The sequence below is a fragment of the Tenrec ecaudatus genome, chromosome 11 (assembly GCF_050624435.1).
Source record: "Tenrec ecaudatus isolate mTenEca1 chromosome 11, mTenEca1.hap1, whole genome shotgun sequence".
Taxonomy (NCBI): domain Eukaryota; kingdom Metazoa; phylum Chordata; class Mammalia; order Afrosoricida; family Tenrecidae; genus Tenrec; species Tenrec ecaudatus.
In genome coordinates, this window is record NC_134540.1 from 11177440 (window position 1) to 11465797 (window position 288358).

Genomic DNA, 288358 nt, shown 5'->3' on the forward strand with positions numbered 1-288358 from the left:
TTTTGGGTTTGGTCATCTATTAAGTGTGCAATAACATTATGTATTTTTAAAAATACTGCATTACCCAAACGGGGTCCAGAGACAATTGTTCCACGCAGGGCGGCCAGACATTCACTTTGAAAAAAAGGCACGAACCGTGCCACGTGGAGCGCGATAAAACCAGGTATGCTGATCTGCAACAGGAACTGCTAGCAAGATTCCCTAGGGCCACTTTGTGGCCACGCCTGGTGGCCGCCGGGCAGTGTCCCTTCGCATGCACAGCGCCTTGACGGTTCACGGCCAGGCACAGAGAGCTAAGAGCCCACGGTTCGCGTCAGAAGGGTTTCTGCTCCCTCCGCGGTCCATAACCCGAATGTTCAGGTTAGGACTCTACTTTCCTGGCCAGTCGCGCCGCCGCGGGCTGGGCGGGCAGGCTGGCTGCCGCTGTCCGGGAGGGGGCGGTGCTGCCTCCGGCCCTGTCCAATCGCCGGCCGGCTCCGTGGCCCGGCCCGGCCTATCGGAGACCTTCCTCTCGATGTGCCTGCGCGGCCTCGAGGCGGAGCCAATGAGCGCGGGCCTCGCCCGCCGGAGCTCCGCCCCCCGACCCACCCCCACCCAGGAGAGTGCAAACCAGCGGAGCCGGCCTCGCAGGTCCCACAGCCACGGACACGGGCCGCAGGGGTCAGGCATGGCTGCGCCGCGGGACGGCGCTGTGGTCATCTTGGGCAGGTAAACGGTCTGGAGCGCCGCACCTGTGCCCGTCCCGGCGCGTTCGGACCCCCGCGGTCCCCAGGATGGGCGACAGCGCCCTCCCCTTCCCCTTCCTGGAGCTGCTGCCCACACGTCAGCTCCGCGGGGACCCGGGCGGTGTGGACCGGGGTGTCCCGGGAAGCTGGCGTGAGCCCCAGGGAGATTGGAGGGCTGAGGTTTGAGACCCGGCTCGGCAGGGGGCAAGACGAGGTGCCCCCTGTGCCTATGTGGGTGCAGACTGATGCCTGGGGACGCAGCGGGGAACGCGTTGGTCTGCTACCCACAGTGGGGTGTGCTCTGCGGGGTGAGGCTACCAGCTCCCGTGAAGAAACACCCTTGGGCACCTAAGGCACACTGAACTCTACCCCATCCCAGCGCCTGAAGGCGGAAGCCGCACCCTGGGGTGGGAGGGCCGCGTTCCCGCCTGTGGAAGGGGCAGACGACCACAGGTCTAGAACAGGTGCTTGAAGAACACACCAAGGGATTCCAACTCCTGGGCAAAGAGATGTCTCCAGAGGGGATACGCCGGCACCCAAAGAATTTGCCATGCTTTGTCAGTACCCGAACCCGCTGCCTTCGAGTCCGCTGACTCAGCAACCGTTCGCAAGGGTTTCCAGACTGTCTTCGTCTTCTCCAGAGCAGCTGGTGGGTTTGAACCGTCCACTTTGTGATTAGCAGCCAATGCCCCTGTACACACCTGCATCAGGGCTCCTTCTAGTCTAAATTAGATCTAAATAGATTTCAGACTTGTGCTTCTGCTCCTGCCTCTTTAACACTCCCCCCACCTCCACCCAAGCTCCCTTTAAAAACACATTTATCTGTACCTTCCAATTAGGAAGCCTTCACAGCCATTTATCAAAATGTCAATACTTTGCTAAGTAACTGTCCTCCCACAAAACCAAACGCCTCACTGTCCTCAAGTCAATTCCAACTCTATCGCGATCCCATGTGGCACGGTTGAACTGCCCTTGTGTTAAAAAAAAATTTCTCTTGTGGGTTCTGAGATTGTGAATCTGCTCGAGCAGTGGTTCTCGACCTTCCTAATGCCGTGACCCTTTAATGCAGTTCCTCATGTTGTGGTGACACCCCAGCCATAAAATTATTTTCGTTGCTATTTCATAACTGTAATTTTGCTAGTGTTATGAATCGTAAGGTAAAGATCCAATAGGCCTGATGTATTTTCATTGTTACAAATTGAACATCATGAAAGCATAGTGGTTGATCACAAAAACAATATGTAATTCTATATTATGAAATATTTATTTCTAATGACAAATAAATGGAATTTTTCTTGAAGCATGGTGTAGCACGAGTAACAGTCTTCACGCCGGGTACTCGTCGGTGGGCCATATCTGCATGTGGGCGACCCGCCTGGAGACAGAGGAGCATTCCCTCAGTACCTAAGACCACTGGAAATGTGTGTTTTTGTGATGGTCTTAGGCGACCCCTGTGAAAGGGCCGTTCAACCCCCAAAGGGGTCGCGACCCACAGCTTGAAAACCACTGCACTAGAGTGTCTTTCTCCTACCGAGCGCAGAGTGGTTGGTGGTTTGAACTGCTGACCTTGTGGTTAGTAGCCCAACACATGGCCAATTCTTGTGGTAGCTTTATGAACGTGTGCGCCACTGAGGTGTTGACCTGCCCCTCCTTTCCCCAGTATAGCTTACTACCTTGGCTAGAGGACAATTCCTGGGTCAGGGTGGATTTTTTTTTTTTTTATGACATGGAAGGAATGCTTGGGGCTGATGTGTTTTCTCAGCTCTTTTGACCCACAGAACAGTGGAAATAACTGTGACTTTGTCCTTTTGTGGGCACGTGAGAGCCTGTGGTTGTCCAGTAAAGGCATGGGTTAATTTTTAAATGCACTTTGCCCTGCAGTTATGGTAATTATTACTGTAATTATGTCTGTCTTGCATTTTAGGTGTCAAGGGTCAAGGACTAGCATTTTGTGTTCTTCCTGCCTGCCTGGGAGTAGCACTGCACTTGATGGATGTTAAGTTGTGAACTCATTGACTTTTTCTCCTCCTGGCACTTTAAGGCTACTGTTGGAGTGAAATCACATGCAAAGGAGCTACGACTTTGAGTGTCGCTGGGAGGAATTGGAAATGGGCTCACCATCTCTGACCATGGAAATGCATCTGGGGTCTGGGCTTGCTTCTTTGTTGCCTGCTCTGAATGTCCTGCCCACTCACCACCCCCTCGACAGACATTTTGGGGTTAGGGATAGTTTCAGTCACCCTGCCATCCTTCTTTCCTGCCTCTTTAGGTGATTCCATTTACGAAACAAACCAAACCAGATGAAGAAGGCGAATTAAAGAGCTAAAACCTCATTGAGTGATTTTCAGGAGCTCATCGGGCCGTTCTTGCTCCATCTTATCAGTTGCCAGACTCTCTTAAAGCCTTGCCAGAAAGAATCTATATTTGATTCCTGTCACTCCAGGCTTCTTTCCAATGAGCATCTCTCCAGAAGAGGGGGCTTGATTGGGGAAGACTGTGTTTTTGAAGAAAGAGCACACTGCCTTGGTTCTAGGCTAGCCGCGCCTCCCCCTGCCCATCCCCGCTTTACCTGCTACGGTTGAGTTGATTCTGACTCCCAGCAGCTCTGTGAGGACCGAGTAGAACTGCTCCTTATGGTCTCCAAGGCTGTCAACCGTTATAGCCGTCTGCAGTTTCCTCCCCAGAGCAGCAGGTGGGTTTGAATGGCTCCCCTCTGCAGCACCGGGGTTCCACCACCACTGGAGCATACAAAGAGGGACTATTGGTCATGACAACTTGGAAAACTGGGAGCAGAAATGGCTATCCTTTGAAGGCAAGCTTGCATTTGATGTGTGTTCTCCGGGTTTCCATTCTTACTAGTAAGGAAATGGTGTGGAGGGCGTCTTTGACCTCCTCCAGCAACACGAACGTGAATAATCCAATTCCTACCAGTTCGAGCTGATGGCCACCAGGCAGAAGTCAGCCATGCCTCCACACGCCAGCCTTCTTTATCCTACCCCTCACCATCCCGCCCATGGCACTGTCCTCCTCCACTGGGTTAGGAAATCCATCACAATGCTCATATCTAAGTCTCAGACAATACTCATGGTTATGGGGTTTCTTAGGGAAGCTAACAGGTAGCAAAATGGTAAGGATCCCTTTCGGTTGTCTGCGGCACCTCTTCTAAGCCTTGCTGGTAGGCATCGCTCTCTGCTTCTCAGCCTCTCAGCCATATGGTCCCTTGGCCTCTACCCTACTTGGCAAGTGTGACAAAGCTCCCTTAGTACTGGTAATTGTCCAAAGATGGCACCCCTCTCTACAAGCCAGCCTCCGGCCCAAAGGCACTTGGCTTTACTCCTTCTGTGGGCTGGAAAGCCCACTGCTCTGTCTCATGGTCTCAGTGCTGTGGCCTTTGGTGCCTCTGCTGCCTCCACCACTTGAGGCATGGAAAGCCAATGTGCTTTTCTGACGAGTCTTCTTTCTTGCGGTCATAGAATTCTTCTTGCTGCTTCTGAGATGGCTCCTTTTAATCCCTAGTAAAACCAACCAATCCCCACTGTTTGTTGGAGGCAGAGGCCAAGGGATCCCATGCCTGAGAGGCCGGGGCGGCCAGAGACCTAGTTGCTGGGAGACAAGAGATGGTGTTGCCATGGACCAATGGCTATATCCGCACTGTTACTGATCCTGACTTGTGGACACCTATTTAATTCCCTAATATACTCCTGTAATGGTGAGGGCGAATAACCCAACCAAGTTTGTGCCTGGCACAAGGCTGGACAGTAAATAGAAATAAGAAATATGTCAACATCTCTACAGTCAACTGGTTTTCAACAAGGATGCCAAGACCATTCCGTGGGCATTGTTGTTGTTAGGGGGCATTGTGCTGCTAGGTTGGTTCTGCTTTTAGCAACCATGTGCATAACAGAGAGAAACACTGTCGGGTCCCGTGCCGCCCTCACAATTCCTTTGTTTGAGCCCGTATTGCCGTCACTCGGTCAATCCATCTCATCGCGGGCCTTCCTCTTTTTCCCTGCTCCTCTACCTTACCCAGCATGACGTCCTTCTCCAGGGACTGTCTCTCCTGACAACATGCCCAAAGTAGGTGAGATGAAGTCTTGCCACTCATGCCTCTAAGGAGCATTCTGGCTGTATTTCTTCCAGGATAGATTTGTTGGTTCTTTTAGCAGTCCATGGTACACTATTCTTTGCCGGCACCATGATTTAAATGGATCAGTGATTCTTCAGGCTTCTTGACTCAGTGTCCAACTTCCACATGCATCTAAGGTGATTTAAAATACCATGGCTTGAGTCAATTGCACCTAACGCACTTGATTTTGAGCGCTTCAAAGACGTCTTAGGCAGCAGATTTACCCTATGCAGTAACGTCGCTGAGCAGTGCGTTTCTTGACTGCTGCTTCTGTGAGCATTGATTGTGGATTCAAGCAAAATGAAATCCTTGACAACTTCAAGCCTGCTTGCATTTATCACGATGCGGCCTGTCCCCAAGTTACACCTTATTTGCATGTTTCTGCCCATCATCTGGTGAGAGTTACAAAGACCATGGGCAGAAGGGCCACACCAACCAAGTAATTTGATTTCACCACAGTTAGCCTTCCATTTCTGCCCAGAAACTTACCTTTATATCACAGGTCTATTTTTGAATAACTGAAATAGGCATGGTATTTATACTGTGTTGTGTTTGATAGATGTCTACCTTCTAAGCATTGATCGTGTTAACTCTGGAACCTGTCTAGTGGAGAGGGCCTGTGTTGGCCGGATTTGTGGGCCTCACTGGCTGTCTTCCAGCCTGCCCGCTTGCGCCTTTCCCGGGCTGGTTTCATACAGGAAAACCTCCTTCTGGGGCCCTCTCCTCTACTAGAGTAGACGCTCCTGTAGGGGGGACACTTACATGAATGTTTATATACCTACTATGCCTGGTCCTAATGGACAGTTGTTTGAATGTTCTTAACACAGAGTACAGCTTTTGTACTGACATACCATATGAAAGGCTTGCTAACATGTTGGTTTGTATGAAGACAGTCCATGAGCTTGAGTCTCCTTCATTCATATATAATTATATCTATATTTTAATGCAAAAATTTCCCCCACGATAACATGTATACTTACCAAAAGTGATCAAAAAGCAAAAAAATAGACCCCCCCCCCCCAAAAAAAAAACTGTGGATTCGGCAAAGGTTTACAGGGCAGACCATCAGGGTCCCATTTTGTTTCCATGTCCACAATGTACCATCACTGGCCCCCCTTCCTCCCTGTGTCCTGTTCCATTCCTCTGCTGCCCTTTTGGACGTTAAACGGAGTGTTCTCACAAGGGTGTGAGTTTAGTTCTAGGCCTGGAAGGTGACTAAGGGCCATAGTCTTTGATGTCTTACCAGTGTCTCTTGTCCACCCACTCTATCCGGAACTTTCTAACGTGATCCTTTCAGAGCACAGCGAATCGCGGTAGCCAGGTACCATATAAATTCTTCTGGTCCTGCAATTATGGAGACTGATGCTTGTGTGGCCCATTAATCCATCAGTCTAATGGCTGCCACGGCGTTTTTATTTCATCATTCTGCACTTTCGCTGACGGCTCATGAGCTTTAAGACCCTAGTCGCTGCTCACCAAAGTAGGATGCAGAATATTATCTTTGTGAACCATTGTGCCAATGGACCTTGATGTCCTCTGAAACTGTGGTTGTGATTCCCCCCCCCCTATCCTCACTGGGCCCAGGGACTCATTCCTTCAAGGTATTTGGTTATGTCTAAGAAGTTCTCTGAACGTTGTACATGTCTGTTTGCAGCAAAGGTAAAGACCCACATCCAAATAGCTCCTGGTAACGTGTATGCCTTTGTGGCCATCCTCCTCTTCTCACTCCCACACTTGTTCAGGCTGCGGGTCTGTCCAAGCAGCTCCCTATATGCTCTTTCTAAGAACATTTTCCGAGTGATTTTCTTCTGCATGCGATCTGAGGTCATTCCCTTCTAATTGTTGCCTACGACACCACACCACGCCAACCCTACGATGCTCCCGTTACTTTACCTCCGCTCAGACACTCCATGTTCCTAGCCTAGGACACATTTCATGGCGCTTTATTGGCAAATTGCCTGCAGCTGACTCAGGGCAACTGTGCAGAAGCATGTTTACTTCAACCTTTAGCCAACAGATAAGTGACTGCCCAGGAAATCTGTGAAAAACAATGTGCTGTAGTGCAAAGTAGCCTCGGTCTAGTTGCTACCGAGTCATCTGTGAGTGCGGATTAGTGGATTTATTCAAAGTTAAGTGGCATAAACGGTGAAATTAGAGGGAACGTAGTACTTCACTTTTCTTCTTTTGGGTCTTGCTGCCATATATCAGAATAAATGGTCATTAGCCTTTGGAGTTAGCCTTTTGCAGTACTGGTTCAGATTTGTGAATTTAAAAGCGGCAAGGCAGATCAGAACTGTCTCCTTGATGACAAAGGCTGATATAATTCACTCCATTGCACCATTCCCCAGGCACCAAGGGTACCCCTGCCTTCCTGGTCAAGGAACCAATCATATTTGGGTCTGATGTAATATGGTTTGGGGTTAAGGAAGCTGATGATAGCCAATGGAGGCTAACTTTCCCACACTGATGTCTGTACTTCTCTTCGAGCATCTGAATGACAGTGAGTTTGAGAGTGAGAAAAGGTGCCCTAGCAAGCCCTTGTGGCATAGTGGGCTACACATTGGGTTACTAACCTCAGGGTCAGCAGTTCTAAACCACAAGCTGCTCCTCCAGAGAAAAATGATTTCTAGTCTCAGAAACCCACTAGACCAGTTCTACTTTATCCTACCAGGTCACTATGAGTTGGAATTGACTCATTGGCAGTTAATTTGTTTTGGTTTAACAGGAGCCCTTGTGCGCTGTTGGGTAAGCCTTAGACTGCCAACCACAAGGTTGGCTGTTCAAACACACCAGCCTTTCCATGGGAGAAAGTTGACCCTAACTGTTTCTGTCAGTGCAGCCTCAGAAGCTCCATAGGAATCAACTCCATGGCAATGGATATGGCTTTTTTTGGCTTTAATCGAGTGAGAGTGCCGAAATCCCCCCAACGTCACCAACAGTAAGTGTTGCCAGTCTTTGTAGTCAGCGCCATTCTGATACACGCTGTTTTGATGAAGGCAGTCAAATACGTTTTCAAGTTAGTTTGGTATTGCCTGGGCACATTCATTTCCCAGCATGCCCCTCATTCCCTCATAGTTGATGCATTCATATCTTTTCTTCTGGATTTATAGGAATTTTTGTGTAGGTATGTGAGTATTATATCCTTTTAGATATGTTTTTCTCCGGAGTTAGAAACAAAGTTTTGACATTGGTTAATTTATTTGGCAGTGATAACTAAGTATGGCTCTTCTAGCTATTATTTAGTGTAATGCCAACCAAACGACTGGATAGAACCATGCAAATATGAGGTGCTTGTGACCCACTGAGGGGATGATATAGTTTGCTAATGATGTCAATGAGGGGTGTAGTAAGGGGTGAGACCATGCAAATAGGTGTATGGAACCCTAACATGGGATTGGCCAGTTTTGGTTATCTTGCTCAACTTTATGAACGTCTCCCAGAAGTAGGCATGAGGATCTCTACCATCAACAAAGAAGGGCCAGGAGTGGAATACATCCTTTGGACCTGAAATCCCTGTGCTGAACCTTCTTGATCTAGGAGAGACATCTGAGACATTGGAGAAGGCAAGAAACAGCAAGACGTGGCCGCAGAACCAAAAGCTTGGCAGAAGGTGGAGTGGTGGGCTTCTGGATCCCTGGAGCCAGAAAGCTGAGTACCTCCAGGCAGAAAGCTTTCTGGTGGAATGGGGTGCCTCTGAACCCTAACTGGAAGAGCAAAAAGAGCTTTGTACCACTCACCCAAGCAGCCATGTGGCTGAGAGGCCAAGGGCTGGGAGAGAGGCGTGTCTGTGGGTATGGCAGAGAAGAGGACTGTCCTGATTGAAGAACTGTATCCAGAGCCTTTCCTGAACCTGATTTACAACCCACAACTTCTTTAATAAGCTCCAGTTGTGAATATGGTCTGTGAGTTTTGTGTGACCATTAACAACAAATGATCTAACTCAGAGGGGTAGAGAGCACTGTAAGAGGGACAGTTGGTGTCGGAATTGGAAACAGGCTGGAGCGTGGAGGCCTGTCTGACCTCGGCTTCAAAGGAATCAGCCTTGGGAGGCTGATGCCGATCCTGATTCTCCTCTTCCTTGTGAAGCTGGAGGAGATCAAAAGCTGCCCTTCGGTCATTTTTACAGGCAGCCCAATATTAACACTTGAGGACCATATTTTTATAATACTATGTTGGAGTGTTACAAAAAGGTCTTCATGAAAGGGTGGGTTACTGCACCCATGTAAATATTATCCTTCCCCCTGTGCACTGTGGATTTGTGGACGAAGAAACTAAGGTCCCCGTGGTGATAGCACTTGGTGACAGTCTGGGATGGCAGCAAGTTGCTTTGCTATTTGAAGAACTGGGACACTAGAGATGGACAGAGAAGTGGGACCTGGTCAAACAGTCCACCCGCTATTTGATGCCAGCATCTTTTGCGTGTGGTTATCCTGCCTGTATTCCGACGTTTCTAGTTCCAAAGGACTTGCCATCTCAATGAGACAGCTCTCAGAAATGGGGCCTGCCCTTCCTGAACGGTAGTGGAGATCAGGACTAGAGCGGCAATGGGCACAGCTGGAGGCACCCTACACTAAATTTGCTGTCTTGTCTACGTGATCAGTTTCCTCCCTTCAAGATATCATACCCTTCAGCCTGCAAACAGTTATTTTGTCTATCCTCAAGAGCCACCTTCTCAATATTTCCCTCCAGTTAATGCCCCATTTCTCCTAGGAATCTGATAAGGGGTCTGTCTTCTCCAGTCTTATCCATTCAGATATTGTCTAATTTTGGATTATGGAAAATTTTCAAACTCCATAAAAGTTGAGAGAACAGTATAATGAGGCCTTCTTTGCCCATCAGGATGCCTGGGTGCCTTGACGACTAACCAAAAGGTTGGTGGTTTAAACCCACTTAGAGGTTCCTTGGAAGAATGACCTGAACGTCAAATTCTGAAAAGTCACAATCCCAACGTCCCTGTGGAGCACCATCCTCCTCTGCTCGCATGCAGTTGCCCTTAGTTGGCATCAGTTCCGTAGTAACTGGTTTGGTTTGGTTTTCTCTTCCTTTCACCCATCTTCAGTGATTATTGACACATAGCTAATCTAGTTTCATTTGTATTCCCTTCTATTATTTGAAGGAAATCCCAGACATTGTATCATTTTGCCTGTAAATAAAGTCCCTTGTATATGAAAGATAAGAACTCTAATACACACACACATGTACACACATACACACATATAAAACCATAATACAAAATGATTCCCATGTATAAAACACGAGCAAACTTCCCTAATAACCTTGGAATAATTGCTCCGGTTATCCAGCTAGCACTCAAAGACTCTCTGGTTGGCCAGCATTTTGATTCAGAGCCCAAACAGGGCCCACGCATTTCATTGGTTGATAAATCTCTTAACTCTTTTCAATTTATGGACTCCCATCTCATAAACTCTTTTCCCCTGACCTTTCATTTGTTGAAAAAGCCAGATTATTTGACCTGGACAATTCACCACAGTCTACAGATTGCTGACTATTTTCCTGCGGTGGCATTTACCGTGTTCCTTTGTCCTCTCCATTTTCTGACATAGATTGCTATATCCACAAGCTCATTTTACCTTAAATCTACCGGTGAGGCATTCATTCCCACCAGTTCACCCAAACTTCCCCTTATCATGGTCCCCATTCCCAATCTTACTTCATCCCGTAGTGACATTGACTCATATTGTCCCTCGCTTCACGTTTAAGCCCCCTGTCATGTCCCTGGTGTTCCTTCTGATTTGCTGTTTAGTTTCTATACTTCGGTCCCTTAAATTTGGGTGTCCCAAGACTCCCATGTCTATGCAGATATCTCCCCAATTCACATCTCCAGCCAAGACCCTGCCCCTGAACTGTTATTCATGACACATACTCCTTAGACATTTAAAAATTTAAAACACCCTGAATTGAACTCCTACGTGAACTCTCACTTAAACTGTGACCCATTTACAGTGGCCACTTTTTGATTTTAGAGCATTTCCATCTTTCTTATTCCTGGCCCAAACAACTCGGCTCCAGATTCTTCTTTCTGTTGTCGCACCTCACCAGCAAGTGCTGGCTGTGGCTTCCAGATCATACCTTCAGAATTCTGCCAACCGCGTCCCAGCCCCACCTCTGCTCCCATCCTGGTGCAAGCCACGTTCATATTTCCAGCAACTTCTTAATGTCTAACTGGTTTCCCTACATCCACCTTTACCCTTCTTCAGTAGATTCTTCAGCAACAAGAACAAGCCTTTACAATCTGAAATGAGATCACATTATTCCTCTACTGCCTCCGTTTAGCCTCCCTCACACGCAGAGTGAAAGCCCAACCTCTTGGAGGGGTTCCTAAGGCTCTGCCTATCCAGGCTCGCGTCTCTCTCCCTCACTCTATGGCCCTGCCTCCTCCTCCTCCGTCTCCTTCATGCCTTCCCAGGCCCAACAGCCTCCTGCATGCTTTCGACAAGACTGCACTTGTACTACATGCTTTTGCACTTGCTGTTTGTTCTTCCCAGGAGAAAGGCAGGCTTTCTGCTCTCATTAAGAGGGACAGTCTCGGAAACCCACGGGGAAGTTCTGTCCTGTCCTATCGGGTCACTATGAGTCAGCATCCACCACTTGATGGCAGGGTGTTTGGGTTTGATGAGGTTTCTTCCTTCAGGAACATCCTTCCCCTGAAAGCTTCAGGTCTTGTCTCCTCACCTTTTCAGCTCTTCCCTAAAGTGTCACTTTCCCAGTGAGGCAATCTTGGGTAGGCCTCGGGAACCCCCAAGACTGTGGCCCTTTTAATCACCTCCAGGGCTGCAGCTGAACTGCCCCGCCTCCACCCTTGTGGCTCAGTTTTCAGCCAAACAATAGACAGGTGTACAAAGGGAACACATAACGCTGGGGAGGTCTGCACACCTGAGAATAATCAACCATTCGAGGTCAAGGGGGCAGCATTTGCCCAAGAATGAATGAAGTTCAGGAGGAGGAGGAGGAGAGGCGTGGAGGGGCGGGGCAACAGGGAGCTGCAAAGGGGTGGCACCTTGAGGATTTGCAATGAACAGGACAAAGCAAAATGTGTAGGACTTGCTGTAAGCCGATGACTGCCCTGTGCGCCTTCACCTAGTGCAAAGGAAAACGCTGGAAGAAAACAAACACTGCCCCCGTCATGATTTGTTGTAAGTTGCCGCCTAACTGCTTGCTTAGTTCATTACTTGCCTACTGCACTGCAAACTCTGGGAGGACAAGGTGTTTTGCTTTGTCACTGCTGCACCCCCAGTACCTAGAAAAGCACCTCACACAGAGTTACTAGCTGCCATCACGTCAACCCCCATGCCTGGTGGCCTCAGGTACAACAGAGGGACACATTGCTCGGCCTGTAACCATCTTAAAAACCACACCAGACCCCGGGTCATCACAGCAGCCGCTGTGCCAGGCCCTCATGGCTTCCTACATCACCAGATACAGCGCCCCTCTCGAGCAGTCGGTTCCTTCTGAGGGCACCATGATGCTAAAAGCTCTGCCACCAGTCTTTCAGATGCCAGCAGGGTCACCCATAGTGGCATGTCACGGGCGCTCCTTAAATATGTACATATATAAATATATATAGGATGGTAGGGAAATAGATCTACATGCATATATTTGTAGATTTAGTATTAAGGGAGCAGATGGACATTGGACCTCCACTCAAGTACTTACTCAATGCAAGAACACTTTGTTCTATTAAATTTGCATTCCATGATGTGATGCACACCTTTCTGACAGGATTGCTGAAGACAAATGGGTGCAAAAGCAAATTGGTGAAGAAAGCTGATGGTGCCCGGCTATCAAAAGAGACAGCATCTGGGGTCTTAAAGGCTTGCAGGTAAACAAGCAGCCATCTAGCTCAGAAGCAACAGAGCCCACATGGAAGAAGCACACCAATGACCACAAGGTGTCGAAGGTATCAGGTATCAGGCATCAAAGAACAAAAAGTCATCATTGTAAATGAGGGGGAGCAGAGACCCAACGCCCATCTGTAGGCAACTGGACACCCCCTTACTGAAGGTTCACAGGGAGGAGAAGAGCCAGTCAGGGTGCAGGGTAGCAATGATGAAACATACAACTTTCCTCTAGTTCTTTTTTTAAAAAAAAGTTTTAGGGTGCTCTAGGGGTAGAGGGGTCAAAATATTGTGTATTTCGTTCCATGAAAGTGCCTGCTAAAAAGGAGAGTGTTTACAAAACCAACCCCCACCATCATGATCCCAATTCTAGCTTACAAATCTGGCTAGACCCGAGGGTGTACACTGGTATAAATAAGAACTGGAAACACAGGAAATCTAGGAGAGATGAACTCCTCAGGACCAGTGGTAAGAGTGGAAGGAAGGTGAGGGAGAAAGGGGGAACAGATTACAAGTATCTACATATAACCTCCTCCCTGGGGGATGGACAACAGAAAAGGGAGGCATCGGACAGTGTAAGATAAGACAAAATAATAATTTATAAATTATCAAGGGTTCATGAGGGGGACGGGGGAGGAGGAAGGGAGGGGGAAAATGAGGAGCTGATATTAAGGGCTCAAGTAGAAAGCAAATGTTTTGAGAATGATGATGGCAACAAATGTACAAATGCGCTTGACACAATAGATGTATGTATGGATTGTGATAAGAGCTGTACGAGCCCCCAATAAAATGATTAAGAAAATTCCTTCAGTGAATGAGTATTTTAACCCCATATTTATTTAGTATTTGCTTGCTGATGATATTTATTTAGTATTTGTCACTAGATAATGATAGTTTGTGTTGCTGTACTTACCAACAACTAACACTTAGCAGACCTCTGTGCTGCACCGGGAACGCAAAGAGCATATCCTGTGGGGAAAACAACACATCTGCATTGTTAACAAGAATTGGTTCTTGGACGTCATCACACAAATGCCCCTGTGTGTGTTGTTTTAATTCATGTGTTTAAAGATTTATGATTACAGATAGTCTGCTGAAGCAAGGAAAATGTTAATAATTCTTTTTACCTAGAAATTAAGGTGGATGTGAGGTGTGCCGTGTGTTTTCCTTTTTCTTGATATCGTCTGCATCTGTGCGTGCATCCAGGTGTAATCACCAGAGACAGAACTTTTCTAGGGCTGGTTTTGGGGGGTTGACTGTCTTAAGAACGCAGGCCTTTGATGGGCCAAGATTCCTTTTGAGACCTACTCCCCAGGCTTTCACAAGAAGGGGGTGACTAAGCTCGGTGAGACACCACAGGGGTTGTCAGCGATGGGGAGATATTGCTGAGGGGGGTATGTGTGTGGGCGGAGTAAGAAGAAAATTATATCTACTTCTAGACATCTTGTCACAAAGGACAGTCACAAATAGCCACCAGACACATGCAAAGGTGATCAGAGAACTTGAAGCACAATGAGATGCCATTTCAACTCCCAGGAAGTTGGCTGAAAGGGCTCAGACAAAGCAACTGTGAAGTTGGCAAAGGGCCGGGCAGTGGTTCTTTATGTTACACAAGGGTCGCTATGGGTCAGAACTGACTCAAGGACACCTAGCAACAAAGAGGGCTATGATTGGGGCGGGGGCAGGAGGTGGCAGGACACAAAAGAACAGGATAGCCAAGGAATGGCTGGGCTGTTGGGGAATCGGAATTCGTAACCATTGCTGGCCTCTCTCATTACCATTGAAGTGATTCTGACTCAGTGACCCAGTAGCACAGGTAGAACTGCCCCTGTGGGTTTCTGAGACTATAACTCCTCATGGGAGTAGAAAGTCTCCTCTTTGTCTCAGAATAGCTGGTGGTTTCAAACTGCTGACCTTGGTGTTAGCAGCCCAGCATGTAATCACTTTGCCAAATGGTGTAGCTCTATAGAAAACAGTGTGGTGGGTCTCCAGGTACTTAGAAATAGACCTACCACGTGACCCAGCCATGGCATATCCTCTAGGGACTTGGAAGCAGCATCCCAAACAGACATATTATACCCATTTTCACTGTAGCATTATCCACAATGACCGAAAGGTGGACACCTAAAGACCCATCAATGGGGCAATAGATAAAACGTGATAGGAGGGGACTTCAAAAGTTTGTAGAAAAATTCCACGATCTTTCTATTCTGTTTATCAATGAACTTCTCGAAGCCCCCTGGTATATACAGTGGAATATTAGCCAGAAAGAGAAAGTCTCAAAAAAATCGTTTTATTAGGGGCTCATACAACTCTTATCACAATCCATACATACATCAATTGTGTAAAGCACATTTTTACATTCGTTGCCCTCATCATTCTCAAAACATTTGCTCTCCACCTAAGCCCCTGGCATCAGCTCCTTGAGAAATAGTCTAGATACATGCTACAACCTGGATGGAGCTGGAAGAAATGCTGAGTGAAGTAAGGCAATCACAAAAGGTCAAGTATCATATGACTTCACTTCCGCACAAAAATAAACCGGCAAACCTGAAGAGACTAACGCTTATTAGTGGTTACGAGAGGCAGGAGGGAGGAGGGTAAAGGCAGGGTGATTGCTGATGGAGCTCTGTGTTTGGGTTTATGGCGATTGAAAATCACACTGAATAGAGGTTAGAGTTACACAGCTGGTTAATGTAATTAATGTCAGTTCTATACGTCCAAAAAAGTTCATTGGAAAATGTGGGCAGTTCTACCCTGAGTCGGCATTGACCGGATGACACTGAGGTTGGTGTTAGTTGGCATTGAATAAATGACAGAGTTTGGTGTTCGTCGGCATTGATGAGATGACTTTGAGCTTGGGGTTAGTGCACAGATCATGTAGTGAATTGCGCTGTAACTCTTAACTTGTGGCACGTGAGGTAACGGTTGCGGTGTTTCTTAGGCAGGCCAGCTTGATTTGCTGTAGTCGAAATGGAAACGCCACTGGGTCTGGGCATTAGGGTGATAGCCCTAATTGAGTTTTGCTGTGTCTTAGCCGTGTGACCACGGTGCTGCTGCCACCGCTGCTGAAAAAAGCCACCCACTGGATAATCCAGGCTGCAGCCGTTGCCTCCTCCGCTGACCTTGGACTGAACACACACACACACACACACACACACACTCACACACACACACCGGGCAAGTGCTCAATGGGAAGACCTCTAAGGATCATTTATGCTAAATGTAATATGTGTTTCCCACATGTAAGTACTTGCTAAGTATTACTGCTTTATAGTCGTGTGGCAGGAGTGAGTTTTCAAAGCGTGTTCACCTACATTCCTGTCTGAAGCAGCTTTATGGGGCTAGTCACTTACTTTAAAGCGTGTAGTTCAGTGGCTTTGGTATAGTCAGAGTTAAGAAACACGGGTCACTAGGAGTAATTGTGGAATGTTTTATCACCCGCCCCAAAGAAACCTCATGCCGTTCAGATGCCAGCCCCTGCCCTCTCATCCCTGGGCCCACTTCTGTGTCCATGGACTCGCTAGTCCTGGTCATTTTCTATAAAGAGGAGGCGATACCATGTGGCTTTTTGTGATCGGCTTTTTCTCCTAGAATATCGATTTAAAGGTTCGTCCGGAGTGTAGTCTCTGTCAGTCCTTCATTCCTTTTGTGGTTGAGTAAGATTCCATGGCCAGGAGCCTTGGTGGTACAGAAGCTAAAGCACTTGGCTGTGAATCAAAAGGTCCACCGTCTGAGCCCACCAGCTGCTCGGTGGCAGAAAGGTGTGGAGGTCAGCTTCCACAGGGAGGACAGCCTTGGAAACCCTGTGGCAGTCCTGTGTCCTGTCGGGTCGCTAGGATTCTGAAACCACTCCACAGCAATAGAGGTTGTCATCACATTGCGGTCATCTATTTGTCTATTAAAGGCCCTTTGAATTGTTTCTCACTTTTTGGCTTATCATGATGTTAATGTATAATGACGCTTCATGAATGGATTTTAGAGTGGACATAGGTTTTATTTCTTTGGGCTAAAAGTGTGGAATGATTGTTGAATACACTTAATTTTAAAAGGCATTTTTTAGGAATTTCAGATATAGAGAAAAATTACGACAATACCAAGAGTTCCAACCTATTCCCTTACCCAGTTATTAGTACAACATCTTGCTTTAGTATGGTCCCTTGTTACAGTTGATGGACGGATGCTGAGACATTGTTATTGACGCCAACCCACAGGGTGTCCAGAGTTTCTAATGTCCCTGCCCAGGATCCCACTCAGGACACCGCATCACATTTAGTTGTTGTGTTAGGCTAGAGAAACAAATTCGGTGGACTCATAGGCATAAAAAGCTTTAATCAAGAATTAATGATCAAGAAAACATCCCAGCCCAGTCCGACTCAAGTCCATAAGTTCCCTAGTCGTTCCTAAGTCCCTCTTCAGACTCAGAGCCTCACGCAGTGATGAAGAATACAGGAAGATCACAGGCCGATGGGTGCAGAGTTGTGTGAATCCCAGGTCAATGGAAACATGGAAGGGGTCAGCCTCCGAGAGTGAGGGGGAAGGTATAGGGCCCTGTTATGAGAAGGCCACGCCCCCAGGACACAGCATCAGGCTGTGATCTGATTGACAGGTTTGACTCCACCCCGAGCCAAAGGTTTCTAGTTGACAAGAATTCATCTCACAACCACAATTGTTACGTCCCCTTTGGCTCTTCTTGGCAGCGATGCTTTCTCAGATTTCTCTCGTTTTTGATGAATCACACATTTTTGAGGACAACTGGTCAGTTATTTTATAGAATATTCCATTTTTGGGGGTTTTTTTGGTTGGTGTTTTTGGCATGATTAAACTCTGGGTTTGGTGGAGCAAAACCATAGAGAGAAAATATCGTTTTCATTACATTGGAAGGGCACCTGACTTATCACCGACGATGTTAACCCCGGAGCCTGGCAGCGTGGTTGTAAGTGCGCCACTGTACAATTATGTTTTTCTCTCCCATTTCCATACTGTGCTCCTTGGAAGGAAGTCACTGTCATAGTCCACTGGGTGGGGATCAGCTTGGAAGGTTATGGCAACTGTTTTGGTTGTTTTTTCTTTAATTCCAAAAGGTAAACTTCATAGATCATCTTGAAGGACAGAGGCCGTCCTAAAGCTTATTAGGAAGTTTTTTAAAAATTGAAAACTGCTTCGGTGAGAAAAAAGGCCAAGAAATTGTACCAAGGAATTTTTCCCCCTTTAGAACAACATACGTGCTCATTCTTTGGTGGTAGCAAGGGCTATCTTACAAGAATTGTACTGGGGACATTACTCCTTCGACCCTCCAGCCCAATCGTGCCCCTTTAGACTTCTTTTTGTTCCCCAAGCTCAGTGTTGAAAAGGAACATGACTCAAGACCATTAGGATGTCCACACTGCTGTTTTGACTTGGTGTAAACCAATATACTAGAATACTTTAGGGGAAGGGTCTAGAGCAGCGGTTCTCCACCTGTGGGTCGTGACCCCTTTGGGGGTCAACTGACCCTTTCACAGGGTCACCTGATTCATAATAGCAGCAACTTTACAGTTATGAAGTAGTAATGAAAATCATTTGATGTTTGGGGGGGTCACCACAACACGAGGAACTGTATTAAGTGGTCGTGGCATTAGGAAGATTGAGGACCACTGCTCTAGAGAGATGGAAGTGCTGCTTCAGGAGTGTGTAGACCCAGAAGGAGGATACTTTAAGAAACAATAGCTTCACATGTTGATATTTTTGTTTACTCGAGTTGTCTGTGTAGCAATACTTTTTGACCCAAGTGTGCGCTTCATATCTTTTTAATCCTGGTGTTTCTGAAAGATGAGCCCCATACTAGTTAAAAGTAAGGCCTAAACTACTAATGACTAATGACTGCCTGCATTGAGCGTTGTACTGGCCAGCAGCAACTTCAAGATCAAGTAGGAATCTTAAAGGGTAGTGAATCTATGTTGATGGGCGAGGGACAATTTGGAAAAATCATGATTGTACAATATGAAGGATGTATTCAGTGTCACCTAATTTTACATGCAGAAACCATTGAGTTAGTGTATGTTCTGTGCAGTCTCCACAAAGGCAACAAAAAATCATTTAAAAAATACAGACTCAAGAGTCAAATGGCTGTGTTCCTATTGCAGCATCGACACTTGTATCTTGTGAGGCGTCAGCTCCTCTGTGCCTCAGTTTTTCCGTGCATAAAATGAAAATATCACTTACCTTGTGGGGTTTGCTAGAATGCTTCACGAAGGCAATGCAGGTAAAGTGTTTAATGGTGGATAATGGATAATGGCCGTTGAGCCAACTTTGATTCAGGGTACCGGTATGAACAATAGAATGAAATGCTGCCTGCTCCTGCCTCATCCCCATCATAGCAGGCATGTTCAAGTCCAGCATTGCAGCTAGGGGGCCAATCCATCGCACCAAGCGCCTTCCTTGCTCTCCTGGACCCTCTGCTTCACCAAACATGATGTCTTCCTCCAGCGATCGATCTATCCGGATGAGGTACCCAGGGGTCAGGTGATGCTCTTTTGTAATCCATATGGTTTTCATGGTCTAAACTTCAGAAGTAGCTCTCCAGGCCTTTCTTCCTGGTCCGTGGTAGTTTGGAAGCTCCTCTGAAAGCGGACCACAATGCACAGCTCTAATGGTATTTGAAACACCGGTGATACCACTTCGAGCCTCACAGGAACCCGTATGCCACCACCGAGCGACTAACTGCCAGACGGGCCCTGGTAATGCTGCCTGACTCCTAATCAAGGAGCAGGTGCTGCTGGGGACGGCGATGAGGCTTTGACGAAAAGGAGCGCAGACACTCTGCTCTTCCCGTTCGGGAACTGGCCTAAGACAACGTGAAGTGGGGGTTCCCGCAGGACCTTCCAGGTCCGTGACACGCTGCCAATTCCTTATTCAATGATTTGCTCCCCATGTTCGTGAGAACCCCCGGCACTTGCGTGGAGGCTTCAGGGGCGCCCATGTGCGAACATTGAGCACTTGAAGTGCCCAGCATGAGCGATTTTGCAATGCTAATGCTTGGACCACCAGCACCGACACTTCTGGCTTTTTCTTTCCCTTCAGCGGCCTCATTGGGCGAAGCTGGGCCATGCTGTTTGCCAGTGGCGGCCTCCAGGTGAAACTCTACGATGTCGACCCACGGCAGGTAACGACGGCGCTGGAGAGCATAAGGTAAGCCGGCCGGCATCTTCCCGGAGGATTGGAAGGACATGGCTGTTTCTCTCTCCCTTGGTCTTGTTGATCAGATTCCCTGCACGGTCCGGTCACACTGCCCTTTGACCTCAGGTGACTGACCTACGAACCCAGCCCGGAGAAGGAAGTCGCACTGTCAGGAGCAAGCCCTTTCGATGGTGCCAGCCGTGATGGAAGCAGAAGGCGGTGGTTAGGTGCCATCCTGTCGGTCCCCCCTCGTAGGGACCCTGTGCACACAGAACAAAACATTGCTCGGACCTGCTCCGACCTCACGGTCGCACCACTGTGTCAACCTGTCTGGTCCAGGCCCTGCTCTTCTTTGCTCTTCCCTGTGCTTTTCCAAGCCCTACGTCCTTCTGGTCTCTCCCGGCACCATGTCCCAAGGATGGACGATGAAGTCTCACCGTCCTGGCCTCTAAGGAGCACTCTGGCTGTGCTTCTTCCAAGACAGATTATTTGTCCTCTTGGCAGTCCGTGGTCCTTTCAATATTCTTCCCCACCACGGTTCAAACGCATGGATTCTTCTTGGATTGGTCTTCTTCAGTGCCCGATTTCACATGCATGCGAGGTGAATGAAAACCCCCGTGGCTTGGGCCAGGTGCACCTGAGCCCTCAAAGTAACATCCTTGCTTTTCAACCCTCAAAAGAGGCCTTGTGCTGCAGATGTACTGGGCGCTATGCTTCTTGTGATCTCTTGACTGATGCGTCCATGAGCCTTGGTTATGGATCCAAGAGAACAGAGTAGCTGAACCTCAGTCTTGGGTTTCCAGCCCACACGAGTCTCCTGATGTGGTGCACAGTGCTGGAGGGCTGGGGGTCCCACCTGTAGCAGGAGATGGCCAGAGTGCGTGTGTGACAAGTCTTGGGAGCAGCCAGCTGGAATCTTGTCTTCATCTTGACTGATGACAGGACCCAAGTTGAAAAAGCCCGACGTATAGTTTGAGATTTATTCTCTGGGGATACTTGGGGGAGCCAGATAGATATAGTTCTGCTTCTTGAGGTTATAATCTACTAATCTAACCTCATGAATTCTCTTAATAAACCCGGTGAGGCAGATATGATCACCATTACATTTTTTATCTTTTAGTTTTATTGACATATAATTGACATATCCTATAATTCAATATTTCAGTCATACTCAAAAGAGTTATACAATTATCACCACAATACATTTTAGAACATTATCTTTCTTGTACTCATTCTTATATTAGCTCCCTGTTTACCCCAATTACCCCAGGCATAGCCCCAAGAAACCCTTAATCTAGCTACCGTCTCTATAGATTTACTTCCCCGGATTTCACATACAGAAAAACATACAAAACAAAACTAACCCACCCCCGCCCAAAAAATCCAAACAATAAAAAAATAAAATGGAAAAAACCTTAATTGAAAAGCAGAAAATATTAAAAAACTAGAACAAATTTAAAGTGGGTCAAAGGGAGATCCAATGATCCAGTGTTAAATTTTAACCCGACTGCATTCTTTAATAATCCTCTTTCCAATGCACTCTGCATGACAGCGAGACTGTTCACATCCCTGGTCTGTCTCCATTATCTTTTGAGAAAATGTCGGTCTATAAATGGTCAGCAACCTGCTCAAAGATCGACTAACATACAAGGTCCCAGCCATGGTCTCTCTTCTTTTAAAGACAGGCAATTTGAGGGAGGCAGGTCAGAGCCTCTTAAGCATCGATCATAGAGATTCTCCAACTATTATTTATAATATTTGCTATATACAAAATAATAGTTTAAGTTTAAACTCTCCAGAGGTAACCAAACATCTTTGGTAGCACTGTCAGGTAAGCAATGACTGTGAATCAAAAGGTCATTGGTTCACACCTACCAGCTACTCAGAGGGAGAAAAAGGAGACTGTTCCCATAAAGATTTACAGCTTTGGAAGAAGTGGAGACCCAAAACCCACCTGTAAGATAATTGGACAGTCCCTCACCGGAGGGCCACATGGAAGGATGATATGTCCAGGGTGCGGTATAGCTCTGATGAAACACATAGCTGTCCTCCAGTTCTTTAATATTTCCTTCCCTTACTATCATGGTCTTAGTTTTACCTCATTCATCTTGTTAGACCTATTTATGTTCATTTGTATAATTAGGGTCATTCAAGGCATGAAATCCAAGAAAGATAAATCTTTCAGAAATAGTAACAGGATTAATTATTCCCTGACGGTATGGGAAGGAGGCAGGGGTGCGTGTGTGTAAGTGGGAGCCAATAGCAATGATGATTGTATAACCCCACATGAGGGGAATGAATAACAGAATTGTAGGTAAATGGATACATTGGATGGTGTAAGATATGGGATATCTATATATATCACATATATAATAAGAGTTCCTAGTGGGTAGGGTTGGGGGGATAAAGGGGAGCTGATATCAAAGAATTCAAGAAGAAATAAAATGTTTTGAAACTGATAGATGCAGCCATTGTACAATTATGCTTGATCTAATTGAATTATGGATTGTTATAATGGCTGTAAGAGCTCCTAATAAAATGATTTAAAAAGATTTACAGCCTTGGAACCTCTAAAGAGGGTTGCTATGGAACAGAATCAACCCAATGACCGTGGGTCTTGCTTTAAATTACAATTTTCATTATATATGAGGGATCTTAAAATAGTTCATGAAAACATAGAATTAAACGATAATGGAATTTTCCCAAGAATTTTGGCAGCTCCCTTGTATGTGAATCCCTGAACAACATGTGGGTAGATTTGCTTGCTACTGAGCTGTATAATAAGTCAGAGGATCTTCTATGTTATTGGCATGTACCTGTAGCACCTCTGTTTTCACTGCAGTATCATATTCCATTGTATGAATGTTCTATAATTTATCCTCTTAATGCATGCACATCACATTTCAGCTTGAGATTGGTTTCAGTTTGGGGATATTGTAAACGACAGTCCATAAGTGAGTTTCTATAGATTATCTTCCTAAAAGTGATATTTTAAAGAATTTGTGGTACTTCTTAATAAAGTAACAGCACATCTACTTTAACTTTATCAGAGATACTTTAGTCTTTCATTTGCACATTGGCTGTCTAAGTCCGAGACTAGTTAGTACGTGGCACTGGGAGGTGGCAGTTGGTAGACTGAGAGGGTCATGTCCTCTGAACCACTGGTGGGAGAGATGGGCCTGGAACTGAGAGAGATTAGAAGCATCTTCGAGGGGAAGAGTCCTGTGAGCCCTTCTGGGCTTAAAAAAATCATTTTATTGGGGCTCGTACAATTCTTATCACAATCCGTACATCCATCTATTGTGTCAAGCACATTTGTACATTTGTTGCTCTCATCCTTCTCAAAACATTTGCCTTCTACTTGAGCCCTTAATATTGGATCCTCGTTTTCCCCCTCCCTCCGCACTCCCCTTCCCTCATGAACCCTTCATAATTCATAAATTATTATTCATTTGTCATATGTGATACTGTCCGACATCTCCCCTCGCCCACTTCTCTGTTGTCTATCCCCCAGGGAGGAGGTTATATGCAGAGTCTTGTAATAGGTTCCCCTTTTCCACCCCATTCTCCCTCCACCCTCCAGGCATCGCCACTCTCACCACTGGTCCTGAAGGGGTCTTCTGTCCTGGGTTCCCTGTGCCTCCAGTTTCTATCTGTACTAGTGTACATCCTCTGGTCTAGCTGGATTTGTAAGGCAGAATTGGGATCATGATAGTGGGGGAGAGGAAGCATTTAAGAACTAGAGGAGAGTTATATGTTTCATCATTGCTACCCTGCACCCTGACTGGCTCATCTTCTCCCCACAACTCTTCAGTAAGGGGGTGTCCAGATGCCTACCGATGGGCTTTGAGTCTCCACTCTGCACTCACCCTCATTTACAATGATGTGATTTTTTTTGTTCTTTGATGCTTGATACCTGATCCCTTCGACACCTCTGTGGTAACACAGGCTGGTGTGCTTCTTCCATGTTTGCTTTGATGCTTCTGAGCCAGATGGCTGCTTGTTTACCTTCAAGCCTTTAAGACCCCAGATTCTCTATCTTTTGATAGCCAGGCACCATCAGCTTTCTTCACATTTGCTTATGCACCTGCTTTGTCTTCAGTGATCATGTTGGGAAGGTGTGCATCGTGGAATGCCAATTTAATAGAACAAAGTGTTCTTGCATTGAGTAAGTGCTTGAGTGGAGGCCCAATGTCCATATGCTGCCTTAATACTAAACCTATAAATATATGCACGTAGATCTATTTCCCCACCATCTTATATAAATACATTTACATATTTACAAGCCTGTATTTAGATGTCTATAAATACCCTTTGTCTCCTAGTTCTTGCCTCTATTTCCTTTACTTTCCTCTTGCCCCACCATCATGCTCAGCCTTCATTTGGGTTTCAGTAATTTCTCTCAGTTACATTGCCCTTGCTGAATCCCTACCAGGCCTCTCACACCCTCCTTGCCACTGATTTTGGATCAGTTGTTGCTCCCCTGTCCCTGGGTTGGTCAACACCACCCCCTTATTCCCTCCTCCCCCTCTTCTATGTCCCCCCAGAACCTTTGGTCCCGTTGGTTTCTCCTCCAGACTGTTAATCCAGCCTATCTTATCTAGATAGATCTGTAGAGATAATAATATGCACCAAACAACAAGGCATAGCAAGACAGGCGACAAACGAGAACACAGCGATGACAACAAAAAAGAAAACCAATGACCCATAAAAAGAATAAATTAATTAAAAGAAAAAAAGAAAATTAAAAAATTTAAAAAAGAAAGAAAAACCTGTAAATATATTAAGGTCTGATTTTTGAACTCTAGGCGTGTCCTCCAGTCAGGTCCGATGGGGTGCCATGCTCTGGCCCCAGAGTCTGTCCTTTGCACTCCCTTGGGAGCTCCCTGCTCTGCTCCCCGTTGTGCTACTGCACACCTTTAGTGTTTTGCCTCAGTGTTGCAGGGTCAGCCTGGGCAAGTCCTGACATCGAGTCTCCAGTGTTGTCCCCCTTAGGGCCTGGGCCAGCGAGGGACGGCGTGTCTCATAGTGGGATCAGCCACATGGTCCACTCTGTGCATTGGCTGTTCAGAGTGGGGGTGGGGGAATCCTTTTCTGTAAAAGGTTAAGAAATAAATATTTTAGAGTTCACAGGTCACGCACTCTCTGTCCCAAATACTCATAAGATGGAAGCAGCCCTAGACATTACACAAACACAAATGGGCGTGACTGTGTTCCACTAACACTTTGTGTATTATCACTGATATTTGAATGTCACGTAATTTTCACATGCATATAATGCTTTCTTGATTTATACCCACCCCCACCCCACCCCCAAACATTGAAACATGTTATAACCATTCTCAGCTGAAAGTGGGGTGGGGGGCGTGGGGGCCTCGATGTGGCCCATGGGCCACAGTTTCAGAACACCTACTGTAGGCTTTTCAATTCTCTTTTCCCTTGTCATCTTTCGCTAACGTCAAGCTGGCTCTGTGAGGGTGCTGAGTTGGAATAGACTCATGGCAGTGAGTGAGTGTTGAGAAGGTCCTTTCCAGGAGCGCATACAGGTTCTGGTAGGGTTTCTTTTACTTTCTTCCTTTAAACCAGGTTAAAGGTGTTCCTGCTATTGTACAGCTTTGTTTTCTTAGTGTGACTGATACCTGATTAGACTGAAGTTTAAGTCTTAATCTCAGATTCTGGTACTAGAAAAAACAAAATAATTTGACTAGTAGCAGTCTGATGATAGAAAAATGAAGCGTACAGCCTTTTTTTTTTGGATCTAAGATTTTAAGAGTGCCCATAGATCCTTCCTCAATAGCAGTGCTTAGTGATTTCATTTTTATAACTCGTATATGCATTTAAAGTGAGTTAGCTTGCACATGAAGTGGGGGTAGGGATCTTTCTTATCAAATTACTGTTAGTACATAACTTCAAGAAAATCAGGTTGGGCCACATCGTCTTACTCCCATACTAGGGAGATTAAATTCTTGGTCTTGAGTTGAGTCTCCCTCATAGTGACCCCAGTTAATTTAGGGGAAGAGAAAGGCAATATACAAAAAAATTGGGGGAGGTGAGGACAAAACAATTGAGACAGAGCGAGACACCAGGAGAAGGACAAGAGCTAGAGGCAACCAAGTTAAATACTATTACATACACATGCCGCAATGACAGTAATAGCAAAAGCCTGCATGTGGAGACCGGTCCCTGGAGAAGGACATCGTGCTTGGTGAAGCAGAGGGGCAGCGACAAAGCGGAAGGTCCTCTACGAGGTGGACCATCACAGTGCCTGCAACAATGGGCTCAAGCATTGGAGCCACTGTGAGGATGGCATCAGACCAGGAAGCAGTGTTTTGTTCTGTTGTGCACAGGGTCGCTATGGGTTAGGACCAACTCAATGGCACCCAACAACGACAAACAGTGAACGCAGAGATAAATGCTCAAGCTGTGGGGGCAAGACGGCGAATTGGACCAGTCCTATGAGTATAAATAGAGATAGGCTTGACAGACATTTTGACATTATTTATATGGCTTCGAGTGTATTCAAGAAGAGGGCAGAGCATGTTAGGGGCCATTCAAATGACTGCCCCGTGATCCAAGTACAGGTTGTGAAGGAACACAATGCAGTGTCCTGGAAGCCCTGTTCTTCTCAGTGCTGTTTGTGATCCACATACAGAGCACACAGGGGTCAAAGTTAGAACAATTTCTTAGCTATAGCCAAGTGCTTCAAGAGAAGGAGATACCAAGGTCAATTGGCATAACCTTGATCGCAAAGCCGATGTTTCACATCCTACTTTGGTGTGGTGACCCTAAGTGTGTGAGTAACCAGCCAGCATGCAGCTGTTGCGTTCTCCCCTTCTGGAGTAGAAAAGTGTGAAGAAAATCAGAGAGACAAGGAAACACTCCAGCCGCCTTGAACCTGAGATCAGGACTAAACAACAACAAAACAAAAAAATACCCACCTACCATGAAGTCAATTCTAACTCATAGGGATCCCGTATAGGGGTTTATTGAGCTTTGTGAATCTTTATGGGGGCAGACTGCTTCCTCTTTCTCCTGCATAGTGGTTGGTCGGTTTAAACCTTTATAGTTAGTAGTCTTAACACCTGACAGCATCACACGGGCTCCTGGGGGTTACAAGAAGAGGGTGTGAAGCAAAATGTGAAGCAAAATTCCAAATGTGAAGCACAATTCCAAGTGTTCAGAAAGAGACCAGGCTTACTGGCCTGGCAGAGACTGGTGAAACCCATGAGACTATGGCCCTTAGACACTCTTTAGCCCTGAGCAGTCATTGCCACAAAACCAAATGTGTGTGAATTGTTGAAACCTTTTTTAAAAAAATCATTTTATTGGGGGGCTCATACAACTCTTATCACAATCCATACATACATCAGTTGCATAAAGCACATTTGTACATTCGTTACTCTCATCATTCTCAAAACATTTGCTCTCCACGTAAGCCCCTGGCATCAGCTCCTCATTTTCCCCCTCCCTCCCCACTCCCCCTTCCCTCATGAACCCTTGATAATTTGTAAATTATTATTTTGTCATATCTTACACTGTCCAATGTCTTACTTCACCCACTTTTCTGTTGTTCATCCCCCTAGAAGGGGCTTCTATGTAGATCCTTATAATTGGTTCCCCTTCTGTACCCCACTCTCCTTCTACCCTCCTCCATTGTAACCTTTGACCCAAATGACAATAAAGCTTAAAATACATATGCCTTGGCAGGAACAAAAAGATCCTGTCTCCCCCCACCCCACCCCCATACACACATAGATCTTCAAAGGTGTCAGTCCTGCCAAAGAGTCTGCAAGACACCAAGTTGAAGAGGCTTGAGACCCAATCTTGTTTTCCTTTGCCTTTTGTCAGTAAGGTAAGTGCTGCAGATTTCTGTGTTTCCAGCCGGGAGAGAATGATTGTTGCTCCTGTCAGTGATGCCGCTATGAGCAGGAGCAATAATCGCGGACACAAGTCAACAGCAGCATTGCGTACTGCCTTAGGTCCTTCGATGCTCCCCATATGGGCCATCAGGAGCCGAGTGGACTTTATCCCATTGTCAAGAAGCATAGCCAAATACTCCTGCAAGGACGGAATGACCGATGGGCCCCAACTGTTTGCCCACATGGGCAGCCTTTTTGTCACTCCCTGTCCTATGGTTGGCGCAGTGGTTTAGTATTGGGCCACCAACCTCAAGGCCTGCCCCTCAGGAGAGAGAAACGCTGGCAGCGTCCCTCAGGAGCACTCTGCTTTGTCCTGTAGGGTCGCTATGAGTTGGGATCAATTCAATAGCAGTGGGTTTGACTTGGTGTTTTGGTCTTGTGCTTATCTCTCTTCCTCTCGCCAGCCTGTGAGCATCATCAGGCAAGGGCTTCAGTAGTTACATATTTATGTGACTCTAGTGCAGCCGCTGGAGACCCTAAGGAACATGCCTGTTCTTGTTCCCAGAGCCCGGAATGTGTGGAGCGCAAGGCTTTCTTTAACTGAGTCATGTGAGCCTTTCCTTAGGGAAGGTAATTCTTCTGCCCATATCTTTTTCCGGAGACTTGACCCTGCCGTCTGTTCCAGTTGGACCCACTTTTCCTACGATCATACGTATTAACATTTAATAGAAGACCTGTGGTTGAAGTTCTACCATATCCGTGAGGACATTTCTATGTATATTAGATCAATTAACTTAAGTCAGTAGAAACAGCGTGTCCCCATTCTGAACTTCTAAACATGAACTTAAACTAGGCTAATTGGATGTTTGTTTTTCAAATAACGAAATGTTCAAAGACTCAACAAAGGGATTCGTTTTAGCACCAACAATTTTCCTCCTCATCTTATGCCAAGGGATCTCTTCCTAACAGGGTGGCAAAACAAGAACCTTACTTGTCCTGCTTAAGTCTCATAATGGAAAAGTAGGCTGACCTTGGGAAATCGGATTAGCAGCTGCCTCACTGCGTTGTTTTTGTTCTCCATGTGCAGTACGTGGCATGTCTGAGGTCTGGAGAAAGTAAGACTGAGAGAATGACTGCAGTCTTTCAAGAAGAAGAAAAAAAATCAAGCGCACAACATTGTAAAATGGAGCCAGCGGATTTACTCTGGGCAGTTCGAAGCAGGTCTCTTTTCCATGCAGCGGTAGCGCCCAGGGACCAAAATGCCCTGGTCTCAGTTGCGTTGGCATCTCTCTCAGGCATATAACAAGTTGCCCCTTGCCTGACTGGAGCCCCAATCTGAAATTGTTATCTTTTGGTACACGTCTCTGCTGTCTCGGTTTTTCCAGAGATGTCACTCTCCGTAATATGCATGGGCATTTGTACGTACACACACACACACACACACACACACACACACACACACACACACACTTTCTCTCTCTCTCTCTCTCTCTCTCTCTCTCTCTCTCTCTCTCTCTCTCTCTCTCTCTCTCTCTCTCTCTCTCTCTCTGTTGTTCTGGTGACAGCCACTGGAAAACGTTTATGATGTACAGCCAGTCTGTGGAGGCTGGGAGTGGCCACCATTCATGCCAAATATGAATGTGGTGGAGCATACACTACTTCACCCATCAACTGCATCCCGCACTACTTTCACCTTCCTTTGATTGTGCAGTCTAGACACCAGCTGCTTCATACAACCTGTCTCTCCCATCCCCGTTGACCTGGGGTCAGGTCAGGGGCGATCCCTTCCCTTCCTCTCATCCCCATCCCCGAAGAACCCCGGCCACCAGGTTCTTGCCCTTTCCCTTCCTTAGGTCTAATCACGTATTGAACTGGCTTACAAGTGTTAGGGAAAGGCCCGTCGGTCATCTATCAGAACCAAAGGTACAAACACAGAAGATGAGGCCTGGGAGGGGTCTGTGTGGACCTTCAGCATCCCTAGAGGACATGTTGACTCTCCAAGGAGCAGATGTTCACTCTCTCCCCCCAGAAGGGCCACTGAGCCGCTGTCTCCCAAGGCCTTCCTACAGCCCCTCTACTTGGCTCCTGAGCATCACGCTCCCAGACAGTCCTCTTGATCTGACCTGGCCTTCCGTGTGGTCCACTTTCAAGAACTAGGACCAATGACTTTTTTTTAAAATTGCAAAGTCTTTCCATACTTTGAAAGCTTCTAAACAGGCCACTGTTTAGTACATTATCAGTAGCTGTCACCACACAAAAAAACGATGAGTCAGAGTTGACTGCTGCAAAAGCTGCCCATTATTGTGAGACAGGCGTGGTTGCTTATTTAGACACCTCACTCTTATGTGAGTTTATGAGAATTGAATATTCTCTACAGGCTGCCTTCTCTAGGTGGAATCAGAAGGGAGTTTAAGGTTCTCTGAGACAACGAGAAGGGAGTTGTTTGCAGAGATTTTGTCGTGTTTATCTCAGACTGTGTTTCTTTTATGGTATGGTACTGCCTAACTGTAGCCCACAGACTCCTTTGGAGATATATATATTTAATTTTAAAATGCAGACACTGTTTTTTGCTTTACTGACAGCTTATTATTAAAGAGGATTTACTGGCTGCTTTACCCACAAGTGCCATAAGAGACACGGGGCTGCCCTAGTGGCATAGGGGGGTTCCACATTGGGCTGCGAACCACAAGGTCAGCGGTTCAAAAACCACCAGTCCCTTCACAGGAGATGTGACTGTCTACTCTAGATGTAGAGTTATAGTCTCGATCCCCACAGAGGCAGTTCCTTGCTACTCTGTCTTTGAATCAGAATGGATTTGATAGCAGTGAGGAGAGTGTTTGAATTTTATCACTCGGGTGTTGTAAGAGCCAAAGGGCTGTCTTTTTAGTTTTGCGATAGTCTTTGAGGGTGGGGTCTGGTTACAGAATGGAGTCACCCCAGCTTCTCACCAGCATCATTGTTGAATCTGAAACTAAGTAGCTGCCCTAGACTCTCTCTCCTAAGTTGCTGAGCTGCTTGTTCCTAAACTCAGATGTTCTATAGCCACTAAGTCTCTGGCCATGCCATGAACTTGCCCTTGCTTAATTGTCTTAGTTTCTACTAGATCTGGACTGGTCTGCTCATCTGGTTTGGAAATACCTTGAGTTTTGCTACACACTATTGTCTAGAATAATAGTAGATTGCAAAATGACTACGCATGCCTAGGATCCTTGCATGTGTGCATCTTGGCAATGGGACTTGGGGAACTATAATTTCCCACCCCATAAACCTGGGCTTGGCCGTGGACTTTTATTGGCCAGTGGGACACAAGCAAACATGATACAAGTAGAGACTTTAGCACTTGTGTGTTGAGGCTGGCCTCCTCTTGCCATTGGGAACCCATCCTTCATCATGCCCATAAGCTCAGGCTTCCTGCTAAAGACGCATGGCTTAGCTATCTCTTAGCTAGTGCTGACTGACAGCCAGAATCATGTGGTGGGCATTTGAGTGGAAACCTCCAGTCCATCGGTCCCCATCTAACCCACCATCAATGGTAGCCCCCAAAACATCCCTGGGGAGCCCAGCCCAGGTTTTGACTCCACGGAATGTGAGCCAGTCAGTGGTGGACTGACGCATGGAGTCTTGGCATAGTCCCTATAGTTAGATTAGTGTCCTCTACTGATTCTAGAGGCTGGAGGGAATGGGGGTTTCTGGTTTTGCCCCTCCACAGCTGTCCAGGGAAATCACACTTCTGTAGGAAATGATACAGAGCTGTCAGTCACAATCCTTGGCTTACAGGAAGGTGCCACCAGACAGGAGAACGTAAGATCAGTGATGTAGGAGCTCATCATTAACATGCGGTGAGCGAATCAGAATTTGAGCAGTTGGAGTGGAACATCTAATGAAGACTCTTTGAATGTGAGATTTGATGAAAACAGTAAGAATGGGAAAGCATATGTCATATGCCAGCCAAAAGGAGAAACAACATGGAAAAGACACAGTAAAATATGCTCTCATAAAAATGTGATTATAGTTTACATTTGTACCTCAAATGCAAATTTAAAGTATGAATTAAGAATAATTTACAAGTCATTCAAGGGGCAATTTTTTCAATTTTATTGGAGTGCTTGGGGATAAGCATTGGGCGGATAGCCACCAGGTTGGTGGTTCAAAACCATCAGTCACTCTGTGGGAGAAAAATGAGGCTTCTCTGCTCCCATAATGACTGAAAGTCTCAGAAACCCTGCATGGGGTCACAATGAGCAGCAGTTAACTCAATGGCAGGGGCTAGTTTATTGAAGGATCGTTGGGATCTAAACTGACTTAAATAAGCTGAGGTCCTGTTGTCAAAAGTTCACACCATGGGCCTTGGGTTCAGCAGGTTATTCACCTGATTTCTCTGTGTGTTCACGGATCACGCTATAACTTGGCTGTCATTAGGACTGTTCAAATGATTGCTTCATTTCAATTATTTATTTTTCTCCCTGGACAGAAAAGAGCTGTTTTATCTGCTTTGTAAAAGCAAAATATGCTCATTGTACATTTAAAATATCTGGGGAGGAAGAATTTTTGGCTTTTGTGACTATTGCTTAGCATTTTGAAGACCTCGAGAAACTCTGGGGCTGTAACGGTTATACACTGACCATGAAGTCAGTAGTTTGAAACCACCAGCTGCTCTGTGGGGAGAAGCCCAGGGTTTCTACCGTTGTCAAAGGCTAGTCTCTGAAACCCACAGCTGCAGTTCTGCCCTGTCCAATAGGGTGGCTACGAGTTGGACTTGACTTGACGGCAGTTTCCTGAGTCTGGTGGCACCAAGGGATTATCATGGGCTACTAACCATAAGATCAGCGGTTCAAAACCACCAGGTGCTCCATGGGAGAAAGAGGAGACCATCTGTGCCAATCAGATTTACAGTCTAAGAAACCATGTATAGGGTTGATATGAGTTGAAATCAGCTCAATGGAAGTGGGTTTTTGTTGTTGTTGTTTAAGCTTGTTTCAAGATGCTGTGTGCGTCAGTGCCTATAGATGCACACATATGAAAGGATGATAAAAGTAAAAGGCAGGTGATTCTGTCCACAGTGAGATACTACTTCACACTCACGACTGTCATCAAAAAGTCAGATAAGAAGTGTTGGCGTATGGATTGTGATAAGAGTTGTATGCGCCCCTAATAAAATGATATATTAAAAAAAAGAAGTGTTGGCAAGGAGTGGAGAACTAAACACACTCTGCTGGGGGGAATGTAAAATAGGGCTACCACCGGTGAAGATGGGAAGGCGGTCCAGCAGTTCCCCTAATGGCGAAACAGGGTCACTACGACACAGCCAGTTCACTCCTGACAAGTGGGGACACATGTCCGCGCCAAAATGTGTACACAAATGTTTACGGCAACATTATTCATGAAAACCAAAAGGTAGAACAGCCCAAATATCCACTTACTGGTAAAATGGATGAATGTGGCCCCCCCACACCACTGACAACGTGAACCTTCCCAGACGCGCCTTGGAAGCCAGGCCTGGCGAGTGGCTCTCAAGGAGTTGAAAGCCAAGAAGCGGAGGGAGCAGTTCCCCTCTGTCACACATGGGGTTGCCATCAATGGACTGGATGGCAGCAGGCTTTGTGTTGTTTGTAGCACAAATGCCTCAGAGGCCAGGTTGGTGAGACTTTGTCTCACGTGCTTTGTACTTGTTAGCAGGAGAGACCAGGTTCAGGAGGATGTGCTTAGCAAAGGGACTCTCAACAAGAGGGATCAAAGCCGTGGCTGCAGCCAGGGGCTCAGACTGGGGAAGAGCCGTGAGGATGGCGCACCAGCGGGTACTGTTTCATTCTGTGGTGCCACAGGGTAGCTGTGAGTCGGAACTGACGGATGGCCCCCAACAACGCTGTGGCGGTGTCGTGTGTGAAGTGGAACTCTGTCCCATGGGGTTTCCGAGAGCTGCTCTTTCACAAGTATATCACCCATGACCAGGATCTGTTTGTCTTTGAGGCGTCCCGGCCCTTTGGTTGGCAGACAGGCACATTGCTGTCACCTGCAGACCCGGCATAGCCACACAGTGGCTGGTCTTCAGCAATGGAAAGGGAGGAGACCCGTTGAGTGGGCTACAACACAGGTGACTCCTGGAAACATCGTGAGACATGAAAATGTCAAAACAGGCGACGCTTTAGAGACAGAACATGGACAGCAAGTTCCCTGAGGCAGGGGGGAAGGTTTATTTGTTGAAACAGGAAAGCAGTCTAAGGTTGGTTGTGGTGTTGATTGCACACAGCTGTGGACAGGCTTTACAACGATTTGTTGTCCTCACTTTGCATGGGTGAATTATATCTGGCTGTTAAAAAATGGTCAGAGCTGCGATGGCCTGGATCACATCAGGGACTTGGAATGGCTTGAATTCAGCCTCGAGCGCCCATCGTTTACTCACAATCACAAAAAGGAAACCAAGGGACCACTGGCGACAGGTTTACCTGGGTCTCTTCTCCGCCATCTCTGCCTCCTCTTCCCCCAACCCAGCCTTACCACCGGCCTGAAGGGAGAATGTCGGAGAGACTAAGGGTGGAAACGGGGAAAGGCGGGATGGCTGGTCTGGAAGAAGCCCAGCTTAAACTCTCCAGGGAGGTGGCACGTCGACTGTGGGCACGGGTTCTGGGCTGGAAGCACTTTGTCCAGGACAGCCAGAGCCTTGGATCCAGTCGTTTGGACCAGTAACCCTCCTCTGGGATGGATGGATGGACGGGGGTGCTTTAATTTTCTCTACAGTCTGTCTCAACTTACAAACTTCCCAGAGATGTGTGAACCTGCAGATGGGGAAGAGGCAGGGAAGGTGTGCGCATCAGGGGAGAAGGAAAAGGTGGAGAAAGGGAGAGATGGAGATTTCAGCAGACGCCAGCAGTCTTTGGTAGAAGACATTCAAGTGTTTAAAAACACCGCCGTCATGTGAAAGAAGTCCGGGGTTGAATTCTCTGTGATTTCCATTTTTCTTAGTAAACACGTTGGTGCTCTGCTCTTTCTTCTCCCACATCCAAATGATTTGTCCATGTCTGCGTGATGCTCCACCGCAGTCGACGGGCCACGTTGTTGGAAATCTGTTCCTAAACCTTTGCAACGCAGTCAATTAAGTCACAGTTTGCTGGAGTGTCTGGGAAGGCTGGTCTGGACATCGGCTTCCACATGCCCCATCCAGGAGTTGAAAAACCACCACGGTCAAGGCAGGAGGAGCCCTGGTGGCTTAGTGGTTGGTTATGTGTTGGGTTGCTAACAGCAGGGTCAGCAGTGTGAAGCCACCATGGGAGAAAGATGAGGCTTTCTGCTCCGGGAAAGAGTTACGGTCTTGGAAACCCACAGGGGCAGTCTACTCTGTCCGCTAGGGTGTCCACGGGTCTGAATTGACTCGGTGGCAGTGAGTTTGGTTGAAGTAGAAGACAACATAGCATGGCCATGAGAAGAACGGGGTTTACCAGTCAGAGCCAGGTGGACTCTCAAGGCTATGTCCCTTAGACACGATTCTGGTCTGGAACAGAAGCTTACCTCAATGGTCGAATAATCAACCGTGTAAGATCAAATGGGCAACGTGGATCCAAGGACAAATTTCAGAAAACGTGGAGGGTTGGGAAAGAAGAAGGCATAGAAATAAGGAAACAAGGAGGAAGTGGGATGCGTGATGGTACAATTGAGGGCACTGCGATGGACGAGTCAAAACAAAGTGTGAACTCTTGAACGTAAAACGGATGATATGCTCTGTAAACCTTCGCCCAACTCACATACAAATTAAACAAAGACCAGCCTGGGGAACAGGTCCCTGGTACTTTTTCCCCCTGCCTCTGGTTGGCAGACAGGCACATTGCTGTCACCTGCAGATCCGGCATAGCCACACAGTGGCTGGTCTTGTTGACCAGAGGCCAAGTAGAAGCTAAGTTTACATCTTTAAACTTAATTTTATCTGGCACTCCTTATCTGCTGCCTCCTCAGTTTTTAGCTGCCCATAGCTTCAAACTTGACGGAATAGGTAGGAGGCAAACCTGCCAGAAACTCCACTGATGGTTCATGACAGGCTGACCGTGAGGCGAGACATAAGCTGTGACCTTTGCGCCTCAGAAGCCCGCATGATATGTGGAATGATACCACAGGCAGAACACACGGAATAAAGTTCACACACAAACAGTGTGAAGCAAGTGGTGGACAGTACTGCCCAGCAAACCAGCTCATGCGCTTTGGAGTCTGATCTAGTTCAAGACCTTAAGTCGCCAGGTAACTTGCTGCATCTCAGGTTCCTTATCTAGGAGATGGAGCTAGCCCTCCTCCTGATGTGGGAATAAAATGCAAAAGCACAGTGAGAATGCTATCTGTGACTCTCTGTTCAATTGTCATGGCTGGTGTGCTGGGAGCCTTCCTGGAATGCCTGGGAGGAAGAGATGCTTGTGAATCGGGTATTGATGTTTGCATAGGTGCAAAGGAAGGCTCTTCCAGGAAAACTAAGAGCGGTGAGCCTGGGAGCCTGGAAGGAGCATGGTCTGCAAGGGACATAAGACCCCAGCTTGCTGGAAGACAGGAGTCCTGTTGGGCAGCACCAGAAAGAAATAAGACTAGTAAGCTTAGTACCTAGAGTCTGTGGAAGAAAACTGACTTCCAGTCTTTATCCTGGAAACACTCATTTATTGGTTTAACACACCTTGGTTATATTACACACTGAGTTGGTGTGTTAGTCTGGGTACATTAGAGAAACAAATCCACAGAAACTCATATGTATAAGAGAGAGTTTTATATAAAAGGTAAGTGCACATCAAGGAAACATCCCAACCCAGTGCTGCCCAAGCCCACAAGTTCAACATTAACCCATATGTCTGACACCAATCCACAAAGTCCTCCTCCATATCATAAAACACATGCAATGATGCCGACTACAGGAGGAAAGCCAAATTGGTGAGCATGTAAGCATCTCAGTGCTGGCAGGGGTCTCCACACAGCTGCTCCAGCACCCAGGACTGCATCGGGGTAGGTCCATGCGACTTGTCCTCAGGATTTCTTGCAGGAAGTGAGCCTTGCCAGCTGAAGCAGGGAACTGGCTAAGGCAGCTGAACCCTGGTCCTACCATCAGAAAGCAAGAGACCCGAGAAATAGAAAGACAAGGCTTACCGAGCCATTTATCTCTCCACCTTTCAATTAACCCCAGATGGGGTTTATCAGCCAGGTTAGCATAATAAACTTTAACTGTCTCAGTTGGGTATTGGTGATGGGGTATTATGGACATTTTTTTTGGAAAGGCTCATTAGATATCAATTTGTAGAAAGGCGAATCTTTTAGGTGTTAGGTGCCATCAAGTCGGTTCTGGGCCATGGTACCCAATGCACAACAAAATGAAACACTGTCAGGTCCTGCACCATCCTCACAATTGTTCCTGTGTTTGAGCACATGGTTGCAGCCACTGTGTCCATCCATTCTTCTGAGAGGCTTCCTCCTTTTTGGTTGCTCCTTTACCAAGCATAGTGTCCTCCTCCAGGGACTGCTCTCTCCTGACAACAAGTCCAAAGTAGTTATGATGAAATCTCGCCATCCTTGCCTCTAGGGAGCACTTTGGCCATACTTCTTCCAAGCCAGATTTGTTTATCCTTTTGGCAGTTCATGGTCCTTTCAATACTCTTTGCCTCCCTGTATTAGTCCGGTTGATGAGAGAAACAAATCCAGAGACACGCAGATGTGTGTAAGAACGAGTGTTATTTCAAAGAACAATTGTCTATTGAGAAAACACCCCAGCCCAATCCATATCAAGTTCATACATTTGATATTATCCCATGTGTACGATACTAGTCCATAAATTCCTCTTCAGACTCACACAGCACATGTAATGATACCAAATGCAGAAAGATAACTGGATGGTGGGTGGAAAGTTTTGTGGATCCAATGGCAGTGGGTGCATCTCCAGGACTCTGGCTGCCATCAGCATGGTTCCATGTGGCTCGTCAACAGGAAGGCGAAACAGTGTGTCCCACTTCCAGGGAGGAGGAGCAGCTGTGACCTGATTGACAGGCTAGACTCCACCCCTTCATTCTATTGATCACGTTGCCATGGAATTATGTAACTACCACATTCTGGTCTTGTAGCAGAACATGGAATGAGTTGGAGGAGTGAGGGCCAGTGTAGGCCTTTGGGGGGATTGTGGACTTTAAAGGTGGAATATTAGCTCCATCTTGAAGGAAAAGCAACAGGAAGGTGGATAAGACACCGGAGGTCGAGCGACCGGATGGCGGGGGTTATTGTGTTTTCAGTGAGGGCTGACACACAGAAGTGTAGGTTCCCATTCAGCCATTTCTCTGCAAACTGCTGCGTTGCATCGACGATGTTCTTCACACGCCATAGGCTTCCTTGGGCAGTGCCTGCGAGATTGGTGGTCACAGGACAGCATGGTAGCTGGTGGCAGAGGAAAGCTGGAGTCGGAAAGGGAAAAAGCTCACGTTTGGGGACCATTTTATTTTGGATGAGACTTCTTGGTGAGTGCCCTGAGTGGGGAGAGCTGGCTGACTCCATCGCTGTGAGAAGGCAGAGGGGTGTCCCCCAGGGTCTCGAGAGTCTCCCGTGTGGAGCGCTTCTGTCTTCTGCTCTTGGGGCTACTCTTCCGAGCGAGCGGCCAGCAGCAGGTCCAGACAGCCTTACCCAGTGCTTTGCGGGCGGTGGCGATGGACAAAAAGGAAAGAGAAAGCGTTTGGGTCAAAGGTATAAGAACATTAGGAGGCCAAGAAGGAGAGTTTAAAAATAAAATCCATGTTGTTGTTGAACGTATACACAACAAGGCACACGCCGATTCTTGTTTCTACACGTACAATGCGGTGACGCGACAGTGGTTACGTTGGGTTGGTAACCGCTCTTGCCCTTCTTTTCTGAGTAGTTTCCTCCATTAACCCCCCTCCCCTAAAGTTCCTGCCTAGCTTTTCTACTTGCTTTTGTTACTTTGATCCCATGTAGGTAGGTTCCTTTCTTCTTTTTTAAAATCTTTTTTTTTCTGGTGTGTGCGTATGCGTGGGAGGGTGGTTTGGGTGGAAGAAGTTTTCCATTCAGCAATGCATGCTTACTTTGTTGGGTGGCATTGGTTGCAACCAAAGAACATGTAACTACAGCTGTGCCCATGACTCCCAGGGCTCCTCCTTTCCATTCACCTTTCTTTCCTGCCATTCTGCCCTCTGAATTTTGCTTTCGAGCAAATGCTGTGTTTGGTCTCATGGGGTTGACTGTTCCACCTGGGTCGTTCTTATAAGAGCATGCTACTCAAGGCAGACATTCTGTACTAGGTCAGTGAACTATTGTTTGGTTTTGAAAAGACTTCAGAAGGGATACTTTGGTTGTATGGTTTGAAGATTAATTCCAGGATTGATCTAGCCTCCATGGCTCCAGAAAGTCTGGGGTCCCCAAGAATGTGCAATTCTGAAGTAGTTCTGTGAAGTCTGTCCCTTGTCACGTCCAGCCACGGATGTCTTTGTTCAGTTGGCTTCGTTGTTAGCTAATGATTGGACCCAAATTTCTTTAAATACTTCTTTAAATGCTTGAACTGATTTTATTGTTGTTGTTGTTTTTCAAGCATTCTTTAAATGCTTGAACCAGGCTTTGCCAAAGGGTCCTGGTGCTGGTGGAGGTATCTTGTGAATGCTCCAGCAGATATGCTTACGGCTCTAGCTTAGCTTTCATTTTCTGTTTTCTCCGAGCCTCAATCAAGGTCACCCAGAGGTAAGCTATTAGGGCATTCACAGTTCTTTTCGGGGCATGTGAGGAACCAGGACCATGTGTGTGGCTTTCTAAATTCCCATAGTTCTGTGGAAGTTTTCCAAGTCTCCTATAGGCATTTCACTTTTCAGTTTCCCTTCTAAGCGTTTTGGGTAGCCTGCTTTGGGTCTGCATGGATATCTAGCACGCTGTTACTGTTGAAATGAGCACCATAGGCCCGAGAATGGAGCTTGTCCATCCAGATGCCAGATCAGTCTGACAAGGACAGTTTGGTGGGGATGGGACCTTGTGGGAATCTCCAGGGCCACTCTGCTCGATCCAGTGTCTCCAAAACTGCTGGTTTGTACAGCTACCAGGGCTGCAAGGCTGTTGATTTTCAAAGATGATGCAGAACTGAGGCGAGGAAGATGTGGCTAGTGGAAATGAAAAATGCTTCAGTACTTACTGTGCCTACTGAGATATAGCCTTTTTTTCCCCTTGAATAAATCTCTTTGGCTTGTTGCAAGTCTCTGGTTAATTTTCAGAGTTCTGGGAGGGGGAGGGAAAGGATTTGATTCCCCACCTTCCTTTTGTGTTCTCAAACACTAGAGGGGGAGCCCTGGTGGTGTAGTGGTCCTTATGAGCTGGGCTGCTAACCACAAGATTAACAATTGTGTGGCAGTTACATCATCTCCCGTCAACTTGCGAAGGGGTGGAGTCTAGCCTGTCAATAGGTGGCAGCTTGATGACCTCATTTGGAGGTGCCATGGAGATAAATAGCTCACTGGAGGCTAGATACATACACACTGTCTGCTTCGTCTTCCTGCTGACAAGACACGTGGAAACTACAGCCAGCGCTGAGAGGCTTCCACTGCCACTGGATCCACAAGACTTTCCACCTACTGGCCTGCGATCTTCCTGCACTTGGCGTCATTGCATGGGTTGCATGAGTCTGAATTTATAGATTGGTATGGGACATATGAGCTAATCTCGGACTTATGGACTTGATCTGGACCAGGCTGGGATGTTTTCTCAATGTACATTTATGTAAAGCTCTTTCTTGCACACATATGAAAGATTTGTTCCTCGAGTCAACCCAGACTAACCCAAGTTGGAAAGCACCAGCCAGTCTGCAGGAGAAAGACGGAATTTCCGACTCCCTTAAAGAGTGACAGTATTGGGACCGCATGGGACAGTTCACTCCCAATGGTCACTATGCATAGGGGCACTGTGAGTCAGAATGGACTTGATGGCAGTGAGTTTGGGTCGGAGTGTCCGCATGACTTTTATGGGGAGTGCATTTTTGGAAGCCCTTACTCCGTCATTCCAGAAGTATTCCTATTTTTGGAATATTTTGAAGTAAATCCCAGACATACCACATATTTGTTTTCTAATGCTACAAAACAGACTTAAAATAGCATATCCTGACAGGCATTTGCTCTGTTAAAACTCAGTGCACGGTAGTCCCAGAGAGAGGCAGTGAAGGGGCAGAGTTGCCTGTGTTAGACTCCCAATCGGAAACATCTCTCTCCTTCCTTCAGCGAGCTGTCATGGAGGGAGGGAAGCCCGGTGTTGAGAGTGTCTCTTTAGTAGAGGTCCCGGAAAGGGACATCTTTTGGGGAAATGGGGGCAAAGGGTTCCCATCCAGCAGCCAGAAGCTTCATGTCAGAAGATAAAGGGCAGATACGAGACACTGACTTTGTCAGAGGTAGAAGTGAAGCTTCATCTCTGCTGCCGAGGAGAGAGTAGTGAAGAGAGGAAGATAGAGGCTGATCATGTGAGAGGCTCAATGAAGGAAAGAAGCAGGCTGCTAGCTGGGTTTGCAGATGACGTGGACTTGGGGGAAGAGAAAGTTGTGGTCCCTGGAGGACAACGCGCAAAACATAACTCACTCTCATTGAGTCCATTCTGATGCTCAGAGACCCTATAGGACTCTATAGGGGTGGAACAGCCCCTGCTGGTTTCCCAGACGGTGACTTTTTATGGGAGCAGAAAGCCTCAGCTTTCTCCTGTGGAGCCTCTGGTGGTTTTGAACTGCTAACCTTGTACTTAGCAGCACACCAACTCATAAGGTAAAAAAATGCTCATCGAAGACATAGCTGGGAAAGAGGATTTTGCTGTTGTTGTTAGTGGTAGGATGAGGGTATCAGATTTAGGCTTAGGCTTAAGTTTAGTGTTAGGTTAGGATTATACTTAGGGTTAGGGTTACATTTATGGTTATGATTAGGTTTGTGGTTAGAGTTAGGGTTAGGTTAGGGTTATACTTAGGGTTAGGGTATGGTTAGGGTTGTGATTAGGTTTACAGTTAGGGTTAGGGTTAGTGTTAGACTTAGGGTTAGGGTTGGTGTTAGACTTAGGGTTATGTTTAGGGTTAGGATTAGGTTTACAGTTAGACTTAGGGTTAGTGTTAGACTTAGGGTTAGGGTTGGTGTTCGACTTAGGGTTATGTTTAGGGTTAGGATTAGGTTTACAGTTAGACTTAGGGTTAGGGTTAGACTTAGGGTTAGGGTTGGTGTTCGACTTAGGGTTATGTTTAGGGTTAGGATTAGGTTTACAGTTAGACTTAGGGTTAGGGTTAGACTTAGGGTTAGGGTTGGTGTTAGACTTCTGGGGAAGGGGATTTTTAAAAGAGGGAGGGGCGGGATTTAAAGCAAAGACAATGGTCCATTTAGAGTCATGAAGCTGCTTGCATCCTGTGGTCTGACCCATGTGTTCCCCCCTCTCCCAAGCCACATTTTAATCCTTTTTGAGGGTAATCGAAAGACCTGCTGTGCAGTGCTAGCCATGGGTCCCATCGACCCTCTCGTTCTTAGAGCTTAGATCCTTTAGGAGCTGCTCCCGGTTCAGGCAGGACCAGAGATTGCTCCCATGACTGTCCCAACTCAAACACATTGCTGTCCAGTCAGCTCTGACTCACCAGTGACTCTGCAGGACAGGCTGGACCTGTTTCCCAAGGGCTTCCGAGGCTGTCAGTTGTTACAGACACAGACTGGCCTCATCTCTATCCCTGGAAGAGGCTGGTGGACTCCACCTGCTGACCTTCAGTTGGCGCGTAACCACTATAGCACCAGGGCGCCTCACCTGACTGCAGCAGGAGTTCTTTCTTTGCCAAGGAGTGGGAGAGAAGAAAGGGGTCACATACAAGTGTAGCTAGCACTTCAGTGCTAACCACAAGGTCAGCGGTTTGAAACCACCAGCTCCTCCGCAGGAGAAAGATGGGGTTTCTACTCCCATAAAGAGTCAACCTCAGAAACCCACAGGGTCAGTTCTACCCTGTCCTCTAGGGTCGCTATGTGTCGCCATCGACTTTGGTGGTGAGTTTGGTTTGGTGAGGACTTTGGTGTCGGCTGCAACTGTTAAAGGCCTAGGCTTTTATTTTTAATTCAAGTCAAAGCAAAGCCTGCTTTAAAGTAAATATGATTGTGGGGCTTGTGACACAAGCCCGCACTATCCTCATGCTTGTCTGACACATAGGCCTCATACCCACTCGGGAAACACACTCTTTGTCTCTGGGAATCAGTTGTGTAAGCTTTCTTCGATAAACATATTTCCCACCATTTTCTTTCCTTCTGTTCTCAGGGGAGCTCCTGTTGGCTCGATTTGGACCACTCAGGAAAGTCTTTTCAACAAGTCCTCTCTCTGTGTCTTTGTGGTTCTTCCCCAGAGATTCCTACACCTTTATCTTCCAGACTTGTTATGAACATTTCTTTCTACTTTTTGCTTTGTTGTTGTGAGGTACCATTAAGCCATCTCTGACGCCTGGCAACCTTACGGACAACAGAAGGAAGCCCTGCTTGGTCCACGGCCATGCTTGGCCTGTCATGGCAGCCCCCGGGTCCATCCAGCTTGTTGAAGGCCTTCCTCTCCACTTCACCAAGCATCACGTCCCTCTTCAAGGCCTGCTCTTTCTGGACAACACGTCTGAAGTACATGCCATCCTCACCTCTATGGAATGTTCTTGTAAAAATCATTTTATTGGGGGCTCGTACAACTCTCATCAATCCATACAGACATCCATTGTGTCAAGCACATTTGTACATTTGTTGCCATCATCATTCTCAGGACAGTTGCTTTCTACTGGAGTCCTTGGTATCAGCTCCTCATTTTTCCCCCTTCCCATGAACCCTTGATAATTTAGAAATTCTTATTATTTTGTCACGTCTTACACTGTCCGACATCTCCCTTCACCCACTTTTCTGTTGTCCGTCCCCCAGGGAGGGGGTTATATGTAGATCGGTTCCCCTTTTCTACCCCACCCTCCCTCTACCCTCTTGGTATTTCTACTCTCATTATTGGTCCTGAGGGGTTTATCTGCCCTGGATTCCCTGTGTTACCAGTTCTTATCTGTACTGGTGTACATGCTCTGGTCTAGTGGATTTGTAAAGTAGAATTGGGATCATAATAGTGGTGGGGGGTAGAGGGAAGGGAAGGAAGCATTTAGGAACTAGAAGAAAGTTGTATGTTTCATTGTTACTACACTGCACCCTGACTGGCTCATCTCCCCATGACCCTTCTGAAAGGGGATGTCCAGTTGCCTACAGATGGGCTTTGGTTCTCTGCTCCACACTCCCCCTCATTCACAATGATATGATTTTTTTGTTCTTTGATGCCTGATACCTATCCCTTGACACTTTGTGATCATACAGGCTGGTGTGCTTCTTCCATGTGGGCTTTGTTGCTTCTCAGTTGGATGGCCGCTTGTTTATCTTCAAGCCTTTAAGATCCCAGATGCTATATCTTTTGATAGCTGGGCACCATCAGCTTTCTTCACTACATTTGCTTATGCACCCACTTTGTCTTCAGCAATTGTGTCTGGAAGGTGAGCATCATGGAATGCCAGTTTAATAGAACAAAGTGTTCTTGCATTGAGGGAGTACTTGAGTAGAGGCCCAATGTCCATCTGTTACCTTAATACTAAACCTATAAATATATGCACATAGATCTACTTCCCCAATGCCTGTATTTAGACCTCTATAAATGAACTTTGCCTCCTAGTTCTTTCCTCGATGTCCTTTTACATTCCTCTTGTTCCACTATCATGCCCAGCCTTCATTTAGGTTTCAGTAATTCTTCTCGGCTGCATTGACCTTGATCACACCCTCCCAGGCCTTCTATGCCCTCCTCACTGTTGATTTTGGATCACTTGTGGTTCCCTTGTCCCTGGGTTTGTTAACACCCCTTTCCTTTCCCCTGTCTCCCCCTCTCCCATGTCTGCCCCACCCCCCTGTCAGTCCAGTTGTTTTCTCCTCCAGATTGTTTATTTCCACTATCTTATCTAGATAGACTTGTACAAAAAGCAAGACAGAGCAAAGCAAAGCAATAAAAGAAAACAACAACAAACCAATGCAAAAAAAAAGAGAAAAGAAAAGCTTGTAAATAGTTCAAGGAATGTTTGTTGACTTGTAGGAGTATTTTCCAGTTGAATCTGGTGGGTGCCACACCCTGGCCCCAAAGTCTATTTTTGGTATTTCCTCAGGACTTCCTTGCTCTGCCCCCCTTGCTGTTCTGTTGCACGCCCTTCGTGTGGTGGGGTCAGACCAGACACAGTTTCTGTGGAATGTTCTTATAGCTGTTTTTTTTCTCTGTGTGTTTCTTTCCTTAATATCCTGTTATGGTGTCATAGATGTAACATCTTTTAAACTCCTCCTGAGGATATTATACTTTTTAAGGAGATTGTAAATATTTTAAGTTTCTCATATTCCCTGTATCGCAAGGGTTTCCTCATAGTTCCTTAGGTATATGCAAATACGAGGGGACTTCAAAACGTTCACAGAAAAGTGAAATTCAGAGACCAGGAACATTTTCCATGAAATTCTTTTTCTTTTCCATGAAATTCTTGAAGCCTCCGAGTGTGTGTGTGTGTGGTGGGTGTGTATATGTATACTTTTTATTAAAATTTTTTCTTTGACGTCTGTCTCTAACTCTAGGCTCTCTAGTGAGTGACAATGTTATACTGTCCACTCATATTTACGAAAGAAGTGCTGAAAAAGAACTGATAATTTGCATACATGGATTTGAGGGCATCTCTTTAGAGTGGTTGGGCAGTGACTCAGAGTTTCCACTGAGCTCATCAGATATTAGTATTTATAGTCTGTCTAAGGAGCCCTGGTGACATGTAATGGTTTATGCTTTTGACTGTTAACCACAAGGACAGCAGTTCGAAAACCACCACCTGCTCCCATGGAGAAAGACGAGGCTCTCTGCTCCCGTAAAGAGTTACAGTCCTAGAAACCCACAGGGGCAGTTGTGCTCTGTCCTATGGGGCTGCTGAGTCAGAAGTGACCCGATAGCAGTCAGTTTGAGTATCTGCCTGCTTCTCTTAGTCTCTTCAGTGTCTCCAGACAAGAATCTTCTAGCATTATGGTTGCTAAACAATAAAAGGGCCTGGAGGTGTGAGTGTGAGTGTGTGTATGAGTGTGACTGTGTGTGTGTTGTATTTGGGGTACTCTCACTCTTTAGTGTATCAAAAGTCCGAGTATCATTCTCACTATTTAGTCTGAGGATCAATTGGTACTCGTTAGCTCCTTCCCACCCCTTACGCTGATGGTCACAATATGTGCCAGCAAATAGTGACCTTCACCCGTCTCTGCGGAGGTACCCGACTTGCTTCTCACTCACATTGTCCTTTGTCCACACCCCCAGTTCCAGCTTTTCCCGCTCCCCTAAGCCACCCACTGCTCTTTCCTTTGTTCTTCACCTTCGGAGCAGTTCACCTTTCCTGTCCACTGCTTCTGTACGGCCACTTCTGACTCGAAGGCATACGCCTGTTAACATAGCTTCTTTGAGTTTGGTTTTATCGATGTTTCTGGAGGGAGCATAGATAAATAAATGAAAAAATATATACCTATATATATGCTTTGCTTTGTTTGCTATATGTAATTGACAGGCCAAGACCCACATTATGACACGAATCAATTTACATGGTCATAACCAGAGTTGTTTTCTAGTTCGTTCTACAGAATCGGCAAGTTTGGTATACCCTCAATAATTTATTTTTTCTGAATTCTAGATTGCATGGAGTTTTTTTTTTTTCATTTTCCTTAGTGGACTTCAACCCTGTGTTCCTTCTAAAAGATTCAGATTTCATTAAAAGTTAAATGCCAATAAAAGTACCCCCCTCATATTTAGAATATATATTGTCTTTATCCTTTTAAGTTAATAAAGGTCCCTTGGATGAAAATCCAAAAAGTTGAAATAGAAAAAATCGACACTCTATTTTACCACGTCAGGATAATGATTAACATATCCAGTAACAATTTTAACTTTGCTCATGTTAGGCTCCATCTTTTGAATCCTAGTGCTAGACTGCCCTCTAGTGGTGATTGATGATGGTCATGCCCCTGTGGGCTCCTGAGATGCAACTCTTCAGAGGAGTAGAAAGCCTCTTCTTTCTCTCCAGGAGGGGCTGGGGGTTTCTCCCTGCTGACTTTGCAGTTAGAAGCCCAAAGCGTAACCGCTGCGCCCCCGGGCTCTTGCTCATCACTACGTCAAGGGTTTCATTCCTGTAGAGCTGCGCAATTCTTCCTTGTGCAAGGCTTTTTGAAAATCTGGCCGTGGCACATTTCCTCTGTTCTTCGACAGAGCGAGAGCCCGTTCTTTGAAAATCATCACAATGACGGGAATGAGTCCCAGCGGGACAAATGCTTGACTGCCCTGCAAGAAAGATGTGTCTCTGAAGATGCCTCCTTTAAGCATCACAGCCTAGCTCTACTCGGCCTTACTGGGCTGCTATGAGTTAACTGGCTTGAGATGACACCAAGCTAATGGGGACAACGCTTTGCCAGGTAGCTCGATTTGCTTTGTTGCATATAGAGCATTGGCTGAACTTGGACAGGACACAGGGATCTGTCTGGAGATGCCTGGAAGGTCCGTCAGACTTTTCACCTGGTTTCTCTGGAGGAAGACCAACCCAGCCAGGTCCTGGGGTCTCCAGCCATCTCGAAGGCCAACTTGTGTTAATCCCTGAGTCTGCTTATTCTGTGTCCTGCCCAGGAGGACAAGGACTTCGAGGCAGCATTGAGTGTGTGGGTTCTTTATCTCGAGGCCAGTCTTGAAGGGGCCGTGGCGTGTGACCACGCCCAGTCCTCTTTCTGTCTCCTCCTCTGGCCCCGTGGGGAGGATGATGATGATGGGGACAATCAGAGAGAAACAGCAGTTCATCAAAGGAACAAGGCAGCCTCTTGTCCTCTGCTAGATTTTATCCAGTCTGACTTAGTAGCACTTTTGGGAGAAAATCCAAATGTTTGCTTTGGATGCATGTTCAATTTTGAAGTGACACAGGTGACCTCTTGAAAGTTGAAGCAGGTGCTTTTTGACACCCTAGGTATGCGGACATAATTTTCTAAAGGATAAAATGGATCATTATTATGTCACCCAGCTTCGGGATTAAAAAACAAACAAACAAACAAAACCCTTAGAAAGATGCTTGTAAATTGTGTGTGTGTGTATAAGCGTGTCTAAAGGTATGTTATCTTTAATTTTTTATTAAAAGGAAGAAGCAAATTTGGTGGCTGTTAATTATGGATGGTAGAAATACAGTGATGTTTCTTAGTCTTTCTACTTTTTCAAATAGCATAAATTGTGGAAAGAAAGTAGTTCCTGAAAAGGAATAGGGACACGATGTTAAATTCATCGCATACCAAACCCAGCTCCCTGCCTTTGAGTCGGTGCCAGCTCATCGGGAACCTGTAGGACAGGACAGAACCACCCAGGTGGGTTTCTGGGAGCATCAGCGTGTGTCCGCAGAGGGTCACCAGACAGTTCCGTCTTCTAAGGAGCGGTGGGTGATTTTTGAACTGCTGACCCTGCAGATCGCGGCCCAATGTAGAACCACTCCACCACCACGGATCTTCTAGTTTAGCGAGATATTTTGTTGTTTTTAGGAGCTCTTATGAACCATGAGCGTTTCAATCCTAGTTAGGTTCATAGGCAGTGCAGGCAGCTTCCTCATATTGCTGGCTCCTGGCCTTGGCTTTTGCTGTAGGTCTGACTTATAGGACTTGCTGATGAAGGGGCTTCAAAACGTTCGTGGATAAGTGGAATTCAGAGGTAATCAATTTCCCCCACAAAGGCTTAAAAGTCTCCTCACACTCCGTCAACGGAGTAATTAAGATGTGCTATAGTTTCTTGCATCCAACAAGCCCATCTATCCTTTGAACAAAGTAGCTGCAAAGCCATTTTAGGTTATAAGGGGAGAGGTTCTTGGATGACCTCAGCCGTTGGGGGTCTATTGTGAGGCTCCGGGAGCTAGTGATCCAGGAAGCCACCTCTGCTGCTCCATCTCTGCGGTGGAAACACAGGCACTGTCCAGGGACAGGGCCAACCGAGCCTGCCAGAGTCAGACACCAGCCCTGGCTGCTCTCGGCGGTGCCGGAAGGAGTTGTTTCTGAAGAAGGTTTGTTGTTGTTTATGGCCCTGCCTTTCAAGAAGCCACCAGGTACCAACTTGCCTTTCCTTCTGTGGCTTCCCCTGCTGGCTCAGGTTGACTCTGAGGGTTTCATTTCCGGCTGCTGAAGAGGGATGAGCTGATGGAATTGGCGATGGGACTGTTCTCTCGAGGCAAACCACCGGGCAGCCTGGGGAGATAGACCTGCTTTGGGTTCATCGTCCATCGTGGGCTTGCTCAGTTGTAGCCATGACATTCAGCTTACCTGGTGCCCACATGGCATTCAGCTTACCTGGTGCCCACATGGCAAGCCTCCTGGTGATGAATCCCTGAGAGGAGTTTGCGGGTTTGGTAGGTCGATGGAGGCTCTTCAAAGGGAAAGTGGTCTCGTCTCGGCCTGTAGTCTAAGTACAAGGTGTAAAAGGGCCGTGACTAGGCCCTTAACCACGTGCCTCCAAGAGCAAACGGATGCAAGGTCCTTGGTCTCTAATCTCTAGGGAGTCGAGTCCCTTGTGTCTTCAGAACGTAAGTGGATACATTGTGTAGATGATCCTCTTTGAGGAATTTTCTTTTCTTTAATCCTAAATGAGAGAGGCCATGTGGTTTAGAAAGACGAAGGAAGAGTGTCTCCAATTAAATGCAGCCTAATCGAAAATGTCAAAAGACCGGGTCCTGTTAGACTTTAAAGAAGTGGTCTATTGTTCCGTTTCATGGTGAATTCACGCTCACGGCCTTCTAGTCGATTCCGTCTCATGGTGACCTCCAAAGACAGAGGAGAACTTGTCCTGTGGGTGTCCGAGGCGATACGCTGCATCTTTCTGCAGAACCGCATCTTTCTCCCGACAGGGTGGGGAGTGGGTTTCTAACTTTGGTGAGAAGGTCCATGGGAAGCCCACTCTGCCATCCAGACTCCTTATGTGAGAAGGACCGCAAACTGAACTCACTGCCATCGAGTCGATCCTGACTCACAGTGACCCTGTGGGGCAGAGTAGAACTGCCCTCTGGGGTTTCCAAGACTAACTCTGAGGACAGTAGGAAGCCTTGCCCTTCCCCCCAGAAGTGGTTGGTGGTTTTGAACTGCTAACCCTGCAGTTAGCCTCTCAACTCCTAACCACGACGCCACCAGAGCTCCTATATATGGGCAAAGTAAGTACCCTTTGAACCTTTTCCACCTCAAAAAGTATTCATTCAATGTATAATGAAACTTAAAAAATTTTTAATTTTAAATGCATACCTGATGTGGCAGAATCATAGAACTTCTCCGAGGTCAAATTTGGGAGCACAGGTCCAGAGGGAGAGAGAGAGAGAGAGAGAGAGAGAGAGAGAGAGAGAGAGAGAGAGAGAGAGAGAGTCAGAGTCCTCGGCCAAAGCCACGGCCAGCAGCAGCTCTGAGGTTATTCCTCCAGATGGATGAATAATCTAGAGCTTTGGTTTTCACAGCCCAACCTTGGTCTGTCTGGACGCGTTCCTTCCAGGAACTGAAGGAAGGATGATGGGGAAAATCCAGCGGGGGGCCTGGGCCTTGTGTCACCCTCTGCTTTTGAATTTGTCCGTGAAGACTCACAGCCACCCCTGTCTGCCTTTTCCCAGGAAGGAGATGGAGTTGCTGGAGAAGTCGGGGGCCCTGAAAGGCTCTCTGGGGGCGCAGGAGCAGCTGTCCCTCATCAGCAGCTGCCCTGACTTGCAGATGGCAGTAGAGGGCGCCATGCACATTCAGGTGAGTTGATGAGGCCCCTGGGGGCCCCCCCGCCAGGACGCCAGGACGCCAGGACGCCAGGACAGACTCAGTGCGTGGGGAAGAACTGGGGAGATACAAGGCAGGGGGTGGGGTGGCCGCAGTGATATTTCCTGTGAGAGACATCCCGCAATCAGTCATCTAACTATTGCAATGTTATGATTTAGAGGTGTTAGAATTTTGAGCAAAAAAAAAAAACCAGAATTTTTTGGACACATTGCTTTTTGTATTTATTTAATCTGCCCATACCGTAAGAGACTGTATTCTTATTCTTACACCTAAGGGAGTGAGGACACCACAGGAAAGTCACCATCGTCATTTCTGTGTTCAGTTCTTCTAACCACTTTGGGTGAAGTCCTCCCAGGCCAGGTGGCGGGCTGAATAAGCCTGGCAGCCAGCGCACACCTTCCCTGTGGGCTTCAGAGAGAGCTCTGGGCTGTGGCTGTAGCCCGGTGGTCCTTTCAGCCCCACTGGTGCTGTGGGGCAAGCCCTGGGCTGCAGTTCAAACTCACCAGCGGCTCCTCAGGTGAAAGAGGAAGCTGGGATTCCATTAAGGCCGTGGTTCTCAACCTTCCTCATGCCCGTGACCCTTTCATACAGCGCCTCATGTGGTAGTGACCCCCCAACCATAACATTATTTTTGTTGCCACTTAATCACTATCATTTTGCTACCACAATGAATCGGTCGACCCTTGTGAAAGGGTCATTTGACCCCCCCCAAGGGGTCGTGACCCACATGTTGAGAACCTCTGCATGAGGTTTTATCGTCTCAGAAACTGCCTGTAGGGCTGCTTTGAGTTGGACCTGCTCAATGACGATGGTTTTGATCTAGTTCCCCAGGCCCCCTACCCCCACCCCTTCCTCTGGACTGAGGGGTAGGAGAAAGATGAGGTTCTGTACTCCTGTAAGGAGTCTCTGTCTCGGAAACCCACAAGGGCAGGCCATCCCTGTCCTGTAGGGTCGCTGTGAGTCAGGAGGGACTCAATGGCATTGTATTTGGTTTGGCTTGGGGCGCAGGGAGCCAGCAGACATCCTCCGTTCCCATTAAGAGGTATAAAGTTATTTAAGCGAATTTGCCTCTCGCCGATCGTTTGTAACTGGAGACTTGTGCCTCTTCATTTTTTAATTGCGCATTTCTAGCAGAGAATTTGGACCAGAAACAAGAATGGCTGGGGGTGCTTGATGGTCATTTGCTACTCTGGGATTTAGGCCAAATGTAGGCTGTCTAGGATCTAAGTCTTTGTGACCCTGAACTTTCCTGTAAGTTTATTTAACCCATATGTGTCAAACTGAGCAGCAGAAGAGGGATTTTTCTCAGTCCTTCTCTTTTTCTAGACAACTATCTCTCCATCTTTATGGGAGTAGCTGGCCTCATCTTTCTCCCAAAGAATGGCTGGCAGTTTTGAACTGCTGACCTCCAGGTGAGCAGTCCAACGACAGCACCACCAGGGCCCCTTAGGCGGTCAGTATAGCAGGAGCAAACAGAGGATGGTGTTTGATTTCTACCCTGGGGGAGATTATCTTCTATGGAAATAGTTTGTACCTTCAGTGCCACAAAGAGAAATTGGGGCGAGCAGGGGTTCTGAGCAGGAGCTTTACTGAAGGTGGCCCATACAAAAAGCCTGGCAATCTGCTTGGGTGAAGATTACAGCCAGACAATCCTGTGGAGCCCGTGGCTCTGTAGCATGTGAGGGCTCCGTGTAATTGAATCAATGGCGGTGGGTTTGGTTTGATCAGGCTGAAGGTAAGTTTTTTGAGTGTGACTTGGCCTTTGGATTAAGGGGAAGGGTCACAGGCGGTGGATAGGGTTCAGTGCTTTAGAAAAAGAAGAACAAAAGATAGGCAAACCCCCAAAATATAGAAACAAAAAACCACCCAAAACTATACTACATTTTACTTTATTAAATTTTACTAGCATTTCAAACCATTGAGGGATTTTAAAAAGCAGAATCTCTAGGTGGAACAGAAAATGTCAATACTTCGCTACCAACCCAATGGCTGGCTATTCAGATACACTCAAGAGAAGGCGTGGAAAGAAAGGCCTGGTGATTTATTTCCAATAAATTAGACTCTGGAAACCCAATGTGCGCAGTTCTACTCTGACACACAGGAAGGCCACGAGTCAGAACTGGATTAATGGCCATTACTTTTAATATATTAGAGTTTAAGGAAATTCTACTTAGGTCTTCTATCCCAAGGATATTTAATATTTTTGTACAGTTGTATTCTTTCCAGTTCTTCTGTGTATTCTTTCTTCCTTGCTTTAATAGAATTTTCACTATAATAGAATTTTGTGTTACAGTTTTATTTCTTGCTGTGTCATTTATAAATCTCAGGACTATATCAGATTGAAGAAGTTTATTGAACTTTTTAATTAAAAATACATCACGTTCTGTGTATTATTTGATGTCTAACCTTTCATCTGAGAATGCTGTTAAAATGGGCTAGAGTTAGCAAAGGGTCCAGGAAGGTTAGTTATTAGCTCCTTACAAAGCTGATGATGCCGTAGCTCAGCTTTGTGTAAATCCCTGTTCCACTTTAGTGACAGCATTATCCGCTTTTTTTATACAAAAGTTCAATAAATAAGCTTGTTCTACCTGATACAGAACAAAGACACACCAGCTGAGTTCTTCAACTAACCGCAGTCCAAAAAGGAGCGTCATTCTCGGTGGAAAGTGTCCCCAGTGGGCGGGACACGGGTCAGCTGAAATGTGGGAGAGTGCAAGAAAGAAACCTGAATTTGTAGAACTTACTGTGATTTTGAAATCACATCTCTCCAGGCGAGAAAATCTACTGGGCCGGAAAATGAATTTATTCTGCAAAACTGGTGCCGATTGCTGGCTCTTAAGGAGCATGAAGGGTCATTGGACACCACGCAGAGACTTTGTCCGGGCTGTGCATTTAAGACTCAACACGGTGGCTGCCATGAGCCGTGGGAATCGTTTATAGAATTAAGGGAGTTTAAATGACATTTCCTTAGGATCAGGCCCATTGCTGAAATCTAGATGTGAAACTTGTGTTACTCAGGCATATTATCAACCTTTGCATCTGAGCCCAGCCCTTAGACAATGCTGGTTGTGTGGACCATGGCCTTCAGACGCTGTTGGTAACTTTAGGAAGCGGTGCTCATGAAGACTGACACCGGTTTTTAAAATGTGTGTATTTTCCAGAAGGACAGAAGCTTATTGGACTCCTGGCCCTGATTCACTGAGCCTCAGTATAAACCTCCCCCGCCTCTCATTTTTACATAGAGGCTGAGGGAGTGGTTCACAGAGCAGGGGGCAGGGTGGGGGGTCAGCGTCAAGTATGCAAGACTGTGCTTATGAATTTGCATCTTTCCTTTCCTGTTTGTGCCCTGTTTTTTAAGCCCAGAAATCATTTTTGATGATATGATTTATATATACAGTAAAAATCCCATGTGTAGTATAGCGTTCTTTTACGTTCAAGGTGGAAATTTACACAGGACAATTAGGTTCCCTTTGAACAGTTTCTATCTAATTTATACAAGTATATTGTTTCTATTAAAAAACTTAGTTACTTTTTAACAATTTCACTGGTGTACCATGGAGGCAGCATACCTTTCAATAGTCCAATCACATTTGTAAGAGTTGCGCTGCCAAGACAGCTTCCAATTCCAGGACATTTCTCCTTCCCTGAATTCATTGCTGTTAGCTCCCATTCCCAGCCAGACTGATGGGTCAAGTCCCTTTGAATCCCTCGAGCCAGTTGTTGTCCCTGTAGGTTTATCTAATCTGGGCTTCCTATGACGAACACCATACAAAATCAGAACAGGATTCACACAAACAGTCTGATGACAGTGACACCATGAAGCCAAAAGTGCAATGATAACAAGGGATACAATATTAAATACTGGAGCGCTGTACACTGTCACGTGTGACCCAGTCTACTATGTAGCTAAAAGGTTACCCTCATGGCATAATTTCTGCTTAAAGAACTCTTTAGTCACGAGCGATATTCGATATTTTGTGAGCTAGTCAATTATTTTAGCTAAAAGAGGACGTCAAGCGATAATTTTGGCGTGAGGTTTAAAGCACATCTCAGGGCTGGGGGTTTTACTAGTCTCGATCAGTTCAGTAAATCTGGACTTTTAAAGAATCTGAATGCTGTTCCACAGTTCTTGCTGATCTTCCAAAGATCCATCTATTGCCCCCTGATGAGAGCGGATCCTAATGGTAGCTGGGTACCATCTAGTTCTTCTGGTCTCAGGGTAGAGAAAGTCATGGTTTGTCCTATATTAGTCCTATAGGCTTTCTTTGCTGAGTGTTTTGGTTTCTTTCTTTTTCTTTAGTTCCAAATGAGTAGAGTCAAATAGTGGTATCTTAAACAGTCACTTGCAAACTTTAAAGATCTCAGATGCTATTCCTCAGCTAGGATGTAAAACATGAACTGTGTGCCACATTGCCCAAGTTGTTCCTTGAGACTATGGTCCTGAGTGTGTTTAAATCCAGAAAACCAATCTCCTGAGATGTTTGGTTATATCTTCCCATATCTGTGTCCCCTGGGGGGTGGTTTTATTTATATGAATATTTGAGGATACATCAAAATGACACACTAGAAAATCATAGAAACCTTTAGTAATCAAAAATATCCAAATGGGAAGCAATTGTTTTGGGACATATCCTCTACCCCGTTCTATCCATTTCTGAGGCCACGTTTCCATCTTCCTCACCTGTCCCTGAAGAATTCTCCATTCTTCCATCGACACCGTGTCAAAAACAGCAGTTTGGGCATCCTCAGGGAGTCAGTGTTCTTGTAGATGTTTGGGGCAGATCAGGGCTGTAGGGTGGATGGGGTAAGGTTTCCCAGAGATTCTTGTAGAGCAATGCCCGCTGTACTCGGGAATGAGGATGTGCGTTGTGATGGAGAAATAATTCCTCAGTGTGACTTTTCTGCCTATTTTCCCCCTTATCAATACAGTTTTCAATGTTCTTAAAACTTTTTCCTAACAAGGTGTCCCCATGTCCATTGAGAATATCTATCAAAATTAACCCTGTGGAATCCCCAAAATCAGTCATCATTGCCTTCGGAGCTGACCTCTCTGCTTTGAATTTAACTGGCTTGGCAGGTCCCCTCGGGAGCCGCTGTTTTGATGGAGCCTCTTTTTTGGTTTTGTTTTGGAAGGAGACAAGTGTCTCACAGAGAGAGCTTGCCTGCAGCCATCGCCGATTGTAGAGACATCTCTAAGTGGCCTGTCATTTTGCTTACCCTGTGGGGTACGGTACTTTGGTTCTTGGACAGATGCTGGCAGCTCAGTGGCCACGAGCACAGCAGAAATGTGCTGCATAAAGTTCCCTTGGTCCCCTCTCTAGTCAACTTCCTTCTCCCCCCACAGGTGCTGCCTTGGCCCCTGACCTGTTTTTTGTCTATGCATTGGCCCTTTCCAGAAGGCTGTGTTCTGTGTAATGCCTGTTGGGGTCTGGCTGCTTCCGTGCACGCAAACTGCATTTGCGAGTTGTATGTGTCTCTCTATCGAGACTCTGTGTCCTGTTATTGTGGAGTTCCGTTACATCCTATGGATGGGCCGCACCAGAAAAGCCAGACAACCAAAGACCAGACTCCGTGCCATGGAGTCACGCTGCCTCACAGCGAGCGAGTGGCCCTGCGGGACAAGAGTGTGTTGATTCATTCATTGACTGCCTGCGGTGGTTATTCCGCCACTTCCTGCGGGCTGTTTCCAATGTTGGGCTGTTGAGACAAACGCCACTGCAGATAGTTGTGGACTGGTTTGGGTAGGAACACTTGTTCTTTCTGTCGGGCAAATGCCCAGCGTTGGGTTTCTAGGTCATCGTGGTTGTCCGGAATGGCCCTCCCAAGTGATAGGAGAATCTGCGAGCACCAGTTTCTCTCTATTCCTGCCGGAACTTCTGGGTTAGCAGGTGGGTCCACTGGCCCATGCCACCACGCCCGGGGAGAGGTCAGCGCGGCAAGGAGGCAGAGGGACGGCTCTACGCTGGCTGGGCACTGGGAGCAAGGAGGGACATGCACCCTCCAGAAAATTAGGCTTCACTTCCCAAAGCTGAACCACTGAGCTGCACGAAATTCTCACTAAGCCCACTAGACATCCATCTCTTTAAATGCTTAAAATATACATCATATCCAAGTGTGGACACTAGAAAGGGGAAAACATGGACAGTTACCGGTTTTATTTGTGCATATTCATATCCAGCCTTCCTTCATGTGTCACCTTGACCACTGTGAGTGCACCCTGTCTGCCATCTGGTCGATGGCGATGCCGTAGAGGGTTTCCAAGACTGTGGGTCTTTAGGGGAGCAGGCCGCCTCATCTTTCTCCCAAGGCACAACTGGTGGGTTTGAACCTCAGACCCGGTGGTAAGCAGTTGAGTCCTTACCTAAGTGCACCACCAGGGCGCTTGTCAACTGTAGTGTGTCATAAGAGGGGGCTTCCAAAAGTTCATGGGCAAGGGAATGAGAAAACAAGAGCATGCTTCTACGAAGCTTTTGAAGGCCCCTCGGTCCATACACTCTCCTGTCCCCCCGCCACACTTCCCTGTCTGCCAGAATCTGCAAGTCCATCGAGCGTCTGGGTGAGTTCCTTGAGTGACTGGATGATCCCTGAGGAGCCAGGACGTTGCAGTTGCTTCTGGCATGCTGTTACCCTAAGTACGACTGGCTACTCATCTGTAAGTGCTGTTCGCCTCGGCTTTGGGTTAGCTCCCTAAGGACAAGCTCCTGAGAGGGGGCTTCTAGGGGTGTAAGTACCGGCCTGCTCCAAATCACACATTGTTCGCCTCGCCTGTGGGAAGCCGCCTGGTACTAAGTGAGAGCAGTCGTGTGATTTTAAGCCAGTCAGAGGGGCAGGAGAGGGGGGCACAGAGGGTTCGGTGGCTGCCAAATTGTCTGGCCATGCAGCCCCACCCGGTGGCACCACAGAAGAAAGGCCTGGCTCCCTATTTCTGAGAAAGCCCCCGAGAACCTCTTGGGGGCACCGTTCTGTTCTGACACACATGGTGTTGCAATGAATCGCAATGGACTGATGTGAGTTTTTATTTTTTAATTTTATTTTTTAATTTTTTTTTCTTTTACATTTTATTAGGGACTCCAACAACTCTTACCACAATCCATACATATACATACATCAATTGTATAAAGCACATCTGTACATTCTTTGCCCTCATCATTTTCAAAGTATTTTCTCTCCACTTAAGCCCTTTGCATCAAGTCCTCTTTTTCCCCTCCCTCCCTGATCCCCCCTCAAAAAGTTTCTTTTTAACTTAATTTTTTCCCGATTAATCATTTTATTGGGGTTTTTTACAAATCTTATGACAATCATTCAGTTGTATTAAGCACACATGTACATATGTTGCATCAACATTTCCAAAACATTTTCTTTCTACTTGAGCCCTTGGTATCAGCTCCTTCCCCGACCCCTCCCGCCCCATCCTCCCACCCACAGGAATCCTTGATCACTTCTTTATTATTGTTGTTATTTTGTGTTTTATACTGTCATTGTCTCCCTTCACCCCATTTCTGTTATTCGTCCTCCTGGGGGTGGGCTATATATCCAACTAAAAGACTTATTACATTGATAAATGAACAGGGATGCCTTGTTTTATTGGTATATAAGAGCCAAGATGTCATTGTATCAACATGGACCTCCTTAATTTGGTTTCTGAAAAGAAAACTGAGTGACCTTATTTTCCCCTAAATGTAGGAATGGAGGCTTAAATCTTTGCTTAAAGGGAGGGTCACTATGTGCTGGAATTAACTTAACAGCAGTGAGATCTCTCTCTCTCTCTCTCTCTCTCTCATACACACACACACACACACACACACACACACACACTCGCACACAGAGTTAGAATATATATATTGATACATATCTCAATTATATGATATATCTCAATTACATATGATATTGCTATAAGCTGTATATTTATATCTCAATTTCATATATGATATATATCTCAATTATATATAGGATATTGCTATAAACTGTAGAGTTGGCTTCATGCTACTTAGATCGCCACATCATTGTCACCGCCTAGGTATAGGCTGTTAAAGAAATGCACAAAGTCAAAACCAGCGTCTCATCTAAGTATTTTAATAGAAGCTATGAAGTGGAATAAATCAGCCGAGAAGTAAGTTTTTGATCATATCCCCCGGCTAAAAGCGTGCCCATCGGAGAGTGGGTATGGTGCACATTGTTAGTGCTTGGAGAACAGCAACTGTGTCTGCAATTGTCATGTGGTTGTTGTTGACTTCAGAACTGTACCTGGCCCTGCACTATTACACAACCACTGGGGCAATAGAGTCCACTGTTGGGGCCCCTGTGTGCTTTGAGGTTCATCCTACGGCAATCTTTTGTTTGGCAACATTTCACTGCAATTCCGCAGGTTTCATTGGCTACCTTTTGGAAGTAGATCTCCAGGCTGGTGTTCTGAGTCTGTAAAGCCCCACGGAAACCTGCCCACCGTGGGTGACCCTGATGGTATTCGAAAGACAGGCACATAGCTTCTAACAGCACCACAACACACAAGCCACCCCGTATGACAACGTGACGGTTGTAATACTTGCTGTGGGATAGTCGTTCTGACTCACAGCGACCTTCGGACCACAGAACAACATCCTGCCTGGCCCTGCACCAGCCTCGCAATCATCCCTTTGAGCCCAGAGTGGCAGTCACTCTGTCAGTCCATCTCCTTGTGGGGTCTGCCTCTTCTCTACAGACCCTAAGCATGACGTCCTTCCCCAGGAACGGACTGATCCCTCCTGAAAACATGTCCATATTGTAAGCTTAGCTTCTAATTAATGGCTTCACTTGTTGCTGTCGGTGGCAGGAAGTCACTATTTACAGAGAACATTATATACCATGTAGTCCCGCCTTGGAAGAGTTCACATTGCAAGGCCCGTGGGAGAATAGATCTGGGATTGCGGAGTTAAGAGAGGCTCAGGGCCACCTCGGGTGGAGCTCCGTCCTGGTCCAAGTCCTCAGGAACCCGGGCCAGAAGTGGAGTGTGGGGGCAGCGCCCCCAATGGTCTGTTTTTGCTCTTGCTTGTGGGGCATCCCACTGTTTGCCCAGGTCAGAGACCCCCTGGGATCCACCTCTGCTTATTCTGGATGGCTCTGCTTGTGTTTATTTTCATTTGGAAGTCAGTATTCAAAGACTGGTGCCCAGCCTCGCTGTTGAAACTATTGGGGAGAAATCAAAGGGTTCCTTTCAAGTTGGTGCCTTTTATCATCTCAGGGTTGGTTGGGCTGTGTCAGCCCGGGGAGGACCTCCTGCCCCTCGGGAGCAGGCGCTGGGCCAGGCATTGCTAAGAGGAGGCTGCACACTGGATGGCTGAGCAGCTGTTGCTGCCCCTTTGGCTCCGGAGGCAGCTGGTTCCTCTGCCCCTTGAAAGTGAGGGCTGGGGAAGGAGGCAGCGGAGTCTTCTGCTTTGCCCAGTTTAGCATTTGCACTGTGCATGGCCCAAGGCACTCAGACCAGGCCGAGCCTATGTGGCCTGTTCTCCTTGTCCCCATTCCCCTTATTGATAAAATTCACACAAGCCTTCATTGAATAGGATTGGTGCCTGTTTGTCAATATGGATATCACCCTAGGGGCTGGTTTATTTTATTGCTTTGTTTATAAGTTCATAGTAATACAGGGAAACTCAATACTGGAAATATAACATACTTGAAGATTCAATCGGTTAAAAATCTAAAATGCAACAGTCCCCTCCCTTACAGTAAAAATTCCTTTTAATCAGGAGGATGTGCCAACTTGGGAAGGAGGCTAACAAGGTCAGTAACATAAGTAGTGAGGCACGAAACATCACCCTGATTTGGGTGAACAAGGGCACATGGAGCTTCAGTGGATGGTGATCTAGTGGCCCAGGAGAAATGTCGGTCTAGATAATGTCCTAATGATTATTGTAAAACCTGTCTTCCTACAGTGTCCATTGCATCTTGTGACATTGTGAAACCAAACCCTGCTAATTTCCTCCTTTAATTATCAACAAAAACTTACTTCTTGTATATTAACCTGCTGCTAGGGTCAGGACTTGTAGTAGTTACATAATCTGTTGTTAATTTGAGACTTAAGAGTGAAGGGGTGGAGCTTCGTCTGTCAATCAGGTCACACCTTGGTGACCTCATTTGGAGGTGCGAAGGAGATAAATAGCTCGCTGGAGGCGGGACATACATTCATTCCCTGCAAGGCATTCCTGTTGAGAAGATACATGGAGCTACGCTAGAGCCCTGGACCTGAAGGAGCCATGTGGAGACCCCTGCCAGCGCCAAGATGCTTCCACTGCCACTGGCCCCACAAGATTTTCCACCCACTGGCTAGTGATCTTCCTGCATTTAACGTCATTGCAGGTGTTGCGTGAGTCTGAAGAGGAACTTGTAGATTGATATTGGGCATGTGAGCTAATATCGAATTGATGGACTTGATCTGGACTGGGCTGGGATGTTTGCTCAATATTCCATTGCTCTTGGTTATAAAGCTTTTTTCACATATACATATGAGTGTCTGCATTTGTTTCTCTAGTCTACCCAGACTAACACAGGACTGAACTCCAAAATGGCTCAGACACTTGCCTTCTGCAAGGGCTTACAGGAAAACACTTAGACTTCTTCTCCAATCAACCCAGTCTCTGTCTTCAGCTATGGTGCCAGGTTCTCCTGGACCGCTTGCAGTCTGACCCAGCATGTGCCTGGGGCCCTGGGGCTCGGACTTTCTTGTCACAAGTGAAGATTGCCAGGCCAAGGTTACCTAGCAATGAGTAAGTTCACTTATATACCCAGGGCCCCAGAAGACCAGTGCAGCCCTGCTTGCCGTCTGTCCAGTGACCCCCTCCTAGTGGCCAGTGACTTAGTTTCCTAGGGCTTCTGTGACACACATACCAGAGGTGGGTGGCTTGCTAGAACCCAGATGTATTCGCTCCCCATTTAGGGGCCCACAGTCTGAGTTCAGGGCTCAGCCTGAGTCCTTGGTGGCCGGCAGCCCTGAGTAGCCCTTGGTCCCTTGGTCTCGGGCTTGGGGGTGCTCCTCAGGTGGCTTCCATCTTCTCCCGTCTGTGCCTGTTGGCCCGTGCCCATTTCTGCCCTTTTAATACCGCAGCCAGGGTTAGGCTAGATCCGCCTTACCCTGGTCTGAGTTCACAGCAGAACATTAGATCGCATTCTCGAAGGTAATGTTCTTACCGACATGACATCACCTCCACGGGTATAGGAGTTCAGATTTTAACACATGTCTCATGTGGGGGTCACAGTTCAGACCAAAGCAATCACTACCGTGTGTTGGGTCCTGTTACCTGTTACTCCCTGGGCCCTGGGCCACGTGCTCTACACAGACTTACTTAATTTAGTCCTCACAGCCTGCCTGCCCACCCTCCACTCAGTGACAACCTCCGGACCGTAGGGACCTTTTTGTTTTACTGCTGTACATCCCTTCCCCGAGCCCCACCAGCCCCTAAGACAGAGCTTGGCATGTAGCAGGTCCTGTTAGATATGTGTGGATGCCTGGGTATAGGAGCCCTGGTGGTGTATGGGTTACGTGTTGGGCTGTGATCCTCATGGTCAGCAGTTTGAAACCGCCAGCAGCTCCTCAGGAGAAAGACTGGGCTTTCTAGACAGTTACAGTCTTACTGGGCTTTCTAGACAGTTACAGTCTTACTGGGCTTTCTAGACAGTTACAGTCTTACTGGGCTTTCTAGACAGTTACAGTCTTACTGGGCTTTCTAGACAGTTACAGTCTTACTGGGCTTTCTAGACAGTTACAGTCTTACTGGGCTTTCTAGACAGTTACAGTCTTACTGGGCTTTCTAAACAGTTACAGTCTTACTGGGTTTTCTAGACAGTTACAGTCTTACTGGGCTTTCTAGACAGTTGCAGTCTTGGAGCCCACAGGGCTTGCCACGAGCTAGCACGAGCTCCAGGGCAGTGAGACTGTTTGTTGATGAATGAGGGACAGCGAATGTTCCCAGGAGCCCATGGGCAGGCCTTGCGCTTGGGGACTTGAAAAGGCTCCTGGGAAAATGGAATGCAAAGATAATGGGATTTTTCCATGAACCTTTTGAGGCTCTTCATGAACACCCCCTTCCCCCAGTAAGCGGTGGTGACACATTTGGATTCGGGTCTCTCTGACTTCAATTTTAACCCTTACACTCTCCCACCCTGCTCATGGGGAAGGAGAGGATTGCGGAGGAGGGTGGGAGGCAGGGGGTGGGGTGGGGCCGAGGATATCAAAAGGTACTTCTCTCCCAGTGTCCCCTGGGTGCAGCTTTTTGGCCCCTCCCTCCTCTTTGTCTCTCTGTTCCTCCCTCTCTGTCTCCAGGCCCCACGGGGCCATCCTGATGGCTAGACAGTGCTGTCCTCTGAACTAGCAGAGGGAACCATACTTTGATGGCAGCTGCCTCCCCCTCGCGGGCCCTGGGGAAGTGACACGGAGCTCCCTGGTGGAGGAGGCAGCTGACTACCTGGCTGAGTGAACAGGGCCCAGATAGCTGGCAGCTAGACGCAGGAGACAACAGGAGTTCTGGTCTGGCTCATCTCTGCACTGCTAACATCTAGGTTGGCGGTTCAAACCTACTCGGCTGTTCCACAGGGGAAAAGTGAGAGGGCCTGCTTTGGGAAGATTCTTGGTTTCAGAAATCTTCCAGAATGGTTCCACTCTGGTCCTGCAGGGTTGCTCTGAGTCAGAACCACTGGAGGGCAGAGAGTTTGTTTAAAAGTGTGTGTGCGCGAGCGCACGCAGTGAGTTCATTTTCATTTTTTTAATGAATCATTTTATTGGGGGGGGGCGCTTCCAAATCTTCAAACAATCCATCTTTCAATAGTATTAAGCACAGTTGTACGTAGCTTGCCATCAGCGCTTCCAAAACATTTTTTTTTGAGATCAGAGTTAAATTTTATTTTTGAAGTTACTTATTTACTTTTAAAAAATCATTTTATTGGGGGCTCATAGAACTCTTATCACAATCCATCCAGCCAGCCATCATGTCAAGTACATTTGATGCCATCATCATTTTAAAAACATTTTCCTTCTACTTGAGCCCTTGGTATTAGCTTCTCATTTTTCCCCTCCCTCCCCAACTCTCACTCCCTCATGAACCCTTGGTAATTTATAAATCATTATTATTTTTTCATGTCTTACACTGACCGATGTCTCCCTTCATCCACTTTTCTGTTGGCCATCCCCCTGGGGAAGAAGTCATATGTAGATCATTGTAATCAATTCCCCTTTTCTCACCCCCACCTCCCCTTATCCTCCTGGTGTGACTACTCTTGATATTCACCCTGAGGGGTTTATCTGTTCTGGATTCCCTGTGTTTTCAGCTCTTATCTGTACCCATGTACATGCTCTGGTCTAGCCGGATTTTTTAAGGTAGATTTGGGGTCACAATAGTTGGCGGGTGGTAGAGGAGGAGGCATAAAAGAACTAGAGGAACGTGGTATGTTTCATTGTTGCTAAAATGTACACTGACTGGCTCATCTCCCTGCGACCCTTCTTAAGGGGATGTCCAATTGCCTACAGATTGGCTCTGGGTCTCCACTCCCCCTCATTCACAATGGTCTGATATTTTGTTCTGGGTCATTGATTCCTCATCTCTGATCCCGTGGACACCTTGTGATCACAGAAGTCGGTGTGCTTCTTCCATGTGGGCTTTGTTGCTTCTGAGCTAGATGGCCACTTGTTTACCTTCAAGCCTTTAAGACCCCAGAGGCTATATCTTTTGATAGCCCAGCTCTGCCTGATCTGACCCCACCACACCGAGGCAAAACACTAAGGACTGCAACGGAACAGCAAGGGGAGCAGAACAATGAAGTCCCCGGGGAATACCAAAAATAGACTATGGGGCTAGGGCATGGCACGCCATTAGACTTGACCAGAAAACACTCCTAAAGGTCAACAAACAGACCTTGAACTATTTATAGGCTTTTCTTTTTTTGTCGTCTACTGGATTGTTGTTGTTGTTTTGTTTTCTTTTGTGGCTTTGCTCTGTCTTGTTTTTGTGCTTATAATTTTCGCTGCATGCCTATCTAGATAAGATAGGCAGGATAAACAATCCGGAGGACAAAATAATGGGACCAATGGTTCTGGGGTGGGTGGGGAACATGGGAGGTGGGGAGGCGGGTCATGGGTGTTAACAATCCCCAAACAATTATTTTTAAGTAGATAAAACTGTAAGAATATGTGACCACCACATTGTCACTAATACATCGTCACCTCTCCCTGCCAACTTCCATGTGCTCCATGTGCAGGGGTGCCCCCCCCTGCTCTCTTGGCCATGTAAATGCCCTTCTCTCTCGCACCCAGGCGCGCCAGCCTCTGCTCTTGTGCTTGCGTCCAGATAGTTTACTGCAGGCCTCTCTCCCCACCCATCCCCGGAACCCCTTTCTTGGCAGATTAAGAAGTGAGGCTAGGTGCTTTCCACAACCAATTGTGCCACTTCTTACACGCAGCGGGCTTGCTGTGGGGTGGGTACTTTCCTGAGATGCATACCTAAGAGATTGAGTCACCGAGAGACAGTGTTTGTGTCGTTGTTTGAACATCGATGAAAATAGGAAGTGAAATTTGAATGAGCGAGTCCCCGACCCTCACTATTACCTGGGTGTGTGTGTGGTGGTGGTGGGGGGGGATTGCTGCTTGTTTTCCTTTGTCCCTTGCAGAATTTCCCGTAGACTTTTGTACTGTGCTGCTCCCACCTACGCCTTGACACGAGGCCCTCACAGTCCACTCTAATGACCCGTGATGTCTCAGAAGGTGGCCTCGCAGGTCCAGGGAACAGAGAACGTTCTCTCTCTGCCACAGCTGGGCCTGGCGTAACCCGGACTCCTTGGCTCTCTCAGCGTGAAGTCAGTTTAGCAATCCCAGGCTGTTCCCTATGAGCGGAATCCGGCCACATAGGCATTGCATACCAGGCTTTCTAGCTTCCATAAAGAGTTGCGGTCGCGGAAACTCATGGGGGCAGTTCTCCCCTGCCCTCCCATAGTGTCGCTGTCAGATGGCATCAACTCAATGCCAATGAGCTTGATTTTTGGCGTTGTCGTTTGTATTGGACAGGGTTCTCTAGAGAGACAAACCAGATTGCTAGTAATTATATATAAATATATTTATAAAGATAGATATATAATTCAAGAAATAAACCATTAAATAATATACAGATAGATAATACAAGAAATTAACAGTGAAATTATAAAGCAGTGAGACACTAGCAGTCCTTCAAGTTTTGAGAGCTGCCAGGTGCCAGTCCCCTTCTGTAGAGAGAGCTGGGCTATATATACCCAGGCAGCAAACAGCAAGGCAGGTCCCCAACTGTCATCAACTGTCAGTCCCCAGCTCCAGAGATGAACATCCCAATCATGTGGGCTTAAAGGGACCTCAACTTACAGTGACACAGTCCACAGGCTAGGCATCCCACAGGTAGTGTACCCCTTTAAACTGAGGCACAGAACAACCAAGGCGAGGCTCACCGAGCCATTTATCCCTCTGCCCTTCAGTTAATCCTACTTGTGTTTATCGGCCAGGCGGGCACAATAAACTATAGCATCGTTGTTTTGGTGAAATGACTACAGTGTGGCCAGGGTCAGCAGGTCTGTGGGATGTCCACTGTTCCCGGGGCTCTGTTCAGCCCTGTCATTCATCACGCACCAGGCTTTCCTCAACACCGCAGCCTCTGGCTTTGCGCCGTTTTCCTTGGAATGGAGAAGAAAGCTAACCATCTCTGGTATGTGTATCTCCATTAGAAGTGGGGAAATGAGAGTGAAGACACTCACTTGGACACTTCGCCTCACTTGACCTTGTTTTCCCACCACCCCCTGGGTTCGAATGCATGCAGCGGAACCAATAAGCTCCCACCTCTAGCTGTGCTGTGCAGGGAGAGTGACTGGCTCTTCGCTCGGCCTGCGTCCCCCTTCCTACATCTTCCTGGGTTACTCCTTCCCCTCAGCCAGGCAGCTCCATGAGGGACCGCCCCTGGGCACTGGGAGCCCAGAAAACATTCCAGAGACTTCCCTCCGAAGAGCTGAGGGGTCTAGTAAGGGGCTTTTGGCTACTGGAGGATGTGGTGGCTACACAATGGGCTGTGAGCCGCATGGTCGGCAGTTCAATAACCGCCAGCTGCCTGGAAGGGACACATTGGGGGTTCTATTCCTGTAAACGTCGCAGTCTTGGAAACCGACAGGGTGGCTGTGAGTCAGCATTGACTCGGTGACAGTGAGTGGGTCTTTAGCTCCACTAGAGCTCTCTCACTTTCTTTAGAGAGGAAGACAATGGAAGGGAGAGGACGCTTTCTCCAAGCTGGCCACTCACCTCCACTAAGGAGTTAGAACATGGCCAACCATTTTATAAGAAGTTTACAAGTTTACTCATGTGTAAAATGGAAATGATACTAGAAACTGTACAGTGAGGAAGAAACGACCTGAGCACCCAAGGGTAAGTCAAAGTATTGCCATGAGGGGTTCAGTTCATACACGCACACCCTTATTCCAAACAAGATGTGCTTAAGCGTGTCTCTGTAGACAGGCAAGTTCTCGCAGGACGACATTGCCTTAGCCTCACTGGGGTACCAAAACAACAACAACAACAACAACAGAAAAACCCATATAAAATTTCAACACAATTCAAGTACACATCTTCCCACAGTGTTGAAACATCGCAAGAAGTTTACAGGAATGCTGTACCATCTGAAACAGCCGCTTCCGATGGATCAAGCATTTTAAAGAAGCTTGGGAAGATCTCACTGATGAGCTGAGAGAGGCAAGGCCTGGTCGAATGAAAATAGCCCTACCAGAAATCTAGAAACCAATAGAAAGAAGACCACAGAGTTACCATGGGTGTGGTACATCAAAACCCCTCACTGCTATTGAGTCATTGCCGACTCGTAGCGACCCTACAGGACAGGGTTGAACTGCTCTTGTGGGTTCCTGAGACTCTGCACCTCTCTGTGGGAGTAGAAAGCCCCGTCTTTCTCACCTGGGGAGGTGTGCTCAATTTTGAGTGACAATGGCCTCAGGAAGCTCTCGGTGCCATGGCTGCCAAACACTATGCAAAGATCAGCTTGCTCAGAGGGCTTCTCTTCCCATCAGACTTTTGAGCAAGAGAGAAGCTAATGAAGCTGATTTTATGGAATGAATCGTAGCTGGGAACACGTCTTGGATGTATCAATACCATCCAGGGAGCGAGGTCTCATCAAAACAGTGGCTTCTGAGGGGACTCTCCTGAACCAGCTACATTCAAGGCAGAGAGGTCAGCTTGAAAGTTATGGCGACTGTTTCTTGGGATACCAAAGGGATAATCCCAACAGATTTCCTTGAAGGACATGGGGCAATCATGGAAGTGTTTTATAAAGAAATGGTAAGAAATTTGAAAGCTGCACTGGTGAGGAGAAGGCCAGGGAAGTTGTGCTGGGTATAACATCCTCCCTCTGCCCCCCAGCAGGACAGTGTACCTGGTCTTTATTCAAGGGTAGGAAGGGTTGTCCTTGAGAATTTTGCTGGAAAGCCTTACCCCATCCACTCTCCAGCCTGCTCTTGCCCATTTAAACTTCTTTTTGTTTCCTAAACTCAAAACATTTAAAAGTAATACTGCTTACATCCCCTGAGATGCCCAAACTGTACTTTTTGATGTGGTGTAAACCAAATTTCTTTAGGGAAGAGTTAGAGAGTTAGAAATATGGCTTTTAGAACTGTATAGACTTTCATGATGGGTATGTAGAGAAACAATAGCCTCACATGTTGGTATTGCTGTTTAAGAAAGGTATTTATGATTTTGTAGCAATACTGTTTAACTCACTCTCACATAAAGTGCTTAGAAAAATATCTTGCATGTAATACGTGCTAGATATTATTATTATTATCATTGTGATTTACTGGGGATGGGGCGGAACGAAGCATTTTTAAGCCTACTACTCTAATCATCACTCTCAGGTTTTTTAAAAGTTAAAAACAATCATTTTATTGGGGCTCATACAACTCATCACAATCCATACAGTTATCCATTGTGTCAAGCACATTTTTACGTTATTTGCCCTCATCATTCTCAAAATATTTGCTCTCCACTTAAGCCCTTGGTATCAGCTCCTCATTTCCCCCCCTCCCTCATGAACCCTTGACAATTTGTAAATTATTATTATTTTGTCATGTCTTACACTGTCCAACATCTCCCTTCACCCACTTTTCTGTTGTCTGTCCCCCAGAAAGGTGGTTATATGTAGTTCCTTATAATTGGTTACCCCTTTCTACCCAACCCTTCCTCCACCCTCCAGTATCGAACTCTGTTTTTAAAGGGGCCCTGGTGGCTTAGTGGTTATTCATTGGACGGCTAGCCTCAGGACCAGCAGTTCAAAACCACTAGCCACTTCACAGGAGAAAGATGAAGATTTCTGCTCCCATAAAGAGTTACGGTCTCTGAAACCCACAGGTTCTACCCTGTACTATAGGGTCAGGATGAGTCAGAATTGACTCCGTGACAGTGAGTTTGGTATGGGTTTGGATCAGTTTTTAATTTCTCTCTCCTTCTCATGTGTATGGTTTGTTTTAGTGCATGGCTGCCCACAAATGGAACAAATCAATGTTTTTCATGTTCCCTTATCATTCTGTTTACCTTAACTAGCTCAGCCATCTCAGGATTGCTGTACATTTGGTTTGATGTGATTTTTCTTTATCATTGTGACACCTTCTTGATGTCTGACAGAATTTCTGTGTTGTGGCTAATTTTTCAATGATATTTTCCCAAAAGGATGTAAACGCTCACAAAAACAGGTTTTTGTTTGCTTGTTTAAAAGAACAAGAAAGAAAGGACCAAGGCTCATATTTTATTTGCTCTCCCGTAAGAGGCTCTGTAGTTTTGTCTTGAAACTCTGCCAGAAACGAAAGTTCTTGGTGTGAGGGTACCTCTCAAGATGCTCTCCCCGTCTTTCCCTGCTCCTCTCTAATGCTGGTGGGCACAACAGTTGGCATCCGTGTCACGCCCGGTCATAGAGAAAGCTCCCACAGGTGCCCTGGTTCCAGTGTACACCCCTCTGAGGTGGGTACCCCATGTGGTCTCCCTGTCAGCCTGCTGCTCTGGTGACAGGTCTCGCCCTGGCCTTCTAATTCATGGAGCCCTGGGGGTCCCGTGGAGGGTGCATTTCTGCACCTCGTGAAAGGGGTCGTCCTCTCACTGTGCGTCAGGAGCACCTGGGTGGTGAAATGGCTCGCCCACTCGACTGCTACCCAGAAGGTTGGAGGTTCTTGTCCAGCTGCAGGCACCTTGGAAGAAAAAGTTGGTGAATGGTCTGCTTCTGAAAAGTCAGCCTGGTCGGTGGTCACAGTTCTAGTCTGACAACACGGGGTCTCCGTTGGTTGGAGCTGATTTGACAGCAGCTGGTTTGGGCGTGAAGGAGGGGCCTCTTCTGGAGGAGGTCCAAGTCACTGAGCCAGGTCAGTCGTGGGGACTCCACAGCCTTGTTGTCGCTGGTTGTTCAGTGCCTGGCTAAGCTCCTCACTCCACTGCCTTCCTGTGGGAGCAGAGACTGAGCCAATGGTTCAGCCAAGACCTCGAGAAGCTCCCCGGGTCGCTTCTAGCATGTTCTCAGAACCATAGGGAGAAATTCAATATTAGTCATACTGGCCTGTGAGGACAAGAAATATCGCTGCTATGTTCCTATCACCTGAGAATGAAAAGTCCAGGGAATCTGAAGAGACTTCTTCGGAAAATAAAGCGGAAGCCCGAGTCCCTCCCTACTTCTGGATATCTGTTGTGCAAGCCAGCTCAGTTCTTTATTGTGTAAGGCAGTCTGAATAGGTTTTCTATTACTTGTAGCTGACAGCATTCCGACTGGTAAATATGACAAATTGCATGCTGACCCAGACATGAACTTCAAGAAGGCTTCCTGGTAGCTTAAACATTGCCCGGTTAGTCTGTGGGTGCCCAGAGAGAAGATGAAAGGAAATTTAGTGTTTTTTTTAAATCATTTTTTAGGGGCTCATACAACTCTTATCACAATCCATACATGCATCAGTTGTGTAAAGCACATTGTACATTCATCGCCCTCATCATTCTCAAAACACTTGCTCTCTACTTAAGCCCCTGGCATCAGCTCCTCATTTTCCCACCTCCCACCCTGCTCCCTCATGAACCCTTGATAATTTATAATTTATTATTTTGTCATCTCTTACACTGTCTGAGGTCTCCCTTCACCCAGGAAATTTAGGTTTATAAAGGACTCCGGGTCCATGTTTGGATTACCTGAACAGAAAAATGGAAAGGCAGGTTCTTAATTCAAGTGGGCTATTTTCCCCTGGCATCTTCTTCTGTGGTTCATCTGCCAAAGGAACTGGAGTGTATGCTTTAAATTTATTTACATAAACCTAAAAAAAACTATTTCAAGGTCTAAAAAAACTCTAGGAAGTTGGTTTTTGTCTTATCTCTGGCAGACCCTTAACTCTTGTGAAGGAGCATCCGGCTGTGGGTGTAATAGTAGATGGATGAACATCATGGAAGAAGCGCTTAAAGTCACTCTGTTCCCTCACACCCTATCAGAGCGAGTGGGAGCCTGGGCGATCGTTTTGTGGCTCCCAATACAAGACGCTGTAGCACAAGATGAGAGAATGAGGGAAGACGGCGGGCCTTGGGTCTTCGGGAAGAAATGTTGTCAGCAGGCCTCTTTTGTCTGCTGGTGGCCCCGGGAGCGAGTCCTGCCATCCTGCGTTGGCTTTACTGGAGGTTGTGAATAGTTAAGGAACGAGATCAACAGCAAGAGAGTTTTTGTCGATCTCTCTGAATTAGAGTAGTGGGTTAGTCCAGGTTGACTAGAGAAACAAATTCATAGACACTCATGTGTACAAGAAAGAGTTTTATATTAAAGAGCAATCGTATATTGAGAAAACATCCCAGCCCAGTCCAGATGAAGTCCCTAAGTCTGATATTAGCCCATATGTCCGATACCAGTTTATAAATTCCTCTTCAGACTCAGGCAGCACACGCAATCCCGCGGAATGCAGGAAGATCACAGGCCAGTGGGTGGACAGTCTTGTGAATCCAGTGGTGGGGGAAGCATCTCAGCACTAGCGTGGGTCTCCATGTGGCTCCTCCAGCTCCATGGCTCTGGCTCCATTGGTGTACCTCCAGGTGACTTGTCAACAGGAATGTGAAGCATAGAGTGTGTCCCACCTCCACGGAGGAAGACAGGAGTTCTCAGAATCCTCAGGAAAAGGTCATGCCCACACATTGGCTATGACCTAATTGACAGGCTAGACTTCATCCCTTCACTCATGTTGACAGGAGATTATGTAACCGCCCCATACATATTCATTAAAATTTTCGGGAAAGGTGAAGTTTGTTTGGACAGTGCTGGGATATGCTAATAAGATGTGCATGCAGTTGTTCTCCGAGTTGTCTTCCATTGCAATGCCTTCTGGTATCTAAGGGACTTACTCTGGGATGTTGGTCTGTGCTCTCTCCTGGAGATAATAATGCCAGTTGGGATAATTCAGCCAGAACTGGTTCTTTCGGAAGGACAGCTTTTGCTTTTCTTGACCATTTTACTTGGGGTGGGGGGGGGGAGGAGGGGCTCTTACAAATCTTATGACAATTCATCAGTCAGTTGTATTAAGCACACTTGTACATATGTTGAGATCAACATTTCCAAAACATGTTCTTTCTACTTGAGCCCTTGGTATCAACTCCTCATTTTTCTTCTCCCACACCCATCCTCCTACCCTAATGAATCCTTGAACAATTATACATTATTGTTATTTCATGTCTTACATGGTCCGTTGTCTCCCTTCACCCACATATTTGTTATTGTCCCACTGGGAGTGGGTGGGTATATATCCAACCTTGTGAAGGGTTTCCACACTCTCCCCCTTCCCCTCTGCCCCCTCTCCACCATCCCCCTCTCCTCCCCTCATGGTATTGCTACTCCCACTATTGTTTATGAGGGGTTTATCTGTCCTGAATTTCATGTGTCAGGAGCTCTTATCTATACCAATGTGTGGACCCTGGCCCCGCCAGATTTGTAAGGTAGAACTGCGTCATGGTAGTAGAGGGCAGGAAGCATTCAGGAACTAGAGAAATGATGTGTGTTTTGTCGGTGCTGTACTGCAACCTGGTTGAATTGTCCCTTCCTTGTAACCCTTCTATGGGGTGATGTCCAATTGTCTACAGATGGGCTTTGGGTCTCCACTCCAACCTCCCTTTTTCACATTGATATAATTGTTTGTTTTGGATCTTTTGATACGTGATGCCTGATCCTGTTGACACCTCATGATCACACAGGCTGGTGTGCTTCTTCCATGTGGGCTTAATTGCTTCCCTGCTAGATGGCTGCTTGTTTAACTTCAAGCCGGAGCAGTGGACTTGGCTGGAATGCCTGGTCTGTCCAGGCAAACAGCCCCTTGAGCACAAGCTCCTCTTGTTTTCCATTGCAGGAGGACCCCTCCCTTTTTACTTCTGCCCCTCAAACTTCTTTCCAGAATGGTTTCTTGGAGGCGCTTTCTCTGGGGACTCATGATTTCTTGGTCTCACAGCTTTTTCCTCATGGAGACTGGCTGACTTCATGCACTGTGCTTACAGTGCCATTCCAGAGAACAATTTTCTCCATCCTCTGTACGCCGGAGAAGACCAGTGCCAGGCCCAGGATTCATGGCCATACTGCTTCTTTAAGTTAGCTTTTAGTAAGGAGCTTCTTATTCTTCCGCACCATCCTCATCATCATTGCTATGCTTGAGCGCAATGGTACGGACACTCTGTCAATCAGTACATCTTGTTGAGCACCTGCCTCTTTTCTGCTGACCCTCTATGTTACCAGCAGGATGAATATGTATGTATGTATATACAGGTATATGGTATATATATGGTGGTACTAGTGGTGGTATATGTATGTTTATTTCAATTCAACATTTTTAGGTGTAGTATTTAGTGATATCAATTACATTAATCATGTGCAACCATCACCCACAATTATCACCAAGTCTTCATTGTATGCTCATAGAAACAAAGTGCTTCCCAAATAATAGCTCCTCTTTTAGCCCTTCCTTTCTATACATTGGCTGATTCTTGTAACTTCATGTAAATGAAATCCTAAAATATTTATCCTTTTGTGATTGACTTACAGCACTCAGCTTAAGTATTTTCAAGGTGGGTAAATAGTGTAGCCTGTAGCACTTCATATCTTTTTATGGCTGATTAGTATTCTATTGTATGTAGCTGCCATGTTTTGTTTATCCATTTAGCTATTCATGGATATTTTATGTTGTTTGTACTTTTCAGCTATTGTGAATAGTGCTACTCTGAACACATTGGTGTACATGTGACTTTAAAAAATAGCAAATGAGTATTGAGACTGGTATGGTTAAACATTACTAAGGTATCATATATAGTTACACTTGAAATAGTTCAAAGGAAACTGTAAATTGAGAACTTGAACCTCTTCATAGCTCATGACTTTCATTGTTTGCCTAGAACATTATTTGTTTTAATTTTAAGTTTGTTTTAGTTAGCAGTTGCCACATAATCAGAGAGGCTGAAAAAAAATGATTAATATTAAAAAAACTCTTCAATTAAGATTTACAAAAGTAAATGTAAAAAAATTGAAATAATTACATGTCAATGTTAATTTCAATGTATCTAAGACAGTGGTTCTCAACCTTCCTAATGCTGTGACTTTTTAATACACTTCCTCATGTTGTGGTGACTCCCCAACCATAACATTATTTTTGTTGCTCCTTCCTAACTGTAATTTTGCTACTGTTATGTATTGGGCGACCTCTGTAAAAAGGTCATTCAACACCCCCCCCCTCAAAAGGGGTCATGACCCACAGGTTGAGAACTGCGGATCTAAGACTTTTGGAAAACACAGTAGAATAATATGAAGTGGTCCCCTCTTCCTCTACAGTATTTTCCAGAAGCAACTACTGCTGCTAACTATTTTTCATGTAATCTACAAGACATTTTTTCTATGCATATATATATACATATATAAAATATGTATGGGGAAAAGAAACAAAATAAATAGGATGATACTACAAGGCATCATTCATAAAAGTTGCATTGCATTGGTTAAACCATCAAGCATAATGGGGCTTTGGATATCTCATGTCCTAAGATAAATGGATATGAAATCACTATGGCATTTAATTATTAAGTACGATGTTTTCTGAAAGTGTTGGCCTGATAGCTTTTTTTAATGTAAGGAAGTTGCCTTTCTAGTGTGTGACTGTATGTATGTGCCATGCACTTGGTCGGACTCATCATTAGGTGCTGGCCAGTCTGTTCTGACTCATACTGACCCTGTATACAAAGGCATACAAATACAATAGAATAGAACACTGCCGGGACCTACCTCCATCTCAAAGTTGTGATGTCTGAGCCCATGGTTTTAGCCACTGTGTCAATCCACCTCATTGAGGATATTCTTCACTTTCGCTGATCTTGTCCTTTACTAAGCATATTGCCTTTGGTACCTGCTCTCTCCTGACCACATATCCAAAGTATGTGTGACGAAGTACCACCATCCTCGAGTCCAAGCTGTACTTCTTCCATGAACGACACAGTGTGACCCTTGGTTTCTTAGCTGTCATCTTCACAGGAGCAGACTTCCAGGTGTTTTCCTACTGAGGCATCGCTGGTGGGTTTTAACTGCCCACCTTTTGGTTAGAAGCCAAGCACTTAAACATCGAGCCCCAGTGCTCTTTTATACAAATATATACACGCCTATACAATGGGATAAGTGAAAAAACAATTGCTCTTGGGGTTCCAGGTCATGCATACATGAGCTTAGTGTGTTTAAACATGTCTGTGTAGCCAGTGGATGGGTGGACACATTTGTCTTCATCTTTTTAAGGTGCCTTTCTAAACAGATTCAGTCAAAAGGATGATTTGCAAGGGAGTCCGCTGGGCCAGTTGAATTCAAGACAGGTCAGCACTGAAAGTCGGGGAAGCTGTTTTATTACTATCTATTGAGATGATCTTAAGGATTCTATTCATTAAATATATGTCTAGATGTACCTAGATTTTTTTTACCCTGATATTGATTCTCAGTGGTTTTGAACCACCCGCCAGCCACTCCATGGGAGAAAGATGTGGCTATCTGCTTCTTAAGGATATGCTGTCTTTGGGCAGTCAGCCTGTCATATAGGGCGCCGTCATCCAGGATTGGCTAGAAAGCGGGTTTATTTTGTGGGGAATGTTGAACCATCCTTGCACTTCTGCCGATATAACTTACTGGTCATGTTGTGTTGTCCTAACAGCTCCGGGTTTTATTTGCTAACATCTTTATTCTTACTTTTACATGGATCAGAATTAGCCTTTCTGTGTAAAATAGGTTATAATTTTTTCTTTCTTTGCTCTGAATACTGACATTATATGGAAATTATTGACCTTTGAAAGCATATTAGAAATCATTGAGAAACCCTTCACCCTGCTGTATTTTATTTCCATCCAAGCACGAAAATTTTCAAAAACAGATATGAAGAATAATGTGATTTCTATTTACCTATCATCACCTCTGTGGCAGTTTCATAATCTCCTGTCAACTTGTGGAGGGGTGGAGTCTGGCCTGTCAATCAGGTCATAGCCATTGAGGCCTCTGTGTGAGCACGGCCTTCTCCTGAGGATTCTGGGAACTCCTGTCTTCCTCCCGAGAGGAGGGTCATGCACACTCTCTCTGCTTCATCTCCCTGCGAGACATTCCTGTTGAAAAGACACATGGAGCTACGCTGATGGCAGCCAGAGCCTTAGAGGTGGAGCCACATGGAGACCCATGCCAGCACTAAGATGCTTCCATGGCCACTGGATCCACAAGACTTCCCACCCACTTGGCTGTGATCTTCCTGCATTCACTGTCATTGCATGTGTTGCGTAAGTTTGAAGAGGAATTTACACACTGGTATCAGACATATGGGGTAATATTGAATTTATGGACTTGATCTGGACTGGGATGGGATTTTTTTAATACACAAATATTCTTTGATGTAAAGCGCTTTCTTATATAAGAAATCTCCCTAGAGTTGTTTCTCTAGTCCACCCAGACTAACACAACCTTGAACTAACATACCCTCATTTGTTTCTTCTTTGCTCATTAATCTTTCCCCTGTGTTTTGGAAATGAAGCACTGCAAACATAATTGAAGTCCCATTTGACCCCCTCCCCCCATACCATTTCTTTTTCTTCCTCTTTAAGGGCAGCAATTTTCGTGAATTTGTTGAGTATCCTTTCTGTTGACGTTTTAATACCTTTAATAAACATTTCTTATAATACATAAACAACAAATAATACCGCACTTTAAAAGCTTACTTCAATGCTATACCTCGTGTGCATACTACATATGTAAATATATTTTGAACCTTGCTTTATTCCTGCAGTCTCATGCTATTTGAGAGTTATCCTTCTTGTCATGTGAAATCCATTTTCATTTTAGTAAATGATACAATGTATATACTTCATATTTGATGAACACTTAAGGTGCATATGAGGCTCTTGCTTTTAGATAAATGGTGCCACAAATAGCTTGACTCAGTGGGTTTTCTCTGCGTAGATAGTTGGAGTGCAGGCTGCATTTCTGGCTTGTAGGATTAGTATATTTTTAGCTGTGTTAAATATCATCCTAGTGCTGACCAAGATGTTTGTGTCATTTTACATATTCTCAAACAATATTCCATTTTTATTTTAACACAATAGGAATTATCAGACTGTTCAGCTTTTGCCCATAAGTTGGGTGGAAAATGATAGAACATGATTTTGATTTTTCATTTCCATGGATGATACTAAAATGAAGCCATTTAATATGTTTACCTCCAAAACCAAACCAAACCCACTGCTGTCACACCAATTCAAACACATACTGACCCTAGAGAGCAGAGTAAAACTGTTCCCTAGCGTTTCTGAGACCATCAGTCTTTATAGGAGCAGACACCTGCTTATGGAGCAGCTAGTGGGTTTGAACGTCCAACTGTGCAGCTCAATGCTTCTCCCACTCCAGGGCTCCTGAATATGTTAGTATATTATATGTAAGTGCTATAGTTTATTGTGCCAACCTGGCCGATAAACACAAGTAGGATTAACTGAAGGGCAGAGGGATAAATGGCTTGGTGAGCCTCACCTTGGTTGTTCTGTGCCTCAGTTTAAAGGGGTACACTACCTGTGGGATGCCTAGCCTGTGGACTGTGTCGCTGTAAGTTGAGATCCCTTTAAGCTCACACAATTGGAATGTTCATCTCTGGAGCTGGGGACTGACAGTTGATGACAGTTGGGGACCTGCCTTGCTGTTTGCTGCCTGGGTATATATAGCCCAGCTCTCTCTACAGAAGGGGACTGGCAACTGGCAGCTCTCAAGCCTTGAAGGACTGCTAGTGTCTCACTGCTTTATAATTTAACTGTTAATTTCTTGTATTATCTATCTGTATATAATTTAATAGTTTATTTCTTGAATTATATATCTATCTTTATAAATATATTTATATATAATTACTAGCAATCTGGTTTGTCTCTAGAGAACCCTGTCCAATACAGTAAGTTATATAAAACATATGTAATATGTTTTCTCTTCTGTTAATTACTCATATTCATTGTTCATTTTTTCATTAGGGTTGTTAGCCCTTTTACAATGTAGTGTTTCTAAAAAGCTATCGTTCTCCATTTTGCCCCAGACAGTTATTGAACTCTGATTTTGATGGCTTACATTTCCCAAAAAAGCACTTAATTTAGATAGACATAAATTATTCTATCTAAAATTGCCCACAATAGAAAAAAAATCTTAGCTGTAGTTATCTTTTATTTTCAGCCTCCCATTACAAACCACGTAACATCGACGCTCTCCCCTGGGTGCCACAGTGCGACACATGCTCTCTCACAGAGCAAGGCTTGCAGCACCCTGCACAGACAAAGCCACTTTGGGCAGCCTAACAGAGAGATGTGCTCAAGGAGACAGGGAGCACCCGCAGCCCCACCCACCTTTTTGATTGAACACAGTCCAGCTAGCTATTAGCCAATAAGTGAATCTTTCAATGAAAATGAAATAGGTACTTCTGTGCCATAAGCGTTATGCTCCTTAGGAAGAGGATGGCGAGGACACCGCAGGGCCTCTCCTGAGCTGCATCTCCTGCCTTAGTGAAATGATTTGGGACGTGAAGATGGAGCAAACCTGTTCAAGGTGCTCACTCCCTGCTGAAGGAAAGAGCAGGATTAGACTCCGGATGTGGTTACTACCTGGACCACTGCCGCCTCGGAGAAGCTCTTGTTCCACGGGATGTAAGTGGGTTTGAAGAAAATGTCACACGTAGCTCAGTTTCTCCCGTGTGTGTGGGGACGAAGGAAGAGGCGCATGAGGCGTACATTACGGAGCTCTTTATAGCAGCCGAGTTCCCCAAAAGGGACATAAAAGGAGTGGAAGGAGCTGCCTTACATTTTTTTCTCCTCAGAGTCTATAGAATACAATCAAGCACCATGTGTTTTAGCTAAACTTCTACTAGAATGAAGCGTTCAATCGGTAAAGATGGAAAAGTTGCAGGTTATAAACTAATATATATATATATGGTTGTCTGTTTTTAAAAAGAATCATTTTATCAGGGCCTCGTACAATTCTTATCACAATCCATACATACATCCATTGTGTCAAGGATATATGTACATGTATTGCCATCATCATTCTCAGAACATTTGCCTTCTACTTGAGCCCTTAATATCTGCTGCTCATTTTCCCCTCCCTCCCCACTGCCCCCTACCTCATGAACCCTTCATCATTTATAAATTATTAGTATTTTGTCATATATTACACAGTCTGACATCTCCCCCCACCTTCTTCTCTGCTGACCCTCCCCCAGGAAGGAGGCTACACGTAGATTCTTGTAATCAATTCCCCTTGTGTCAGTAAGCTTTATCTTTTTGGTGGTAGAATTTGAGTGAGTTAGGTTTGCTTCTTTTCTTGGGCTTATTTTATACATATTTTGTATGTGATTTCCATCATTATATAGTTGATATGTACACTAAAGGAGAATAGAATTTCTGTTTCTATTATAACATGGAGAATTACGTATCACACAATCGCCACCGTTGTTCGGTGCCTTCGACTCGGTTCTGACTCAAGGCAACCCCGTGTGCAGTAGAAGGAGACACTGCTCAGCCCTGTGCCCGCATGCCAGATATCTGACCCTAGATGACTGTAAGGGACCCCGTGGCCATTTGTAATACGTACCTTGGGTTACAACGAAAGCATCCCTGGACGAAGCACAGCTGCTGTGGCGGGTGGAAGCGGAGCCTAGCCACCACTGCGCTCACTCCTCATCAACATGAACAGACTTGGGTTCGAGTCCCAGTCTGGTTTCTTCTTAGGTATAGGAGTTTGAGTCTGACTCATGGTTTAACCTCTTTGTGAAGCCATTTTCTCTCATCTACAAAGTGTGTATGACCCAAGCGAGCATTTTGTGAGAATTAATCAAACAGGTTTATAAATTACTTATCACGTAGCAGGTAAGGAGCCCATGTAGCCCAGTGGGTTAAGCGTTAGGCTGCCAATCACAGGGACGATGGTTCAAACCCATCCACTGCTCCTAGGGAGAAAGGCACGGGCGTCTGCTCCAGTAGAGATTACGGTCTCAGACTGTCAGCAGTTCACCGCTGCCCCGCAGGGTCACCATCCACGTGACAGCAGTGGGGTGTGCCAGGCATTGGTTGCAATGCTTGGTGAATGGCAGCAATGATGGGGTTGTGAGTTTCTCACACCAGCAGTTTCCTTTCCTTTTATAGATTTAAATGCATCTTGGGCTACTTCAGCTGCATGTCCAACAAGGAAGGCTATGGGATGATGCATCTCCTGCATCGGATTGCGCACCGCTTTGGGAAGAACGTTGCTTAGTGGTCTCCTTCCCCGTAGTTGACCAGAGTTAAGTGAACTTCCAAAGTCGAGGCTCCGCCCAAATTTCCCTCGGAATGAGAGCCTGGGATTTAGGCAGTAGCCGCAGGCCTAAACAAAGCCGAGTGAGTGAAACTTGTGATCTCTCCTAGAAAATATGGCTAAGTGTGAAGTAACTACTTAATTATTACCTTAAGTGTAGGCTGCTAAACAGCTTACAGTTGGTTTGTAATGAGCTTCCTGCCTCCAAACTCATGGACACTGCCAAGAAAATACATACTCGCATTGGCTGGAGAAGTAAAACATCATTGCTAAGACCTAAGAGGTCTGGCTGGATCCCAGAACTCTCTTCAGGGTAGTGCTCAGGCCTTCTGTCCTTCATTTCGCTGCTCCGTTTTCAGGGAGCAGATTTGGTCATGCTAAAAGCTGTATGAGTGCTGAAAGGAAATTCTCAACACCCACCCACTCAGAAGATACTCATCTGTCTCATGATCCTGCTGGAGATTTCCACGGACACCATCACCGGCCAGTCCACTCCAGCCCAAAGCCTGGGAATCTATCTCATTCTCCTGTTTGACCTCTCACTCCCCGCTCCCTCCTCCCACACCACTTAAAACAAGCCAATAGCACTAGAATTCACATCTCCTCTTCTTGCTATTTTTCCTTTGTCACTGCATTAACTTCTTCCTAAATGGGTATTCTGATCAGTACGTCCCAGTTTGAAACTCTCCAATAGTTTCCCACTGTGGACAGAAGTCCTTCGCATGGACCAGAGACCCTCTGAAGCGGCTTCTACTTAGCTGTCCTTTCACCTTATCCTTAACCTTCCACCTTGCTCTCCTTCCAAAAGAGCTTTCAGAAGGTCAAGAGCATACCCGCTACTTGTGGGAACTGCCTTATGTCTCCACATGCTTTTCCTTCCTCAGGAAAGGAATAAAGAAAAAGTCCTATTCATCATATACCGTGAGTCTCACGAGTCATCTTTCTCTGAAGCCGTCTCTACTCCTCCTCTCCCGTACAGCAGAATTGCTGATTGTCTCCCACCATTGAACTAGTAATATGGTCATTATGGGATGACTCATGCTACATCATGGTCATTTGTTTATGTGACTGTTTCCACACTTGGTTGTGAGCTTAGGGATGACAAGACTGAGTCAGCCTGGTGTTTGTCACTCCAGTTTTCCCCGATTGCTTGACCCAATTGTTTAAAGAAGAATTTTCATCTGGAAGTGGCAGGTATATGCATAAAGATGAATACATTTTACTGACTACATTTATGCTGACTATGCAAAGAAACATGAGCTGCATTAAATGACTATTTTAAAAAAATACAAGAATGTTCCAGAAGTTAGTCTAGGTCTCATAACATTGAGATAGGAGGGAGGATCTTAAAAGCAAGGTACAGAACCTCTGGGCTTAAAGGAAAATATGTGGTCTTATAAAAATGAACCTTCCGTAGGACAGGTGAAACAAATTACAGGTGAACAGGTGAAAAAAATCACAAGATAACAAGGCAGGAGAAAGCCCTGTGCAATACCCAAATCATTGAAAACAACAACAAAAAACTCAGCAAGAAAAAAGGCAAATAACCCAATAAGGAAACAACAACAAAAAAAAGGCCGAGTACAGGAACTGATAATTTACAAAGAGGGAAATCACATGGTCCAGAACCATCTGAAAGGATGATCAACTTTATTAGCATTCAGCGTCATGACAAAATGAGCAAGGGCTGGCTGAGGACGTCAAGACAGCAGTTACCCTTGGGAGCAGGCCGTGTGTTTGGGAGCAGACGGTTCTTCTGGATTACTGGGAAGAACCGATACACTGGTTGTGTTAACTTTGCCGAAAACCACCTGGCTATATTCACATCTGCGGTGAAAGACCTTTCAACGTTTTCTGAAACTGAGGTGCCCCTGGGAGGACTGAGGGCCCTTGGTCCAAGTCGTGGCATTTTCAGTCGCCTTTCATATGCCTGCCGAAGGGGACAGGGAGCAAGAAGGACCGAAGAAGAACCAATGCCTCCGGGCTCTGGTGTTGGGAAGAATCGTCACTATGCATGTGAGAACAGCAAACAGACCTGACTTAGGAGACGTACAACTAGATCTCACATATTTTGGACATGTGATTAGGGACACCAGGCTTGGTAGAAAGTCACAGAAAAGAAGACCCTCAACTACATGGATGGACACAGTAGCTGTAACAGTGACCGCGAGTGTGGCACAGCACCGGGCAGTGCTATGCTCTGTTGCACACAAGGCCTCTGTGAGTTGGAACCAACGCTACAGCTAATAACGTACCGTATATACTCGAGTAGAAGCCATCCTGACTATCCGCCGAGGCACCTAATTTTACCATAAAAACGGTATAAAACGCGCTGAAAAATTTGGCTTATACATGAATATACATGGTAACGTATGTTTATTGTTTTTATTTTAATGGTTTACAGGGTGGAATATATTTTTCAACAGACTTCACTGAATCTTTACAAAAGAGGAGAAGAGCTAGCTATTATTTTTGCCTCAGAGCTCGGCCGAGATTACAAAGGTAGCACCCAGTGTTGGCGATGGTGTGGTGAAATGGCGTATTCTCTGACACCGTCACTGGGTGTGAGTTGGCACCATTTGGTAAGATGCTATGGCAATGGGACTGGGAAGAAAGAGTGAATAATTGCTAGGACTATGAGGATGACACCGGACCAGGCAGTCTCTGGGTGTGTTGTTGTTGAGGTTGGTATGAGCCGGAACTGACTCGACGGCACCTGACAACAAATACAAACAAATGACTAGTTTCTGGGACTGGGCAGTGCTGCTTCCAAGGGCGTCTGTACTGCTAAACCATGGCACAGATACACAGATAGGGTGCAAACATGTTCACCACAGCCTTGTACTGATCACCCAGGACACAGTTACATATTTACACATAGGCACGTTTCACTCTATCTGCGAGGAGGCCTGGGTATTGCTCTCTGAGACATTAAATGGGGAGCCAATTGCTGAATGATAGCTGCTGAAACCTGTGCAAGCTGGAACCCACCCTATATACTCGCGTATAAGCTGAGTTTCTCAGCACATTTTCTTTAATGCCGTTTTTGTTGTAAAATGAGGTGCCTCGGCTGATAGTTGGGTTGGCTTATACTCAAGTGTGGTACAGAAGAATAATCTGTCGAAGGAAAACATCAATATGTTCCGTTATAAGGAAAGATAGGGTGCACCCTGTCAAAGGTGCGAAACTCGTGAGATTTGGTACAAAACGAGGCGGTCCATCCAGTTCTTGCTCTCATAGGTTTCATTGCATAAAAACGGGCCCCACTTGTTAAAGAAAAAACAATCGAGATGCTGTCTCTCTAGGTTTGCATAAGCTGAAACCATGTGCAGGAACGTGCACATACTGAAGTGAGGACTGACTCGAGCGCCCCGCGGTCCACTGCAGGCAGCATTCCTGTAGTCGGACTTCCTTGCAGCGTCCCTGTCCTGTTCTGTTTTAAAAGGAGGCATCGAGCCATTTCCCTGAAAGTGTTTATGGAGAGATTTCTGCTGCGCCTGGACTGCAGCCGCTGGTGAAATGGATGCTTTGGCAACACATTTGCACCTGGTTTAAGACTCTTGGGACATCTGGGTTAAGAACTGCACTGTCTAATACAGTCGCCATGAGTCAAATGTGGCTCTACCAAACCCAGGGCTATTTGGCCAATTCCGACTTTATAGCAGACCTATTGTGGGTTTTCGAGGCTGTAACTCTATATGGGAGCAGACAGCCGTATCTTTCTCCCATGGAGTGGCTGGTGGGTTTGAACCAATGACCTGAGGTTAGCAGTCCAAAGCTGACAATGTGACTGGTCCACATGGAGACTGATGGTAGGTGTAAATTTCCCAGTGTTTCTAAAGGCTTACTATGACAAGAAATGTAAAAGACCTCATCAATACATTTTACTATCAATTATATGTTGCTTACTATTTTTTAATGTGGTGTTAAGTAAAATTTTCTATTTTTAAAAATCATTTTATTAGGGACTCATACAACTCTTATCACAATCTGTACATATATCAATTGTGTAAAACACATCTGTACATTCTTTGCCCTCATCAATTTCAAAGCATTTGCTCTCCACGTAAGCCCTTTGCATCAGGTCCTCTTTTTTTCCCCTCCCTCCCCGCTCTCAACTCCCTCATGAGCCCTTGATAATTTATAAATTATTATTTTGTCATACCTTGCCCTAAATTTTCTCTTTTTTTACTGATTTGTTCTTACTTAAAAATATAGCCTTTAGAAAAAATATATAGATATAACTCATACTTCATTTCTGCTGGAAGGCTAGTCAAGAGGATAAACCTTCAGCGAGCCCCGTGGTTCCCTAACAGAATCAGTCAGTCGAAAGCCTACCTGTATTTTCCTGAAGCCTGCATTGAGGCTAATGTTTGCTCATTGATTTATTATTGTGGTTATTGCCAAAGGAAGATAACACCCATGTTACTTCAGACATTTGATCACCTATCTGTCCAGCGCATCTATGGCAGTTCTCCTAACATACTTACTTTCAAACCTCTGGGTTATATTTGAGTAAAGAATCCATGAGGACAATGTAGTATTTCACCGCATCTAAGATGCTAATGATTACATGCCCCCACTAAAAAATATTAAGAAAAAAATAGATTAGAACTGGTATTGTCTAACTCCTTACCTATTTGATATGATAGGGTTCTTCCTGGAAAAGTTGGTAGAGTAGATTTCTTTCCTCCCTCTTGTAATTTTACTAACTAACTCAAATAGCCCTTTCTGCTGAGTTGATTCTGATTTGTAGGCACTATAGACAGCAGATTCTCGATGACATTTATATGGAAGCAGAAGACAACATCTTCCTCCTTTGTAGGACTAATGAATTAAAATCGCTGAATTTGTGGTTAACAGCTGAGCGTTTAACCACTGCACCTCCAGGGCTCCTTAACTTTTTTCAAAGACTTATAGGAAGTATCGAACCAGTTCAAGAACTCCGCCTTTGAGCCACACTGCCTGGCTTCAGATTTTGCTCCTGCCATTTACTATCTGTACAGCCCGGGCTGATGATTCACATCTTTGTATTCCTATGAAATTAGGAACGTAAGAATAGTAGCTATTACCAGATAGCTGCCATGGAGTTAAACTGAGCAAATGTGTGTTACACGAGCTGATCTGTGTTGTCCTGGAAACAGGGCCTGGCCAGAGCAGGCACCATGCAATGTGGCTCCTCAGTCGTTGGAGGTGGCTATGCTGCTGAGCTGGCTCTGACTCAGCCACGCTCTGCCGTGGAATGAAACACTGCCTCGCCCTGCCCTATCCACACAGAGTTAGTTGGAGCACAGCGTTCTAGCCACTGAACCGATCCATCCCATTGAAGATCTTTCACTTCTTCTCTGACCTTTTACTTTTCCAAGCACGGCACCCTTCTCCCGGGGACTGGTCGCACCTGATGACACATCCAAAGTGTGTGAGACCAAGCCTTGTCGTTGTAGCGGCCGTTCTTCCAACACGGGTTCGTGTGTTCTCCTAGTGGCCCGTGACACGCTCAATACTCTTCACCGACACTGCAACTCAAAGGCGTGATTTTTCGTTGGTCTTTCTTATTGTCCAACGTTAGCAAGCCTGCGAGGTGACTGAAAATACCATGACTCGAATCAGTCCTGAGTCCTTAAAAGTGACGTCGTTGCTTTTGTGTAACACTTCAAAGAGATCTTTTGCGGCAGACTTGCGCAGTGCAAGATGTTGCTTGATTTTCCTGATGCTGCTTCCTTGGGTTTGATTGTGGGTCCAAGTAAAGCGGATCCTTTGACAAGTATATGCTGGTCATGATGTGATTTACTGGTCCGATCGTGAGGGGTTTTGTATCCTTTATATTGAGATGTACTCCATATGGGAAGTTGTTGTCTTTAATCTTCATCAATAAGTTCTGTGATCCTTTTTGGTTTCAGCAGGCAAGTTTTGTCAGCTGCCTACCTCAGCGTTTTCCTCTGATGTCATGCTCTTCTCAGATAGGCTTGCTCTCAGATTATTTGCTCAGCATACTACAGATCGAATGATGCACACCTTTCTCTGTGTGAAACCACACAGCAGTCCCTTGTTCTGTTTGGACAACTGCCTCATGCAAAATTGAACAATGGCCTTGTGCAAAACCAAACAACAGGTTTCTCACGAGCACAATTATGCTTTCTGGAATTATCCATTATGCGCAATGTCATCTGCACTTTGTTAGGATCCATGTAATCAAATACCTCGACACAGTCAATGAAACACAGGTAAACATCTTTCTGGTGTTCTGTGCTTTCAGCCAAGATCCATCGAGTATCAGCAGTAGTATCTTTTGTTCCACATCCTCTTCTGGGTCCAACTTGAATTCTAGCCATTCACTGTCGATGTACTGTTGCAACCATTTTTGAGTTATCTTCAGCACAATGTTACTTGCATATGATATTAATGATATTGTTCAATGACTTACGCATTTCCTTAGACCACCTTTCTTTGGAGAGGGTATGAAGATGGATCATTTCCAGTTGGTTTGCCGTTTGGTGCCTTCCATGTTTCTTGGCATGGAAGATTGAGGACTCTAAGTGCTATATCCACTTGTTGAAACATTTCAATTGGTTGTCCATCAATTCCTGAGCCTTGTTTTCCCCCAACCCCAATGGAACTTCTTCATTCAATACCATTCACTCTTGGTACCCCCTGAAATGGTTTAAGGTCAACCAATTCTTTTTGGTAGAATGACTCTATTGATTTTCTCTTCTTTTGATACTTTCTGCATTGCCAAGTATTTTTCACATTCATTCAGTATTGTAATTCAAAGCCTGATTAAATTCTTTTTATTATTTAAAAAATTATTTGATCTTTTGTTGTTCAGCTCTTTCAATTTGAGAAATACCATGTGTATTCTTCTCCCTTGTTTTCCAACTTCAAGTCATTGTACATTTTATTATAACACTTTACTTTGTCTTCTCAAGCTGCCCTTTGAAATTTCCTGCTCAGCTCTTTATTTTAGTTATGTGTAAGAGCAAATTTAAGTTTTTTCTGACATCTATTTTAGCATTTTTGTTCTTTTCTGTCTTTTTAAGGACCTTTGCTTTTTTAATGTATGTGTCTTTGATGTCATTCCATGATTTATCTGGTATTTGGCCATTCGTGTCTAATGCGTCAAATCTATTCTTGAGATGGTCTTTAAATTCAGATAGAATATGCTCAAGGTAGTATTTTGGCTCTTGTGGACTTTAATTTTCTTCAGTCTCAACTTGAAATTGCTTATCAGAAGTTGATGACCTGTTCCACACTCGGCCCTGACCTTGTTCTCACTGATGATGTTGAGCTTCTCCACTGTCTCTTTCCACAAATGTAGTCGATTTGATTCCTGTGTATTTCATTCAGAGAGTCCAGATGTAGACAACATTGCTGTTGTCCAAAAAGATATTTGCAAACGGTAAGTAATTCCAAAAGTCTTTCAAAATCCTATTATGTAATCTCCAGCAATATTTTTTATCACTAAGGCAATATTTTCCAACTGCTCTTCTGGGTTTTTTTTGGCATTCCAATCACCTTTAATTATCAATACATCTTGATTTGTTAGTTGATCAATATTAGACTGTAGAGGTTTGTAAAAATCTTCAATTTTCTCATGTTTGACATTAGTTAGTGATTGGTGCATAAACTGGAATAATTCTACTGACTGGACTTCCTTGAAAGTGTATGGTTGGCTATTTTCCTATCACTGATGGATCAATCTTGAAATTTCTCTTGAATCTGTTGGCCCAGGCATAGTAGATCATCTGATTGTCTGATTCAAAATACCCAATAGAGTCCATTTCTGCTCATGAATGACTAGAATATTGATTGATCTTGATGCATTCTATTTTATTTTTAAATTTTTTCAATAGTTTGATTGGCATATAATTCACATATCATACAACTTAATAATTCAATTACACCAAGAAGAGTTGTACAATCACCACCACAATCCATTTTAGAACATTTTCTTCATCCTTATCCTCATAATTATTAGCTCCCCATCCTCGCCCACCCCCACCATCTCCTGTCATACCCCACAAGGGATCATTAATCTAGTTATGTCTGTATAGATTTACCAACCCTGGATTTCATATCCAGATAAACATTAGAACACAAACAAGAATGCTAAAGTAAAACAGATAAAACTTCAATAGAAAATAAAGCAGAAAATATTTTAAAAACTAACAAATTTAAGTGGATCGTAAGGGAGATCAAATGATAGGGTACTAAATTTTAACTGCATCTGTAGCAATCCACTTTCCAGTGCATTCTACATGTTCACAAGGCGATTCATATTCCTGGTCCATGGTCAGAGGAGATTTCCCCTTTACTTTTTAAAATTGAAACGGAAACAGCTTTAAAATGGATCAAAAGGGAGCTCAAATGGTAAGATAATACATCTTGACCAAACTACGACGGCCGTAACAGACTGTACAGTCCCCTGGCTGATAACAGGGCTCTTCCTTTCCCTCGGCTGTGACCAGAGGGGAGTCACCAGATTGCTGAATCCAGGCATGGACCCCACAAATGCATTTCTGGGTTCCATGTCATCCCTAACCTGCAAACCAGGTGTTCGCAATGTAAGCCCTGATGCTATTCCCTCCTTTAGATTTGGATATTATTATTCATTATCCTTGGATGGCTCAGGCTGGTGTGCTTCTCCATGTGGACTTGATGCCTGACTTAGATGGCTGCTTGTTTAACAACAATGCTATTCTTTCTAATATCGGGCACCATCTACTTTTTCACCACACTGTGCCAAAGCACCTGTATCCTGATCTCTTCATGAGACTGAGCATTAAGCAGGGTCATTGCATAAGAACGAATTGTTCGTAGATCGAGGCTAGAAGTCAGTGCAAGCCCCAAATCCATCACGCCTCTATGGCTGATGTATGTCTCTGGTTAACCTCAGAGACATCATTGTCCTTTTATGTTAGAGATTCTATTTCTGACATAGTTACCAGCATCACAACAAACTGCCAGAGGAATGGGGAACCTTGGGGTGGCCTAAAGGGTTACAAGTTGGGCTGCTAACTGTAAGGTCAGCAGTTCAAAAACACCAGCCATTTGGTGGCGAAAGATGAGGCTTTCTTCCCCTGTAAAGATGTACAGCCTCAGAAAGCCTCAGGGGCAGCTTTTCTCTGTCTTATGGGATCCCCGTGAGTGAGACTGGACTTGATGGCAGCAAGTAAATGATTGACAGGTCAGGACACGCACGGAATTGACCGAGGCTATATATTTAGAAAGTGGCAGATTCCAATTTATGTTGTAACATGAAAGCCTTGTTTTTAAATTATAAATTAAGTAGGGGTTTACATTTCAGATCATCAACTTTGTGCTCAACAGTTGAAAGTACCCATCAGCCCCCCTAATAGTTGACCCAGCCCTGACTCCCTGCTTTCTCTTCCTCTTGTTGATGACCGTTGTCCATCACTCCCACACGATTGCCCGTCAACAGTCCAGCCCACTGCTTTATTTTCCCTCCTTTACCATCTCCTCGCCCTCCTCTTGGCACACTCCAAAGTCGGTTCCCTTTGGTATGAAGTTCTTTAACTGCCCCCTACCCCACACCTCCTTAAAACAATGGTCTTGGGAGAGGAAAGGGGGATATAAGGGAGCTGATGTCAAGGAGTTTAAGAAGGAAAAAAATGTTTTGAAATTGATTGTGGCAGTAATTGTGCAATACTGCTTGATGTGATTGAACTATGGAATGATATATCTGTCTTAAGCCCCTACCCCATAAAATGGGTTTCAAAACCAAACAATGGTCTTATGTCATCTTTGTCCTTTCATGTGATGGCTCATTTCACTCAGCATGATGTTCTCCAGGTCGATCCATGCCATGAGGAGCTTCGTGGTTTTGCCATTGTTTTTCGGTGATGTGTAGTGTTCCGTTGAGTGTATGTACCAGAGTCTCTTTGTCCAGTTTTCTGCTGATGGGCATTTAGGTTGTTTCCATCTTCTAGTGACTGTGAAGAGCGCTGCGATGGACATGGATGTGCATAAGTCTGTTCGCGTTATGACTCTGACTTGAGAATATAAAAACAAAAAGGAACGATGTCTATTTATTGTAATTTCTGGCTTAAAATAATCCTTGCCAAGTGTCACAATATAGAAATTAATTTCTTCTATAGTTCATTTTCCCCCTGCCAAAATGGAAACAATCTCCGCTGGATGGAGCTTTCGTAGTATGCATTTTTCCTGCTAGGCGTGCTTCGAGCAACTCACTCTGAGTTAGTGCAGCCAGTGACGTCTCCTGGGAAGGTTCGCTTTGGTTTTATGAAAACAGCTTTGCTTGAACTTCATTTTTTGTGATGGCCGATGTAAGCGAACGGTGTGCAGTTGTGAAATTTTGTTTCCTGCTTGGGTAAAATGATGCAGAAACTGCTGTGATGTGGAACACTGCTTACAAGGAGAGAACTATGGAAAAACTCAAGTGTACGAGTGATTTTCTCATTTCAAAAAAGGTGAAATGTCGATTGATGACAAACTTCGTTCTGGACGTCCATCAACTTCCCAAATGGATGAAAATGTCAACAAACTTCATGCACTTGTACTTGAAGACTGACGATGGACCATCGAAGAGACGGGGAAGTTATTTGGACTATCTTGGAGCTCGGATCAGCGAATTTTAACCGAAGATTTGGGGATGAGAAGGGTTGCCACGAAATTTGTGCCTCGGGTTCTGACGGACCAGGAAAAAGAGCATTGAGTGGAAAAACAGCCCCGGAGTGACCCAGACTTTCCCCCAAGGTCCTTACTGATGACAAGACACGGTGCTGTTCTTATGACCCCAAAAGCAAGCATCAATCAAGCCAGTGGGAGGCGCCATTGTCACCTGTCCTGCCTCCCCCACCCAAAAAGTTTGTCAAGTGAAATCAAAGATCAAGACCAAGACGATGCTCATTTGTTTTTTTGATGTGAGGGGGAGAGTGCATTTGGAGTTCATTCCACCAGGTCAGACTGTTAATCAAGCTTTCTATTTAGAGGTTCTGAAAAGATTATATAACAATGCGACAAAAAAAGGCCTGATTTGTGGCAGATGAGGGACTGGTTTTGCCACCACAACAATGCACCTGCTCACGCAACCATCTCAGTGCTCCAGGTTTTGGCAAAAAAAAAAAAAACACAGCATGCCTCTCTTGCTCCACACACCTGACTCACCTGACCTCGCTCCATGTGACTTCTTTTTCTTTCTGCAGTTGCAGAGAAACATGAAAGGACAGCGATTTGATGATGTAGAGGAGATGAAGATAAAAAAAAAGAGGGATGTGCTGTCAGCCATCCAAACAGACAAGTATGAAAAATGTTTCCAAAAATGAATGAGCAGATTTGACAAATGTATGCAGTATAATGGAGAGTACTTTGAAGGTGATGAGGTTGTTTTGTAAAAAATTTAAATTCATAGCTTTGAAAAAAAATCCCGTTTTGGGGGGTGTACCCAGTCGATTCATACACACTGAATCATGTGGAATTTGTGTTCCCAGTTGCAAAGTCTTATTGCTGTCATGTTGTTTCTCTGAGATGAAAAGAAATGTCAGACTGTTAAGTTTCATTGGGCTAGGGATGCTTTTTGCTTATACTGTTGCAGCATTGGTCAGTGTTGGATTCCTCAACTTAGGTCCGCATCATTTCTTTGTGGAGATTCTGTAATAATATTCAGAAATGACAACAAATAGGCATCGCTCCTGTGTCTGCCAGGGTCCAGCCAGGAAACAGACACTGCCCAGTCATTTGCACAGGGAGAACTCTTTACTCTAAAATATGGCTCAGTGGATTTGGCGGCACTGAGTGGAGTTGAGTATTAGGAGATCAACCGCTGAGAGAGGATCAAGGAGAACATGAACACCCTAGGACCGAGGGAGAAAACCAAGGAAGGGCCACCCTTGTAAAGTATCTGTGCCCTGTGACTGAGATGCCCGGGTGGTGGCCGGAGCCTGTGTGGCTGGGTTCCATTGAATAGTGGGAAAGTTGTCCAGTTGATCTGGGCCAAAGCTAGGGTAGGACTGCTGGGCCGACGACGGTACACAGGAGATCCAGAGGTGGGACTGCAATCAGGAAGCCTACTGCCCACATGGAGACTATGTTGGCAAGCAGGAGACCAGGTGCTGGGTTCTGTTGGAGAAGATCCCAGCGTGTTCCACACATACCACCAAAAGAGCCAGGGCTGGAAGAGCCAGAAGGAAGTCCACTGGAACTGGGAGCAGAAGCCCCTTTTGTAGGCATTGCTCCTCTAGCTCCCTCTACTGACACAGTGTGGCATTGTGCCACTTGGCCAAGGAAAAGGGGAGCCCTGGTGGCACTGGGGTTAAACTCTGGGCTGCTGACCCAAAGGATGGCAGTTTGAACCCACCAGCCCGACCTCAAGAGAAAGAGGAGGCAGTGTGCTTCCGTACGTACCTACAGCCCTGGAAACCCAATGGGGTACCCTACTCTGTCCTCCAGGGTAGTAGGCTTGGTTTGCCCAAGGAAACAATGTTCACAGGGTCCAGCTCTGGTATCACAGAAAAATCAGAGAAATGCGGACTTGTACCTAAGGGGCAACGCAATGAGAGCCAACACTGTCTTTATCTGCACTGCCTCCTGTGGCTACAGACTTTCTGCCTCTGTCGGATCCCTCACAGATTCAGTCGTGCATTTAATTATCCATCAGAACGATTCCCTTGTGCTGGATCACAAAGGCTGGTGGAGGAGCGACTTGGTGCTTGTGGGAAGGGCCAAGGAGAAGGCAGTGGGAACGAGATTATTGGAACCTGGAAGGAAGGGCATTCTAAAAGGTAAATGTGCAGAAAGTGTGTACATTTCAAAATAAAGAAGGGGCATGCCTCACTGAGTCTAGGAGACAGACGAAAAGAGGGCAGCATGATAAACAGAAAGTGCAGAAAATTAAAAATAGGCCAGATGGAGATGGTGTTTTTTATTAATCATTTTATTGGAGGTCTCTTATGAATATTATAACAATCTGCCATTCAATTTTATTAAGCACATTTGTACATACATTGTCATCAAATTTCCAAAACATTTTCTTTCTACTTGAGCCCTTGGTATCAACTCCTCTTTTTTCCTCTCTCTCCCCCTCCCCCCTCATGAATCCTTGATCAATTATATATTATTGTTGTTTCTTGTCTTAAACTGTTGCCTCCCTTCCCCCACTTTTGTTATTCATCCCCCTCGGGGGGGTATATATCCAACCTCCCCCCTTCACCTCTGCTCCCACCATCTGCCTAGCCTCATGATATCGCTACTCCCACTACTGTTCCTGAGGGGTTTATCTGTCCTGAATTCCATGTGTCGAGAGCTCTTATCTGTATCAATGTGTGTCCTCCAGTCTAGCTGGATTTGTAAGGTAGAACTGGGTCATGGTAGGGGGTGGGGAGGAAGTATTCAGAAACTAGAGGAATGATGTGTGTTTTGTCGGTGCTGTACTGCACCCTGGTTGAATTGTCCCTTATAACCGTTCTATGGGGAAATGTCCAATTGTCTACACATTGGCTTTGGGTCTCCACTTCACCCCCCCCCCCCCCGACCTTTCGCATCCATATAATTGTTTGTTTTGGGTCTTTTGATACCTGATCTTGTCGACACCTCATGATCACCAGGCTGGCGAGCTTCTTTCATGTGGGCTCATTTGCTTCCCTGCTAGATGGCTGCTTGTTCAACTTCAAGCCTTTAAGACCCCAGACACTATATCTTCTGATAGCTGGCACCACCCACCTACTTCACCACATTTGCTTATGCACCCATTTTGTCTTCAGCGATCTGTCGGGAAGCTGAGTAGCAAGAGTGCCAGGTTATTAGAACAAAGTGTTCTTGTGTTTAGGGAGGCCTAAACACAAAGTCTGTCTCCTATCTTAACGCTTAACATATAAATATATGTACATTAGCCTCTATCCCTTTCATTATAAGTTAATATATTTACCTATATACATGCCTATAGCTATACCTCTATAAATAGCCTTTGCCTCCTAGTTCTTTGCTCTATTTCATTTCATCTCCCTCCTGTCCCACTATCATGCTCACCCTCAATTTGACTCTTGGTAATTCCTCTTGGATATATTGCCCTCGATCAAACCCCACCAGGCGTTATACGCCCTCCTTGCCATCAATTTTAGATCTCTTGTTCCATTTTACCTGAGTTTGTTGGCTCCCTGCTCCCCCTCCTCTCCCATGTCCATGCCTGGGACTACCAGTACCATTGTTTTCTCCTCAGGATTCTTTTTCCTACCTAACTTATATGGATAGACATAGAGTGAAAGAAGAGAGAGAGAGAGAGAGAGAGAGATTGATTTTGAGAGATTGAGATTGTGATTTCCAGGTCTGTCTGCTGCCCCTTATGAGTGCTTTCCCATTGGGTCTGTTGAGGTTCCAAGCCCTGTTGGAGATGAACTTGAATGAGTATGAGCCTCTGGTCAATGGGGAGAGGAAAAGTAGGGAGGCAAATAGGCAATGAGGTTTTTTTTTTTTTTTTTAAAGTCCATTAAAATGAACCCTTAGATGTGTGTGATGAGAATATTTTCTTTTTCATTGGACTTATTAGGGATATTATAGATCCTAACTCACCAAAACAGACTCCCTGCCATCAAGCGGATTCCACCCCATCATGGCCCTGTAGGACAGAGTAGAACTGCCCCTGTGGGTTTCCGAAGCTGTAAATATTTATGGGAGCAGATGCTACATACAGATTAATAGGGATTCTTTTCAGAATCAGCACTGATTGAGTGTGTAGACATGGTCTGTGTTGGTTTAGAACCGGAAAGGGAAAACTCAAATCCTGTTGGGGCTTAACTAGTGACATAAATGTCCCCAAAGGGACAACTGGGACTCAGTTCCAGGAAAGGCACCTGGTGTTGACCGGATCTTCTGATGTAGTCAAGATTCAAGTGCTGGGGGTGGTGGGGAGGAGGAATGGAGCAAATCCAACCTTTCATATCTGGGGCTGCAAACACTAACACTCCCTCCATGTAAATCCACGTGAAGCTGAGGCCTTTCCCTGCAGTGCCCTGTCCTCCTGTGGCCACTCTGGCGGGGTTAGAAGGAATAGGTAGTTAACTGAGAGGATGAAAAGTGGGGATCAGGGAAAGAGAAGTCCACCTTCTTCCATTTCCCACTGTTGGCTCCCAGCACTAGCTGACTTGCTCTGAGAGGGGCAAAGCTGTCAGTTGGATAGATGTTTGAAGCTTTGATAGCACATTAAGTGTGGTGTACGCTTAGCTTAATGAAAACTTCCAGACATCCCAAGTGGGGGAGAATATCGTATTGGACTTCCTCCCGCTTTTTCCAAACCCAGCTTCCTCAATTAGCACAAGGCCAGTGTTGATGCCTCTGCATTTGAGGGCATGCCTGCAAGCTCTTAGACCCTCCTTGGATTTACAAGGGGAGTCCAGTTCCCCTTCCCTTGAATATGTGTCCACCTTAGTGACTCTTCTCGTGGCCCTTTGTGTCGCTTCCCAGGTTTGTCACCAAAGGCAAGGCACCATGGCCCTGGCTGGGCCTCACTTCTTTCAGCCTTCTTTTTCTGTCTCGACATCCCAGGAGCCCTGAATCAAATCATTCCAGCGGCCCCAAAACTACCATGCAGGACCAAACACGGGGAAGGGCCACAGACAGGGGGTCTGTGAAACCTGTCCCCCCATTGCCTGAGGAGCTGTCCTAGCCCGCAGTTGTGTGAGTCTTCCATCCTTCGTGCCAGGTGTTGAGGTGAGCAAGTATGCAGACGTTTCCATTCTCGGGGTTCCATGCTGCCCCAGCTGATCCCGCAAGGAGCAGGGAAGAGGCGTCTCCTCCAAGCCCTGCCAATCCACATCGCCTTATTGAGCACATGGCAGGCACCACTTCGTCTATAAAGGGCTTTTTACTCCTGTAAAAAGTTACTGCCCCAGAAACTCACCGGGGCAGCTCTACCCTGTCCCGTAGGATCTCTGTGAGTCGGCATCAAGTTGATGCCTGTGAGTTTACTTTTGATTGTTAGATACTACCGCTTTGTCAGAGGTAAGTAGACTAATGGGCAGTTTTCAAAATGTGGTTCAAGGACCTGGAGATCCCCCAACACCCTTTTAGAGGGTCTAGTACAGTAACCCCCCTCACTTATCTGTCAGTTTGTCACAGTACCGTGGCTTGCATGTTGCTGTGAGCCTAGAAACTGCCACCAGGAGGTCAAATACCAGGAGGGTCACCCAGGGGGAACAGGGTTTAGTGAAGCTTGAAGTCTAAGAATAGGATGAAGGGAAAGGAAGTTCATTTCTGAAAAAATAGCCTCCGAAGACCTTATGAATGGCAGCAGAGCAGGGTCAGGGGGAGTGCTGGCAGAGGAGCCCTTTAGGGCAGAAGGCACCACCATACGATTGGGGAAGAACTGCCTCTTCAGGGTAGAGTTGACCTTAAAGACCTGGATGGAGCAAGATTTCAGAACCTTCCTCTGCTGATATGGCACAACTCAAAATGAGAGGAGACAGCTGTAACCATCCATTAACAATGAGAATGTGAATCACGTGTTTTATGAATCTAGGAATCTTGGAAGTGATCCAGAATGGAAAGGAATGCAGAAAGATCAATACCCTCATCATAAGTTAACTGAAGGGGACTGGTATTGGACCTTTTGACTTGGACAGTCATGGTCTACTATTGCTGGGAATGACAAATTCAAGAGAAATGGCATCACATTCGTTGTTCACAAAACATTTCAAGATTTACCTTGAAGTGCAGTGCTGTCTGTGGTAGGATATTGCCTGTGCACCTACCAGGAGGACAAGTTGATACAGCTTTTATTCAAATTTATACCTCCACCACGGAAGCCAGTGAAACTAAATCCTTCAGCCCGATGTTGATCAAACATGCAATCTAGGGACATTGATAATATTAATAAAATGAATAAAATGAACTAGGTGAGAAGGGTCACGGCCTTATAAACTGTCCAGGTTCCTTTACCATCAGAACTAAACACTGGTCTGGTGGTTACAAAAGGAGGAAAAGTGAAACTAACGGACTTAAATTCTTCTGTGAAGAAGTTAAAAAAAAAGGCACTGATAATTCCCGGTGCTAGGGATGCAAGCATTGGAAGCAAAGACCAGCAGCTGGAAAGCAGGGCGGGCGTTGGTGATAGAAATGAAGCTGGAGGTCAGATGGTAGAATTTTGCCAGACTTTATTGCAAGTACATTTTCCCCAACATACACCTAGCCCTCCCCAGATAGAATGCACAGGAACGAAGTGGCCCCCATCTGTGAGAAGAGACCAGAGGAGAGCTTGGCTTTACCCACCGAAAGAAGGCGCAGACAGGGCTGGCTATGGAACAGACCATCAATTGCTCATATGCAAGTTCAGCTGGAAGCGGAAGACCAGTCAAATAAGTCCAGAAGAGCCCGAGTAAAGCTTTCTATGCCTCCTGCAGGTCAAGATGACCTCAAGAACAGATTTGGCACATTGAACACAATGACTGAAAACCAGACAAATTATGGAATGACATCAGAACATCACTCATGAAGAAAGTAAACAATCATTTAAAAAGACAGGAAAGACAAAATACCAAAATGGGCGTCAGCAGAGACCCTGAAACTTGCTCTTGAATGTAGAGTTGGAATAAATGAGGTAAAAGAGCTGAACAAAGCCGTTCAGAAGGCATCCCAAGAAGGTAAAGCAAAGCATTACAATGACACGTGCAGACTTGGAGTTAGAAAACCAAAAGAGAGCCACATGCTCAGCACATCTCAAACAGAAATAGCTGAAGGGGAAAAAAGAAACAAGCCCAAACCTTGAGTTGAAATGCTGAAGGATTCTATGGGGAAAATATTGAACGATGGAGGAAACATCCAAACATGATGGGAGCTTTGGATGGTCAATCATTCCAAAATTTTAAAGGAATCCTGAGACCCAAACATTTGAGAGTCGCAGGACGAATGGGAATGCGAAGGTCTCTTTTCTTGTCCCAATTCCCCCCTGCCCTCTACTCTAGTTTTATCTTTGGCTCTAGAGGCTCCCGTCACCTTTCTTCTTTACTGGACATGCCAAGCCTAAGTACCTTACTTTGTAAGGCTGCCCCTTAAAATAGAAACCCGGGTTTGAATATTCCTTTCTCTGTATCGTCTAAGCACCCCTGTCCTTTGCACCTCCTCCTTCGTTTAGGCAGGAAAAGTGGAGTAGAGACTCACATTGCGTATGCCTCCTCATTGTAGCATTGCTGACACTGCCATGAGGCAGATGAGCCCTCGTAAGTAAGGGGAGGTCTCCAGACACTTTCCTGAGTTAAGTATGTTTGTATCACATATAAAAAGAGTCAGATCTTGGATGTACCCTTGGAATTACTAAGAGCCATAAGAGCCCATGCATATTTCCCTAAGACTTTTCCCCAGCGTGCCTTTGGCTGTACTTGACCCACCAACCTTCCAGTTAGCAGTCGAGTGCTTAATATTTATACCACCCAGGCTCAGCCACTTGGCCACCCAGGGACATAGACAGCGAAGGCCTCTTCTGCTTGGGACTCTGGGTGCTTGCATGAAGGCACCAGGCACAGAAAGGGAAGGGTAGAACCTGCCAGACCAGCTAAATCAAGTGATCATCAGTTGGGAGATAACAGCTATAAATACCTTGCCCTTACTTGTAGACGCTCAACCACTCAAAATGGAATTTAACCCCTGGCAGGGAATTGTTTATTTTTTCCCATAAGACTATGACTCATGGATTTAGGAGGGTTGTTTTTTTTAAAGGAGTTTTAAAAATATATTTTTAATTATGTAGGATTGCACTTTTGTTATAGAGGCTCTGATGAAATACAGCCCAATTGGTAGGCTTGAGGTTCTCATTGACTATTATCAGGACAAGTTTTGCATTGGTCAGTACTGTTAATTTGTGCATAGTTAATGCTAGAGAAACCCTTCAAAACGATTCGAGCGGGCAGGCTCCTCCCGGGAGGGGATCCCCAATGTAAAAGGGCCCTGTTATTTGCTTTCCCACCAGTGCTGACGCGCACAGACCCTGGTTACTTACAGCCCTGAGACTCTCCTGTCTTCTTCCTGCAGAAGGAAATCGGAATGAGCTGCAAAGGGGATATCAGTTTGTGTAGCATTTATTTCTGTCCCTTACTAATTTTCTGAAAACTTACTCAGTGTTACCCCTTCTACATATGCTGTTAGCATCAAGCCATGATCTTCTGGGATTGTTTTCCATTCATTTGCTCGTTTTTTAGATGAGAGATTTTGGACTGGAATAGAATTTTAGCTTATCCTTAATTTCCTTCTTGGTCAAGACTCTTTATTACATACTCAAAGACTCATTTTTTTTAAACAGCAGAAAGATTAGACAATGACTCTTCTCAGCTACAAGGGGATCTGATCTGGTTATTGGGAGACAATTTTCTACAATGTCTGCGTGGTGAGCAGAGGCATTAAATGTCTCTGGACTATATTTTAAAGATTATTTGTGTAATCAGTAGTCTTGAGAGACAGCAATCTTCAAAGATCACAGACTCTTCATAGTTATTACATGATATTTTAATCCTCATATTAATATACAAACTTTTAAAATAGGGAAAATATCTCTAATAATCCCAACTCTATGGTTATAGTCTTATATATAATCTTATATAGTATTTTGGCTTATTTCTTTCCAAATAAGTACCTTACCATGGTTTTAATCTTCTATAATATAAAATTACATCTTTTTTTTAAAAAAAATCAACATTCTGATTGTAAAAGTAAGTAATGATTGTAGAAAATTTGGAAAGTGCAGAAAAGAATGAAGAAAAGCACTAATATTCCATTTACTAACAAATAGTACCCATTCTACCATTTTGTGTATTTTTTCCCATTTTTGTACTCATTATAAAGTTATAAAGAAGATTACATGGTATTCTTTATTAACTTTGTATTACATTGTATTACATTGTATTCTTTATTAACTTAATCAGCTAATAAAGAATAATTGTGTATTTTTACATGATGATAAACAGTAAAAAATGAGGTTTGCCTTAATGATTATTGAATCTTACTCTCTGGGTATCCATATTGTCATAATCATTTTCAATAATTTCTTAATTCATTTTAGAAAGTTCTCAACCACTTTCTATTCATATATTTTTATGTACAAAGTGAATTTATTAATCAATTCATTCACTTTCTTTGCCTCTTTTTATCCCTCTTTGTGCCACTCTGATTACCTATGTGTTACGCCTGTGTGGTGACTAGCTGGTTATTGTATAGACTGCTGTTGTTGCTAGGCACTGTTGTGTCACTGCTGACTCATAGAGACCTCATTCATGTGCAACAGAAGGAAGCATTGCCCAGTCCTGAGCCATCTTCACAAAGTTCGTTCCAGTAGAACCCATAGTTGCAGCCACTGTGTCAACCCATCTCCCTGAGGCACTTCCTCTTTATTGCCACCCTTCTGCTTTACCAAGGGACAGTCTCCTGATAACATGTCAAAAGTAGGTGAGATGGGGTCTCACCATTCTTATTTATTTATTTAAAAGATCACCTTATTGGGGGCTCCTACAGCTCTTATAATAATCCACATGTCAATTGTATCAAGCATATTTGTATATATGTTGTCATCATCATTTTCTAAACATTTACTTTTTATTAAGCCCTTGATATCTGCTCCTCTCCCCCACCCTCAACCCCTTGATAAATTACTATTATTTCACCACTCTTATTTTTTGACAAGTCCAAAATCGCGATCTTTCGGCAGAAGAACAGTCTGTAGTAATAGTCCCACCACTATTGTATGAAATGTTCAGTTATGATAGCGTCCCAGAGTGTCCCTTAGACAGCATCAGCACTGGAAGAAATAGCTCAGCAGTCAGCGATCGCCATTCTCAGGAATCTGTGAGGGCTCTTGACGTTCTGAATAACTTCAGTAAACAGAACAGGGTCAGGTCACGCATCAGCTTCCCTCCTTTCTTCTGGGCCTTGCTGGCTGAAGAGAAATCCACCTATCTCCTTTGCCTGTGCAAACCTAAGCAAACAGCCCCTCTCTTCCGGGTGTCAGCAATCTGGAAACAGAATCAGGGTTAAGATTTTGTGGTTCCTTCATGCTCTTCATCTTTCTCTAAACGTGATTGCTTCCTTCTAAGGGGAGTCCATCAGCTTTCTTCTACAGAAGCAAATGTCCAGCCCTTTCTCCAGGTGACAAATGGACCTGGATCCCAAACGCCATTTCCATCTTCGTGGGACTTCTTTGGATCAGCTTTCTCTCAGCCTCACTTGGTGGTCCACATGGAGAGAGAGACCTAAGGGCAGGAGAGAGGGGGAGGGGAAGGAGGTCAAGGGGAAAGGGAACCAGGGAGTGAGGACAGGGGGTGGGGGTGGGGGGGGGCGGAGAGGAAAGGGAAGCCAACAGGAGGCCAAGGGCCACCATTCTTATTTTTAAGGAGAATTCTGACTGAACTTCTTCCTAGACACCTGTTTGTTCATTTGCTGTGCCAGGGTGCTTTTAATATTCCTCACCAGCACCACGATGGAAAGGCATTGGTTCAGTGTCCAACTTTCACATGCACTTGAGGCAATTGAAAATACCATGGCTTGGGTCAGGCCCACCTGAGTCGTTAAAGTGACTTTGAAAAGGTTTTGTGCAGCAGATTTGCTGGTGCGATACATGATTTGATCTCTTGACTGCTGCTTTCATGAGCATGGATGTAGATTGGAGCAAGATAAAAATTCTTGACAACTTTTATCTTTTCTGGTTATCATGATGTTATCTATTGGTCATGTGGTGACGATTTTTGTCTTTTTTACATTAAATTGTAACCCATACTAAATTCACAAGCAAGTGCTTCAAGTTCTCTTTGCTTTATTTTTTTTAATATGAACTTGTTTGTCATTAAAAATTCCAGTCCATCCCAATTCTACCTTACAAATCTGGCTAGACCAGAGGATGTACACTGGTACAGAGAGCAACTGGAAACACAGGGAATCCAGGACAGATGACTCCTCCAGGAGAGTGGCGATGCCTGGAGGGTGGAGAGGATATAGGGTAGAAAGGGGGAACTGATTACAAGAATCTACGTATAGCCTCTTCTTAGGGGGAGGGAAAGCAGAGAAGAAAGCGGAGGGAGATGTCAGACAGTGTAATATATGACAAAATAATAATTTATGAATGATGCAGGGTTCATGAGGTAGGGGAGAGTGGGAAGGGAGGGGGAAAATGAGCAGCAGATATTAGGGACTCAAGTAGAAGGTAAATGTTCTGAGAATGGTGATGGCAACAAATGTACATATGTGCTTGACACAATGGATGTATGTATGGATTGTGGTAAGAATTGTACAAGCCCCCAACAAAATGATTTAAAAAATTAAATTAAAAAAGAGAAAAAAATTCCAGTCCATTTCAATTTTCCTTTTTTTTTTTTTTTGTTCAAGCCATCTAAGCACTCTAGGTTTGAGTGCTGAGTAATCTGGAGGGTTTTGTTTTTAGTTTTTTTTTAAACATTTTATTAGGGGTTCATACAACTCTTATCACAATCCATACATATACATACATCAATTGTATAAAGCATATCTGCACATTCCCTGCCCCAATCATTCTCAAAGCATTTGCTCTCCACTTAAGCCCTTTGCATCAGGTCCTCTTTTTTTTTTTCCCTCCCTCCCCGCTCCCCCCTCCCTCTTGTGCCCTTGGTAACTTATACATTGTTATTTTGTCATATCTTGCCCTATCCGGAGTCTCCCTTCCCCCCCTTCTCTGCCGTCCATCTCCCAGGGAGGAGGTCACATGTGGATCCTTGTAATCAATTCCCCCTTTCCAACCCACTCACCCTCCACTCTCTCAGCATCGCCCCTCACACCCTTGGTCCTGAAGGCATCATCCGCCCTGGATTCCCTGTGCCTCTAGCCCTCATATGTACCAGTGTACAACCTCTGCCCTATCCAGTCCTGCAAGGTAGAATTCGGATCATGGTAGTTGGGGGGAGGAAGCATCCAGGATCTGGGGGAAAGCTGTGTTCTTCATCGGTACTACATCACACCCTGACTGACCCATCTCCTCTCCTAAACCCCTCTATGAGGGGATCTCCAGTGGCCGACACTTGGGCCTTGGGTCTGCACTCTGCACTTCCCCCTTCATTCAATATGGTATACACACACACACACACACATCTATTTTTATTTTGCATGATGCCTTGTACCTGGTCCCTTTGGCACCTCATGATCGCACTGGCTGGTGTGCTTCTTCCATTTGTTTTTAGTTTTTAAGGAAACACAGTATCTACAGCAGAGTCACGGTACTCGACTGCATCAGTACTCACCAAAATCGGATATTGACATGAAATGTCAAGGAAATTTTGCATCAGAGCTTGAACAAAACATCAGAATCTGACCTGACGCACTTTGTAAACAAAAGTAGTTCATGTTTCGATTACTTGGCGTTAGTTGGTATTATTAGTACGTGTTGTTTAAACCTTTTGTGGATGTGTTCCAAGCGTTTTGCTATAATTTTCTTCGTTTTTGTGGCTTTTTGTACTGTTTTTAGATAAAAACACACGAGTCCTAAGAAAGGGTTTTTTGAAAAGAATCACCATGATAAGGAACTAGTTAACCGTGTTATCGATGTTGTTGGTGACAAAGTAAACTCTTTTAGAAAACAGTTAGGGAAATGCCCACAGAGGACATTAGACATATATTTTTAAAGAGAAAACTAGCCAGGTCCTAGTGAAAAAAGGCAAAGAATGGAAAAAACTCCTGTAAAGCAGCTACAGTTGATTTTATGGAAGGGGATTCCCCTTCCAAACGTGACTCAATATTCAATTGCTCTTGTATAGAATGCTCTTTCCTATACACATGTAAGTGTCCATGAATTTGATTCTCTAGTGTACCCAGACTAACACACTATAGATGTTAAAACTTTTTAAATGTTGTGTTTCTTATTTAAATTATATTATTTAATGCTGAACTTATTTACTTTGAAATTTCTGTGTAATGGTCTGTGAAAAAAGGCAAGGTGAGGGTAGAAACTTGGTGGTCGCGAATGGATTAATCATTTTCAGTTATCTCTTATGGGAACAATTGATTTGGGACTCAACTACATTGCATCTTGATGCCCCTTCTAGAACAGATTAGCGTCGAGACCTGGGGTTCTGCTGTATTCAGACAGCCCATCCCAAGAAATGAAATCAGCAACGATGTCCTCTTAAACCTCTCTGCTTTCAATAAGCAAAGTTATGCCATCTGCTTATCAAAGGTTGCTACACCTTCCTCTAATCCTGATGCCATGTTCTTCTTCATGTAATCTGCTCCTCAGATTATTCTGACAGATTGAATAATTATCAATGCGTCTTGACTGCATGTGTGATCAATTTCAGATTGACAACATTGGTAGAATTCTTTAGTTTCTTCATCACTAAATTTAGTGGTTGGTATATAAATTTGAATAATAAACCAAACCAAATCACTGCCATCAATTCTGACTCCTAGCGACCCCCTGTGGATTTCCAAGGTTGTAACTCATTTTGAGTGCAGAAAGTCCAGTCTTTCTCCTAAAAATGTGAATAATAGTTCTATAAATTACATTTCTTTGTATACACATCAATATTGCCCTATCACAGACAGCATTGTACTGCAAGATTGATCTAGAAATTTTCTTTCAACAATAATTGTGACCATACTCATCTTGAACTTTTCATTCTATATTTAGTAAACCCTGTGACTGTCGGAGTCAAAGTGGCCGGTAGCAGTGTATTTTTAGCTCACTGACGCCTCGCTGCCATTAAACCAATGCTGACTCCTAGCGACCCTGTTGACGGGATAAGAAAGTCCAGTCTTTCTTCCATGGAGGTCGCAGCCCAGCGCATCACCGCTACTCCACCAGGACGCCTGACCACTAACACCTAGGAGATCCATTTTTAAGAATTCCATTTCATTTTTGATGACTGAATTTTTCTTAGATTCATACTTGATACACTTTTAAGGAGATGCTTGCAGCTGTTTTGAGTCATGCTCCATCTGCAAATGAAGGTCCTTGGAGCTTCACTCCATCCACATCATGCAGGTCAGCTCTACTTTGAGAAGGCAGCTCTTCCTCAGTTGTATTTTGAGTGCCTTCCAACCTGAGAGACTCTTCTTCCACAGTCTATCTGACGGTGTTCTGCTGCTAGTCCTAAAGGTTTCAGTGACTAATTCCTTAGAAATGGACACCCTGTTCCTTCTTTGTCTGGAAGCTCTGCTGAAAGCTATTCCCCTTGGGTAATCCAGATAGTCTTTGGAATCCTGGTGAGGTGGCTTCCATCATGACAGCAACATGCAAGCGACCCCAGTAGGACACATTGACAGACAAGTGGTGATTTTGGTCACTAGGAAGGGGCAACCACAATGCTACTAATTACCGGCCTCCTGAATATTGTTCCCATGAACTGCTGCCAAGTTGATTCTGAATGGTGCTGGTCTCGTGTGCGGAGCAGAGCTACTTCACAGGGCTTCAGGGGTGTGGCCTTTAGAAGCAGCTTGCCCCGTCTGTCTCCTGAAGTGCCTGTGGGTGAGTTCAAACTACTACCTTTTCTGTTAGTCCTTAAGCACTTAACCTTTTGTGTAACTCAGAAATTGGGTGGTGGGTGGTGGTGGGGGAGAATAGAATCACTTCAAAAATTGAGGCGTAGGATGAAAATGTTTATGTCAGCAACCCCTGACCCATAGCAAATGTTAACTAAGGACCATCAAAGAAGAAAAAAACCTTGATAGAGTTTTTCAACAGACAAGAAATTCAAATGAAATTAGATGAATATTTATTGTTAAGGATCGGATTATACATCTCTTTTATTAAAGCAAATAAGAATTTGTATCTCATCACTGGCGTACATAAGAGAGAGATCATGAGTGAAGAATAAAGGAATCAGGAAAAGAGCATCACTAATGAGGATCAAAGCCAAATTTAAAAAAATGCTGCTCTTATAAAGATAAGTATTTGTATTTAAAAGTAGCCTGGATTTCTTTTTCAAAAGTTAATTAAAATCTCTACCTGATGTTTGTAAGCCCAGCTAAACTCAAAAACTTCTGTTCTCGTTTAAAATAATCCTGGATAGGACAGAGGCTGTACACTGGTACATATGAGGGCTGGAGGCACAGGGAATCCAGGGTGGATGATACCTTCAGGACCAAGGGTGTGAGGGACGATGCTGGGAGAGTGGAGGGTGAGTGGGTTGGAAAGGGGGAACTGATTACAAGGATCCACATGTGACCTCTTCCCTGGGAGAGGGACAGCAGAGAAGGGGGGAAGGGAGACTCCGGATAGGGCAAGATATGACAAAATAACGAGGTATAAATTACCAAGGGCACAAGAGGGAGGGGGGAAAGGGGAGGGAGGGGGAAAAAAAGAGGACCTGATGCAAGGGGCTTAAGTGGAGAGCAAATGCTTTAAGAATGATTGGGGCAGGGAATGTATGGATGTGCTTTATACAATTGATGTATGTATATGTATGGATGGTGATAAGAGTTGTATGGGTCCCTAATAAAATGTAAAAAAAAGAAAAGAGGAGAAAAAAATGATTAGGGCAAAGACCGTACAGATGTGCTTTATACAATTGATGTATGTATATGTATGAACTGTGATAAGAATTGTATGAGCCCCTAATAAATTGTTAAAATTAAAAAATAAAGAAAAAAAAGAATAAATAAGAACTAAAATCTCATTGTATAGGAAAAAAAATTGCTCTTTACTGTAAGCCTCATGTCCTCAAGCGTTTCGGTGTGCATTTCTTTGAGATAGAGACAGAATCTTAACAAGCTTTTAAAAGCTATTTTGTGTTTTTGCAGTTACAGGAATGATGACTTCCCTTCTTGATTTCTCTTCTTGTGATTGGATGGTTTTGAGATGTGTATGTGCAGCTATTGGCTTAAAGATGCTACTCTTGTTTAAAATACGATGCAATTACTTTATAGTCATTTATATGATGATAATATATACACATATTCCCCTTTTGAAAACTCAGGTTTTATGTTATGTATAAGGCTAGCCTTACGGTACTGTAAAACAAAACCCGAGTTTTCAAAATGAGAATTTTTCATATAATAATAGTTACCATTCTAAGAAAATATATTGAAGACAATTTGTGTTTTACTCAGCAATGACAAGATATTTTGGCTAAAAACATCTACCTAAATTATTCTTAATAAGAGGAGTATATTATAACTTCCATATTTTCTAAATTTCACAAGTGGGTTATCTCTCCTTCTATCTCTTACTGATTTGAGAATTGCCGCATTATAGAAAGAGAAGTTAGTGAGAAAAATGCATTACAAATATTCAAATAACTCAAACCTACTGCCGTTGAGTTGATTTTGACTCATAACATCCCTATATAGGGCTTCTGAGACTGTAACTCTTTGTGGGAGCAGACACCCTCCTCTTCCCAAGGAGTTGATAGGCTTTGAACCACTGACCTTTCAGTTAGCAATCCAATGTTTATCCCATAGCATCACAAGGGAGGGGAAGTTTGAGAATTACTTATGTGGTCCTCTCAAATCTCAATTGTCCATTGGAATTTAAAGATACACTTCACTGATACTAAGTGGTCTTACTGATTGCTGGCTACTCTACCTCACAGTATATCTCCTTGGTATAATTTCCATTTTCTTTAAAATACATTTCTGATGTCTTATTAAAGAGTCTTTCTTCAATCTTGTGCTGCATGTAGTTCTCAGCACATAATTGGTAAAAATAGCAACAACAAAAACCTTTATATTAAAATATTTCTTGTCTTCCTCATGAAAATAGTACTATTTAGAACTACCATACACTATATTCTATAAAAATGACATATTTTTAGTTGTATTATTTATCAAGTTGTATTATTTGTATCATGTCAAGCATTTTAACCCACCCAATTCTAAATAAATGATATCATGAAAAGTAATCTGGTGGCATGAGCATGGGAAAGACGACTTTCTCAGGAAGGCAGTTGACGCCTCTGTTACTTTAATCTCTTCTAGGCTCACGGTGGTTATTCTGGGAAAGGGTTGTTATTGAAAGCAAATGACAATAGTTATTATAACCTTAACAATTAAACCCCAGGAAGTAACATTCCTTAAAAAAGAGTTGGAACACACACTCTCCCTTGATTAGTCATCATTTGTTCTGGAACTCTGTTTTTAAGATTTTAAATATTTAATTATTTTAATATTTAAAGTTAGTATTTAATACTATATTTAAATATTTAGGTTGTATAATCATATGATTACATAACAGTTATACAATATAATTATAAGTGATAATTATAAGAATTATATAATTTTATTTTATGTATACATTTATAAATTAAAACAAGTCCATGTAAGCCAAAATATGACCTTTGGTCTATCCTACTTGAACTTTGAGAATATCTCAAGACTAGATCTGATGTATTGAATACTACAGACAGACGACCTGCTGAGCTGTGGGAGGACATCAAGACCATCATTCGTGAAAGAAGCAATCAGTCATTAAAAAGACAAAGAAAGAAAGAAAAAAATCAAAGTGGATGTTGGAAGAGACTCTGAAATTTGCTCTTAATCATAGAGTAGCTAAAACAGATGGAAAAAAGGATGAAGTCAGGGAGCTGAATAGAAAATATCAATGGGCAGCCTAAGAAGGCAGAGCCAAATATTATAATGAAATATGCAAGGACCTAGAATTAGAAAACCAAAAAGGAAGAATGGTTCAGAATATCTGAAACGGAAAGAACTCAAGAAAAAATTAAAGTCTCAATCGTATGGGTAAAATGTTGAATGATTCAGGAAGCATCACGCGGAGATGGAAAGAATACACAGAGTAACAGAACAGTTTCAAGAGATAGCAATGGGGCTGAAGGAAGACCTGCAAACTGCACTGACATTAGCCAAAAACAAGGCTTCGGGAATACCCATTGGAATGTTTCAGAGAACTGAAGAAACACTGGAATCACTCACTCGTCTGTGCCAGGACATTTGGAAGACCTGGTCAACTGTCTGGAAGAGATCCATCTTTGTGCCCAAGAAAAGTGATGCAAAAGAATGCTCAAACTACAGAATGATAGCCATATTGCAAAAAAGTAAAATTTTACTTTAAGATTATCTAACAATGATTTCCACAGCACATTAACAGGGAACTGCCAGAAGTTCAGGCCAGATTCAGAAGAGGACATGGAACAAGGGACATCATTGCTGATGTCAGAGGGATCTTGGCTCAAAACAAAGACTACCAGAAAGATGTGCACTTGTGTTTCATTGACTGTGGTAAGGCATTCAGCCGGTGGGCCATGATAAACTGTAGATGATATTGAAAAGAATGGGAATTCCAGAACACTTCATTGTGCTGTTTCAGAACTTGTACATGGATCAAGAGGCAGTTGTCTGAACAAGGAAGTACTGCATGGTTTAAAATCAAGAAATCTGTGCATCAACGTTAGATCCTCTGTCCATATTTGTTCAATCTATATGCTGAGCAAATCATCAGAGAAGCCAGATTATATGAAGAAGAGGGATCAGGATCGGCAGGAAGGCTTATTAACCTGCAACATGCACCTTGCTTACTGAAAGTGAGGGGGAATTGAAGCACTTGTTGGTGAAGTTCAAGGATTGTAGCCATCAGTATGGATTACAACTCAAAGTAAAGAAGAACAAAATTCTTACAATTGGACCAATAGGTAATAACATGATAAAGAGAGAAAAGGTGGAAGTTGTCAAGGATTTTGTCTTACTCGGATCCACATTTAATGCTCATGGAAGCAGCAGGCAAGAGATCAAAAGACGTATTGCATTAGGTAAATCTGCTGCACAAGACCTCTAGCAGGATGTTTCTTTGAGGACTAAGGTGCGCCTTACCCAAACCATGGTATTCTCCATTGCATCAGAGGCAAGTGAAAGTTGGACACTGAATAAGGAAGACCGTAGAAGAATCAATACGTTTGAATCGTGGTGCTAGAGAAATATTGAAAGTACCATGGACTGCTGAAAGAACAAACTGATGTGTATTGGGAGAAGTAAGACCAGAGTGCTCATTAGAGGCAAGGATGGCAAGACGTCACCTTACATACTGTGGAGATGTTGTCCCTGGAGAAGGGCATCATGTTTGGTAAAGCGGAGGGGTGGCGAAAAAGAGGAAGGCCCTTGACAAGGTGGATGGATCCAGTGGCTGCATCAGTGGGCTCAGCCATAGGACAATTGTTAGGATGGCGCAGGACCGTGCAGTGTTTGGTTCTGTTGTGTATAGGACTGCTGTGGGTTAGAGCTGACTTGGCATCTTACCACCACCACCAGCATACATTTATATAAAAATGATTTAATAATTTAAATTTAATTATATAAATTATATCTTAATATTTAAATTTAATATTGTAATAATTTTAGAGTAATTGATGGACACAATGGCATAGGGAACTTTACTGGTGATACTGAAAGCTGGTGAACTCTTGCCCTTTCTGTTTTCTTAACATATTTTATATTGTATAAAAATTTCTTTTGTTTTTTTTTAATTTGGTGAAACTATATAGAAAACAAAGCATACACTCACTCATCAATTTTTACATTTATAATTCATTGATATGACTATATTCTTCATGTCATTGTTTCACCGTCATTACCTTGGACTCAAAGAGACTCAGCTGCTAACTAAAAGGTCGGTAGTTCAAAGCCATCTGTTGCTCTGTGGAAAAAGATGTGACCGCCTGCTTCAATAAAGGTGACAGCCTAGGAGACCTGGTGGGGCAGTTTCCTCTGGCCGGTAAGGCCATTGTGAGTTGGAAAAGACTCAATGAAAGTGTGTTGAACCTGGATTCACTTTCCCCGCATTTCTCATCTCTGTTTTAGAGGTATTTTTTATCAATTTGGTCTCGTAGAGAACACAGTGCTCAAAGCAAATGTGTTTTACTAATTGAGCTAAACATGTTTGGTTTAAAGATTACTTTAGAGATTAGTTTCAGTTCAAGGCTTAAAGATTATCTCAGGGTAATATATTCAGGGGTTCCTCCAGTCTTTATTTGTAAGTCTAGATTTCATAGGAATTTGAAATTCTGCCCTATGTTTTCTTCCTTTTGTTCAGTACTCATCTACTGATCCTTTGATGAAAACATTCAGGAAGAGTAGCCAGACACCATCTAGATCTTCTGGTCTCATGGCAAAGAAGGAAGTAGTTCATGGAAACAAGGCAATCGGCGTTCCAGTTTCTTCTCCTGCTATGATTCCTTCTTTCTCTGCTGCTCCAGGAAAAGAGAGACCAATTGTTATATCTTGGAAGGTCATTCTCAAGTGTGAAAAACCCTGAGTACTAGACACCACACAAAGAGGTAGACCAGACACCCTAAAAAAAATATTGGGATAATTGACTGGATTGTCATGGGACAATCCCATGAAACGATGACTCTAACCTACTGAACCTAGAAAACTAATCCCATGAAGTGCTCGGTTGTACCTACATAATATCACAACTGCACTTTTTGTTGTTGCTGTAAAATTATATACAATACTTGCCATTACACCCACCCTTTTTCTAATCTACCACTTAGTAATGTCAGTTACATTAGTCAAGTTATATAACCACTGCCTTTAGTTGGTGCCAATTTCCCCATCACCACTGACAAAAATTTACTACTTCCCAGCGAATGATTCTTTCTTCCCCCGCTCCCCCTCTGGTAACCACCAATAACCACTGGTCTTGATATTGTCATTTCATATAAGTGAGATCATGTAATGTTTGCCCTTTAATGATGGACTCATTTCACTCAACATGATATATATACTTTAAATAATTTTATTGGGGACTCTTACAAGGATACATACATCAATTGTATCAAGCACGCTTGTACATAAGTTGCCATCATCATTTTCAAAACATTTTCTATTTGATCAGCATGCCGCGGTCCAGCCGCAGCGGGTTTGTATCCCCCGCTAGGTGGGTAAGGCTTCGACGCGTGGGAGACAGAAACCACACAACTCAAAGGTTGCGGTGACTGTTCCAATTTTATTCATGCAAAGCTTCAACTTATATATTCTTTTTCTTGGCTTAAGGCTTATGGTCTGAGATCATACATTAGGAGATTCTCAGGCCACAAGACCGTAACAAGTTACATCAATCACATTATGATTCTTGGTTAAAAATTAGTACATCTTGAAACTAAAACATTCTCATACAAGGATGATAAACATAAACCTTCTAACAATAACTGAGCACACTTCATCCAACTGGGGTGCATTGTTCTAACTATGAAATCAATAAAGCATTAATACATTTCATTATCAAAAATTACAGGCTTTGGCTGTTCTTTCTGTTCATTCTTAGGCTGTTCCTCTAAGGCTTTCATTTCTTGTTCTTACTTTTCCACTAAGTTCTCATAAATTAAACTCCCAAGAGTCTTTCTGTACCAAGGTATGAGTTGCCTCACAATAGGTAGCTTTGCTTCAGTGGACTTCAAACATCACGGAGGCCCTCTTCTTGCTAACCGTTCCATAAAACTTAAACTACTAAAAGGAACGTGTACACCTTTCTTTGTTAACTATTCTTATGCCATTTCCATTGCAAGCCCCTGTGTAAGGTAAATCAGGGTCAGGAACTCTATTTCTCTTTGGGTTATTTCCTGGAGGGGGATGCCCTATTCTGCCCCCGATGTGGTAACCAAGATAAGGAAAGGGAAAGTCTGGATGATAAACTTTTTTAGAATCTTGTCCAAAAGCACTCCAAATAATTATGGCAAGGCCAATCGAACAAGTCCAAATACATATCGAGAGTGAGTTTGGGCAGCCAACTCCCACCGTCCAGCTTCTCTGAAGCCGGGCCAGGTGTCGTTCGACTCTGTCTTCGACGTCACGGCAGGACTGGTCCCCTCATCAGCATATCTTTTAAAACAATCATTTTATTGGGGGCTTGTACAACTCTTACCACAATCCATACATCCATTCATTGTGTCAAGCACATTTGTACATTTGTTGCCATCATCATTCTCAAAACATTTTCTTTCTACTTGAGCCCTTGGTATCAGCTTCTCATTTCCCCCTCCTTCCCTCCTCCACCTTCTTTCCCTCACAAACCCTTGAAAAATGATAAATTATTATTTTTTCATGTCTTACCCTGACCAGTGTTTCCCTTCACCCACTTTTCTGTTGTCTGTCCCCCTGGGAGGGGGTTATATGTAAATCATTGTGATCGGTTTCCCCTTTCTCCCCCCCCACCTCCCCCTTACCCTCCTGGTATCACTACTCTCAGTATTGGTCCTGAGGGGTTTATCTACCCTGGATTCCCTGTGTTTCCAGCTCTTATCTGTACCCATGCACACAGCATGATATCTTAAAGTTTCATCCATGCTGTAGAAGATTAGTAGTTTTTTATAATTATGGTATATACATCTTGAGAAATCTTGTCCTAACAGCACATGAATATGATAGATTTTAAAGGTTATAATCTTGGGGGATACAGTGAATAGAAACTGGTGATGTGGATTTTAAAACCGTACAGTGTAAATCACTCCCATCTTCAGTGTACGATGAATTTACTTCTTCCATGATTGCAATAGATTTTACTTTATCTTTTCTTGTCATGCATTTTCCTGCTAGAATTAGTAAATAGAATTTGCCTTTGCTCATAAAATGCATGTCTTAGTGAAGCCTTAGCTTACTTTTTATCTAGAAAGGACATTGAAGATTGCAGCCAAGGAGTTTGAATTAGCAGATAGGGATCTTCTACCCGTAGGCAGCCTGTTCAAAATGCCTGCATTTGATTTTAAAGAAGAAATTATCATTGCTACTAATGCTATACTATTCAAATATCATATGAATATTATATCACAATATTCACCTATAAAATGTTGTTTTCCAAAACATATGGCATAGTGAATGGTTGACCTTCAGAAGTGAGTGTTTACCTAGCATATCCCATCCCTAGGAACTGTCTTGGAAAACCAATAAGCCTACTCTTTATAGTTGTGCCAGTTTACTTAAATAGAGTCCTAATGAGTTAAATGCTATTATGCTCTTAATAATAACAAAACTTAATGCTTATGAATGATTTTCTTTAAAAATTAAATTGTAAAAGATTAACAGTGACACTATAAGTTTCTTTCACTTAACAAATGTGTTAGAAAAGCTACGCTACAACTATTTTAAAGGAACACCAAAGAGATTAATTAAGCTAGAATTTCATGCGTGGGGAATTGTGAAAATCTCAAAAGGGGTCCAAACAAACCAAAAACCTCACTGCCTTCAAATCAATTCCAACTCATAGCAGCCTTGCAGGACAAGTGGAATTTTCCTTGTGGGTTTCTGAGGCTGAAAATCTTTACAGAAGCAGAAAACTTCATCATTCCCCTGTGGAGTTTCTGGTGGTTTCGAACTGCTAACTTGATATTTAGTTATATTTATATAACCAACTCTGCTATTAGGGCGCTCCAGAGGGAGAGGGGTACTAATCACATACGAGAAACTACAAAATACAATGTTCAGATTGGTTAAAGTGGTTGAGATTAGCTAAGTGTAGGATAAAGCAGTGCAGGATTAATAACATAATAGGTTACTTTACTACAATTGGAATAAATCAATTGACTAAAAATATAATTATAAGATATGGGGTCATAAAGTCTCACGACTTGCCACAAAACCTCAAAACAGTGGCATAATGAATGGTTTCAGGAACAAGTTGTTGAAAATTACCTCATTTAGAGCACAAGAACTCCTAGGAAGAGATGATTCAAGTAATTTTAGAAAGGTGTCAATTACGGAATTCCCAATGCATAATATCCACATTCTTAACTTTCCTTAATACTGGGATTGGTTCCTAAACAACAGGGTTTGAATCTGTGTGGAAGACTATGTATGCTAAGCGTTAGCATTAGTTCAGCCCTTTTACCATAAACCGAGTACCTCTCATGATTTTATATCTCACAAATTCCCTCCTTCTGATCAAGGATTTTGAAGATCATCCTTTGATCACACTTGTGCATATACTGTTTTGGCATGGGTTTTTAAATTTGCTGCTCCCAAGTGGTGGCTCAATCTTAATCGTTCTAACACATACAACTCTTCTCACAATCCATACATACATCAGTTGTGTAAAGCACATTTGTACATTTATTGCCCTCATCATTCTCAAAACATTTGCTTTCCACGTAAGCCCCTGGCATCAGGTCCTCATTTTTCCCTTCCCTCCCCCCTCTCTCCTCCCTCATGAACCCTTGATAATTTATAAATTATTATTTTGTCATATCTTTCCCTGTCTTATGTCTCCCTTCACTTACTTTTCTGTTTTCCGTCCCCCAGGGAGGAGGTCACATGTACATCCTTGTAATTGGGTCCCCCTTTCCAACCCACTCTCCCTCTATGTTCCCAGTATCACCACTCACACCACTGGTCCTGAAGGAATCATCCGTCCTGGACTCCCTGTGTTTCTGGTTCCTATTTGTACCAGTGTATATCTTCTGGTCTAGCCAGACTTGCAAAGTAGAATTGGGATCATGGTAGTGTGGGAGGAGGAAGCATTTAGGAACTAGAGGAAAGTTGTATTTTTCATCTTTGCTATGTCACACCCTGTCTGGCTCATCTCTTCTCTGAGACCCCTCTGCAAGGGGATCTCCAGATGCGCTTTGGGTCTTCACTCCGCACGCCCCCCCCCCCACACACACACATTCACTATGGAAAGATTTTCTGTTCTGATGATGCCTGATACCTGATCCCTTCAACACCTCTTGGCCACACAGGCTGGTGTGCTTCTACCGTGTGGATTTTGTTGCTTCTGAGCTCAATGGCCGCTTGTTTACCTTCAAGCCTTTAAGACCCCAGACGGTATATCTTTTGATAGCCGGGCACCATCAGCTTTCTTCACCACATTTGCTTATTCGCCCGCTTTGTCTTCAGCGGTTGTGTCGGGGAAGGTGAGCATTATAGAATGCCAATTTAATAGAAGAAAGTATTCTTGCATTGAAGGAGTACTTGAGTGGAGGCCCAATGTCCTTCTGCTACCTTAATACTAAACCTATAAATATATGCACATAAATCTATTTCCCTATCCTCATATATAAATATATTTGCATATATACATGTCTTTATCTAGACCTCTATAAATGCCCTTTGCCGCCCAGGTCTTTCCTCTATTTCCCTTGACGTTCCTCCTGTCCCACTATCGTGCTCAGTCCCCACCTGGGTTTCAGCAATTCTTCTTTGTTACATTACCCTTGCTCATGCCCTACCAGGCCTCCCACACCCTCCTCACCACCAATTTGGATCACTTGTTGCTCCCTTGTCCCTGGGTTTGTTAACACCACTTCCTTTCCTCCCACCTCCCCCTATCCCTTGTCCCCCTGGAACTGTCTGTCCCATTGTTTTCTCCTCCAGATTGTTCTTCCAGCCTATCTTATTTAGACAGACCTGCGGAGATAATAACATGCACAAAAACAAGACAGGGCAAAACCAAGCAACAATATACAACAAAATAACAACAACAACAAACTAAACAAAACAATACACAACAAGAAAGAAAAGCTCGTAGATAGTTCAAGGATTGTGGCCCAATCTTAAACCATCTTTTCTCCATAGTAAGGAACACTAGTCCGTCATTTGGTAGCTGAAAGCTGTCCTCAGAAATCGCAGTATGGGGAGTGGATTAGGGTATTCACATAGGGGAACAACCTGACTCACTCTCAAATGACTCACCTAAGTCATGAGACAGCTGTAATTGCTAAAGGTGATATTATTGTCCGAAACGACCTTTGCCAAGAATTCTAAAGCTTTTGTTGTGTAACCATTCCATTGGCTACAGCATCAGTAATTTGGGTCATGGTAGCTGATAAATTGCAAATGAACACCCTAATTGTATAGTTTCTAACCAGGTTATAGTGAGTGTGTTAGGTTGGGCCCTCTAAAGAAGCAAAAACAATGATGTCTATAAATATATAAGAAAGAAATATTGAGAGAGAGAGTGTGGTCCACATAGCTGGAGAAGTGAGCAAGTCCAATTCAGTTCAAGTGCATGGGCTAGATATTGTGCTGGAGGATCTTCCTGACTCTTAACAGCTTACAAGGCCAATAAACCAGGAATCACGAGGATGAAACAGGAGGCAGGACGACGAAGCAGGAAAACTATGGCTGGTGGAGGCTGAGTCTAAAAAATCCAAAGGCAATAAGGTGGGCAGCCAACCCAAGCCTCAAGAAGCCAGGTACATGCTCCAGGCCAGAGGAAGAGGAGAATGAGGGTGTTTTCATTGGCCTGGGGATTTCACAGCAGGTTCGACAGTCCACATAGGACTTTCTTTAGCTGCGACAGATGGACCCAGGCTCTAACCTCTTGTAAAAATTAGTTAGCAGGACTAAGTATAGACTCTACTAAGGAAGCTCAGGTGGATTTTTAATTTACTGCCAATAAACAATGTCACTAGGCATTAGGGAAACTATTGTGGGGTGTTGTATACCTTGGCTGTCATATGCTTGCTTGAGGAGTCTGGCATACTCATTAACATAATTAAGACCTGGTGTGAGTGGCGATACTGGGAGGGTGGAGGGAGGGTGGGTTGGAAAAGGGGAACCGATTACATATGTTGCCATCACCATTTTCAAAATATTTTCTTTCTACCTGGAAATTGGGCAGTGTTTTACAAATACCAGCGACCACTTGTCTAGCAAAGTAGATTTCCTCAAGCACTGGAAGGCTGGCTGGAGACCCCCATATAGAAATAATGTTTCTCCAACAGTTTGGGCCACAAAATTTGCCATGACTTGGTTGCAGGGTAAAATTTCTATTCAATGTGCGTATCTGAAAATCATGACTAAAACGAACTTATAACCATAAAAAGGAGTTAGTTTAATGAACTCCATCAGCCATTCTTGGTAGGAAGTATTTCCCTGGTGAGAGTCGGTAGGTTTTACTTGGGTTGTACTCAGAACAGACAGCATTCCCTCCCTACTTGATCTGTAGCCTTCCAAAAATGGCCCCCAAAATATTGATATAAAAGTCCCATAGACTTATTGGTGCTCAAAGGATCCTTTATGTGAAAAGTCATGACCAAAAGGATGTGTAATTCCTTGAGGCAGCTGGTTTTGAGTCGGTCCTTCTTGAAGGAGAGTATCCTTATCGGTTTTAGGACCCCCCTTTCCCGTTGTTGTCTCTCAGTATCAGGAAGCGCAGCTCGATGGGAGCCATGTTATACCAAGCAGTAGTTTCCTGTATAGGATCTCCAGTGAGTGAGCTGGTGGGTGTATGTGGAGGGCGGTTGCCACAGAGGTGAAAGTGGAGGAGTTGTTTGGGCCACCGAGAGGCAGTTAGGAACAGTGGTTAGGGTCACAGTAGCCTCCTGTAACAGCATTATAAGCTCCTAACAGAAGCGTAGGGTCTCTTCATTGACCACAGGTTCTTGTACGTAGGATTATGAAGCATTAGATGTCTCTAAAAGTTCCTTTTCTTACTAATAAGTTACAAACGACAATTCTCCTTTAATATGAAATCCCTACAATAAAAAATGTATGGGCGTAATTAAGCTTAATACAAAGTAATGCATCTCATCCAGTGTTCACGAGGGAGGAACCAATGGGGAAGGGAAGGGAAAATGAGGAGCTGATACCTAGGGCTTAAGTGGAGAGCAAATGTTTTGAGAATGATGAGGGCAACGAATGTACAGATGTGCTTGACACAATGGATGTATGTATGGATTATGATAAGAGTATATGAGCCCCCAATAAAATGATTTAAAAACCAAATCAGAAACCAAATCAAACCAAACCAAAGTAATGCATACCCCCAGTAAATTCCAAGAGTGTGACTAGTCTTTGTAACCCCCACTCTGATCTGTCAGGTAAACTTGTGGGGTCGGTAGCAGAAAGAGCAACTTTCTGTCCATTAAGAATTTACTTGGTTCTCTATTAATTTAGAGCACCGGTTCTCAACCTGTGGGTCGCAACCCCTTTGGGTGTCAAATGACCCTTTCACAGGGGTCGCCCGATTCATAACAGCAGCAAAATTACAGTTATGAAGCAGCAACGAAAATAATTTTATGGTTGGGTGGGGAAGGTCACCACAACATGAGGAACTGTATGAAAGGGTCACATAATTAGGAAGATTGAGAACCACTGACTTAGAGGGTGTGGTTTTTTCTTGCAAACCAAGAGATACTGCTGGGAAAACCTGTCCCATAGCCTCATGTCCCCTTCATTTAGGCTTGGGTGGTGCTGATGGCCAATGCAGGCATTTTTTCTTAATGTGTCCTGGGTTTTTGCAATGACAGCAGATGCTAGGAACTCCTGACTGGTGAATCTTGGGTCTGTTCCCAAATGGGTTTGGATCTATTGTTACAAACCTGTAGATTATAATAGGTTTATCTGTAGGGCCATACATTTATTTTAGGTCAAATGGATGCTCTGCTCAATTATCTTCTGTAAGCAAACTTTTACTACCTTATAACAAAGTATTAAGTCAGCTACATACTGAATCAAAATGGAACCACATGCAAATTATGAAAAACATCATAATGATACATTGACATAAATCTCTGGTCATCCAAGCTGGTAGGCAGAAGTGAAGATCATAAACGCATCAGTAAATTTACGTGGATCCTCCCAAGACTGGGAGATTCTTCATGTGGCCTTTGTTCTGCCTTTGTCCACGGGTTAACACTTACATTCTTAGGGGGCTGTACCTTAAAAGGCATTTAATGGTACAATTTACTTTTAACATCCTCTAAGTAGTGATGGGGCTCAGGTAAAGAATTTCATTTCTAGCACTGCCAAAAGTTTCGGAGTAAGGGGAAAGGGTTGGGTACACAGGATTGCAGGGGAGTGAATTATTTAAAGGACTCTGCTAGACAAAAATTGCGAACTTCCACCAAGTGACTTTTCCAGACCTGTATGGGTCTGCTAAGAAGGTAGGGGAAGATACTGATAGGATTCACCTGCAAGTCAATGTGAACAGGATTCCTTGGAGTGTCATCCTTCGGTGTATAAAACGAGCCCTCTGAGAAGCAGGAGGAGGGATCTCATAACCAACAAGAGCCACAAGTGGAGCACGTCCTCTAGACCAGAGACCCCGGTGCAGTGAACCACCTGGCTGCAGAAGACAGCTATACCATCAGAGTAGCGACACCAGCTCCAAGAGCCAAAGCACGAAACAGAGTGATGGGGTTCCCAAACCACGGAGCAAGTAAAGCTGAGCGCTTTTGTGCAGGAGGCTGGCTTTGCAGAGTGGTGTGACTCTGGGCAAGTTGGACTTGCTGGTCTACAGAGGAGCAGCTGAGGCTTAACTGGAGTGAAGTGCCTCTAGGCACTAACTCAGAAAGTTCAGCTCGCTGACCCACCTTGTCCAAGCTAAATACCTTCAGGCTGAGACTTATGCACAGTGGTGTATACCCTCTGAGCAATTACTAGCAGACGTGACAGAACTTTGTAACACATCCCAATAAACAACTGAAACCGGAGCATTTTTTACTGACATCGTTTCCTTAATAAACCCTTCAATTATGTGTTTGGTTGGGAGTTCTGTGTCGCCGTGGGCATTGATATTGGAACACAGGTAAAATAGGTGAGGTAGTTAGTTTATTGTGCCAACCTGGCCAATAAACACATGTGGGGTTAATTGAAGGGCAGAGGGATAAATGGCTCAGTGAGCCTTGGCTTTCTAGTGCACAGGTCTCTTGCTTTCTGATGGCCGGACCAGGGTGCAGCTGCCTTAGCCAGCTCCCTGCTTCAGCTGGCAAGGCTCGCTTCCTTCAAGACATCACCTAGAAGAAGCCACATGGACCTACCCCAATGCAGCCCTGGGTGCTGGAGCAGCCTGTGGAGACCCCTGCCAGTGCTGAGATGCTTACACACTCACTGACTTGGCTTTCCTCCTGCAGTCAGCATCATTGTGTCTGTTTTGTGAGATGGAGGAGGACTGTGTGGATTGGTGTCGGACATATGGGTCAATGGGTTAATGTTGGACTTGTGGGCTTGGGCAGCACTGAGTTGGGATGTTTTCTTAATGTGCACTTAACCTTTCTATAAAACTCTCTCTTATACATGAGTTGCTGTGGATTTGTTTCTCTAAAGTACCCAGACTTACACAATAGGGAACATGAATTAAGATTTCCTAAGGTCCAGCTGTGGAAGCGTGATGGGAGAAGGCAGAGCAGGAGAGGAAAGTGAAGTAGAGGAGGAAAAAGAAATGGCTGAAATAGAAGGTTGATTTCGTAATCCCTTAATTTGCTTAGCTTGTCTAGACACCGTTCCTTGCAATGGGGGCAAATCTATCATTTTGTTAGAAGCTTTCAAAGAACAATTAAAACAGGCCACCTACTGGTTCTGATTAGGCCAGGGTCATTTGACTTCTAGCTTACTGTCCAAAAAGTTAAAAATTAGTGAGCTCCAAACTTCCTTAAGTTAGCCACTGATTCCCAAGGCTTTCTTTGGGAAGTACACACCACTTATAAAAGATATTTAACTCTATTAGGATCATAATGTTAAATCATATAGCCAATGGGACCTCCCACGGGAGGATCTGATGTGCTTTAAAAAAAAAAAACATTTTATTGGGGCTTAGACAAGTCTTATCACCATCCATCCATCCATCCATCCATCCATCCATCCATCCATCCATCCATCCATCCATCCATCCATTATGTCAAACACTTTTATACATTTGTTACCCTCATCATTCTCAAAACATTTGCTTTCTACTTGAGCCCTTGGTATCAGCTCCTGATTTTCCCCCTCCCTCCCTGCTCCTCTTTCCCCCACGAACCCTTGATAATTTATAAATTATTATTATTTTGTCATATCTTACACCATCTGACATTGCCCTTCATCCACTTTTCTGTTGCCCAACCCCAGGGAGGAGGTTATATATAGATCCTTGTAATCTGTTCCCCCTTTCTCCCTCACCTTCCTTCCACCTTCCCCGTATCACCATTCTCACCACTGGTCCTGCGGGGTTCATATATCCTGGATTCCCTGTGTTTACAGTTTCTATCTATACCAGTGTACATCCTCCTGTCCAGCCGGAGTTGTCAGGATCATGATAGCAGGGGTGGGGAGTATTCAAGAACTAGAGGAAAATTGTATGTTTCATCATTGCTACACTGCACCCTGACTGGCTCGTTTCCTCCCTGCAGCCCTTCTGCAAGGGGATGTCCAATTTCCCACAGATGGGCCCTGGGTCCCTACTCCGTACTCCCCCCTCATTCACAATGCTATGATTTTGTTTTTGTCTTTGATGCCTGATACCCGATCCCTTCAACGCCTTGTGATCTCACAGCCTGGTGTGCTTCTTCCATGTGGGCTTTATTGTTTCTCAGTTAGATGGCCACTTGTCTATCTTCCAGTCTATAGGATCCCAGACTCTGTATCTTTTGAGAGCTGGGCACCATCAGCTCTCTTTACCACATTTGCTTATGCACCCGCTTTGTCTTCAGTGATTGAGTTGGGACAGGCTGGTATGCTTCTTCCATGTGGGTTTTGATGTTTCTTAGCTAGATGGTCTCTTGTTTTTCTTCAGGCCTTTAAGACCTCAGATGCTATAGCTTTTGATAGCCAGGCATCATCAGCTTTCTTCACCACATTTGCTTGTGCACCCATTGTCTTCAGCGAGGAAGGTGAGCATCTCAAGTGTTCTTGTGTTGAGGGAGTACTTGAGTAGGGGACCCACTGTCCATCTGTTTCCTTAAGACTAAGCCTATAAATCTATGTACATAGATCGATTTCCCCATCGTATATAAATATACTTATATCTTATATGCCTGTATTTAGATCTCTATAACTGCCCCTTGCCTGCTAGTTCTTTTGCTGTGCTCTTTGAGGCAGCATTCTCCCTCCTGCCAAAAACCTGAATGTGCTGGAAACCCAAAGGTGCAGTGAGCCTGATTCTGCTAGAGAGAAATCAGAAGAAAAGTTTCGTGTGGGGAGTTTTACCTTTTGTCCACCAGATGATAGACTTGTAATGCTCAAAATTTCTACCAACATGTTCAGACCACGAACAGAAACAAAAACTCCAGTGTTTTCAGAGTTCATAAACACTTTACAGGCTTTTCACCCCACAGAGGTTTGGGGCTGTGTACAGCTGGTCCCGGTGGGACTTTCCTGCTCTGTGGCTCTTTGCTGCAGCTGGCACACAGCTGATCACTCAGATCCAGCCCCTGTCGGGCTTATCCTCACAAAGAAGTTCTAAACTCACTTGCTTGGCTGGTGACCACCCTTGTGGTTCTGAAGAGGCAGACCTGTGCCTTTCTTTTGTGGAGTTATCACCCCAAAGCTCCTCAGCAGACAGCTGATTAAACCATAACATAGAAACAGGGAAGCAGAAAGCACAGAGAAGATGGGAGTGAGCGCACATCACAGGATACCTTACATGCTACCAGGTGGTGGCAGCCTCCTCATCACCTAGCACCCATGTAGGCCACAGTTGACGGTATGAATGTCCAGTAAACCTGTTCAGTTGCAAACAACGAGAAAGTGAAAATGCGTCCTGGATTTGATAAACTCCAAGGGGCCACACTGACTCTCCACTGGAGAGTACTCACCTCCAGACAGGCCTCTCAGAGTGGAGAAGGCAGGGAAGCACGAGGAGTCTTTAAGGTCACTGGTTTTCCAGCTCTCACTCCTCAGGGGTCCCCTGGGAAAGACGTTTCCAGAACCCTGCCAACGATGCTAACTGGGTTAGATGAATGTCTATTTAACAAACAAGCAAAAATTATTGAAGCTAAAGTGGACTTCAAGGGGGTACTTGTAAAATCTCAAAATCTGCAGTTCATGAATGGAAGGGAAGGCACACAGAGTGCCCGAGGAAGAACTGCACAATCCAGTGTGCTGATGGGTTTACAGTGGGGGCCATGGTGGGACCCCTATTTCAAAACCAGGGCATGATTGATGTTGGGGACAGGTTGCTAAAAGTCCAAGGGAAACAATTTAGAGGGGAAGGAAGGAAGAGGAATGGAAGTGGCACATGGAGGGAGGGAGGGAAATAACACATTGTGGAGATTGCAATCCCACATGCAACAAAATGCATATGAATTGTTGGATGTAAAACTCAGGATCTGTTCGGTCAACCTTCGTCTAATTCACAAGAAAAGGTACAAAAATTAAGTGAATATCATATCATATCGTTAAATTTTGGGTTATACATTAAATTATGGCAGGAGGAGAGTAAATCATTGTTCAAAAATCTCACCCAGATCACAGGATATCCTGGGAAGATCTGGTCAAAGGAATTTTGATTAGCTATCAGTTGCAGACCACACGATATATAATATCCACATTCTCAGTCTGCCTCAGTGATCCAGTTGATTATAAGTAACAGGATTTAAATCTGTGTGAAAGGTTATGCTAAGCTTTATCAATACTTTAGCCATTTACCTTAGGTCAGATGTCTCTTTTGATTGTATTGCAATACAAGAAAAAAGTGAAGGATTTAAACTTAACCCTATTTCTAACTATCTGATACTACTTTATGTAAGTAGGCTTTGAAAAGATATCAGTAATAGCCATTACGATTGAAATGTTTCCTTGTGCTTGACTTCACCCCAAAATTTCACTGTGCTTTGTCAAAATCATATTTGTGCAAATGAATATGCTGCATTATTTGTGTATATGAACATGGGAATATGATTTGTGAGGCTGCCCGCCTCCAGATGAAGAAAATCCAACACAAGCAAAAGTCCTTTTGTTGATCTAGATAATGCTTAATTAACAAAGACAAGCCAATTGTCTTCTGTAGCATTCCTTTCCTCAGCCTTGCATTGAGCGACTTTCCTGAGAAAGCTTCCCCCAAAGGCACAGGTTCTTTGAGAAAGGCGTAGGGTGGATTCTCCTCTGGTTGCACTTGTGAGATGCAGAGAGGGCAAAGCCGCTTTGCAGTGGACTTCTCAGTTAGCTCACTGTTTGCTGCTCTGCCTTCTCTCTCCTCTCTGCCCCTGGAGCGCAAAGAGAATGACTGCCATCAGCCACAGGAGATGAAGGGACTGGTGGAATGTTCCAGATTGAGTATTGGCTCCCTCATGAGCAGTAAAGGAATGGACCCAAGGGTGGACATGGACAGAGGTGCAATAACTCTAGCATGGCACATTGAACACAATGCAGTTACCATCAAAACAACAGCAACTGTGACAACCGAGCTTCAAGCAAACGTGTCATCAAAAACCAAAAAACACCTTACATAATTGTAGCAGGTTTAGGTTTCCTCAGCTTCAAGTTTTCTTGCCTCTCTGATAATCAAGCAATCTGCAGAAAGGCCTAGGATTTCAGGGGGAATCTGCATGACAGGCTCACAATGAGACTATTCAGGAGGGCGCTTTTATTAGCTTAAACAGTATCTGCATCATTCTTAGTCGCTGGCTTTACTACAAGGCTTCATTTAAACTTTACCCAACTTGCAAACTTAACTGATCCAGGAATTACTCAATGTACAACTAGCCAGGTACTGTAGCTTTATTTTTTTTTGATAAGGGAATTTAGCACAATGGGCTTTTTACAGTTCCTAAGTGACTCCATTTTTGGCCCCTGTCTTTCAAATGTAATACTTATATGACCTTTTTGTTTTTAATAAAATGTTATATAGTTTGATTATAATTTTTTAAACTATAAATAAGCATAATCGTAATGCAAAACTCTTAGAGTAACAGTTTTTTTTTTAATCTTGTAGATGATATAGCAGTAGAATTCAGGCCATCGTATTTACACAGTTGATTTCAACATAGTATTAGGTATTATTAACTGTTGGATATTATTGCATCAAAACGGAAAATATTTCCCTTATTTTTGAGGGGTGTCTCTAGCATAATTTCTAGCAGTACTCCAGCATTTAGTGCCCACTTTGGCACACTTCAGTGTTTAGACTCTCACCACTAACTTGCCATTGAGGCTATTCCTGTTCGGGACCCTACACAGGGTTTCGAAGGCTGTAACTCGAGGAGAGCAGAGAGCCTCATCTTGCTCCTGTGATGTGGTTGGTAGGTTTGAACTGCCCACTTTGTGGGTGGCAGTCTAACCTTTACTGGACAGTGCCACCAGGATGCACTAACTAAGGAGATGTGTAAATCTAAGAAACACCCAGTGATATTGGCCAGGTGCAGTCATGAGAATCAGGATTAGAGACCATGAAATTATCACAGTGATAATATTCAAAATAGCCTTTTCTCCCCAGGCGTACTTTGTTGGTATGCCTGAGTGGGGGTGGGGGTGGGCCCAGGGGGGAGTGGGGCTAGGGAGGTCGTCCTGCATTATCATGGAGAGGAGGTCCTTGAAGATGTATTTAGAACATACCACTGTGCTAAGGGTATCGAGTACTCCCATGCTGGGCCCACGGTAGTTCTCCATGTTTCACAGGAGCAAGAATGATCAGGACGTTCATTAAAAATGCAGACGCATGGGCCCCCACTCGCAGATTCTGATTTCACTGCCCTGAGGGGGGGGGGCTGAGAATTTGCATTTTGAACAAGCGCGCCATTGATGCTGGGCCTGGCAGGTATTGGCTCCTGCTGAGAATCAGGGCACTCAAAGTACCAGGGAACACTGGGGGCTGGTGCGGCCAGCCTTGGAGGCGCTGTCGCATCTGGGAAAGCAAGGGCCCAGGTTGGGTAGGGGTGACCCCTGCTGCGATTTCCCCAGAGGTGTTTGTGGCAGGAGGAGAAAGACAGCTTGACTGCCAGTGTCCTGTACGGGTTCCATTTCTGCCACGGTAGGGCAGTGCCACTTCGTGCTCAGGTTCCCAGGAACACGCCTCGCCCGTGGGCAATCTGTCATCCTACTCTCCCTCCCGGCTTTGCAAGTCATTCGAATTCAGAGGACTTGTTATCTGCAGTATTAAATCCAAGTGTATTCTCTATGCCCCTCCCCTGCCCCTTTTAAAGTAACGTTAGATGTTCAGAAACAACGGCCTTTTTCAAAAGGTTCCACTTAGAGAGGGATTCTCCAGGAGCCTTGTGGAAATCATGGATGTAAATGGTGGCTCATTTCATGGAGATAAGATTTCTCCTCGAAGATCAGTTGATCTGATGATCAGAAGAGATGGTGGGGGGAGGGGAAATAAATGGTGACGGCAAGAAGATTATTAATGTGCATAGCCCTTGGCCCGAGGTGTTTGTGTGTATCCTGTTTGTAGGAACCGCCTCCATAAATTTGGCAGGTGTTTTTATTATGAGACCATTCAGAGCCACCCATTAGTAGAAAGTACAATAGATTCCCATGGCGTCACCCTCCAGATTCCAGAGTTACCACACTCTTGTCTGATTGTTGGCAGTCTTTCTGCTGCTCTGACATTTTTGATGGTGGTTTTTTCAACTGGTTCATTTGGGGAGTGAATCAAGCCCGAAGTGCTCTTTGCTGGAGGCCTGACCGAATGAAGGCATCACACATAATCCTTTGCATGTGTCCTTTACAGGAATGTGTTCCAGAAAACCTCGAACTGAAGCAGAAGATTTTTGCTCAGCTGGATCATATCGTTGATGATACAGTTGTCATAAGCAGCTCGACCTCTTGCCTCTTGCCTTCCAAATTGTTTGCCGGGTTGACACACGCGAAGCAGTGCCTTGTGGCTCATCCTGTGAGTATTTTGATACTGAAGCATTAATTGCATCACATGCTGTTTTTCAGGGGTGTGTTAAGTCGGGGTTAACTAGAGAAACAAATTCAGAGACACTCATATGTGTATAAGAAAGAACTTTATATACAAGAGCAATCGAATATTGAGAAAACATCCCAACCCAGTCAGGATCAAGTCCAAAAGTCCGATATTAGCCCATATGGCTGATACCAATCTATAAACTCCTCTTCAGAATCACAAAACATGTGCAATGATGCAGAATGCAGGAAGATCACAGGCCAGTGGGTGGAAAGTCTGTGGATCCAGTGGCAGTGTAAGCACCTCAATATTGACTTGGGTCTCCACATGGATCCTCCAGCTCCAGGGCTCTAGAATAGCCCCATGTGTCTTGTCATCAGGAATACGAAGCAGAAAGTATGTGTGTCCTGCCTCCAGCAAGATATTTATCTCCAAAGCGCCTCCAAATGCGATCATCAAGCAGCGACCTGATTGATAGGTTAAACTCCACCCCTTCACTCTTACTAGTCTTAAGTTGGCACCAGATTATGTAACTACCACAAGGGGCAAGGACTACATTGTGAGTGTGTTCCACTGGCATTTTAAATGGCTCAAGTGAGATATAAGTCACATGCCATGAAATTTGCCCAGGTAAACTTGATGGCTTTTGGTCAATAAACAGAATGCACAATACTTATTTTTAAAAAGCACTTTGCCTAAGCATGGAATATGTAATGGGGCAGAATGAGAACAACTTGCAGGGTTTCACCCTTGATCAACTTGCTTACCAAACTGAAGAGACAGACTATTAAATAATGCCACTACCAAGGTCAAAGCGCTACATTAAAAATGCATACATTATGTAAATAGCTCACATATACTCGTGTGTGTGTGTGTGTGGAGAGAGAGAGAGAGAGAGAGAGAGAGAGAGAGAGAGAGAGAGAGAGAGAGAACACATAAAGTGTACTACTTCGATATCAGGGCTGAATCAGTAGACATGCAGGTCCAGGACATCTAGACCGATTAGCATACTAGGCTGGTGGGCAGTATCCAGGGTCTTCAAAACGTGTGAGGGGCCATCTAACAAGCAACTATTGTTCTTTTCCTACATGGAGCAAAGGAAACACTGAAGAAAGCAGTTCATCCTAAGGTCTAATGGCCCACATGAATCACAGCCTCCTTGAATCTGAGACCAGATGAACTAGATGGTGTTTGGTTACCACCACTGAGCACTCTGTGCAAGAGCACAATAGGACCTCCAGGTTCAAATGGGTCAAAACATATAAAACAACATTCACATTTTAAAAAGTGGAAGAATAGATTTACTGGTCTGAATGAGACTGGAGACTTCCCTAGGATGGTTGCCCTTGCACAATCATCTAACATGAAACTGAAGACAGTTTAGGGACCCCTTTCAGGCAAACAGTGGACAAGATTATAAAAAAATCAAAGCATCTTTGAATAATCTACTCCTTAGAACAATCGATTATATGACACCAAAAGAGCAATATTTGCCCAAGGCCAAAGATGAGATGACAGGGAGGGACAGAGAAACTGGATGGGCAGAAACCAGTGACCCAGAGAGAGTGCTGACGCCTTGTGGGGATTGCAACCAAAGAGTGGAAAATGAATTTGCTATGTAAACTTTCACCTAGTCCAATACAGTGCTTTTTAAAATGTGAAGGTCAATGGGATTTTGTAAATATGCATTTGTGCTGTCTACTGAACACAATTCAGAGTAGATCAATTTTGTTAAGATGCAGATTCCTGGGACTTGGGCTTAGATATTCAGAATCTGTGTGTCTGACGTAAGCAGTTTTCTTTGTTATTACTCTTCACTCCCCCATTACCTAACCCACTAATTAACCGGGCAGATGTACTCACCAAGGACATATGATGACGCCTATCAGACACTATTTCTAAATTGACACGTACGTCCTTAGTAAACATTTCTGAATATTATTAACACAAAGGAAAGCTAATCAGAGAGGAGGAGATTCACGGATCATTCAGTGAAAGACTCGTGAGTCATTGGAGTTTGGAGGCCAGGATCGCTGACTTAGGATTATATAGCAAATTGAGCTATAACTGTAGTATGATGATGACGATGTAACCCCTGGGTCCTCAAAGGTTAACATGATGAAGAAGCTGGGACCCAGACTGTAAAGGATCTAGCTAGTCTGGATAGGTTCTAATTGAGCTTTGGGGGAATTGCAGGGGGCGAGACTGGGGAAAGGTACATGCACAAAGACATTAGTTCCAGAGTAAGTATGGCTAATGTAGAATAAGATCCGGTTGACTACTTGGAGTTAGGAGGTAGAAGATATTTGGAAGGTAGTAGTTGGGTTATGGGAAATCACCAAGGCTATGTTGAACGGGAACTTGTTTATGTAAAGAGCATTAGCTATGATTTGGGGAAAGCACTTTTGGAGCGTAATGTAAGGACACAACTAATACCTCCTCTTGTCTGTCAGGTTGTCAGACTGTGGTGGCTTGTGTGCGGCTGTGATGCTGGAAGCGATGTCACTGGTTTTACAAGTTTCTAGCAGGGCCACCCAAAGCGAACAGGTTTTAGCAGAGCTTTCAGACTAAGGACAGACTACAAAAAGAAAGAAAGAAAGAAAGAAAGAAAGAAAGAAAGAAAGAAAGAAAGAAAGAAAGAAAGAAAGAAAACGCTGCCCACATCAGAGGACTTAGCCAGTGAAAACCTTAGAAACAGCAGCAAAGCATGGTCAGAAATCATATTTACTACATATGTGGGATGAGACAACGGAGAAGCTAGATGTCAACAGGTACAGCCAGACCAGGTGCTGACTGGGACAGAACGTCAGATGCTCTTAGGTATAAGCTCCAGTTGAAACGGAAGAAAATGAAAATTGAGTGCACGAGAGCCAAAATACAACCCGGATTTGGAGACCATCTCAAGACAAGATTTTATGACACTAACGTCAGGAGACCCAATGAGTTATGAGACCATATCAAGAACATAATACGCGAAGAAAGAAAAAGGTCATTAAAAAGACAGGAAAGAAAGAAGAGATCAAAGCGGACGTCAGAAGAGTCGTTGAAACTTGTTCTTAATCGTAGAGCAGCAAAGGCGAAGGGAAGAAATGATGAAGTCAAAGAGCTGAACAGAAGATGTTGAAGGGCAGCTTTGATAGAAGACACTTTGAAAGCGAAGGATTACAATGAAATGTGCAAAGACCTGGAGTCAGGAAACCAAACAGGAAGAACATGCTCAGCAGATCTGGAGCTGAAAGAACTGAAGAAAAAAATTCTAGCCTCGATTTTCAAACTATTGAATGATCTAGGAAGTATCAAGAGAAAATGGAGTCACTCTGCCAACAAGAACTATTCACCCTTTTCAAGAGGTAGCAGATGAGCAAGAATCAATGGAAGAAGTCCACGCTGCATTGAAGGAATTAGCCAAAAACAAACCAAGAAGAAGAAAACCAAACTCACTGTCATTGAGTTGGCGCTGACTCATAGTGACCCAGTAGAACAGGATAGAACTGCCCCTGTGAGTTTCCGACACTGTAACTACATAAGGGAGTAGAAAGTTCCATCTTTCTCCCAGCCAAAGACAAGGCTCCGGGAATTGATGGAAAACTCATTGAAATGTCTCAACAAGCTAAGGAAGCACGGAGGTACTTACTTGTCTATGGTATTTGGGAGATAGCTACCTGGCCAATTTACTGAAAAAGAACCTTATTTGTACCTGTGTTAGTCCTGGGAAACTAGAGAAACACATTCATAGACACTCATATGTGTGTAAGAAAGAGCTTTATATCAAAGAGCAATTGAACATTGAAAAAAATTCCAGTCCAGATCAAGTCCATAAATTCAATATTAGCTTATATGTCCGATATCAATCTATAAATTCCTCTCCAGACTCATGAAACACATGCAATGGTGCCGAATGCAGGCGATCACAGCTCAGTGGGTGGGAAGTCTTAAGGATCCAGTGGCGGTAGAAGCATCTCAGGCTCTGGTGTGGATCTCTACGTGGCTCCTCCAGCACCAGGGCTCTGGCTGCATCAGTGTGGCTCCATTAGGCTCTTTGTTAGTAATGTCTCACAGGAAGTGTATGTGTGTTCCACCTCCAGCGAGCTATTTATCTCCTTAGCGCCTCCAAATAAGGTCATCAAGCTGTGACCTGATTGACAGGCTAAACTCCACCCCTTCACTCGTAAGTCTCAACTTGACAACAGATTATGTAACTACCACAGTACTCATTCCAGACTCAACAGAATATGGAAATTGTAGAACAATATCATTGATACCACATACCAGTAAAATTTTGCTGAAGATCATCCACAAACTTTTGTAGCAGTACCTTGATAGGGAGCTACCAGAAATTGGGGCCAGATTCAGAAGAGGACGTGGGAGCAAGAAGAGGAAGTGATGTCATTGCTGACATCAGAGAGCTCTTGACTGGAAACAGAATAGTCCACAGATGCTCGCTTGTGTTTATTGACTATGCAAAGGCATTCGACTGTGTGGATCATAACAAATTAAGGATAGTCTTGAGAAGAATGGGAAGTCCACAACTGTGGGGAGCAGAGAACAGAAAGAGTGTGTATGGATGAATCCTCTAGTTTCGTACATTAAGGAGCTTGGCAGGCTGGGTTTCTGGGGTGGAGAGAGCCCTTCACCCTTATGAGATGGGGATGAGTTCCAATCACATTCTCATAATTGGTGTTGATTCCCATTATATCCTCTGATAATAGTGCTACCTTAAAGTTACCTCTTACAAGCACACGACTGATTTGCTGAGTGGCTGGCAGCTTTATCTATAGGAGCAGACACATGCGATTACTCTCTAGGCTCTGAGGATGGCCCCTCCCCCTTTACCTGCCCCAGGCACTGGTGTTAGCTTATTCCTCCAGTATACTTGGGGCCCGTTAAGGTTAGGGTAAAGCCCACTTTGTTACGTATAGTATGAGGTAACCTGTAGTTAGAGAGGCTTGCATATCCCTGAGTGTATATAGGCCTTGGTTGGAAATATATTCTCTTTGTGTTGATCTGGTTCCTGAAGTCATGGTGGTCCCAGAAGTGAGCATTCACATTTTATCTTGTCTGATGTCTCTTTAATTTTACCCCTCAATTGCACAACCACCCCATGGACCCATTTGATTGTGAGACCTGGTACCCCACACACAACACTTAATTGTACTCATGTAGAACCTGTACATGTATCGAGAGGTAGTTGTGAAAACAGAACAAGAGAATACGACATGGTTTAAAATCAAGAAAGGTATGAATCAGGGTTGTATCCTCTCACCACACTTCTTCAATCTGTATGTTGAGCAAATCAGAGAAGCCGGAGTATATGAAGAAGAAGGCAACATCAGGCTTGGAGGGAGCTTTATTAACAACCTGCGATATGCAGCTGACACATTGACTTGGCTTGTTGAAAGCAAAGCGGACTTGAAGCGTTTGTTGATGAAGATCAAGGACTGCATCCTTTAGAATGTAGTACAAGTTAATGTAAAGAAAACCAACACCCTCACAATTGACCAATAGGTCACGTCAAAATAAATGAGGAAAAGATGGAAATTGTCAAGAATCTCATCTTCCTTGAGTCCACAATCAATGCTCATGGAAACAGCAGTCAAGAAATCAAATGGTATATTGCAGTGAGCAAATCTGCACACGACCTCTTTAAAGTGTTGAAGGACAAGGTGTCACTTTGAGGACCAAGGTGCACCTGCCCCAAGCCAGGCTATTTTCCATCCCCTCATATGCATGTGAAAGTTGAACATTGAATACGAAAGCGCACAGAAGAACGAATGCATTTGTGTTATGATGCTGGTCAAGAATATCGAAAGTACTACAGACCACTAAAAGAGCAAACAAATCTGTCTTGGAAGCAGTACCACCAGCGTGCTCCTGGGAGGTGAGGCAAAGATGGTGAGACTTCATCTAACATACGTTGGGCATGTTATCAGGAGAGATTATTCCTTGGAAAAGGCCACCATGTTTGGTTAAGTACAAGCAAAGGCTTGCTATACAGAAGAGGGGATTTGCACTCCCCGATTGGCCACTTTCCCTTTCTAGTGCTTCTTCCAGTTCATGCTGATAAAAGGACATTAAAGAATGTGGAATAAGCTCAGAAAGGAGAGTGTGGTCCCATGCCTCTATTGTTAGGATATTGTGCTTGGTAAAATGTCAGCGAAAAAGAGGAAGGCCTTTGTCAAGATAGATAGACACAGTGGCTGCAACAGTGGGCTCACACATGACAGTTGTGAGGATGGCACAGGACTGGGCGTCTATGAGAATGACTCTGAGATCATGAATCCCTTGACACCTGATCTCTTCAGTGAAGAAAGCACTAGTGGGACCTTGCTGGAAAGTTTCTGGTTCCCAACCTGCATTTTTCTTTCAGGTTAGTTTAAAAATTAATTTTAAAACTAACCCAACTTGTGCAGAAAACACCCCCTAAGTCCTTTGATAAGACTTTCCAAAGTATCTTCAATGATACCCTGGCTGGTAAGTGAGATTACATATGACCCATTTTCTTCTCTCTCACACCAAGCTTAGGCCTCAATAGATGATGACTAAGAACACCTACTTGTTATTTTAAGGGAGCAGGTAGCCTCATGTTTCCCCTGCCGAGAGACGACTGGGTTTGAACTACCGACCTGGCAGTTAGCAGCCCAGTATGTAACCCACTATGCCACCAGGACTCTTTACCGGAACATGAAAACCAAAGCCAAATTCACTGTCATTGAGTCAATGCCTACTCACGGTAACCCTACAGGTTAGGGTAGAACTGTCTCTGTGAGTGTCACAGGCTAATTCTCTATGGAAGTAGAAAGGAGGGCGGCTGGTGGTTTTGAACTTGTGATTAGAAGCCCAACTGCAACCAAGTAGCCATCAGGGAGGGCATGGCAGTTTGACAATGGGTGGGAGTTGACTGATGATTATCTCGAAGATGAATTTGCATTGTGATCTTTGGTTGTTGTTGGTGGTGGTGTTAGGTAGGTGTCATTGACCCTATGCAGGACAGAATGATACACTGGTCCATCTCTGGTGTGACCCACATCAATAAAGAGAAGGGCGTTTTCTACAGTCCCCGTGCATTTTACTCCACTCCCCCACCCCCATTCTTCCCCATTTTCTTGTGTGGTGGCTTGATGATCTGACAGAGTTGCTGGTGAACTCTTTCATCCAATCGAGTCATGTCTTGGTTCAACTGCAGCCTCACATGGCTGCCCTGTGGATGAGGCCAGCCTGGGTCTGGCCTCCCTGCTGACCCAGACCCACAGCCCACAGCCTGATGGAAGCATTCTCTGAACCGCGCAGCTCCCTAGAGCTGCTGCCAGAACCCGCCAGCTTGCGTCTGCACTGCTGTCTCCCTCTTCTGTTGGGCAGTGGCTTTAAAGGTCTTATTTCTGCCTTTGGTATCAGCAGGGCGGAGTGCGTGCCCACAAGTCCCTTTGTGCACATGCACAAACCTGCTGGTTCCAGAGCCTGCCCTCCTGTGGGCCTGAGGGCACTCTGTCCATCTCTCTGCCAGCCTGCTCTAGCAACTACACTGGGGACTGACCCTAGTGCTGGAGGGTTTATGGAGAGGACGAACCCCGCCTTAGAGCGCTTACCATTCCAGTAAACCAGAAGCGCCCCTCATTTTAAGTGCAGGCTGTGTGGGCCCCAGGAAGAAGAATCTCTCTGCCCCACTGCCAACAGAACAAAACAACCAACCCAACAATTCCGACTTATAGCGACCCGATAGGACAGAGTGGGAGTGGCCCCCTGTGGGTTTCCCACACAGCAGCTGGTGGTTTAGAACTCACCAGGCACCAGGACCAGGGGGAAGGGTTTCAAGCACGTGCTGGGATGGAGGGCCCAGGGTCCGGCCCCCCTCCCCCGGGAGCCCTTGGTGTGAATGAATTGTAAATTGTGCAGCTGCCTTCTGGGAGGAGGCCGGTCTGGTCTGCCTTTCCTCTGGCCGCTTGGCTTCATCTGAGCCGCGGCAGAGCAGCTCAATGGGGCCTCTGTGCGGCGCTGCCCTATCGGAGTCATCACATGCCCCGGGCCCGGTGTCAGCGCGGCCACAGGCCTTTCAGGGCGCTGAATGAGAGAAAGCTCCACTGTGTCTCTCGCTCAACCTGAGTCCTCAAAGAGCCTCACAGCCACACAATCCCCCCTTGTGCCTCCGCACTGCGCAGCCAGCACCATGCTGCGGGGTCCCGGGGCAGCCCGGGGTCTATTTCTCTCTCTGCTGCTGAGTGGGGGCGCCCCAGCCTTCCCCCCAGACCCACAGAAGGGGCCTGGCTGGGTTTCTTGTCTCCGGAGGAGGAGGGAGTGTTTAGCTGTTCTTAACCTTTTCAACAATGTCACTTAACTTCGTTTGTCAACCTCCTCTGGTCCTTTCAAAGAGAAAACCGTTCCGCAGAGGAAGACCTGATTAGTCCTCACCCAGAGGCAAGTCAGAATGGACTCTCAAAAGGTCGAAAACTCCATGAACCAGTTGGGTTCTGCACACTTGGGGTCACCCTGAGCCAGAATCCACTCGACCCATAGCAACAGCATCATTACTGTCGGGCCACCTGGGCTTCGTCACTCTCTAAAAGGTGGGGGCATCAAGTCCAGCCAGAGGCCATCAGAAGAAAGGCCTGGTGATCTCCTTCCGAACACCCTGGGAATCCCAATGCAGGGGTTCTACTCTGACCCATTTGGGGCTCCTGTGTGAATTAAAGGGGCCTGGTGGCAGAATGTTAGTGGCTGTGACCTGCAAGGTTGGCAGTTTGAAACCACCAGCTGCCGGGCTTTCTACTCCTGTAAGCAGTTACAGGGGGTGGTGGGGTGGAGGGGGCTGCTAGGAATCGACACCGACTCAGACTGGATGCCGGTGGGTTATAAGCAGAACTGGCTCAATGAGACCTGGCCATCAACATTATTAATATCCGTCCGTGAATCTGACACAAAGGTTGACATCCTTGTCTGAGGAGCTAACGAGAATGACTGCTGCCTAAGCTCAGAGACATCTAAAGATCCTTTCCCAACAAGGTCTCAGCTGGTGCATCTCAGATGTGCACACGTGGTACGTCTGCGGACATGCCCAGGAGTGATGGAGGCCCACGAAGGTACATGTGGCCAGCCCTTCACGGTGGGCATCAGGGGAACCACACTGGGCTTTGGGCTGCAGGGGACGTGACCAGACTTAATTTTCACCAAGCACGGACTCACTGGGAGGCTAGTTAGGTTCTGCCAAGCCCTCTCTTCCTTGGGGCTCTCTCTGTGGAGAGATTATCAAGGATAGAGTTTCTCAGTGCAAACCAAGAAAAACAGAGTCACAAGTTAAATTCAGAGAGGGCTTCTGACAAGAACGACGACCAAGCACCATCAAGCCGATTCTGCTGCAGAGTGTAGCTGCCTCATGGGGTTTTCCAGTGGCCGGCCTGTTGGAAGCAGGTGGATCACTAGGCTGTTCTTAGCAGGGCACACCTTTCTATGAGGACCGCTTGCTTTTGGAAAGAATTGCTTGATCAGGGACACCTTTCGCTCTCAGACCCGTGTCTTGATATAGGCGCTGCCGAGAGCTTTCCTGTTGTATGATTCCTGGTGCTCATAGACCCCTTTCGAGAGAGGGGGGAGCAGAGAGGATGGGAGCAGGTGTTTGTGGCAACTGTGAAAAGGCTGCCGAAATGTCCCATTTTCGTTGGCTGTTGTCAAGAAATGTCCACACTGAGAATGGCAGGAACCTACAGCTACTGAATGTGGAAGGAAGTGGTCTAGAGGTTCAGGGGTGGAATGGGTGAGGAGTATTGAAATAAATGGTAGTGGTGATCGTCTAATAGGGAAGAAGGTTGTAGATCAGGGGTCTGGAGTTTTTCCATAACCTTCGCAGGGTGGTAACCAGCACCTCCAAATTTCAACCTCACGTGGGCTATGATTTTGTTGTTGTTGAAGCAAACCCATGGTGTTTTGTGCTCAACTGCTCTCTTGTGCTCTGTCCTTTGTGGGCTCATCCCCTCCCCCTTCAGGTTTCCAGGAGAGTTCTTCCCATGTGACCATCCATGATCAGGAAAACACCCCCCATCTCCAGAGCTATCGTCTTGACCCCTTCCTTTCCTCTCCCCTGTTTATAAGGTCAACCCACCCTACCACGTGCCCTTGGTTGAACTGGTCCCACACCCGGAAACAGACCCTTCGACCGTGGACAGAACGTACGCCCTGATGAAGAAGATCGGGCAGTCTCCGGTGAGAATCCTGAAGGAGATCGACGGCTTTGCCCTGAACCGCCTCCAGTATGCGGTCATCAGCGAGGCCTGGAGGCTTGTGGACGTACGTGTGCTCCTCCCTCTTCTTTCCTGTCGGGCAGGCTGAGGAAGGGAAGGCGAGGTGCTTCCAGAAGGTGGTGGAAAATGGAATGAAAAGAGAATGGCATTTTCCCACAAACTTCTTAAAGCCCCCCGGTAGAACAAGTCAGGTAGCGCTAGTATTTCTTGCTCGATTCAGGAGAAAAATGACAAACCCTTCTCTCAAGAACAGCGGAAAGAAAAAAAAAATAACAAGCAATACGTTTTATGTTTCAGAAACTCTGCTCCCAGCGAGTCCTTTGATCTTAGGACATGAGGACAGACCTCCCTCATTCATCCTTTTTGTATCATTACTGCATAATGATCTATTTGTGACTTAATTGCGGTTTCCCACAGTTTCAGGTTCCTCTTCTGCCCCTGCCCTCCCCACCATAGTGTTGGAATTTTTCAAAAGGAGCAAAAAAGGTTTCATTTTTAGTAACGTGAGTGTATCTCCCCCAACGGAAACCAACTTCCTTTAAAATCTTGAGGAAAAGATGCACAAACATCAAACTTGTTTAATTTATTTCTAATCTACTAGTCTGAAGTTTGAATTAGGAGGGGGATTCCAAAAGTTCGTGGAAAATTCCATTATCTCTTAATTTCATTTTTCTATAAACGTTTTGAACCTCCTTCACATAGCTAGACTTAAGGGGGTTCCATCCAAGGACTCTATTGCAAGTCAGCTTTGATGTCAGTTGAAGGCTTCGTTTTGGGTGTAAGCTTTTAAAATGTTTTATTCTTGCCTTTTATTATCAACATCTTTATAAATCTAATCTTTGATCTATCTTTAGGGGTTGGCACAAGAATGATAATAACATCAGCAAACCACACACCACAACACTATGGTATATATTACTAATAACGTGTACAAAAACAAACAATATGACCATGGTAATAAGGGCAGTTCCCTGGAACTTGAATGCATCATACGTCAGGGCTTACCTGTATGTACACATATTTAACCTTGTCCTTTCATTAAAGGATTTTATGTGTGTGTTATGAAAGTGCTTAGCTCTGTCCATCACGCCCCCATCTGTACAAGGACCCCTTTACCTGGTACCTGCAGGGCAGTAGGGTGAGCACTGCAGTAACTAAGGGCAGGCAGTTTGGGCTTCTGTCCACTTGCTTTCCGCCTCCCCAGCATGATCTGGGGGAAGTAGTGCCCACTCCCCCCACCCATACTGCAGAAACCCGGCGACAGGAGGGAGGGGTATAGTGCTTATGTGTGAATGATCTGTACCTGGAAATAGGCCATCATCACTTGCCTTGACTTGCATGGGTGCATACTAACCCATCCCTAAGACAAAAACCAGGAAGCTGGCCCAAGCCTCCCTTCCTGGTGTCTTCTATTTTCACTTCCTAGCAGTCCCCAAAGAACCAGGTAGATGTACACGGAGCCTCCAACTTCCTCGTCCGATCCTTCTAAGGCTAATCTTTTGAGCGGACTGCCATGCGCATTTGTCTAAGTGGCACATCTCCACAACATCCTCAGATGTAAATCTGCTTAACGCTCTTGCGGTGTAGTGGTTAGCGTTGGGCAGCGCTTAACCACAAGGCCAGTAGTTCGAAGCTCCCAGCCACTCCTTGGGAGAAAAAGGCTTTCTACTTTAGTAAAAGTTGTAGTCAATAACAATAATGGTTGTATGTCATGAAGAGTCTAATCAATGGCACTGGTTTATAAACATAGAAATTATTGAATGCTTTGCTGTGTATATTTTTGCCAAAATGGAAAAAAATGCATGAATAGCAATGAGTAAGGGCAAAAGAAATGTTCTAAAGTTGTGATAAAGATTTTACAGCTCTTCTTGATGTGGTTGAACTATTGAATTGCAGGATATGTGGACAAAGTGCCAATAAAACTTAAAAAAAATTACAGTCTTGGAAATCCACAAGGGCGTTCTACCTTGGCCCATAGGGTGGCCATAAGTTGGAATTTCTTGATGGCAGTAAGTTTGATTTTGGTTTGCTAAATACAAGAGGGATCCATGGTGGTGCTGTGAGTTAAGCCCTGGGCTGCTAACTGCAAGGTTGATTGTTCAAACCCACTGACCACTCCTGGGGAGAAAGATGAGACTAGTTGGTTTTGAGTCTCGGAAACCTTGTGTGGAGTTGCTATGGCTGCCGGTTCGGTTTGGGTTACATCAATTTCTTCATTAGCTGAAAGGACTACAGATGCACAAAGACTTTACTCTGTTTTGACCAGAAACTAGAACTTACCATACCTCGGAAGCTCTACGCTGGGAAGAACTGCCAAGGGTTCCCATTGTGACCACTCCTGGATGGAGCGGAGAGAAGGCTGCCTGCTCTGGGCATTCTCCTGGGCTCCTTCTGCCTAATCTCATGTGGACTGTTGTTAGCAGCAGCCTGAGTATGTCCCATCACCTGACTGTCCTCACTGCTGAGCCCCACAGATAATCTGTCCGGTGTCCGCCCACACGGGCATGAGCACGGTAGTTGCCAATGGTGGCCTCTACACACAGAGCCTCCATAGGGACCAAATGCTAACATCTCTCCAGGGCCAGCTCCTGTTGGCACCAGCCGTAATGTGATGGCTAGGAAAATATGACTAGAACCCAATGAACTGCCCTGCTGAGAGTCAAGAAGATCATTCATGTTGACAAATACAGACAACTTCCAGAGAGTGAGGGGCTTCGGCAGGTACTTCTCACTGGTTGGGAGCAAGCCACAGGGCGGGAGCAGATGTGACGTATTTTATCTCCAGGGAGGGGACTCCTTCCATGGCCAAGCAGTACCTGTAATAGATTAAAATTTCTATATTTTTATAATAAATGGATTTATAATAGATTAAAAATACAGAAATGAAAGAAAGTAAAATAAAATTTAAAAATAAACATTCCTGCTCTTTTGGTAGTGTTATTGTGTGAGCATATCTGCCACATGGTGGAGCAGGGGGAAGGAGAGGAGAAAACAGGGGGGAAATGGCCACAGTGTTGCTTGGGTACCGCGAATGTCGGCACCAAGTGCCCCACGAGGTCTGCTATCCATGCAGGGCCTCGAGAGGTGAGATGGTAAGAGGTTTGGAAGGCTTGGTTGACTCACAGGCTGGGAAGACTTGTCTTGTGCCAGGGAGTAGGGAATGCTCAGAAATGGCTAGTCAAGAATAAAGGGAAGTTTGCTAGCAGTTACTGCTAATCCCACTTTAAGAAACTTTAGTCTACTTAGCTTTTACATTGGTTTTCTTGCTTTCAGGGGTGCAAACTATTTCCCCTCTAATGAAACCTTTCTGACAATAGCTGAGGAGTTCCTCCCAAGTTGGTTCTCTGGTGGTCATCCTGTCCCATCTCTCTACCCCCAAATTCTTAAAACAACTTTAATATAAAGAAGCTGTTCATGATGTACAGATGTGCTTTATACAATTGATGAATGTATATGTATGTGTCACTAGCTAATCCCTCAGAGATGGGTAGCCTATTCTGTCCTATCAAAAAGAATTGGTTGATGTTCAACCATTTTAAGAGGTGGAATATATGATCAAGAATCAATGGTACCGAAGGAAGAGGTCCAAATGGCACTAAAGACATTGGTGGAAAACAAGGCTCCAGGAAGTGTCAGAATACTCAGTGAAATGTTTCAGCAGACTGATAAAGCATTGGAAGTACTGTGGTAGTTATATAATTGTCAATTTGGGAGGATTACGAGGGAAGGGGTGGAGTCTAGTCTGTCAATTGGACCATAGCCAATGAAGCTTCTGTGTGGGCATGGCCCTCTCCTGAGAATTCTGGGACATCTGGTATTTCCTTCTTGGAGGTAGGAGACTCTCAGCTCACACCCTGGGAGTCATAGCAGCTGACAAGACACATGGACCCAATCTGATGCAGGGACCCCTGCCAGAGCAGAGATGTTTCCAATGCCACTGGATCCAAAGACTTTATACCCACTGGCCTGCGATCTTCTATATTCAGCGTCACTGCATATGTTTCGTGACTCTGAAGAGGACTTCATAGATTGGTATTGGACATATGGGCTAATATCAGACTTACGGACTTATCTGAACTGGGCTGGGGTGTTTTCTCAATGTTCAATTGCTCTTGTATATAAATCTCTATTTTATACACATATGTGTGTGTCCATGGATTTGTTTCTCTAGTCTACCCAGACTAACACAAGTATTTACTCATCTATACCAAGAAACTTGGAGAAACAACTATCTGGCCAACTGACTGAAAGAGATCTGTATTTGTGCTCATTCTAGTGAACGGTGATACCAAAGAATGCAGAAATTATTTAACAGTATAATCGATGTCACACACAATGAAAATTTTCAGCAATAATTACAGTACTGTATCAACAGGGAACAGTTGCACCTTCAAGCCATATTCAGAAAAAAGACTTGGCAAGAGGCATATCATTTCTAACATCAGATGGATTTTGGCTGAAAGCAGAGAAAAGCAGGGAAATGTTTACATGTGTTTTATGGACTATGCAAAGGCGTTCCACTGTGGTGAATCATAACAAACTATGGAAATCATGGCTACCCTTGAGAAGAATGGGAATCCCAGAACACTTCACTGTGCTCATGTAGAACCTACATACGGATCGAGAGGCAGTTGTGGGAACAGAACAAGGAAATACCTCATGGTCTAAAATGAAAAGTGTGCCAGGGTGTGTCCTCTCTCCATACTTATTCAATCTGTAGGCTGAGAAAATAATCAGAGAAGATAGACTACATGAAGAAGAATTAGGTATCAGGACTGGAGGAAGACTTATTGACAATCTTGGACACTCAGATGACAACCCTGCTTGCTGAAAGTGAGGAGGACTTAACACATTTGCTGATGAAAAGCCAAGGCCGCAGACTTCAGTTTGGTTTACAACTCAATGTACAGAAAGCCCAAATCCTCACAACTGGACCAACAGACAACATCGTGATAACATCAACATCTTGAGAAAAGATTGAAGTTGTCAATGTTTCATCTTAATTGAATTCCAAATCAGTGCTCATAGAAGAAGCAGTCAAGAAATCAAATGATGTACTGGGGAAATCTGCACAAGAACCTCTTTAAAGTGTTCGAAGAGCAAGGATGTTACTTTGAGGACTACGATGAGCCTGACCCAAGCCACGATATTTTCAATCACCGTCTGTGCATGTAAACATTGGACAATGACTACAAGGAAAACCACAGGAGAACTGCTACATTTGAACTGTGGTACTGTCCAAAAATATTGGCTGTCAGAAGAACAAATAAGTCTGTCTTGGTGTAAATACAGCCAGAATGCTTCTTAGAAGTGAGGATGGTAAGACTTCATCGCATGTACGTTGTTGAGTGTGTTATAAAGCGGAAGACCCTCCATGAGATGGACTGGCACAGTGGCTGCTACACTGAGCTCAAACAGGACCAAATGTGAGGGTGGTGCAGCACCAGGCACTGTTTCATCCTATTGTAGTTCGGGTTGCTATGAGTTAGAACTGACTTGATGCCACCTAACAACAGCAATCTCAAGAGGAGCTGAGTTGGAGGAAGTTTAACAATAAAAAGTAAAGAAGGATCACAGGCCCTGGTAAAGGTTCATTGTCCAAATGACATGCCACGTGGCCAGGAGCACCTCAGCACCTAGCCTTCATGGCAGTGGGAGAGTGAGTTTCCTAGTCTTCCTCTGGGCCAGGCCAGTGAGCGTGGCCCCTTGTTTGGTCTCCCCATGAGTATTCCTGTTAACTTACATTCTGGATCTACAGAGCAAGCTGCAATTTGGCATGCCCTTTGACCCTGGCTTGAGGCTGGTGGGCTCTCCGTTTTGGAAAGGCAAAGGGAGGGTGCTGAAGAGTCTCTGGGTATCAGTGGCCCTGTAGACACTCAAGGTGGTGGGCATGCTCCCTAACTCAGGTGGTGAACTGGAGTCGGGCCCGCAGTGATACTGGCTTTGAATTCCACCCCAGCCAGGACTGCGCCTTAACACAGGGTGGCATGGGCAAAAGGACGGTGCTTTGCTGCTCACACCTTGGAACCCTAGTGGTGCCGTCGGGTAATCGCAGGACTGCTAAATTCAAGGTCAGCACTTCAAACCCACCAGCTACACAAAGGGAGAAAGATGAGGCTGTCTACTCCTATAAAGATTTACAGCCTCAGAAACCCTATACAGCGGTTTATTATAAGTTGGAGGCAACTCAATGGCAGTGGACTTGGTTCTGTTGATGTCATCCATCATCACGATCCATTGATTTTCTGGTGCTGAGCCTGCCTTGCCCACCTATGTCAGGTAAATCCTACCTGGCCATGGTGTATAGAATTCTTTTTATATGTTGGAACATTCAATTTGCTAATATTTCATGGGGAATTTCTGCATATGAGTTCATAAGATATATTGGTCTGTAGTTTTCGCTCCCTTTTAAAAAATACTTTGTCTGATTTGGGTATCAAGGTAATATTGACTTCATAAAAGGTTTGGTAGACTTGTCCATTGAAACTATCTGGGCCTGGAGAGTTCGTTTGGAGAACTTTTAAATGACAAATTAAACCTATTTCATGATCACGGGACTATTCAGGTTGTCTGTTTCATCGTCGTTGAGTTTTGGTGGTTGGTAGTTTTCTTGAAAGTGGCCCATTTCTTCTTAGATGTCAGTGTTTGCTGGCAAAATGAATCCTTACTTACTAACTGCCATTGAGTGGATGCCAATTCAGAGTGGCCCTATAGGATAGGGCAATACTTCCCCCCCTCCTGTGAGTTTTCAATACTGTAATTCTTTATGGGCATAGAAAGCCCCATCTTTCTCCATCACAGGAGCAGCTGGTGAGTTCAAAGGGCTGAGCTTGCAGTTAGCAGCCCATCCCATAACCACTCCGCCACCAGGGCCTCTATAGTGGATCATTAGCACTCTCTTACTCCCTTTGCATTCCCAAAGCTAATGGTGTGTGTTTATTTATATCTCCTTTCTGTCTTGCCCAGGGGGTTATTGCTTTTATTTACTTCTTGAAGAATCAGCTTTTCTTTTTATTTAAAATCATTGTATTGGGGGCTCATACAACTCTTATCACAGTCCACACATCCATCCATTGTGTCAAGCATATTTTTACATTCGTTGTCCTTATCATTCTGAAAACATTTGCTCTCCACTTAAGTCCTTGGTATCAACTCCTCATTTTACCCCTTCCTCCCCTTTCCCCCCTCCCTTGATAATTTATAAATTATTATTACTTTGTCATGTCTTACACTGTCTGATGTCTCCCTTCACCCACTTTTCTGTTGTCCTTCCCGCAGGGAGGAAGTTATATGAAAATCCTTGTAATCAGTTCCCCTTTTCTACCCCACCTTCTCTCCACCCTCTGGTATTACCACTCTCACCACTGGTCCTGAAGGGATCATCTGTCCTGGATTTCCTGTGTTTCTGGTTCCTATCTGTACTAGTGTACATCCTCTGGTCTAGCCAGATTTGTAAGGTGGAATTGGGATCATGATAGTGGAGGGGGAGGAAACATTTAAGAATTAGAGGAGGGTAGTATGTTTCATTATTGCTACACTGCATGCTGCTGACTCATCTCCTCCCCGTGACCCTTCTGTAAAGGGGTGTCCCGTTACCTACAGATGGGCTTTGGGTCTCCACTCCTCACTCCCCCTTATTTACAATGATATGATTTTGTTGTTCTTTGATGCCTGATACCTGGTCCCTTTGACACCTCATGATCACACAGGGTGGTATGATTCTTCCATGTGGGCTTTGTTGCTTCTGAGCTAGTTGGCTGCTTATTTACCTGCAAGCCTTTAAAACCCCAGACACTATATCTTTTGATAGCTGGGCACTATCAGCTTTCTTCATCATATTTGCTTATGCACACATTTATCTTCAGTGAACATGTCGGGAAGGTATGCATCATGGAATGCCAATTTAATAGGACAAAGTGGAAGAACCAACTTTTTATTTCATTGTTTTTCTCTTACTTTCCATCTCACTCACTAGCTCTGGATGGGATACTTTGGTCCTTGGAGACAAACATCAAAGGGAAATCCAAGCAAGATAGAGGAGGGGAGTGACAGAGGGGCTCCTATGCATGCATGGCCACTGTGGGCATGGTAAGGAGAAAGCCAAGAGTCAGTCACTGTTTCTAGGTCAGAAAGAAAGTGCCAGGAGTCAGAGCAACGTGTGTCTATTCCATCATAGCCCTAACACACTGCCTGTCATCACCTGTTTGAGTGTCTGTCCCTGCACAGAAGGGTGAGCGGAATGGCCACCCAAAGAGTCAAAGAATGAGGGAGCTGGCTTCCAGAAGATCAGCTCACAGGTGCTCAATCCATTTATTTCCTTCCACTTCGGCTTCCGAACTGAGCCGCCCCCCTCCCCCATGGACATGGCAATGCTGGGCAGACGGCTCATGGTACCACTTAGTAGGCATATATTTCCCTTGCCCAGAGACCAGGTGAGTTCGTGAGAGAATCCTGTTTGCCAGGACTATTTTCATGGCGAGTCTTAAGGCATTTGCTGCTCGGTAAAGGAAGTAGTGCTGTGGCGATGCACTCCTAACTAGACAATACTTGTGTTTGTACTGCCCGTAAATTCTTTCCCCATGAAGGGATGGTAGGTGGAGGCGGGCAGCTGTGACTCATAAAGCCATCAGCAACTTCCCTCTCTGCCTGCCCAAATGTGTTGGTGGTGATGAGCTTAGAAAAATGCTTGCCTCAGATATTTTCCATCCTTCCCAAAAGCCTTACCTTCTAAAGTCATAGCCTAGACCATACCCATCCTTCCTATTTTCTTTTCGAAGAGCCCTGAGCTTTGAGCGTTCACTTCTTGGTCTCTTGCTTCATCCGTCAGTGTGTATGGTCTGTGGAACCTAGACAGGACCCTGGGGTCCCGGAATTTTGTCTTGGAGCTTGATTTCAGACGTGACTGTCAACTCTTCCGAGAGATGGTTTCAGTCAATAAAGTGTTTTCTGAAGGATCATGCAGTAACATTACCAAAGGGGACTTTTGTGCGCACATAAACCCCGTCGAGGTGTTCTCGGGATAGAAAGTTATGGGATGGGAACACAGGAGTCAGGAATCTTACCACCGCCACCCATTGAAGACAGCCCACTCCTCACGTGAACTTCAGCTTGTAGAGCCGTTCAAAGCCCTTTCCCATGATCTTCAGATACTGTCACATTATTTATCCCTAAAACCATTAGAAAGTGGTTCTCAACCTGTGGGTCGTGACCCCTTTGAGGTGTGTGGGGGGGGTCAAACGATGCTTTCACATGGTCACCCAATTCATCACAGTAGCAAAGTGGCAGTGATGAAGTAGCAATGAAAACCATGTTGTAGGTGGGTGGGGGGGCGGTCCCCAGAACACGAGGAACTGTAGTAGCAAAGGGCCGAGGCATTAGCAAGACTGAGAACCGCTGCATTAGAGGAAAACTGGTTTCTGCTTCTGATTTTCCTCTCCAACGCAGGAAAGCAGCCCAGAGTAATGCCATGGCCCCAGCGACATCCCTCGCACTGGCGGGTGACCTCCAGTCCTCTCTGCTTCAGAATCCTCATCTTAAGAGCTGGGGGGTGGGGCTCACTTCTTAAGGGTGTATTATGAGAATTTAGTGGGGCAAAAGAGATGAAGGGGACTTCAAAAAGCTCGCAGAGAAATGCAATGACAAGAGAATGGCCTGCATGTCAAACAAGGAGAATCCCGGTGGTACAGTGGTTAAGCGCTCGACCCAAAGGCCAGTAGTTCAGACCCATCAGATGTGCTGAGGAAGAAAGATGTGACAGTCTGTGTCCATAGACACTAAAGCTTTAGAAACGCTATGGGGCAGTTTTATTCTATCCTGAAGGACTACTGACTTGAAATTGACCCAACAGTAATGTGAATTGTGGTCTATATAAACATGAAGTTTACATAGGATGATGTGTTGGCACATAATTGTTGTTTGGTGAGTGTTATAAATTATAACATGAGAAAGATGGGCTTTTCTAAACTCTGTGAAGAACACAGCACAGGGACTGGAGGCAGTAGGCTCGTTAGTCTTCGATGTGCAACCTTGTTTGATGAAAGCCAGTAGAACTTGAAGCACACTGACTGATAAAGAACAAACACGACATCCTTCCTTTGGATTACCCTCAATATAAAGAAATAAAAATATGCACAACTGGACCAAAAGCAGCATCAAGATAAATAGGAAAAAAATTACTAGATTTTATTTTCCTTGGATCCACAATCAATGTCTTGGAAGCAGCAGTCAGGAAATCAAATGATGTAGTGATGTATTATTATTGCATGGGGAAATTTTGTTGCGAAAGACTTCTTTAAAGTGTTAAAAAGCAGAGGTCGCCTTGATGGCTAAGGGGCACCTGACCCAAGGCCTGGGTTTTCAAACCTCTCATACGCATGTGAAAGCCGGATGATGGATAAGGAAGGGGAGAGAGCTGGTCGAGGAGATTAAATATACCATGGGCTGCCAGAAGAATGAGCCAACCGGTCTTAAAAGAAGCGTAGCTTGAATGCTCCTTAGCGGAAAGGGTGGTGGGACTTCATGTCATGTATTTGGACATGTCATCAGGAGGGACCAGTCCCTGGAGAAGGACATCTTACCTAGCAGAGTGTCCGTGGAAAAGAGGAAGCCCTTAAGGAGATGTGGACGCAATGACAGCAGCCATGGGCTCAAAGGGGAGAGCGATGGTGAGGTGAATCAGGACTGGGCAACGTTTCTTGGCTTGTAAAAGGATCACTGTGAGCCACAGTCAGCTGGACGACCCCATGGATATCCCTGTGGATATCCGCCATGTGTGTAGGTAACAGCTCTCTCCACTGAAGGTGGCGCTGAGCTGACAGACTTCCTGCCTGCTTGCCTTCCTGCCTACCTTGTGGGCATGGGCCCTAGGAGTGGTTACCAATGCAGACTCTCAGGCCCCACCCCAACCACCCGGAGTCAGAAAAACATTTTAATCAGATCCCCAGGAGATCTGTATGCACATTACAGAGAGGGTTTGACCTCAGTGGCTCCTTGCTGAGGCTTGGCACGTCTGTAGATATTATATTTCATCAGTTCCAGGATACATTTTAGCATTTTACCAGTCATATTTTAACACCTCTGAAACTGGGATACATAATATAACGAATGTAGCTTAGGTTAATGGGCAGCCTTTTTATTTTTAACGGAGCATAAAATAATAATAAGCTTCTAATGGTTGAAACACGTTGATAAATCAAAGAGTACTAGCACATTTCAGCTCACTCCAAACAAAATATGTTTAAACAATGTCTCTGGCCTGTGAATGGCCTCAGAGAAGTTCCCTCAACAATTCACTTGTCTGAGTCTCATTAGGGAGCCTTTAAAGGGGTCCCTCAGAAACATGACTGAGCTCTCAGAACCGTTTTCAAATTTTACAGAAAACTCAGGTCACGAGCTTTCCAAAAATAATTGAAGCTTTGCAACAAGTGTATTGGGAATGCTGCCCCACACGAAGCGATAATTTCGAGATGATCAAGCATGTTACGGAAGACCAGGAAGACCTCAAAGATGAGTTCAAGGCACAGTGGTCGGCTCAGAAGTTGTGGCAACTGCGTTTTGTGACCCCAACAGGAGTAATCTTGATAGGTTTTATCAAATGACACCGGTCGGGCACAAGGGCATATGAGGAAGAAATTTTTTAAAAGTTGAACCTGTATTGGTGAGGAAAAGACCTGAAAGGTTCGACTGCGGAAGTTTTCCTCATCACAACAATGAACCTGTTCATTTTCCCAGAGTAGCAAGGGTTATCCTATGAGAATCGCTTTAGGAAGCCTTAGCTCATCCGCCGTGCGGTCTAGACGGCCTCTAAGAGCAGCAGCACCTTCCGTGTCTCTGTTCACACACTTTCCCTCATCCATCACAGTCTGCGCACTTGACTTCCTGAGCTGGCATGCAAATTGGGATCTGTCCCAGCCCGTCTGAACAAACCGGATCCCTCAAGGAGGTGCAGAGGACATCCTTCCCACTTCGAGCAGGTACTTCTGGTTCATTATCGTTGAACTTGTGAGAGGAGTGTGCGTGCCATCTTGCCCATCAGCACTGAGAATTAGAGGCATTCTGTTCTGGTGTATAAGTCACTTTCACCATTGGGAGCAGTTGAACTCTAATTCAGATGTAGAGCAAATGCATTTAAGGGCTGCAGGCTGGCCTACTCAAAGAGAAATAGGTCTGGATAAGCATATCCGGGTATTAGGTACTCTAACCATATTAGAGTATTACCACAGGGGAAAGGATGGCCTAACATTTAAAAATTCAGTTACATTTCTATCGTGTGCTATTATGACATCCCACTCCCAACAAACAAACAAACAAATTAAAAAACCCACCCTCACTGTCGCGAAGTCGGTTCTGACACCTAGTGACCTTATAGGACAGACTAGAACTGCACCTGTGGATTTCTGTGACACTAAATCCTTATGAGAGCAGAAAGCCTCAACTTTCTCCCTTGGAGAAGCTGCTAGTTTCAAACTGCTGACCTTGGAGGCCAGCAATCTAACACATAACCATTCGACATGGAGGTGGCCCATTTTTGAATTTATTCTCTCCTTTTATAACCCCCCCTTTTAATTAAAGGATCATTTTATTGGCAGTTGGATCAAGCATATTTGTACATATGTTACCATCATTATTTCTAAAACTTTACTTTCTATTTGAACCCTTGGTATCAGCTTCTCTTTTTCCCCTCCCCCTTGTGACCCCCTTGATAAATTGTAAATTATTATTATTTTCATATCTTACACTGACCACTGTCTCCCTTCACCCATGGTTTCTGTTGTTGGTCCCCTTGGGTGGGTATGTGTGTGCTTATGTGTCAATCATTGTGATCATTTTATAACCCCTTTTTTTAATTAGGGGCTCATACAACTTATCACAGTACATACATATATACATCAATTGTGTAAAGCACAATTTTTACATTGATTGCCCTCATCATTCTCAAAACATTTTCTCTCCACTTAAGCCCTTGGCATCAGGTCCTCATTTTCCCCCCTCCCACTCCACTCCCCCCTTCCTTATGAACCCTTGATAATTTATAAATTATTATTTTGTTATATCTTGCCCTGTCCAACATCTCCCTTCACCCATTCTTCTGTTGTCCACCCCCCAGGGAGGAGGTCACATGCAGATCCTTGTAATTGGTTCCCCCTTTCCAACCCACCCTCCATCTACGCTCCCAGTATCGCCACTCACACCACTGGCCCTGAAGGGATCATCCACCCTGGATTCCCTGTGTTTCCGGTTCCTATCTGTACCTCTGGTCTAGCCAGACTTGTAAGGTAGAATTGGGATCATGATAGTGTGGGGGACAGGAAGCATTTAGGAACTAGAGGAAAGTTGTATTTTTCATTGTTGCTGCATCACACCCTGACTGGCTCATCTCCTTCCCGAGACCCTTCTGTAAGAGAGTGTCCAGTGGCCTACAAATGGACTTTGGGTCTCCACTCCACACTCCCCCCTTCATTCACTATGGTAATATTTTTTGTTCTGATAATGCCTCATAACTGATCCCTTCCGTACCTCGAGATTACACAGGCTGGTGAGCTTCCTCCATTTGGGATTTGCTGCTTCTGAGCTAGATGGCCGCTTATTTACCTTCAAACCTTTAAGACCCCAGACGCTATGTCTTTTGAAAGCCGGGCACCATCAGCTTTCTTCACCATATTTGCTTATTCACTCTCTTTGTCTTCAGCGATTGTGTAGGGAAGGTGAGCATCATAGAATGCCAATTTAATAGAAGAAAGTATTCTTGCATTGAGGGAGTACTTGAGTGGAGGTCCAATGTCCTTCTGCTACTTTAATACTAAACCTATAAATTATGCACATAGATTTATTTCCCCACCCTAATAGATAAATATATTTTCATATATATGTATGTCTTTATCTAGACCTCTATAAATTCCCCTTGCCTCTCAGCTCTTTCCTCTATTTCTTTTGACTTTCCTCCTGTCCCACCATCATGCTCAGTCCCCACCAGGTTTTCAGCAATACCTCTTGGTTACATTACCCTTGATCATGCCTTACATCAGGCCTTCCACACTTTCCTCACCACCAATTTGGATCACTTGGTGTTCCCTTGTCCCTGGGTTTGTTAACACTACTACCTTTCCCCCCACTTCCCCCTTTCCCATGTCCCCCTGGAACTGTCGGTCTCATTGTTTCTCTTCCAGATTGTTCATCCGACCTATCTTATTTAGCCAGACCTACGGAGTTCATAAATAACATGCACAAAAACAAGACAGAGCAAAACCAAGCAATAATACACAGCAAAACAACAATAACAATAAACCAATGACAAAAACAAAACAAAACACAACAAGAAAGAAAAGCTTGTAGTTAGTTCAAGGATTGTTTGTTGGCCTTTAGGAGTGTGTTTTCAGTCCAGTCTGTTAGGGCAATAAGCCCTGGGCCCAAAGTTCACCTTCAGCATTCCCTGGGGACCTTGCCGCTCCATTCCCTTGCTGTTCTGTTGCACCCCCTTAGTGTTTTGCCTCGGTGTGATGGGATCAGATCGGGTACAATTCCCACACTGTGTCTCTGGTGTTGTCCCCTGTAGGGCTGTGGGTCAGTGAGGGGCGTCATGTCTCCTAGTGGGGCCAGCCATGTGGTCCTCTCTGTTGACTGGATGCTCTAATTGGGAACATCGTCCTCACGGCCTGGTGGGCCAGGATGTACTCCACTCTCTCCTCCTCCCCCTTCATCTGCTCCCGTGTGCTCCGATCAGATATGTCCCTCTCCCGGAGCTGCAGATTCAATGCTGTCCTTTGAAATACATTCTTTTGGGGGGAGGGGCAGGTGTCCACTTAGTAGTTGGGATTGGAGCCGGCCCCCCAGTCCTCTCCACTTATAACCCCTTTTCATGGTGGATCTAGCTCTCCAAAGATTGTTGTGTGCCATTGAGTTGATTTCAACTCAGGACAGTTCTATAGAGCACAGTAGAACTGCCCTGGAGGGTTTCCTTGGCTACCATCTTTACAGGATCAAGTGCTCGTGCTTTTCTCCCGTGGAGTTGCTATTGGGTTTGAACCACCAAGCCTTGGGTCAGCAGCCAAGCACATAGCCATCTCGCCACCCAGACTTTAAGGATTAGGTCAGTATGAATCGCCTGGAAGTCTTAGTCTCACCCATTATATGGGAAGGAAACCATCCCATATAAGCCTGGAGACTGCTTTGGCTTTTTCTGAGGAGTGTCTTTAAGGACACGATCATTCCATTGAGAGTTTTTAATATATAACTGTCAAACCAAGCACTTTTAAAGGCCTTGTCTGTGACGGAGCAAGCACATTGCATGTCTTCCACATCCAGCTCTTGAAGGAACCAGTAAAAACCAGTTTCTATCCGGTCGACTTTGACTCATGGTAACTTCAAGTGTCAGAGCGCAACTGCGACCCATGTTTTCTAAAGAGACCACGAGGAATTTCTTCCGAGGAGCATCTGGGTGAACCCCACCCTCTGACTTTTCAGTTAGTAGATGAGCTTCTTAACGGTTTGCACAACTGAAGAATCCGTCTCTGGAAGAACAGGGTCCCAAATATGCTCCAAGGATGAAACGAAGGAAAGAGAGCCAGATCCTGTTCAGTCACTTGCTCTGTAGACTCGGAGCACATGTAACAGCCTTCTGGCTTGAGGCATGAGAAGCTTGACAGGAGACAGCATGTTCAAAGCAGTCCCTCAAAAGCCGTCGGAAGTGGGGCAATGTTAGAAGTTTTGCTTTAGAGGAAAAATGTTGGAAACCCAAAGGATTGCTTCAAGGGGTGGTTAATCTGGCATGTGTCCAGTAGGAACAAGTTGAGGTTGAGTCAAATATGACAGTGTACAGGGTGATCCCTGTCTGTGCCCTTGGCAACAAGAGTCATGGAAGAAGAGCCAAGAAAAACCCAAGAACTTGACTTCTCAATTTCATTCATTCATTAATTTTACAAATTAAAAAATATATACTTAAAAGCTTAGTGTTTTGTGTTTTTTTTTTTAAGTAAGGGTCCCTCTGTAGCCTAATGGTTGCGCCTTGGGTTGGTAACTGCAAGGTCAAGGTCAGTAGTTTAAAACCACCAGCCACTCCATGGGGAGAAAGATGAGGCTTTCTACTTCTTCAACAAGTTACAGTCCCAGAAACTTGTGGGGGCAAATGCTAGCGTGCTCTCTAGGATTGCTGAATCAGCCTTGACACCATGGCAGTGAGTTTTGAGTTTTAGTATGTAAAGCTCTTGAGTGAGTCTCCTGGTTGGGAAGACCTGGAGAACTAGTTTCTGCACTCTCTTCCTGATTGCCTTTTCTCCATTCACCTCCTTCCAGAAGTGATGCATCTTGTGTTTGGCTGCTTTGCTTCCTCAGCTTGGGCTCTGAAAGCAGGGTGGCTCCCCTTCCTTCATGTTTTCTTCAAGACTTTTCTATACCTTTGCCTCCTCTGTGATTTTTCTTTCTCCCTCTTATGTGCATTCACTCAAAGTTTCAGGCACAGTATGAAAAACAAAACAAACCCCAGTGAGGTGGTTCTGACTCATAGTTACGATAGACAGAGTAAAACGACCCCATAGAGCTTCCAGGACTGTCCTCTTTCTGGAAGCTGACTGCTACCACTTTTATCTTGGAGCTTGCTGGTGGGTTTAAACCACTGATCGTTTGGTGAACAGCCAAGAGCTTAACCGTAGATTCTCAACTATCTGTGAGTGTTAGTTGCTGTTAGTTGGTCTCATGGCAAACCTAACACCAGAATGAACTACCATTGGCTGTTTGATGCCAGTGGTGTAGCTATTGCTTCGGTCCGTCCCCAAGGATTTCCCTGGTTTTCACTGATCCAAACACGGTGCCCTCTTCCAGGGAGTGGACCTTCCTGGTGAAGTGTCCAAAGGGAGTGAGTCAATGTGTCACCATCCTTACTTCTAAGGAGCACTCTCAGTTGTATTTCTTCTCAGACTCATCTGCTTATTAGTCCAGTGGTCCACGGTGTATTCTGTATTCTTCACCAGCACAGCAGTTGAAACACGTCATTTCTTCTTCCATCTTTTCCTTCTTCAAATTATCCAGTAAACACATTATGATACATAGATATCCGTGGGTAAGTCATAATAAATGTTTCAGAGGTGAGGTCAACACCAAGCTTCTTGAGAAGACAAATTCTAATTGTTGAGAGTTCCTGTGCACAGGTGGAGAAGTTGTGCCATCTTAAAACAAGACTGGAACATTCTAGTTTTAATGAAGGAGTTTGGACGCTCACAGATCCATTTGGGGCTACAGAGCATTTGAATCTCTATTTATTGTTCAAACTCACCACCAGTCAGTCAGTTATGACTCAGCAAACCTTTAGGACAGCGCTTCTCAGCCTGTGGGTCGTGACCCCTTTGGGAGTCGACCGACCCTTTCACGGGGGTCACCCGATTCATAACAGTAGCAAAATGACAGTGATAAAGTAGCAACGAAAATAATGTTATGGTTGGGGGGTCACCACCACATGAGGAACTGTATGAAAGGGTGTCGGCATGAGGAAGTTTGAGAACCACTGCTCTAGGATAAAGCGGAATGTCTGGGTTTCTGGGGCTATAAATCCTTATGGGAGTAGAAAGTCTCATCTTTCTCTTGAAAAGCAGCTGATGGCCTGAAATAGCTGACCTTTGGGTTATCGGTTTAACACAAGGTAAATCGTATGACCATCCTATTCAACATGGCCAATAGCAGTCCAATTCATCTCACTAAAGCCTAGTGTACAAATCGTTAGGCATTCCATTTAATCTTTTATGACTTCCAATTTCCCCAGATTCATACTTCATACATTCCCCAAGGCCCAATTATTAATAGACGTTGTTAGCTGTTTCCTTTCACTTTCAGTCACACTCTATCAACAAATGAAGGTTCTGAAGGCTTCTCCATCCACGTCATTGTGGTCGACTCTACTTTGAGAAGGCAGCTCTTCCTTAGTCGTATTTTGAGTGTCTTCCGTCTGAGGGACTCATCTTCCGGCACTCTTTCTGACAATATTCTGTTCCTGACATTTGAAGTACCCGGCAATGTTCCTCCGCTATCTGTAAGATTTTCGGTGGCTGCTTCCTCTGAAGTAGACAGCCTAGTCCTTCTTTGTAGTCTGTAAGTTGTGCTGAAACCTGTTTACATTGGGTGACCCTTGGCTGTTAGGCTTGTTTTAAGGTTATTTCAGATCCTGTAACACTGTTGTCTATCTCAGTGCAAGCACCATGATAGGCCCAGCAGAGAAAGAAAAAATCACCGGGGCTGGGGGTGGGGGCCGGTGGAAGAAGGGTGTCTTGCCTTTTCATTTTTTGTTTTTGTTTAAAATCGTTACTTTAAAGAAAATTCTAAAGGAAAAGTACCCCTTGCATTTTCCCTAAGTAAAATATCTTTGAGCATTCTGTGCTCCTGTCTATTTATATTAAGAAGACTTTCCATGTGTTCTTATTCATTTTTAATGGTTTCTTGGTATTTCATAATGATATTTTTAATCTAATTTAATCTTTCCCTGATTATGGGTTATTTTAAGGTAATTTCAAGTTTCCCACCATTTAACCTCTTGGTATACAGAGCTGCTTCTTTCTTTATTATGTATATCTCACTTGGGAGTTAATACATATAACATATTAGTCCATAGTTTAATCATGTGAAGCAGAATCGCACAATCGCCGCCACAGTCAGTTTTCAAGCATTCTTTTCCTTCCTGCACTTCTTGACATGGTCTCCCGTTTATCCCTCCCCCCTCCCCTCCCCAGAGTTGTTTCTTATGGAGTCTTTTTGTACTAAAATTCCCAAGAGTGGGATTGCAATGTCAGAGAGAAGCAGCATGTTCACACCTTGATCAATGTGAGTTGGATGCTTTCCAGAAGACTCTGCCAGCACGTCGCTCCCAACAGTGCATACTGACTTGCTTCCCAGCAACATCCATCTGCCTTGTATTTCTCATCTTCCTGCCCCTGACTGCTTGCTTCTTTTTGTCCTCACAGAGGGATCTTGACAAGCTAGGTGCTTTATGGTCATGATTCAATGTCCTGTTGCATTAATTAAATGTGTCATTCCATCATCTGTTCTAGTTAGCAAGATTTGCCTATGTAGTTATGCAGGAATGTTTGTGTCTTGCTTCCAAGAAAGCTTGCAGGTGTTGACAGGAGGCCAAGCATCTTACAAAACTAACCACAAAACTTTGAGTCACAATGGAGAGCTAGTTAGCAGTCTTATTTATTTATTTATTTATCTTGAAATCTTTTATTCGCCTTACCTTCTACTTGGAAGGTTGTATGAGTAAAAATGATTGACCAAATTTTTTTTCACCCTTACTTTGGAGCTAGTTTCAGAATGTAGGTAGGAGATAAAATGCTTAGATTAGAGTATAACACAAAAACTCATTGCCATCAAGCTGGTGCTGACTCATAGCAACCCTATGGGGCATGATAGAACTGCTTGTGTGTGTTTCCAAGACTGTAACATAACTCTTTACAGAAGTAGAAAGCCCTGTCTTTCTCCTGTGGAGCTGACTGGTAGTTTCAATCTGCTGACCTTCTGGTTATCAGCCCAACACATAACCAATATGCCATCAGGGCATAGAGTATAGAAAACAAACAGAAAAAGTATGTGCTTATGTTACTGGAGGGAGCTAATTTATAGGACTAGTTTCTTATGAGAAAGACCATGAATTTCCATCATAGTTCTTAATTTAAGCTTCAGAATTACTAACCACATTGCTCTCTGTGACATTTGTGTGGACTCCAGGGTTAGATGCTTTCAAAAGGGCAAGTATGATATCCCCATGCTAGTCCCAAAGTGCTTTACACACCAGGATCACTCTGACCCAGCCCCCCATTGAATAGCTGTGGAGATAGGGAACTCAAGTTTTTCTACCACTGAACACACCCAACTATTAGAGATGGAGATGAACTCACTTCCTCTAGTTTTCTCTTTTGCTTCTCCTGGAGGTTATTCTAAAAACAAGCCAAACACTCCCTTCACCTGGCCCTCAGGCTTTGAAGAGGGCTATAGTGTTACTATTGTGTTCCATAATCTGGTACCTGACTAATAGAAAACATTTTTCAGCTCCCAACTCTCCACCTTTCTGCTGTTTCCTAAGGAAATGATGAACACACTAAACACCTTTCTGCCCCTGTGAGTTGAGGTGAGGCAGAAGGAACTGTGTATGGCCTTCTGTACACCTGGTGGTGGTAATGTAAAAAGAATATTTCCATGAGAAAAATGTCAGAATTAAGTGCAGTTAAAAAGTAAAGCAACATACACAATATAAGAAGACCCACAGTTGGGAATGAGCAAAAAATGAGACAAGAAAAATGACTCGGAGAAAAACAAATAAAAATGAAGACATGCAAAAAATATACAAATTAAGAAAATGTGAGACGTGCAGCTTCTCTGCTGGTCCACACCCAACACTGGGGCTTTCCAGCTGCACCACTCACTCTCTGCCAGGCAGCAAGTGACTCCAGGGATTATCCATGGTAACTCTGTGAACCCTTGGCTTCTGGTCCAGACTTGCATCCACTCTGCAGTGCAGCCTGACCCAACGGTGTCCCGTCCAGCCAAGATCAGTCTCTCAGACACACTGTAGGCACGTCCTGGCCTGGTCCTGAATCATACCCACAGTTGCCAGCCCCAGGTCATCTTCTTGGCACCCCCACTGCTGCAAGCCACCAAACTGCCGTGGCACCTCCCTTATGTAGTAGCCCACAGTAGGCCATAGGCAGGCCCCACAATCACTCTTATCAGCCCCACAGATTAAAAACTCAGACCCTGTGTCTTTTGGGAATATGGCTCCGAGTGCCACCCAAACAACATGCAAACAGTAACCTACCTCAACAAGAAGAGAAACCAAATGCAACGGCAGCAGTAGTCCTAAACCTAACAACACTCATAGAAGAAGCAGACATTGATCTGCTAGAAAAAGCAATCCTCAGAATGCTTCTTGGAGTTGTACAGGATATGAGGGAAGTAATACAGAATAAGGATACACCGATAGAGGAGATGAAGTCCATGATCAATGGGATGAAGTCCAGGCACCATAGGGAAATACAAGAGTTAAGGGACGTAGTAACAGAAGCAAAAAACAAGATAACAGACTTCACTAATAGACTAGAAGAAGCGGAGAATCATCCCAGTGATCTTGCGGACAACAGGCAGACTTCAACCAACAGGAAAGACAACCAAATATGATGATCAAAGAGGAAGAAGAAAACCTGAGATCAATGACAGATGCTATGAATAGGAACAATATTCGAATAATAGGAAAACCAGAACAAGACACAATGAAGAAGTTAAAAGCTAAAGTAGTGAGGGAATTCATAGAAGAAAACTCCCCCAACTTAATGAATGAGAACCAGACAATCATACAGGAAGCAGAAAGGACACCAATATACTAAACCCCAGGAAGAAATCACGGAAGAAGGCACATAATAGTTAAATTATCTAATTTTGAGGAAAGGAAAAACTCATAAGAGCAACTAGAGGGGAAAAAAAGGCAGTTATATACAATGGCACTCAAGTTAGAATATGCTCAGACCTCTCAGCAGATACCATGAGGAGGAGGATAGAGTACAGTAACATCTTCCTGAAAGTTGAAAGAGAACAGTGCTGATCCAAGAATCCTCTACTCCGCCAAACTACCTATCAAGATAGATGGACAGGTAAGAAGAGTCTTCCAGGACAGGGGAAACTCAAAGAATACGTTATAGGCCAGTGTAAAATATGAAAATAAAAATAATTTATAACTTATCAAGGATTCACAAGGGTGGGAGGGTGGGAGAGGGAGGGTAAAAAGCTGATACCATGGGCTCAAGTAGCAAGAAAAGATTTTGGAAATGATGATGGCAACATGTACAAATGTACTTGATACAAGTGTTGTATCGATTGTTATAAAAGCTGTAAGAGGCCCAAATAAAATGATTTTTGTTAAGGTAAGAATGAGATGATTATAGAAAATGAAAAATAATTCCCTGTAGAGGATTTTTCATCAATTATTGTGTACTTAAAGGAATGAACCCTTGTTTTATAGAATACTAAACTAAATCCTATCTTGTTCTTGTCCTTGGAGTTTACTCTAGTAAGGAGCTAAGAAATTTATATAAATATAAATCAAATATATTTATTGTTACTGTTAGGTACCCTCTAGTCTGTTTTGACTCACAGTTACCCCTATATACAACAGAAGAAAACACTGTCCAGTCCTATGCCATCCTCACAATTGTTCTTATGTTTGAGCCCAGTTTTGTAGCTGCTGTGTCAATTCTCCTTGTTGAGAGCCTTCCTCTGTTTTGCTGTTCTAAGACTTTACCAAACATAATGTCCTCTTCCTAGGACTGGTCTCTACTGTTAACATGTCCAAAGTATATGAGACCAAGTTTGAGATACTTGCGTCTAAGGAGTATTTTAAATGTGATTCTCTGAAGACAGATTTGTTTATTCTTTTGGCAGTCTGTGGTACTTTCAACATTCTTTGCCAGCACCATAATTCAAATGCATCAATTCTTCTCTGTTCTTCCTTAAGCAATTTCCAACATTCACATGAATCTGAGGCAATAGGAAATACTATGGCTTCATTAAGGCACACCTTTTTCTTTTTAAAATCATTTTATTGAGGGCTCTTACACCTCTTATCACAATCCATACATCCATCCATTGTGCCAAGCACATTTATACACGTGTTGCCATCATCATTTTCAAAATATTTTCTTTCTACTTGAGCCTTTGATATCAGCTCCTCATTTTCCTTCCTCTCCCACCCTCTCTCCCTCATGAACCCTTGATAATTTATAATTTTTTTTCATGCCTTACATTTACCACTGCCTCCCTTCACCCACTTTTCTGTTGTCCATCCCCCTGGGAGGGGGTTATATGTCATTCATTGTGATCAGTTTCCCCTTACTCCTCTCCCCTCCCTTACCCTCCTAGTATTGCTACTCTCATTATTGGTCCGCTGGGGTTTATCTACCCTGGATTCCCTAAGTTGTGAGCTCTTATCTGTACCAGTGCACATACTCTGGTCTAGCCAGATTTGTAAGGTAGAATTGAGGTCATGATAGTGGGGGAAGGAAGCATTAAAGAACTAGAGGAAAACTGTATGTTTTATTGGTGTTATACTGCACCCTGACTGGATGGTCACTTCCTTGTGACTCTTCGTAGGGGGATTTCCAATTTTCTACAGATGGTCTTTGAGTCTACACTCTGCCCTCCCCTCCATTCATATTGATATGATTTTTTTGTCCTGGGTCTTTGATGCCTGATACCTGATCCAATCAATACCTCATGATCAGACAGGCTGGTGTGCTTCTTATATGTGGACTTTGTTGCTTCTCAGCTAGATTGTTTATCTTCAAGCCTTTAAGACCCTAGATTCTGTCTCTCTTGATAACTGGCCACCATTAGTTTTCTTCACTATATTTGCTTATGCACCCATTTTGTCTTCAGCAATCGTGTTGAGAAGGTGAGCATCACAGAATTCCAGATTATTAGAACAAAATGTTCTTGCGTTGAGTAGAAGCCAAATGTCTGTCTGTTACCTTAATACTTAACATATAAATATATGCAAATAGATTTATTTCCCTTTCATTATATATAAATACATTTACATATGTACATGCTTATAGTTAGACCTCCATTAATGCCCTTTGCCTTCTAGTTCTTTCCTCTATGTCCTTTTACTTTCCTCTTGTCTGCCTTCATTCATGTTTCAGTAGTTCCTCTCGGCTGCATTGCCCTTGATCTAGCCCCACCAGCCATCCTACGCCCTCTTCATCATTGATTTTAGATCACTTGTTGTCCCCTTGTCCCTGGGTTTGTTAACACCCACTTATTTTCCTCTGCCCCCCCTTTCTTGTGTCCCCCTGGAACCATCATTCCATTGTTTTTTCCTCTGGATTGTTTATCCCGCCCATCTTATCTAGATAGACATGCAGAGACAATAATAAGCACAAAAACAGGACAAGATCCATCTGCCACAAGCAATAATAGCACTTGTTCTATGTCCTCTTCTGAATCCGTCCTGAATTTCTGGCAGCTCTTTGTCAGTGTACTGCTGTAACCACTGTTGGATGATCTTCAGCAAAATTTTACTTGTATATGACATTGATGGCATTGTTCTATAATTTGCAGATTCTTTTGGGTCACCTTTTTTTTGTGTGTGTGGAATGGTCACAAAGATGGATTTCTTCCAGTCAGTTCCAGATAGTTACATAAGCTTGTGTCAACTTGAGGGTCTTAAGAGTGAAGGGTGGAGTCTAGCCTGTCAACCAGATCACCGCCTGATGATGACTCCTGATAGGTGTGGCCTTCTCATGAGGATTCTGGGAAATTCTCATGAGGATTCTCTCTCTCTGCTTTCGCCTTCCTGCTTTTCTCTTGGCAAGTCACGCAGAGACTGGCTGAGCCCTGCGAGAACCTCTTTCTGCTTCACTTTCCTGTTAAGGAGCCACACTTGGAAAGCTGGAAGAGCCATGTGGTGGCCTGTACCCATGATGAGATGCTTCCACCAACACTGAATCCACAAGACTTTTTACCCCCACGGCCTGTGATCTTCATGCATTCAGCATCATGACATGTGCTGTGTGAGTCTGAAGAGGAATTTATAGATTAATATCGGACCTATGGACTGATGTTGGACTTATGGACTTGCTCTAAACTGGGCTGGGATGTTTTCTCAATATACAATTGCTCTTTGATATAAAGCTCTGTTTTCAATAATTTCTTCTCATTTTGAATTGTGCTCCATCAGCAAAAGAAGGTCTCAAAGACTTTACTTCCAAAGTGTTGACTGCATTCATGCCATGATGGCTGACTCTACTTTGAGAAGGCAGATCTTTCTGAGTTGTAGTGTGAGTGGCTTCTGATCTGAGCGGCTCATCTTCTGGCACTGCCGCTAACAATGTTCTGCTTCCATTCATGAGTTTTTCAGTATCTGATAGTGTTCCTTTGCTATCAGAAGGTTTCCGGTGGGTAGCCTATTCCTTCTTCATAGTCTGTTCTTATCGGGAAGCTTTGCTGAAGTTTGTTCACTTTGGGTGACCCTGCTGGTATTTGAACTATCAGTGGCATTGGTTCCAGCATCATAGCAACACCCAAGCCATCACAGTAGGACAAACTGATGTACAGATGGTGGCATATTTAGGAATAATTAAAGGCATGCCTGAGTACGAAGTCACATATTCACTTAAAGAGAAGACCAACTGCTATTGAATTGCTTCAGATTCCCAGTGATCCTGTAGGACAGAGTGGAACTCATCAGTAGGGTTTCCAAGACTGTAAATCTTTTTCTAAAATCACAAATCCACATTTTCATTTATGCACTTTTCAATGGGCTCAAGTCCCTCAGGGATAGAACAGATGGTAGTTACATAATTTCATGTCAACTTGATGATATATAAAAGTGTAGGGGTGGAATTTAGCCTGGCAATCAGGTCTCAGCCTGCTGACAGCATTTGGAGGTCTGACTGAGATATGTAGCTCTCAGGAGGCCGGCCCTTCTCTTTCTCTCTCTGCCTTCACCTTCCACCTTGCTGGCCACCCTGAGTGCTGCTCAAGGCCTGCCATTATTTCCACCAGCCCGATCTCCCGCATCCTGCGTCATTATATCTGGCTCTGTGTGTCTGAAGAGGGCACATGTACTAGTATCCAGCTTACAGACTTCAGTTGGACTGGGTGGGATCCATTCTTGATAGAAGCTCTTTCTTACACATATGTAAGTGCCGCTGGCTTTGTTTCTCTAGTCAAGCTGGCCTAGCACACAGTATCACATAGATTTTGTCTTCAATGACCTTAAAAGGTAGAGTGTTGTAGAATTTGGCTCAAAGCACACTACTGACAGGAAAAAATGGAATGTCAGAAGAGATTCTGAAACTTGCTCTTAATCCTTGAGTAGCTAAGGAAAATAGAAGAAATGATGAAGTCAAAGAGCTGAATAGAAAATGTCAAGGGGAAGCTCGAGAAGACTAAACCAAATATCCTAACGAAGCATGCAAAGACCTAGAATTAGAAAACCAAAAGTAAAGAACATGCTCAGCATGTCTTAAACTGAAAGAGTCCAAGGACAAGTTCAAGCCTTGAGCTGAAATCTTGAAAGACTCTATGCGCAGAGTGTAGAATGATACAGGAAGCAAGGACCATGCTTTGAACTTCTGCTACACCCCCATACCTTTAGTTACACATATATTTGCATTGTAGTGATCAATTACTTGTTGGTTACCTTGCATTGTTTTCTCCTCGCTGCTGTGTTCCTCCCAGACTGGGTCTCTACTCCCTGAATACCAGGTGCAAAGCACATTCTAAGACTGATTGCTATGGGAAGTCCAATGTTTAACTAAAGGGAAGTCAAGGGGAGAGGTTTTTAATGAAGGGGATTCCTGACCACTCACACCCCCCAGTGACTCTTCCACCCCAGTGACGTTCAGGATGTGGTACAAAGCAGGATTTGAACTAACTGTTCCTGGCACTCGCTGATCTGTATGAATGTGAGGGCCTTCTCAGCCACTTGGGCCTTCCCTTTGGATGTGTGGCCTGAGAACTCAATGGAGGAAGCGCCGAGGGATGGAAATCAGACCACCAAACCTTGGACCAGGGCAGGGGCACAACATTCAACCATTGTCCCATTGGGTGCCACCTGAGACACACGCAGAGGGGCCTACTCATTGGAACCAGCCTCCATCGCTCACGCAAGGCGGTGTCTTGAACGTGTTGGTGAACCCCCAGCTCCAAAGCATCACCTTCAGAAATTACAAATGGACAGAAAGAGGGCATCGTGAAGCAGGCGAATAAAGCTGCTGCCTTCTGGTCAATTTCTGCCTCACAGAGACCCTATCCGACAGAGCAGAGCTGCCCAACCGGGTTTCCAAGGCTGTCATCTCGAGGGAAGCTGAGTGCCTCATTGTTTTTCCCAGAGAGTGGCCGGTGGATTTGAACCGCTAGACCTTTTGGTTAGCAGCCAAGTGCTTTGGCTTCCTTTCTGTGGATGAAACAGAAAGAAAGCAAAGCACATATGGGACATGAAAATACAGGCTCCCCCAGACCCCTGTGTGGTGTAGTGTGGGAAATTCCTTCTAAGGCTTTGGCGGGGGCTTCGATCACACTTAAGCATAAAACACTAGCTGCTTTCAGGTGGCTCATCTTTTGGGGTGTTTTGAAATCTTGTTGCCGTTGGCTCTAAACTTCGAAGCCCAACATGATAGAAGCAAGAAGCCCAGCAAGTAGTATTGCAAGTGTAGGAAGGCATGCGTCTTTGCAAGCTTGCCCAGCTTGGAATGCGAGGATGAAAAGGGGCAGCTGTTTTGGGTGTTGCCTTGAAACAAAGGACAAGGAGAATCTGCAGGAGTCCCTTGCCTGGTCCGGGTCACAGCGTTCCGGAGCCCACAGGGTGCAGGGACGCCTCAGCAAGTTGCCGGAGCTGCCTGGGAAGAGGGCCAGTCACCAGCCCTCCTGCCCGGAGCCCGGCGAGGAGGGGAGGGAGGCAGATCCGTCCGTGGATGATTTCTTCCTTGCTGCTGTCCCTGCCTTGGACAGCTTTGCTGTACAAAGTGAGAGGAGGCGACCGTCGTCAGCATTCGTGTGGAATGAGTAATTTGCTCTCCCGTAAGCAATCTAAATGACCACGTGGTTGGATGACTTAAAACTGACCAGAACCCCAAGGAGATGCCATCACCTCCTACTACTCTAGCCAAGCTTTAGGAGCCCTGGTGGCATAATGGGTTATGCATGGGGCTGCTAACCACAAAGTCAGCAGTTCGAAACTGCCAGGGGCTCCACAGGAGCAAGATGAGATGTTCTAATTCTGTAGAGGGTTCCACTTTCAGAAACCCACTGAGACAGTTTTACTCTGTTCTATAAGGTCGTTGGCAATGAACCAACCACAGCTGCACACATCTTAAAATCATGACGCGGAGTGAAAAGCGGTACCAACGGGAACATACAGGGCACATTTACCAGCAGATTAACCAATAGGCAAAAGCAAACTTGCCGAGGCATGTGAACATAGTGGAAAATCCTAAAAGCAAAGAATGGTGATTACAAAAGCAGGGCATTCACTGCCCTCCGGGAAGGAAAGAGGAGACTGCCCTTGGGCAGAAGCACTAGGCCAGGCAGTGGTTGCAGGGGTGGCTCCTTGTTGCTTTGCTCCTGTTTTGAACCGGAAGCGGGGTGGGTTAAACCAGTAAACTCTAGCTGCACAGGCTTCAGGAGACTAGGAAAGCTCAGACTTCATTGTGCTTATGAACTGATCTGCAGTGAATGATTTCACCTGGGTTTGACCATGACATTGTTTACCTGGCTTTCTCCACGTCAAAGGTGTGGAACGGTTTTCTCCATCAGTAAATAAGCACAATGAAGCCCGTGCATGCCTTGATGACCGAGTCATCTGTCCCTGACTGTAGGTCTCTGTGTGTGTGTACGGTCTTGTATATTTTAGCACGTTCTCCTATGCCCCAAACTAGAAGTCATGTGATTCTTAAACATGAAGTTTCCTGATTGTAGGCAATTTGTTTGTGCTCCTTGTGAATGGCTTCTTTTAAAAATTCTTCCAACTCCTCCCTCATTCCGTGTGTTCCCTGAATGCATGAATGACCTGGTCAAGCATTTTTTATTTTAAGCGGCCGTCTTGGCCTCAGCAAGCCTTCGGAGTGATAAGTTCCAAGAGTGCTGTGCCAAGACCGGCTACCTGGAGGAGCTGATGTTTCCATCAGTCTTTTAGTTAAGCCAGGGGAAGGCAGATGAGCGGGATTTTATGGAAAGAATCATAACCAGGGATGGATCTTTGATTTACCAATATTTATCCAGCGCAAGGACCAAGTCAAACAGTGGTGTCAGCAAGGAGCTGCCGGGCCAAGTTCAAGGCCAGAGAGGTCAGCTTGGAAGACGATAGCAACTGCATGGGTATTTAACCCCAAAGTGGTAATCCTTGTGGATTTTTCTCAAAGGACACAGATGATCAGGGGGCCTATTAGACAACGTTAGAAAATGGAAGCCTGTGTCGGGGAGGAAGGGCCAGGAAAACGGCGCGGAGGAATGTTGTGCCCTCCCATCCTGAGAGGGCCCCCTGCCCTCTGCCAGGCTCGCCAGGGCCTTCCTGTGAGGGTTTCATTTGGAGGCCTTACCCCATCTGCCCTCCCGCCCCGGTCTTGCCCCTTCAAATGTCGCTTTGTTCCCAATACTTGGAGGCCATTGCAGAGGGCCACGACTTGAGCTCTCAAGGCCCTTGTGACGTGGTGTGAAGAGGAGGGTCAGTGATGGGGACCCTGCCTTCTGAAGGGTGTTGACCCAGATGGAGACACCATCACGTCACCTTTTGATTTGGGGGTTGTTGGGGTTTTTTTTGTTATGTCATAAAGGTTTCTGTGATTTCATAGCAATCTTTTTGGACCTACCCCTATCCCTCTGCAACATCCCATTGCAAACCCCATGGTGCGTGGTTCTATTCTGACACACAACAGGGGCGCCCTGGGGGACTCTTCAGTTGGTTTCCAGGAAGAGGGATGGCAGAGGGAGCGCTCGCTTCCAGAGGAGGGGCCCAAGGGCAGGGTGCCTTCCCCTATGACCACAGGTCTGGATGAAGCTGTGGCTTGAAGGGGGAGGGGGAAGATGAAGGTTTCCCCCAAACACATCCACCCTCTTAAGTGGGGTTACAAATAGCCTTTTCAAGGAAATGGCTTTGCCCTATAGCCCAGGGTAAAGCCACCCCACGCCACCTGGGGGAGCCTGGCGTCAGACCCTTGGGTGTGGGCAGAACTGAGGACTCCCAGGAGAGCTCTCCTCTGGCCTGGCACAGAGGCAGCTGGCCTTCAGGCCCCAGTGCCCTCTCACCCCAGGCCAAGAGCTGGCTGTATCCCCCCCCCCCCCCGCAAGACCTATCTGTGGAAGGAAGTACTCGGAACCAGAGTTGGAGCCGCAGATTCCACTGTCACTCGTGAAGATGGAGCAGCCAAGAACACCATGTGTGACCGCGAGTGCCCAAGTTGAAAACATTCTCACGTGGGGTGTGGCCTTACAGTGAGCTGACACCTCACACACGTGCTTCTGGGCCTCCCCTCCTGGGCCCAACTGGAGGTTTGAGGGAAAGAAAAGAGGCTGAGGAAAGAGCGTGGGCAGTTAAACAGATGCCAACCTAGCTAGGCATTGGCCTTGAAGTTGCAGCGACTTGCCCTGGTTTTGCGAGTGTGGGGCTGGCTGCCTTTGCAGACAAGCCCAGCCTTCGGGGCTGTGTTTCATGGCAGAGCCTCCATTCCTCACAAACTCCGCAGCCTAACTAGGCCAGGCCTGTAGGTGGGTGCAGCCAGAAAAGCCGCTTCCTGCTTCTTTCCATTGCTTCAGGACCCCCACCTCCCACCCCCTACATCAATCTACCATCCCGAAGACCAGCGGTTCTCAACCTGTGGGTCGCAACCCCTTTGGGGATTGAACAACCCTTTCACAGGGGCCGCCCGATTCATCACAGTAGCAAAATGACAGTGATGAAGTACCAATGAAAATAATGTTATGGTTGGGGTCACCACCACATGAGGAACTGTATGACAAGGTCACAGTCTGAGGAGGCTGAGAACCACTGCCCAATACCTTCTGATTCCTGGCCCTCCTTTGCTCTTGCAGCCAAGTACGGTGCTGTGTGCTTGTCGGGCAGAGGTCGAAAGCAGCGGAAGGAGGTCCTTAAGGGAGAAAGGCCCTTTAGGGTGTGGAAAATGGGAAATTGTATTTGACCCTTCCATAACTTCCTTCTCTTCCCAAGATCACTTCCCTACCATAGCTTTGTCTTGCAGTACTCTGTCAGTGTACTGATTCGGGGGAGGGTATTTTGGGGTCCGGCTTGACGGAAGTCAGCTTGAACATGGTGGTAACTGGAACTGCCTCTCCAACCACTCGCCTCTGCCCTTCCTTTAGGAGGGGGCAGTGTCCCCCGGTGACCTGGACCTGGTCATGTCCGACGGACTGGGCATGCGGTACGCGTTCATGGGGCCCCTGGAGACGATGCACCTCAACGCAGATGGTAAGGTTTCTTCCCTGTGGGGCTGAAATGGGGGTCCAGCGGTCCAAGGGCATGGAGACGGCCTGGGTTCACTTCTCTGTATTGGTGGATGGGAAGAATCCCATCAGTAACTCTCGGGCCCAGACTCAGGCTGGCAGGGCAACCAGTCCGGGTATAGAGAGGGCAGCTGGTGGGATGCAACCGGGCAGACCACCCAGCCTGGCGTGGTGCAGCTGTATTTTCCAGAAGAGGAGGACAACGTTGCTTAGCGAGGCAAGCAAGAGGCCCTGCTGAACTGGGACTTGATCCCCTGAACCTCTACTGGCTGTATGAGCGGACTTCAAAAAGTTCATGAGGAGGGGGCGGGGGGGGGGAAATCAATTTTCTTTTCATTCCATTTCTCCACAAACTCTTTGAAGCCCCAGTGTCCCTTCTGCCTGCATAGTCACACCTTCTAAGGGTGAACTGCCAGCTGCAGGTTTCCCATTGAGGCAGCTGAGGGAGAAATGAGGGGTATATTTCCAAGGAGCTCTGAAGGTTACGGAGGAGAAGTGCACTTCAAAGGGCTTGGGAGAAGTGGGGGGGGGGGTGGTGTCTGAGCCCGTGATCTGGTAACTCAAAGAGGAAGATAAGAATGGGAAGCTTCCCAGAATGAAACTCTGTCAGCCCAGTTCTCAGGGATCCAAAAGAAAACGTCATATTTGAAAAACAGACGCACAATACAACCTCTGTCAAATTAAGACAAAACAAACCGCCTCACTGCAGAACCTGGAAGGGTGCATGACGTAAAGGTTAGTCTCTGGGTGGTAAAATCGCAAGGGACCTTCATTTTCTGTGCTGCCATGCATTTGTGCAGTAAATATGCCTTTATTATATTCTTTAATATCATTAAGTTTGGAATGGATGCAGGCCAGAGAAAGGGACTGTGGTATTTTGTTCCAGAACCCACATTTAAGAGGAGCTCTGGATGCACAAATCGTTCAAACACTTGACTGCTAACCCAAAGGGTAGCCGTTCAAATCCACCCAGCAGCTCCAAGGGAAAAAGACTTAGCAATCAAGGAAAACCCCGCAAAGAGTTCCACCGGGGGCCACATAGGGGCGTCATGAGTCAAAACCAACAGCAAAAACTGATCATGGAGATGTTAATTCAAAAGGAGGAGGCCAGTGTGTATGTGTTTGTGTGTGTATGGGGGGGATGTGTATGTGTTGTGAGCCTGTCTGTCGATGTCGTCTGTGGGGGTGGAACCAGCAGGACTAACTGGAAATAGCAGGCAAAGGGTCTGGGTCATCACAGCCCTATATCCCACAGAATAAAACACCACTGGTCCTGCCTCCTCCTCACAATTGTTCTTACCTCTGAGCCCATTGTTGGGTGGTTATTAACCTTGATTGCGATCTTTAGAGGAACAAATTGCTAAGTCTTTCTCCCTTGGAGCTGCTGGGTGGATTTGAACCCGATAACCTTTGGGTTAGCAGTGCAGAAAGAACCTTCTAGCAACTGACGGTGATGTCCAAGGAGAGAGACCCACACTGTGGACGGTTGCCTTGACAAGATGGCGGCAGTGGTGGATCACATGCCCAGGAGGTTTAATGAAGCCGCTGTTTTGCTTTAGGAAGCTGGAGTGGATGCCCTCTTGGAGTTGGCTTGGTTTTGATTCTATAATTCCATGACTTTGGGGCAATAGTTTGGTCAATTTTTATCAGAGCAATTAATGACATAGAGTTTGGGGTTTGAGGTCATTTGGCTAGACACATTCAAACACGTAGCAAGGGCATATCTCTCTCAACTTGACTCTTCCTTAAGGTCAAGCATTTGCTAGGAGGAACTGAAGGAAAAGGGCGAAGGGGTCTCTCCCAGAAGTCGCATGTGAGTTTCGAGGCTGAATGGCCAGTTGTGCATAGGAGAATATTATTCATAAGATGTCCACATGAAAAATGTGAAGAAGAGTTTTGAGGGATCATTAAAACAAAGTCCTGCGTGATTCTGAATATTTAAAGAACCAGAACCACAAAAGTGAACAGATTTAAGCATCTGACATGTGCATAGACACTCCCTGATCACCACTGTGTTTCCTTTCTTTTTTCTTCTTGAGAAAAATAAGATAATCCAGGCATCACAAGAAACCAATAGGGAAGGAGCTGAGCAGAGCATTGACTTTCAAACAAATAGAAACAGAAGTAATGAAATCAGAAACTCCGGGCTCGACTACTGGGGCAGACAGGAAGGAGGCCCATAACATTTTTAAAAACAAAGCAGATATGATAAGAAAACCTAATAGGATGGATATGTGAATAGTGGACGGATGTCGTTTTCAACTTCAGAGCATTCCAAACACCAGAGTCAGATGGTTTATAAGATCTGGCCGGGAATCAGTGAAAATGCCCATGCTTCCTTCAGTGACACCCGGCATCTATCAAGACCGGAGGTCGGAGAATGCTGCTCGCCCCTCCCCCCTCCCCCCATTATTGCTTTCACAAAGCCATCGTCTCAGGTTAAGGGTAGTTATTAGCCTTAAAAGCGTCGGTGTATCTCGAACTCGTGGAAATATTTTAGGATTTGTTTTGAACCTCACAAACATTACCTGGTAAACAGAAGTCCAGCTTACTTGCATCACCTTCTGAGGACCCTTTAGGAGACATCCATGAAGGACAGATGCCTCCATGGCCCAGGGGCTGTGGGGTCACGGGGCGGGCCAGGCTGCCTGGGCCATGCGCTGGCTTTCCCACTGAGAAGTGGGCGCCCTTGGACAAGTGACTAAGTCACTGAGCCTTAGTCTGTGCACGGGGGAGGAGAGCCGTGACTGCCTCAGCAGGGTGTAAGAAGAACGAAGGCAGTTGGAAGCACTCTGTGGAATGGCGGACACATGCCAAGCCCTGACACATGTGGTATTCATAGAGGTGCTTGACCTTGTTTGTTTAAGCCACCACGCTTCCAGATTTCTTAACTTCTGTTCTCCTTATCGAGATTCAGAAGTGCACGCGAGAGAAACATTAAATAAATACAGACTGGGCTACTTTGGACATGCTATCCGAGAGACCAGTCCCTGGAAAAGGAGGGGCAGCAAAAAACAAGGAAGACCCTCGGCAAGATGGCCTGACAGAGTGGCTGCAACAATGGGCTCAGACGTAGGGACAATTGGGAGGAGGGGTGGTATTTCGTTCTGTTGGATGTAGGACCGGGATGAGTCAGAACCTATTGGACAGCACCAGACAACAACAATGAGTATGACGAGGTACTTTTAAGGAGCCCTGGTGGCCATCGTGGGTTGGGAATTGGGCTGGTACCTACTAGGTCAGCGATCTGAGTCCACCACGGGAGGAGGATGTGGCTTTCTGCAACCTCAGAAACTCCCAGGGGGCAGTTCTACTCTGTCCTGAGTTGGAATCAACTCAGTGGCAGTGGGTGTAGGATGCTTCTATGTGTGAAAAAGAAGCTACAGAGCCAGGTACCTGGAGATGGGCTGGTTGGCTTGTGTGTTTCTGCTAGGCCCCCAGACTAACAGGCCAGCCAAGGTGCTGGCTCAGCCTTCTTATGATTAGTCTTCTCGGGCCTGGAGGCCACCGGGGCTCAGTGCACATTGTCTCCATCTGTGTAATCACGCACCAGAGCCTGGCGTGATCACCTCCAGGCAAAGTGGATGGTGACCATTTTGCCTCACAGGCTGCCCCTTGAGGTGCCCTCCTGCGGGTTGGGCTCATCAACTGGAGCTGTCACTTGGCGCAGGGAGTGTCCCCGGAGCCGCTCTGAGAGGTCAGAGCCCAGGGTCATTTTCTGCCTCACCAGCCTCGCTGGGGTCAGGCGGGTCGTCTAGTTGGAGGAGAAGTTGGAGTTGGATCCTATCCCGCTGTGCTTTGCGGCCTTTGTGATCTTACACCTCTGTGAAACCCTGGCTCCTAAACACAGGCAGATTCATGGAGTTCTGGGTGACTGTCAGGGCTCTGTGAGACACCGAACACCTGGAGCTCAGGTGACCAACCCCTCACTCAGCCGCTGCTGTTACCTGTGTCACATCTGTAAGGACAGAATCACCCACAGCAGGCCTGGCCCTGAGTGTGGATGGGAAACTGGCCTACTGCCTCCCCACCATCGGGGTGTACTGCAGGCTCATGACCCGCCACCCTCGGGGGCTGGCAGCTGAGGGATTCCACATGGAGCAGCAACAAGATAAGCTAAATGGAATCTTGGCTTATTCTTTTTCCTTACAAGAGCATCTCTTAAGACAATTTAGATTCAAATTCCTCTAAAGAGCCAAGCTCAGGTGAGTGGTTTTGGAAGAACAGAGCAGACTTGGAAGCAGAGGAGAAAAAATCTGAGGGAGATGAAATTTGATAGGAGAGTGTCCTGGGGGAGTAGTGGTTGCGGTCGGGGTTGCTTACCGCAAGGTCAGCTTTTCAAGAATGATGAGACTTCCTACTCCCATAATGAGCGACAGTCTCGGAAACCCACGGGGCAGTTCTACTCGGTCCTATAGAGTCTCTATGGGTTGCCTTGACTCGATGGCAATGAGAAATTTGATAAAAAGTATAGGAAGGTCAGACTAGTTGGATAAAAGGTGAAGCTGTTTTCATCTCTAACAAGATGAACTCGAGCAATTCCTACTGAGTTCTTTCATGATGAAGAACTCAGAAACCCACTCTCATTGCCATTCAGTCAATTCCGACTGCCCATCTTGAGAGGAGCAGAAAGCCTCCTCCTTCTCCTGCAACGCAGCTGGTGGTTTCGAACTGCTGGCCTTGCAGTTGAGCAGCCCCAACGTGAACCCTCCCATTCTACTAGAGCTCTGTTCAAGGGATAGAGAAGCCACAGTTCTTGGAAACTAAGATCCTCCTTCCATTCTCTTCTCAATGGCAGGGAACACGCTAGATACAATGGTTGCCGTAGTTGGTAGGTGCCGTCGAGTTGGTTCTGACTCACAGAAGCACTGTGCCCAACAAAACGGAGCACCCCCCAGTCCTGCACCATCCTCACAATTGTTCTTATGCTTGAGCCCATTGTGGCAGACACAGCGGCAGTCTATCTCGTCTAGGATCTTCCTCTTTTTCACGGACCCTCCACCATTCCAAGTATGATGTCCTCCCCCAGGGGCTGGTCCCTCCTGATCACAAGCCCCGAAGTGGGCATTGCTTGTAGCTAGCAAGGCACAAGGCAGCTCTTGGCCGTAAGCTACCACGAGCTGGTTGCATTTCAAACAGCCTGAGAGCCTGCTTACAGGATGATCAGCCCAGAGCTGGCATCTGCAGATGTTCGGCAGCACTTGTCCCCGGTCAGCCCCGAAAGCAGTTGGCCTTCTCTGCAGACTTAACATGGGCAGCTCTGCAAACCTGGGAACCTGCATGGGAAAGTGTACTTGCAGGGCTGGGCCTCTAACGTCACCAACCACAGGCCGGCCGGGCCCAAGAGCCTGGCATGTATGTCACCGGCCGGAATGGACTCAATGGGACTTCCGTTGGTTTCCTGAACAGATTGGGGAAGGGCTCTAGAAAATGTCTTGTCACTAAAGAGTTTCACTGGGTTTTAAACGATTTTGGAGACCTGGATTCCCTTGTGAAACCTTACAATTTTTACGAAAGGGGAAGATGTTTTAGAAAGCCCCCAGAAGGTTTGGATGACTTCACAGGAGCAGTGACCTCCAGTTGACAGATGAGTATTGATCTAGAAACGTGAAGCCATCCAGGGATGAGGTGCAGTCCGAGAATGGACTATGGTGGCTGAGTTCCACTAAAGCAGGAGGCGGGAGGGAGGCTGCCACCTCCCGAGGGCAGCGCCTTTTTCCCAGGGTTGTTAGTTCCCGAATGGCTTCAGACCCTGCGAGACTCTGTGTGTGCAGAGTTGAGCTGCTCTGCAGGGTTTTGAATGGCTGGGTTTTCCAGAAGCAGGTCACCACGTCTGTCTGCTGAGGCACCATGGGCGGGTTCACATTGTGGGCCTTCTGGCTAATAATGTAGAATAACCGTCTGCAAAGCCCCAGTGGTGTAATGGTGATGGGCGGGGCTGCTCACCACAGTCAGCCGTTCGAAACCACCAGCACCTCCTCAGGAGAAAGACCATCCCTCTACTCCTGTAGTTACAGTCTTACAAACGCACAGGGACGGCTCTAACCCCGCCCTACACAGTTGCTATAAGTCAGCCTCCACTCGATGTCAGTGAGTTTTTGTTTCACTGTCTGTGCCACCCAGGGACATGCAGTTGATGTCCTTCTCATTCCAGATCTTGAGACACTTCCAACTTACTCAATTCTTGGATCTCTGCTGCGGTTGCCCTGAGGGTCCCTCGGAGAGATTCCGATGCATAGTGGCGCCCTGTGACAGTACAGCAGACTTTGGCTGTGATCTGGGTGCAGGCAGCGTGTTGGGCCTTGTTCCTTCGGAGGAGCTGAGCGGGCGCAAACTGCCACCCAGAGAGCAGTGCAACGCTTAACTGTTTACCCCACCAGGGATTCCTCTTAAATCTCTCCCAGCCACGCCACTGGGAGTCAACTCTAACTGTGTCTACTTCCAACCTTTATCATGTGTGCTCTGAAGATATATAAACAGATAGATAAAGCGAAGCCAATCTTTCATTTCCTTAAGAATTTACATTGTTTTTGCCCCTCCGATGAGCCCGGGTGGCACAGTGGGTTACGAATTGGGCAGCTCACCGCAAGGTCAGCAGTTTGAAACCGCCAGCGGCTAATTGGGAGAAAGACGAGGCTTTCTATTCCTAGAAAGAGTTACCATCTCGGAAACCCACAGGGGCAGTTCCACCATGTCTTATATGGTCTCTAGGAATTGAAAAGGACTCAATGGCCGTGAATTTTGAAACTTGAAGTCCAGAAACTTGAAATTCAAATCCAGAAACTCGAAGTCATTGAAGGTAACTAGTCAGTGGGGGAATATTTAGGAGTCTTCCAAAACTCAAATCACACCTTTAGTTTATGAAAGTCCTTATTTTAAAAAGAGAGTAGCACACATTGCTTAAGCACTTTGCGGGCCGGCATGTCAACCCCAAAACCACCCCGCAGAGCGGGCCGCCACAAAGACCTGCACTGCGTGGCAGCATGCACTAGAAGACGTGCAAACTCCAGTATGCTCGTGACCCCGTGCAGACGTGGGCAGGAAGGCCCTGGTGGGGCACAGGGTCAAGCACTGTTGAAAGCAGTAAGGTTGGCCTCAGGAGGCACGCCTGGCATCTCGGTGCAAACAGATGAGCCTTTCTTACGCGGCACAGTCGCTGGAGTCGCTGTGAGGGGGAGGCAATGTCACTCCAAGTTGAGGCACAGCCGAAAGGTTGGACTGTCTGAACTGTTTACCCTTCAGAAAGAGCCCTCTCCCGAAAGGGCACAAAGGCTAGCAATAAGGAAAGCCATCTGAGGCAATAAAATGGAAACGCAGAGCAGTCGGCCTTTTCACATTCACTAGGTGGAAGCCAGCCAAATGCAGAAGAAGCTGTTTTATTTGTCTTTTTATTTTTTGGCTGGGGGTGGGGGTGATTGGTGTAAAAAAAGCATCAATGCTGATATATTTTAGATTGCGGAGACACTGTTGGGGGAGGGGAGGAGGTGAGCGCCAAGCTCTGTGGCCTCTGCAGATGATGCAGTTTCCTTTGTTCCCTGCGGACGAACACATTGCTGAGTGTAAGTTCGGAAGAAGATTGAAACTGGCCAGAGGCAGATGCAGCGTGGAGGCTTGTCCTGGCTCCGAAGAGCCCAGTAAGCCGAGGGCTCCTCCCTCACACAGGGTCCTATACCAGCTGGCCCGGGTACCTGGGAATGTGGAGACCCCCAAGGGAGTGGAGCATGCTCCCCAAGCTTCAGTTATCAGGGAGTGTGCAGCCGGCCTCGGGCATGGTCAGGGAGGGTCTGCTTTTAAAAGAAAGATTTAGCTTGGCCAGCTAGTTCAGAAGCAACAAAGCCCACATGGAAGAAACACCATGAGCTGTCGAAGGGACCAGGTATCAAGTATCAAGGGACAAAAAATCACATCATTGTAAATGTGGTGAGTGCAGAGGGGAGACTCAAAGCCCATCGGCAGCCAATCGGACACCCCTTACTGAAGGGTTGTGGGAGGAGATGAGCCAGTCAGGGTGATGGGTAGCAATGAAGAAACATATAACTTTCCTCTAGTTCTTAAATACTTCCCCCCCCCCATTATCATGATCACAATTCTACCTTACAAATATGGCTAGACCAGAGGATGTACATTAGTACAGATAGCAACTGGAAACACAGGGAATCCAGGACCAGTGGTGAGAGTGGCGATGCCTGGAGGGTGGAGGGAATGTGGGACAGAAAGGGGGAACTGATTGCAAGAATCTACGTATAGCCTCCTCCCTGGGGGTTGGACAGCAGAGAAGAGGGCGGGGGAGACGTCAGACAGCGTGACATATGACAAAATAATAATTTATGAATTATGAAGGGTTCATGAGGTAGGGGGGAGTGGGGAGGGAGGGGGAAAACAAGCAGCTGATATTAAGGGCTCAAGTGGAAGGCAAATATTTTGAGAATGATGATGGTAACAAATGTACATATGCACTTGACACAATGGATGTATGTATGGATAGTGATAAGCATTGTACGAGCCCCCAATAAAATGATTAAAATAATTAAAATTGAAAAAAGAAATGTAAGGGCCAACCGCCTTGGAGCCTCAAGGATGGAAGAAGAGATCTGTCGGTGGTGGGCTGTTCAGATAACTGGGGTAAGGCAAGAACCAGTTCCTCAGGACATCTTCCGCCAAAGGCTGGGTCGCGGGTGGAGCCAGGACTCCCCAGGGAGCATTCCCGTTGGCTTCCTCACAAAACAAAGTTTCCTCAGCTGTGTGATGAAGTAGATATAAGGTTTACCTTAACAAAGGGGTCAGGCCCAAACCTCCAGCCGTTTCAGATGGACCAGAGCCTTCATCGTAGAAGCCCGTGCCATGGGGCTTTAAGCTTTGAAGCCCCACACAAGCCTCCACCTGCTGCTCATAGGCAGACTGGCCAGGAGTCATCCCAGGTCTCCTGCATGAAAGGAGAGCATGTTACCACTGAGCCCCCACCCATGCCCCCTTGCCAGGCTATCGGTATGCATTCAAGTGGAAACTGGCCTCCAAGGGCGTCCTCGCGGCCCAGATGCCTCAGTGCCTGGCTGCTAAGGTCAAGACTGGGAGTTCACACCATCCCAGGGACTCCACAGGCAATCTCTGGGAATCTCCAGTAAAGATTCAAGAAAACCCCTTGCAGGGGGAGGGCGGGTGGAGGTTGGCAGTTCTCTCAGTCCCACAGGGGCACTCTGAGTCAGTGTGGGACTTGACAGCACCCAACAGCAGCTGTCTTTGCAGCTAAGAACCGATGTGTAATGGATTCCATTGAACTTTGACCTCTTGGGTGCTTAGGAAATGCCCTTAGGGGACCAGTAGCCCTTACCCAGTGCATTATTGAAGCAGAGACTTTTGGTTGCTTGTGTGACTGCACCCGAAGCTCTTAGGGTTTGTAGAGCTGAGAGAGTGGTGGTTCCATGCTGAATACCGTGCCCCTCCTCCATCCCTACTCCCCCCCAGGACTCTTGGACTATGGTCTACATCCCACGTTGGCATCTTTTTTGAGTCCCTTGGTTCCCTGGACCCCTCCAGTTGACATCACAGACTTGTCTCCCTGTGATTGCAGGCGTGTTGAGCTACTGCGACCGATACAGTGAGGGCATGAGACGTGTCCTGAAGACATTTGGACCCATCCCAGAGTTCTCCGGGGCAACCGTTCAAAAAGTCAATCAGGTAGGCAGACTCTTGGCCAAGCGTTCCAGGGGTGCCATGGAGCCTTCCCTGGCCCCTCGCCTGTGCTGCTTCCTGTGGGGTTGCTGGTTCCGCACGCCTCAGCCTGGTCTGTGCAGACCTCTGTTGTGGGTACCAGAGCCAGGCAACCCAGTCACTAACAGAGTCACTCCTTCTGACCCATCTCTGAAGAAACGCCAGGTCTCAGGATTTGGGGTGATGGCGTTAACGGAGGGCTTTTTAAACTCTGCTATTTTTTTTTAGGGTAAAACCTTCATTCTGTGCCAACAGGAACCGGTGCCCTCCTCCTGGTGCAATTTAATGTCCCCCCTTTGTCTTTGCGTCCCCCAGGCCATGTGTGAGAAGGTTCCTGATGACCCCAAGCACTTGGCTGCCAGAAGGAAGTGGCGGGATGAATGCCTCATGAGACTCTCCAAGCTGAAGCTCGACACGCCAGCCAAGTGATGCTCCTGGAAGGGCTTTGGTGTGTCCTCCAGTGGGAGTCCTCCCTGAGGAGTTAGCAGGCTCTTAGCCAAATCTCTAAAGCAGCGAAAAGCCACGTGGCGCCTAGCATGGCACGTGTGCTCTTGATGCCCCCTGTTAGGCTGGCGTGTCCACTCTCATTGGATCATGGTCCTGGCCCAGGTGTGAGCTCTCTCGTCCCAGTCACACGGGGCCGCAGACAGACAGTCTGATGATCTTTCACTCCTAGGGCAGTATTCTGCGTCCAGGGTCACTTCATTTTCCTTTCCTCTGAATAGCAAAATATTTTCAAAGTCATGTTCCATTCCTTCCTAAGCCCCCTATGGGCCTGCGTGTGTGGGCCGATGACTGTCATTTTGCTGATGCTTATGAATTAAAGTGTTTGATTGCACAAGGCTCCTTCTTTCTAGTCCCGCTCATTCTGACAACGATGGTGTGGGACCCCGATGCTCCACTTACCTTGAGTGGCCCCAGCTCGTGAGGAACACACAAATCCTTTGCTCTAGCTCCCTCAGCCATGACTCAGGAACAACCCACCGCGAAGAGCTAATGTTTCCCAAAGTGGGTCCCGTTCAGAGGGCCCTGGTTCTGCGCTCAGGTGTCTTTGAGAATTATCACCATCTACTGTTCAGCCCTTGGGGACTCCGAGACATATTAGCAAAGTAGTAAGGCTGCTTGCTCAATGTGGTAGGACCCGGCGTCCCACTAACTTCTTTGACATGAAGTCTTTTCTGAGCACTAGTTCCCAAGTCCGCCAGGGAACTGCCAGCACAAGGCACGTACAGCTGGGCACTTCACAGAGAGGTTGGTCACCCAATGCGCCTGGACACTCCGCCGTATCCCTGGGCTCACGTGACTCACCCTTTCTGTTTCAGGCAACCAGCATCCCCTTTGCCTTTCCTCAGGGTCAAGGCTGTTCTGGAGTTGCAACACGTATCCCTGGTGAGGACCCGTGTGGAAATGGTCTCTCCTTGAAGCCGAATGGTGGCCCTGCTGTGCGTGAAAGCAATGGTCACACCCATGGGAGCAGCAAGTGTGCACCAGGCTCGTGCACCTGGCCCCTACCCTTGGGCATTGTCCATCGCTGGCAAGGCCAGAAGATATAATTCCTGCACCAGACCAGGGGTCGGCACACGGTGGCTCTCGGGCCATATACGCTCTTTGGGGCCATACATGTGGCTCTGAAGTATAATTGGAAAAGAAAATCTACAGGATAGGGTTCAGATGGTGGCGATTTCATTTGTTTGTAAAAAATGTATTTATGGCTCTCGAATAACTGTTAAATTGTGAGGGACAGGATTGGCTCTTCCAGCCCCAAAGTTTGTCAATCCCTGCTCCAGAGGGATCCTGGACAAGACAGATGATGGCCAACTGGCAGGTCTTCCTGGAAAGTCTTCCAAGAAAGTCCCTTTGGAGTCAGGTCTTGAGTAACAAGCAGACATTGCCGGCAGAGGGAACAGTGTGGAAAGTGGTAGAGTGCTCTGGAAAGAAGGAGTAGGTCACTGTGGCCAACAAGCGAGCCCCGTGGTGGGGTGGAGCAGGAGACAAGGTCGGAAGATGGATGACAGCACCAGGTGGCACACAGCCTTGAGTGCCGTGCCCGTGGGCTGGTCTCAGCCGAAAGCAGTGGCTCTGAGGGCAAGAGAGCACCCAGCTATGCCAGGGCTCCTGCACCTTCCCTCTAGCAGCAGATGCTAGTCTGGAGGCAGGGACTGCTGTAGGACGGCAGTGTACTCCCAGTGAGGGCTGATTCAGTGGCAAGTTCAGAAAATAGCCGGGAGGTGACATACATAGGCACCAGTGACTCCCTAGGAGAAGGGTGATGGTTGGGGCGGGGGTGGGGGTGGTTCCTCTCAGGTCTTCAGGGAAACAATGCAGGCACTGATGTCACTGGACAAGCTAAGGGAAACCTGGGGGAAGTGCAGAACATTTGAATGTCCCAGATTGTAACAGTGATGAAGTAGCGAGGCCTGCCAATCTGCTTTAGACACATCTGCTATGAATACCCTGAGGCTCACATGAGTCCGACCCTGTTGTACACGAGAGCTCCATGAACTGATGGCCAACTTGATGGCATTGACCAAGAGCAGCCAGCAGGACACAGAGGTTTTTGACGCTGAGAAGGGCATAGGAGAAGTGGAGCCCTTGTTTTCCTGTAAAGAAAGCTTCCAGCTTCTACCACTTCCCTTCACCAGCCGCGCTGTGACTTCTGCTTCGAATCCCTGCACAGCCTGATTCCTTCTCAGAAGAGTCTTCCCATGCCTGCTGGTCCTCAGGAACCAGGTGAGGGTCATGGATACCAGGTGGCTTTGCTGGCAATAAATACAGGTAAACTCAGCCTTGGGGAGTAGATGAGCCCCAGGAGTTGAGGGAAGAGTGGCTAAATGGGGCCGCTAGGAGGACAAGGACATGTTCTTGTGGAGGTGTGGGGCCCGGAAGACAGGAGCTCATTCCTGTGGGTGTGTAAGCTACACGCCTCCACCGTGGCTCATAAATGTTTAGTGTGGCTAGGGGTTCCAAGCTACGTGCCTCCCAAGCTCACTGCCATCAAGTCGATGGTGACTCATGGCAACCCCATAGGAGCGGGTAGAACTGCGCCGGTGAGCCTGTACCTCTTTATGGGAGTAGAAAGCCCGTCTCTCTCCTGCAGAATGGCTGGTGGTTTTGAACTGCCGACCCTGCAGCTCGCAGCCAACAGTTAACCATGACGCCACCAGAGCCCCTTGTATAATGAAAAAGAACCACGAAAAGGTTAGATTCAGAATATACTGGAAGACCAAGATCTGATTTGCATCTACAGGCTGAGAAAACTAGACTTCCCTGCTAGAGAAAGGCAGAGAACACCTTGGGTGACTTCGTGCCTGCTCCAAGAAGGCAAGTTATTGAAACGGCTGCGTGGAGCCAGATGTTGGTTTGGTCGTCAGCTAAAGAGAGGGTGAGTATGTGCCTGTGATTTCATCACACAACACCCAGACAGTCCTGTGCCCCGAAGAAATGTCAGAAAGCTGGGAAACCACAGCTGTTTTAGAGAACTCTTTCTGCCTTTTAAATTGTCATTTCCTAGCCCAGGGAACCTTTTTTTTCTACCAAGGTCCATTTGGTTATTTATAACATCATTCTCAGGCCAGACAAAATTATCCACTTAAAAAATAACCTGTTATATCTGGTCAAACATTTCAAGATCTCACCCCACGTGTGATGGCTGGAACCGCTTCTCTTTGGTGAGGCGTGTGATATTAGTTGCTAATGATTTCCTGGGCCTTAGCTGGCCAGCAGGTTGAACGTCCCCCACCCTTGGTCTAGCCCATAGGTTCCTACACTTTTTGGGCCTACCCCCTGTTCTCCGCGTACTGCCCGTTTGGGAAACACTGCTAGCCAGACTACCTTTCATGAGCTTAACAGCTATGTAGTTTACAAATCTTGTAAGACCTAGAACTATAAAGATCATCAACAAAAAGAGTGACAAGCTTCGGATAGTTTAAGACATGACAACACAATAATTTATAAATTTTCAAGGGTTCATGAGGGAGGGGGCAGGGAGGAAGGGGAAAATTAGGTGCTGATATCAAGGGCTCAAGCAGAAAGCAAATGTTTTGAGAATGATGATGGCAACAAATGTACAAATGTGCTTGACACAATGGATGTATGTGTGGATTGTGATAAGAGTTGTATAAGCCCCCAATAAAATGATTAAAATAAAAAAGAGGGACAAACTTAAGGACCTAGTACATGCCATAAGCACACTATCAATTATAATGAAAAATATAATAAAACAAAAGACAAAATAGATGACTTGAACCTCCTAAAAATAAGATACTTATGTGTATCAAAAAGCTTCATCAAGAGTAAAAAGAGAACCCATAGACTGGAGGGAACATTTTGGTAATGAGAAGAGATTAGTCTCTAAAATATATAGACATTAGCAATATCTCAACAGGGAAAGGTGAATAATCCAATTAAAATATTTACAGAGGACAAGAGCAAACACCAAGAAGACATCCAGATGGTCAACAAACATACAAAAAATATTCGTGGTTTCGGGCCATTTGAGAGATGTAAATCAAAACAACAATGAAATACTTTCTCAGATCAGCATTGATCATGAAGTTAAAACAAAACCAGAAAACAACAAAATGCTGGAGAGGGTGCAGAGAGTGGAACCCTCATGCACTGCTGGTGGGAGTGTAAAACTACAACCACGGCCGAAAGCAGTGCAGCGCGTCCTCAAACTACCAGGAATAGAACATGGTCCAGCAGTCCCTCTACTTGGTCTACACCCTCAAGATATAACAAGCAAAGCACCAGCAGATGCATATGCATCGATGCTCATCTCAGCGGTATTCACAGTAACAAAAAGATGGAAGCAACCTAAATGCCCATCAGCAGACAGATGGGTAAATCAACTTTGCTACATACAGACAATGGAATATTACCCATCACTAAGGAATAATGATGAAACTGTGAAACATCTCATGACATGGAAGGATTTGGAGGACATTTTGCGGAGTGAAGCTTCTTGTTGCTGTTATTGTTATCAGATGCTATACAGCCAGTTCAGACTCATAACAGCACAGTTTACAACAGAATGAAATACTGTCCAGTCCTGTACCATCCCTCACAATTGTTCTTTTGTTTTGAGCCCGTTGTTGCAGCCACTGTCAATCTATCTTGTCGAAGATCTTCCTCTTTTTCACTGTCCCTCCACTTTACCAAGCATGATGTCCTTCAGGGACTGCTTCTCGCCTGATACACCCAAAATACACGAGACAAAGTCTCACCATCCTTGCCTTTAAGGAGCATTCTGATTGTACTTCTTCCAAGAAAGGTGTGCTTGTTCTTTTGCCAGTTCTTGGTACTTTCAATATTCTTTGCCAGCACCTCGATTCTTCTTTGGGCTTCTTATTCAATGTCCAACTTTCACAAGCATTTGAGGTGATTGAAAATACCATGGCTGGTTCAGGTGCACCTTAGTCCTCAAAGTAACATCCTTTTCTTTCAACTCTTCAAAGAGGTCTTGTGCAACAGATTCACCCAATGTAGTACGTCACCTAATCTTTTGACTGCTGCTTCATCTGAGTGCTACAGTGGGCTTGACAGCTCATGATTATCTTATGACGAGTGACGGAAAACACCTAGAGAAGTACATGATTCCCCTCCAATGTACTCTACCGTCTGTTGTAAAGTCAATGCTCCTGTTCACAGCTTTGGGTCAGTGGATTAGTGGTCTCCCAAGAGTTGCCATTGCTGTGTAGACATTGTTTCTGCAGAAATCAGAGAAGAGCCAAAGATTGGGTAATTGGTAGGGCCCTTCCTGAGTTGGAGGCCCAGAAACTACTTTGTTAGGGCATGCGCCTCTGATGAATGATAAGGGAAATGTACTCATGATCCAAACTGAGTATCTGGATTAAACCTGTTAGTTGTGTTGTTTGTTGGGTGCCATCGAGTCAGTTCTGACCCGTAGAGACCTTACGCACAACAGACTGAAATACTGCCTGGTCCTGCACCATCCACACAAATTGTTCCTATGAGCCCATTGTTGCAACCGCTGAGTTCACCCATCTCCTTGAAGTCTCCTTTCCTTTGCTGCCCCTCTGCTTTACCAACATGCTGTCCTTCTCCAGGGACTGGTTTCTCCGGACGCAGTTTGTAAGGCAAAGTCTCGCCAACCTTGCCTCTAAGGAATACTCTGGCTGTACTTCTTCCAAGACAGATTTGGTTGTCCTTTTGCCACGGTCCATAGTACTGTCAATGTTCTTCTCCAGCACCACTGTTCAAATGCAAACCTAATCCTTGCTCAATTAAACTGGTTCTTAATGACCTATATGCCTGGGAGTAAGTGCTTAAATACAAACTTTTATCAAGTTCCTTTTATTTTACCATGTTAACTACTAGAAGCCATAACTAACTAACTAACTAAAAAAATTCTGTGTCATGACACATACCTTGGTGTAAAATAGTCTTAGGAAACATTCCTTCCATGACAAAGCTATAGAAACAACATCTCAAGAAATGACCTTGGGAACAAAGCCTGAGTAGACAAATACATGCCCATGTTTATCTCATCAAATCAATGCATTTAAATTATGGTACTGGTGAAAATTATTGAACGTTTCCATGGACTGCCGGCGGGGGGTGGGGGTGGGCGGCAACTGTCTTGGAAGAAGTACAGCCAGAATGCTCCATATGGTCAGGAGAAACCAGTCCCTGGAAAAGGAAGTCATGCTTGGTAAAGTAGTGGAATGAAAAAGAGGAAGGACTGCAGTGATGGGTTCAAACATAAGAACAATTGAGAGGATGGTGCAGGACCGACAGCCTTTCTTTCTCTTGGACAGAAGGTCACTATTAGAACCAAATGAATGGCAACATGTTCATCTCACCGCTGTTCCCGATAGCAAGAATATGGAAACACTTAAATACCCATTGGTGGAAGAATGGGTAACTAAACTTTGAAATATGCACACAATGCAAGACTATGTGCTACTAAAGAATAATGATGAAACTGTGATTTGGATGGACTTGGAAGACATAATGAAGGAGCCCTGATGGAAGAGTGGTTACATGTTGAGCTGAATCCATCTGTCAGCAGTTCAAAACCACCCACAGCTCTGCTAGAGAAAGACTGGGCTATCTACTCCTGTATGTAAACAGTTACAGTCTCAGAAAACCACAGGGGGTTGCTATGAGTCAGCATTGACTCAGTGGCAGTGAGTTTGGCTTTTGGTTTTGGATGCTGAATGAAGTTAGTCGATCACGAAAGGATAAAGTATTCAATGAGACCATTATTATTAAATAAAAATAAAAAGCTTCCATATGAAAAAGAAACAGGCTTTTCTGGTTACAGGTGTAAGGGGAAGAGCTAGCAGGGGAAGCAATCAACTAGAGCATGGACCGGTGTTACCTTTAGGGAAGGGGAAGACAATATCCTACAAGACGAGAGAAAAGAGAAAAAGTGAGGAGGGGTGCAGGGCAAGCTATTGGGACATTTGATAAGGTACATTGTTGAGTACAAAAATGATTATCTGAAATGTAAACCCCCCACCAAATTCACAATACTTTTTTTACAAAAAACCTTGGACTCTAATAGGTAGGTTTCTTGGGTCAACCTGGCCAATAAATACATGTGGGGTTAATACGGTTGCATTTTAATTGAAGGACAGAGATAAATGGCTCAGCAATCCTCACCTTTCTGTCTCTTGCTCTCTGATGATCAGATCAGTGATGATCGAACCTTAGCTAATTCTGTCTCAACTTGTGAGGTACACTACCTGTGGAACACCCAACCTGTGCACGTGGACTGTGTCCCTGTAGTTTGAGGTTCCTTCAAGACTTGCTTCATCACACTGCTGGTGTATATATCACTTGAATTAGGGACTGTCGGACCCTGTCATCTGGCTGACTCTTGGTGACTTGCCCTGCTGTTTGCTGCCTGTGGCTGGACTGCCTCTATTGCTCCACAGAAGATTCAGCTGTCTGCTTCTTTGACTTGCACCCATCAGCTCTCATCAGTTGAAGGACTGCCAGTGTATTGTCTCATGGAAGCGAGTTGAACTGAGCCATTTGTACTGCTCTGTGGACTAATTAGCTGTTTATTCCTTATGTTGTATATATCTACATCTATCAAATCATAAGTGTCCTGGTTTTGTTTCTCTAGAGAACCCTGTCTAACACAGACTCTCATTAAAGTTTCTCAGGTAACAGAGAAGTTGTCACTTAAGCAAGAAACTCGGTGCTAATTTTTTCTTTTTTCACAAAAATTTAGTTTTATTGGCATATAATTCAAATATCATACAATTCAATAGTTCAATCACATGATGCTAATTCGTATTGCCAGGTCTCGCCCCAAAGAAGTGTTACATTAACTTAGATGTTGTTATAACCTGTTCCAGATAGTATATATAATAAGCATTTTGTGATTACAACTGTATATTTCGTAGCCCATCTTGATTTGTCTAAACAATCATATTCACTGGAAGCCATTCTCTACTTCTTCAGCCCAACTTTTTAACCTCTCAAATGTACATATTTTCATGCAGCAGTTTCACTAATGCCAAATAAATACTCTACATTGAAAGTCTGTGTGGTCCCCCCACGCCCAACAACCACACCCAACCCCCCCAAACCACACAAAATCAAACCAAACCAATAAAGATCAGTGCCATGGGTTTGATTATGATTCATAGCAGTGTGATAGGGCAGAGTAGTATAGGAACTTTAAGCCTCATCTTTCTCCTGTTCTGGCTGGTGGGTTTGAACTGCTGGTCTTGCAGTCAACAACCCAATGAATAATCTGCTACACCACCAATGCCCACTGTCCACCTTCCACGTCTTATTCTGTTATCAGCTGCCCACACAGCACTTCTTTCTCTGACGCTGGCCACTTGGAGCCAGGTCAGATTTCACAACTGAAAGGACATCGTCTTCCAGATTTCCAAGTAGGTTAGACTCCCAAGTAGCTTCACCCTCACTTCTGACCTGCTGGCTATAAATTTGAAGGGTTCTCCATCCCTTTAAGATGCCAGCTGCAAACTTAGGTTCCCTCACTTCAGACCTGCTGGCTCCCCCTACTCCCTCACATTCATTAATTCACCAGGGTAGCTCATGAAATGTATGGAAAATGTTATACTTATAATCATAACTTTGTTATCATGAATGGAAAGCCATACAAAGAGACCTTAGGGTGAGGTCTGGGTCCTTGAACTAAAGAGCTTCCTCCCACATACATTTATGTCTTGCACCATCAGGAAGCCTGTGGAGCTTCAGGGACCTCATTGCATAAACTAATTGGGACCTTACTGCATGAGTATGACTGAATCATGTGTCCCCCCACCCGCAGTCAGTTGATACCATGTCATAAGGTGGTCTTTCTGGATTGGCCTGCTCCTCTACTGTAGCATAAACCCTCAGGTGTGGTTTAGATAACAAAGAAACTTCAGTTACACAGGAAATTACAAGGCTTTAGAGTTACCAATCAAAGCCCTGCTGGCATAGTGGCTATGCATTAGGCTGTGATCTGAAAGGTCAGCAGTTCAAAACCACCAGCTGCTCTGCAGGAGTAAGACAGGTCTTTCTACTCCTGTAAAGAGTTATAGTCTCGGAAACTCATAGGGTAGTTCTACCCTGTTCTATGGGATTGCTATGAGTCAGCATCGACTAGATGGCTGTGAGTTTTGGTTTGGTTTTGGAAAGGGAGCAGGTAGTAAGGATAAGGACTAGATCCTATGAATCAAGTGAAATTCTACAAACACTCCCTACACACACACACACACACACACACACCCCTAGAAAGATGAGGGCACAGAGCCAAAGCCGTGGTGGCACTGGTGCACTTCTCTAGGTCCGAGGCAAAGTGGGAACAATGGACCTTGAGCGAAGAGGTCAGATTCTGGAGGTGATTTGAAGGTAAAGCTAATGGGGTGAGCTGGCAGATTGGGTGTGGAGTGTGGGAGAAAACACAGAGCACAATTGGGGTTGACTTTAAGGTTTATGGCTAGAACCGACAGAAGGGGGTGTAATCTGCGATGAGGAAGATGGTGGCAGGGAGGTAAAATTGTAATTAGATGTGACAATGCTCTTTGTCTGATAACACCTATCGCCAGAGAGTCACTGGAGGCTTAATCTGTGTGGGGACCCTGCAAATGGATTCTGGGCTTCCGCTGCCATCCACAGCCTTCTGCAAACCAGGTGTTCATAATTTAAGCTCTGATACTAGTCCCTCCTTCGGATTTGGATTTATTTACAATCCTTGGATCACATAGGCCAGTGTACTTCTTCCATTTGGACTTAGTTGATGCCTCACTTAACTGGCTGCTTGTCTGAAGACAAGCCTTTAAGACCCCTGATGCTGTTCCTTCTGAGAGCACCACCTAGTGTCTTCAACACACTTTGCTGTAGCACCTATATCTTTAGTGATCTCTTCATGAGGGCAAGTGGATTAAGGCACATATAGATTAAAATGTACATCTTATTATTTGATCTCCCCTTTGATCCATTTGAAAGATATTTTTTTTAAAAGTAAATCTGGTGAATTTCCTCTGACCATTGATTAAAGCTTGCTATCATGCAAAATGTATTGGAAAGTTGATTATTGCAGATGCAGTTGAAATTGAAAGTGAATACCTTGTCATTTGATCTCCCTTTTTAGCCAGTTAAAATTTGTTCAATTTTTAATGTTTTCTGCTTTCTTTTCAATTGGGATTTTTATCCAGTTTTACTTTGTTATTGGTATTTTCTGGTATGTTTTTCTGTATGTGAAATCAAATATAGGCAAATCTATAGAGTCAGTAAATGGATTAATTGTTTCTTGGGATTAAAGTAAGGGAGGTTGGAGGGAGAAATGGGAGCTAATAATAATAAGTACAAGAATGCAGACAGTGTTCTAAAATTGACTGTGGTGGTGAATGTCCAACTCTTATAAATGTAAGAGATCTATTGAATTTTATATGTGAATTTAAAAATTTTTTTAAATTATAATGAGGAAGTTGCTTGGTGGCTAAGCCTGGTAGGAAGATTTAAAAAAAAGTGTTCAGTAGGGGTTTCCTAAGGAGTGGATGTCTGTGTTGTAGATTTTCAAAAGTGAGACATTCGCCTTGGAATTCTGTGATAACATCTGATGTTGAGCATGTTTTCATATGCTCAGATGCCATGTCTAGATCTTCTCTGCTGAGATGGATAGTCATATTGTTTATAGTTTTATTTCTTTTTAAGGCTGAATAATATTCTACTGAATGCATATTTCACATTTTATTTATCCATTCAATGGTGATGGGCGCATTGATCATTTCCAGCTTCAGGTTAGTGAGCATAATACTGCCATGAATGTCCATCTAGACTACCTGGGCCTGTGCTTTAAAATCACTGGGGACATGCCTAGGAGTGGAATTACTGGATGACATTAATTCTGCTTAGTTTTTTGAGGTATCACCAAGCTGCTTCCCACAGCAGCTGCTCCATATTCAATTTCCATCAGTTCAAGGTGGAGGTTCTACTTTCTCCATGTCTTCACAAATCTTGTTATTTTCCCTTAAAAAATTATAGCCATCATACTAAATGTAACCTGGTACCTCATTGTGATTTTTATTTCCCTAATGACAAATTTATCTTTGGAGAAAAATCCATTCAAATTCTTTGCCCATTTAAAAATTGGATTGTACTTTTCTTCATATCCTGGATTAAAAACTCTTATTAGCTGTATGGTTTCCAAATATTTTCTCCCATTTTACAAACTGGCTTGATAATGGCTTTCGATGTACAAATGCTTTTAATTCCGATGAACTCCAACTAACCTTTTGTTCCTCCTGATTTTGGTGCCAAGCTAAGAATCCAGTTGCCACTGATTCATTTATGAGAGATATGTAATATCTTTGTCTATGTTCTTGTGTGTGTGCATGGACAGTGTTTCAATGAGCCTTGCTGGCCCTGTGGCTTAGGATTGGGATACTGATGGCAAGATCAGCAGTTCAAACCAACCAGCCATTCTGCAGGGAAAAGATGAGGCTCCCATAAAGATTTACAGCCGTGGAGACTCTCCACAGGGCCACTGTGAATTGGAATAGACTCAGTCAGTTGCATTGGGTTTGGGCCTAGTTGTTTCAGGGCCATTCATTGAAAAGACTGTCATTTCTCCATTGAAATGCCTTTGCTACACAGCAAGTGACTATATTTTGGTGGAGATCTGTTTCTGGACTTTCACATTGATCAGTTTATCGAATCTTTCGCCATGCAACAATCTTGATTGCTGGAGCTTTATAGTAGGACTTGAAGTCAGCAGTGTCAGTTCTGACTTTGTTCTTTTTGAAATTGTGACGACTATCCGATATTTTGGAAGTCCTTCCCTGTAAACTTAGAATCCGTTTTTCATTATCCAAAGATAACTGGCTGCAGATTTTATTGTAACTGCATTGATATATAGGCCAAATTGGAAAGAAAGGACATTTTGATAATATTGGCATAGCAGGTTACATATTGGGCTGCTAACCACAACATCAGCAGTTCAAAACCATCAGCTGCTGTCAGTTGAGATTCTTGACTCCAGTAAAGCTTTTTAGCTCTGCCTTGTCCTGGTGGATTACTATGAGTTGGAATAAGCTGCATGGCAGTGAGTTTGGGTTTGATCCATAAGCGTGGACTATCTCTCCATTTATTTAAGTTTTCTTTCATCAGAATTTTGATGTTTTCCAAATAAAAGTCTTGTCTATGTTTTACTATATAATTGTTCATTAATGGTATATAGGAAAGCAGCTGACTTTTGTACATTAACTGTGTATCCTACAACCCTGTGATAATCAGTTGTTGGTTCCAAAGGTTTTTGTTTGTTTGTTTTATCAGTTATTTGAAATAAAAAAATCATTTTATTGGGGGCACATACAACTCTTATCGCAATTCATCCATCCATTCATTGTATCAAGCACATTGGTACATTTGTTGCCATCATCATTATCAAAAATTTTCTTTTTACTTGAGCCCTTGGTATCAGCTCCTCATTTCCCCCCCTCTTTCCCCAACCCTCCCTTGATAATTTATAAATTATTATTTTTTCATGTCTTACACTGTTGGATATCATTTGAAATTTTATATCTAGACAGTCATACCATTGGAAAAGAAAGTTTTCTTTCTTCTTCAAATTTATACACCTTTAATTTACTTTCCTGGTTTTATTGTATTAAGATTGGCAGTACAATGCTAAAGAGGAGCGGTGAGAATTAACATCCTTTTTCATGCCTTAGAAAGCATTTAATTTCTCAGCATTAAGTATGATGTTCCTTGTTGGTTGCTTTAGATGTTCATAATCAAGTTGAGAAAGTTCCCCTCTATTCCTAATTTGCTGATTTTTACCCCATGAATGGGTATTGAATTTTTCAGATGCTTTCTTCAAATCCATTGATATGATCCTATGATTTTTCTTCTTTAGTCTGTTGACATGATGGATTACATCAATTGATTTTTGAATGTTGAGCCAGACTTACATACCAAGTGTATTTTTATGTTGTTTATTGTATTCTCTAATATTTTGTTGAGGATTTTTATATTTATGCTCATGAGATCATTTTTGTTTTTGTTTTGCTTTGTTTTTGTTTTATGAAACAAATTAATTTTTCATAGTTTAGGAGGCTAGGAGTCAGAAGTCAGGGCACCAGACCTAGGGTGGGGAAGGCTTTTTCTCTGTCAGTTTGATATATTTCTCTTTACTTTTCCTTTCCTATGTCTTCTTTGGTTTTGTATTAGGATAATGAAAATGAGTTCAGAAGTGTTATCTCTGCTTCTGTTTTCTAGAAGAGATTGTCATTGGTATTATTTCTTATTTAGCATTTGGTAGAATTTACTGTTGAAACCATCTGGGCCTGGTATCCCAATTCAGGAAGATTATTGATGTGATTCCTGTAGTAGTTATGTAGATCTATTGAGATAAAATCTATTCTTCCTTTTGATATGTTGTGTCATTCAGGAAATTGCTTAATCTATGTTATTAAGTTTGTGTATAGGTTGTTAATAATATTAATTTTTTTCTTTTTCATTTCTATGTGCTCAGTAATGACGCCTCCATGTTAACTTCTGATATTAGTAATGTATGCTGTCTCTTTTTTTCTCTTGGCTGGCCTTGGTAAAGTTTTCTCAATATCTGGTTTTGCTTTTGTTAATTTTTCCTATGGCTTTCCTGTGCTTGATTTCATAGATCTCTGCCCTATTTTTTCTGATTTGTTTTCTTCTGGTTATTTGAACTTTATTTGCTATTAGTTTCCTAGTTTTTTAAGGTGGAAGTTTAGATCCTTTGGTGTTATATTTTTCTTATTTTTTAATATGCTCACTGCCACTGGATCAGTTCTGACTCTAGGGACTCTATAGGACAGAGTAGAACTGCCCCTGTGAGTTTCTGAGAATGTAACTCATTACGAGAACGAAAAGCTTGGTCGCTTCCTCTCAGAGCTGACTGGTGGTTTTGAATTGCTGATCTTCTGGATAGCAGCCCAGTGAGTAACCAATACTCCATTAGGGCTCTTTTCTAATACCAGGGGATTCAAGAGAATTGTGTAAAAGTAAAATTAAAAGATAAAGAAAATTTCCCACAAATCTTTTGAAGCAGAGGCTGGTGAATCCAAGGTTGTTGGCAGGTAAGACGGTAGACTCCTAACTTTAGCCTGTGAAGGCTAATGAATCCCAAGCTTGACAGGAAATATCTCAAGCCACTGGCTCAAGTCCAAAGAACTGTAGGTCAGATGATGAGACAGATGTAGCATTCACAAAGAATAAGGAAAAAAAAGAGTTTTCCTGAACGTCCCCGGATCGTGGGTGCAAGCCACATCCCTGAGGAAACATTACTGGTTGGCTGCTCATAGCAGATCTCGTCATGGAAGTGAATTGGATTATTATATAAGTGCCACGCTCCATTCTAACTTCCCAACCAGAAAGTCATGGCCCCGCCAAGTCACCATGAACCTGAAGCATCACAATGCTGAACAAGGTCACAGGAAGTGAGATAAATGGCCCTTTGGTGCCTGGTTTTCTGCTTCCCTGAGTAGAGGTCAGGCTGTGTGTGTTATTTGTATAGCTGTAGATGTCAGAGGCTAAAGCTTTCTTCTAGTGGCCTAGTTGTCCTTGCTCATGTTGTTGTTGAGTTTCCTTGGAAACTTCATCTTGTATAAGGTCTGAGACTCATAATTGATTCTCTTATAATTCCGGTGATGATATATGAGCCCTATTGGTGTGGTAGTAAGTGTGAGAGCAGGAAAAATATTGTATAACCTTGTGACTGACACCTGAAAAATTAGCCAGTGAAAACCTTGTGGATCACAACAGAACATTAGCCAACTCATCTTGCTTTAGATCAGTGGATCTCAACCTTCCTAATGTCGAGACCCTTTTATACAGCTCCTCAGGTTGTGGTGACCCCTAACCATAGAATTATTTTCGTTGCTACTTTATAACTGTAATTTTGCTACTGTTATGAATCAGGTGACCCCTGTGAAAGGGTCCTTCGACCCCAAAGGGTTTGACACCCACAGGTTGAGAACCGCTGCTTTAGATCATCAACAGAGGGCTCAATTGCTATAAGAGGACATCATGCTGGATGTTGAAGAGGGACAATGGGGGCCAAGAACCCCTCGGTGAGATGGATTGGCACAATAGCCGCAATGATGAAATTGGACATCCTGACAATTGTAGGGATGATTCTGGACCAAATAATGTTTCCTCCTTTTGTGCATAAAATCTACTTGAGTCCGTCAACTTGATAGCAGCCAAGGTTGATTAAACTGGAGCTTCTTACTGAGCGATGAGACATCATGACAATCTCTCCAAATCTTTAAAATAGGTCAGCCTACAAAAACTCTCAAATGGACAAGGACAGCCTCTTCAACCACTGGCTTTGGACAAACTGGATCTCCGTATGTAGAAGAATTAAACAAGACCCATATTTCTCCCCATGCAGAAAAACAAATTCAAGGTAGATTAAAGACGTAAATGTAAACCCCAGAGCTATCAGGATCATCAATGAGAACACTGGAACAAACGTAAGGGACCTTTTTCGGGGCTTACATAGACAACCAAATTTAATAAAGGAAGCTCATGCAGCAGAAGACAAAGTAGATGATGGGGACACGTTGAAAATAAATTACTTGTACACATCAAAAAACTTCATCAAAAGAGTAAAACTTAAGCCCACGGGTTGGGGAATTTTTTTTTTTTTACCAACAACACAATGGACAAGAGTCTAATTAGCAAAATTTATAGAACTCAATAAGAACTTAATGAGAAAGTGACAAACAACCCAATTAAGAAGTGGGCAAAACACATGAACAGACAGTTCACAAAAATGATACAAATTGTTTAACACATGAAAAAATGGTCACAAGGACTAAGCCATCATTAAAACTACAATGAAATACCACCTACACCCACAATGCTAGCCCAATTTAAAAAATACAAACAGAAAACCAAAGTTAGAGAAGTTGTAGAGAGAATGGAACTTGTATGCACTGTTAGTGAACTTGTAAATACATACAACCACTGTAGAAAACAATATGTCATTACTTATAACAACTGGGAATTGAAGTCCCATACAATCCAGCAATACAGCTATTGAGCATATACCCCAAAGAAATGAGACAAAACACAAGCTGATGTATGCTTTCCCATGCATATTGCAACACAGTTCACAATGGCAAGAAACTGGAAGCAGCCCAAATGCCCAACAGTAGAAGAATGGAGAAAGAAACTATGGTACACGCACACAATAGAATATTATTCATCCCTAAAAAATAGAGATGGAGGCATGAAACACCATGTGACTGGAAAGACCTGAAAAAAATCATGCTGAGAAGTTAGCAAATTACAAAAGGACAACTATTGTGTGGGTCCACGATAATAAGGAGAAGCAACAATTAAACAACTCTTAGAGAACAATTCCCAACCAAAGGGGTGGAGAGCCTGATTACTGGCAAGAACCATACATCACCACACCGTGTACTTTTTATTTTTTACTTCTGTGTACTTCATAAGGCCCAAAGTAATATACTGTTTCAATGTATTGCCATATATATATGCCAATACCTCAATTTTTATGAATTACTATATTTACGTAAGCACACAGCTATGTTTTTACCTCTATCCATAGCTTGCTTCCTAGATCTTTCCTCTGTTTCCTTTTACCTTACTCTTTTCTTTTTCCCACCATCATGCTTGCCCTTCTTCTGTCTTAGTAATTCCTCTCAGCTAGCTTGCTGTTGCTCCAACACCACCAGGATCTCGACATCCTCCTCATTGTTGATTTTACTTCCTTAGTGTTCCCCCTGAATGACTCAACTCTTTATTGCAGAAGCAGCCACAGGAAATACATAACAAGGAGCATAGCTTTGTTCCAATAAAGTTTTCCTTATGGGCTGTCAAATTATAGTTCCATGTGATTTTTTTCATGTATCATAAAATGTATCCCTGCTCAGAACCCCCTCATTCTCAAAAATATGTTTCTGTTTTCACAAAATATCACCCTCCTTTTGATGTTATTCAAGTATTTAAATGTAAAACTCATGCTTAGCAATCAAGCTAGGAAAAAGCTGCTGTCAGTTCTGTTGGCTGTAATTTATCAACTGTGGACTAAGCCTAGAGGCAGGAGTGGAATCAGCGTGAACAGTGGAAGCTATGGCAGTAATTCAGGGGACGTGATGCTAAATTGGATCAGCAAAGTAGCATATAAATTGATATATGAAAGAAAGGAATTTGCTTCTCTGAAAACTGCTAAATAATTCTACAAATGAAGAATAAAGTAGGAGGATTCACACTTACTGATCTCAAAATCTACTACACAGAGAAAGAAGGCCCAGGACCACAGGAAGAACATGCTCCAGGTCTCTGAAGTGGTGGAGGCCAAGACATCAAGCACCAGAGAGTGTGGCATGAAGACTGTGGGACAGCACGAGGAGCAGCGTCAAGACTGTGGGACTGTGAGAGCAATAGGCAGGGTTCTTGGTCCAGGGAGCCAGAGGCCAATGAACCACAGGACTGAGAGGCTGGTTGCTACTGAAGGAGAGCAACTGCTGTAGTCTAATGACTATATCCTTACTGTTTTCTGATTCTTACTTGTGGCAACCCATTAACTTCCCTAATAAACTTCCCAAATTATGAGAAGAAAAAACCCTACAAAGCAAAATTAATTAAAATACTTTTTAGGGGCACAAGGATAGACAATACATCGAAATAACTTATGCACCAACACCTCTCTATGGTCAACAGTTTTTGACAAGGGTGCCAAGCCCATTTAAGGGGGATTGTGATTGCCATTGTTGGTGCATTGTCAAGCCGGTGTGACTCAGCAACCCCCTGTGCACTACAGAATGAAACAAGTGCCAGGCCCTGCACTTCCTCACACGTGTTCTTATATTTGAGCCATTGTTGCAGCCACAGTGTCAATCCATCCTGTTGAGGGCCTTCCTGGTTTTGCTGCCCCTCGACTTAACAAAACTTGATGGCCTTCTCCAGGGACTGATCTCTCCTCACAACATGTCCAAGGTCGGAGAGATGAACTCTTGGCTTCTGAAGAGCATTCTGGCTACCCTTCGTTCAAATCAGATCTGTTTGTTCTTTTGGTCGTCCACGGAACTTTTAATATTGTTCTCCAGAACCACCTTTCCAATGCAGTGATTCTTCTCGCGTCTTCTTTATTCAAAGGACAACGTTCACATGCATATGAGGCAATTGAAAATCCCATGGCTTGGATCAGATGCACCCTAGTCCCCAAAGTGACATCCTCCTTCTTCAATACTTTCAAGAGGGTTTAAGCAGCAGATTTACCCAATGCAATGGGTCCTTTGATCTTTTGACTGTTGCTTCCATGAACATTGATTGTGTATCTAAGCAAAACAAATTCAGTGACAACTTCAATCTTTTCACTGTTTATCATGATGCTACCTATTGGTCCAGTTGTGAGGGGTTGGATTTCTTTACATTGAGTTGTTATCCACACTGAAGGCTGTGATCCTTGATCTTCACCAGCACGTGCTTCAAGCCCTCCTCGTTTTCAGCAAGCAAGCTTATGTGCCAGCTGCATATCAAACGTTGTTAATAAACCTTCCTCCAATCCTGATGCCTCATTCTTCTTCATACGATCCAGCTTCTTTGATTTGCTCAGCACACAGATTGAATAAGTATGGTGAGAGGTTACAATCCTGATGCACGCCTCCTCTGATTTACAACCATGCATTATTCCCTTGTTCTGTTTACACACCTGCCTCTTGTTCCACGTACAGATTGTGCATGTGAATAGGTAAATGTTCTGGAATTCCCATTCTTAAGGTTATCCATAGTTTTCTATAATCCTTGAATACTTTTCTATAGTCAATAAAACACAAATAAACATCTCTCTGGTATTCTCTGCTTTGAGGCAAGATCCATCTGACATCAGCAATGGTATCCCTTGTTTCATATCCTCTTCTGGATCCAGCATGAATATCTGGCAATTCTTTATCAATGTACTGGTGTACCCATTGTTGGATGATCTTCAGCAAAATTTTACATATGATATCAATCAGATTGTTCTATAATTTGAGCATTCTATTGGGTCACCTTTCTTTGGAAAAGGTACAAATATGAATCTCTTCCAATCGGTTGGCCAAATAGATGTTTTCCAAATTTTTTGGCATAGATGAGTGAGTGCTTCCAGTGCTTCATTGGGTTGTTAAAAGATTCCGGTTGGAATTCCATCAATGTCTGGAGCCTCGTTTCTGACTAATGCCTTTAGTGTGGCTTGAACGTCTTCCTTTAGTGCCGTCGCTTATTAGACATATGCTGCCTCGAAGCGGTTGCCTGTCGACTAGTTCTTTTGGGTACAGTGACTCTGTGTATTCCTTCCATCTTTTTTTGATGCTTCCTCCATCATCCAGTAATTTGTCAATAGAATCTTTCAATATTGTAATTCGAGGCTTGAATGTTTCTTGAGTTCTTTCAGTTTAAGATATGCTGAGCGTGTTCTTCTGCTTTGGTTTTCTAACTCTATGTCTCTGTGCATTTCGTTGCAATATTTTATTTTATCTTCTCTCGCTGCCTTTTCAAATTTCCGATCAGCTCTTTGATTTCCTCATTTCTTCCATTTGCCTTAGCGACTCTATGACTCAGAGCAAGTTTCAGAGTCTCTTCACACATCCACTTTGATCATTTCTTCCTTTTCAGTGAGCTTTTGCTGTCTTCATAGATGATCTTCTTGAAGTTATCCTACACACAGCTCATCAGGTCTTCTGTCATTAGTGTTCCATGTGTCAAGTCTGTTCTTGAGATGCTCTCAAATTCCAGGTGGGATACACTCAAGGTCACATTTTGGTTTTCATGGACCTATTTTAATTTTCTTCAACTGCAACCTAAACGTACACATGAGCAATTGACGGTCTGTTCCACAGTTGGCCTTGTTTTAGCGGCTGATATTGAACTTTTCAGTCATCTCTTCCACAGATGTAGTCAATTTGATTTCTGTGTGTTCCATCTGGAGAAGGCCATGTGCTTAGTCCCTCTTGTGTTGGGGGAAAAATGATCGAAGACTTAAATATAAAAGTGAAAATTATTTTATTTATTATTTTTTTGGTGAAAATTATTTTTTAAAGAAACTTGGAAGAAAAGAAGCAGTAAATCTTCATGACCTTGAATGAAAAAGGATTCTTACATATAACACCAAAAGCATGAGAAACAAAAGAGAAAATAGATGCATTGGGAAGTATAAAGACAACCCACAGAATGGGAGAGCGTATTTTCAAACCAAATATCTAATAAGGGACTTGTACTTAGGATATATAAAGAACTCCCACAGGCCAACAACAAAAAGACAAATAGTACAATTCAAAAATGGCCAAAGCACTTGGGTAGACATTTCTCCAAGAGGTGTACAAATGGCCAATAAGCACATGAAAGGTTAATAGGACTTATTGATGGCTTTGAGGAGAGTGTGGGAGGGAGAGCGTAAAATGCCTTGTAATCTTTGCTGTCTAAGTTACAGGTCAAGAACACCTTGACCCCGGGGACATAAGGGCCTGTTGGCTTCCCATGGTTCAGAGTGTGAAGAGGTTGCAGGTGTAAACTGCCTGCCTTGATGACTGAGAAAGGCTTTCAGGCTGCAGGGAGGAAGCATGTCAAGAGGTGACGGAAGTGCGCTTGGTGGGGGGCAGCCCTGGGTCTTGGGCGTAGGTGGAGAGTCAACACTGCTCAGGCAAGTCGAGCAACCTCAGCCCTGTGAGCTCCAGCTCATGCTGTCAGCTGTCACGCACCCCATGGCTGCACGTGGCCAAACCAGTTTGCCAGTTCACCTCCCAGAGCGGACCCGGGAGGGAGGGGCACCAAGCCACTGTGTGGCTAAGAGATTCCTTTCCCTTTGAACAGTGGGAAGTGGAAGGCTGCCAAGAGGACCCAATAGCATGGACACAATGACAAGACTGGATCATAACTATTGAACAACTCGCCAATCGCCTAGCTGGCTCTTTGGGAGGTAACAGGACATAGCAATGAAGAGCTTAGGCTCAAGGGCCAGACCCCACCTAGCTGGTGTGGCCACAGACTGGATGTGTTGTAGGTTACTGTAGATCTCTGTGTCCCCTTTTCCTCATCTATTAAATGTTTTATTATTGCAATAGCTTATCGTGGTGCTTAAGTGAGGTGAGAAATAGAATATTTACTATGGTTTTTGGTAATGAAGATTTTATTTATTTATATATATATATATATCAAAGCCCCCCCTCCCCCCGCCAATGAGCTGTATTCAGATGAGCTCTGATTCACAGTGATAACGTGTATCAGAAGACAACTGTGCTCAGTAGAGTTGTCAATTGCTGGCTTTTTGGAAGTTGATTGCCAGATCTTTCTTCCAGGGTGCCTCTGGGTAAATATGAAACAACCCTTTGGTTGACACCTGAACACGGTGGCCATTTATACCACCCAGGTGCTCATGGAAGGAGGCGCATGTCCCACACTGGGGCAACTTGTCCTGTTATCCTGTCTTCTCTTTAATTACTGACACCCTTCTTAGTGCTTTCCATTTGTCTCCTCATTCCATCCTCACGGTCAGGCTGGCCAGGAGGAAACTAGTTCAGGAGATAGTAGCCGGATTTGAATTTCAATGTCACACTGTGACATCCAGAGGCTACACCCATCAAGTGTCTGAGTCACGCAACGTTATGGGACAGACTAGAACCACTCCCTCTGGTTCCTGAGATGGTAGATCTTTAAAGAAGCAGGCAGCCTCATCTTTCTTCAGCTACACTCTGCTCCTTCTCTTAGGATGAAGTTCCAGGCCTTGAGATCCCTGTGTCAGAGACGTAGCTCTCTGCTGTATTGAGGGGGCTCACACAAAGCAGGACTGACCACCCACACTGTGATGCTTTTGACTGAAGTTGGAATAGATCTGAGCTCCTAGGAAACTTCTGGTCTAGAATACGTGGGGAGAGGGGCAGCTTAAGGCAAGTCATGGAGCAAAAAGGGAAGTTCTTGAATGGTGGACTTCTGTGCAGGGAAATTCCACAGGACCATCTAGGAGTCCCCTGGGTCAGGGTCTAGCAGCTGGAAAGCCATATTCCCCTGAGGAAATCCTGGGCTTCAATGTCCACTGAGCTGTCTGGAGACATAGTGACTCCTACTCTTGTGTGACTTGCAGATAATTATAGAAGACAGATATAGACATAAGATTACACATGTCTGCGTACAGTAAAGGGGAAGAATGTATGCTATGAGCATCTAGGCCAGAGTATTGGATTTAGAGTGTGTGTGAGTGTGAATCTGTGTGTGAGTGTGTGGTGTGTGTATATGTGAATGTACATATGTATGCAGTAGGTGTATATGCAAATGTGCATGCCCTATACATGTGTGTAGGTGCATGTGTGTAGGTGGTGTTGCATGTGTGTATGGAGGGAAAGACATATTCTCTGGGGATGACTGAACTGGGACAGGAAGAATAATGCAGAGAGTCTAGGCCAGTGGCTGAACCGTGGGGGGCAGGGATAGAGGTGGCTCAGTTCAACCTGGAGAAGTGGACAGATCATGTTGGATGAAAACAGTGAGGAGCACTTGGATGCTTTATAAGGAGTGGCTGGGACTTGGCTTCTGAGTGAAGCCCTGGTGGCGCAGAGGGTTAGAATAGAGCCGCTCACTGAAAGGTTAGAATCCACCCACTGCTCTACTGAAGAAAGACGAAGCAGTGCGCTTTCATAAAGATGGACCATTTTGGAATCCCTCGGGAATCATTCTGCTCTATCTTCTGGGGTCAGTCACAAAAAGAAAACAAAAAAACTCAAACGAATGACCAATACACAGAGCCGAAAACCTTTCTGAGGCAGGGAAGGCATCGGAACGACTTTATAAGGAATTCAAGAGTGTTGTATTAGGGACTTCCAACAGGTTGACAGAAAGGTCAAGAAATGAGTCTGAATGAATGCCCTGGGCAAGTGGAGGATGCATGGGAGATAGAGTGCAAACACATGTATAGGCGGAAGAGCTTTCAGGGGCTATAGCCGCCCTTCAGAGAAGAGCTGATGTGAACTTGTATTAGGGTCATTTGCCGGCAAGAACACATGAGGGAGGAAGGAGAGGGAGAGCACTCACTGAGGAGTCAGTGTGTCTGGGTCCAAATCCCCAAGCCCTTTCTTCCTAACAGTGTGACTTCACTTCTCTGAGCTTCAGCTTTCTCACCTGTGCAAGGAGGCATAGGACTTTTGCAGAGGATTTAACTCGATGGGGAGCTTAAGTCGCCTCTCAGTTGAGCAGGGACTCTCTGTGTCCCTGAGTCCTTTGGGAATTCACCTGTACAGGCTGAAAATGGCTGGTTAGTGACTGCCTGAGATTCTCCGAGCGATTTGTCTTCTCACTGTGGGAAGTCTCCCCTCTCATACTGTGACAGACAGGAAGTGGGTGGGTGAATTCCACCCACTTTCGCTTCCACCCCTGGTTTGCAATAACTCTGAGGTGAGCTTTCCACAGGTGGCCTGACCCCCAGCTGCCCTCGGTGGTGACTAGCTTGATGACCCACCCTTTATTACTTCCTTTTACTTCACACTCCCCTACTCTTCTGCTGGGGCTGCCGGGAGGCATCCAGTCCTTGCACTCCGCTTCCTGCCGCCAGTCTGTGCTCTGTGACGGCTTGTTCTGTGGTGGATGTGGAGTTGGCCAGCAAAGATTTTAGCCACAGGGAGGAGGGAGGATATAAAATCGGCAGGTCTTGGTGGTTGATCAATATGGGGATACTGGTAGCGTGGTGCTGTGGATAATATCATACAGGGTCTAGGGCAGTGGTTCTCCGCCTTCCTCATGCAGCAACCTTTCCACATGTGGTGGTGGCCCCCAACCATAACATTATTTTCGGTGCTACTTCAGAACTGTCATTTTGCTACTGTGATGAATCGTCATATCACTATCTGATATGCAGGATATATTTCCATTGTTACAAATTGAGAAAGCATAATGAAAGCATAGTGATTAATCACCAAAACAATATGTAATTATATATTGTGAAATATCTGTTTCTAATTACAAACAAATAAATTTTTTTCTTGTAGCATGGGTAACAATCTTAATATAACAACACTAAACTACATCGCTACATTTTGTGACAGTACGTGTAAAAAGCCAACATCAGTGCGAAGGTTGAACCCGTCTGGGGACGGTAGAGGAGCAGTATTACTCTCAGCTCCTAAGACCATCAGAAATATGTGTTTTTTGATGGTCGTAGGCGACCCCTGTGAAAGGGTCATTCAACCTCCAAAGGGGTCGAGACCCACAGGTTGAGAAGCACTGGCCATGTCTATGCCCAGCCCCGTCCTTTGATCTTCCACTTAGGCTTCCCCAGGGTTGACAGTCCCCTAACCCCTTCAGCCCTCCTGACCTCACCCCGAGAGTTGTTGGGTTGGGGCAACCATCCACCTGAGAATAGGAAAGGCTTCCACCTTCCCTTCTTACCCATCCAGCTTTGTACTCCTGCTTCTTGAGAGCCTCTCCCAACAAACTTCCTACCTCAAAGCCTGGGCTTACAGCGTGGCCACTAAGGAAACCAGAGGATCAAAGATAACTGAGAGCCGTAAGCTGGCTGGCCTTGCCTAGTCTCACCTCTTCTGCATAGAGCAGCCAGAACAAAGTTTTAAAAAGGTACACCAAATCTCACCCCACTTAGAACCTTCTAGTGGCTTCCCCTTGCACTTCACTACAATACACACTTCTTAACTGGGCTTGAGAGATCCTACCTGTCTCTGTTTACTCCTGCTTGTCTCCTGCTCTCGTGCCCTTTCCCTCCTATAAATCATACATCCCTGCTGGTACTTAGAAGGCTGGGACTCTGTGCTATGGTTTTCTTTGCCTGTAAGAGTCATTTCTTAACCTCCTCTTCTCCAGCAGCTTTCAGCAGAAAGGTTGACTCCTTGAAGAGGTCACCATTGAACCCAGACATGTATTTACAGTATGATGGGTATGATACAGGAGCCCTGTGTTGGGCTGTGATCCACAAGGTCAGCATTTCAAAACCACCAGCCACCCCTCAGAAGAAAAGCAGGGCTTTCTATTCCCAAAAGAGTTATAGTCTCAGAAACCCACAGGGGGCAGTTCTGCCCTGTCCTATAGGGTTGCTATGAGTTGGCATCGACTTATGGCAATGATTTGTTTAAATTTTCCTCTGAGGTATAATGTGTGTTCTGGGGGCTAATTAAAGGGGCAGGTGGCGTGGCACTAAGCAGCTTCTATAGCTACCACCATTTCTACTGCCAGCTGTGGGAGATCATTCAGCAAATGAAAGCTAATATTTTCATATTTGAGAGACTCCATGAGTCAAGGCAGAGGGTATATTGTCTTGCTATCCTGAGTGTAGAAAGAGAAGAAACTGGCGGAAAAAAAAACATATCAGTTGAAATGTTATGTGGAACAACTGATATTGTAGTTCCGCAGTGTAGATGTTATAGAGGAACTGACTTAGAAATAATATAATGATCCTTTAACCTATCCAGCAGTGAACTGTTGGTTAGCAGTGAGCTATTGGCTATTAGATGTGCCCCCATGTCAGGAGATCAGTTACCTGTTTCTGGAAGTTACAGAGCACAGCTTGATGATCTCAGGACCAGGTGGCTGCAGGGAGCATGAGGCTGCATAAAAGACATTTGGTTGGCACAACTGCCCACCCGTTCCCACAATAAGATTCTGTGACGGTAATGGCTGAGTGCTTCAGTGGGAGCCCAAATGCTCCAATTACAGATTCTCAAGCTGGAGCAGTAGACCACTAATACCCTGAGTCGGGAAGTCCTGAAAGTATGTTCAAGGTTTCATGTATAAGAGCTTCCCACCCAGAGGTTGTATAGCACACTGTCCCAAGCAGTCACCAACAGTAATATGTGGTGATTTAAATTTTAGTTAATTAATTAGCAATAGCTTATTAATTGACTAGTTCATTGCTGTTTGTTGCTCTTGAATCAGGAACCCCACGGACAACAGAACTAAACATTGCCAGACCCAGCACCATCTCGGTGATCCCCGGCTTATTCCCGTCCATACTGACAGTCACTCTGTGTCTTTAGCGCCTTCACGATAGAAACCTCATAGTCAAGCACTATGGCAGACCATGCTCTGTTTGATCCGTAGGGTTTTCCTTGGATGTCCTTATGGAAGGAAGTTAATTGCCAGGACTTTGGAGTCAGAGCCTAGACGCTCCATGGGGAACCTTGCTGGCTTCTGAAATACTGGAGCACGGCCTTCAGAATCATATCCATACACAAGTCACCGCCCTAGGGAAAACTTACATAAGTGTTTAACTAACTGGTTTACCATATCGACTCGTGTATAAGCCGAGTTTTTCAGCACATTTTTAATGCCGTTTTAATGGTAAAATTAGGTGCCTTGCTGATATTTGGGTCGGCTTATACTAGAGCATATACGGTACCTAAAATAATTAAGAATCCCCTCAGCAGGACCATGGTTTCAGGAGGTGCCGCAGTCAATTGGCACGACACTGCCCACAAAGACTATGTTCTACATCCTACTTTCGGGAGTAGCAACTGTGATCTTAAAAGTTCACGAGGCAGCAACTATTGGTCTCTCCCTTTCCAGAGGACAGAAGAGTGAAGAAAATCAAAGATGCGCCCGAATAATGAGTGCAATGGACTGAGATCATCTGAACCTCAGCCTCAGTGCCTCAGAAACCAGATGGTGCTGAGGTACCACTGCTGATGGTTCCGAAAGGGATCACATTCGAAGGTCCTAAAGAGAGAAAAACATGGGACAAAACTCAAAATCATTAAGAGACTTGGCTTGCTGGTCAGATAGAGACTAGTGGAACCCCAAGACGATGGCCTTTTGTCATCTTTCAGACTTGGAAATGTACTCACCCCCGTGGCTCAATTTTCAGCCCAGCAGTAGGCACATCTGTGAGGGACAATGACAAAAGAAGCTGCACACCTGAGGACAATCAGCCACTTGAAATCAGAAGGCAGCATTTACTCCAGGCCAGCGTCCAGAAAGGTTAGTTTGGCATTTCGATTTTGGTTTAATTTGTACCTAGACAAAGTGTCCGAGTGGAGTCCAACATATCAATCAGGTCACACCCTGCTGATGTCTCTTTGGGAGTATAGCCTTTTTATAAGAGAGACACGTTTATAAGAACACTCTCTCTCTTGCTCCTGCCCTGCTCTTTTCCCCCTGCTTGGATTCCGTGTCTGCCCCCAGGAGCAGCCCCCATGCGACCCTGGGGACTCTTGGAGCCCTGCCAAGTTCCCACCAACCTTGAGTCCGTGACACTTGGCACCCACCGAGGTTCCCTGCGCCCCGTTTCTGCCTCATCGGTTTGCAGCTACATGAGGCAGAGGAGGGCTGTGGACTGGGCTAGGACATTTTCTTGATATGAAAATTACTTCTTGATATAGTTTTCTTATACATTTCTGAGAGTCACTGGTTTTGTGTCTCTAGACCAGTAGTTCTCAACCTGTGGGTCGTGACCCCTTTGGGGGTCGAACGACCCTTTTACAGGGGTCGCTCAATTCATAACAGTAGCAAAATGACAGTGGTGAAGTAGCAACAAAAATAATTTTATGGTTGGGGGAGGTCACCACCACATGAGGAACTGTATGAAAGGGTCACGGCATGAAGAAGATTGAGAACCACTGCTCTGGACAACTGGGTGGGCTACAGAAATATTCATAGACAATCATATGTGTATAAGAAAGCTTTGTATATTAAGAACATCCCATCCCAGTCCAGATTAAGCCTATAAATCTGATATTAGCCCATTTGTCTGATACCAGTCTATGAATTCCTCTTCAGACTCAAGGAACACATGCAAAGATGCCAAATTCAGAAAGATCACAGGCCAGTGGGTAGAAAATCTTGTGGATTCAGTGGCAGTGGGAATGGGCATGGGTCTCCACGTGGCTCCTCCAGCTCCAGGGCTCTGGTTCCATCAGCCTAGCTCCCTGTGTCTTGTCAACAGGAAAATGAGGCAGAGAGTGTGGGTCTGGCCTCCAGTGAGCTATTTATCTCTGTAGCGCCTCCAAATGAGGTCATTAAGCTGTGACCTGATTGACAGGCAAATCTCCACCCCTTCACTCTGAATAGTCTCAAATTGATACCAGATTACGTAACTATCACAACAGGAAAGGAGTAGTGGAAACAGGAAACACAGGGAGGGAGTGGGATAAGTGATGTTTGCATCACTTATTGCAAACAATGAGATGAAGCAAAATGTGTATGAACCGCTGAATATAAAACTAATCTTCCTTTTGCTCTGTAAATCTTTGCCCTTCACGATAAAAACGTAAGAGGGAAAAAGATATCCTTAAATTGCATTGGCCATTTTTCAATCCCTCAAGAGCTGTGCACGGATAGTACATACCTCTGATAGGTTTTGTAACAACTTGGCTAGACTGGGATTCTCCGTGGTTTGGCAGTTAAAGTCTTGTAATTCTCCAGGCTGCAGCCCAGCACAATGTAATTAACCCCATAATGGCATCTGCAGTGAACAGCCACTCCACTGTAAGAGTGCAAGCCCTTTACTCGGGTCACAGTCCTGATGAAATTGCAAGGAAGTTTCCTTAGGGATGTAGCCTACTTCTTCTATAAGTAGAAATGGTGGGAAAGCTTGTTTGCTTTTGACTGGGTCTGGGGCCTTCATCTGCCTCGCTGACCCACGTTCTTTGAACTTGAGCCAAAACTAAAGATCAAACTTGCTGCCATCAAGTTGATTCTGGCACACAGCAATCCTATGGGAGAGGGTAGAGCTACCCCTGTGAGTTTCCAAGACGGACTCTTTATGGAAGCAGAAAGCCTCATCTTTCTCCTGTGGAGCGGCTGATGGTTGATTTATCTTTAAATAAATCCTATTATTTTTAAATGAATTCATACATCAATTTAATCAAGCACATTTGTATATATGTTGCCATCATCATTTCCAAAACATTTTCTTTCTACTTGAGTCCTTGGTATTAGCTCCCCATTTCCCCCTCCTTCCCCTCCCCTTCCACCCTCCTGACCCCTTGATAATGTATAACTTAGTTTTATTTTCATATTTTACGCCATCCACTGTCTCCCTTCACCCATGTTTCTGTTGTTCGCCCCTGGGTGGGTGGGGTTTGTATGTTGATCATTGTGATCGTTCTCCCTTTCTGCCCCCTTTTCTCGTCACCTTCCCCCTATCCTCATGGTATCACTACTTTCAGTATTGGTCCTGTGGGATTTATCTGTTCTGGATTCTGTGTGTTGAAAGCTCTTACCTGTAGCAGTGTACATTCTCTGGTTTAGCCAGATTTGTAAGCTAGAACTGGGGACATGATAGTGGGGGGTGGGGAGTGGTGAGGAAGCATTAAAGAACTAGAGGAATGTTGTGTATTTTGTCAGTGCTATAGATATATTGCACCCTGGCTGGCTCGTCCCGTCCTTGTGACCCTTCTGTGAAGCAATGTCCAATTGTCTACAAATGGGCTTTGGGTCTCCATTCTGACCCCGCTCGTTCACATCAAAATGGTTGTTGGCTGGTGGTTTTGAACTGCTGACCTTTGATTAGTAGCTTAGCACATGAACTTGAGCCAATGGCCTGCCATATTGCCTACTAATCTCAGGAACCATCAGCAACCAGCCATCTGACCTGCCATCTACCATGCCAACGTTGATTCATCCTTCTCTGCAGTCATTGGCCTTTGAAGTTCCTGCTGATCTTGGGCTCATCAGTCTCTGAAACTCCATGGGTCAAAGGCTCCAGCTAAACATCTGACCCACGGACTTGACACTTGCCCAGCCTCACACTGGACTTGCTCCCTTCTACAAATGTGCGAGCTATTTTCATGACATAAATTGATCTCGATACGTATAGCCACACCATATATATCTATCTCATTGGGTTTGCTTCTCTACAGAACCCAGCCTAAGACAGTACCCTGCTGACCAGAGCATGTATGTAATTGTAGAAAGTCCTATCGAATAGCACTGATGTTTGTCAGATTCTTAAATGAACCGATGACTCAGAAGCAAACCACAGTACCCGACAGTTTGCGTTAGTGACCACCTGCCTGCTTTATCGTAAACTCTAGGCTAGAGATCCCGAGAGATTTCCTAGGGTTAAATGCGACCAGTGAGTTGAAAATGTCACACCCACATTTTAAAGCAAAAAGAGCTTAAAGATCCTGTTACCCTTTAAATCTTCTGCAGGCCTCACTGTCTCTGGAGGGAGAGGACGCCCAGTTTACCAGGGCACCTGATACTCTTTCCTGTAGATCACGGAGAGCCAGTGGCCCAGGATCCAGGCAGGAGAGGAGAGGCAGGGAGGAACAGGTTTGCAATTCCAAAGGCACCCTTCAAAGTTCATGGCGGTGACCTTTTGTTTCCTTCCTTGGCAGAAGGGTTTGCCCCCTGAGGAGAAGGTCCTTTGTATTCAGCTGAAGTAAGCCACTTTCTGTTGCCTTTTCTGGGCTTTGGCGTTTCTGCATTTTGATATCTCAGTAGGCCCACAAGTTTTGGGTCATCCCTACTGCCTTCCAACACACACACACATTCAGAATTCACTCCCCTTCCTCCCCGCCGACATCATGACCTTCAGCTCCATAGCCAAGTTCAGTGACTTACAGATCAGGAGACTTCAAAAGTCAACATGCAGGGGAGAGCTGCAGACCCATCACAAACCAAAACTGTTCCTAGCCTGTTTGGAAGGGAAATGCCTTTTAATTCTGTGTCCTCAGATAAATCTTGTTCCTTTTGCGGTTTTGTTTTGGTTTTAAACTGCACAATTCACAAAATCATGTCCAGCCCTGGTGGGGTGGTGGTTATGCGTTGGACTGTGATCCGCACAGTCAGCATTTGGAAACCACCCGCACCTCTGTCCAGGAAAGACTGGGCTTTCTACTCCCATAGCCAGTGACAGACCGGGAAGCCCGCAGGAGGTCACTGTCAGTCAGCACTGACGCCATGAAAGAGAGTGTTTTTTTATATTTTTGGATTGGCAGTAGCACAATATATGTTAGATTAAAATTTACCTCTGATACTTCAGATGTCTTGAGAGGATTACTATGAGGCGCCACAGAGAGGTAATATCAGACAAAAACAACAGGAAACAAAATGTTGCCTCTGTTTTATTTTTGTTTTTATGTAGAGGCTATAAGTGGGGAGAGGAAATAGAAGCTATCGACAGTTTTATTCTATCGACTGCGATCAGCAATTGGTGTCCATGTAAACACCAGGCAAGAAATCAAATGACATATTGCACGGGGCAGACCTGCTGCAGATGGCCTCTTTATCGTGTTAAAAAGCAAGCAGGTCACTCTGATGACCTAAGGTGTGTCTGACCCAGCTCACGGTCCTCCAGATCACCTCATAGACGTGGGGAATCTTGACAAGGACAGAAAAGAATCGATGTGCTTGAACTCGGCCAGAGATGGCTTGTTAGAAGTAAGGAGTTTTTCTTCTGGAACATTTCAACTTCCGCAGTCCCTGGTGTTTTGCCACTGTTGTTAGGTGTGGTTCTGACTCATAGCGCCCTCTGTACAACAGAATGAAACAACACCTGGTCCGGAACCATTCTCACAATTGTTCTGAAAGTTGAGCCCATTATTGAAATTCTGGTGAGATAAACTCAACGTCATATTTTGGTTCTCATGGGCTTGTAATTTTCTTCAGCTTTAACCTGAACTTGCATATGGGCAATTACTGGTCTGCTCCACAATCAGTTCCTGGCCTGGTTTTAGCTGCTGATATTGAGCTTCTCCATCTCTTCGCACAGATGGAGTCAAATTGATTTCCGTGTGTTCCATCTGGAGAAGTCCACGTGTATGGCCATCACTTGTGAGGTTGAAAAAAGGTGTTGCGATGAAGTCATGGGTCTCGCAAAATTACCATGGAACCTCTGACTTCATATCTGTCCCCAAGATCATATTTTCCAACTACTGTTCCTTTCTCTTTGTTTCCAATGTTTGCATTCCTATCACCAATAATTATCAACGCATCTTGATTCAGGCTGAAGGTGTTGATAGAATTCTTCACCTTCTGCATCACTAGCTTTAGTGGTTGTTGCATAACTGAATTCTTGTTGAATTCACTGGATTTCCTTGCATAAGAATAGATACTATCTTATCACAGACAGCCTTGTACTTCAAGATAGATCTTGAAATATTCTTTTTTTAATGATGACTGCAACAGCGTTCCTCTTGACTGTGTCATCCCCCGCACAGTAAGCCATGTGCTATCCTGATTTAAGATGGCCAATACTGGTCCACTTCAGCTCACTAAAGTCTGGATGTTTCATCTTTAAACATTCCATTTCATTTGTAAAGACTTCCAGTTTTCCTCGATTCATACTTTGAACATCCCAAGTTCCAATTTTATTAATCCTTGTAACTGTTTCTTCTCATTCATGAGATTAGAATCAGAATTTAAAATGCTAAACTTTCTGGATTCAGACCCATTCTTTGCTGCACTATCATTTCCTGAATTTCTCATCATTTGTAGGAAACGTGGTGATGCGATTCCATCATGCATAACCAGGCAACCCAGGGAAAGGTTAACAGGAATGAACTGGGAAACCTCCAGAAATGATATCCAGTATTCCTCAATTGTCTTCCATTTATAAATGAACTCATTAGACATTGTTTCCACATGTATATCCATCAACGCCTTTATTCTGGAGAGAAAATTCTCCTCTAGAAACACAATATCACAGCCTAATTCCCAGGAATGACTTTCAGGAAATCAACACTTCTACTGGAGATCCTTGACCCCACGCACTCAACGCATAGCTGCCCAGTCGATTTTAACTCATAGGGACCCTAGAGCCCAGGGCAGAACGGTCCCAGGAGGTTTCTGAGATGAAACTCTACTGGAAGTAGAAAGCCTCACCTTTCTCCCACAGAGCAGCTGGTGATTTCAAACTGCTGACCTTGTGTTGATCAGCCCAACTTGTAACCCACTATGCCACCAGAGCCCCTCCACGCTCTCTCCCAAACTCCTAAAATCAAGCCGGGGTCAATAAAAGACCTCGAGGAAGGGAAGACTGGATGAAGTAGGAAAATCATTTGTTCTGATGTAGGCTGTTCAAAGAATCTCTCCTTTTCATTCAAGCCTCTGCTATAGAATATATATTTTTAAATCACTATACGTGTTTTTAGAATTTTGGCTTCTGTTCTGGGAGTCACTTGTTTTCCTGTCTGACTAGGACCCTGCATTCTCATCTCATATCATAGTTATTTAAGAATGAAAATCTCTCAACGTCATGGAGAAAACAACTGGAAAGTGAGCTCAGATCACAGGTGATAAACTAAAACCACGATATAGCACAATGCTACCAGGATCAAAACCTTCCTAGGGCCTGGGGTGTCACCATGGCCATTGGTGTGAATGACCCTGGACACTTACAAGGATGGGCAGGGCGACTGTGAACAAAGTCTCAGAGATAATTATTCCCATGAATGGTGCCGTTCTCCTTTCAATGCAAGCAGAGGGTTTCCGGTGGATTTTAGGGTTTAGCCCCTCCTGGGAATACTTTCTTATACTTGGCACTCAACCAGGTAAACATTTGGCAAGAATTGGGTTTGGTAAGATAATTTAATCTCCAAAGACAGGCAGAAATACGTAACCCTGGAAATACAGTGGGTGTGAAGCATAGGGGACTGATTGATCCTGGGTGGCACATTTTAGTGTCCAACTACTAAGCAAAAGGATGGTGATTTGAACCCACCCAAACACTCTCTCTTCCATTTCTTACTTACCCTCCAGGCAAAGCTGTCCGGATCGCACGCACACCCTCCCCTCCCAGAACATATCATGCAGTGGAATGCTTCCCAGTGGAGTGTGTGACTCAGCAAAACAGAAAGTTAGCATTCCACCGAGGCCAGAGAGAGGACAAGACAAACACGGTGCGAGTGAGACGTGAGCAGGGAGTCCGTGTAGGGGAGGGCTGACGATAGCACTTTCACAGGGAAGAGTAGGAAAGGGGCAACCTCACAGGCTTCAGGAAGAGGCAGGAGGCCATGCAGGAAGGCATTGGCAGGTGGCTAGCATGTGATGAGTGTTCATTGTGGCCATTAGGAGTCTTGCATACGCCCTGTGTTGTTTGCATGTCAACACCATGTCATGTTTAAATTGCTAATAACCGGAATGTCCTGATCACCTATAAGTTGCTAGACACCTATGTTGTAAACATCTTTCTCCAGTGTCCTATCGATTAGTCAGAGTTGTTAGGGTTATTCCAGTTTTTCCAATGGAGCAATTGAGGCATGAGGCGACTGTCCAAAGTGGGTAAGAGCAGTATCTTTGTACATTGCCTTTGAGTCACTGGTGGCTTGAAGCCACTAGGAGAGGCCACACAATAAACAAATGTTCCAGCTAAACTCACCCAGATTCCCCTCCCAAACAGGGTGAGTCCCCTGTTTGCATCTGCCCTGGTTTGTTTGTTTGCTTGTTTGTTGTTTGGCTGTGAGTGCATCTCAGTGTGTCTGGTGTGGGGCCTACTCCAGGTGAATTGAGGAGGCCTATTGAGGTGAAGAAGGGGCTCTCTACTCCCCTAAAGAATCCCAGTCTCCGGAACTCACAGGGGCAGTTCTACCCTGCGTTACAGGGTTGATAAGAGTCAGCATGCACTTGATATCAGTGATCTTGGTTTGACTTATTGAGATGAGGAGATCTCTGTGCTCATGATACATTGGGCCCCATGACTTTGCTCTGAGCCTGGGCCAGAACTTTGTGGGCCTTGAAGAGAGAATTTTGTGGGCCTTCTCACCCCACGCTTTTCAAAGATCCAAGGGAATAGTGGGAAAGGAATTAGAAGTTGCCAGCTGTGCCAAACTTGATTTTAATGTTCGTTGTTTCTCTCTACTTCTATGCTGCATGTTCATTATAGAAAAATTGGAATTTTCTTCATAAAAGAAACTATGAAAGGTATAAAGGAACATAAAACAGGAAAAGGGAATCGCTTCTAATCTCAATACCCAAGGATGACCAGAGTTTCGCAGCATACCCCTTTCAGGTCTTCCCATGCACATAAGAGAGGAAGGTCAAAAGCATTGCTTCTAGGGTTCCCATTCAAACATGCACAGTTGTATCGGGCACAAGACGTGTTTCAAACTGTCTCTGATCAGTGCGTGTCTGCAGACGAGCTCTCTCAGTAGCCCACCTGTTTCAGTCTGGTCAGCGCAGCTTCTCAGGGGATCTGCAGGGCCAGTGAAAGTCCAGACAGAGAGGTCAGCTCGAAAGACTACGGTGACTGCTTTTGAGATTCCCAAAGAGTTATCTGGATAGATTTTCTGAACAGATGCCAGATGGTCACATCATGGGGCTTATTATGAGGAAGCTTTAAGAAAACTTAAAACTGCCGATGAGGAAAATGGTCATGAAATTACCTCAGAGAGTCTAGTTTGTTTTCGTTTTTGATCATGCAAGTTGCCCCAAAGAGTGATTTTTTGGGGGGGGTTTGTTGGTTTGTTTGTTTTAATCTTTTATTGGAGGCTAATACAACCCTCTTTTAAAAATCATTTTATTGGGGGCTCATCCAACTCTTATCACAATCCATCCATCCATCCATTGTGTTAAGCACATTTGTACATTTGTTGCCATCATCATCTCCTCCCTCCCCACCACCCTCCCTCACAAACACTTGATAATTTATAAATTATTATTTTGTCATGTCTTACACTGTCCAACATCTCCCTTCACCCACTTTCTGTTGTCTGTCCCCGAGGGAGGGCGCTATATGTAGATCCTTGTGATCAGTTTCCCCTTTCTACTCAACCTTCCCTATGCCCTCCAGTATCGCCACTCTTACCACTGGTCCTGAAGGTATCATCTCTCCTGGATTCCCTGTGTTTCCAGGTCTGATCTATACCTGCATACATGCTCTGGTCTAGCCGGATTTGTAAGGTAGAATTGGGATCATGATAGTGGGGGAAAGGAAGGATTAACAAGCTAGAGGAAAGTTGTATGTTTCATCGTTGCTACATTGCATCCCGACTGGCTCGTCTCCTCCCTGGCACCCTTCTGTAAAGGGATGTCCTGTTGCCTACAGTTGGATTTTGGGTCCCCACTCCACACTCCCCTTCATTCACAATGATCTGATCTTTTGTTCTTTGATACCTCATACCTAATTCTTTCGACACCTCCTGATCACACAGGCTGGTGTGCTTCTTTCATGTGGGCTTTGCTGCTTCTGAGCTAGATGGCCGCTTATTTATCTTCAAGCCTTTAAAACCCCAGACACTTTATCTTTTGATAGCCAGGCACCATCAGCTTTCTTCAACACATTCAGTTATGCACCTGCTTTGTCTTCAGCAATTGTGTCAGGAAGGTTAGCATCATGGAATGCTAGTTTAATGAAACAAAATGTTCTTGCGTTGAGGGAGTACTTGAGTGGAGGCCCAATGTCCATCTACTACCTTAATACTAAACCTATAAATATATGCACATAGATCTATTTCCCCATCATCATATATAAATATATTCACATATGTACATGCCTGTATTTAGACCTCTCTAAATACCCTTTGCCTCCTAGTTCTTTCTTCTATTTCCTTTGACTTTCCTCTTGTCCCACTATCATGCTCAGCCTTCATTTGGGTTTCAGTAATTCCTCTTGGTTACATTGCCCTTGATCAAGTCCTACCACACCTCCTACACCCTCCTCACCACCAATTTTGGATCACTTATTGTTCCTTTGTCCCTGGTTTGTTAACACCCACTTCCTTTCCCCTGCCTCCCCCTCTCAGTCCCCCTGGAACTGTAGGTCCTGTTGTTTTCTCCTCCAGATTGATTATCCCACCTATCTTATCTAGATAGACCTGCAGAGATAATAATAAGCACAAAAGCAAGAAAGAGCAAAACAAATCAACAAAAGAACAATAGCAACAACAACAAAAACAATGACAAAAAAAGAGAGAGAAGCCTGCAAATAGTTCAAGGTCTGTTTGTTGACCTTTAAGAGTGTTTTCCAGTCGAGTCTGATGGGGTGCCATGTCCTGGCCCCAAATCTATTTTTGGTAATCCCCAGGGGGTTGCTTTTTGCTTTCATCACCACAATATACCTGCTCATTCTTCCAGTATAGCAAGAGCTGTCTACTGAGACTTTCATTGGGAAACCTCACCCCATCCACCCTTCAGCCTTCAAACTTCTTTTTGTTCTTAGTAGTCAAAGAACATTGAAAGGGAATGCCAGGTAAGTGCCCGAAGGATGCCCAAGCTGCTGCTTGGATGTGCTGTGAATGGAAGAGGGTGGAAAGGGTTAACAAGATGGAAACACCACCTTCAGAACACTGGGTGGAGGAGGTGTTCAGCAACAAGCACTTTGTATTTCAGTGTTTGCATTGAATAAAGGTTTTGTCGGGAGAGAGAAGTCCATGCAGAAGAACACTGTGTTTGGTAAAGCCGAGGGGCCCTACAAAGGATGAAGACCCTCAAGGACATGGATGGACATGTTGGTTACCATAAGAGCAACTGTGAGGATGATCCAGGATGGGGCAGGGTTTCGTTTCATTGTGCATGAGGTTGCTATGGGTTGGAACGGCTCGATGGCACCTAACAACAACGACATCAGCACGACTGTGTTGCAATACTTTTCGACTTACCCTCCTGGGTGGGGTTTTGTGTGAGCACATTCACACCAACAGGGATTTCTTTTCTAAAAGCTGGAATCTTGTTCTGTGTGAAATTATGATTTTAATACACTTACATCATATTTTACGTTTGAGCATTTTCCTTTGCTTGCTCCCTCGATCATGCAATGGCATATTTACGTAGTAGCTATAACAGGACCCTTCTTGTACAGAGATACCCTGGCAGAGACTCAAGGAAAGAAGAGAAATAGGAATAGCTCAAGGGGTGGGTGTGGGGGTGGGGGTGGGGGGATTGGGCTGTTGACAGAGAGAGGCCTCTGGGCGAGTAGATAAACTACAGGTCACAAGTTCATCATCCTCTGCAGTAGATACCATAGAACACCTGAGGGCCAAGCCAGCCACACCCTGGGAAGATAGAAATCATTTTCCAACCTGCATGCAAGGCTTTATCACCATTCATTCCATTCTATTTTTGACAAGACAATGAACACACGGAACAGAGAAGAAAATAGGAGTGTGGGGGAGCCACGCACTGCCCCAGAGTCACTCAAGCAAAGGCTGAGTTCTCTAAGGAGACCGGTTGAGCTGGTTCGAGCTGAGGGTTCCACAGGTATCCAGCAGGAAGGGGCTTGTATGGAAGACTGGCCCAGTTAGAGACAAAAGCGTGCTACTTCTGTCGTACACATCTGAAGTTGTGACTTTCAGTCCATATTTCAGTCCTTCAATGACATATTTACTAGGGGCCCTGCTGGCCATGTGCCAGGGTCGGGCAGCGTAAGATAAGACAAAATAATAATTATTTCTAAATTATCAAGGGTTCACGAGGGAAAGGGGAATGGAGAGGGAGGGGGAATGAGGAGCTGATACCAGCCAAGGGCTCAAGTAGAAAGCAAATGTTTTGAGAATGATGAGGGCAACAGATATACAGAAGCGCTTGACACAATGGCTGGATGGATGGATTGTGATAAGCGTTGTATGAGCCCCCGATAAAATGACTTAAAGAAAAAAAGAATAATAGAAGAAGCATGGCCCTGTCTTCTAGAGCTGCCAGCACAGATATTGCCGGAGACAGTCATCAAGTGAACATGCAAATGGAACTTTGGGGGATGCATCTGGCTGATGTCCGTGCTGTGAACTGAAAGTTGTGATCTCCTTCCCAAATATCAGCCGTGGGAAGCCCTGTAGTGCAGTTCTACTCAGACACTCGCGAGCTCACTCTGAGTCAGTCTATTCGACAGAAATTGGTCACGAGGGTCTGAATTTAATCATATTAATGAATACAGAACTACAGGTTGTTGTTAGGTGCCATTTAGTTGATCCCAGCCCATAGTGACTCTATGCACAGCGGAACCAAACACTGCCCAGTACTGTACCAGCCCCACAATTGTCCCTGTGCCTGAGCCCATTGTTGCAGCTACTGTGCCAAGCCATCGGGTTGAGGGGGGGGGGCGGTGGGGGGCTTCCTCTTCTTCACTACCCAGAAGAATGTCCTTCTCCAGGACCTGGTTTCTCCTGACAATATGCTCTGTCTGTAAGACAAAGTCCTGCCAGCCTTGCCTCTAAGGAGCACTCTGGCCTTGCTTCTTCCAAGACCGATACGTTTGCCCTTGGAGCGGTCCATGGTGCCTGCAGTATCCTTCTCCAGCCCTGCAACAGATGATAGAAAAACGCCAGTCCCTGGGGGAAGCAGAGGCTCAGATAATTTGGGGAATCGGGCAAGAATTGCCTGAGGAAATGAATTTTAACTGGGGGCTCATAAATGTGTGGTGGAATAGGAAGATGAACAGTCGTGGTAAAGAACAGTATGTATGGTGGCTCTGGGTGGGTAGGAGACAGCAGAGAGACGTAAAGAATAAAATATAAAGATTTAAAGAATGGAAACAAGCCAGATAGGAAAGTTGGGAGAGAGGGGATGCTAGATCAGATTGTGGAGATAGGCGCCCAGGTCAGAGAGGACTCAGTAGACATGTGGAGAATTTAGACATTAAGAAAAACAAGAACTGGCTTGGTTACCTATATAAGATGGGCATGGGAAGTAAGTCCAAGGAGAAAGCAATGGGAACAAAGGTTCCAGGAGGACTTAAGGGAAGGAGGAGGCGGGAGAAGGGAGTGGTGAGCAAGCAACACCATAGACGGGAACAACTAGGGAATTAAAATCAACAAGGAGGATTTGGAGATCCTGGGGGTGTTAGAGCAACAGAAATGTAGCTGAGTGGAATTACTAAGAGGCAGAAGGGCAAGCGTGATGTGGGGCAGGAGGAAGGTAAAAGGAAACAGGAAAGCTCTAGGAAGCAAAGCTATGGATAGAGGTATAAGCATAGGTGTGCATTTATATAAATATATTGATTCATAAAAATTGAGGTATTGGCCTAGGTACATATGATTTACATGGCAATACACAGAGGAAGTGGATGGACCCTGGGCCTCTACTCAAGCCCTCCATCAGTGCAAGAACACTTTGTTCTAACAACCTGGCATTTTGTGATGCTCACTCTCCCGGCACAATCACTGAAGACAAAATGGGTACAAGCAAATGTGGTGAAGAAAGCTGATGGTGCCCAGCTATCAGAAGATATAGTGTCTGGGATCTTAAAGGCTTGAAGTTACACAAGCGGCCATCTAGCAGAGAAGCAACAAGCCCACACCAGCCTGTGTGATCATGAGGTATCAACAGAATCAGGTAAGAGGCACCACAAACAAGCAAACAAACAAAAACATATTTTAGAGAATGAGGAGGGTCAGAGCAGTGACCTGAAACCCCTCTGTAGACAATGGGACATTCCCTCACAGAAGGGTCACAAGGAAGGCATGAGTCAACCAGGGCGTAGATGACACACAACATTCCTCTGGTTCCTTGAGGCTTCCTCACCCCCCCACTGTTATGACCCAAATCCTGCTTTTTCACTTCTGGCTAGGCAGGAGTGTGTACACAGGTACGGATCAGGGCTCAGGACACATGGAGTCCAGGTCAGATACGCCTTTCAGGAACAGAAAGGGAAAGAGTGGTACTAGGAGGGTACGAGGAACGTGGGGAGAGGCGGGAGGAAGAACCCTTAGGGGAAGGGAGACAGCGGTCGGTGTAAGATATGAAAATAAAAATAATTTAAAATTTATCAAGGGGTCACAAAGGTGGGAGAGGGAGTAAAAAGAGGAACTGATACCAAGGGCTCAAATAGAATGTTTAGAAAATAATGATGGCAACATATGTACAAATATGCTTGATACAATAGATGTGTGGATTGTTAAAAGAGCTGTAAGAGCCTCCAATAAAATGATATATATATGTAAAATAAAAATAAAACCTGTTACCTAAGTGGGTGGGGGAGCAACATGAAGTGGCTAGCAGGTTATTAAGGAAAGTCCAACATGCCCTTAGAAAAGTACTCTGCTGGAGACCAGGAGAGACTTGTGTGGGTGATAATAAGAAGGAAAAGAAACAAAAATTGGTGATGGAGCATAGAAGGGAACAACACCCAATGTGTCTTGCTACTATCGTTTTCAAGCTGGCTGTACCACAGAGTCATCTGGAAAGGTTGGAGCCAAACAGAAGTGTTTCCAAAGTTTTGTTGGACAGGGTATATTTTTCTGGGCTAGGTTGTTGTTGTTGTTAGGTGCATTCCAGTGGGTTCTGACCCATAGTGAAACACTGCCGAGCCCCTGTTTCACAATTGTTTCTGTGCGTGATCCCAGTGTTGAAGCCCCTGTGTCCGTCCATCTCCTTGAGGGCCTTCTTGCTCGCTGCCCCCTGCTTTACTGAGCATGATGTCCTTCTCCAGGGACTGGGCTCTCCTGACAGCAAGTCCAAAGACTCTCCATTCTTGCTTCTAAGGATCACCCTGGTTGGACTTTTTCCAAGACAGACTTGTCTGTCCTTCTGGCAGTCCATGGTGCTTTCAGCATTCTTCTCCAGCACCACAATTCAGATGCATCTGATCTTCTTCAGTCTTCTTTATTCAATGTCCAGCTTTTACATGCATAGGAGGCAATTGGAAATTCCATGACTTGAGTCAGGTGCGCCTTGGGCTTCAAAGTAACATCCTTCCTTTTCAAAACTCTAAAGAAATCTTGTGCTGCAGTTACACCCAGGTAATGTGTCTTTTGATCTCTTGACTACTGCATCCATGAGTAGTGATTGTGAAGACAAAAGCCTTGACAATTTCAACCTTTTCCCTATTTATCATGATGCTACCTATTGGCACAGTTATAAAGATGTTGGTCTTCTTTACTTTGAATTGTAATCCATACTGAAGACTGCAATCCTTGGCCTTCATCAGTAGCTGCCTCAAGCTGCCTCCACACTTTCAGCAGGCCAGGTTATATCATATGCATATTTCAGGTTGTTAATAAGTCTTCCTCCAGTCCTAACGCCACATTCTTCTTCATATAATCCAACTTCTCTGACTATATTCTCAGCATACAGATTGAAGAAATATGGGGAAAGTATCCAACACTGTTGCACACCTTTCCTGATTTTAAAACATGAAGAAGTCCCTTGTTCTATGTTCAGTTGCCTCTCAATCTATGTACAAGTTCTGATGAGCACAGTGAAGCATTCTGGAATTCCCTTTCTTTCATGGTTTTCCATCATTTGTTATGCTCCAGCTTCGCAAAGTTGGTAAAGCACAAGTAAATGTCTTTCTGGTGTTCTCTGCTTTCAGCCAATACCAGTCCATTTCCGCTCACTGAGGCTTAAGATATTGATCTTTATGTGTTTCCATTTCATTTTTGATGACTTCCAGTTTTCCTAGATTCATACTTCATAAATTCTAAGTCCTAATTATTCGGAGATTCTGCAGCTGTTCCTTCTTACCGTGCGTTCTGCACCAGCAGCAAATGAAGACCCAAAAGCTTCATTCCCAGAGGCTTTACTCCATTCAGGTCACCATGACAGACTCTACTTTGAGAAAGCAGTTTCTCATCTTGTCTTCTGAGTGTCTTTTAACCCACGGGCCCCCTCCTCCAGCACTGTCTCCTACATTGTTCTGCGTCCATTCATTAGGCCTTCAGGATCTGACAATGTTTACATGTTATGCATAAAGGTTTCAGCAGCTGCTTTCTCCAAGGTGGCCAGCCAGCTCCTTCTCCATAATCTGTTCTTGATCTGGAAGCTCCACTGAAACCTATTCACTTTGGGTGACCTGCTGGCATTTGATATACCAGTGGCATTGGATATACCAGTGGCATTGGATATATTTTGTTTTTTTGTGTTTTTTTGAAAACATTTTATTAGGGAATCACACAACTCTTATCACAATCCATACATACATCAATTGTATAAAGCACATCTGTACATTCTTTGCCCTCATCATTTTCAAAGTATTTGCTCTCCACTTAAGCCCTTTGCATCAAGTCCTCTTTTTTCCCCTCCCTCATGAGCCCTTGATAATTTATAAATTATTATTTTGTCATATCTTGCCCTGTCCGGCGTCTCCCTTCACCCCCTTTTCTGTTGTCCATCCCCCAGGGAGGAGGTCACATGTAGATCCTTGTATTCGGTTCCCTCTTTCCAACCCACTCACCCTCTACCCTCCCAGCATCGCCCCTCACACCCCTGGTCCTGAAGGTGTTGTCCGCCCTGGGTTCCCTGTGCCTCCAGCTCCCAGCTGCACCAGTGCACAGGCATTGGATATATTTTGATATCGCTTATAGCATCACAGCAACACACAAACCACCACAGTGAAAAACACTGACAGAAAAGTGGCATTATGTGTATCTACACAAACCACCAATTCCTACTGACCTGAGACGAACATATATGTATACATGTATGTATATGAGGGGTCACCCCCCCAAAAAAAGGAATTGCATTGGACAGAGCAGAGCTTTTGTAGTATGCACTTTTCCCATTAGACAAGCATCAAGCAACTCACTCTGAGTTAGTGCACCTAGTGGCATTACCTGGGAAGTTTCTCTCTTGTCACAGTGAATTTTTTCGTAAAAGTAGTTTTAGTCAAACCTTGTTTTTTGTGATGGTTGATTTAAGAGAACCGCGTGCAGCTGTGAAATTTTGTTTGCTGCTTGGGAAAAAAATGCTGCTAAAACCTGTTGTGATGTTGAACACAAGGACAGTGCTACAGGAAAAGCTCACGTGTACAAATGGTTTTCCTGTTTCTAAAAGGTGAAATGTAGATTGATGACAAAACTCATCCTGGACATCTGTCAACTTCCTGAACAGACAAAAATGTTGACTTGTAGTGCATTTGGAGTTCATTCCACTAGGTCAGACTTTCTATTTAGAGGTTCTGAAAAGATTAGGTAACAGTGTGCAACAGAAAAGGCCTGATTTGTGGTCAATGGGGGACTGGTTTTGCCACCACAACAGTGCACCTGCTCACACAGCCATCTCAGTGCACCAGTTTTTGGTAAAAATTAGTATGCCTCTTTTGCCCCGTGAACCTTACTCACCTGACCTTGCTCCTTGTGACTTCTTTTTGTTTCTTCAAGTGCAGAGGGATGTAAAAGGACAGTGATTTGACAAAGTGGAAGAGGTGAAGGAAAAAACAAGGGAGGTGCTGTTAGCCATCCAAACATGAGTTTGAAAAATGCTTCCAACAATGGAATTGCAGATTTGACAAATATATTAAGTGTAATGGAAAGTAATTTGAAGGTGATAAGGTTGTATTGTTTTTAAAAATTTTAAATACATAGCCTTGAAATAAAAATTTCTTTTTGGGGGGTGTGCTCCTTAGTATATATATATATACATACATATACACATACATGTATGTGTGTTGAGTGTGGAAACATTTATATATACGATCATGTAGGGTCGCTATTACTTAGAATAAACTGAGAAGCCATGGATGGATGGTCATTCATAGCACTGTGGGTTAGGTATTGGGTTGTTCCCTTGGAAGGTCAGTGACTCAAACCCAGCAGCCGGTCATCAGGAGAAAGATGAGGCTCTCTGCTCTAAATATTTGCCGTCTCAGAAACTGTAGGGTTTGAGTTGGCACCGACTCACTGGCAGCAGTGGGGTTTTGTACTCATCTATATAGATATAATGAGTGTAAATCAAAGCATACCTCACGTTAATGAATGAAATTTACAAATGCATCGATTCTTCTTCCATCTTCCTTATTCCATGTCCACCTTTCACATGCACATGGGGCAACCCAGTGCAATTCAACTCTTGATCCCCTGGCTGCTGTGAGTTAGTGTAGGCACCTTAACTCCTACTTCTTTCATTTTCTATTTTCCTATTGAGAATAGATTTCATATATAGTAAAAGGTATGTCTTCGTGGGTTCAGATGGATGAGCTTGAAAGATGTGTTCACCTTGTAATGATCACTCAGTGAAGATGTACATCTGTCAGTGCTGATCATTTCCCACATCCTTTCGGATGCTGTTTTCTATCTGGAAAGAGTCACTGCAATGAGGTCTCTCTAAGAATCCTTGAAATCCATATAACATAATATATACTCACTACTTGGCTGTATAGCTTGCTCTATCATTTAGTAGTCGTCAACTGAATCCTTATAGCTGTATCATTATATATGTATGCATTTACTGATTTTGGTTTCTTTCACTTAAAAGAGTGAATACCCCCTGTTTTTTAGAGCAGTTCATAGGCACAAGCTACAGAGAGTTCCCATAGTGTCTCTCCCCTGCTCCCAGTTGTTAGTTGTTGTAGGTGTTATCAATTCAGTTCCGGCCCATAGCGATCCTGTGTAGAACAGAACACCACACTGCCCAGTCCTAAGCCAGCCTCAAAGTTGTTGTGTTTGAGCCCATAGTTGCAGCCATTGTGTTGACACACTTCCCTGAGAGTCTTTCTCTATTTTGCTGACCTACTTTACCAAGTCTGATGTCCTTTCCCAGGGAGTGGCATCTCCTGAGAGCATGCCCAAAGCACCTGAGACGAAGTCTCACCATCCTTGCTTCTAAGGAGGCTTCTGGCTATAGGTCTTCTGAGATACATTTGCTTGTCCAATACTTTTTTGCCAGCCCCCAAATTCAAATGCTTTCTGTCTCCTTCAGATTTCCCCTTATTCCGTGTCCAACTTCGAGATGATCTCGAGCACCATGGCCTTGGTCAGGTGCACTTTAGTCCTCAGCGTGGCATCCCTGCTCTTCAACACTTTAAAGAGTTTTTGTGCAGATTTCCCCAATGCAACCCATCATTTATTTGATTGCTTGACTGCTGCTTCCGTGAGCATTGAGTGTGGGTCTAACCAAGAAATCCTTGACAACTTCAATCTTTTATCCATTTATCATGTTATCTGTTGGTCCAGTTGTGAGGATTTGGGCTTTCTTTCCATTGAGTAGTCATCCACACCGGAGGCTGCAGCCCTTGATCTTCATCAGCCAGTGCTTTAAGTCCTCCTCACCGTCAGCAAGATTATGTCATCTGCATATCACAGCTTGTTAATAAGCCTTCCTCCAATCCCAATACCTTATTCTTTTTCACATAGTCCAGCTTCTTGGATTACTTGCTCGGCATACAGACTGAATAAATATGGTAAAAAGATCCGACCTGACAGCTATCTTTCCTGATTTTCAACCAGGGCGTATTCCTTTGTTCTGTTCAAATAACTGTCTCTTGGTCCCTGTGCAGGTTCTGCATGAGCACACTTCTGGGAGTCACACTCTTCTCAAGGTTCTTCATAGTTTTTTATGAATCACGCAGTGCAATGCTTTTTCACAGCTGATAAGCCACAAGTAAACATCTTTCTGGTATTCCCTACCTTCAGCCAAGGTCCATCTGATATCAGTAAGGATATCACTTGTGCTCCTTCCCCTTTTGAATCCAGTTTGAATTTCTGACAGCTTCTTGTCGATATACTACACCAACTGTTGTTGAATGATCTTCATCGAAATTTTACTTGCATGTGATATTAATGGTATTGTCCGATAATGTCCACATTCTGTCAGGGCACCTGTCTTTGGAATAGGTACAAATCTGGTTATCGTCCTGTTGGTTGACCAGGTAGCTGTCTTTCAAATTTCTTGATTTAGATGAGTGAGTGTTTCCAGGGGCTCATCACCTTTTCAAACATTTCAATTGCTATTCTGTCAATTTCTAGAGCATCTCTTTGTATGTTTAATGGTCATCTGTTGTCCTCTTTACTGAGGTGTTCAGATACTTTGCCTGCTTTGTAACTAAGTCTTTGTTTCTTTGTTGCATTTTGAGAGTGCCTTTATCATACATGCGTTTTGCAAGTATGTTTTCTCAATCCATAGCTTCTTTTCATTCTCGTAATAGCAACTCTCACATCCTGGTCTCAAAATTCAAACAAAATTTAACTTTTGTATGAATTTTGATAGTTTGTGTATTTCCCAAGATTGCTTTATTTAATCAAGTTATTGAATTTGGGGCCATAAAGTTGCTCATAATATTCCTGTATTATCTTTAATAATGTTTAATAATTAGTGTGATGACCACACTCACATTTTTGGTATTAGAAAAATTGTGTCTTTTCTCTTTCTCTCTCTATCTCTCTCTAAGTGGCTAGAGGATTATTAATTTTATGGATATCTACACTTAATTTTATTTTTCATTCTCTCCTGCGTATGTTGAATTTAATGCATTCCACCCCCCCTCCCTATTTCCTAAAACAGAAGTTTAGATGACTAGTTGTCAGTCTTCCCTGTTTTCCAATAAATGTACTCAACGCAGTAAATTTCCCTCTTAGCTTCTCTTTGCTGTCTGATTTCCATACACTTGAATACGTTGTCTTTTCACTTAGTTTAAAATACCCTCTTACTGTTCTTGGGACTTCTTGAGTCATGTCTTATGTACACATGTGCTATTTAATCTCTGTCTTAGTGATCTAGTGCTATGTAACAGATACCATGTGAGTGGCTTCAACATGAATTTTTTCACAGTTTAGGAGGTTAGAAGTCTAAATCCAGGGTGCTGGTTGTAGGGACAAATTTTTTTCCCATGTCAGTTCTCAGGAAAGGCTCTTGTTTCTTTGCATTTCTGTTCCTGAGTGAGCTGCATGTAATTTGGCATTTCTCTTTCTCCATCTCGGCTTGCCAATTCGGTTCTTTTTATCTCTTGTAAGAGTCAATCAAGACACACCCTACATTAATCCTGCCTCATTAATGTAACAATAAAGTTTTTCTCAGATGGAACTAAAACCACAGGGTTAAACCAAAATCATCAAATAAACCTGCTGCCATTCTTACTCATAGTCACCCTGTAAGACAAAGCCACACCGCTCCTTACCATTTCTGAGGCTGTAGATCGTGACACGCGTCTCCTCTTTGTGACAGCCTCATCTTTCTCTCAATAAGCGGCTAGTGGCTAGCAGCCCAGTGTTTAACTTTCTGCACTATCAAGACTCCTTAACCAGAGAGGTTAGGATTTACAGCACACACACACACGTACATGTTTTTCTGGACAATTCCATTGTGTTCTGCTTTGGAAAACTGAAATCAAGATCTGTAACAGTTTTACTGACATGTAATTCAGATATCGTACAGTTTACTAGTTAAAACATATTAAAAACACTTATGCAATCCATTTAAAAACATTTTCTTCTTCCTTGTACTCATTATTATTAGCTCATTCCCCACCCCCACCCCACTTCACTTCACCTGCCACAGCCATATCAATCACACTGCCATCAAGTTGATGCCACCCCAGAGTGACTTAATAGGGCAGGGTAGCACTGCCCTATGGGTTTCTGAGGCTGTAACTCTTTACGGAAGTAGAAAGCCCCATCTTTCTTCCATAGAGTGGCTGGTGGTTTTGAACTGCTTACCTTGAAATTAGCAGCCTAACACTTAACCACTACACCACCAGGACTCCTATGCCATCACCATAAAAAAAACCTGTTAATTCACTTATTGTCTCTATAGATTTACCTATCCTGGATCTCATATAGAGAAAAAACATAGAAAAAGCAAAATACACAGAAACAAAACAGCTATTACAAAATAAAACAGAGAAAAACCTCAATTGAAAAGATAACATAAAATAATAAAAACTAGAAAAAAACATTTAATGGATCAAAATGGAGAATAAATAATAAGGTGCTGAATTTTAACCTAACAACATCTGCATTCGTCCACTTCTCAGTGTGCTGTGTCTGACAGCAAGGCTATTCACCTCCTGGTCAGTGGTCAGAGGGGATTCATCCAAGCCTTAATTCTCACGGGGACTCTGCAAATGGATTTGGGGCATGCACTGGCATCCATAGCCTTCTGCAGACTGCATGCTCAGAATTCAAGTTCTAATCCCAGTCCTTCCTCCAGTCTTACATTTTCTTACTTAGAGTCTTTGGATCACTCAGCCGGGTACTTCTTCCACGTGGGCTTAACTCACACCTCATTTAGATGGCTGCTTTGTTTTAAGACAAACCTGTAAGATCCCACCCTCTATTCTTAATAGCTGGGTGCCAATTGATTTCTTCACCCCTCTGTGCTATAGCACCCATATCTTCCATGATCTCTTCCTGAGGGCAAGCATCAATAGGGTCATGTCATAAGAATCAATTGTTCTTACATTAGGGTTACAACTAAGTGTGAGCTCACAATCTATTCATATATCTATGGTTTCTAAATGTCCCTGGTTCAATTTAATGATAGCGTTGTCTTTTTCTTGAGGAACATTATAAATCATCCTCATGGAGCAGATGGTAATTCTTTTGATAGTATCATTAATTTAGCCAATGTGATGGAATTTCGAATGCTGTTTCGAAAAGGAAAATAGAGATGTATAGGGTAGCTTTTTATGCCAAAGTACATGGACTGTTGACCTGAACAGATAAAAGACTCAAGTGACTGGACACCACACAAACAACAGAGCTGGAAATAGGGCAAGACTTTCAATAATGCTTATTCATAAAGACAGAACCATGCTTGCTAGAATACGACATATCATAAAGAAGCAAAGAGAGCATGAAAATAGTAAATGTATCCTCAGCTGTAGTTCAAGGACTGTTTGTTGGCCTTTAGGCATGTTTTCTAGTTGAGTCTGATGGGGTACCAAGCCCTGGCCCAAAGTCTATTTTTGGTATTCCCTGGGGGCTTTGTTACGTTGTTCTGTTGCACGCCCTTACTTGCTAAGGATTCTTACAGCTCTGGGATATGAGTTCAGGTCTCTGATCCATTTTGAGTTCATTGTTTGTGGATAGAGTGAGGTATACATCCTGTTCAACTCTTCTGCAGATGGAGATCCAATTTTACCAGAACAATTTGTTGAAGAAGCTCTTTCCCATTTAATATTTTATGGTCCTTTGTCAAAAATTAATTTGTACAAGTTGGGGTGCATTTATTTCTGGGGTTTCTATTTTGTTATATTTGTCTGTGTATCTATCATTGTACTAATACCAGGCTGTTTTGACTACTGTGACTGTGTAATATGTTTTGATATCAGGTAGTGCAATGTCTCCTACTTTGGTTTTTTGTTTGTTTTTGAGGAATACTTTGCTTATTCTAGGTCTCTCTTCTCTCTAAATGAAGTTAGTAGTTAGTTTTTCCATTTATTTAAATAATAAAGTTTGGATTTAGATAAAATTGCATTGTATTTATAGATGGCTTGGGGTTGTATTGACATTTTCACAATATTAAGTCTTCTTAACCATCAGCACAGGATATTTTTCCACTTGTGCAGGTTTCTTTTGGTTTCTTGTAATGTTGTCTTACAGCTTTTCCTTGTACAGTTATTTTGTTTCTTTGGCTACTTTTATTCCAAGTATTGTGAATGGTATTGTTTTCTGGATGTCTTCTTTCAGAACCTTTTTTGCTGGCAGACAGTAATCCAATTGATTTATGCTAGATAATCTTGAATCCTGCCACTTCATCAAACCCTTCAATTGCGTTTAATGGTCTTTTAGTGGAGTATTTGGGGTGTTTTACATATAAAATCTTATCATCTGCTAAAAGTGAGAGTGTCACTTCTTCTTTGTCCAGTTGTATGCCTTTGAGTTATTTTGTTGTGTAATGGTTTCGGCTAAGCACAATGTTGAGAAACAGTGATGGGCGGCATCTTGTCTTGTTCTTAGGTGAAATGTTTTCAGTTTTTCCCCTGTTAAGTAAGAATTATGTTGGCTATTGGATTTTCATAAATGACCTTGATTATGTTGAACAATTTCCCTGTTTTGTTGAATGTTTTATTAGAAATAGGTGTTGGATTCTATAGGCCAGTATTTCGCTGAGAATTTTTTGTCTATGTTCAGGAAGAATGTTGGTCTGCAGTTTTCTGTCTGTGTGGGCTCTGGACCTAGTTTTGGTGTCAGGGTTATATTTACTTCATCAAATAAGTTTGGTTCTTTGCTGCCCCTTTCTATATTCTGGAATAGTCTACATAGAATTGATGCTAGCTCTTCCCTGAATACCTGGTAGAATTCCCCTGTGAAGCCACCTGGGCCTGGGCTTTTCTTGGTTGAGGGTTTCTTGAGACCATTCTCTATTTTTTCTTTTGTGTGAATCGGTTCATGATGCCTCTGTTCAGCTGTCTGTGATTATTTGCGTAGATGGTGTCTTTCTCAGTATTTATTTCTCCTGTTATCAGAGTTGTTGGAGTACAGTCTTTAATAGTAATTTGTTATTATATTTTTATATTCCATTTGGAGCTCTTCTGACGTCCTTTTCATCCCTAATTCTAGATATTTTCATTTCTTTTTCAAAAAATCAACCTGCCATATAAAAAAAGAAAAGGAAAAAAAAAGAAAATGATTAGGACAAAGAATGTACGGATGTGCTTTATACAATTGATGTATGTATATGTATGGATTGTGATAAGAGTTGTATGAGCCCCTAATAAAATGTTTTAAAAAGAGGTATACTCTAGCCCAGGTGGCGATGAAGCATGGTAGTAGGGCAGGAGGAAGGTCAAGGGAGATGGAGGAAAGAGCTAGGAGTCAAAGGGCATACATGGAGGTCTAGACAAAGACATGTACATGCAAATATATATAGGAGGATGGGGAAATAGATCTATGTGTCTATATTTATAGGTCAAGTATTAAGGTGGCGGAAGGACCTTGGGCCTCTACTCAAACACTCCCTCAATGCATGAATACCTTCTTTTATTAAATTGGAACTCTATGATGCTCACTCTCCCAACACAACGGCTGGAGCCAAAGTGGGTGAAGAAGTAAATGTGGTGAAGAAAGCGGATGGTGCCCGGCTATCAAAAGAGATAGTGACTGGGGTCTTAAAGGCTTGAAGATAAACAAGCAGCCATCTAGCTCAGAAGCAACAAAGTCCACATGGAAGAACACACCAGCCTGTGTGATCGAGTGGTCCCAAAGGGATCAGTTACCAGGCATCAAAGAACAAAAAGTCATATCATTGACTGCACACCTCCATGATAGGATCGCTGAAGACAAATAGGTGCATAAGCAAATGTGGTGAAGAAAGCTGATGGTGCCCGGCTATCAAAAGAGATAGTGTCTGGGGTCTTAAAGGCTTGAAGGTGAACAAGCGGCCATCTAGCTCAGAAGCAAAAAAGCCCACATGGAAGAAGCACACCGGCCAGTGCGATCACGAGGTGCCCAAGGGACCAGGTATAAGGCATCATGCAAAAAAAACAAAAAAGATATAAGTGTGTGTATGTATGTGTATATATGTGTATATGTATATATGTATATGTATATATATATCATATTAAATGAAGGGGTAAGTGCAGAGTGGAGACCCAAGGCCCAAGTGTCGGCCAATGGAGATCCCCTCATAGAGGGGTTTAGGAGAGGAGATGGGTTAATTAGGGAGTGAGGTAGTATCGATGAAGAACACAGCTTTCCCCCAGATCCTGGATGCTTCCTCCCCCCAACTACCATGATCCGAATTCTACCTTGCAGGGCTGGATAGGACAGAGGCTGTACACTGGTACATATGAGGGTTGGAGGTACAGGGAATCCAGGGTGGATGATACCTTCAGGACCAAGGGTGTGAGGGACGATGCTGGGAGAGTGGAGGGTGAGTGGGTTGGAAAGGGGGAACTGATTACAAGGATCCACATGTGACCTCTTCCCTGGGAGAGGGACAGCAGAGAAGAGGGGAAGGGAGACTCCGGATAGGGCAAGATATGACAAAATAACGATGTATAAATTACCAAGGGCATATGAGGGAGGGGGGAATGGGGAGGGAGGGGGGGGAGGAAAGAGGACCTGATGCAAGGGGCTTAAGTGGAGAGCAAATGCCTTGAGAATGATTGGGGCAGGGAATGTATGGATGTGCTTTATACAATTGATGTATGTATATGTATGGATTGTGGTAAGAGTTGTATGAGTCCCTAATAAAATGTAAAAGAAGAAAAGAGAAAAAAATGATTAGGGCAAAGACTGTACAGATGTGCTTTATACAATTGATGTATGTATATGTATGAACTGTGAAAAGAATTGTATGAGCCCCAATAAATTGTTAAAATAAAAAAAAATAAAAAGAATAAATGCAGAGAAAATTTTAAAAAATCAACCTGTCTTGTCAAGTTTTTTCCATTGTTTTTCTATTTTCCATTTAACTTTTATCTGCTCTAATCTCTATGATTTCTTTTCTTCACTTGTTGGAGATTTTATGTTGTTGCTATTCTAGTTGTTGGAGGTATTGTGTTAAGGTGTTAATTGTGAACTTCTCTTATTTTTTCATACATGTGTTAATTACTATAAATTGCCCGCTGACAACTGCTCTTGCTGTGTCCCAGGTATTTTGGTATATTGTGTTACTATTCTCATTTGGTTAAAGGAATTTCTTTATTTTTAAGTAGTATGTTGTTGAGCATCCATGTGTTTAGTTTTCTGTTCTTATTCTGTTTATTGTTGATTCCCAGTTTTATAGTGTTGTGATCTAAGAAAATGAATTGTAGGATCTCAAAAACTTTGAATTTGTTAAAGCTTGCTTGGTGGCCTAACATGTGACCCATTCTAGATTTTGTACTCTGGAGGAGAATATATACTGTGCTGTTGTGGGGTGGAGTGTTCTGAATGTGTTGAGGTTGAGTCTATTCTATCAGAGATTAATGTTGCCACTCCTGCTTTTTTGTGATTGCCATTGACTTGGCGAATTCTCCTCCATCCTGTTTGTAGTCTATTTTTGTCTTTAAAGTGTCTCTTGTTGGCAGCATATAGCTGGGTTTTATTTTCTAATCTAGTCTACAACTCTGTCTCTTGATTGCTGCATTTAATCCATCAACATTCACTATTGGTATTGATTTATGTGAGTTTGTTACTGCCAGTTTGCTGTGCTTGTGTTTATTTGTTTACTTTATGTTTTAGTGATGTCTTTGTTCTTTCTGGAATTTGGTGCTGTTTCGAGCACTGCTTTCATTGCATTGGTTTTTCCTTTCAGAATTTGATGAATGTCACTCTATTTTTTCTTGCCTGCATAGTTTCTCCTGGGGAGCTCTATATTCTCCTCGTTGATTTCCCTTTGTAGATGACTTAGTTTATCCCCCACCATGACCTCAGGATTCTCCCCTTTTCCTTGAAATTGAAGAGTTTGCCTACAATTTGTTGGGATGTTTTTCTTTTGGGGGTCTTTCCTGGTTGGAATTCTCTCAACTTCTTGAATTGTTTTTTTTTTCTCTCCCTCTTTTGTGATGTTAGGGACATTTTCTTTCATGATTTATGGTACTATTTTCTCTGTAGACTTTTGTTTTTACTCTTGCTTCAGGATCCCAGAAAAGTAGGTATTTTTCTTGATAGTGTCTCATATAACTCATAGGCTTTCTTCAGATTCCTGTGCTTTTTTATTGATGGTTTCTCTTTTTGGCTGTAAACAGAGTGATTTTCTTTCAGTTCACTTATTTGATTTTCCTTTTATTTCCATAATATTTCTTAGGTCTTTTAATATGTTGACTAATTCTGTTATCTCATTGCTTATCTTCTGGTATTCCTTTCTATGTAAGTTTTTAAACTTTTCAATTCCTTACATTGTTCCTATGAATATTCCTCACACCTCTTGAAGGGACCTAAACACCATTTTCCTGAGTTCTATTTCTGGTAATTCCAGGACCTCTATTTCAGAGCACTCCATTGAGTTTGGGTGATTTGGGGATTGTTTGCGTTTGTTTCTCTTGATTTTGGGGTGCAAATGAAGTTGACTACTCTTTCTGCAGTATTGTGGTACAACTGTTAGTGGTATGTGATCTGTTGGCTCATGTATGGGTAGTCAGCTCTGTCTAGTGATGCTAAAGAAGTCTAACAGGAGGCAGAAAATATACAGTGGGGAAATGGAGAAAATGGGAGAGAGATGAGGAAGTGGGGAATGTGGAGGATTGGAAAGAAGAGAGAGCATAAAATAAAAGTAATAATAATGAGGCCATCTGAATGTTCCAAAATTTTCTAAGTGTAATGAGAAAAAAGTATTTCAAGAGGGAAAATAAGAATTAATAGGTCTGTGAAAATATATTTCAGGAGGAAAAGGAGAGAGAACAGATAAAAATAGTGGTTGGGGCAAGAGAAAGGTGTAAGCAAGTAATCAGATCAGAATAAGACTTATATATATACATATAAATAAATATATTTACATATAATATATAGTTTTCACATTATATTATACATAGATATGTACATATATGATACATACATGTGTGTGTATGAAGCCCTAGTGGTATAGTGGTTAGGAGTTGGGCTGTGATCTGCATGGTTGGCAGTTCAGAACCACCAGCAGCTCCATTGGAGAAAGATTGGGTTTTCTACTCCTATAAACAGTTACAGTCTTGGAAATTTACAGGGGGCTTCTATGAGTCAGCATTGACTCAATAGCAGTGAGTTTTGAAAAATTGATAGAATTAAATAAGGAAAGAGATGGAAGGAAAAATGAAAACGGGAGAAGGCAAAAGAAGAACGAAAAACACGGAGGAAAAGCAGAACATACGAATGTGCAGAGAAGGAAAAACAAAAAAGGGGACACGGCTTTGGTGTGAATGCTGGTGTTCTGTTTCTACGGCAGTGTGAACGTTGATGGGTCTGTGCTCTCAGGGGAAAGTAAAAAATTACTTAAAAGAATAGAAATAATATCTGTCTGAATAAGAGAACAACCTGTAGGAGAAAACAAAGGGAATGATGATTCCAGGGTGACATGGGAGAGGGGGAGGTGGGTGGAAAGGAAGTGGTGTTAATAAACTGAGGGACAAAGGAACAACAAGTGATCCAAAATCGGTGGTGAGGAGGGTGGAAGAGGCCTGTAAGGGGTGGTTCAAAGGTAATGTAACAAAGAGAAATTACTGAAACCCAAATGAAGGCTGAGCATGATAGTGGGACAAGAAGAAAGTAAAAGGAAATAGAGGAAAGAGCTGGGAGGTAAAGGGCATTTAGAGAGGTCTAAATAAAGGCATGTACACATGTAAATATATTTATATATGAGGATGGGGAAATAGCTCTATGTGCATATATTTAAAAGTTTAGTATTAAGGTAGCAGATGGACATTGGGCCTCCACTCAAATACTCCCTCAATGCAAGAATACTTTGTTCTATTAAACTGGCATCCTATGATGCTCACCTACCTCACACAGTCGCTAAAGACAAAGCAGTGCATGAGCAAACGTGCTGAAGAAAGCTGATGGTGCCTGGCTATCAAAAGATGTAGCATCTAGGGTCCTAAAGACTTGAAGGTAAACAAGTGGCCATCTAACTCAGAAGCAACAAAGCCCACATGGAAGAAGCACACCAGCCTGTGTGATCATGGGGTGCCGAAGGGATAAGTTATCAGGCATCAAAGAACAAAATATCATATTGTTTGCTCACCTACCCTAAATGATCATTGAAGACAAATGTGTGCATAAGAAAATGTGGTGAAGAAAGCTGATGGTTCCTGGCTATCAAAAGATATAGCATCTGAGGTCTTAAAGGCTTGAAGGTAAACAAGTGGCCATCTAACTCAGAAGCAACAAAGCCCACGTGGAAGAAGCCTGTGTGATCATGAGGTGGCAAATGAATCAGGTACCAGGCATCAAAGAACAAAAAATCAAATCACTGTGAATGAGGGTGAGTACAGATTGGGGAATCAAGGCCCATCTGCAAGCAACTGGACACCTCCTTACAGAAGGGTGGTGGGGGGAGAGATGAGCCAGTCAGGGTGCAGTGTAGCAACAATGAAACATACAACTTTCCTCTAGTTATTTAATGCTCTCCCCGCTCCCCCCGCCCCCGCCCACTATCATGATCCCAATTCTACCTTATAAATCTGGCTAGATCAGAAGATGTCCACTGGTACAGACAGGAACTGGAAATCCAAGGAAACCAGGACAGATGATCCCTTCAGGACCAGTGGTGAGAGTGGAGATACCGGGAGGGTGGAGGAAGGGTGGGGTGGAAAGGGAGAACTGATTGAAAAGACCTGCATGTAACCTCCTGCCTGGGGATGGATAACAGAAAAGTGGGTGAAGGGAGACGTCAGACAGTGTAAGATATTACAAAATAATAGTAATTTATAAATTATCAAGGGTTCATGAGGGAAGGGGGAGCAGGGAGGGAGGGGGAAAAATGAGAAGCTGATATGGGCTCAAGTGGAAAGCAAATGTTTTGAGAATGATGATGGCAACAAATGTACAAATGTGCTTGACACAATGGATATATATATGGATTGTGATAAGAGTTGTATGAGCCCCTAATAAAATAATTTGGAAAAAAAGAATAGAAATACCTGGTTTTGGTGGGTGTGTCTGCATCTGTGGACCTGCTTGTGTTTGCCTGGGAAGTACACGTATGCCGGGAAAGCAAGGCTACCTGAGGAGAGGGATAAGGAGGGAAAAAAGGAAACAAAGATCAAAATAATAAAATAAATCAAACATCCCAAAACCAAAGGAAACATAAATTAAAAATAAAACAGCAGTTTGGTTGAGGATCCCTGATCCTTGGCAGTGTTGTTGTGTGTGCATTTTGGATATGTGGCGGGAGGGTGGCTCATGGAGAGAGTGGGGTCAGAGAAAATAGAAAGAAGGGAAAATAGTGAAAAGCTTGGGTTGAGTGATCAGGATGTCGACACCAAGCTGCCCATGGAGTCTGTTGTCCACACAGGGTCCCTAGACGTCATCAGAGAGGCAAGAGTTTTAACTGGATGGGCTGGAGTAGAGGCAGGGAAGGATGGGCTTGTGCCTGGGAGAGGGGGTTCTGCTAGTCAACGGAGCAGGGGACTCATTAACAGCCGGCAGTTATTAACAGTCATTAACAGATGCTGATCTCAAACTCTGAGAGACTTCAGTGTACTTTGTTGTCACGTCTGGCTTCCAGGGAATGCAGGACTTCCCTCTGGTCAGACCTCACTGGTAGTTGCTGACGAGATATTCCTGCACTTGTTACCTGTGACCATATTCCCTGGAGACCATCTCTGGCTTTTCATTGAGAATTTTGTGTGATTCCATTGCCGTCTCCTTTCTTAATTGCCACAAAGTTTGCAATCCATAGAATTTACAACTAAGCTAAGTCCACTTTCAAATGACACTTCACTACTTCATAGATAGTGCAAAGAACTTGGAACAAAATATTGCCAATTCTGCCCTGTTGTCCCTTTTAACATTGATGTTATTCATTTCATTTACCTGAAAACCATAATTACATAATACATTGATGCTCACACTGTTTTAGTAGACGGTTCTATATGAGTATGAGATCAATCAATAAGAAGAAAAAGGTTTGGGCTTTTATTTTTGCCTTCATGTATTTTTTTCCTGTTCTTATCTCTTTCATCATGTAGATCTAAATTCTGATCTATATAATTTCCTTAATTCTTTTGGCATTTCTTGCAAGACCTATCAACTTTTTGTTTGCCTGAGAACGTCTTCACTTTGAGAAATAATTGAACTATTTGAGTCATTAGCATATTAGATTTAAGCTATCCTGTGTAACCCATTAGATTGTTATTATCTACATTTTGATCTTATATTTTATAAAATCTATTTTATATGTTAGTATAGTCTGTTGCTTGCATTTTCTCCTTAGACTGGATTTTTGCCAGGGTGAAGGGAAGGATGGGCGGAAGGGGGAGTAAGGAGAGGCCAAAAAAATTGGAGGGTTTAATAGAAAAAATTTAAAAATTTGAATTTAAAATTTAATAACCCTCCAGAGTCCTTGCCTCTCAGAACTAAATATTAGTGTGAGTGGTAAATAAAAAAGGAGGAAAAAGAAAGGTAAAATGGGCTTAGAATCTTTAGTGACATACACGTTTATTATAAACATGGGGGAGGGGGCACAGATTGTATTTTTGCCGTTTAGCACGGCTGGTAATTATTTTGTTGAAAATCAGACATGATGTATCAGGTAAATGGAAGTGAAATACACTGGCATGCAATGTTATATTTTACTTTTATCTACTTAGGGGTTAGGATGTTGTTTACTATAGCTGTGGCCCCCAAATTATCTGTCAGTTTGTTGCACTGTAGTGACTGAATATACTGTGGGTTGATATGCCCCCTTAGGTTGGAAGGCACTCAAAATAAGCATGAGGAATATCTGCCTTCTTAAAGTAGAGTCTACCTTAATGATGTGGATAGATCAAAGCTTCCAGGATCTTCATTTGATGGCAGGGCATGAATCAAAATGAGACAAAGCAGTTGCAAATATCTATTCATAATCAGAACATGGAATGTACCATATGGTTGTAGAGGTTGCAAGCCCCAAGTCCTTGAGTCTGATGTCAGGCTTCTCCTGATTCACATACATGCAGGGGCTGAAGAACTCTAGGTAGGCAGAACAGACCGCAGGTTACTGTCCTGCAGAAGTGAGTGCATCGAAGGTCAGCAAATAAAATGGCAGACTGCTGCCTCACAGGCTGTAGAGGTACTGACTCCCAGGATCAGCAGACAATGTGGCAGGCCACAGGTTCAAGCCCAAAGACTCAAAGCTCACTACCATTGAGTCCATTCTGACTCATGGTGACCCTATAGAACACAGTAGAATTGCCCTTGGTAGATTTCTAAGACTAACTTTTTATGGAAGTAAAAAAGTTCACGAGTTAGGCAAGGTTCTCTAGAGAAACAAAACCAGGATATATATATATATATATATATATATATATATATATATATATATATATATATATATATATATATATAGAGTACATTATTTACATACACACATTATATATACTATACATATACATACATACAGCGAGAAGGAATATAACAGCTAATTAGTCCACACAGCAGTACAGAAGGTTCAGTGCAACTCATTTCCATGGAACAGTTAATATACTGAAAGTCCTTTAACTCACATGGACTGCCAGGTCAAAGGTGAAGGAAGTAGACAGCGCGGAGTCCTCCCTCGGGCAAGGCAAGCAGAGTCTGCTCACAGGCAGCAAACAGCAGGGTGAGTCGCCAACAGTCAGTAGCTCAAGAGCTTAGTGAAACAGGCCCAGATGGGATATCAAATGCAAGCAATTCAAGAGCACATGACCCACCAGTGTTAAGCTCAAATGGTGTATGCACCAGCAGCATGCCAAAGCAGGCCTTAAAAGAGTCTCAAGCTCTAGTGATCCATGGGTTGGCCTGGCCCACAGGTAGTGTAGCTCACAGGTTGAGGCAGAGCACTAGGTAAAGTAGCAGCATGCTCTGATCACCAGAGAGCAAGAAAGTGCAGGGCGGGCCTTGCAGAGCCATTTATCTCTTTGCCTTCCAATCAAATGGCATTCTGATTAATCCCACATGTTTTATTGGCCAGTTCGGCACATTAAACCTAACTATCACAGTTCATTTTTTCCCCAAAGAGCAACTGGTGGTTGGCAGTCAAATGCATAACCCACTGCACCACCATCCAGTCCAGAGAATGTGATAAGGATCCTGATGCAAACTCTAGGTTCAGCAACAGGGAAGAGAGCTTTGACAGAATGCCCACATATATTGGAAGCAAGCCACACCCCTGAAGAAATTATCTTTCAATTCACTGACTGTTCAGATGTCATCATGTTAGTGATTACATTATACTAGAGATTATCGTGGAGGATAACGACATCATAAGTACCAAACCACCGAGAATCATGACCCAGCCAAGCTGATACACAACACAGCCTTCACACTATGGTACCCTTGTTATTTACAGATGAGAAAACTGAGACTTAGATAAGCCAGATATATGTTTCAATATTATAGTTAAAATGTTCCAATGACTGGATTTGAATGTACCGAGTATGACAAAAGAGATACAATGTAAACACTATGCTCTGGTATTATACATTGAAAGAGGGCAAGATTCAGACGAGAAAAGCATTCATTTGGTATTCCATCATGTTGCCATCACTTATTTTTAAATTTCTCCTATTGTTCCAGGAATTATGCTTGGGAAACTTCTTCGTGGAAATGAGTTTTGATTGGGCTGAGGATCCTACAGTGGTGACAAGGAACAAACCCGAAGGCATTTCAGTTGAGGCAGAGAGCGTTAACCTGTGACAGCAAGGTCAGTACCAGGGCCCAGGTGAGGGGCTCGTGAGGAAGAGGAATGAGGAAAAATGCAGTGAAAAGCTTGGGTTATGCTGCTGAGTTAACTGCGTTGTACTGAGTTAACTGCGTTGCTTCACTAGGAAAGACAGTAGGGCAGAGTTAAGGAGCCTAAATTATTGCACTTGTCTTATTGAGCAGGCTCTCGGTGTATATATGTATGCTGATTCTACAGAGGTCAATTGTATTTTCTTCAAAAGCATCATATCGACTTCTCTAGCGGAATATTTTCTGTTGAAAATTCATAGCAGCTTAAAGGACTATGAGTGATATTGTGTTTAAGGCAGAGGAAGATATACATAACTCATTCAATATCAATTTTCTTTAATTTTCTCAGCATGACGAGAACGATCTATAGAAAACATTAACAAATAGGGAAAACATGACCTTCGGTGTTTTCCTTTCTCTCCTACCTAAAAGCACTAGTCAACTGACTGACATCAGCTTCTGTGAGCATGAGTATCTACGTACCGTATATACTTAAGTATAAGCCGACCAGAATATCAGCCGTGGCACCTAATTTTACCACAAAAACTGCATTTAAAAATGTGCTGAAAAACTCGGCTTATACACGAGTATATACAGTAAGTGTTCTTATGCTTGACTAAACTGTCTGCATAACTAGATTGGAGAGTAACTGAGAGGGCCAAAGCCAGTCAGATCCCTTTGCTTTTATGAGCCTAGAAGGCCACTGTTGACCAGCTTGACCACCATTGTGGCTGTCACTTGGGCCACCTGGAGTAGAAAGAAAGGCGAGTGTGGATCCAAGGACCTGGGTGTCACTCTTATTCTGTTTGTTTTGGAGAAGGATAGAGACAAGAAGTTTGTGCTTGTGCCAACGATGACGAATTCCTGCCGTGAACCCCAAACCACAGGTCAGGCGTCTTGCCTCTCTGTCTTGAGGTATCATGCGTTAGGTCAGCTGGCTCCCTGAGCATGGAAAAGTCCTGTCTTCACAGGACAGAGGGGCCCCTTGATGGTGAGACCCAAGGCCTGAGCTCGGCGGGGCCATGTGATAGGCTCATTGGCAGGGTATGTTGGGAATGACCACAGCTGCCACTCAGCGACAGTAGCAAGAAAGATCATGGTGCCTTTTGCTGTATGCTAACTTCGTTTGACCCTGAGTCCAACACCAGAGAGAAGCAGGCTGGCATTATATTGTCATATACTGGCGTATCTACCCCCTCCTCACTTAGCAACGTGATTGAGTTCCAAAGGATATCCACAACATATATTTCTCTCACTTGTACTGTGAAGGTCCCACTGGGCCCCTACTGAGGTCACCTAGCACTGCCACCTTCACCCTTGTCCCACATGACCTCAGGAAAGCTCACTCCCACTGCTGCCTGCAAGGGGGGGTGTCACCTCCCCCCCACATCTACAGGTTCTCACCCTCTCTGAGCCTCATGCTATTTTTTAGGATGGGCGGTCAGGCTCATCCCCTCAATTACTCCCAAAACACTCTTGGTGGCTTTGTTGGGGACAATGAGTGCCTTTGTTGAGGGCAGGAGGAACTGGATACTGCAAGGGTGCAGTGCATGCTTCCCCCATACCCCCTGCTGGCACTTTCCCCAAGCAGCCCCCAGCTCCCTCAGGGTAGTTTTCCTACCCTTGACTCCCATCGTCCCTTGAAAACTGACAACCCAGAGCTTTCTCCAAGGCTGTGACTGCCAGGCCTAGCCTCTGCCCTTGATCTTAAGCTGCAGCTGCCACTGACCACTCGTCTGCCAGCCTAATCCCACTGAGGTAGTTTGTTTTGGCCTCACCTGAGTCCACCCATGAGGGGACATGGAGGAAGTGTGAGGGTCCGCACAGGATGTAGTCAACTGGCTGACATCAGTTCCCGTGAGCACGAGTGTCTAAGTGACTCATCTCAGGGCTCCTACTGACCCAGCCTGGCCCGTCTGCCTTCCCTGACGCCTGAGTGTTGGGGCCACACCTCAGGATACTGCTTCCTCCCCAAGAGTGGCTTACCTTCAGGATACTGCTGACCCAGCCTGGGCCCCATCCCTGGAGCAGCATCCTTTTCATCACTGGATCCAAGCCACTACTGCTCCTGCACTCTCTTGGCACCCAAGTGGCTCAGGAGACCAGGCCCCAGCTTCCCTCCCATGTGGTGAAACACCAGCTTCCTTTCAACATACACAGGGGTTCTCCTGCTCAGGAGCCTCATCGGGGAACTCAGCGTCCATTACCACCAGACGAGCAACTCACAAGAGAGTTGATAAATGAGGGATGTGTAGGTGGATACACACATACAGACCCATACAAGTTATGTTTATGAATAATCAAAGATTTAAAATATCACCACCCTCAACTTGTTGCTTGAGGACATACAGCCAAGCTTGGGAAAGCCAAAACGTGTTAGGCAGAAAGCCATCAGAGAGGGGAACCTCAACTGTCTTCTACCAGACAGAGCTTGTCAACGGTAGAAAACTCACAAGGCCCAGAAAACTAAGGCAGTCCTGTTGAGTCCCAGCGGTTACAGAGGTCACTGGGTTTCTTTTCCTCTTTCAACCTGACTTATAACTTGAATATATGACTAATACATTGTTTTGTGGTGCTTAAATAGATGTAACAAAACAGTCACTGTTTAATGTATAACTCTGTGGCATTGATTACATTTATTATCTTGTGCGATCATCGCCCCACCATCCATTTCCAAATTATTCCACCACCATTCACAAAAAGCTCAATGCCCCAAGCAATGACTCCCACTTTCCTCCTCTGCCCCGCCCTCAACAATCCCCCAACTCTGTTAACCATTGTTGAGCTCTGGCCTCTCTACATTTACTTCTTTACCTAGACGGGGTCATACCACATGAGTCCTTTGGTCATTTATTCCACTAGGCATACTGTCTTCGGGGCTCCGCTGTATTAATAGCATGCATCAAGACGCCATTTCTCTTTACAGCTCAATAGTGCCCCACTATTGAAAGGACCACGTGCTGCCAAAAGAACAAACAGGTCAGTCTCGTAAGAACAGCCTTAAAGGAAACAATGACAAGACTTTGTCTCGTGTACTTGGGACGTGTTGTCAGGAGAGACCAGCCCCTAGAGCAGGGCATCACGCTTGGTAGAGTAGCCGGGCAGTGAAAGGAGGAAGTCCCTCAGCAAGGTGAACGGACACAGTGGCTGCGCCCACGGGCTCAGACATAAGAGCAATCGGCAGGATGGTGCAGGACGCGGATGTGTTTTGTTCTACTGTGCAGAGGGTCGCTGTGAGTCGGAATCGACTTGACCACACCTAACAGCACTAGTCCAGTGGGTGGAATACAATGCACGAAGCAATCAGAGGGCAAGAAATGCTACATCACCTGCCACTAGGTTCCTTTGAGAAGTCTATAAGGGTTAGTGCTCAAGGAAGGGGCACTTCAGGAGGACACAATAGTTGAAGGAGTCTTCCTTGAAGAAGAAAGGGGGTCTCAGCTCTATTTGGAAGGCTGGCTGGCACTTGAATGAGGAGAGAGATGTGCAGGGGCATCCAGGGCGAGTGCACAACAGGAGCAGAAGGTAGGTGTCAAGTGCAGGCATGTGTGGAGCTGGGCCGAGACTTGCATGATTAGACGGAAATGTTAATTAGACGGAAATGTTGGGGACGGAGTTCCAGTGAAACAGGATGTCTTTGGTCTCTAAACGGGAAATGGGGGAGTGGCCCCATCCCCTCCTGGACTCATAGGGGCTGTGTGTGGGCAGCTTGGCTCTCATCCCTCAGTCCACCCCACTTCTTGCATGCAGAAACCAAAGCTGGGGTCTCCATTTCCAGGCCTGCAGTTTGGGAGCTGGATTTAGTTTGAGTTCCGCTGAGCCAGCTCATTAGGAGGCGACTTGGAAGGCATGAGCAAGAAGTAGCCATGCTCTGTTGCTTTGGCTGTGACTGCTGGCAAGCGAGGCTGTGGAGGTGCTTGTTCCGTGAGGTGCGGGGTAGGTCGACAGCTGCGAGGCGGTCAGCCAAGCCCCTGCTCATGGCCACAGACCACCTCAGGTGCCACTGGCTGCCAGAGCCAAGCGAGAAGCTGTGGCTTCTGTCCCAGAGTGAGTGGCACCGATGAAAGAGCTCCAGGACTGGTAGCTTCCAGATCAGACGTGGCAGTAGCTTCCTGGGTGGCCTGGTTCTGAGAAGTGATTTTTTTCCCTCCCCCAACAGTTTTATTGGCATATAACTCACATATCACACAATTCAGTAGTTCGATCCCCTCAAGAAGTGGACACTCATCACCATGATCTGTTTTAGAACCTTTTCTCTATTCTTGTATTCACTGTTATTAACACCTATTTTCCCCCCCTCCAACCTCCCCTGTCAGACCTCCAAGGAGCCAGCCATGCCCTTAAGGTCACTGTAGACTGGACCTGTCCTAGATTTCACAGACAGAAAAACATTAAAAACAAAGACCAAAAAACACCACCAACCAAACCCCCAAACTAACAATACCAAAAGTAAAACAAAATCCTCAATTGAAAAGACAGCAGGAAAATATTTTTAAAACGTAACAAATGTAAATGGATCATAAGGGAGATCCAATGATAGGGTGCTCAGTTTTAGCCTAACCGTATCTGCAACGCTCCAGAGAAGCGACGTTTGAAGTCATTTCTGAAGCCCAGATCTGTTTCCCCAGCACAGGACTGTTAGGTGTGAAAGCTGACTGCAGTGGGCTCTGTTTGCAGCGACTGAACACTCACTTCTACAGCCTCACATTTTTCTCAGGAGCACACGGCACATGGTTTCGGCAACCGAGAAGGATCAGAGCCACACATGAAGCAAGTTACTCTCCTTGGAAGGAAGAAGCTGTGGAAGTGGCCTCATTTCTATCATGATGGCTCCTGAGTTCATCACGGTGGGGACTGAGACAGGACAAGGCCTGGCCAGAAGCACAGCCTGACCGGACCGCCTCTCGGGCTTGTGGCCGGGAACTCCTGTAGACTCCGTGCGAACACGCTCCCGCTCGTCATTTCTCACGGCTGGTTCGGGGCCAAGACAATTATGTGCTTCCCATCAGACAATCTCCTCTGGGAGAGGGAAAAAGAATCTTTCCCTGATCATTAATCTTATCTCTTGCATCTAATTTAATCACCAAGAAAATAATTCTCCCACTCTTTCCTTTGCCAAGCGGGGGTTAATCTGTCTGGGACTCTGTGGGGAGCAGTCAGTTCCGTATGGTTCCCAACACCTCTGCATGATTCCCAGTGACTAAGGAAAAGAAGGGAAGGCCGTCATGACCAGGCAGGTTGGGTAGGGGTTGGGGGTGGGGGGACGCTCCTTACCTCCCCAGCCTGGGGACAGCCCCACCCCCACTTCAGCATGTACAGGAGCATAGTTATGTTGTTACCCATTCCTCTCCTAAGATCATATCAACAGGTACGAATCTGTGCACTAGCCAAATGAGAATGGAGAGGTTCCCTGGGGGAGCTTGTGACTGCAGTGAAGGCGCAAGGTGCAGCCCCACCAAGTATGGAACGGGAGAAGGTTTTCTCATAGGAGAAGTTTGCGGAAACCTTGACCATTAGTCACTCACCCGGTCACTGTAAATCATGACCAGTTCATCTGTAGATGGCCTATCCTGGAGCTAGCCTGTGAGCCTTTTCTGAAATTCTTGTCCCTCTCTTTAAGAGGGACAGCTTATACAAAAACAATCTGCGATCAGATACCATACTACTCCCCCTCTTACCCCACCCCACCCTGCCCCAGTCAGGCAAATCACTGTGAATTCCCTTTGAGCCCCTCTTCCCCCCCCCCCCAGAACTCTTGGTTCAATAGAAAGTGGAGTTTGTTCTGCGCCCCAAGCAGAAGCTGCTCCTATTGCCAAGCACCTAGGTTTTAGAGACTTCAATAATCAGGAACCCAGAGAGGAAAGGACTGGGGCATTCAGCTCTGTGTCCCAGCCGCTAGCATGTGACACGTTAAAGGAATCATAGCAGGTTGATGAGGAATGAACATGACTGATGTCAAGAAACATACAACAGCTCTCCCTCCTGAGGCCTCCTGCCCCGCACATGATGAATCATCTGGTTTCGACCTCTCCTTGCCATCGCCATCGTTGTCCTAGTTGGACCTCATCATCAGCCTCTTCCAGGTCCTAGACACTGCAGGCACTACCTTCTGCCTCCTTTTCAGCTCTCTCCCCGGCGCAGGTCCAGTCCTGCCCGAGTCAGCTTGCAGATCTGCACCCCCTTTCAACAGCTTGTCCCTGTAAAGTGAAGTCTAGACGGCAAAGTGCTTCCCACCAAGATCTGGACTCCTTCTTTATCGTCTCTCCATCTAAGTCTCCCCACCCATCTATGAAGACCTCAAACCTGGAAACCACCCAGTCTGGCTACTCCGTGCTCGATTCCATTCTTAACCCCTGCCACCCCTGCATTTCTCTCTTCGAATGTTGCTCAGGTTGCCTGAGGCTAGCCATCTCTTTTCCCTATGTGCCTTGCTCCTGTGATATCCAGTGTTTGCATTCCAGAGAATACATTCCAGTTGCTTTGCTCACGGGCTGGTGCTTGCCTCCGTGCTTAGCCTGGAGGCTCCCTGTAGCCCAGGGTGACGTGAAATAGGCGCATTTGATAGAAGAAAGGTGAGCTGTAATGGATGGAGTGTGATTTCTGGTCATGCTAGTTCTCAGAGCGGGTGTAAGGATGGAGTTGGGGGGAGGGGGTGCGCCCATTTCATCTTAATTAAAACTTTGTAACTCAATATCTTTTTCTTTCTGGGTCTTTGTTTGCTTAATTTTTTTTCACAATTGGAGGAGGATTTCTTAACAATCTGTGATTAAAAGTCAATGGACGACACACCTCGATTGCTGAGAGTGAAGGGGAGTTGAAGCCCTTGCTAATGAAAGGGCTAATAGTCATTGCTCCTCTGTAGACAGATGTGGCAGGCTGCTTCTACAAAGAGCTCAGTCAAGCCTAGGGTACCGTTCTACCCCATCCTACATGGCTGCTATGAGTTAGAATCAACTCAAAAGGCAACGACTAGTCATGCTAGAATCTGTGGGTATTGTTGAAAGGGATGGGCATAGTTATCCATCCTTACATATGAAATGTGGTGTGTGAAGTTCTTCCTCCCCCCGCCCCCCTTTCCAAAGCACTTTCCAGAGAATTTTAACTGCTTGAAGTGAATCAGTCCTGAGTTGATTTTGTTCTCCCTTGGGAATCTTCAAGTAGCAAAACCCTGACGCTGTGAGTGGAAGGACCAGCCACTCTGTAAATGTTGATTCATCTGCTGGAGCTTGGACATTTATATTTTTCATTCCGTGTGTTAAGTACATGAGGAGGCGACCTCAGACTTATGTACACTCCCATGCAGGTAACAGAAGATCAAATCGACAAGAAGTAAGATCCTTTGGCTAATTAAATAGACAGTTGGGTAGATCAATACTAGAATATATGCTTTTATTTTCTCTTATTCTCCTAAATCTATACGAGTGCCTTTTAGTCATAAAAATACATTCATTTTGCTTATAGATGAACTCACTTATAGATGGAATGAGTTATTTGCTGACAATGCTCTTTGACTCGAAGATCCAGTTGAGAAGTCATTGTGGTGTATGGTTTTCCAAAGGATTAGTTCATTGTTTTCCACATGATTTATTATACAAGCATGTCCCCACTGATTTAAGAGTTATTATAATAGCTGTGTTGTCATAGATGCCTAAATTTGCTTTTAAATTTCCCATTCTGGTTTATTGATCTAGCTATTCCTACAAGAGTGGCCTCTCTGTCTTTAGAGATTTTACTACAGCTTTATAATTAGAAAACCCCTGTTCTTCATTTGAGAAATTATCTTGAATCTTCTCATACATTTATCTGACAGATGGAATGCCAGTCTGGAATCACATTATAAAACAATTCCGTTGGGATTTTGATTGGGATCACAGGAACAATTTATTGGTTAATAAGGAATGCTTACCTCTTTGTCTGAAAAAGAATGAACTCTCTCCTCTGGGAACACGATTGCTTCTATGTATTGAAGCCTTCTCCAGATTGATCGTGCCATTTATAATTTAGTGGAGGAAGTCAGACAAATAAAATTAGTGTGATACGTGCAGGTAGGGAAAGTGTTGGGAAAATGTCCACGGGAGTCTGCAGCTTATCAAGTTACTTATAGAATCACAAGCAGATTATTAAACATACACATGCATGTACATGCCTCTGCGTGTTGCCTTCTATTCCCTCGCTTCCCTGCCCCGAGATGATCACTCCTTCCTCAATCGTATGGTCCTTGTATTCTTTTTTAACTCTTAGTACTAGGCCAGCGTTTTTCTGTTTCGTTGTGAGCTCTCCAAGAGCAGAGCAGAAGGCTGTGGCTCCACTGCTTAGCCCACTTCCCGATCCTGCAGGCTTCGGTTGCCTCCTCTGCACCCCATGGCTGAGGGAGGGATCCCTACCCAGGAGGGATCCCTACCCGAGGCTGATGGCTGACCACAGGACACCCGGCACTAAGCAGATGGGATTGGCAGCAGTTTATGAGTCACATGGACCCATAGCTCAGAAAGGGGGGCACGCGGGAGATGTACTCTGAAGCAGGATAAACAACCAGGGGCCGTGGCAGGCAGGCTTTGGAGGAACAAGAGGGCGGGGTGTCCCTTGGTTCTCGTGGGAGGATGTGATGGGTTGATTTGAGTAACTCCATGGGCTGGCAGGGAAAGAAGCCCCCGCTATCCAGTGATAAGCTTGGTCTCTGTGACAAAGAGGGTGGTCTGGCTAATGGACCTTATGTGTGGGGGCCGGATGGGGAGTTGGACCTGCATCTGAGGCCCTCGGATGTTTTCTCAGGCATCAAGGCCGTATGTGACACTGGTCCTTCTCTTTAGGCTTTATACTTTATGTTAGTCAGTTTATTATATTGGAATATATAGGGGGAGGCTTCAAGAAGTATGTGTGTGTCTGGGGAAATGTAATGGAATCATAATGGACACTTTCCATACACTTTTAAAGCCCCCTCCTATTTTAGGAGGGGGGAAAACTTTTTTTTTTTAAATTACTTTACTGGGGCTCTTACAGCTCTTATCACAATCCATAAACCCACCCTTTGTGTCAAGTACATTTGTACATATGCTGCCATCATCATTTTCAAAAAACTTTCTTTCTACTGGAGCCCTGGTTATCAGCCCATTTTATTAAAAAAAAAACTTTTAAAAGATATCTCTTCCTATTCACTCTTCCCCACTGGCACACACTAGTGAAAATGGTGTCACATCGGCTCATAGACGAGACAATGCCCCCTTTCCACCGATGGGTGCTGTACCTGTGAGTGGCAGCAAGCCTGGGTGGAGGAGCCCGGTAGTCTATGGCACACCGATTTCCAAACCCTCCAGGCCCAGGTGCTCAAGTCCTTGTTTTATTTCTAGACCTGCTCCCTTTGCAAAATTCTATTTTTAAAAAAAAGCATAAGGAGGCCAGCCCTGCCTCTCTTGGGCTAAGTTCCCCTCTCCACAGTGCACAGCAAGGACTCTGTCTCTAGTGGGAGAGGCCCCAGCTTCAGTGAGAAAGACAATCCCTCAGCCACGCACCATGGGTCCATCCAAATATTAGCAGTGGAGACTTTCCGACTTGAAAAACATGAGATGCTCCGCACTCGGCGCTCTGCCCTCCAGAGAACACACTTGCTTCTGTTTTTCCGCCTGACCCTGGCGGTAACCTTATCTGTGCCTTGTCCAAGGTTTTGGAGGGAGGAGAGGTGAGGAGGGGGGGAAGGAGACTTAGGCTTTCAGATCTTCAGGGAAATGCCTGCGTTCCATTGTTCTTCTCTGCTTGGGTCCCAACAGCAGGAGGTGTGGGCAGAGGCTAATGAGAGCCACCCGGAGCAGGCCCTGGTGGTTCACAGGGGACCCGAAGCTGGATGTTCCACTAGCTGCTGGGAGGATGGTAACTTCAGGGCCTAGGCTCCGCCCTACTGCTCATCATATCTTCGGAGACAGGTGTCCTAAAGTGAGGTTAAATAAGTAAGTTTTACCACCTGCACCTGGGATTCAGATGACTCCAAGGTGACACTATAATCTGCAACCAAAATCAATATTTTTCATGACATTATCTGATTATACAGTGAAGATCAGTTTAGCATATTAGAAAAACCTTGCACAATCAGGCAACAGTGAGTCATGGCTGCTGAGAAAAAGTGGGTCCAATGGATGCGAGGCTGTGGTGTATCTGGTTTGATTGCCATTTTTGTAGGGCAGGGTTTGATGGTGAATGGAAAAGTATGTCTGGAAAGGTTAGGTACCCACTAAACTCAGTGCTTAGATTTAATTCAATATTATTATTAATAATTGGCACTGCTGAGGCATTAGCTCACAGGGGAGGAGCAGGTGTGGTAGGCTCCTGTCGGCACTAGCCATGAACTCGGGCTTTTGCCAAGGGAAATGGACTGTGCTTCTTCCCACTGTGGGAATGATTTGAGAACCCATATTCTGAGTTGCTTTCAAAACCTTTAAAACTTCAAAGCATAAACAACCCAAAAGCCCACCAATAGGTGGATAAACACATAAAACGCAGTGTATCTATACAATGGAATATTAGAAAAGAGTGATGTATTGATTAAAACCTGCAATGTCGATGTCCCTGGAAAGGATCATACTAAGTCAAAGAAGCAAGTCATCAAAGAATATTTAATCACTCCAGATATATGCAGTGTCCAGGAATAGATGAACCCCTAGACACATAGTACAGTGGTCGTTTCCTGGGGTTCAGAAGAATTTGAATACATGGGAACCCAAACCACCAAACTCACTGTCCTGATCAAGTCCATGTGGATTCTCAGTGACCCTATAGGACAGGGTAGCCCTGCCCGGAGACTCTGACTCTTTACAGGAGCCGATAGCACCCTCTTCCTTCCAGGAAAATGGAAGGTGCTCTTAACAACTATGGAAGTTCTTTGTGAGGTAACGAAATGTTCTAAAATTCATTGTGATGATGAGTTTTGTACCACTCTATAAATATATTAAAAAGCCGTTGACTTTTACTCTTAAAATAAATGAATTGTATGATATGTAAATAATATCTTACTAAGGTTATTTTAAGACAGTAAAGTTTGTATGTGTATGAAAAACCAAGCTCACTGCTGTAGGATCCATTCTGACTCCTACTGACCCCGTAGGACAAGGTAACACTGCCCCTGTAGGTTTCTAGGACTGTAATTCTTCATGAGAATAGAAAGCCTCATCTTTCTCCCTAGGAGTGGCTGCTGGTTTCAAACTGCTGAGTTGGGGTTAGCAGCCCAATTCTCTATTATGTGTATGGGGTTAATTTACATAACACTCTCACCATCACACCACATTACACTCCTTCTCACTTGGTCAAAGCAGGGGGTGGATAAGGAACCCTGGTGGGGCAATTGTTAAGTCTTGGACTGCTAACTGCTACACGGTTGGCTCATCCCCTCCCCCCCCCCATCATTCCTCATGACAAAGGTGTGAGAGTCTGCATTGATAACAATTTGCAGCCTCAGGAACCCTATGGAAGAGTTCTACTCTGCCTATGTAGCGTCACTGAGTCAGAATCGCCTCAACAGCGGTGGGGATTTTTTTTTATGTGTAAGAGAGAACTTTATATCAAATAGCAATTATACATTAAGAAAACATCCCAGCCCAGTCCAGATCAAGTCCAAAAATCTGACATTAGCCCATATGTCAATACTAGTCCATAGAATCTTCTTTAGACTCACGCAGCCATGCAATGACGCTGAATGCAGGAAGGTCACAGGCCAGTGGGTGGAAAGTCTTGTGGATCCAGTGGTGGTGGAAGCATCTCAGCGCTGGCAGGGGTCTCCCCGTGGCTCCTCCAGCTTCAGGGCTCTGGCTGCATCAGCATAGCTCCAGCAGGCTTGTCATCAGGAGTGGCTCACAGCAAGCATGTCTCCTGCCTCCAGGGAGGAATACAGGAGTTGCCAGAATCCTCAGGAGAAGGCCATTCCCACATGGAGGCCTCATTTGCTATGACCTGATTGACAGACTAGACTCTACCCCTTCGCAAGTTGACAGAAGATTATGTAACTGCCACAGGGGGCATGAGACAGGACCACAGAGCTCCTGCCACATAGCATTGTGTAATTAATAGACACTCGTATAATGTTGATTAGTAAACTTCAATGGGGATTTCCGACCAGAGGAGCAGGGATATATCTGTCTCCAGGAAGGTGATTTCATTTCTATTGATGGGTAAACAAAGGGGTGGCCGTCTGCCTTTGGGGAAAATGATTAACAATACTTACATCTTCTCCCAATGGGAAAATCCACCCATTATTATATTGAGAGGTCTAAGTACAGGGATGTGCATATGTAAATATATTTATATATCATGAGAGGGAAAAGCAATGGGCTTTACGAGTGTATAGGAACCCTATCTCTAGCCTCAAAGGTCAAAGGGCACAAGCGTCACTGGCCATCACTTCTCAGCCTTTGGGCTAAGATCAAGAAGGCACATGGCCAATGGCCACCGAATATGAGGGCTCTGTACCTCAGTTCTCTCATGCTCTCCATCCAGGGTGTTCCCATGAGCAGGATGGCTGACATTCTGAAACATCGCAGGCCCTCGAGTCCCCTCATCCTGTACCCTTCAGAATGCCAACGTATCCAAACTCACCAACTGTTCTCCCAAATCTGGACATTGGGTGAAGGCAAAGGAAATGTACATTTCATGCTACAGGATCCCAAGAGACCACTATCATTTCCCATTTTATAAAATGTCCACTTCCAATGTGATTACACCACCATCCCTGCCCCCACATCTCCAACACCTCCACCCCAACCCATACTCTCAGCTATGGCCCCTGGCTGGCTCACTTCATTAACTGGAGCTCCTCTGTTTCCCCCTCGAAGCTGTCAGCTCCCCTGAGTTCTTCGCCTACCCTTCAGTCCTCCTGGTTGTTACACGGATCCTGCTAGAGAATCCCTCCCTCCCTTCTCAAGACCTCCTGCCTGCAGTTAGTTTACCCCTCCCTCTTCTGTATCTTAACACTAATCTCTGGATTATTCCCATTAGCATGTAAATCTGATTTAGTAACAAGTACATCCTATGTTTTCAAAACCTTCCCTTGGTATCAGTCCTTCATCACCTCTACCTTAATTCTCTTCCTGTCCCTCTCAGCGAGTCTCTATAATTGCTGCCTCTAGCTCCACACTCTCGCCGCCCACTCTTGCCACATCCGTCAGCACTTCTCTGGCCTCTTTTTATTTGACTTCTTAACAGCATCAGTCACAGTTAACCACTCCTTCTTTCTTGACTCTCTTTTGTTTGTTTCTGTGAGAGGACATCCTCCTTCTCTCAGACTTGCCACCCTTCTTGGCCTCTTTTTCTCCCTTCTTATCCTCCAAAGGATCTCTAGGTTCTGGAGTACATTGGGTTTGGTCCTAAAGCATCCTGATCGATGCACTGAATACTAATCTGGTTTTGATTTAGGGGAAGCTTGATGTTTCATGGTAACTCAAGAGTTTGGGTCTTGATGCTCAAAGCGAGACAGACTACGAGGCAGTGAGGAGCCCTGGTGGTGTAGTGGTTATGCATGGGGCTGCGATCCACATGGTCAGCAGTTGGAAACCACCAGCAGCTCCTTGGGAGAAAAACTGGGCTTTCGACTCCCATAAACAATTATAGTCTAGGAAACCCCCAAGGGGACATTATGAGTCATCATTGACTTGATGGTGGTGACCTCGGTTTTGAGTTTGGTAGGAGGCAGTGAACCCCACTGTGATAAGCTACTCGTGTTCTCTGTAGGTAGCCCGCTGGGAATGCCCACAGGCCTACATGTCCTGTGAAAACGGAGACCAGAGAACCACACAAAAAGGGATCACAAAAAGACTTTCTTGGCCGAGAAGCCCCCAAGAATTCAAAATAAGTATTTTCCTTAGTTTTTATTGTTGTTGAAAATAAAAATACAGACAATAAACACACATCATGTCAACGATTTCTGCACATACAATTCAGTGACATTAGCGACCTTCCTCATGTTCTCTCCTAACCTTTCCAGCTGTATTGTCAGAATGGTCAGATTGATATCATAACGTATAGACAGTTCCTTAAAAGAGCTCAGTGCCCCAGACAGACATTTGTTCCTTTACTGTCTTGGAATACTATTTTAATATGATTTCAGTGAATGTTTACAAAGCAATTTAGGCTCCCATTCAGCAATGTCTACACAAATAGGTCATTTGCTTTCCTTGCAATTTTCACATTGTAGGGAGACTCATTGTTTCTGTTCTGCCTGTTTCATTTCTATGAATCCATTTCCCAGCCTCCTTACAATCTCATCTTTGTTTTAAAGTAATTGCTGACCACTTGTTCTCAACTGGTGACTTTAGTAGGTGTGTGTTGGTCTGCCATCCGCATGGTCGGCAGTTTGAAACCACCAGCAGCCCTTGGGGAGAAAGACTGGGCTTTCTACTCCCGTAAACAATGATAGTCTTGGAAACCCACAGGGGGGTGGCTGGGAGTCAGTAATGACTTGATGGCACTGAGTTCGGTGAGTTTTTAAAGGAGTATAGTACATACCATCAATAAACTCAAAAACTAAACTCTGCCCTTGAACCCATTCCAACTCATAGCAACCGTATAGGACAGAAAAGGCAGGTACAATAAAAACAAATCAAAGGTTCAATCAAAGGCCTCTGGGGTCGGGGTGAGGAGCTGCTGGGTCAGTTCAATTCAGAGCAGAGTGGTCAGCTTAGAAGGTTATGGCTACTGCTTGGGGGACACCAAATGAATTGTCTTGATAGACATTTCTCAAAGGATTATCACTGGGAATTATTATGAAGAAATTTTAAGAAAATTGAAAACTGTATTGGTGACAAACAAGCCAAGAAAATTGCACCAAGAAAACCTTTTTTTCTTCCCATCAAGACAGTATACCTGCTCATTCTTCAAGAGCAGTAAGGCTATCCTAGGAGAATTTCATTGGCAGACTTTACCCCATCCACTCTGCAACGTTTACACTTGTGCCTTCCAACACCATTTTTCCCCCTCCAAATCAAAGAGCACTTAAAATGGGCCAATGTTTAAGTTCCTTTGAGGTGCCAAAACTGTCACATTAACGTGGTGTAAATCTAAGAGTACATCACGCTTTTCTTTTTTTTAAGAGATGAGTTAATTTTATTTTAAATTGCACTTGTATGATTTACATCTTTTTCTAATTACCAATAGTATATGATCATTGCAGACAATGTATAAAAATAAATTCACAAAAAGCAAAAGGGTTGTTCACAATTATTTCACCATTAAAAGAAATAAGCAAAACCATCCTTAACTTCTTTGTGTTCATTCTTGTTTTAAACTCATTTTATCGGGGGCTCACACCTCTGATCAGAATCCAAATATCCATCCACTGTGTCAAGCACATCTGTACATTTGTTGCCATCATCATTCTCAAAACATTTTCTTTCTACTTGAGCCCTTGGTATCAGCTCCTCATTTTTCTCATCTCTTCTCCACCTTCCCTCCCTCATGAACTCTTGATGATTTATAAATTATTATTATTTTTCATGTCTCTTACACTAACCAATGTTTCCCTTCATCCACTTCTCTGCTGTCCATCGCCCTGGGAGGGAGTTATGCATAGATCATTATGATCGTATCCCCTTTTCTCCTTCCACCATCCCCTTTCCTTCCTGGTATGGCTCCTCGCCAATATTGGTCCTCAGGGGTTTATTATTCTGGATTCTCTGTGTTTCCAGATCTGATCTGTGCCCGTGTACTTGCTCTGGTCTAGCCAGATTTGTAAGGTAGAATCGGGGTCATGATAGTGGGGGAAGGAAGCATTCAAGACCTAAAAGCAAGTTCTATGTTTCATCAGTGCTACACTGAACCCTGATTGGCTCGTCTTCTCCCTGCTACCCTTCTGTAAGGGGATGTCCAATTAATTGCCTACAGATGGACTTTGGGTCTCCTATCCGCACTCCCCCTCATTCACAAATATGTGATTTTTTTGCTCTGGATATTGGATACCTGATCCTACTGCCACCTCATGGTCACACAGGCTGGTGTGCTTCTTCCATGTGGGCTTTGTTGCTTCTGAGCTAGATGGCCACTTGTTTATCTTCAAGCCTTTAAGACCCTCGATGCTATATCTTTTGATAACTGGCCACCATTAGCTTTCTTCACCACATTTGCTTGTTCACCTGCTTTGTCTTCAATGATCATGGAGATCAGGGAAGGTGAGCATCAAAGAATGCCAGGTTGCAAGAACAAAGTGGTCTTGCATTGAGGGCGTACTTGAGTGGAGGTCCAATGTCCACCTGCTACCTTATTACTAAACCTATAAATATATGTACATAGATATATTTCCCATCATATACATATAATGTACCTGCCTGTATTTAGACCTCTATAAATGCCTTTGCCTCCTAATTATTTCCTCTATGTCCTTTTACTTTCCTCTTGTCCCACTACCATGCTCAGCCTTCATTTGGGTTTCAGTAATTCCTCTGGGTTACATTGCCCTTGATCAAGTCCTACCAGGCCACCTACACCCTCCTCACTATTGATTTTAGACCACTTGTTGTTCCTTTGTCCCTGGGTTTGTTAACACCCACCTCCCTCTCTCCCATGTCCCCCACAGAAAGGTCAGTTCCATTGTTTTCTCCTTCAGATTGTTTATCCCACCTATCTTATCTAGATAGACACTCAGAGATGATAATAGGCACAGATAACAAGACAGAACAAAAGAAAACAAAACAACAAAAATCAACAACTTTAAAAAAAAAAAAAGGCTATAAGTAGTTCCAGATCTGTTTGTTGACCTTTAGGAGTATTTTCCCATCAAGTCTGATGGGGTGCCACATCCTGGTCCCAAAGTCTATTTTTGGTATTCCCCAGGGACTTCATTGCTTTGTTCCCCTTGCTGTTTTATTGCATGCCTTTAGTGTATCACCTCAGTGTAGTGGAGTCAGATTGGGCACAATTCCCTCACTGTCTCTCCAGTGCTGTCCCCCATAGTGCTATGGGTCAGTGAGGGATGTCGTGTCTTGTGGTCAGCCGGCCCTATGATCATTTCTGTGCATTGGCTGCTCTGAGCAGGAATATCGTCCTTGGGCCTTGGTGGGCCAGGATATGTTCCAATCTCTCTCCCTCCCTCTTCATTTGCTCCTGTGTGCTCTGCTCAGACCTGCCCCTCTCCCTGAGCTGTAACTTCAGTGCTGTCCTCTGAGGTGAATTCTTCTGGGGGAGGGGGACTGTCCATGTAGTTGGGATTGGGGCCCGCCCCTCAGACCTCACTGTTGGTTCCCTGCTTCAGACTGCATCATTCTTTAGGAAGGATTAAAAACTCACTGTCATTTTGTCAATCGCGACTCATAGAGACCCTTAGAGAGATGAAAACATAGACCAAGATAGAAGATGTGTCTAGAATGAATAACTTCAGATTGAGCTGTGTTCACTGAAGTGTGCTATGATTTCATAGCATTACTCTTACTTTCCCTTGTATGGTTCCGTGACAGTGGTTACATCTACCACACTGTGTCCTCATTCGCATTCTTCATGCTCTGGTGCCCCATTTGTGTTCATCTAACTTTCTTATCACCCCCCCCCCCACCTTCTCGTGTTTTCTTGAGGGGAAAGGTTGACACTTCGGTCTCATATGGATGATGCTTTGTTTTGTTTTTTAAAGGAGCACGGTATTCACAGATGATTTGTCTTTTATCTTTCAATGATCCAATCTGTTATTTAGGTGAAAATTGACCTCCGGGAGTAGTTTCCATGCTAAATTTAAAAGATATCTCAGGGCAATAGTCTCAGGAGTTCCTCTAGTCCAATAAGTCTGGCTTTCTCTCTTTTTTTAAGTATTTGAGGTTTGTCTTGCAATTTTCTCCCATTCTTTCCAGGATCACCTATTTTGTCCCTGGTTCTAATAGTTGGAATTGGTGGCTGGGCACCACCTCGTTCTTCTGATCTCAGGATCGATGATACTTTGCGTTGTGCAAAACATCACACTTGCCGATTCTTACCATTTCATATAAATGAGATTATACACTATTTATCCTTTTATGACTGACTTATGTCCCTCACCACAATGTCTTCAGGGTTTACTCATGTGGCAGGGTTTCATTTCTCTTTCGGGCAGAGAAAAGAAGGGACTTTCCCAAGATTTCATTCCACCTGGATTCACAATCAATACCCATGGAAGTAGCAGTCGGAAAATGAAATGATGCGTTGTATTGGACAAATCTGCTGCAAAAGACCCCCTCAAGGCATCAAAAAGCAAAGAAGCCACTGTAAGGACTAAGGTGCGTTGGCCCACACCGTGGTGTTTTCAAATCACCTCAAGTGCATAGAACCACGAATAAGGAATATGAAAGGAGGACAGATGCATTTGACCTGTGGTGTGGTCAAGGGATATTCAAACATACCACGGACTCCAGAAGAACAAACGAGTTTGTCTTTGAAGCAGTACACATAGTCAGAATGCTGCTTAGAAGTGAAGATGGGAGACATCGTGTACTTTGAACGCCGGGAGAGATCCACCCCTGGAAGAGGATGTCAGGCTTGATCATGAAGAGAGTGAGGGATGAAGAGGAAGTCCGTCAGTGAGACAGACTGACACGGTGGCTGCCATACTGGACTCAGACATACCAATGACTGTGAGGAAGGTATAGGACCAGGTACTGGTTTGTTCTGTTGTAAGGAGGCACTGGCTCAGACTGACACAGAACTGATTCAACAGTGATAACAGCATTCCATTATATTCATGTATCACGTTTTCTTTAGCTATTAACTGGCTGAGGGACCATTCGTTCTTTCTAGAACCTTTTGCCTACAGTGAACCATGCCGCAGTGATCAGTGGTGTCCATGTGTCTGCTCATGTCACTGCTTCTAAGTCCTTTGGGAATCAACCTCAGAGTAGAATCACTGGATCCTATGATAGTTCCATTTTTGGATTTTTGAGGAACTTCCACACCAGGTTGCACGACACCTATATCGTATACATTCAGCAGTGGATAAAGATGATGAAAATTAAACAAAGATCATTTTGGAAAGTAAAATTTCATGGTGCCCAGCAACCCCCAGCAACTGTTCTGATCAGGACCACAGAAAGTCCAGGATAGAATGGGAGAAAAATATAGAAAAAAATTCAAAAATCGTAAAAATGAGCAAACTGATAAAGACTGGTGAAGCCCTAGAGACTGTGGCCCCCAGATACCTTTAACATTGGAACCCAAACCCACCTCTATCAGTTGCCCCCCCCCAAAAAAAAAAGAATGACAACATGAGGAAAGTGCTGCTCAGAATAATCAACTCTAGAGACACACCCATAAAAAACCAAACCCTCCCCCAAACCAGCATCTACCCAGAAGCAAAGCTCAAAAGGCAGGAAGGAAAGAAGAGCAAATGGAAACGGTCCCAGGAGGAAGTGAGAAGAGTGTTGTTACACAAAAGGAATCCTAGTTAATGTGTGAAACAGAATGGGTATAAATTGCTGGGCAGATATAGCATCCGGGGACTTAAAGGCTTGAAAGCAAACAAGCGGCCATCTAGCCCAGAAGCAACAAAGCCCACACAGAAGCAGCACACCAACATGTGTGATCGTGAAGGACAGAGGGGACCAGGTCTCAAACAACAAAGGCAGGGTGGGGGGCGGGGAGAATCACATCACCGTGAATGAGGGGGAGTGCGTGATGGGGACCCAATGACCATCTGTAGACAGCTGGACATCCCTTGCAGAGGGGTAGTGGGGAGGAGATGAGTCACTCAGGGTTCAGTGTAGCAACAGTGAAACTCAAAACCTTCCTCAAGTTCTTGAACGCTCCCTCCCCTCCCAATTGTCATGATCCAAATTCTACCTTGTGGACCTGGTTTTACCAGAGGATGCACAGCGGTGCAGTAGGGTTCTGGAAACACAGGGAATCTAGGACGGATGAACCCCACAGGACCAGCGGTAGGAGTGGCGACACCAGGAGGGAAGAGGGTGTAGAAAGGGAGAACCGATCTCGGGGATCTATGTGTAACCTCCTCTCTGGGAGATGGGCAATGGGAAGGTGGGTGAGGGGAGACGCCAGGCAGTGTAAGATAAGATAAAATAATTATTTATAAACTATTAAGGGTGCAAGGGGAAGGGAGGAGCGGGGAGGGAGGGAGAAAAAAGGAAAACGAACTGATTCCAGGAGCCCAAGTAGAAGGAGAATTTTGAGAATGATGAGGGCAACGAATGCATAAGGGTGCTTTACTCAATTGATGTATGTATGGATTGTGATAAGAGTTGTATGAGCCCCGATAAAAAGATTTATTAAATTTAAAAATTGCTGGATAGAAAATTAATGTGCTCTGTAAACTTTCACCCAGATCACAATTTTAAAAAATAAATAAAGTGAGATTTCCTAGCATGGCTAATCTTTGTTTTCATCTGGGTTTTTAATCTTAACCACCCTACTAGGAATAAGGTGGGCTGGTTGTCTTTTTGTTAAGGTGTGAATGCTTTATTCCTAGGTGCTCTTAGTGTTTCCCAGAGTAGGAGACCCTGCCCCCTGGAGAGTGCTGGAATGGTCCGAACTGATGCAAAAGCAGATACCTACACTTTATCCTGGATTTGGGGATGGAGTTCAAACGTTGTGAGCTGCCAATGCAGTGCTGAGTAACTCCTTTTCTGAAAAGGGAGTGGTAAGGCAAATCAGTCGGGGAGGCTATGAACGATGTGGTTCCTGAAAAGCTTCCACCAGTCTGTGAACATTTTCACTTTATATAAAAGGGTGGGGGGAGTATTGAGTTTTTCTGAGATCGATGGATCTATTTTATCTTGTGCCATCTGGGTTTTGTTGTTACATCAGATAATTCATCGTTGATCAATATTGGAATCCAACAGACTCTTTCTACCATGATCCATGTTGTATTTTCCTCATAGAATTGATCACGATTCAAAGTTATCTAGGAGCCTGGTAGCACAGTGTGTGCACAGCAGCTACGAACGGCAAGGTCAGCATTTGAAACCACCAGCTGCTCTTTTGGAGAAAGAGGAAGCCTTCTGCTCCCGTAAAGAGTGACCGTCTCAGGAACTCACAGGGGCAGCTCTACCCTGTCCCACGGGGTCACTATGCGTCCACCTTGACTGGGTGGCATTGAGTTTGGGTTTTGGAAAGTTATCTAACTCACCTGGTTGTTTATTTTCTGTCTCCCTTCTACACACTGATGAGAACAGATCTTGTTTGGTTATTCCCAGGTAGATCTCTCTTACCTAGGGCATAGTAGGTGCTCAATAAACATTTGTTGAATTAATAAGCAGATCAATGCACTTATGTAAATTGTGGTGAACGCTCCCTTTGTTACTGGGTTTTTCATTAAAGCTCCTCGTTATCAAGGCCCCTCTTAGTCTCTACACTACAGTGATCGATACCCGACTCTGAAAAGCTTGCAACTTGGATTTCCAGCATCTCTAGATCTAACTTGGTTAAAAATATTGGAGACAGTTGTAGGTTTGCCACTGAAACGGACACATCTCACCTGAAGTGGTAAAAGCATTTGAATTATGGTGTTGGTAGAAAATATTGAAAGTGGAATGGTGGCCGCTTCTAGGGCACGGGTGCGGCGGGTAGGCTCACTGTAGGATGACCCCTCTCAGAGAAAAAAAAGTAAAAACAAAAACACTGAAAGTACAATCAGACTATCAGAAAAACAAACACATTGATATTGGAAGAAATACTGCTAGAATGTTCCTTCGTATTAAGGATGGCAGGACTTCGTCTCATGTACTTTGGTCATGTTTTCAGGAGAGACAGTCCCCAGAAAAGGACATCCTTGCTAAAGTACTGCCATCAAGCTGAGGCCGACTCACAGCGACCTTGTAGAACAAGCTAGAACTGCCCCGTGAGCTTCTGAGACTGTAACTCTTTATGGGAAGAGAAAGCCTCATCTTTCTCCCAAGGAGCAGCTGGTGGTTTCAAACTGCTGACCTTGCTGATCACAGCCCAATTCAACCACTACACAAGCAGGGTTCCCCCAAGTCAAGTGAAAAAGGTGAAGATGTGTGTTAGTCTGGGTTATGGTAGAGAAAAAAATCGACAGAAACTCATATGTATGAGAGTTTTATATAAGAGGAAGTGCACATCAAGAAAACACATCCCATCCCAGTGCTGCCCAAGCACACAAGTCCAACATTAGCCCATATGTCCGACACCAATCCACAAAATCCTCCTCCATCCCACAAAACAGACGCAATGATGCCGACTGCAGGAGGAAAACTGTATCAGTGAACGTGTAAGCATCGCAGTGCTGGCAGGAGTCTCCACACGGCTGCTCCAGCTACATCGGGTTAGGTCCATGTGTCTTCTCCTCAGGGATGTATTGCAAGAAATAAGTCTTGCCAGCTGAAGCAGGGAACTGGCTAAAGCAGCTGCACCCTGGTCTGACCATCAGAAAGCAAGAGACCCAAGAGCTAGAAAGGCGAGGCTCACTGAGCCATTTATCTCTTCACATTTCAATTAACTCCACGTGTGTTTATCGTCCAGCTTGGCACAAAAAACCTTACCTATCTCAACGTGCAACAACAGGCTCAAACAAAACAACAATTGTGAGAAAGTGCAGTGTTTCATTCTGTTGTACACAGGCATGTTGCAACCCACTTGATGGCACCTAACAACAATATTGTCACAACAATAGACAAAAAACAATTTCTGTAGCAAGTAACTTACAGAAAAATTACTCTTCCTGATTCCCTTCCTCTAATGAACTTAGCTAGGTTGTGAGAACCCAGCTCTTTTGCTTTTTGTCTATGGGCTATCAGTAAAGTTCCATTGCCTTTCTACCACCTTGCTTAAATGATAGTTATTTTTATTTTTTAGGCCATGGAAAAATCTCACGTTGCCCAGTCACTTCAAGTCATTCTACTCAATGGCTTGGTGCTCCATGCCTCTTCCAGAAATTCACATCTGTACTGAGCACCTACCAAATACAAACCACTGGGAATCATCCTTAAGTGGTGCTCAAACTTCAATGTGCTAACAGTTACCTGTGCGTGTGTTAAAACTGTAGATTTCTAGGCCTTAACCCCAATTTAGTAAGTTCAAGGTAGGGCCCAAGATCTACACTTTAATTAACATCACATCCAATAGAGGAAGTCTGCTGACTTCACACACCTTAGGGAGTCATGTAGTATTTGTGAATGTGTTAAGAACACAGTTGAACCCAACGTAGGAGCTCCTTATTATATTGTCCTATTCAAATCTCCAGTGGAGCCCTGGTGGCATAGTGGTTCCAAGTTAGGCTGCTAACTACATGGTTGGCAGTTCAAAATCACCAGCCATTCCGAGGGAGAAAGATGAAGCTTTTTATTCCCATGAAAGTTTACAGACTCAGAAACCCACAGGAGCAATTCTACCCTGTCCTACAAGGTTACCATGGGTCAGCGTTGACCGGGTGGCAGTGAGTTTTCAGGTCTCCATCACCACCAGCAAAGCAGATGTATTACGGGAAGGCTCCTTTTCCCGTTTGCCAATGCGATGGGCCTCAGTTCTCTTTCCCCAGTACCAGGATTTATAAAAATAGATTCCATACCGCATAGTTAATTATTTCTATCAAATTACATTGCTTACCTTTCATTGTTTACATTAAACCTTTCCAAAGGATATTTTTAATTTTAAAAGATGCCCTCGCAGCATCAAAATCAGAGTCATCGTTTGTTTTCTTCATGTTGCAAGTGCTTTTCATCTCAAGGTATAAATTTGAGTTACTCTTTGAACTTCTTATTGGTTTGCTACCAACATCATACAGGTACAAACAGCACCTTGAAGTCTTATGCACTCAGCACTTGGCCGTAGACCTCGCTACCTTCTGAGGCTTCTTTGTTCTCCATGCGTCGTGCCTTCTGGGAAGTAGAATCAGGGTTCCCACACCCAGCCCTCTGGAATAATCTTCAGGGTGCTGCCCTCTCCCCGGTGCACAGCCTAGAAGAGATTTCGTGATAGTGGGAGTTTGTGAAGCGTTACGTCTGCCTACAACCTGGGCTGACTCTTGTTCCTAAGAGGAGGCCCCGAGGGTGCAAACAGTTCATCTGTTCAGCTGCTAATTGGGACATTCAACATTTGAGCCCACTCAGAGGTTCCTGGAAAGAGAAGCCTGCTCATCTGGTTCTGAAAGATCAGCCATTGAAAGCCCTGTGGAGTCCAGTTCTACTCTGGCACACGAAGGGTCGCAATGAGTTAGAAGTGACTCAATAGCATCAGGTAGGTTGTTGTTAGGTGCTATCGAATTGGTTCCTGGGTTAGTCTGAGTACACCAGAGAAACAAATCCATGGACACACACACGTGTATAAGGGAGAGGTTTATAGGAATTGAACATTGAGAAAACATCCCAACCCAGTCCAGTCCAAGCCAATAAGTCTGATATTAGCCCATATGTCTGATACCAATCTATAAAGTCCTCTTCAGACTCACGAAACACAAGCAATAAAGCCAAATGCAGGATGATCACAAGCCAGTGGGTAGAAAGTCTTTGGGTCCAGTGGCGCTGTAAGCATCTCACTGCTGGCAGGGGTCTCTCTGTGGCTTCTGTGGCTTCCGAGGTCTGGTTGCATCCATGTGACTCGTCTTCTGGAATGCCTCCCAGGGAGTGGCAGAGAGAGAGAGAGAAGTGTCTTCTGCCTCCAAAGAGGAAGTACCAGATTTCCCAGAATTCTCAGGGGAAGGCCATGCGCACAGAAGTCTCACTGGCTATCTCCATATTGACAGCCTAGACTCCACCCCTACATTCTTCATCCTTAACTTGATACCACGTTAGGTGACTACCATAGTTCCAATACATAGAGACTCTGTACACCAAAATGAAACCCTGACTGGTCCTGCATCCTCCTCATAATTCTTCTTCATCAATGCAGCCACTGTGCCAATCCATCTTGTCCAAGTTCTTCCCCTTTTTGGCTGTCCTTCTACCAAGCATGATGTCCTTCTCCAGGGACTGGTCACTCCTGATAACCTGCCACAGAGTACATGAGACAAAGTCGTGCCATCTTTACTTCTAAAGAGCATTCTGGCTGTACACCTTCCAAGACAGATTTGTTTGTTTTTTCGGCAATGTATGGCGCTTTCAATATTCTTCATCAGCACCTTAATTCAAAAGAATCGATTCTTCTTTAGTAGATAGATAGACCTAAAGAATTTCATAACTAGCTATGGCCTAGGACCAATGTTTAGAGATAGCCATAGCCTCTCAACACCTATGGGTGATGCAAATAGCTTGTACTTTTCTACTAACCTAAAGGTTGAAAGTTCAAACCACCCCCTAGCACCATGGTTGAATGACTTGGCAATTTATTTCTATAAAGATTACAGCCAATAAAATTTCATGGATCGGTTCTATGGTGTAACACATGGCTTCGCCATGAATTAAAATGGACCCAATAGCAATGAGTAGCCTCTTCCAATCTCTGGATGCCCTGGAGGATCCAAGCCTGTTTGTGTGGCTGAGGTAGGTGTTGGTCCCATTAAAGGCCCTTGATGACAGGAGCAGGCACTTTATGGACAAACATTTTTCAGGTGGCTTTATTTATTATGTTGATGTGTCACACCTCGCCAGCAAACGAAGGTCCCCAAAGCTTTACTCCATCCATATCATTGTGCTCACATTTTTTGAGTACCTTCCAACCTGAGGGCTCATATGTGATATTGGTTTGTGTCTGGTCATTCGCAGTGAATAATTTGGAAGGGACCCTACCCTCTAGTCTTCCCTGACCCCCCTTTTATATTCAAAATGTGAGAGCTTTCTATGATATTTGAATAAAGAAAATGTCTAGATTTGGTCGTGAGATCATTGCAGGAAGAAGACAAAGACAGAGTGACTACACTCTTTTTCTTTACAAAGATACATTGAGCCATGTGTATACATGTGTGTGCTTAATTGTTTTAATAGGGAAAAGGTTGTATAAAGAAATTAATTTTAAAATATTCTGGATTTTTCCCACCAGAATCATTGTCCATTTCATTCCCTTTGCGCTTCCTCCTGATGTTAATGTTCTTGGTCTCGAATGTTGATTTATCCCAACCCATAAAACTCATGTCTTGTCATCAAGTTGATGCCGACTCATAGTGACCAACTCATAGGACGGAGTAGCACCGCCCTGGGTGTCTAAGACTGTAACGCTTCATGAGAACAGAAAGCCCCATCTTTCTCCATCAGAGCATCTGGTGGTTTCAAACTGCTGACCCTGGGGTCGGCAACTCAACTGTAACTGATAGTGACCCCAGAAAACACAGTGGAACTGCCTTGGCAGGTTTCCTGGGCTGTACCCCTTATGTGAGCAGATCACAGAGTCTCCTTTGCCCTGCTTTCTGCTAGTCGCTGAGCAAGTCACCATCGCACCCCTTTCTAAGACTGATCCCTAAAGGATCATCTGTTCCTCAGTGACTATTCTCTACCTTTCTACCAAGATTTTACCCCAACATGACACTACCAGGACACTGGCTCCCACTCCTACCCTCCACTGTTTTCAGAGTAAAAAGACCCCAAATGCCAACATGTTGTTTATAAATACCCCTTTATTGAACCTTAAACAGAACACAAGCAAATAATTTGGATGCAGAGACCACTGACATGAGACCATAATGGTGTCCAAGGGCTTCACAGCCAGCTGACTAATTATCACTCACTCACCCACTCACTGCCATTGAGTTGAATCCAACTTTACAGCGACCCTGCAGGACAGCGTAGAACTGCCCCTGTGGGTTTCTGAGACTATAAATCTTTATGGGAATAGAAAACCTGTTCTGTTTCCCGTGGAGAAGCTGGTGGTTTTGAACTTCTGACCTAGCAGCCTAATTTGTAACCTACTCCACCGCCAGGGGTCCTCTGGGTAAGTATAGGCAATAGAAGGCAAAGGATCTCCCCATAAAACCATGGTTGGCAGCGTATCAGTTCCTCACTGTCATAGGCTGGACTGCAGAATCCAGGAAAGGACCGGGATTGGGATGGATACGCAACTGAAAATCAGACAAGCTTATAGGCTTTGTCCTGGGGGTGCTGGAGTCCCCTGGCCACTGGCTGGTAAGGGTCTGACTCGTGACCATGCAGACTTGGCACCCCACTCTCTGGTGTTGTAAATCTGTACACCATTAAGGGCATACCTAGGCAAATTCCCTGAAGGCAGGCCTACCCTCTGGCCTGGTAGGGGAGCTGTGACCTACTTTCAAACGCACTCCCCTTGAGGACAAAGCCGCTGCCACACTGCAGGCGAATGGTCAGAAGGAACACAAATGGACACTGAATTTATGTCAAGACTCCACAGGACTTGGAGCTGCCACCGTAAACCTTAGCCTTTTACACACCAGGTGCTTCAGAGTTTAAGCTCTCGGACATCCCCACCGTGTGACTATTTTCCTATGGTCGGGCCAGAGCCCTGTTTGGGCATGTGGTCCCAGGCTGGGTTCCACGAGCCCCACCTGCGCATCCCTGGGGTGGTGCGGGGGTAGCAGCAGGCCCTGGCCCAGTTGGTGTGGCCCGGGGTGCCTGGTGATCAATTCCCTCACCCAGCACTGAAAGACTCAAACCTGGATGAGACACCAGCAACTCACTTAGTCAATAGTGTTCTGTTTGTTTTCCCTCTACGGCTGATTGCTCCGAGGGACCGGTCTAGCTGTCTGGGGAAGCGTCCTTAGACAGCGTCTGACAATGGAGCGTCTGTTCAGATGTTTATACAAGTGTGGCCGGGGCTGCATCTGCGTGTGCTGATGTGAGTGGCGTGTAGGAGTAGTGGGAAAGAAAAGTGCAGCAGAGGAAGACTAGCATAAAGGAGGGCGGGGCCAACCTGCAGGTCAGGTAAACCAGGTGTCCTCTTCCTGACCTGGCTGTTCTACCCAGCCCCCTTGCTCCTGGGCCTCTCCTGTAACTGGCCCCTAGACTGTGCGTAAGCTGTTGCCTCTCCTGCCATCTCCTCTTGTCAGTCACCTGTGTCCCCACTGCTGGCTCACTCCCCATCAGAGCACTCATCCGCATTCAGGTTGTTGGGGACGTCTTCCGACATCTGCACGGAGTTGTGAATGAACCTGAGCCGCTGTGTCCGGACCCTCCCCACCAGACGTGGAGCCCTTTGGGAAGAGAGACCATTTGGTGTCCAGCTGTGTGCTCATCCCGTCCAGAGGCCGCGGCATGTAGAATGCACACAAGTGCTCGCGGAGGAAATACATCAAACCGGGACCTCTTCATTTTATGGTTGAGGCAACGGGAGCAGTGAGTTCTTATTAATATTCCCACGTCAGTCACAGGGAGGTAGGTAGTGATGGTATTCCTGCCGACTTGCTGCCTAGCCCACACCCTGTCACTTCCCACTACCTGCACCGGCTGCGGTTCCCCAAGGCTGACAGGTGTCGTACTAGGAGGGGCAAAGCCGGGTGCAGGGAGAGCAGACTTGCTTGAGGTGAGGTCTCTGGGTGGGGGTGGGGTGGGGTGGGGAGTAGGGAGTTGCAATGCTGGCTACATTGGTGTTTCTACAGTTGCCTCTCGGGCACCTCTTCAAGACCCCAGCCAAGAAGCTTCCAGAGACCCCATGGAGAATGCAGTATGCCATCCCTGGATCGATTTGGCTCAGTCAGTAAAATTTAATGATAAGGTGAAGTCTACATTCTGGAGACTCAGAAAGTTCCATTTTTCTGGAGTTTGCACTCACCTGGGAAGCATGAGAAGACTAGACACTGAATAAGGAAGACTGTAGAAGAATGGATGCATTTGGATTAGGGTGTTGGTGGAGACCATTGAGAGATAGCAGGACTGCCAGAGGGACAAGCCAATCTGTCTTGGGAGAGGAGCAGCCAGAAGGCTCCTCGGAACCGAGGATGGAAATACATCGTCTCATGTGATCAGGAGGGACCAGCCCCTAGAGAAGGACAGCATGCTTGGTAAAATCGAGGGTCAGGAAAAAAGATCTTCAATCAGCGGGATGGACACCAGGGCTGTACCAGTGAGCTCAAGCACAGCAACAATGACCGAGAAGGGGCGATGCTTCATTCTGTTTTACGTGAGGTAGCTGTCTGTCAGAAATGACTAGATAGAACCCACGAACAACATGGATATGGAAGTAGATACTTTGTAAAATCTTGGTGGAGATTTTTTTTTAAATGTTTTATTAGGGGCTCATACAACTCTTATCACAGTCCATACATATACATACATCAATTGTATAAAGCACATCTGTACATTCTTTGCCCTAATCATTTTCTTTTCTTTCTTTCTTTTCCCTTTTCTTTTTTTACATTTTATTAGGGACTCATACAACTCTTATCACAATCCATACATATACATACATCAATTGTATAAAGCACATCCATACATTCCCTGCCCCAATCATTCTCAAAGCATTTGCTCTCCACTTAAGCCCTTTGCATCAGGTCCTCTTTTTTTCCCCTCCCTCCCCGCTCCCCCCTCCCTCATGTACCCTTTGTAATTTATACATCGTTATTTTGTCATATCTTGCTCTATCCGGAGTCTCCCTTCCTCCCCTTCTCTGCCGTCTCTCTCCCAGGGGGGAGGTCACATGTGGATCCCTGTAATCAGTTCCCCCTTTCCAACCCACTCACCCTACACTCTCCCAGCATTGCCCCTCACACCCTTGGTCCTGAAGGTATCATCCACCCTGGATTCCCTGTGCCTCCAGCCCTCATTTAGTGGAGATTTTCATTGGCAGATAGATACTCGCAAGTTTCTGAGTGATTCAGATGAATTTATTTGTTCTTTACAATTCATGTGTTGGTGTCCCTATTCCCTGTGAGCACACAGATGCTTATTGATAAAATAGAGTATAAGTGATTTTAGAGATCATGGTTATAAATGTGAAACTTGTGCTTCGAGCTCCAGTATCTGACTGTGAAATTCGTGGATTTTCAGCTGAAGCCCTGCTGATGGAAGAATTGATGACTAGAGATCTATCAATGAGGGAAAACAGTGTGTCTGAAGTAATGGAATTCTGACTTTGGACCGCTCCTAGTCCAAATACTCACCAGAACCATGACTAGAGACTTAGTGGGCCAGTCCCTGTGGCATTGGTCTTATTTTGCATATGGCTTTCTGCTTCGAAATATTTGAGGAAAGGTCAGATTCTTTCTCTCAAACACAAATTTGACACGGGCTTAAAAGTCAACACAGTTGAGAAAACTAAGTTTATGAAATGTTTTATGTTACATATATTATTACATAAGCAATATGTGTAGAATCTGAAAAGTTTACAGCTCATAATATATATTGAAAAATAGAAATCTAACATAATCCTACTACTAGTGATAACCACAGAGAATATTTTGGCGCATGTGGAGCATAACTATATGTTGCTGAGAAAAGAAAATTTCTTCTACTCCCTTTTCTTTGTATGCATATGTATTTTGAACTCATATACTATCATGCCCTATAATATATCACACATGTGTATATCAAATACAAATAGCAGCCCTCAGGATAGCGAGAAACATAAATTTGCTTTTTTTTGAAATATCACTTTATTGGGGGCTCGTACAATCCATACACACATCCATTGTGTCAGACACATTTGTGCATTTGTTGCCATCATCATTCTCAAAACATTTTCTTTCTACTTGAGCCCTTGGTATCAGCTCCTCCTATTTCCCCTCCCTCCCCACCCATCCCTCATGAACCCTTGATAATTTATAAATTATTGTTTTGTCATGTCTTACTCTGTCCGACATCTCCCTTCATCCACTTTTCTGTTGTCTGTCCCCCAGGGAGGGGGTTATATGTAGATCCTTGTGATCAGTTCCTCCTTTCTACCCCACCTTCCTTGTACCCTCCTGGTATCACCACTCTCACCACTGGTCCTGAGGGGTTCATCTGTCCTGGATTCCTTGTGTTTCCAGTTCCTATCTGTATTAGTGTATATCCTCTAGTTTAGCCAGATTTGTAAGGTAGCACTGAGATCATGATAGTGTGGGAGAAGGAGAGCGGAAACATTAAAGAACTAGAAAAAAGTTTCAGCATTGCTACACTGCACACTGACTGGCTTCTTTCCTCCCCGCAACCCTTCTGGGATTTGGGTCCCTAATCAGCACTCCCTCTCATTCACAATGCTATGATTTTTTGCTCTTTGATGTCTGATACCTAATATGATCAACACCTTGTGATCACACAGGCTGGTGTGCTTCTTCCATGTGGGCTGTGTTGCTTCTCAGCTAGAAGGCTGCTTGTTTATCTTCCAGCCTTTAAGACCCCAGATGCTATATCTTTCAATAGCCAGGCACCATCAGCTTTCTTCACTACATTTGTTTATGCACCTGCTTTGTCTTCAGCAATTGTGTTGGGATGGTGAACATCATGGAATGCCAGTTTAATAGAACAAAGTGTTCTTGCATTGAGGGAGTGCTTGAGTCAAGGTCCAGTGTCCATCTACCTTAATACTAAACCTATAAATATATGCACATAGGTCTCTTTGCCCACTGTCATAAATGAATATATTTCCATATGTACGTGTCTTTATTTAGACCTCTACAAATGCTCTTTGCCTACTAGTTCTTTCCTCTATTTCGTTTTACTTCCCACTTGTCCCACTATGATGCTCAGCCTTCATTTGGGTTTCAGTAATTCCTCTCAGTTACATTGCCCTTGATCAAGCCCTACCAGGCTTCCTACACACTCCCCGCCACCGATTTTGGATCACTTGTTGTTCCCTTGTCCCTGGGTTTGTTAACACCACTTCCTTTCCCCCACCTCCCCCTCTCCAATGTCCTCCCCAGAACCATTGGTCCCATTGTTTACTCCTCCAGATTATTCATCCAGCCTATCATGCGGATAGACCTGCAGAGATAATAATATGCACAAAAAAGACAGAGCAAAACAAAGCAACAAAAGAAAAACAAAAGGGTGAGTGGGGCCCAAACAACAACAACAACAAAAAATGATGAAAAAAAAGCTTGTAGATATGACAAAATAACGATGTATAAATTACCAAGGGCACATGAGGGAGGGGAAGCGAGGAAGGGAAGGGAAAAAAAAAAAAAAGAGGACCTGAGGCAAGGGGCTTAAGTGGAGAGCAAATGCTTTGAGAATGATTGGGGCGGGGAATGTATGGATGTGCTTTATACAATTGATGTATGTATATGTATGGATTGTGATAAGAGTTGTATGAGTCCCTAATAAAATGTAAAAAAAGAAAAGAGGAGAAAAAAATGATTAGGGCAAAGAATGTACAGATGTGCTTTATACAATTGATGTATGTATATGTATGAACTGTGATAAGAGTTGTATGAGTCCCTAATAAATTGTTTTTTAAAAAAAAAGCAAAAAAAGCTTGTAAATAGTTTTAGGCTTGTTTGTTGACCTTTAGGAGTGTACTCCGGTTGGTCAAGTCTGATGAAGTACCATGCCCTGGCCCCAAAGTCTATATTTGGCATTCCCTAGGGACTTCCTTACTCTGTTCCCCTTGCTGTTCTGTTCCATGCCTTTAGTGCTTTGCCTAGGTGTGGAAGGGTCAGACCAGGTGCAATTCCCACACTGTGTCTCCAGTGCTGTCCCCTGTAGGGCTACTGGTCAGTGAGGGATGTCATGTCTCATAGTGGGGCCAGCCCTATGGTCATCTGCATTGACTGCTCTGAGCAGGGACATCATCCACAAGGCTTGGCGGGCCAGGATCTGCTCCACTCCCTCCTCCTCCCCCTTCATTTGCTCCTTTCTTGTCTCACTTATGTTGTTTTTCAATTTCTATTCTGAGTTAGACTATTAGTTCATGTCAAGATCCAGCCCTACTCATGGCAACTGTGTATGCAGTGGAACAGCGTGCCGCTATCCTTTTCATCAGTTGGGGAACAGGTCACAGTATTACACATGGTTTCCTTCTTGTTTGATTTTGAATATTTTTTGCATTTTGGGTGAAATTTTACAAAGAGAATTAGGTTCTCTTTTCAACAATTTCCATACAGATACATTGTTCTGTGACATAGCTCACATTTTTTCACAATATATCAGCATTCCCATTATTTCCATTTTGGTTGTTCCCATTCTATTCATCTAGTTTCCTTACAATCGATGCATCAGGATTGTGGTGCTGGCGAGACTATTGAAAGTACCATGGACTGCTAAAAGGACAAACAAATCTGTCTGAGAGGAAGTACAGCCGGAGTACTCCTTAGAGGCAAGGATGGTGAGACTTGTCTCATGTACTTTGGACACGTTGTCTGAAGAGACCAGTCCCTAGAGAAGGACATCATGCTTGGTAAAGTGGAGGGACAGCGAAGAAGAGGAAGCCCCCAAGGAGATGGAATGACAGAGTGGCTGCAACAATAGGCTCAGGCATAAGAACACTCGTGAGGGTGGCGCAGGGCCGTATGGTGTTTCATTCTGCAGTGTATGGATTCAACTCAATGACACCTAACAACTACAGCTTCCTACCCTCCTCCCGCATACCTTCTCATCTGTGCCTTAGGGTAACCGTTGACTATTTTGTCTCACACACACGATTTTTTTTAATAGAGAATCATACTCATGAGTGATATTGTTTAGTTTGAGAGCCAACCTGTTATTTCATTGAAAGATAACCCCCAGGAGTGGTCAAAGTTCAAAGGGTATCTCAGGGTGATTGTCTCAGGGGGTCTCTCTAAATCAGCCATTCTCAACCTGTGAGTCACGACCCCTTTTGGGGTGGAACGATCCTTTCACAGGGGTCACCCAATTCATAACAGTAGCAAAATTACAGTTATGAAGTAGCAACAAAAATAATTTTATGGTTTGGGGGAGTCACCACAACATGAGGAACTGTCTTAAAGAGACAAGGCATTAGGAAGGTTGAGAATGACTGCTCTAGACTCTACCTGTGCAGGAAGATTGGCAGTTTTTAAAAATAATTTGAGTTTTGGTTTATAATTTCCTTCCAATTTTTCCAGGACAATCTTGTGTGCCTGGTCAAAACGGTAGATTGTAGTACCTAGGAAAAATCTAATTCTTTTGGTCTTGTGGTAGATAAGGTCATGTTTCATGTAAATGATGACTCCTGTAGACTAGTTTCTTTGTTTTTTTAAAAATCATTTTATTGGGGGCTTGTACAACTCTTATCACAATCCATCCATTGTGTCAAGCACTTTTGTACATGTTTCCCTCATCATTCTAAAAACATTTTCTTTCTACTTGAGCCCTTGGTATCAGGTCCTCATTTTCCCCCTCATTCTCCCTCCCCCTCCCCCATGAACCCATGATAATTTATAAATTATTATTAATATGTCATATGTAGACTAGTTTCTTTGAGTCTTTGGTTTGCTTCTTTTGCTTTTGCTACAGACAATGAGAGACCAGTAACTGTAGCTTAGATGGCTGCTCACAACTTCTAAGTCCCCAAATGCTACTCACCGAACCAAGATGTCAACCAAAACCCTTCTGAACTTTATTGTATCAATTGACCAAGTTGTCCAACGATGATATGATGGTACTAAGCTTTCACATCTGTAAACCGATCTTGTCATGTGCTTGGTTATGTCTAGGAAGTGTCTGCAACTATGCCCCCATGTGTGTTTTATTACTTACAAGGGTGAGGAAATTGTCTGGACCCAAGTCTGACCTCCTCTGGCTACACCAAGGTGAAGGAGGATCTGACTCCACATCTGCCCAAGGATGGCTCCTAGGAGGTCAGGCATGTCCTCTGTGTTAGTCCGGGTTGACTAGAGAAAGAAATTCATTGACTCATGTGTATAAGAAAGAGCTTTATATATAAGAGCCATTGAATATTGAGAAAACATCCCAGCCTAGTCCAGAGCAAGTCCCTAAGTCTAATATTAGCCCATATGTCTGATACCAATCTATAAATTCATCTTCAGACTCACAAAACACATGCAATGACACTGAATGCAGGAAGATCACAGGCCAGTGGGTAGAAAGTCCTGTGGATCCAGTGGAGGTAGAAGCATCTCAGTGCTGGCGTGGGCCTCTACATGGCTCCTCCAGCTCTCTGAGTTCAGGCTGCATCAGCATAGCTCCATCAGGCTCGTCTTCAGTAATGTCTCTCGGGGAGTGCGTGTCCTGCCTTCAGCGAGCTATTATCTCCCTAGCACCTCCTAGTGAGTCATCAAGCTGTGACCTGACTGACAGGCTAAACGCCACCCCTTCACTTTTAAATCTGAAACTGACAACAGATTATGTAATGACCACACCCCTGATTTCTTTTACCTGATTCTACCACCAATCATCCCTCCCACAACACTCTACTTTTTTCCTGGGTTTGATAATCCTTCACAACGGCCACATCCCAGACAACACTCACATTTATAGGGATTTACTAGAGAAGGTAACGGGTTACATCAAGATGGGATCAGAAGCTATTAATGATAGCCCTTTTGCCCAGCATGCCTCCTTGCAGCCCAGCCAGCAGGGACATCTTTCTCTCTCTCTGGCTCTTGGCCTCTCAGCCACTTGGTCCCTCGGCTGCTTCCCCAGGCAAATGTTGCATTCAGTGCTGATAAATGCCCAATGGGACCCCATTCTGCAAACTAACCTCCTGTCTGGAGGCACACGGTTTTATTCTTTCTGTGGGTAGGAAAGCCAGGCGCGCTGTCTCATAGTGTCTGCTGCCATCATAGCTCCTCCTTCCTGGTCTCTCTTGCCACCACATCTCCATGCAGGGTTCCCAGACAAGCATGCCTCCTCCTCCTCTGGTTGTGAGATTCTCTCTCTGTCTCTGAGATGACTTACAGTATTTATATCCAGAGGAATCGCAAAACTGATCAACCTCCTACTTTAGAATTCTTGACACCTTATTGCAGGTTCCCACACACGCATGTGGCGGGAATTACAGAGATGAGGATAGCACTCGTTTGTCTATGCTAAGAAATTTGAAAGACGGCTACCTGGCCAATTGATGAGAAGAGCTCCATAGTTGTATCCATTCCCAATAAAGGTGACCCAACAGAATGCTCACACTGTAGAACAACATCACTGATACCACATGCAAGTTGAATTGCGCTGAAGATCATTCAACGATGATTGTAGCACTACTTTGACAGGGACTTGCCAAAAATTCAGGCCAGATTCAGAAGAGGGTGTAGAATAAGGGACATTATTGCTGACATCTGAAGGATCTTGGCTGAAAGCAGAGAATGCAAAAAAGATGTTTCCTTATGTTTTGTTGACTGTGCAAAGATAATCAGCTGTGTCTATCCTAACAAACTATGGATGACCGGAAGAAGACTGGGAGTCCCCGACCATTTCATTGTGCTCATGAAGAACTGGGATCAAAAGTAGTTGTTCATATAGGACAAGGGAATGCTGTGTGGTTTAAAGCAGGAAAGGTGTGTGTCGGGGTTGTCTCCTCTCAGTAAGCTTATTCACTATGTATGCTGAGCACATCATCAGAGAAGCTGGATTCCATGAAGAAAATTCAGCATCAGGACTGAAGGAAGGCTTACTAACCACCTTCGTAGGTTGCAAGCGATAGGTAGATGACACGACCACATGGGTCTGGTGTCCTGCGAGCAGCTGTGTCCCTGACGTTCTCCCCAAAGACCAGGCATCATGCAGCCTCTTTCCACCTCACGCTCGGGGACACCTCTCGCAGGTCAGCACAACCCCTTCTCCAGGCCTGCTCCAGCACCAGGACAGAAGGGGCCTCTGGTGCACTCTTGCTTGCCACCTTCCCCAGGGTTCCGTTCTGTGTGCTGGTCCCCCTGCCTGCCGATCCGTGAGCTCCTCTAGATGGAGTATGCCAGCGATCCAAAGCTTCTCTGGCACCTCTGCCGGCAAACATGATTTCCTTCTTGCTGACCACATTGACTTATATTGATGACAATTTATTTGAAAAGAGTTTTCCTCTTTAGCACTTGCCCTTTGGTCTTCTCACCTAGTTTGTGCACCAGTTCCTACGGTCTCTTGAGGGCACCATGGTTTTGGGGGGCACAGCTTGAGTGGCTCACAAGAAGGAAAGAAATCGAAATGAAATCAAGAGTGTCTCAAGCCTTTTACACTTTGGGACTTTGGGGTGTTTGGCATGCTGAGCTTGTTATTTTGTGAGGTGTTTGTTCTTTTAAAACCAGAGGTGGGCATTTACTGCATACCCCCAAATGCCACAGGGGTTGTAAAATGTTCACTGTACAATCTGTCTTTTCCTCCTTGTTATTACCCTGATTTCACCTCCCTCTTTAACTCCTGAGGAACCCAAATCCAATGGCTGAGAAATAGTAGAAACCAAGACAGACGCTCCTAGCTGTCTAACACCAAACTTGAGGGTTTTCTGAGGTGAAATCCTATGTCCAGGATGCTGCTCAAAGGTTTGGCACATTTTTGGTGTTCTAAGGGGCAGAAATATATGTGCTTGTGTTTTTATTGACAATGCAAAGACAGTCAACTGTGTGCATCATTAAAAACTATGGGTAGCCTTGAAAAGAATGGGAGTCCCAGACCACATTGTGCTCATGCAGAAGCTCATGCAGAAGCCGTACATCAAGAGGCAGTGTGCGCTCAGAACAGGGGGATACTGCATGGTTTAAAACCAAGAAGGTGTGTGTCGGGGTTGTACCCTCTCACCACACTTACTCAATCTTTATGATGAGCATATCATCTCAGAAACGGGATTATATAAAGGTGAACATGGCGTCAGGCTTGGAGGAAGGCTTATTAACAACGTGAGATGAGCAGATGACACAACCTTGCTTGCTGAAAGGGAGAACTTGAAGCACGTGCTGATGAAGATCAGGGATTGTCGCCTTCAGTGTGGATCACAACTCAAGGTAAAGAAGACCCAAATCCTCACCACTCAACCAATAGGTCACATCATGATAAATGGAGAAAAGATTGAAGTTGTCAAGCATGTCATCTTACTTGGATCCACAAGCAATGCCCATGGAAGCAGGAAGAGGTCAAATGACACATTGCCTTGGGTGAATCTGCTGCACGAGACCTCTTTAAGGCATTGAAAAGAAGGGGGGCTACTCTGAGAATTACAGTGTGCTTGGTTCAAGCCATGGTGTTTTCAGTCACCTCAGAGGCATGTGAAAGATGGACATTGAAAAAGAAGACTGAAGAAGAATCGCTGCATTGGGATGATGGCGCTGATGAAGAGCATTGAGCATGCCATAGACTGCCCCCAAACTAACAAATGCGGCTTGCAAGAAGTACAGCCAGGATGCTACTTTAAAGCAAGCATGGTGAGCGGTTGACTTACATACTTGGGACACGTTATCAGGAGTGACCAGTCCCTGGAGAAGGACATCATGACTGGTACAGCAAAGGGGCAACAATAACAGAGAAGGCCCTCACCAAGATGGACTGCAACAATGGGCTCAGACATAACAACAACCGTGCAGCTGGCACAAGCTGGACAGCGCTTTGTTCTGTTGGACATAATAAGGTCACCGGGAGTTGGAACATACTAACCGCCAGTCCCTCTAAACAGGCTGCATAGCGGGAGGCGTGGGTTCTGGGCCACCAGGTGTTGTGTTTGGACAAGCTTCTTAGTGGAAATGAGTTTTGATTGGATTGGGGGATCTCGGTGATGACAAGAAAAAAGAAGCCTTTTGGTTGAGACAGAGAACATCTACCAGTGGCAGCAAGTGCAATGCCATGGCCATGATATGAGGGTGAGGGGCCATGTAGATCGATGCAAACAAAGACAGCCTGAGAGCTGAATTGGTGGTGGCTGGCTGACTTGCCCTCCCAGAAGTGCTCCAACCTTCTGTTTGCTGCAGAGGAGCGTGGAGGCTGGAGACGTTAAATGATGAAACCAGAATCTCTCAGCTCATTAGTGGCAGATCCAGAAGCAAAACCACAGTCTTCTGACTTCTAGTTTCCTCTCTATGTATGCTATTAAATCTAATCAGACCCAGCTCCACTAAGTAACTGGTTTTAGCAACAAGTACTTATTGAACATCCTATGTACCAGGCATCATGGCTAGCGTAATACTTCATCCAGATAGAGAGCAATTTCCTAGACCACAGGCCTTTTGTCACTCAGTGTCATCTGGGTCCCAAATATACATATAAGAGGGGGTACCCCCCCAAAAAATGGATGCAATGTGAGGGGACAGTACATTTGGAGTTCATTCCACCAGGTCAGACTGTTAATCAAACTTTCAATTTAAAGATTTTGAAAAGATTGCATAAATGTGGGTGACAAAAAAGGTCTGATATGTGGCAGATGGGGGACTGGTTTTGCCACCACGACAATGCACCTGTTCACGCAGCCATCTCAGTGCACCAGTTTGGGGCACAAAACAGCATGCCTCTACTGCCCCATGCACCTTACTCACCTGACCTTGGTCCGTGTGACTTCTTTTTGTTTCCATGAATGCAGAGGGACACAAAAGGACAGCACTTTGTCAACAGAGAAGAGGTGAAGAAAAAAACAAGGGAGGTGCTATCTGCCATCCAAACAGACGAGTTTGAAAAATGTTTCCAAGAATGGAATCGTAGATTTGACAAATGTATTAAGTTTAATGGAGGGTACTTTGAAGGTGATAAGATTGTTTTGTAAAAAAATAAAAATAAGTACATAGCTTTGAAAAAATTCTGTTTTGGGGGTAACCCCCTCGTATAAATATACAAGTATATTCCAGTTGATGTCAAGGCACTTCAGACTCATGGTGACCCCACATGTGTCACAGTAGAGTTGTATTCTTAGGGTTTTCAAAAAAACCAAACTCATTGCCATCGAGTCAATGCTGACTGATAGTGATGCCCTTTGGGTTTTTGAGACTATAATGGTTGGTGGGAGTAGAAAGTTCAGTCTTTCACCTGAGAAGCTGTTGGTGGTTATCAACGGCCAGTCATGTGGATTGCAGGTCAACTTGTAACCACTAGACCAGCAGGGCTCCTCCTCAGGGTTTTCAGTAGCTTATTTTCTGAAGTGGATCACCAGACCTTTCTTCTGAGGTGGCTATAAAACTCACTGCCATCGAGTCAATTCCGACTTATAGTAACCCCATATGACAGGGTTAATTGTCCCTGTGGATTTCTAATCTTTCTCCCGAGGAGTGGCTGGTAGATTCGAACTGCTGACCTCATGGCGTCTATGGTTAGGCTCAAATCTCCTACCTTTCAGTTAGCAATTGAGCATGTCCACGGTTTGCGCCGCCCATGCACTCAAACCAGAGGCACTCTGAAGAAAATCCTAGCAATCCAATTCTTTATATTAGAAAAAAATCCACTTCAAACACACATAGCACCATTCTACTCTGACACACACAAAGTCACTATGCGTCAGATGGATGACCCAGCAACTGTGTATGCTGTGTTTCCCATTCATTATGGCAATACTTGTCCCAAGGACTTTTTAAATCTCTCTCAAAAAGAAGTTTATGAAGCTCATTGCTAATAGTACTATAATTTCTTTTAATAAGGAGTCCTGGTGGCACTGTAGGACAAATGTTAGCGCACTAATTGCAAGGTCAGAGGTTAAAACCCACCATCCACTCCACCAGCGAAAGATGAGACTCTCTGCTCCCATAAAGATTTACAGCCTCGGGAACCCTGCGGAGGGTTGCTATGAGTCAGAATCGACTCTACGGCAGTGGGTTGGGCTTTGGCTTAGTTTCAATGGATCAGACTACAATGTAAGAGAGTTAAGTTCTAAGCTTTGAGTCTTATATATCAAAGTCTGGGAAAGAAAAGGGGGAAAATCTAATATTCTCTTGGTTACTTATTTAAATGGTCAGATGAATTTAAATGGGCAATGCCAACTCACAGTGACCTCATAGGACAGGGTAGAACTGCCCTGTGCGTTTCCTAGATGAGTTTGTATGGAAGTAGAAAGCCCTGTCTTTCTCCTGTGGAGCAGCTGGTGGTTTTTAACCGCCAACCTTATGGATCAGAAAGTGCAATCCATTCCCCACGCCACATTCTTGGGACTGATGGGAAAGACAGCATTGAACCTCTGCAGCCCGGAAGACTGGCCTGGTTCTGCTCCCCCATGGGCCCCTCCCTCCACCACCACTACTAGCCCCACTGCCCCCCCCACACACACACACCCACACACATCCACTGCCTCCTCCCTCACCAGGGAGTCTGTAGAGGGAGGCCCCTCTTCCTGGATAAACTAGGAATGAGGCTGTGCCCTACCTGCCTCCTGAATTATTACCGGGATGAATACAATAATCCTGAGAGGCAGGCGGGGCAGTTCCAATTACCTCAATTACAGGCAAGAAGCTCAAGGTTCAGACATGCTAAGTCGCTTGCATGACAGCGACAGGACAGGCCTTTCACTTCCTCAGCCAGGGCACGCCCGTGCCTCGCCTCCTAATGAGGTGCCTTAGTCCTGCGGAATCAGGACAAGATGTTTTCCCTGAGAAGTCTCTCTGCGGGCGGGCACAGAGGCCGTGCCTGCTCGCTGCATCTGCTCTCTGTCAGCCTCACCCCACCCACCCCCACCCCCACGCACACCGTTGTTCCTCCCTCTGGGCGGATCCCCTATTTGTTTTGCTCTCAAACGTACTCGTGTGACACTGGCATGCACCACACTCACACGGTCAGTTACAACATCACGGCAAATTGCCTTCAGTGGAATGGCCCGATTCCAAAGCACCTTGGTTAGTGAACAGCTTCTTTGAAGACGTAGGCAAATCGTGTTGTGTATGTAGGTTCTTGCCGCACCGGAACTCAAAAAGCCCAAAGTCACTGCCGTTAAGTCAATACCGACTCATAGCAACCCTCTAGGCCGGGGTAGAACTAGAGACTATAACTCTTGACAGGAATAGCAACTCTCTCTCTCCCTCTCTCTCTCTCTCTCTCTCTCTCTCTCTCTCTCTCTCTCTCTCTCTCTCTCTCTCTCTCTCTCTCTCTGTGTGTGTGTGTGTGTGTGTGTGTGTGTGTGTGTGTGTCTTTCTCTCTCTCGTGCCTGGTGGTTTTGAACTGTTGACTTTGTGGTTAGTTAGTAGCCCAACACATAACTCACTATGCCGCCGGATCCCTTCTCGCAGCACAGGGTCCAGGAGACACAGAAGGCACCCACCCCAGGGATCATTTCTATGCCTGGCTGGCTCTGAGGCAGCAGGCACGCTAGATATGGAACAGCCCCAAGACACCACCACTCCTGGTCCACTTGGGAGTCTGCACCTTGCAGACACCTTGCCCTAGAGAACAGTCGCTCTCATCCTGTGCACAGAGCAGTCACTAAGCTGCCACCACCTCACCACCACCACCACCACCTCCTCCCCTCCACCACCACCACCACCACCTCCACCACCACCACCACCACCACCACCACCACCACCACCTCACCACCACCTCCTCCTCCCCTCCACCTCCACCACCACCACCACCACCTCCACCACCACCACCACCTCCACCACCACCACCACCACCACCTCCACCACCACCACCACCACCACCACCACCACCACCACCACCACCACCACCACCACCACCACCACCACCACCACCTCACCACCACCTCCTCCTCCCCTCCACCACCTCACCACCACTACCACCTCACCACCACCACCACCTCACCACCACCACCACCTCACCACCACCACCTCCTCCCCTCCACCACCACCACCTGCCCACTCAGCCACGTGCTCTCTGTGGTGGCGATGACCAAGCAGTGGCTTCCATGCTTTTTGAATGGTGCACATAGGAACATCTTTCGGGGCCTTCGTTTGCTGGTATGGCACAACTGAAAATGAGAAGAAACAGGAGCAAACATCCCTTCAGGGATGAACCTGAAATGTACAGAGTCCAAATCTAGGAAGCCGAAGTCATCAAAAACGGAAACAAAATCCACAAAGACTGATAGCCCACCCATAAGCGCACTGAAATGGCTGGTAGTGGGTATTTTGAATCAGTCATATGGTTTACTGTGCTGGGGGTGAATGTTCTAGAGGAATGGTGTCACATGTGTGGCGAGGAAGTGGGGGTCATTCATGAACTCTTCCAGCTCCCAAGGCAGAGATCAGACATGCTCGACCCTCCATCCCTTTTCACTCTGTTCTGAGCGACACCAAGTGTCTCTCCCACCACACTTGACTTCTGTGGCTGCGTTTGATCATTCATTGCAATGGCTGCACAGAACTCAGAGGCGGTGCTCACGATGATGGACTTTACCGGGGCAGATAACAGGTGGCAAATGCTCAGGGTACAGTTGTTCAGTCAGGACAGGTTCTTCTCTGCTATATCTGCAGGTCGGACCTCAGCCTCTTGGCCTGGCTTCTGGCCAATTTGGGTATGTTACCAAGCTCTTTTCAGAATACCAATAAATGCCCAAAGGGCATGCCACTTAGCTATAAGTCTCAGCCCATGGCAATCAGGTCCAGCCCCATAGGTCAGTCAGCCAACCTAACTCCCCCAGATAAGTGGCCAGAGGTAACCCACCCCACAAGCTTGCCTCTTGCCCAAAGGCACTCAGCTTTACTGATTCCATGGACTGGTAAGTCCACCATTCTGTCTCGTGCTCTAGCTCCTGGTTCTGTTGTTGCTGTTCCTCTGGTGTTGCAACTGTCTCGTAAACCCAGGAGGTTCGGTGCTCAGGGCTTTCAGAGCACAAAGGACGTGCTTCACTCCTGGTTCTACTCTCATGCTGGTAGTGAGATACCCCCCTCCTTCTTCTGTGAAGGCTTATTTTATACCCAGCCGGATGGCAATCACAATTAACCCAGTTAGCAATTACCCACGGCTGAATCATGTAATCCAATCACTATCTTCCTGCACCTTCCTAGCCAGACCTATCAAGAAAACAAAGGTTGTTTGGTGGGAATAACAAAGGCTACGGCCAGAACGGCCATATGACATAATCCACTAACTTGCAACATTCAACATTTAGGCTAAAGACTTAACCTAAAGTACAATGCTATCCGCGATAGGATACTATACATATGCCTACAGGAAGATCATCTCAAGAACAGATTTGACTCATTGAACGCTAATGATTGAAGGCCAGATGAATTGTGGAACAAGAGCATCCAACGTGAAGAAATAAAACGTCATTAGAAAGAAAAGACCAAAGTGGATGTCAGGAGAGACTCTCTGAAACTTGCTCTTGGACATAGAAAAGCTAAAGTAAATGAATAATGACGTAAAAGAGCGGAACAGAGTGTTATAATGAAATGTACGAAGGCCTGCAGTTTGAAAACCCAAAGAGAATAACACACTTAACATATCTCAAGTTGAAATAACTGGGAGGTGGTGGTGAATTCAAGCTTTAACTCGTGATATTGAAGAATTATTTGGGCAAAATATTGAATGATGCATGAAGCATCAAGAGAAGATGAATTAAGTATATAGATTCACTGTACCAAAAAGGAATGTTCAAATATCAGTTATTACAAGAGGTACTATATGATCAAGAACCAATGTATTGAAGGAAAAAGTCAAAACTGTATTGGAGGCATTGAGAAAAAAATAATGGGTGTCAATCGAAATGTTTCAACAAACTGATGTAACACTGCAAGCATTCACTAGTCTATGCCAAGAAATTTGAAAGACAGCTACCCGGCCAACTGACTAGCAGAGATGCATATTTGCTCCTCTTTCAAAGAGAGGGGACCTAGCAGAATGCAGAAATTATTGAACAACGCATCAATATCACATGCAAGTAGAATTTTGCTGAAGATAACTAAGAACTGGTTCTGGCAGTTGTTGCATTGTGGCAGCCAATGTGTCAATCCATCTCCTTGAGGGCCTTGCTCTTTGTGGCTGCCCCTCTTTGTCGCTGCCCAGGCAGGATGTCCTTCTCCAGGGACTGGTCTCTCCTTACAATATGTCCAAAGTACATGAGATGAAATCTCGCCATTCTTGCCTCTAAGGAGCATTCTGGCTGTACTTCTTCCAAGACAGATTTGTTCGTTCTCTTGGCAGTCCATGATCCTTTCAAGATTCTTCGCTGACATCATTGTTCAAATGCATCAATTCTTTGGTTTCCCTTGTTCAATGGCCAACTTTCGCATACATAGGAGGCAATTGAAGGTACCAAGGCACCTCAGTCCTCAAGTAACATCTTTGCTTTTCAACACCTTAAAGTGCAGTAGATTTACCTAATGCAACGTACCGTTTGATCTCTTGACTTCTGCATCTATAAGCATTGATTGTGGATCCAAACAAAATAAAATCATTGAAAACTTCAAACTTTTCTCCATTTATCATGATGGTCCAAAGTTGAGGATGTGGGTCTTTTACCTAGGGTTATAACCCAGCAACAAGGAACTGCCGGAAATTCAAACTAGATTCGGAAGACATGAAACAAGAGTTATCATTGCTGATGTCAGATGAATCGTGACTGGACGCAGAAAATGCCCTAAAGATGCTTAATTGTGTTCTATGGACTATGGAAAGGCATTCAGTTGTGTGAATCATGTAAAATATGAACGACACTGACGAGAATGGGAATTCCAGAACACTTTATTGTGTTCATGCAATATCTGAACACAGACCAAAATGAAACCTTTGAACAGAGCAAGGGGATATTAAATGGCTTGAATTCAGGGAAGGTGCGCATCTGGGCTGTATCCTTTCACCCTGCTTAGTACACCTGAGGAGCTGGGCTATGTGAAGAAGCATAGCATCAGAATTGGTGGAAGATTCATCAACACACTTTGCTTGCTAAAACTAAGATGGCTTGAAATATATAATGATGAAGGCTTACACCTCAATGGAAACAAACAAACAAAATTGACCTCCACTGAGTTGATTCTGTCTCACAGTGACTCCACAAGACAAGGTGCAACTGACCCTGTGGGTTTCTGAGGCTATGAATCTTTATGGGAGTAGAAAGTCTCACCAATGCTTAACCCACTGTGCCACCAGTGTCTCTTACAAAAATAAAAATCTTCACAATAGGACCAAGAGGTAACATCAAGATAAATGGAGGAAGATTGAAGTATTCAAGGATTTTATTTTACTGGGGTCCACAATCAACCCTCATAGAAGCAGTAGTCATTGGACCAATCTGCTGCTGCTGCAAAAAAAAAAAATAAATCTCTTTCAAGTGTTAAAGAATTAAGGATGTGATTCAAGTCATGAGATTTTCAATTGCCTCATAAGAATGGGAAAGATTGACGATGAATACAGAAAACTTAAGAAGGGCTGCATTTGAAGTATGATGTTCATGAAGAATATTGAAATCATCATAGACTGCCCTGGTGGCGAACTGGTTACACACTGGACTGAGATCCACAAGGTCCCCAGTTTGAAATCACAAGCCACTCCACGGGAGGAAGATGGGGCTTTCTATCAGGTAAAGAATTCCAGTGCTGGAAACTCACAGGCGCAGTTCTACCCTGTCCTACAGGGTTCCTATGAGTCCGTATCGACTCAATGGCAGTAAATTTCAAGTTGGCCAGAACACATCTGTCTTGACAGAAGTACAACCAGAATCTCCCTAGATGCAAAGATGGCAAGACATACTCTGGACACGCGCGTTATCCTACATCTCGTGGGAAAATCCCCTTATCTTTGATGATTCCGTATACTTTTTGAAGCCCCCTCATGTGTCTCTTTGGTTCTTTTATGTAATTTCCGTCTCTTTAATATTCTCATACCTCGGCATCATTTTCCTGATTTCCTTTAGCGCCTTTCTGTTTTCCTTCAGCCCTAGAGCATATGAAGACTGTCATCGGGCGTACTCCGGTCTGTAGTAAGCCACCTCCGACCTTGTTTGCCTTGCCCTTCACCCCGGCCCCTTGGGAAGTTTTCATAACTCTCTGTATTGCTCAAAGGCAGGTGTATGGTCTGAGATCATCTGGAGGATTTGGTCTGGAGGAGCATGTGGACAGCTCTGCCTGGAAGGTCACTGGGACATCCAAGGAGACGGTCATTAGGGTGGCTCGTGCATCATAAATGTTACTTGCTGTTTTATTTGGTTGTTACGGTGGATGTTTACATCTTATAATTATCTTGGGACTTGAGTAATAGAAAAATGCCTGGAAAAGTATATGGCTTCTCCAGGATGCATTTTGCATGCCAGTGTAAAGGGCTATAAGTTCTGTCTTCTGATCACAAGTGGGACTCCACCAGGACAGCCTGCACTGCCAACGGCCTCCCGGTTGGTGTCATCTTGGAAGACGCGTCTCTTTTTCTCTCTAACTTGGAGTTCGTGAATCACAAACTCTTATTACAGGTAACAAAATGGTTATTTTAAAGTCTTTATTAAGTCCATGATCTGGGCTCCAACAGGAATGGCTTCTACAGCTTTAGTTACTCGTTTGAACGGGGGTACTCATTCCTATCGCTTGAGGCCTTGAGCTTTTGTTGCTATTGTTGAAAACTGGGCGTCTGGCTCATATGTGACCATTACAAGAGCGATTCCTCCCCTTTCCCAAGTTTTGCTGCGTTCTGGTTTTCTTATCGCTAATGACTGCAGGTTACTCTTGGTTGAATGGCTTTCTATAACTAGTTTTCCAAGCGTGTAGCCCCTGAAGGTGCTGTGTTCCTTGGCTTGTTCCTACGGATTACCTTTAATGCTCCAAGAGGGAAACCCAAATGACAGCAACAAAGCCCTCTGTGGGTCTTTGTGGATGGGCTCTGTGCAGGGCCTCCCTTCAACCCTTATTCTGATGGGCACTGAGCCTAGGAAACTGTTGAAGGTGAAAATGTAAGGTCTTCTTGGGTGTTTCCTGGGCACATTTCTTTCCCTGGGCATATGTGTGACATGCTAAGTTCCCTTGTATACTTGGGTTCTTCTGAATGCCCCAATTTATCAGAGAAGGTCGTCTCCCCCACCCCCACCCCCAACCACCCACCCAGCTGGCTTCCCCTTCCATTCCTTGGGTGTCTCTTGGCTGCCTCAATCACCCACAATGGCACCAAGCAGCTATCCGCAGCTACATCGTCAGGCTTTGGCTGCTGTCTTTCTGTCCCGTATGAGCCGAGACAGGACAGACAGATGAGCGTTTTGCAGAGCAGGTGGGTAAGAGGCTTTGTAAATAAAGTCTGCTTGTTCCTGCAGGAGCAGCACACCGGGGACCTCTGGGGATGGAGGGGTGCTGACCTGGCAAAGGGGTGAGGGGATGAGGCACATAAAAACCAAATCTTTCTGACTAGTTTGATCCTTCACTTGGTTTTGTGCTCGCTTGGTTGCTCTAAAGTTTAGACTCTACACCTTTGACTGGTTTCCTAAATTCTGAAGAAGTGGGTTCTTCCAATTTCTGCTTGTTTGTTGTTGTTTCTCCAGGAATAGGTGGATTTTGGATGAAGTGCTTTATGAATACAAGTAGTAAGCCTGCATCCAAGAGAGAAAGAGAAATCATGTCAAGGGAAGGCAATTTTAATTTTTGATAGGCCCTCTGTAAACATCAGGTTAATGTCTACATGTATATAAAATTTCGGTATAATCCTTTGGAAACCATATGGGGAATAGCACTGACAGGTGAATTAATCAAGAGCAAAGACTGTACTCACAGGATAGTGATTGGGTTTTTTGATGTCATTCAGTATGGTACCCTGTGAGGCTCTGCACTGAGCTCACTTCTATTTTGTTAGGTGAAATGTTTTCCGTGGCCTCACCAGAATTTGCATGACCCGCCCTGGGAGTCTGCACAAAATGCTAACTTACTTCTGTGTTTAGACATGAAGCTCCCTGGTGGTTACGTGATCGGTTGCTAACCACAAGGTCAGCAGTTGGTACCCACCAGCCACTTGGCAGGAGAAAAATGGGGCT

At 44.8% G+C, this 288358-nt stretch overlaps 1 protein-coding gene across 1 annotated transcript; it reads left to right on the forward strand.

The window, feature by feature from the left end:
• Window positions 1–589: 589 nt before the first annotated feature.
• CRYL1 (crystallin lambda 1) lies at window positions 590–179499 on the forward strand. Its single transcript, XM_075563594.1, has 8 exons — window positions 590–708; window positions 19770–19877; window positions 50364–50490; window positions 127564–127725; window positions 137821–138015; window positions 168810–168915; window positions 178519–178625; window positions 178974–179499. The coding sequence occupies exons 1-8, from the start codon at window positions 668–670 to the stop codon at window positions 179085–179087; spliced, it is 960 nt and encodes a 319-aa protein (XP_075419709.1). The 5' UTR covers window positions 590–667; the 3' UTR covers window positions 179088–179499.
• The last annotated feature ends 108859 nt before the right edge of the window (window positions 179500–288358 follow it).

What these genes read in the sequence shown, in the direction of transcription:
- CRYL1 (XM_075563594.1), top strand. Translation starts at nt 668, where the DNA reads ATGGCTGCGCCGCGGGACGGCGCTGTGGTCATCTTGGGCAG. An exon ending in AGGCCTGGAGGCTTGTGGAC is followed by an intron (nt 138,016 to 168,809) that starts GTACGTGTGCTC and finishes CCCTTCCTTTAG; the next exon opens with GAGGGGGCAGTGTCCCCCGG. An exon ending in GATGCACCTCAACGCAGATG is followed by an intron (nt 168,916 to 178,518) that starts GTAAGGTTTCTT and finishes CTGTGATTGCAG; the next exon opens with GCGTGTTGAGCTACTGCGAC.